This window comes from Vulpes vulpes, chromosome 12, assembly GCF_048418805.1.
Source record: "Vulpes vulpes isolate BD-2025 chromosome 12, VulVul3, whole genome shotgun sequence".
In the NCBI taxonomy this organism is placed as follows: Eukaryota; Metazoa; Chordata; class Mammalia; order Carnivora; family Canidae; genus Vulpes; species Vulpes vulpes.
In genome coordinates, this window is record NC_132791.1 from 156,025,219 (window position 1) to 156,293,264 (window position 268,046).

The 268,046-nt window shown below is 51.4% G+C and overlaps 4 protein-coding genes and 1 long non-coding RNA gene across 16 annotated transcripts; 4 read left to right on the plus strand and 1 right to left on the minus strand.

Annotated features, from left to right (window-relative positions):
* The first annotated feature begins 19,774 nt into the window (after positions 1-19,774).
* Positions 19,775-22,359, plus strand: LOC112926027 (uncharacterized). Its single transcript, XR_003236245.2, has 3 exons — positions 19,775-19,895; positions 20,189-21,090; positions 21,759-22,359. It is a non-coding gene; the product is annotated as an uncharacterized lncRNA (long non-coding RNA).
* Positions 22,360-28,062: 5,703 nt separating this feature from the next.
* On the plus strand, positions 28,063-192,977 carry SSBP3 (single stranded DNA binding protein 3). Of its 8 annotated transcripts, none has more exons than XM_072730839.1 (18): positions 28,063-28,320; positions 29,167-29,239; positions 29,495-29,556; positions 32,219-32,303; positions 145,091-145,180; positions 166,949-167,029; positions 167,935-167,994; positions 172,073-172,139; positions 172,230-172,306; positions 179,283-179,371; positions 180,075-180,123; positions 180,772-180,807; positions 181,354-181,408; positions 182,773-182,843; positions 189,867-189,945; positions 190,192-190,220; positions 190,354-190,455; positions 191,185-192,977. In XM_072730839.1, the coding sequence occupies exons 1-18, from the start codon at positions 28,265-28,267 to the stop codon at positions 191,212-191,214; spliced, it is 1,191 nt and encodes a 396-aa protein (XP_072586940.1). In that variant the 5' UTR covers positions 28,063-28,264; the 3' UTR covers positions 191,215-192,977. The 8 variants fall into 8 exon arrangements, with proteins under 8 accessions (XP_072586940.1, XP_072586941.1, XP_072586942.1 ...); XM_072730840.1 differs by having other exon boundaries at positions 179,307-179,371; XM_072730841.1 differs by lacking the exon at positions 166,949-167,029.
* Positions 192,566-209,871, minus strand: MRPL37 (mitochondrial ribosomal protein L37). Its single transcript, XM_026007015.2, has 7 exons — positions 209,418-209,871; positions 206,025-206,208; positions 205,815-205,930; positions 202,769-202,954; positions 200,724-200,881; positions 197,563-197,766; positions 192,566-195,936 (listed from the first exon to the last, which is right to left on the minus strand). The coding sequence occupies exons 1-7, from the start codon at positions 209,761-209,763 to the stop codon at positions 195,859-195,861; spliced, it is 1,272 nt and encodes a 423-aa protein (XP_025862800.2). The 5' UTR covers positions 209,764-209,871; the 3' UTR covers positions 192,566-195,858.
* Positions 209,872-209,957: 86 nt separating this feature from the next.
* On the plus strand, positions 209,958-229,168 carry CYB5RL (cytochrome b5 reductase like). 5 transcript variants are annotated; one of them, XM_026007018.2, is made up of 7 exons: positions 209,959-210,017; positions 212,770-213,049; positions 213,946-214,094; positions 217,322-217,409; positions 220,728-220,832; positions 223,959-224,162; positions 227,767-229,168. In XM_026007018.2, exons 2-7 carry the CDS (start codon positions 212,855-212,857, stop codon positions 227,968-227,970), a joined length of 945 nt encoding a protein of 314 aa, XP_025862803.1. In that variant the 5' UTR covers positions 209,959-210,017; positions 212,770-212,854; the 3' UTR covers positions 227,971-229,168. The 5 variants fall into 5 exon arrangements, with proteins under 5 accessions (XP_025862805.1, XP_025862803.1, XP_025862804.1 ...); XM_026007017.2 differs by having other exon boundaries at positions 209,964-210,009; XM_026007016.2 differs by lacking the exon at positions 209,959-210,017 and adding an exon at positions 211,042-211,180.
* Positions 229,169-243,543: 14,375 nt separating this feature from the next.
* CDCP2 (CUB domain containing protein 2) lies at positions 243,544-257,683 on the plus strand. The gene is made up of 6 exons (XM_026006910.2): positions 243,544-243,622; positions 246,667-247,014; positions 249,615-249,950; positions 250,869-251,222; positions 254,098-254,276; positions 257,357-257,683. The coding sequence occupies exons 1-6, from the start codon at positions 243,544-243,546 to the stop codon at positions 257,681-257,683; spliced, it is 1,623 nt and encodes a 540-aa protein (XP_025862695.2).
* Positions 257,684-268,046: the final 10,363 nt, after the last annotated feature.

Consider the following 268,046-nt stretch of genomic DNA (forward strand, 5'->3'; position numbering starts at 1 on the left):
TTTATTTATTTATTTATTTATTTATTTATTTATTTTAAGAAATAAAGGCATCTGGGACGCCTGGGTGGCCCAGTGGTTAAGGTGTCTGCCTTCAGCTCAGGGTGTGATCCCGGGGTCCTGGGATCGAGTTCCACATCGGGCTCCCTGCATGGAGCCTGCTACTCCCTCTGCCTATGTCTCTGCCTCTCTTTCTGTGTCTCTCATGAATAAATAAATAGATTCTAAAAGAAAAGAAAGAAAGAAAGAAAGAAAGAAAGAAAGAAAGAAAGAAAGAAAGAAAGAAAGAAGGAAGGAAGGAAGGAAGGAAGGAAGGAAGGAAGGAAGGAAGAAAGAAAGAAAGAAAGAAAGAAAGAAAGAAAGAAAGAAAGAAAGAAAGGCATCCTCTCAGTATTACCTCTTCCAGGAAGCTTTCCCTGGCTCCCAGTGCATCTCAGCCTGTCTGGGTTGAGTTGGGTGCCACTCTAGTGCCCTATAGATCTCATGGCACCAAGAACAACATACTAACATGCTGTGATTGGCCTCCCCTACCATCACTAGATCACAGATTTCCCTGAGAGCTGGAGAATTTTTGTCTCACTGAGATTTCATCACAGGCAATATAAACCTAGTGAATGTTTGTTGAATGAATAAATAGATAAATGAAGAGAATAATAAAGAGGGTGAGTGGGTGAGTTGTCCTCTACCTGGACCATGGCAACAATAGGAGTTCTTCCCTGGAAAACTGAGGCACAAGAGAAGGGATTTAGGGGCATCTGGGTGGCTCAGTCGGTTAAGCATCTGCCTTGGGCTTGGGTCATGATCCCGGGGTCTTGGGATTGAGTCCCAAGTTGCACTCCCTGTTCAATGGAGAGCCTGCTTCTCCCTCTCCTCCTGCCCTCTTGTTCATGCTTTCTCTCCCTATCTCTTTCTCTCTCAAATGAATAAAATCTTAAAAAAAGAGGGGGGGGAATGTAGTTGAATAAGGGAGAGAAGAGACTACTGGTATATCAGACCAATATAACAAACAGGGCTGTTAGCATTGCTTAGATGGTGCAGCCTCTTGGTAGTTCTATTGGCTGCAGGGAGAAATATTTCAAAAGACCTGGAACTAGGGATAGAATTTTGGGTTCCACTGAAACCTGATAGGGTTGCTGTGAGTTTCTGAGCCAGCAAAATGGAGCAGAGCAGATAGACCTGCACTCCAGTCCCTTTTTTGGTTACTGTTTCCCCGAGCGGCTTAGACAAGTATTTTTATGTCCTTGTGCCTCAGTTCCCTCATCTATAAAATGAGGATGCTAATGTCTCATCCCTCCTGGGTGGTATGAAAAGTGCATTTGTAAGTTTGTGGAAGTTTCTGGCATGGAGTTGGCCCTCAGAAAATGGGTCCTTTCTTGCCCTAGCCACGAGTTAATGAGTTAATGTTTCCTGACTCTCCCTCTGTCTTCCCCCACAATCCTTCTTCCCACCCAGACTTGTCCTCCTCCCCTTTTATGACACACAGCAAATTTTAGGTGCTTTTTAAAATGCTTACTTAATTCAGTGAGACCAAAAAAGTAAGTTTTTTTAAAAAAGATTTTTTTTTTTTTTTAATTTGACAGAGCACAAGCAGGGGGAATGGCAGGGAGAGGGAGAAGCAGACTTCCAAACGAGCTGGGAGCCGCATGTGGGACTCCATCCCAGGAACCTGGGATCATGACCTGAGCCAAAGGTAGACACTTAACTGAGGCACCCAGGTGCCCCAAAAAATGTAACCTAAGAAACTAACTCACCAGCTCACCAGTGTGAAGCTATTATCAGTGTTAGCAGCTGGACAGAGGGCTAAGCCACACTCAAGCCTTCCAGGGTTGTTCACACCATCCATATGCAAAGCCATTGGCAGGAATGCAGGCACCCCTATCTTTATATGGATTTCTGAAAAGGAGAGTGTACCTCACTCAGTAAATGCTTATTCTTCTAGAAGCATCAGGGCAGGGTGGTGGCCACCTACATTATTTTGTCTGTTCAGCATTTGTTCCCCTCCTTTGGTGACTAAAAAGCTTGCTTTTCCTTTCAGGAACTCACTCTATCTGGATGAGGCTGAAACCTCAGGCTACCTGGCTAATCAGAGCATTCCACAGCCTTGAGCTCAGTGATTGGGCCTGAGGCAGTCACATGATCCACATCAGCCAATGAGAGGAAGACCTGGGATTCTTGGCAGAGTTACCAGGAGAGAAATGCTGCTTTTTTCATGGGGATTACCAAGCGGTAGAACATAAGCCTGGAACCATCAGTGCCCATCTTCGAGGCTTTCTACGGGAAGATCCTGTCTGTGAATGAAGCCAGAACCAAAGAGAGCAAAGCCAAAAGTTAGAAATGCATATGTATGCAAGGGTGGTATTGGAGTCCCTGGACCCAGCCAGGTCTGAAGCCAGCACTACTCCTGGGTTTTTCAGCTACATGAGCCAAAAAAAAATGTCTGTTTTGAGTAAGCCACTTTGAATTAGGTTTCTGTCATTTCCAAATTAAGTCACCAGGTGTGAGAATCTTTTTCTATCTCAAAAATCACATTAGGAAAAAAGAGCTTAACCAAGTGGTAATAGTGGCAGTCACCCACAGACAGCCCTGGGGGCTTGTGGTACAGGGCTGGGCAACAGATTCATTTTTTATTATGTATACAGATTCTCTAAAATTTTTTTCACCATTAGAGTGGATTTTCAAATTTTTATATTTTCATATAAAATTCAATCATTTATATTCAAGCCATGTAACTTGTTATTTAAAGAACAATAGAAACAATTTGTTCACTTACCTAAACACATTTACTTATTTCTTAATTATAGTGTGTAATTTTAGAAAATTTGAAAAGTACCAAAATATTGTAAAGAAGATGATTCCAAGCGTCTGTAACCCCATCATGGTTGGCATTTTTTTTTCGGTCTTTAATTACTTTTCATATTTTTGTTGTTGTTCAATCTTATTTAATTCCTACAGCAACCATATGAGGTAAGTACCACCAGTGCCCCATTTTACAGAGGATAAAACTGACTTATAAAGAGGAAAAGTGACTCACTGAAATTCAGAGCTCCTTTTTTTTCTTAAAGATCTTATTTATTTAGCAAGGATGGGGCGGGGGGGAGGGCAGGGAGAGACAGAGAGAAAGCATGCACAAGCAGAGGGAGCAGCAGGCAGAGGGAGAGGGAGAAGCAGTTTCCCCACTGAGCTTGGAGCCTGATGTGGAGCTCAATCCAAGGAACCTGTGATCATGACCTGAGCCAAAGGCAGATGCTCAACCAACTGAGCCACCCAGGCACCCCAAATTCAGAGATCCTAACTGATGTAGGGATGCCTGGGTGGCTCAATGGCTGAGTATCTGCCTTTGGCTCAGGTCCTGTAGGAAGCTCCCTGCAGGGAGCCTGCTTCTCCCTCTGCCTGTGTCTCTGCCTCTCTCTGTGTCTCTCATGAATGAATGAATGAATGAATGAATGAATGAATGAATAAAGAGGTCCTAACTGATGTATATATCACACATGGACACACCCATCATAAAATATAAATTGAGCAGGAAATGTCTCTGCTGTGTAAGTACCTTATATTCTCATGTTTTTCACTTAAAATTGTATCATAAACATTTTCCATAACATTGACTATTTCTTTAAAACATGATTTTTAATGGCCATAAAATATTCTGTAATTTGACTGAAGCATTATTAATTTATCTAATTATGACCTATGAGTTTTATAACTATTTCGATGTTTCTCATCAATTTTATTGTGATAGGCTCGCTAGTATGTGAATGTTCGCTTCCCTGGTTATTTGTCCAGGTTAACCCCCAGAAGTGGATTTACTGGGTCACAGAACATGAGTCTTCCTGGCATAAGCTGCCGTCCTGTTCTCCAGAAGGGCTGGATACAGGTAGAGCCTCGGCAGCCCCCATGGGCATGCCCAGGCCACCACATCTTCACTAGTACTGGTCACGGTTTTACTCACCTACCCACCACACTCCTTTCTGTAACATAGTAAGTGTCCACATTTGCACTTACTCTTCTGTGTAGAGTGTAAACATTCTCAGATATAGACAGGACAGCAGGTTTCAAAATTTCTTGTTGCTTTGTCATTATCATTTGCAGTTTGGGCATAGGTCCATTACAAGCCTCACTCATAAGTTGGAAATGGAAGACTCTTGGTAAAGAAAATCCAGTCATGGTTGAATGAATGGAAGAAGTAATTGGGAATGTTGTGGACTATGAACCTGCTAGCAAAGTGTGTGCTCAAGAAATATACATATCTAAACTAAATTCCAGACAGAATGAAGATTTTAATACAAATGATGAAATCATGAAAGTGAAAAAAAAAAAAAAAAGAAATCATGAAAGTGCTGGAGGAGGGTGCCTGGCTGGTTCAATCGGTGGTGCATGCTACTCTTGATCTCACAGTTGTGAGTTTGAGCCCCATGTTGGGAGTGGAGATTATATAAAAAAATAAAAATCTTTTTTTAAAGAACTGCTGGAGGAAAACATTGATGAATTATTTCATAACTTAGAAACACCTTCAGTTATGATATTATCCTAGAAGCTATTAAAGAAATGAAAGAGGGCAGCCTGGGTTTAGCGGTTTAGTGCCACCTTCAGCCCAGGGCCTGATCCTGGAGACCTGGGATGGAGTCCCATGTCAGGCTACCTGCATGGAGCCTGCTTCTCCCTCTGCCTGTGTCTCTGCCTCTCTCTCTCTCTCTCTCTCTGTCTCTCATGAATAAATAAAATCTTAAAAAAATAAAGAAATGAATGATAAATTTGAGAATATAAAAAACTATAAATTTCTATAAGGCAAAAACCTTGTAAACAAACTCAAAAGATAATTAATATATATTATATATACAGATATACTGATATATTTAGACATGTATACATATATGTATGTTATGCATACATTAATATATCTGTACATACATAAACTATTGTGATTTATAAACACATGTCAAATTTTATTAAAGTATAATTATTTTATTTTATTTGTTTATTTTAGAAAGAGAGAAGAAGAGTGGGGAGGCAGAGGCAGAGGAAGAGAGAGAATCCTCAAGCAGATGCCCTGCCAAGCATGGAGCCCAATGGGCAGAGGGGAGCTCGATCCCAGGACCCCCAGATCATGACCTGAGCCAAAATCAAGAGTCAGCCATTCAACCAAGCCACCCAGGTGTCCCAAAATATAAACAATTTTTATAAAATGATGTGACTAACAGACATAAAAGCAGGTAAAGGATTCAAATAAGCTGTTTGCTGAAAAAACAAATACAAATGGTCAATAAGCAGTAAAATGATGAGCAACCTCACTTAGAATTAAATTAATTAATGTAAATTAAAACAAAGAGAAACCAGATTGTCAAAACTGTCAATGAGATATCAGACTGTCAAGATGAAAAAGCCTGCTAGAATGTTGACAGGGAGGAAAGCTAACCGCAACATTCATACGTGCTTAGTGAGTGTGTAAATGGGCGTCATAATTTTGGAAGGTGATTTGTTTACCTATGGTACGCAGTACTATGAAGCTGTTAAAAAGAATGAGATGTACCCTTACATAACATGAAAAGAGGTCAAGGATGTATTATCAAGTTAAAAAAAGCAAGGTACACAGCACAGTACCTATATCATAAATTCATTTGTTAGAAGTAGGAAGGATAGGGCAGCCCCGGGAGGGATGGGGGGGCTCAGCGGTTTAGCGCTGTCTTCAGCCCAGGGTGTGATCTTGGAGACCTGGGATTGAGTCCCACGTCGGGCTCCCTGCATGGGGCCTGCTTCTCCCTCTGCCTCTCTGTGTCTCTCATGAATAAATAAATAAAATCTTAAAAAAAAAAAAAGAAGTGAGAAGAATTTATGCATGAATGTGTTTAGAAGTGTACAGAAAACATTTGGAAGGGTACACAGAAAACTGCTAACTAAGCTGGCTGCCTGTTGAGGCTACCTGAGTAGGTTTAGGCGGGAGGAAAAGACAGTGGGGGCTTTTACTTTCCATGTTTTCTGTACTACTTGAATTTTTTAAATACCACACACGTTTTATTTGAAATATACAAAAGTGAGGGATCCCTGAGTGGCGCAGCGGTTTAGCGCCTGCCTTTGGCCCAGGGCGTGATCCTGGAGACCGGGGATCGAGTCCCACGTCAGGCTCCCTGCATGGAGCCTGTTTCTCCCTCTGCCTGTGTCTCTGCCTCTCTCTCTCTTTCTGTGTGTGTGCGACTATCATAAATAAATAAAAAAATTTTTTAAAAAATGAAATATACAAAAGTGTGCATACAATAGTGTTATTTCCCAAACGAAATTCTCAAAGGCTCCTCTTTTCCTGTAGAATCAAGTACAAAACCCCAACCTTCTTCCCACCATTACCTTTCACCCAGTCCCCTAACGCACCCATGTTGCTTTACACTCCAGAGATTTTACCGTGCTGATTCTTGGTCTGCCATTCCCTATTCCCCATCACCTGCCCGGACACTCCTCCTCATCCTTCAAGACCCACTCAGGGACTTCCTCTTCTAGACAGTCTTTCTGGATTTCCCATGATAAAATACTCCATTGTGTATCCCTCTTACCTTGGCTCTTTCGATTTCTTTTTTTTTTTTTTAATATTTTATTTATTTATTCATGAAAGACCCAGAGAGAGAGGCAGAGACACAGAGGGAGAAGTAGGCTCCCTGCCGGGAAGCCCAATATGGGAGTCGACCCCAGGACCCTGGGATCATGTCCTGAGCCCAAGGCAGATGCTCAACCACTGAGCCACCCAGGTGCCCCTCGATTTCTTATTAAACTTTATATTTGTATCTGTCGGCTTTATAGACCTGGAGCTCCTTTGGGGGTATGAGTACCCAATATCTAAGCCTAGTTAATGCTCCTAGAAGGAAAAAAAAAATGAACACACCAATTGATATGTCTCTATTCCACCAGGTTGTCTTCATTTTTCAAGATGTCTTTTATTTTTTAAAGATTTTATTTATTTATTCATGAGAGACAGAGAGAGAGAGGCAGAGACACAGGCAGAGGGAGAAGCAGGCTCCATGCAGGGAGCCCGACATGGGACTCGATCCCAGGTCTCCAGGATCACACCCAGAACTGCAGACGGCACTAAACCACTGTGTCACCGGGCCGCCCTCAAGATGTCTTCTTTCCCAGCCTTTTCTTCATGGTTTCCTAAAAGTGACACCTGGTCAGTGACTCCAGCACTATCTCTACTGAAGAAGCTGGTATACGCGCGCGCACACACACACACACACACACACACTCATATGCTTCAACTGCAGTATAATACCATCCTGTGCCCATAAACTCATGAAGTCCCTTACTCAGGGTCAAAACCTCCATGTAAGCAGACCCACTGTTGGATGCTATGCCTTGAAGGCCCTCTTTCTGCCTGAGGCACACCTATCTAGGGCTTTTGAGGAGAACCAGGCTCTTTGCTGTTCTCAGACAGGAGCATGGGTGACAGAGGCAAGGGAACCTGGATGCTCTTGCCGTAGGGGTTCAAGTGCTTCCTTAGATTTGGTTGGAGGCTACGCCCTCAGCATACAAGTCTCAGCCCTCTGATTTTACCAAGGAAACTTTGAAGAGATACTACAGGAAAATGTGCTATTTTCTCCACAACAGTTTTTGTTTGCTCTCTATGATCCTAGGTTTGATCTCTATGATCTTGTTTGATCTTGTTTGCTCTTACATCCATCAGTTTTTTGCACATAAGCAACAGAAATTGGCTGTGGCTCACGTGGGCCTAAAAGGAACTCATAGGAAGGTTATGGTATGACTTGTAGAACCAAAGGAAAAGCTGGACCACTAGGCGTTGGAGAGAACATAGGAAGAAGACTTCTGGAAACCCAGTTAACAGGACCCAGCAGCCTCTTGAGGCCTGTATCAGGCGTCTCTTGTGCCCTGCCTCACATCCTCTCAGTCTCGCATGCGGCCTGTGGTCTTCTCTGCACAGGTTTTGACGCAGTTTGCACTGACAGTGTCCATTTCAAAGTGAGATGTGCTGCAGCCTCTCACTTCTGCCCCAACTTCTCCTGATGCTGCCTCCTGAGGTGCCTGTGGGAGCCTACTGGGCATGCATGTATGGGCAACCCAGGGACATGGGGGTGTCTGCCCTTACCCAATGGGGTCAGGGGCCAATAGACACTGGCCTCTCCCTTCTCGTCTCCCCCATCCCCTTGCAGACTGTTCTGAGACTCATACTTCCTTCCTCAGAATGCTCCAGTGGGCTGGAGCATCCAACATCATAACCCTTGGATTAGATTTCTCTTCCCAGTTTCTCTCCCCTGCTCCCTCGAATTACTTCCCGAATACATTTCCTGCACAGACACCCTTGCTCAGGCACTAAGTTCAAGGGAGACCAGATTAAGACAAAACCTCATCCTGGGGATGAATGATTATCTTGTGAGATAAGTCAAGGTTCAGATTCTAAGGAGACCATTCAATTGTTCAGGCTTGAATCATAGTCTACCTTTTAGCCAATTTTTTTTTTAAGATTTTATTTATTTATTCATGAGAGAAACACAGAGAGAGGCAGAGACACAGGCAGAGGGAGAAGCAGGCTCCATGCAGGGAGCCTGACGTTGGACTCGATCCCAGGTCTCCAGGATCACGCCCTGGGCTGCAGGCGGCGCTAAACCTCTGTGCCACCAGGGCTGCCCCTTTTAGCCAAATTGATGGCAGACACCTCCCCCATCCCCAGTCCCCTGAAAGGTTCTATCCAGTGTTTGGGGGATAGCCAAGCCAGCCAAGGTGGCTATCTGAAGAAAGGCAATAGATGCCTCTCAGGAGGCTTCCCTACATCTTGGGGTGCCATGTACAGACCACATCTAAACCAAGCTCTGTTTCCCACACAACACTTCTTGCATTACCTTTCTCAGTGTGTGGCACCACCATTCCCCTAGATGCCCGAGCCTGAACCCTGGGAGGGAGCCTCATCTGCCTCTTCTCCACCACAGTCAAATTGCTCACCCAGGCTGACAACTTTGTCTCTTTTCCATTTCTTTGACTTTTCCTGCTCTCCAGCTCACTGCCCTTGCCTATTAGTATTCCAACCGATCTCCTTACACTCACTTGTGCTCACACCCTTGCTCTTGCTCTCTTTCTGTCTCTGTCTCTCTCTCCTGCAAACTGTTTAGCTACTAGAGTGATTTTCCTACTGTGGATTTGAACAAATCACTTTGTTTAAAACTCTTGGCCAGGGGCTCCTGGTATACAACTCTTGATCTCAGGGTTGTGAGTTCAAGCCCTACGTGTGGAGTACTTTACTCAAAATAAAAAATAAAAAAATAATAAAACTCTTGGCCAGCTTGCCACTGCCCTCAGGACGAAGTCCTGGAAGCTTTGATGGCATAATCTTGTCATGACCTGGCTCTACTGGCCTCTGTCTTGTCAGCCCTTGGCATTCTTCTTCTCCACACAGCTTCTCTTGAAGCCACACTGCACTACTGGCCATTGTCTTTCATCTATTCCTGGTACCTGGAATGCTCTTCTGTGATGGCATGCTTTCAGCTGCAAGTAACAGAACACCCTAATGCAAGCTAGCTTACACAAACAGGAAAGGCCTTATCTTACTTGGCACAGAGGGGATGAACCCCAAGCACTGTACAACCCACAGCTCAAAAAGTGTTGAGGAAGCAGCTCTTTTTGTCTCTTTTCTCTGCCACCATGGGGATCTGATTCAGTTGAATCTGATTGAATCCTTTCTCGGTTAAAAGAACATGGCAGTGCATTCAGTCTTCACTCTTAGACACGAAAGTGGCCTCAAGAAGAAAAAGAAACCATATCTAGCATCTCTTCATTTGATGCTTGAAAGCTTTTCTCAGAAGCCCCCTGGTGGACTTCCCCTCAGCTCACATTGGCTAGGATTAGTCACATGGCCATTACTAATCCAATCACCAGCAATGGAAATGGAATTATGACTGGTGGAAGGAATGCCAGGCGGGGTGGGGGGTGGAGTCAGCCTCCATCTAAAACTGCCAACACCTTTCCTTTTCATTTGTCGGGCTAACTTATCTCAAAACTCAACTCAAGTGTTAGTTAGGTCCTCTGGAAAATTGCCAAACAGAAACATCCCTCCTCTTCTCTGCCACAGGCAGCACGCCTGCCCCCAGAAATGTATAAAATCTTTCAAAGCCAGAAGCTGGTTCTTATTCATTCTATATTCCCAGAGCCTAGCCCAGAGCTGGCACAGTAGAAACTCCATTAGCTTGCTGAAAATTCCTGTTAATTAAAAAAACTATTTAAAAAAAGGATTTTATTTATTAAAAAAAAAAGATTTTATTTATTTATTTATGAGAGACACAGAAAGAGAGGCAGAGACACAGGCAGAGGGAGAAGTAGGCTTCCTGCCAGGAGCCTGATGTGGGCCTTGATCCTAGGAAGCTGGACCACCTGAGCCAAAGGCAGACACTCAACTGCTGAGCCACCCAGGTGCTCCCCCACCAAAAAAACCTATTCTTTAAATCATAATGTATCATCCCATATACATTGTCTACAACCAACATATTCCATTTCACTATATATTATAAAAATCTTTCCATCATATTGTAACATTTCTAAAAATAGCTACATAATATTTCATAGTATTGACACACTATACCACAAATTATTTAACCAATCCCTATGGGTCACTGGTCTTTTAGATGGTTTGCAGTTTTTTAACATTATAAACAATGTTGTGGTAAACTTCCTTTTACATAGATCCTTGACAAGTGTATTTGTCCCCTATGATAAATCCTCACAAGTGATGTGTGGTTTAAAAAAACAAATGGTTGCAAATTCTTTGATACTCCTCTCATCAAGAGGTGTGGTCTACATCCCCTTCCCTGAAATCTGGGTGAACTCTTACAGCTTTGACCACTAGGACACAGTACAAGTGACAGTTCTTACCTTTTAAGGCAAGCTGATAAAGTTACATGTACCTTATATGGGATTTGGGAAATGTTCTTTCTCAGTGTTCTCTCTTTTGAAATCTAGATGCCATGCAGTGAAATGCACAAGTTACAATCCTACTGAACCCAACTTTTGAGTCATCCTAGCCTAGGCATCAGATGTGTGAGAGAAGAAACCTCCAGAAGATTTCAGCCTCTAGCTGTTGGAGTCTTGCTAGCCAAGTGCCCAGATACCCCAAAGCAAAGAACAGCCACCACTATTGTGCCATGTCTGAGGTCCCCAGAATCCCTGAGCATTCTGAGCAAATGAACTGTTGCTTATGCCACTAAGTTTGGGGTAGTTGGTTATGCAACCATAGCACCTGGAAAACAGGGAATTTCTCTTGTAAATAGCGTACAGATTTTAAACCTTTTGATTCTTAATTAAATATTTAATTAAAATTGTGTAACTCAATGCAAGAACACTTTTGCCTCCTTTGAGAATCTGCCTCCATGACACAGGGGGGAAGGTGTTTATCAGGGCTGTTTCCTTGAGCAAGTTTGTCCACGTGTCTACTTAAGATTGGGTTCCTCGGGGGGCACCTGGGGAGGTTCAGTCAGTTAAGTGTCTGACTGAAGATCTCAGCTCAGGTCTTGATCTCAGGGTCATGAGTTCAATCCCTGCACTGGGCTCCATGCTGGACATGGAAACTATTAAAAAAAAAAAAAAAAAAAAGACAGGGTTCCCTGAAAGAAACTCCAACTTTGAGACTTGTGGCCAAAGGTTTATTGTGAAGTGCTCTTGAAAGATGTGCCTGTAAAGAAAGTAGGAAGGCAGGACTGGTTGGAGGCAGAAGCCGACCAGTAATCTTGCTGTCATTGAAGCCTCAGTTGATCCTACAGAGAGCCGTGGAGCTGGGATGGCCCTTCAGAGATGTCCCAAATTGAGGCAATGTAGCAGGCACTGCAGCTCCACATTAGCCACCTTTGGGAGGGGGTGTAACATTGAGTGAGGATCCCTGTAACAATATCTCAAGCAGCTTAGGACGGATGGGTTAGCCTTGAGGAGGAAATCTGGGTGGAGGACCAGAGCATCCACCATAGCCACCCCTTGCTCTGTCCTGATTCATTTGCTGCCATGAAGTCTGACCCATGTGGGAATCACTTCTCCAGAATTCTGTTTGGCTTTGTTTCCTGGGAAGCTTGAAAGAGAAGTGTTAGAGGGATGAACCACAGCACCAGCTGTAGAAGTCTCAATGCCATAACTGATACTGGTGATTGCCCTACCACCACCTTTCTAGAGTGCCCTCGCATTTTACCAGTATCTCTTCTCACCTAGGCAGCTTTTCTGGTGGAGACCCAGACCCTCAGCCAGGAAGGGCTTGAGCCCTGCGTTACTGTGGTCTGCTTGACATGTCCATGTGCCATTAAAACTAGGCAAATGGCATGAAGGACACCCCCGTGGATCACCTGAGCATGACACATCTTCTCCTCTGCTCCTGTTGCTTAACCACATGGCTGTAAGTCCTCCTTTTGACCAGGGTCAATTACTCTGCTAGTATGGGGATTCTTTTCCTTGCTGATGGTGTCTTAGCTCAAGGAGTTCAAAAGTAATCAGGCAGCAGCCATGGTTTAAAGTTCACTGGAACTCTTACTGTGTCCTTTGATGGAAACATGATCTCTTTGGGACCTCCCAACCTTCAGAGCAGGAAAAGAAATCTCTTGAGGGGGGCGTGACTTTTAATGTAGGTCCCTGCAGCCAAAGGCAATTCCCAGGGAGGAACACTACTGCAAACTGTTAGCAGCCCAAATTCCCAGGATCTGTGGGATGAGTGTGTTGGTCCAGGAAAGGGTATCTCAGTGAAGTACCAGCACAGAATCCACTGCAACATCTGAGATTCACGTTTCTTCCCAGAAAATGGGAATAACAATGGCTTATTGGTATGGGTACTGGGAAGGAAGGAAATTAAAGACTATATGTTAAAAATCCCAGATTGTACTCAATGAATGTTAGTTTTTATCCTCTTTACGTCAGGACTTCTAGAAGTGATCATGTTTCCTTTTTTGCCTTGGCCAGTAAGGAGCTTATAACTTCATCTGGAGCTCTGTCACAAGCAGAGGTGCTACTCATTTCCATTCTCTTCTTATTCCCTTGCTCTTGCTTTTTTTCCCTTCTCTCTCTCTTTAAATAATCTGGAACAGAATCTCTTTGTTGCAAGCTCTTTGAACTGGAATCATGTTTGCAAAGTGGCAGAGGATACGTAAATGCCTAGGAGAGAAAGTTGCTGCTCTGAAGACAGTTCATTTTCCAAGAAGTGACAGTACCTCACCTAAAATACCGCCCCAGCACCTTGCTAAACCTAGCCAAGTACTTCGCTACTGGGTCTGATTTGTTTTGGCATCTGCCAGCCAGCCAGTACCTAGGCATGGGAATCCCTTCACTTAGAGGGTGACTCATGGCTCTGACAAGTTGGAAAAATACAAAAACTGGAGGGGAGGGTTTCGTGTTATCAGGCATTCCGATCAGCTAAAGACACTGCTGATAAACTCTATTCCTGCCCTCTTTGCAGAAGGATCCCTCCATTCACCCCCAGATGGCTTAGTTAGTAGTCGCATCCCTTTATTGGAATTGAGCCATTTAGGGGACAGAATGGGGCATATGTGGTCCAGATGCTGTGACTGAGCTAGCTCCTCCCAGTCCAGGTTACCCAATGGGTTAGGATCCTACCTCAAGGCATTTGGGGGACTTAGTCATGGAGTGAGCAGACTCAAGGTGTGGCCAGCTGGGGTTCCTGCTTCAGAGCCCCTCACTGTCTCCAGGATAATTCTGTGAGCGAACGCCTCCCTCTCTTCCCTCCCTCCATGGGAGGCCTCAGAGTGCCAATGTGTTGCCACACCTCCTATTCTTGTTTCCATGCCAGTGTATAAGATGAACCACACTCATGAATAGCACTTCCCTGGAATTCGCAGCAGCAGATACCCTTTTGCTGAAGGATTTCACATGTCCCATTGTTCATGGCTCTTGCTCCCCACCCCCACCAGCTCCTCTCCCATTTGTGGTTCCGTGTTAAATTCAAGAGCTTGGCTGTCCTGAATGAGCCTCCCAAGGCAAGAATTTTGCTCCCACGTATCGCTTCCTCATGCAAAGCACATCGTTGCCTAGTGAAAGTGAGCAAATGAGCGTGTTCAGGGAAGACCTATGAGTTAGGACTTAGCTTCTGGGTTTGGGGGGGAGCTCTGGAAGGGAGAGAGAGGCTAAAATAGTGACAATGTCAAGAAAGAGACTGGAGTCCAGTCCCAACCCTGACTCCTGCTAGCTGGCTGACCTGGTAAACTGCCCCTCCCTCCCAAGCCTTGCTTCCTCCCCTGGAAGATGGATGAAAGAACACGTGCTTTTGGGATCATTGTGATAGCCAATGGGCTAACATTTAGAAAGCTAGTGTTTCCTGACCACACACCATGCCATGTACTTGGCCAAGTACTTTATAGCTATTATCTCATTTAACCTTCCAAAAACCCCTAAAGAGTTGGTGTGACGACCTTCATTTTGCAGAAGAGGAAACCAAGGCTCACAGAAGGTCAATGACAGAGCAGTAAGTGGCCTCTCTGCTCCAAAGTTAGAGCTAGCAATCACGGCACAAGACTGGTCTGCAGCCCCAGCACAGGGCCCTAGTGCAGTACAGATACATAGTACAGCCTTGCTCCATCTTTCCTGGCATATCCACACCCTGAGAGAGAAATTGAAATGATCATTCACTGAGCATAAACTACGTGTGAAGCATGAAGTGCTTTATACACCCTGCTCCAAATCTCACTCCAAAAGAATGAGAGCATGACCCCCATTTTCCAAATGAGGAAGCGGCAGCTCAGAGAGGTCAAATAGTTTGCCCAAGGCCACATAGCAAATGAGGAGTAGAGGTGAGATTGAACCAGATTTTCTGCTGTTCTCCATAGAGTGCTGCCCACTGCCCACATCACACTGTCTATCGATTAGAGGGCTGTCTACAAGGTTAGTATACCTCTTTCTCTGAACCTCCACATACTACCTCCTCATGCTTCTAGGGGCCTAACATTCCTTTTCCTGGAGGCAAAACCTTCCTCTCCCCCTAGCATTCCAGAGAAGAAATTCTTATGTCCTTGAAAAAGTATGATGGTGGGGATCCCTGGGTGGCTCAGTGGTTTAGCGCCTGCCTTCAGCCCAGGGCATGATCCTGGAGACCTGGGATCGAGTTCCGCATCAGGCTCCCTGCATGGAGCCTGCTCCTCCCTCTGCCTATGTTTCTGCCTCTCTCTCTCTCTGTGTCTCTCATGAGTAAATAAATAAAATATTTTTTAAATAAATAAAATCTTAAAAAAAGAAAGAAAGAAAGAAAAAGTATGATTGACTAAGGGCAGTGAGCAGTTGGTCTCAGTACCCTTCCTACAGCAGATTTTTGGAGGGAGTGGTCTTTTGGCCTTGGGGTTTTTGCTGTCAAGAAGGGCACTGGGCAGAGAGAAACAGTGACTCAGGAGCCAGCTGAAGGCCCTGGAAACAAATTACTGACCCCCCGGTTTTGCTGTGGGCTGCCCCAGTACCTGGTCCTGTCTATGATGGTAATAGGGGTGGGGGGGAGGAATGCATGTAGGCGGCTCTCTGAGGGTTGGAGCTGCAGTACTGAAGTTAGGTTTCCTAAACCCACAGCAATCTAGGGAACATTTACAGGCAAGAATGCTGCAGAGGGTGTGTTTGTGCACGCGCGCATGTGTGTGTGTGTGTGTGTGTGTGTGTGTGCGTGCGCGTGTGTGCGTGCGCAAGCTCATGCCCCCATGTGTAAAAGAGAGGCTGGCAGCCACTGACAGAACAGGGAGAGAGAATGAGAGAGACAGAGCAAAAGAGAAAGACAAAGGAAGGAAGGGAGAGAGAGAAGCAGAGGTCCAAAAACACACAACAGTAGGCAGATAAGGACGGAAGTCGGGAAAGCAGACATGCAGGAAGGGACACGTAAACAGATCATTCATTTGGCAAGTGCTTGCTGAGCACCTACTATGTGCCAGGCTCTGTCCCAGGCACTGGGGATTCGATGATGGACAAAATAGATAAAATCTCTGTCCTCACGTGTCTCTCAGGTGGGAGACCAGAGAAATCCAGAGAGACAGGTAAAACCCAGAGGAGCCCACAGAAGGGGACTGAGAGGGGGACGCCTGGGTGGCTCAGTGGTTGAGCATCTGCCTTTGGCTCAGGGCGTGATCCTGAGGTCCCAGGATCGAGTCCCACATCAGTCTCCCTGCATGGAGCCTGCTTCTCCCTGTGCTTGTGTCTTGCCCCTCTCTCTGTGTCTTTCATGAATAAATAAAATCTTAAAAAAAAAAAAAAAAAAGAAGGGGACTGAGAGGGAACTGTACGGAGAGATCCAGAGACAGAGATGGGTCAATACATGGAGGCCAGAAGAGGTAGAGACAGGGAAGCAGAGACAGAGCAACAGACTGCAAGATAGAGCAGAGGAGAGGCGGAGACCAGGAGCACAAGCAGGCAGACAGCATTCCAGAGCAGAGAGAGGCAGAGCCCAGGGGACACTGCATAGAGTCCCTTTCCTGCGAACCTGCCCTGTGCCAGATAAGTGCCGGGGGGTGACCTGTGTCCTCCCATTCCTTCCTCCCAGCATCCTCTGGGGCAGGACCCCAGCCCTCAGTGACCAGGGAGCGGATCTTGGGCTCCAGTGACATCAGCCTTGGAAGAGGAGGATGCTACCCCCACCCCTGTGTCTGGCGTTCTGGGTGCCCCTGCACTGAGCTGGCAGGAATCTGAGGTGCCCAACAGGTGTGCATTTCCAGGACTTTCTTCTCATGAGATGAATGGATGAGCAAACTGAGGCCCTGCTAATGGGTCAGGATGGCTGCAGGGTCTCCCAGGCTGGGGCAGCACCGGATGAAGGATGAAGCATTGAAGTAGGAGCCGGGTCTGGTGTTCTGGCACCGGCTCTGCCCTCACGTCACAGGGCAGGTGGGACCCTCTGGAAGGCCCCTGCAGCCCCCATGATGGTGAGGTCTGTGAATCACGTGAGAGTAAGTTTTGGAAGAGACTCTTGTTTGAAAGCTGGGACTTTGATGGTTGCCGCTGTCTGTTTCCGTGGAAACAGGGCTCCAAATCGGAGAATGAGCCTGTAGCTCTGCTCTGGGTGCCCCAGATAGCTGGGGGAGAGAACTGCTCCCATACCTCCTCCCCGGCGGCCTCAGAGGGTGGCTAGAAAGGTCTGGAACACAGGGCCTCCAGCGATGTAGCCGACATTTATTGAGCACTCACTAGTGCCAGCCCAGGACAGCATCCAGCGCTTGGAAGGGAGAGAGGCCATGACCCCCTGAGGAAGTCTTGCTATCTCCACAACACTCGGGCTCAGGAGAGATTTACTCTGTCTGAAGTGGACCCTTCGTTACTCAGCACACATAGGAGCCACATACCGGGCCACACAGAGGTAAACAGGACACAGTCCTTGCCTTCCCTCAGGATCCATGGGTACCAAAGATGGGCGCCATGAAGTCAATGTGGAAGGGTGTGGTGAACATCCTGGTTCCCCTCTCCTGTCACCATGCCATCCTCCGACCCTCAATACCCAGGCCTTACTTATTCTGTTCCCTTGCCTGGGATCCCCTCACTACTACTGCTCTGCCTAGCAAATTCGTGCTCAAGCTTCAAAGCCCCAGCTCCAAGCTTACTTCTTCTGCAAAGCCCCAGCCCTCTCCCCTAGGCCATGAGCATCTTTGTTTTGTTTTTGTTTTTGTTTTTGTTTTTTTGAGAGAGAGAGAGAGAGAGAGAGAGAATATGATCAGGGGAGGGGCAGAGGGAGAGGGAAAGGGAGAGAATCTTAAGAAGGAGGCTCCACATGTAGCATGGAGCCTGACTGGGGGCTCGATCTCATGATTCTGAAATCATGACTTGAGCCAAAATCAAGAGTCAGATGCTTAACCAAATGAGTTACTCAGGTGTCCTGACCAGGAGTGTCTTGAAGGCACAGACTAAGTCTCCTCATGTCCGTGTTCCCAAAGGGGAGTGAAGGCATCACTCCAACTGTGTTGAGCCCCTTCCCTCCCACCTTCTTAGGGATTTCACTATAACCTGTCCTCTGGCTCCATCCCGTATCTTTGGTCTCTACCTCTCTACTCGCTCCTTCCAGTCAGCATTTATGCAGGATCTAGTCCCTCTTGTCTTCAACCAAAACACAGCAAAGCTCCTTACCCCTGGGGGCACTGGCCTGTCTCTTGGCTTCTCCACAGCCCAAGATCTAGAGAGTCGTCTGCACTTGCTATCTGTCAGCCTCCCTCCCACACGGCCACTGATGTCATAGGGTATCTGCTCAGATTGTGCCCCCAAACAGCCCTCACCAGCCAGCCAGCTTCTGCAGAGCTCTCTGTGGCTTGATCACTATCTGTGAGTCAACATTTTCCTTGAAACATTGTCTTCCCTACATAACTTCTCCCCAGATTTCCTCCTCATTGACCCCTTTGCACAGGCCTCCTCCATCACTTTCATCAGCTCCTCCTCCATCAGGACTGCTAGTACTCCTCAGAGCTCCGTCTCCAGCTTCTCCTCGAGAGCTCATCCATTCCTATTGTTGTCCAAGGAAGGCCACCTTCTCTGGCCACTGGGCCAGCATAACACCCCTGCGCTATGCCCACAGGGGCCTGTATCCTCCATTGTGACACGTGTCATGTAGTATCATAAGTACTGGTAGAGTTAAAAAAAAAAAAAAAAGTACTGGTAGAGTTGTCTGCTTCCCCCATCAGGGTGCAAACTCCCAAGAAGCACATCCATCCCCAGTGCTCAGGACACTGGGGAACAACAAGCTGCAAAGGGAGGCAGGAGCCAGATTATGAAGGACTTTGAACTTTTTTGCTGAGGACTTTGGGCTTCATCTTGTATGAGAATGAGAGCCACTGATGAGTTGTTTTTTTTTTTTAATTAATTTTTATTGGTGTTCAATTTACCAACATACAGAAAAACACCCAGTGCTCATCCCGTCAAGTGTCCACCTCAGTGCCCGTCACCCATTCCCCTCCAACACCCGCCCTCCTCCCCTTCCCACTGATGAGTTTTGAGCAAAAACATGTCACGTCTGTGCCTTAAACACGTCCATCTCGTTGGCAAGAAGAGGGTGGAGGGTTGGGGGAAAGTCTGAAGGCAGAGAGATCAGTTGCAGGTTGTGCAATATCCAGGGCTGGACCACAGTGATGAGAGGGGCTGGTGAATGGACAGAAAATGAGATGCCTATCAGTCACCTGGCTAGCTCAGTCTGTGGAGCACATGACTCTTGATCTTGGGGTTATAAGTTCGAGCCCCATGTTGGGTTTAGAGATTATTTAAAAATAAAATCTTGAAAAGAAAAGAAATAAAAGAAAAAAGAAAAGAAAAATGTAGGATGCTTACTAGATCTGGCTGACCAACCCAGGCTCTGGCAGAGGGGTAGAGGGTAAGGAAGAAAAGGAGTAGAGGCCCAATCTTGGGTTTCTGGCCCAGGTTATTGGCTTGGTGTTGGTGCCTTGCACAGAGATGGGAACCAAGAAGGACCTGGATAGGGAGAAATAATGAGTCCAGTTCTGGACACAGGGATTTTGAATCACCCAGGGGACATCCATGTGGGAATACCTTTTAACTAAACAGATGGTGGGGGGTGGGGGTGAGCAGTGGTGGTAAGGAGAGAAACATCTGGGCCAGGAGGATGTCTTCAGGAGTCATCATGGAGGCTCAGGTGTGGTCAATGCCATGGGCATGGCTGAACTTGCCCAAAGGAAAAGTGAAGGTCAAGGACAGAGCCTGAGAGAAGCTCGTTCACGGTAGCTTGTGTAGCAAATCTCCACCTCCCTTTCTGTGGGAGGCATACCTCTCCCTGCCCCGCTGATGCTGGGTTGGCCATGTGACTTGGGAGCGGCGGATGCTTGCATGGATTGGCTTGGCATCTGGTGCTCCTCTCACCCACTCTGAAAAAGCACACCAGGCAGCCTCTGCCCTTCGGCCTGGGCCCCAGCAAGGGGGACCCAAGAGCAGCCTCAAGCTGCACTCTGAAGCAGCGCCGCCAGACTGACTGCAGACCTGTGAGTGAGAAATAAATGGCCTTTATAATAAGCCACTGAGATTTTTGGGGCTGTTTGTTATATAACATTGTATCAGCAATAGCTTGCCTAATATAATTTTAAGAGGAGGCTGGAAAATAAGAATCCTTTATAGGATAACAGGAAGAGCAGTCAGAGGGGGAGGAAGGAAATTGGGAGAGAGTGGGAAGTGGGCTTCAGGAGCATCTGGACCTCTGATGCTCTGAGGTGGGGGGGCTGTGTGGGGGGGTTCCCATCATTTGCATCCTGCCCGCATGTTTTCTTCTTTCCCACAGGCTATGCTTGGGTCACCTTAGCTGCCTCGCTGGGCCTGAAGCTGAATTCCACATGTTGATGACTCCCCAGGCTCTGTCTTCAGGGTGGACTTTGTTCCAGAGTTCCAGACTTATCGTCTACCTGTCCCTGGATATCTCCATCTGGACATCCAATGGGCTTTTCCAACTCAACATGTCCACGACAGACCTCCTCATGCTTGCCATCCACAGACCTGCTTCCCTTCCTGGGCCTCCTGGCCTGGCAGCCCTCTCACCCCCCCACCCCCACCCCGGCCGGCCTGGGAGTCAGCTTTCACACCTTCATGGGCCATTAGCAACCGAGCCTGGGGAATCCTCTTCCACTGGCTTCCACCCATCTCACCTGCCTCAGCACCGCTCACCACACCTACTACTGAACGCCCCATGCCCTCTGGGCTCCCCTCTTCCTCCCTTCTCCCATGCTCCCAGTGCTCTTCCTAAAGCATAAGGAGGTCATCCCTGGTGGAAGCCCCTGCCTGCAAGGACAAAGGCCAAACTTCCTAGCAGGACACCTAAGGCCCTGAATGGTCCACCCCAGTGGGATAAATTCATGAATGCCACTCATTGTTGTCTGAATCACATACCACACGTGCCCCCCAGGTCCCATTCAAACTTCAGTTTAGACCTGGCCTGGTCCCAATTGCTTTCTGGATGCTTCCCACCACATCCTGCTCTGTCCCACCTCTCCCCCGACTGGACAAGTTCAAATGCTCCCCTTTTTAGGTGCCCCTTTCAAAGTCCCACGACATCCTGTATTGGACCCCTTCTGTACCCTCCCCCATCACTCTTACTGCAGTCTTTTTCCTTTCTGTTTTTTTTTTTTTATTGTGGTAAAATATACATAACATAAAACCTTACCATTTTAACCAGTTTTAATTGTACAGGTGAGTGGTGCTCAGTATATTCAGTGTCGGGTAGCTGTCAGCACCATCTATCTTCAGAGCTTCATTTTCCCAAACCAAAAACTCTGTACCCATTAAACCAACAACTCAAGTTCCCCCTGCCCGACCCAGCCCATTCCAGTTTCTGTCTCTGTGAATTTAACTGCTCTAGGTAGTCGTATGAGTAGGCGCACATGGTATTTGTCCTTCTGTGTCTGCTTATTTCACTTGGCATCACATCTTCAAGGCTCATCGATGTTGTTGCCTGTGTCAGAATTTCCTTCCTTTTTCTTTTTTTTTTTTTCTCCTTCCTTTTCCAGGGAAACATTCCATGCTATGGATACATCACATTCTGTTTGTCCATTCCTCTGTCGATGGACACTCGGGTTGAGCCCACGTTTTGGCTACAGTGAATAATGCCACTATGATCGTTGGTGTATAGATATCTGCTTGGGTCCCTGCTTCCAATTATTTTGGGTGTCTTCCTAGGGGTGGAATTGCTGGATCGCAACTCTATGTTTAATATTCTGAGGAATGTCCCTACTGTTTCCCACAGTGGCCTCGCCAGTATACGCTCCCACCCATAGTGCACGAGGGTTCCCCTTTCTCCACATCCTCCAACGCTTGATATATTCTTTTTTTCTTTCCTTTTCTGCTATACCATCTATTAGGACAAGTGTGAAAGTCATCAGCCCACTTGTGACTCCAGTCACTTGTTGCAGTGACCGGCTTCTTGAAGTGTTACCTGACGGCGCCTCCCGGCCTGCGCCTGCGTGAAGGAGCTCTTGTTTCCTGCTCTGGGGTTTCTCTGACATTGTGGTAAGGGCACCTGCAGAACAGCTGGACATTCTGCTCTGGTCACAAGGACTAGCTCTCACTAACTGCACCTGATGTGATGGGCTCCTCCCTGCCACAGACTTTCCTGCCCCACCTGGAGCATCCTTCCTTTGTGTAGTTAACTCTCCCATATCCTTCAGAACTCAGATGTCACCGACACAGAGAAGCCCTCCTTGATCATCACTCCTCCCCCATGGGATCAGACTCTGGTATTCGCTCTTATAGCATCCTCTACTTGGCACAGTTTGTCATGACATATTTATCTGTGTGCTTATTGAATTAACCCTTATCTTGCTCGCTGGGCTGTGAGCTCCGAACAGAAGGAGACTGTGACTGTCTCGTTCGCCCGGCATTCTCGGCACCTACCAGGAGGCAGAGCCCATACCAGACACTCAGAAAATCTTTGTTAAGTAAATTATTTTATTCAATGTTGAACATTTTTTTTTTATTGAGTACCTGTTCTAGAAGTGGGTATAAAACTCCTGCAGAGCTTAAATTCTAATGAGGGAAGAAGGTAAGAAAAATAGACAAACATATAACACGTTAGTTGGTGATGGTTGCTATGGAGGGAAGCAGAACAGGATGAAAGGGACAGGTGCCATCCCGTAGACGTTCATTAGGGAGGGCTCTGGCCATGTTCAGATGGAGCAAGTGATGCTTGTCTGGGAGAAGGTATTCTAGGCAGAGGGAATGGCGAGCATAAGGATGTAGCCGGCAAGTGCTCAGAGAGAAGTGCTGGCCCAAGGCCAATGGAGGATGCAAGAGGAACCTGCACCCCGGTGCTGGACACTTCAGAAGGCTTCGTGGTGGGTGGCATGGTAAGGAACTCATTGCCCAGGCACCCTGGAGAGGAGGTGGAAGAGGCTCGACAGGAGCCTTGGAAGGACCACAGCATTGGCTTCTCTTCCCCACTTACCCTTGGGAGGACCTTGCCTTGTATCTTTTTGTACTTTTCAGCATCCCTGGCTCCTGAGGGCCGAGCACTTGGTAGGTGCTTTCTAGAAAGAACAAAACCCATTCAAGAAAATGCCTAAAACCATTTTGCTACGACAAGGTGTCTCAGCACAGGTGTGTGTCCATCACAAGACATTTCAAAACACATTTGATTGTGTACTTAAATTCACTTCCTTCTTCCTCAGCACCTCTCCTTTTGCTGGCTCTGCTGAGCTAATAACATCAGGACTAATCATCTTTTTCAATTTACAGAATGTTTCTCCAATTACTATCTCTGTTGAGCCTCCAAACAGTCTTCAAAGCAGCGACTCTCCACTGTCCGGAGGCGTTCAGAAGTGTTGGGTTGGCCAGCACCAACCAACCAACAGCCCAGCCGGCACCTCCCGGGGGGGGTTCCTGCGCTCCATCCTCCTGCCTGTCCTGGACATCTTGGCTGCCTCCTTTCCTAGACAGGCTCACAGAGGGGACGTCCCACTAGAGTGGCCTGAGCTGGGTGAAAGCCAGGTCCCTGGAGGCTCCTGATTCCCTAAAACCAGGGCTGACCTGCCTGGGCTGGGTCCCCCCTCCCTGGCAGAGCAGCCCGAGGCTCTGACCAGAGGTGCCTCCATTCAATTCCAGGAACCATTGTGCTGGGTGCAGGAGGGGGATGGGCTATACCACACTCACTTGGTGACCATTACAATCACCCCCAGAGGGGAGCTCCATTCCCCCAGCAGCTGTGAGGAACTCTGAAAAAGAGCTTCTAAACCAGGGAGAGGTAAGGAGATCCTCTGGCATCCTTGTCAAGCACAACCAACAAGCCTCACATCTTTTTCCTTTAACCACCACCTTCTGGAGGCCTGGCCACTGCCAAGCTGATCCCAGAGCCCAAGATTTCTGCCCAAGATTTCTGTTTCTGGCAGCTGAGTGAAGGAGTGGCCATTCTAGCCTAAGCTTGAAGTTAACCATCCCTTCTCTCCAACCTCATCTGCCTGTTTCCTCCTCATTCTGGTCATCTAGTTATTTGAGTCTCCTTCTACTACAGTTGCTGGGCACTGGGATTCCACGGGTGAGTGGGGGTCATTCCCTAAGGAGGAACTCGTGTTCCCATGAGGGAGATGCACACATCCATGCCTATGCAGTGTGCATCTGCAATCTGTTGGGTTTTGGGGGAGGCCCAGGGGCCACCAGGGGACCCCTGACCCAGTCTGGGAGCTCAGAGAGGGCTTCCTCTGAAGGCTTCCTAGAGGAGGTGCTACCTGCCCGGGCTGGATTTAATTTTAATTTTATTTTATTTTTGTAAATGTTTATTTATTTATTCGTGAGAGACACACACAGAGAGGCAGAGACATAGGCAGAGGGAGAAGCAGGCTCCCTGCAGGGAGCCCGATGTGGAACTCCATCCCAGGGTCCTGGGATCCCAGGATCCCGGGATCACCACCTGAGCCAAAGGTAGATGCTCAACTACTGAGCCACCCAGGTGCCCCTGAATCTTAGAATTAGTAGGAGTCTGTCACGGAAAGAGGCTTTTGGACAGAGGATTTCCCAACCGCGGAAGCTCTATGGAGTAAGAATTTTTGTTTGGCTTATTACCCAGAATCTGGAACAGTGCTTGGTACATAGTAGATGCTCAATAGATGTGTACTAAAAGAAGAGAAGGAAGATAGGGAGGGACAGAGAAAGGGAGGAAGAAAGAATGAATGAGTCTGGGGTGGCTACGTGCAATGACCTGGTACATTCTGGGGACCAAAAGTATAGTAGTTCCAGGTGGCTGTGGTTTAGGTGGGTGGGGTTGGGAGAGGGGCCTTATCTAATCCCATTGTTGGCAGTATCCCTTTCTTATCTCCAGCCTGGGCCCAGAGCTACTTTGAGCATGAGACCATTTTTTCCTCTCCTGGTTCCCTAGCCCCTGGTACGCACACTGAATGTTGATAATGCACACAAGTATCGAACCTGCGCCGGGTGGTGGAGACACACAGATGACTCAGAGTTAGTTCCTCTCCCTGCCTGGTCTGGTAGAGGAGACAGACAGTAAACAACTGGCTACAACAATAGGCAGAATGAACAGAGAGCCACTATGGAGGTTCAAGCAAAATGAGACCAAGCAGGGGGACAGAGGAGTTTTCTCCAGGAGTGAAGAGCAAAGAGGTTTTGGAAGAGATGCACAGCATAGGAGGCGATGTTAGCCTTCTATGGTCAAAGGGGGATGTTGAGGTAGAAGGCATTCCAGGTAGAGATACCAGGCCAAAAGATGTGTGGTGTAGGGAAGGTGGAGCTGGGGGTGGGGGGTTCAGTGGGGGGAAAGGTGGGTTGCGGTTTTGAATGCTGTTCTTGGGTGTTTGGACTGGCTTCTGATAGGACTGCATCTTGGATCATTGTATGCACACCTGGTTGGGGCTGCGGAGTGGTCCTGCTTTCAGGAGCCTGTCAACTCCCTTCTTTCTAGCAGGCTGGGGGGCTCCCTGTTTTTTCTCTCTGGGTCCTCTCACTGACTCTTTTAGCTTCACCACAAGCCTTCTGTGTCAAGGCCTAGCAAAGGGCAGACCACAAGGACAGAGTACCTGGCACAGGTTCCCTGAATGCCACTTCTCTTCTCCTGCTACATATGCTCTGAAAGAAGGTCTTTTATTCCAGGGTGGGGGTTGGGGGTGGGGAAAGAAAACTATAGAAGGGAAAAATCAGCATCCTAGAACATCAAATTCTCAAGAGAGGTTAAAGATCTTCTAACCCTCCTTTCCCATTTGACATGTAAGGAAAATGATGCCCAGACAGATAGATTTGCGCCGCAGTCCCCGTGCTGATAGGGCATGGCCAACTTGGTAGCTGCTGCCATCATAGAGCTAGAGAAGGGCAGTGTTTTCCTTTAGCCAGGACCCGATGGATACTCACGATACTCCGTAATTCGTGGGCCTTGCAGACCCAAGATGAGTCAGGCTTCTTGTGAGTCAGTCTGTTGACAAGCCATCCCTGGCCATTCCTAGCCCATCAAAAATAGAAGTCCAGGGGAAGGGGATGAACAGGCCAATTTAATTAGCGTGGGCTCTAAGGTACCTTAAGTTAGCCCTATTAAATTAAACCGCCTAGGGGAAAAAATAACTGTAATTATTTCCTTCTCTCCCCTATCGTTGTATTTCAACTCCCTCCCAACATCCATGCTTCTCATTCACAAAACAACCTCTCAACTAGGGGCTAGCCTACGGACAACCATAGACTGGGGTTCAGTATTTCCCTTTATCTGTCACCTTCCCCTGCGATCTCTAGGTCCCAGCAGAGAACAGAGTGCGTCCATTGGCATCCGTAGGGCCTGGCTGTATTCTAATTTAGGGAGACTGTTACACGGAGTAGAACATTATTCCAAAAATGCACCGAGTCTCCTTCCTGAACCAATGCAGATCGGTTTGCTGCGGGGCATTTCTTTTAAAAGCCCCTTTTCTCTTTTCAATAGATCAAAATAGGCAAACTTTAATGGTAGGAGATTATTCTTTATTTTGTAGAAATTTAGTTCTGAGTTTTCCTACTTGAAACGTGTTTTCCCCAGGACACTGACCTATCCTTTAATTGTTTGGTGCGAGGCATGTTAGGGGGAGGGGCGTTACTTGTTTATTGGAACAGCGCAGTTAAAAAAAAAAAAAAAATCAACCTAGGCTAACAGTTTCAAGGCTCCCCTAAAGATGTATCCAAACAGGCAGCCAATCAGCGCTTACACAGCTTTTTCTGCTTGACTCTTTTAAAGAGACAGTGCCGACAATGTTTTATCACACTTAAAGAGAACCGCGCTCTAAACGCAGTCTGAAAATGGGGGAGTCTTCCCCTATTTCGCCGGTTCCTGGTCTAATAAGGGACTCATCGTGTGTACTCGGGGTTCTCAGAGTGGGCAGAGAGGAGTCAGCGGCAAATAGCTGGGTCACTCTGCCCCCCCCCCCCCCATTTCCCATTGTACACCTGGGTCACTGACAATGGAAGCTTCCCCTCCCCCCAAGCCTGACTCTCATCCCCCCCCCCCACCTCCCCAATTTAGCTCCATTTATTTGAAGTTTGCAGATTCCTGTGGCGCGCATTCCACGTTGCAGGGCGCCCAGGTGACGCCCCCGTACCCCGCCCGCAGCGGCACGGTCTCCCGTGGAGAGGCCGACGGGCTAAGTTGCCGGGGCTGGCCGACCTGGGAAATTTGGGAGCTATCAGTCTTCCCTTGTCTTAGCGCAAGTCCCCCGTCCCCTCCCCCAGGCTCCCCAAAGCACGCCAAGGACCTTCTTCGCGCGGCTCCACTTTGGGGCTTTCCAAAGTATTTTAATGATGTAGTAAAGGAGCCGCCGCGCGCCTCGGCGCCGGATCGAGCCGCCCAGCTCGCAGCGTGGAGCCCCGGGCCGGGCGCTCGGGCGGCGCACTGGGCAAGAGGGAGGGCCGGGGGGCGGGGCGGCGGGGGAGCGGCCGGGAGTGTGGGGAGGGGGTCGGGGTCGGAACCCGGCGCGGGGGGCGGGGGGAGGGGGAGATAAGGGCCGGGCCGGCGCGGGCCGGGCGGGGGGAGGCGAGGGGCCGATAAGGGAGAGGGACGTGGCGGGAGGCAGCCGGCGGCGCTCCGCTGAGGGGTCCGCGCCCCCTCCCCTCCGCCGCTGCCGCAGCGCCCCCCGCCCCCTCCGGCGGCCCCCGCCGCGGCCGGGCCCGGCCCCCTCCCGCACCTACGGGGAGGAGAGGCGCGCGCCCCCGCGCCCCCGCGGCCCCGCGCCCCCCGCGCCCCCGCGCCCCCCGCGCCCCCGCGGCCCCGCGCCCCCCGCGCCCCCCGCGCCCCCGCGGCCCCGCGCCCCCCGCGCCCCCCGCGCCCCCCGGCGCGGCCGCAGCAGCAGGGGCCGCGGCTCGGCGGAGGCGGCCGCAGCGGGGACTGCCTGGGCCGGGCGCTGCCGGGGCGTCCCTCCCGGGCCGCCGGGCCCGCCCCCGCGCGCCGATTGGCCGGAGCGCCCGTCCGTCGCGGGCCGCCGACGCCCGCCCCGCTTCCTCGCCCGGGCAGCCACGTTCGGTTGCGCTCCAAGTAGACCAGCGGCAGCGGCGGCGGCAGCGGTGCCGGAGGCGCGGAGGGCGGCGCAGGCGGAGCCGGGCGGGCGGGCGCGCGAGCGAGCGAGCCGGCGGGCGGCGGGCGAGCGGCGGCGGCGGCGGCGGCGGCGGCGGCGGCGGCGGCAGCTCGGGCCGAGCCGGCGCGGGAGGAGTTCCAGGGCGATGGGGCCGCGGCCGGGGCTGACGCTTTGACAGCTGGAAAGAGCGCGGAGCCAGCGCCGGGGGGGAGGGAGGGGAGCGCGGCGAGGAGAGCGCGAGCGGGCGAGCGAGCGAGGCCGGGGAGGGGGCCGGGAGCGAGGGGGCAGCTCGGGAGCGGCGGCGGCGGCGGCGGCGGGGCTCGGCGCCCTCTTCCCTGCAGACCATGTTTGCCAAAGGCAAAGGCTCGGCGGTGCCCTCGGACGGGCAGGCTCGGGAAAAGTAAGCCGCGTTCTGCTCCAAGTGGCCGCGCCGTCGCGGGGCTGCGGGCGGCGGGCGGCGGGCGGGCGGGCGGCGGGGGCTGCTGCGCCCCGGGGCCGGCGCCGTCCGCGGGCGGCGTGGGAGCGAGCCCATTGTTGGAGGCGCCGGGGGCCCGGGGGGGCCCGGCCGCCGGGTGGGCGAGGTCCCGAGCGCGCGAGCCCGCACTTGGCCCGGCGGGCGCGGGCAGGGGGCGCGTGGCTCCGCGGCTCCGCGGCTCCCGCAGCCCCGGAGGCTCCTTTTGTCCGTCCGCCCGCGGCGTGAGGGCTGCGAGCCGGGGGCTTTGTTCGGCCGGGAGCGCTCCGCCGTGCCCGCCCTCGGCCTCGGGGCGCCGCGCTGGGCAGGGACGGCGGCGCCGGCCGGGCCCGGGGCGCGGGGGCCCGTCGCCGCGTGGGGGCGGGGGAGCGGGGAGCGGGGAGGTGGGGAGTGGGCAGGGCGGCGCGGTGCTGCCCCCTCCGGCGCGCCCCGCGCCCCGCGCCCCGCAGCCCGGGACCCGGTCTCCGCGGACCCTCGGGGCCGGGGCACACGGGGGCGGCCGGCGGGGTCGGCGGGCTCGCGAGTCGGAGACACCCGGCCGGGCTCGCCCCGGTGCCGGCTGGAAGTTCAAGTTTGGGGCTCGGCTCGGGCAGCGCGTCCCCCGGCACGCACCGGCGCGCACCCCCGCCGCGGGCGCCCTCCGGCCGGCAGCCCCCCCCCCCCCCCGGGCCGCGTGGGGCCGCGCACACGGGCTGGGAGCCGGCGGCGGGGTCGGGGCGAGCGCCCCGGGCGACCTGACGCCGTCCCCCTCCTGTGCCCCCGCCCGCCTTCCAGGTTAGCTTTATACGTCTACGAGTACTTACTGCACGTAGGAGCACAGAAATCTGCACAGACCTTCTTGTCGGAGGTGAGTGCCGCTACCCCCACCCCCACCCCCACCCCCCCTCCAGTTTCTTGACACCCCCTCTTCCCCACTATTCTTGGAGCCTTTGTTTTCAGGAGCAGCCACTGTGGCCACCATTTTGAATTTTTATCACCTTTTGGCATTTATTGTTAGTTGGTCCTCACAGCCTTTTGGCTATTCCCCCCCCCCCCCCCCCCCAGCCCCCAGCCCGCCCGGCCTCTCTGCTCCTCTAAGCGGTGTCTGCTCTCTGCTTTCCAGATTCGATGGGAAAAAAACATCACATTGGGAGAACCGCCTGGGTTTTTGCACTCGTGGTGGTGGTAAGTTTCTGTGGTAGTTTTGCGTGTGTGTGTTTGGTTTTGTTCTGAGACCTGGGTCCCCGGTGAACAAAGACCGGAGGCCTGGAGCAGACCCCCGTGTCTTAGCTCTCAGGCTTGGCACAGAACGGGGCACCTCTGGGCGCTCTGACCCGGGCTGGCGAAGGAGCAAAAGAAGACGGGGGGCTGGTGCCTAAAGTTTTTGCCTTCTCTTTGCCCTCCTGTTGAGAACCTACTAAACCGTGTTTAGTGTTTACGAAGAAACTCCTCTACTTTTCTGTCTCTCTCTGGGGCACCAGGCAGGGGCTTGAGAAAACCTGGAAGGATTTTTTTTTTTTTTTTTTTTTTTTGGTCAATTTTGCATGCTGCTTTAATTAGGGGGAGTGGGGGTGGGGTGGGGGGGATAGGATACCAGGTCTGTTTTACAACTGGCCTGTCCCTTCCTTTTTCTTCTGTGAGCTCAACCCTGGAGAGAGCAAACCCGCTGGGGCCTTTCCCAGGCACCCTGAGGAAAAGCAAGAAGGGGCTGCCACTTCCTTTAAAGATACTGATTCAGACTGACTGGATCTTCCTCTCCTCTGTGGGCCCTCCTCCCCAGCCTCCTCCCCCCCAAGCATCCCTAAAACCACAAAGTTTCATTTTACTGAGAACCTTAACTGCTTGCTGTTGACCTCACGGAGTGCTTGTAGTTGGTAGTTCCTGGCTCTCTCTTATTTGTGGCAGGTAAGGAGGGAGGCTGAGGGTCAGCAGGAGTGAGTCGCTGTGAGCGTAAGACCTGGATGTTTTGCGGGACCGATTGGTGGAGTCTTTGACATCCTTTTGAAAGGGACAAGAAAGCAGAATGGCCTTTGATATTTTGGTGGAGTTCGGAAGGATCAGAGTGCCGTGTCTTGGGATCTTAGAGCGTTTACCTGACCACCGCTTCACATTACTGTTCAAGTCTCTTTGAAATGCGGGGGGATGAAGTATCTGTTCAAACTCGCACAGAGAAAATGAGTTTTTAATTACTTCTGCCAACCTCAGAACTGCGGTGTTGTGGCCTCAGGATTCTACCTGTAGGAGCGGGGGATAGGTTTTCCGTGGGGGTGGTTTGCAGAGGTGGGTGTGCCCGACCTTCATGGTATTTTGCGGAATCTTGGGCTTCGGAGTAAAAGTTCCTGAGAAGGGTCTGGGGAGTTGGTAGTGTTAGAAATCTTTAGTGTGCGGAGGAGTTAATCAAATATGTGCAGCTTCAAGGGACAGAAAGGAATGTTTTTTAGCCTCCCTCTGCAGCTGCTGGAAGCCCCCGATTTGATTTTCTTGTTCTATCCTGTTCTATCCGTAACCCACCCCCTCCCCCCAGGTCTTCTCATGCATTGTCTCAGCTCCCCCTGAACGAGGGGAGTCTGTTGTGCTGGACTTGAGCAGTGGTGGCTCTGAGTGGCTGTGTCTGTTGTCTTGTTGGTTAGAAGTTACTTTGTGCCACCCTGAGCAAATGACAGCTGAGGCTCTCCAGGTGGGAGGAAGGGGTGGCACTGATTCAGAGCCCATCAGGCCATGGAATTCAGACACCTTGAGTGAGATGGCTTGTCTGATGACTTCGCAGAACTAGCTTGTTTGTGATGGGGACAGGAGCACTAGACCAGGCGTCAGACTTCTGCCCTGGTGCCCATTTCCTTCAAGTGGGTTTCCGGCCCTGGGCCTTAGGCTCCTGACCTGGTGAGGGTTTCTACCCTGTATTAATACCAGTGACTACCCCATGTTTGTGTAAGGTGTTACTGGCTCACAGATGGCTTGTATGTCTGTTCTTGTGTAATACAAAGTGTCAGAGCGACTGCACCAAATTTTGGAGGGGGATGAGGCAGAGATATCTAGGCTCTCCTAGAGCTGAGATATCTACCCTCTCCTCCCCCCACTTGCAGGATTGGTGGACAGGTGCCTCTGTGAGGAGGGCTATTTCAACAAGAAAGGACAAGATACTTGGTTGTCTATAACTTCTCCTTTGGCTAATTGATATGCATTCTTTGGGTGGGTGGGTGGGGATGGTTCTTGCATAAGAATTCCTTGGGGGAGGGCCTGGATGGGAGTAGGGGTGAGATGGGAGAGGTAGGGGGGTGTAGGCTCTGGGCTCTGAGATTAAGAACCTGTAGGTTTCCTTTATTGCCAGGCACCCAGATTGCTCCATGTATGAATCATAGTCCTGACTTTGACAGTTTAACCTTTTTATGAAATGTAGCCATTTTGGGTGGTGGGGGGGTGGGGGTTGGTAAAAGGAGCACAGATGAAGCAGGCAGGGATTTTTATCCAGATTCCTGCCTATCCTATCTGGGCACCCATGCATAGGTTGTACCACTCTGCCCAAGCTTCAGCTGCCCCTTGCATAAAGTGGGGGGTAGCCGCCTGCCTTAGAGCACCATGGTCACTGCAAGCAGCCTCACGGGTGTGAGGCAGCCAGCACTCAGTAGGTGCCTGATCCATGAGAACTAACACTCTTACTACAGATGTGGGGCTTGCCAGAAGAGGTTGGTCCATTTTGTTTTCAAGCCTGAGTTTGCCCAAGGAAGACTGGAAATGTGGGATCGAATCTTTGGGAGACCTAGTGCCTTTAGCACCATACACTGTGCTCTTGCCGTTGGTACACAAGTGATAATTAGTAACCCGATCTTATTTTATTTTTCGATTGCAGCGTATTTTGGGACCTTTACTGTGCAGCTCCTGAAAGGCGAGACACTTGTGAACATTCGAGTGAAGCAAAAGCCTTTCATGATTACGTGAGTAACAAATTTTTAATCCTGGCAATAATTACAGGGTTGGATAGCTCTAACTTCTTTAGTACCAGAAGCAAATATACAGCCAATTGGCAATGGTCTTTGTTTTCTCCTGGCCTTTCTTTTTGTTCTGCTCACCTCTCTGCTGCCCTTGCTCCGTTCTAACTTGGTGAATGGTGTTTCATAACGTGGTAATTATGCAAAAGAGTGTAGATACCTATCTGGAGGATTAAATGGTGGCGTTCAGGGCTCAGCCATGTGAGGTTGATGTCGAAGTGGACAGTTAGCTGGGAAGGGATTGAGCCTCCTTGGTGTTGGTTTAATTAAAAAATTCACCACCACCACCACCACCACCACCACAAAAAAAAGCAAACATGAAACTTGTGTTTTGGAGCAGAAGGAGTGGTTGAGGGAGAGTTTGGTGAAATGGACTCCTTCCTTACTTTCCAGGGAGCAGTCTTTCAAATTGTTTTGGGGTGTGTGCGCATGTGCGCGTGTGTGTGTTTGTGTGTGTTGGAGGGCTCGTGCTGTGCCCACTAAGACCACGTATACTTTGAGGTACTTGGCTGGTCCATAATCTTGTGTTCAAAACGTTCTTGTGAAGATAGTTAATTTCATCACACCATAGCACTTGCTACCCTATCATTCATCCTCTACCTGGATGAGTTTCTTAAGATTTATGAAATGCTTATAAGAGTGATGTCTGCTGCATATCCATCTCCCATGGCAGTCCCCCTCAAAAAAAAAAAAAAATAGACTCCAAACATGGGTTGGAGTCAGAATTTATGATCAGATGAAACATGATCTGGGGGAGATGGGAAATGGAAGGGGAAGTGTCTGCAGTTCTTCCCAGCCTCCTTCCAGTCTTTGCTTCCCAATGGCCTTGTAGATGGGGTGTGTGCATGCATGCGAGCGAGCACATGCACATAAGAAAGAGGTGCTTTATTTGGTCTTGTGCTTTTTCATAAGGTGGGTGGGAATGGGTCTTCAAGCTCTAGAGCATGGAAATTGTTTCTTGAACATTGTCAGAGCTCACCTACCTGGCCAGGCCTTGTGTGTCCCCTGCATGCAGAGGTTGAAACTGGCTTAGGACACTAGAACCCATCTGGTTGAGTGTTACAAGTGGTCATATCCCATTACCATGAATGCTTTCATGGTGAAAATTTCTCCTGCACTACGGAGGAGTCAGAAACTCAGCTGGAGGTGCATTGGTTTTGAGAATATTTAATGGGATGAAATTTTGTTATGACTGAATGAAAAGTTAATGCCCTTGAAACAGAATGCTCAGAAAATGGACCAGTCCTTCTGCCCTCTCCAGAGCTGAGAAAGAGAAGCTGGCAAATGGCACTCATGGTCTGGTAAACTTTTAGTAGTAAAAGGTGAGGTGACTGGTTCTCTTGTGATGTGGTTCTTCTGGGAAAATCCGTGGTGATGATCATAGGGTTTCCTGAGCTAGAGGTTGGGGGAGGAGGCTAGGAGGTACGTTAGGCATATAAAAATAGTTGGTGAATTTGACCTTTCTACCTAGTAAAAAAAAAAAAAAAAATCTTGCTTTTTTTTTTTTTTCTTTCTTTTTCTTTTAAACGTACGGAGAGCGAATTCCTATATGGTCAGTCTTTGCTGTGCAAGTAGTTTCATTTTAGAGTGGGGGTTAGTGGATGTGCCTGTTTGAAGGAAATCTCATGGTAGAGGATGTCTATGCTATCTTTTGCAAGTTGTCAGAGAAGTTTAATAATTTTTAAGTTTGGTTCTCTAGTAAATGATGTAAGATTTCTGGCAGTTTGTGGTTTGTTCTGCCATCTTGAAACAGTATGGGTGGCAGGGAAAGCTTGATGGGTTTGCTTTCAATAATTTGTTAAGGAATGGTGGCATAATTATGGGGAGAGTACTGAAATTGGTGTAAATGTGTAGAAGATGCTACTAAGCGTTGAAGTCCTACTGATCGAGGCCCAAGATTCACAGATTTGGGGGGGTCAAAACCCTTTCTTCTTACTTTTTATTATTTATTATTTTATTTTATTTCATTAAAAAAATTATTTATTTATTCATGAGAGACACACAGAGAGAGGCAGAGACCTAGGCAGAGGGAGAAGCAGGCTCCTCGCAGGGAGCCCATTGTGGGACTCGATCCCGGATCCTGGGATCATACTCTGAGCCGAAGGCAGACGCTCAATCGCTGAGCCACCCAGGCATCTCAAAACCCTTTCTTTTTAGATTGGAATTCTCTTGGTGTCACTGGCCTGAGATTGAGGTTGTGTGGGAGCAGGGATGGAGTGATGAATGGAGACAGAGAGGGAACATCTGTATTTTATGGGGTGGCATTGGATTGCAGAGGTGACAGAGGAGCCCCTGGTAAATTAAGAGAAAATTGAGAAAAGGAACGCTCTCTTCTTTTTGTTCTTCTCAAATCTTCCTGTGTTCTTTCCATTCCCATGGCTACCATCTAGTTAGCCCTCATTCCTTCTTGCTAGAATTGCTGTTGTCTCTTTCCGGGCTCCCTTCCTCTTATCTGGAATGCATGCCTCTCTTATCCATTCAAATCCTATTCATCTTTTAACTCCTTGGTGGACTTTGGTGATAGTTTTCTGCACACTCTGATCACTCCATCTCATTGTCGATGGAAACCATCTATATAGAGTCTTTGCTGACGGCTTTCCATGTGCCAGGCCCCTGTGCTGGGTGCTTTGGTTTAGTCTTTCATTTCAAGCTGCCAGTGGTCGGGTGAGAGAAGGAGTTGCTAATTCCATTTTTCAGATGAGGAAGCTGAGGCAGAGAGGTTAATTTGCAGCTGAGTGGTAGAATGAGGATCCAGACCCAGGCCATAGCTAATTCCAGAATTGGTGCTCCTAACACTGTCGAGGCTCAGCCCTGCAGGTCCATAGCAAGTGTCATTTGTTTGTACCTATTCCGACTAATTTCTCTTTTAGGGTTGTCTTTCCAACCACAGCTTATTAATTTTTTCCATGCCAGAGCCCATTCATTGATCTACAGAGCTATTCATCTCTGTAGCTCCCACAATACCTTGCACACAGTAGGCATGCGTGCTAATTGAATGAAGGGGTTAAGGAGCTATGGGTGAGGAAAAAATAGGTAATTTGGGGGTCACTGAGTAGCCCGGCTTGGAGCAGCCATTGGAATATTGGAAGATACTCCTTTGGTGATTTCACCTTTGCCGAGTGATCTTGAGCCAGGCGATTCTGATGCTGGTAAACTAGTTACCTTACCTTACCTCTTGTTAATACGAGTGTGCAGTAACTGTCCTTCCATTTGCTGTTGAGGTGATTCAGAGATTCTCCTGGTTTGTGGGGGAGTCTGTGCAGCCCAGGTACCACTCAGGCCTTGGGGGGGTGTAGTGAATATTAAATGCTTTCAGGACGGGTGGAGGGGGCGTGCCCAGGTGCTGTGGGACTGAAAGGGTCTTTGGAAAGGACCTCAACTGGGAAGATCCTGGTCTCTGTTTTGGAGAAAAAATTTTGTGTTCCTGGCAAATTGCCACCTCTTCTTGATAGCAGTGTCAGGGATCAAGTGATCATGGGTCAAGGCCAGGCTGTGGGGCCTGAAATGAACCAGGTGACTCAGTGGTGAGGGGGCTTAAATTTTCTTTGAATTGGTGAGTTTTTATTTGAGTCACAGTCTACCGCCCCTCACCCCCTCAACACACACCTGACACGTTATTTGTAAGCATGAGTGCCCTGATGTTGACTAGGTGCAACGTGGAGTGTTAGGGCATTTGGTGTAGGAGCGGACTTTTTTTGAAAAATCCGTTTACCTTAAGTCAGAAGAGCTCTGACCCTGGGAGGAGGCTCATAGGGACCCTGCTGTCATTTCCCAGCTCTTCCGTCAGACCAGAGCTGTAGTTCTCAAGGGTATTTGGTAAAAGCCCTTGGGGTTCTTTGGACCCTGTTGTCTAGGTCCTGGCCTTTTGTGGAGTGGACATGCCCAGTGCCACTGGTGTCTCTTAAATCCAGTGGTGTCCTAGCCACCTTCTCTGCTTGGTTGTCCTCTAGGGTCAGTGTGGCTGGTAGAAAGAAGTGTCTCTGGTGCCTTCTTGGCTCCCCAGCAGCCCTGTCTCTCCTTGTGGTAGCTAATTGTGTGTTTTCTTCTTGATGGCAAGAAATGAGTGGAGTAGGGAAGAGCCTAAGGCGGCCTCTGAGCTGAAGGTGCTAGAGGGCAGCTGGGCTCCTTGCGCTGCTCACGTCACTACATTTCTCATAGCCCCTTTCAGCACGTGCTTGTGGTTTGGCGTCACGGTGGCCTTACTGGTCAGGTGTTACTAAGTTTCATCCCCATTTCACAGATGAGGAAACCGAGGCCTGGAGTTTAGATAGTTTGTCTAAGGGCATGTAGCTGAGTCGGGGCGGGGGTGGGGCATGGGGATGGGGTGGCAGAGCTTGGGCTAGCTCTTGTTGTTTAAGGTTCTGCTGCTCAGCTTTTGACAGCCCTCATTTGAGAACAGAATTTCGGCTGAATGGAGGAGGAAAGGGGTTTGCAGTTGACCCCAACTGTCTCCTGTACAGAGTCACTGAAGAAATGCATTTAGCAGAATTAGTCTGAAGTTCCTGAGAGGTGATCTACAGAGTCACTGGTGGAATTGGGACAGGAACTTGGGAAGGGAGTTTGTTATGGTGCAGTGGCCCATGTGGCAGGGAGAATGTGATAAAAGCTCTGGCCTTCCCTTCCAGAAAATACATGTGTCCCCACAAAGGAGACTTTGTACCTAATTTCGGAAGATGTGCAGGCTGCTGCTCCTAAGCCCCAGCCCTCCTGTGATTCTCAGGAAAGAACTGAGAGCATATACTAGACATGAGGTCCCAGAGAGCCCAAGTTTCTATGCTCTGAGGACCTGAGGTCCCTTTCTGTTCTGCTCTTGTGGGGCTGGCTCCCTTGCCCCTGTACCCCTGCAGCAGGACTCTGCTGACCCCTGACCCCGCTGTGAGCCTGTGTCTCCAGGAGCCTGTGTCTCCAGGCGGTGAGAGGGGATTAGGAAAGTGCCCCAGAGGCCTAGGCGGGGAAGGGAGCTGAGGTATTTGTGGCTCTGTGGCAGGGGTCCAGCGTCCTTGGTGGGTTTGAAATAGCAAAGTGATATTTGAGAGGGCTCTCCTTGGATGTGCTGAGCTGGGGTTCCTGCCAGGCAGGGAGTGTCCAAGCCCGCCAGAACCTTTTGGGGGCAGGGGAAGGCGGAATGAGAGGGGAAGGGCCACGACCTGACTCTGAGGAGCTGGGGAGTGCTCTCCCCAGAGATAAGCCAGCCTAGCCATCTGCCCAGAGGTCCTGGCAAGTTCACAGCAGTTGCCTTTGGCTCTGACCCTTGGCACCCTTGTGTGGCAGATTAAAAAGACAAAATACATACACACAGTTATTTCTTTCCCCACCCGCCTTGGAGCTTAGACTTTGTGTCGCATCCTTTCTTCGGGCTTCTACCCTGTTTGCTGCAATTCCTCTGACCCCAGAGGCTGCCAGACTCTTCTATCGGTGGCTAATTAAACACTAAATGAGTAACTGGAATTGCGTTTTGCCAGAACTCAGGCTGTGCGGCCACCTTAATGGGTTTCAAGTGGCGGCAAGACCCCAAATTGCAAATCCTTGCCCTTTATTTCAAGGTGGGAGGTGGGGCTGTGGCAGGGGCAGGGGGTGGTGGTGGTGCTAGAGTGGGGGGACCCAAACAAAGTTTTTGGCAGTGGTCACTTCATTTGAACTCCAAGACCAGCCGTGTGCACGTCTTTGCATAATGCCATCTTTGTTAGCTACGCATTTGCAAACTTGGACCGAGAGTTAGCTCTGTGCCAGCCAGTGCTCTGAAGGAGCCAGAGACACCCAGCTCTCCCCAGAGTGTCCCTTAGGCTGTCTTAATTTTCCAAGGGAAGCGAGTTCTCTAGTGGAGACCTCAGGCCAGAGCTGCCTTGCCCCCTTCCCCTGACTTTCCTGCCTGTGTGTATATATGCCCTTCCCTGCGCATGCGTGTGTGTGTGTGTGTGTGTGTGTGTGTGTGTGTGTGTGTTTTAAGAGGGAGAAGTGGAGGGGAGGTATGTGCGCTTGAGGGCCTGTCAGCCAAGATAACAGAAATGTTACACTAGCTGTAGCCTTTATAATAGCGTCTAGGGTTTAGAGTATTTAGAAAAATTAATCTTTTTTAGCTTGGTAATAATTTTGACCATGGCACAAGTGCATTAGATGATTCACATAAACTTCTTTAATACATGTTGCTAGGAGCTTACAGCAAATAGACAATAACGATGTGTTTGTTTTTGATTCGCCAGGGTAATGGGGTTTTTCTGGAGCCTTGGCGAGATGAGTTTTAGAGATGTTTCTCTCCCTGTGTTATGCTTTTCTCGGGTCTGCAATCCTCTGCATTTGGAAGGGTTTGGGCTCTGAGTGGTGGTGGGGACACACACCTAAGTTCCAGGCCTCACCGTCCTCTCCTGGTGGGGTGGATTTGCGGATCCTCTGTTCCTGCCTCTGCGGAGGGTGGAGTGATGATCCCTTTGCATGGTTGTTGAGAGTGAAGTATCCTATATGTCAATTGGTTGTCTGTCTGTGGCTTGTGCTTGGTGAGTTTGTTTACTTTCTCTTTGCAGCTCTAAAGTTGTCCCCCCAAACTTTTAAAATGATGGGGACAGCAGCGTATTTTTCTGGGAGAGCAAGCCCACCTGTAGGAACTTTTGGAACACTTGAATTTCCCAACAATGCCCTGCAGTGCCTGGGCTCCCCTGATGTGTCATGGGGTCTTTCCCTCCATACCAGCTGTCTTGTCTCATCCCTACAGCCCTGCAAGGGGCAGAGCGGGTAGTCCTGCCACAAGCTGGCCCTGATAAATGCTCCCCTGAGACGTCTGTACCCCTTATCTGTGTGGGGCAGAGGAGTCCTGTCCCAGTCCTGCACAGTGAAGTGGTAAGACCCACGGGGGCTTGCAACTTGACACCAGCAGAAATCTGGATTCAAGTTTTGGCTCCACACATTTTGTTACTGGGGGAGCCTGCACTTTTCAAGATCTTTCTCTCCACTGTGAAAAAAGCACAAGTGTCGTCCTTGCTTATCCTGCCCTGGAGTGGTCTAGAGAAAGGCAAGGAAGGAGGTTAGTTGTGCTCTGATGTGCTGTGATGTACAGGGATGGACAGGGTTGGAGGCTGCTCTGTTGGCGTCTTGTTGTCATCCTTTTTGGTGTGTAGCCTGCCTCACATTTCACTTGACTCTTTAGGCTTGGCGTCCTGAAAAAGGAGCCTTAGGAAGTGAGCTTGGGAAGGGATGTGTCACTGTCGCAGGTCTGTGGGAAGCTGGTGCCGGTGCATTGACTGCTTTCCCTTTGGGCTTCCTGGCCGAGCCTTAGGGAGACATTGGTCATTTGGCTCCCAGACCAGGAGCAGGAGGCACCGATGAGTTTTGCAGGGTTGATCCGGTTCACTGACTGCCTGTTCTGCTCATTGTCTCGTCAAAGAGGCAGATGCAGCCCAGGATGTGATAAGTGCGTAGAAAGCTTCGTGGGAGATGGTCTGGGTCTTCCGAGAGACCGAGATGCAGTCAGGACAGATGGTGGGAGGAGGTAAACAGTCCCACCCTCTCTGGCAGCCGAGAAATGTATTTAACATAAATGTACATAACAAGATTGGAGCTGATGGAACTAGAGGTCACCTCGTCATCTTACAAATAGGTAAACTGAGTTCCGGAGAGGAAAGGTGCCCCACCTGAGGTCACCAGTAGGACTCAAACCTGCAAACCTAATCCGGATCTGGGACTTTTTCCTTTGCCATGTGCTGCCTTGCTTCACTTCAACCTGTGCAAATTCAGGCACGTTAATGAGCCTCTCTGTTTCTCCGTTTCCCTCAGGTGAAAAATGGGGTTGATGAAGTATATCCTCTGTATAAGGTTGTCATGAGGGTTAAATGAACTTATGCACCTGTACGCACCCCTTGACCTGTAATAGGGCTTGGTGCAGCCAGTACACACCATGTACACGTGTGCTATCCTTTTTGTGACCTCACCACGGGGCCTGTATGGATCCTGGCCTTCTCACAACTAAAAGGGAGGCAGCTGGAGAATGGTCTAAGTGTGACAGGTGTATGCCTGTGGGCAGGAAATGTCACTGGCTGCCTCACCTGTTGATTAGTGCTCCAGATCCCTGGATTTGAATCTGCCTTCTTCAAGAACCCTTGAGCAATTGGAGGGTGAGGGTCACACACACACAGCCTCCAGACGAGCCTCCGTGTCTCATCTCATCCAGGGCTCTCTTGGGTGGTACCTGGACTGAGTTGTTCATTCAGTGTCCATTTCCTCTTCTTTTGGCCACATCTCTTGATGCAGGAATCTGGAACTTCCCTGCTGCCCCTTCTGACCCTTTCTCTGGTCCCTGCTTGGTACCACACCACCTGAGGTGGAGTTTTTGCTTCCACCCTGGAACGTGTCTGTCACCACTGGCCCTGCCAGGACCACCCCCATGGGAATACCCTTCCTTTCTTCTTTTCTTTCCACCTCCGGGAACTCTGTGTCTGTATTCACTTGCTACTTGCAGCCCAGAAGGAGAATGATTTGGGTCAAGGCTGTATCTCTCTCTTCCCTTCCCAACTCGTAGATTAAAAGCTCTTGAAGAGCAGGCACTCTTATCTCTACTACCCCGTGTGCCACCCCCCACTCCCGGGGCCTGTTGCAGAGTCTTCAATAAATCCCCACATTGGTGAGTTAGACTTGGGCGTTGAAAAGAGACAAAGGTCTGATCCTTGCCCAGGGATCAAGTATGTTAAATACACGTTTTAACGGAGATGGACAAGTGGTACATGGTAACGCATTGTTTTGCAAACTGAGTTGTGACCCATTAGTGCCTTGGGAAATCAGCTTAGTGGGTCATGACTGGCAATTACAAAAAATGAAACAACTGTATCACATGGAGTAAGCATAAGTATCGTTCTGGGAAACTTCTGTGTTCCGTGATCTCTGTGTGCTGGTAAATAAACGTGTGTCCTGGGTTTGCGAAGTAAAATTTGCCTTCTTGTGGGTCTCAGACAAAACTTTGAAAGCCACAAGCCCAGAGGAGGCTGAAGTGGAATCTTGGGATCCCCCATTGGAGTGACTTTGGCCAAATGGGGTCATGACCCTCCTGTAAGGAGGGAAGGATTCCCACCTCCGAGGGTTCTTGAGAGAATTGTTTCCCCACTATGCTTCTTGCTTCCAGGGTGGTGCTTGGTGGTTTCCTTGGTGGCCACCTTTGGTGTTTGTTGCCATATTCTTCATGCAGAGAACACGTAGAAGGTGCTCAGTGGATGCTTGCCAAATGCTGCATAAGCAGTGGCTCCCGCTTGAGGTCGGCAGCTCGTTCCTGCTGGCTGGCCACTGGGCAGCTTCTCCTGCCGGCCCTCCTGTGTGTCTGCGGGTCCAGGTGGCCCCTGTGGGGGGTGTTGTCTGAACATCTTCAGGGCTCAGGCTCTGGCTATGGCAGGAATGTTGAGAATAGGTCTCAGGGCATCACAGCTGACCCAGGCTGGCCCAGCCTCTCAGATTCTCCGTCCCCTCCCGGTGACCGCTGTTTGCACAGCTTCCAAGGCAGGCTTTGTGTCTCCCGCTCTTTGTGTGTTTGGGTGAAGCGCCTGACATTTCACTTCTGTTTCATAGTCCTCTGACCTTAAGAAGCACAGCTGCTCCCTGGGGCCCCCGTCAGAGGTTTTCCTCTGATCGTTCTCTCTGGTCACAAAAGGCCGCTGGAGAGAGCAGGCTGTGGGGTGGCACACCCCGCCCCTGCGGGGATGCTAGCTGCAGCTTGGTGAGCTCTTGGGGTAGGCAGGTGGGGCCTTGCACGCAGGACCCGACCGGGAGAGCCGCGGATGGTGGGCGGGTAGTCCCGGGTGGTTACTGCGGGCCGCCTCTGTGCGCTTGGTGGTGGGAGCTCAGGCAGTGTCACGGCTGGCCCGCGGGATTTGGACCCGGGTGACCAGAGTTCCGAGTTCTGATTCTTTCAGATGGCCTGGGGTAAGTCATTTGGCCTCTTGGGGCCTTAGTTGGTTCCTCCGTGATAGGAAACGCCATAAAGTAAGGCCTGGACTTTTTTTTTTTCTTGCCTCTCAAACATTTTAGAAGCTGGATGAGAGTGTGTAGAAATGGTTTATAAATTGGGGTTCCCCCATTGGGAAGGCTTTCTGAGATGCGAACAGACCATCAGATCGTAGAACATGTATTAAGAAGCAGCCTCTCAGTTTGCAGATGGGGAAACTGAGGCCTGAGTGGGATGGTAGCTCAGCAGGTCTGTGGCCAGATGGACACCTGATGCCCGTGGCAGTGGTTGAGTTGGAAAAGCCTTTACTGGGGAGGCAGGCGCCTCTGGGCCACCCGCTAGGAACTTTGCAGCTCTCTTTGGGTGATGCTGTGGGCTTCGTGGGGCTTCGGCCATCTGCTGAGGGGCAGACGGCCCAGTGGGCAGGCCTGGTGTGGGGCGTGTGCGTGCTGCTCTTCCTTTCTCGCTATCTTTTAGAAGGCTTCCAGTAGCAAGTGTTATCCTCTCTCTGGAGGCCCTTCCTCTTGGCAGCGCCGGCCGCCCGCTGCCCGCCAGCTCCCGCCCCGGGAGCCCGCTTGTGTTACACGGGCCGCCCCGGCCCAGGGCTCTGGTGGCAGGTGTCGCTGCGGATCTCCGGGCTGGTGAGCTGCTGCAGAAGGGATTTTACAGCATGACAGGGAATTTCAGCCACCACGTTATCTCTGAATTGGCCAATTGATGGTTTCAGCAGAGCATTTCAGCATCGGGGAAGCCAATACAATTTGAGTTAGTTGTGATGGCTGCCACTTTAAATACCGCAGTGAATTTCTGTCAGCGAGCTAATGCGTGGAATAGGGAATTGCAGAAAACTTGATCACCAGAGTGCATCAGTCGATTCTGACCCCAAGCTATAGAAAATGAACTTAAATCTAGTTGACTGTCGCCACATACTTTCTTTGGCATTATTTTGCTAGCAGCATCTTTGTCAAAGGGAACCTGAAGAGAAGAGATGAGGCAAAAATCACGGCGTGGGACTCTGGCTGCCGCTACTTGAGAGGGCCAACGATCTTCCATGGAAGGTTGAGCCATTAGGAGTTGGGGTGGTAGTTTCTTGCTGAGGGATAAGTAACTCAACTTACAGGGTTGTGGCTTAGTAATAACAGATCCCTGGTTTAACGAAGGAAACTCGAGTTTACTGAGCACTTGCTATGTGCCGAGAAAGTGTTCTTATTTAATTCTTGCCCCCTTGGGGCAATGTAGGGGACGTGATCTTCTTCCCCTTTCATGAAGGAAAGAACAGTTGAGAACAGTGAGCAAGTTTAAGTGCTAACTGTATGCCACGCACTGTTCTGAGTCCTTTAGGCTTTATCTCTTGTTCTCCTCCAAATAGTCCAGTGTTAAGTTCTGTTTCCATTTCCTATTTTGCAGAAAAGGAAACGGAGGTAATAGAGAGATCTAGTCATGTTGGAGGTGGACTTAAAAAAAAAAAAAAGTGCAGGGTGGCTGAGTGGCTCAGTCGCTTAAGTGTCTGCTTCGGCTCAGTCAAGTTCCCCGGTGTCCTTGGATCAATTTCCACCTGGGTCTTGCTCTGTGGGGAGCTGCTTCTCTCTCTGCCACTCCCCTTCCAGTTTGCGCACACATGCGTGTTTTCTCTCTCTTTTTTTTTCTCTCTCTCAAATACGTAAAATCTTTAGAAAAAGTGCTTTTCACTATCACACCGTGCTGCCTCCCCAGGAATTAGTACCAGATTTGGCATCTTTGCTGCCTAATTAACTGATGCCCCACTGCCCAGGCCAGGGTAGTTTGATACTGGTACTGGGAGGAGTAGTTGGGAATGTGTCCCGAGGGAGATGGGCAAAAACTGAAGCCCTGCCTGTGGGTCTGATGGTTCCTTACTGGGCTGGTTTTCAGTGACCTCGGCCAGGAGGAAGACTTGTTGCTTTAGGCCTGCATGCCCTAATGGGAGAGTTTCCCCATCTCTTCACTTACAAGGTCACTTTTTATTAATCCTGTCACCTCCTGTGGACTCCATGCCTGAAGATATTTCATTGGCAAATAGATTGCATGCATCGAGTCACTATTTTAATGAAGAAATGGGAGAAAGAAGAACTATGGAGTTGCTGATTAGAGCTGCTTTCAGCTCAGGGGATCTAGTGTGAGCAGGCCAGGTTGGTCGAATTCTGGTCAACAGAACACATTGGGAATTTTGGTTCCATTTCAGTTGAGGTAGACTTGATTTTTATTTATTTATTTACCCATGAGAGACACAGAGAGAGGCAGAGACATAGGCAGAGGGAGAAGCAGGGTCCATGCAGGGAGCCCGATGTGGGACTCAATCCCCTGACCCTGGGGTCACACCCTGAGCCAAAGGCAGATGCTCAACCAGGCATCCCGAGGTAGACTTGATTTTTGTTGAGCCTAAAAAAATATCAACCAGGCTTCAGGCTCCAGGAGGGTTTTCAAGGGACCTGGTTAGAGTCCTTTGGCTGGGAACCTGTGGCTTCCATCTGTGCTTTGTCCACCTAACAATGAGGGAGGCTCTTTCTAGGCTTGTTTTGGAATGGCCAGGATTAGGCTTTGTAGAGAAAAGACCCTCGTGTTTCCCCCTGGAGTCAGGAGGGGCACAAGGCAGAGTTATTTCTGGGTCATCCCTCCAAGTTCAGGCTGCTCAAAGCTTTCCTATAGGGAAAACCCACTTTGGAGGATGGGTGGCCCAAGGCTGGTAAGACTCTGTGTGGAAGGTTCCCATCTCCAGAAGATGCTCCTGAGACCTCCAGCCCCCTCCCCCGCAAATAGTTCCCTACTGCTCTCAGCTGGCTTACAGTGGAAGAGATGGATCCCTGGGGCAGAAGTCCTCTTTCACAAACAAACTTCCCCACTTACTGGCAGTGTAACCTTCAATCCAGCATTGTCTTCTCTTTGGGCTTCTGTTTCCTGATTTGTAGCATGGGGGCAGTGAATTCTGAAACAGTGGTGACCGGCATCTGATGCACATTTACCTTGGGCCGGGTGCTGTGCTTGGGTATGATGTTTAGTCCTGGTGAATATTTTTATCCCTTTCTTTGGACAGGTAAACCGAAGCTTAACTGGTGATGAGGTCATTAAATAGGGAAGTCAGGTTTTGAACCCAGAGCCTCTGTCCTAGCCTTCAAACCATCCTGTTACTCTAAGAAACTTTAAGATGACTTTAGGAGTTGGTGGAGACCTTGGGGTAAAAATGCACTTTGAAAGAATTGGATTGTTTCAGAAGAAACGTATAAGCGTTTCTTTAAAAAAAAAAAAAAAAGATGTCAGTGACAGTTTGCTTCCCAGTGAGATGAATGCAGATAAACCTATTTTGACTGTTAACTTACTTTGTTGCTTAAAAGCCAGTGACATGTAGCGTTGAATTTATTTTTCTTCACAACGTTTAAGTGTTTGCCACTTCTTGAGTGACGTGTGTGAATTTGGGAATTGCCTGTACTTTGGGAATGTAGGCCGCTGCTCGCATTTCAGGCTTTCGCCTTAGGAGGGACTTGGGGGAAGGTGTGTGCGGGGCTGTAGCTGAGAAGTGGCTCGAGAGCTGTGTGTGTACCTGTGTCTCAAGATGTTGCCGGAGCCAGAGCCTGCTCTGAAGTTGGGGTCACGGTGGAGAACTGATTGCAGGAGTCTTTGTGACTGGAAGCCTAAATATTTATTCTGTTCTGTCCCTAATGAAAACAAATTGTCAACAGTTGTTCAGTAACTGACTAAATTAAAATCTGTAATTAGTCAATTAGATTAAAGAGTTGGCACAACCTGATTGTATCATGCTGGTTAGGTTATTAAGAGAAAGGGTGTGATTTTTAATTACTGAATGCTAATTTTGACAGTTTCAAATAGAAACAGACGTGTTTTTTCCCCCCTTTCCCTAATTCTGAATGGTTTGGAAAGTAAAGACACTCAATGTGTAAATTATGTTTTGTTTTGTTTTGTTTTGTTTTTTTTGAAGGAAAATAATCAGTGAACACCCTGCCATAGAGTAGGGGGATTTTAGTTAAGAGGCCACATTGGATTTCATTGGATGGGTTAGCTGGAAATCCTTCCTTTCTTCAAGGATGGATGGCCTGGTGTTTGGCAGCTTTGTTTTTGCTTTAAATGAGAAGTTGGATCTCAGCTTCAAGTAGTCGAGTCATTGAGTTAGAGTTCTTTTTAGGATCCTCCCTCGTTTCTCACTTCATGGGGCTTTTCTGACCAACATCCCAGAAGTGATGGCAGCAGGAGACAGAGTCTAATGAGGAAAGGGCTGTGTATGGGATGTGTGTGGGACTCAGAGACCTCAGCACACGTGAATAACTGCATCTGACTTTTTGTAAAGAATTTTCTCATAGACTAGGCAGCCATGTGAGAGTTACCTAAGTTCTTACTGCTCTGCTTTATGGATGAGGCAAGGTGAGGGTGTAGGAAGGAGGTACCCAGGTGTAGGGTAGTGGGAAGGAGCAGACAGGTGGGTGGCAGTGGGGCTGTGTGCAGGCAGGCATGCCGGAGTTATGGAGTTATGTGGGCCAGATAGGAGAGGGGCTACCTGCTTGGCAGGAAGATGGGGTCAGAAGGTAGGGCCCACTGATTAATTTAGGGGTATAGAAAGCCAGCGGAGAGTATAGGATGAATGGAGTAGGCTGATTTTAAAATGGAGAAAGTCCTCTATTTTTTTCTGGGGGATGCTATCTCATTGCCTCCCCTGCAAACACTGGAATACAGGTTGTAAGCAGTCTTGGAACTGGGGGTGAGATCTGAGCTATTTCTAGACTCCAGCATAGCCTGGATCCTCTCAACTGCTAGAAGAGCCTTCCTATCTCCCTGCCCTCCTCCTCAGCTTCTGGGAGCTCACATGTGGTCAGCCCTGGGGGCTGGGCTGTAAGGCGCTCTGCACATAGGTCATGTTATCTGGAGAGCCTCAAGCTATTGAAGAGGTTCAGGGGCCTTGCCTCTCATTGCCCTGGTCCTGTGGTTAGTGACTGTGGGTTGAGGGTCTAACCCCATTTCCCCAGCCAAGGGGCTGCTGTTTCCTCATGGCCTATTGGGCGTTGTCCCTGTTTTGGAAAGACTACCCCAAACCCTGTACCTCAAGGAACCACCCCGAGTGGTGCTGTTAATGTTGAAGCACAGGCTCTACTTACTACTTTCTGAGTTTTCCATGATCCATTTGGGAAATAACCAGTTGAAATGGCCTTTGGTTTTCAAGGTTTACTATTAAAGCAGCTGGTGATCCATAATGAGTCTTTTTAAATTTTTAAAATATTTTTTGTACATACGTATGTATTTTTTTTTAAAAGATTTTATTTATTCATGAGAGATGAGAGAGAGGCAGAGACAGGCAGAGGGAGAAGCAGGCTCCCTGCAGGGAGCCCGATGTGGGACTCGAACCCAGGATCCCAGGATCACGCCCTGAGCCAAAGGCAGATGCTCAACCGCTGAGCCACTCAGACGTCCCTATATGTATTTTTTAAAGATTTTATTTATTTGAGAGAGAAAATGAGCATGAGCAGTGGGAGAGAAGCAGAGTGAGAAGCAGAGTCCCCACTGAGCAGGGAACCTGACTCAGCTCGATCCTAGTACCCCAGGGTCATGACCTGAGCTCAATCCCAGTACCCCAGGATCATGACCTGAGCCGAAGGCAGACACTTAACCAGCTGAGCCACCCGGGTGCCTTCAGAATGAGTCTCTTTTTAAAGGAAGTAATTTTTCAGTTTGGATTTTGAGAAATATATGGGATGCTGGCGAACCAGAGTATAGAGAACAAGGTGAAGCAGCCTAGGTTCTAATCCTCAGTAGGGCTTTTACTTATAGTATAACCTGTGCCAGTTGCTTAACTGAGCCTCAGTGTCCTCATCTGTAAAATGGGTTGCACTCAACCTGCAGTACTGTTTTGGGGTGAGGATGCCAAGCACCTTAGAAGATGCCCAATAGTATTTCCGGAATAAAAGAACGAGAGGCTAAAAAGGTAGCCAGTGCTCTTGGGAAAGTATCCCTGCTTAGGGAGCTGCACCAGGTATGTTTAGACACACAAGTAAATGAGAGGAGCCGAATAAAATGTAGGACATACTTACAAGTGGTGGATTGGTGTGTGTTCTGAATTTGGAATCATTCTTTCAGACTCAGGTTCCACAGCTAAAGTTAAAGAGGTGGTGTGTGTGTGTGTGTGTGTGTGTGTGTGTATATGTAGTGGCAACTAGAAGAAAGGAAGTGACATTGCTAGGAGAGAGTTTATTTTAAAAGCTTCCCCACTGATAGATTTGTAGTCCTGGGTAAATAGGGAAGCTTGTAAAACTTGATTCATTTTCTTCCTGCAGTCTGTTTTTGCTGGGGAGTGGGGGTGAGGACAGAGCTTCCAAGAGAACCAAGTGCTTTTTGGTTAGAAGTGTTTGTGTGTCCTCAGCACATCGTGTACGAGGCAGAGCAGTGTTCTCACCTCTGCCTCCTACCCCCAAACCATCTTTCCCTTCCCAGGACTGAGTGCCTGTTGCTGAGCTTTGGTCTGGTCTCATCTAGGGATGAGCGAGGACTTCCTGCACTCAGGATGACTTCCTACTTCCTTCCTGGCCTATGCTGCCCATAGCAGATTGGTTTGCTCTTTTCTTTTGGTTAGAAAACATGTTCTCCCTTGTCCCTGTCCAGGCCTGTTCTGCAGACATGAACAGGCAGCCTGGATGACCACTGGCCAGCTAGGAAGCTAGGGTGTGCCTTAAACTGTAGGCATGTGTGAGCTGTTCAGGGATTAGAAGCCGCTGCTTTTGGGAAACCACTGCAAAAATGGAAGGGTGGTCAGCAGTGAGAGGTCAGAAGGTGGTTGACCTTGTATGGTGGGGGGAAAAATTGAGGGAATTTTGGAATGTTGACTGTATTTTTATGGTGAGGGTGGAAGATAAAGGGTTCACTTAGGACAATGTAAGTTTCTTAGACTTGGTTACCAAACATTCCCAGACTGTAGTTAAGGAAGGGAAGGGCCAGGCTCCCTCCTCAGGGCCTTTGCACAGGCTGTTCTTCCTTGCTTAAAGTGCTTACCACTGTTCTCTCTCCCCCTGGGGATCTCTATTCATATTTCATGTCTCAATTCAGAGATCCTTGAATTCTCAGAAATCTCTCATAATCATCTGAGCCATCAGGCATGGCCCATAAACTTAGGGCTTTGGACACCTGATGGATATTCCAGTTCATATTTGTGGACTGAAAGTCATCGGGAAGTACCAGGAGGCTGCCCACCTAGCTGGGCTCCGTCGGTGCATTCAGTGGCTCCCTGCAGCCTTAATGCCCTCAGCACATGTCCAGGTTTCACTGCCCTGGCCCTGCTGTTCACCTGGCTTTTCTGAACTAGGTCTTTGACATATTGATGGAACTTCCAACATGAAATGTCCTCAGAGAAATGCTCAGTGTTCACTCAGCCCAGCCTTTTGCTAACTGCTGAAATCTCTGAGGCTGAAAGTCCTGTGACTCTTCTTCTGCCTGGTTTTTGCATTTTTTTAATAGAGGATGGGGGAAGAGGGTGGGCAGGGACCTGGCCAAGAGCCCTGAACACTTCCCTCAGCTGGTGCCTTAGTGTGGTGTTAACGTGGGATCACGGGAAGCAGCCAGGTTCTTATTCTTGTAACTGTTGCGCTTATCTGGTAGGAATATTTCATGATTGGACCCCCTGTCACTCAGCGTTGGTGGTGATTTTATCAGGCCGTGCAAATCTACTACAGTTGGCCTTTGCATTATCTGAGAAAAAGAAGGTTTGCTTTGCCAGGAGGATAAACAAGATTTGGGGACGGGAGGGGGTGGTGGTGGTGCTCATGCTCAGGCCTTGGGCTGGGAGGGAGTTTGTGCCGCGGTGGCTCCTAATTGCTAATGGCTCTTCACCTGTTCTTCACGATGGGCCGGTGACACCCCAGCGGAGGGGCAGCTTTAGTTCTAAAGCAGCTATTCAGGCTTTTCCCAAGGCTTGAAATCACTTCCTTCAAACACCACTTGATCCAAAATCTACTGGGAAGTTAGAGCAGATCCCTGGTTTTCTTGGATATTCATCCAGTCAGTTTAGCTTTCATTCATCAAATAGTTGATGCCTCTGAGTTGTGGCTGCAGACAGGACAGCAGCAGATCATTTACCCTCACAGAACTCATAGATGTTCTTCCCCTTTCTCTGGGGTTTATGTGTTTTAAGATACTAACTGCGCATATTTGAACAGTAGATGATACCTTGTGCAGGTTCAGATGGACTTGTCCTCCGGGGGTGGGGGCACCAAAGAACCCTCTAGGTCTCCCTTGAAAGAGGTCAAGTGTGCCTTAGCCTGCCCCATCCCTGGGGCCGCCACAGCCTGGGGCTCTGGATTTTGGCCTGACTGCTTGGACTTAACTGTTCACTTACTTCTCTGTAAAGTGCTGGTAAATGATACTTCCCCCATCCCGGTGTTGGTGTGTGTGCGACTCTGCACAGCTGGGCCATTCGGGGCCCTTGTCAGGGTATGGCTGAGAGTTTGGAGAAAGTGACGATTGTACCTTGGAGACAGAAGAGGCGGAACAAAAATGTCCTTGCATGACTGTTATTCCAGTAAAATTTCTTGAAAAACTGGTTATTGGAAACACAAATCTGCAAGAACATAAACTATGAAAGAATGAAAAATATGCTGGTTTTAATGATGTTTTTAGGGGGTCTGTGTTCTCTTAGACCTGAGTTAAGTTTTCCAGGCTTTACCAAAAGCACAAATGTCCCTCCCCACGGTTGGGGATTGGACATTGCAGCCAGGCCCCTGGCCACCACTGAGGCACAGGTGCCTGCCACAGTGCCACCCTTTTCTGGTGAGTCAGTGAGTTTGTTCCGGAATATCTCACCCTGGGGAGGGCCAGGGCCACTTTGGGCCGCTGTGTCTCAAGAAGCCTGTGCCTGTCCTGTCCAGAGCTGCTTTGACATTTGGGGTACCCAAGCTACTTTCCCCTTCCCTTTTTAATGAAAATGATTCCGAGGAGCATGTGTCACCTCGGCATTCTTTTCATGAGGACAGAAGCTCTCACTGAGAGCTGAGAGGCGGGTTTTGATCAGAGCTGATCGTGGCCCAATCGTTGGTCTTATTATTTGGTGGGTCAGTTGCTGGGGCCCCATCCAGGGTATAATTGGGACTCAAGCGTTGGGCCTGAGGGTGAGGAGGATCTGTGAGAATAGAAGTCATAGGGGAGGTGTGACTTAGCCTGTCTAGGCCACAGAAAGGGTCACCCAACCACTGGGACTGCGGCATCTGCTGCTCTGGAGGACAGTCCATCCCTGACTTGATATGGGAGCCGTGGCTGCTACCAGCTTGGCCGCCCAGCCCAGCCCAGCCAGGACCGAGGAGCCTGGAGCAGCCCTCCCAACCTCTCTCTGGTTCATTTGGCCCAGTTCCATTTTTCCTTTCTCTGAGTATAGGCTCTTTACCGCTCCTCAAGCCCTCATTGTCTCCACTACCGGACTGGGAGTGCCCTTTCCCAGGCCCCTATGAAAGAGTGAGCCCCCCGTGACTGGCACATAGTCGGTGCTCATTAAAAGTCTTGAGTTTCAAAACAGTAGGAGTGGAGGGCTTGATGCATGATGATGGAAGCTCTTGCTGAGAGGATGGGGACTTTTCTACCTGTGCTGTGCCTGGTGTGTTGGCGGTGCTCAGCTATCTGGGTATCCCAAGGAGTGGTGTCCCGAGGAATGGGACTCTGGCCTGGCAGGGGCATGGGTGGCAGCAGGGAGGGAAGGAGACAACTGTGTTATGTATAGAAGGGCTGTGGTCTATGGAAGAGGGCACTGGTGGCTCCTGCCTTTCTCCTGCTGCCCCTGCTGGCGGTGACAGTCAGCCTCCTGGCCTCACCCTTAAACTGCCCCTTTGTTGTCTTGGGCCTCTGCGTGGATGCCAGTTTTGCTTTGTTAATGTAAAATATGATGGCCTCAGTCTCTCCTCTACTAAACTCAAAATCAGATCAAAACGAAACAGATCAGGAGCTGCGGTAAAGACAGCTCCGAGGTTTCCCTGACCGTGGGACAGAGGCTCTGCACGTGAGCCAGACATTCCAGGCCTTTCTGGTCTGACCTCGCCCACGTTTCAGATTTTGCCATCTTGATTGCAGACCCCATCCCGGTGCTGGACACATTCTTTTTCAATATAGATTAATTATCACAATCTCCTGGTGAGGTAGGTGGTGGTCTTAAGGGGAAAAAAACCCAAAGGGCCAAGCAGGTAGGGTTTGAGAGCATCTGAGGGTACAGAGGGTGGCCGGCTTGTGTGTTGCTGGTGACAGCCCCCCACAGACTAGAAAACCTGGCGCCTCGCTCCTGCCTCCTCATTCCTGTATAGAAAGTATCATGTCTGTCACCGGCTGACACTTTGAGGGTTTTTCTTTTCTCCAAATAAATAATTCTTTGTCTCTCTTCAGGGTGGCGGCTGGGGCTGGAGAGAGGCAGTTGATCAAAAGCAGCCTCCCTGACTTTGAACAAGTGGGCTGAGGAAGGGGCCTGGACAGGCCGGGGGCAGAGGACGACCATGACCAGGGGAGCCACCAGTGTGCAGCTGAGGCTGGAGGGGTGGAGGGGTGTCCGTGTCACCTGAAGCCGCCTCCCATTCCTAGCCTGGGGGATGTTTGAGTGAAATATCAGGCTAGAGGGAGAGTTCCTTCCTCAGAGGAGAAAGCAGGCTCCCTTTCCTGTCCTTTTGTCTCTTGTCCCCTTTGTCCCAGCCCTCCAGCTCTGCGGCCTCCCCTCCCCCAGCGGTTCCTTCCTTTGTGCCCCCGCTACTCACTCACCAGTGAAACTTCAGTGGAGCCTCCAGTGGCCGCCCAGGCCCCCGCCTTGCCTGTTCCCCATGAAACAAAAGTAGTTGGTGGGTCCCTGCCTGGACCTTCTGACAAGGACTAGAAGGAACCAGACAGGGGGGCCACAGCACCCCCAAGGTGGTGGTTAGTTTGGAAGTTTGGTGCTAGCTGTTGGTAGCCCTTCCAGAAGGAACAGTGTTGTTGTTGTTGGTGGTGGGGGGGTGCTCCTGCCCTAGTTAGAGGGATCTGCGGCTGTAGCTGTGGCAGGGGCATAGCTTTCACCCCCTTCCCTGCTGAAAGACCCTGGGGTCCCCATCAGAGTTCCTTGATCTCCTGCCCTGAGTGGTTTGGGGGCCCTTTTGGTTGCCAGTTCTGTGTATGACACCTAGAAACAAGGCTGGGCAAACTCTAGAAGAGCTAGATCCATGCTTCTGGGCAACAGAGCACCCACCTTTGTTACAAGATAGGGTTCGTTATCTTTTTTTTTTTTTTTTTTAAAGATTTTATTTATTTATTCATGAGAGACAGAGAGAGAGAGGCAGAGACACAGAGGGAGAAGCAGGCTCCATGCAGGGAGCCTGATGTGGGACTCGATCCCGGGTCCCCAGGATCACGCCCTGGGCTGAAGGCAGTGCTAAACCACTGAGCCACCCGGGCTGCCCAGGGTTCGTTATCTTTAAATGAGCTAGTGATGACTAGGGGCTTAAGCAGAAATTGGGGGGAGGAAAAATTGAACGTTGGGGAAAAGTCTAGCTATTACCTTAATTTGTTGAGAGGGCGAGCGTGGAGTCTTTCCTGGTGACGTGGGAACTCCAGTGCTTGGTTTGTTTCTTTTTTTTTTTTTTTAATTTTATTTATTTATTCATGACAGACTGGGGGGGGGTGGGGTGGCACAGAGACACAGGCTCCATCCAGGGAGCCTGATGTGGGACTCAATCTCGGGTCTCCAGGATCATACCCTGGGCTAAAGGCGGTGCTACACCGCTGGGCCACCAGGGCTACCCCAGTGCCTGGTTTCTAACCTGGTGGTAGGTGTGTGCTTCCTGAGGCTGCGTGGAGGGGCATCTTATGTAGGACTTGAGAGGGCTGGGCAGCCTGGGTGGCTCAGCCATGTAGCACCGTCTTCACCCCAGGATGTGATCCTGGAGACCCGGGAACAGAGTCAGGTTCCCTGCATGGAGCCTTCTTCTCCCTATGCCTGTGTCTCTGCCTCTCTCTCTGTCTTCCAAAATGAATAAATAAATCTTTAAAAAAAAAAAAAAGCACTTGAGAGAGCTGAGGCCTGCAGCAGGTGGAAGTGGGTGTGGATGCAGAGCAGAACTGTGGCAGGTTGGTGTGGCTTCATTGTTGCCACAAGTATTTTTTGCTCCTTAAAGTATTAAAGTTATTTTTTTTTAATATTTTATTTATTTATTTATTTTTTAATTTTTATTTATTTATGATAGTCACACAGAGAGAGAGAGAGAGAGAGAGGCAGAGACACAGGCAGAGGGAGAAGCAGGCTCCATGCCCCGGGAGCCCGACGTGGGATTCGATCCCGGGTCTCCAGGATCGCGCCCTGGGCCAAAGGCAAGCGCTAAACCGCTGCGCCACCCAGGGATCCCAGTATTAAAGTTATTAATTTAATTCTATACTTTTAAAATCATCGCTTTATAGGAGAGGGCATGTAAGTTTAGAAGTGTTATATTCTGCTCTCAACTTACATAAAAAAATTGACTCTAGGTCTCCACGTGCATTTTTGGCATGAGTGTCTTAAATGCTGTCACCAAAGCCACTTTTTGTCTTCTAACCCACTTTTCTAGCACGTTTCACCAATACTCCCGTCTGAGTTGTTTTGGTAGATGATATTTTTGAAATTTACATATGATTCTGCCCTTCGGATTTTTATCCAAAGTCACAGGGATCCGTTAGAGCGTGAAAACCGTTGGATTTGTGAAATGTGTCTCATTGGTATTTGTTGCTGGGAATGCGTTAGCAGACTTGAGACCCCCATTTTGATGCTAGAGAGTGGGGGGAGGCACTGTCCTTTCTGAGTGCCCTCTGTGGCCCTGATATTTCTCCGAGCCTCATTTTCTTTCTCTGTAAAGAACAGATGACAAAAGTGCCTAAGGCTCCCTTCTCTAGATTAAGTATTTGAAGGAGGCAGGATAGTGCCCTGTAGACAGTGAGCTCTCAGCAAATGCACTGTGGGAGGCTGGAGAGTTCTGGTTCTGGTTTGCAGAGTGGCTTTGAGGGCTTACAGGGTGGAGCCCAGAGACCGTCCTTACAGGGGAAGCCGGGACCACTGTGGGTTTTGGTTTTGGGTTTTGGAGTGGGGGAACCATTCCCAAGGGAAAGGGGTGTCACTTTCACCTGATGAGAGCACAGTAATGGGAGCAGAGCGAGAGGAGTAAGGCCTGTGGTCAGAGTACCCTTCACTCTTTGCCCTCTTGAAAAATAGTCCCTGTGGCCTGCTCTCTGCCATTCCTTGAGTGGAATGTTTTAAATTCCCTTGGTTTGGAACTTTTTTACCCAGGAAGTAAGAGAAGACTTGACCAGTCTGTAGATAGGACTCAGAAAAACATTTACGCTGTCTTTCAGCTGTCTTTATTTCAAAGCTGGCAAAGCTTAACTCAAGATACAACAGGCACCAGGTTCCCTGTGTGCCCGAAGATCTCTGTCGTCATGGTCATGGTCATTGTTGGCCATCTCGACATTGTGGGTGATGGATGACACAGCCCTGGTCCTTGGTGGGAATGGACAGTGGCCATGGTGTGTATTGTGTGGGTGTGTATTGTGTGTCGTGTGTGTCCAGCTTTATGGGGCAGATTTGCATCACCATTTGTAAATAAGGCCTGCTTTGAATATCCACCTCTGATGCACCTGTGGTGCCTGCTCTGGGATTCCCAATTTAGATGGCTGATGGTAATTTGAAACTGAAACAATCAGAAGTATGTATCTTGCGGAAAAAAGAAGGGGGGTGGTGGTGGCTGAGAACAACCCCGCCCCACTGGAAGTTGTCACCTAGCTTGGACTTTCCATGTGCTTGGTGGGTGCCCAACACAGACCACCAGTCCAGGTGAGGGCCCTGCCTCAAAGCTGATTTTTACCCTCAGATACTCTGTTTCATTGAGAGAATTAGCAAAATAAGATGGAAGTGGGTGGTGTATTCACATTACTTTGTGAAGCTCTAAGCGATGGATTGCATCTTCCAGTTGTGAACTGTTCCCCTGGACTAGCTGTTTCTGGCCCCCAAATGAGAAATGAGTATGGCAGTGGTAAAATTAGGGTAAAACTAATTTCTAAAGACCAAAGACCTTAAGGGATGGGGTGGGGGGCAGGGGCAGCTTTCTTTTCCGAATGGGCAAGGCCTAAGGGCCTTGTGCTTCGTGTGTGTGTGTGTGTGTGTGTGTGTGTGTGTGTGTGAGAGAGAGAGAGAGAGACAGAGACACAGACACAGACAGACAGACACGCAGAGGGAGGGAAGGGAGGGGCAGAGGAGCAAAGGAGACACCAGAGAAGGACCTAGAAATCTAGAGGGAGTGGGAAGGGGCCTAGGAGCAGTTGGCAGCTCTGGCTTGGGGGAGGGGTTCCTATTTGCATAACTGATTGTTGCTCTGGGGGATTGTGTGGGGGAAGGGAGGCCAGCACAAAGGCTCTTTCCTCCCCTCCCCTCCCCTCTCCTCCCCCCTCCCCTCCCCTCTCCTCCTCTCTCCTCCTCTTCCCTCCCCCCACCTCTCCTTTCTCCTTCCCCTGTGTGTCCCCCCCCTTTTCCTCCCCTTTCCTCCCCTTCGGTGCCAGGCCCTTGAGCCTGGTCAGTACCACCTGTGCCCATCGGATGGCTCAGGGTTGGCCTGGTGCCATATTGCCCAGTGGACAAGGTTTTGCCGCCCAGGCTCCTCAAGTTATAGGCAGGGCCACTGCAGCTGCTTGTGTCCAGATAAAGTCCAAAGGAAGGCCTCTGGCTGTGCCTCTCTTTAAAAGCTGGTGCTTCATAAAAGATGATTCCTGTATGAACCCTGAAGTGCTTGCCTTGACCATCTTCTCTGCCTGATGACAAGACTTCTGGTGGGGGTGGGGAGGGGGGAGACTGTGGCCTGTGTCTGTGTCTTGTCTCATGAGATGGTTTACCAGGGCCGATTTCCCGTCCGCACCCTGACACTTGGGGGAGTGACTGCTGTCAATGAAAGGGGGCTGGCTGCTGAGGTGGCCCCTTGCAGCATCAGCCAAGTCTCAGCATGGGAGTCCGGAGGAAGGTGAGCTAGAGATGACTAGATGCTCCGACCTGAACACAAGAATTCAGAGTGTGTCACTCACTGGTACACATCCTGAACAGTACTATCTGTTGGGGCCACCACCCTCCTTTGCTAAACCTGTAACTGAATGGAGGACCTCAAAGAGGAATTAATAAGTATCTAGTGGCTTGTTATCCACCTCTGGGTTTTTCTGTTTACCTTATCAAGTGCCCTTTGGGGTGGCCACCTCCCTGCCCTCGGTTTCCTCATTAGTAAAATGGTGATGACATTCTTTGGTCAGGCTCTCCTAAGACTCCCAGTGATATTCGTTGTGGTGATTTTTGCCGTAATGCTAATAAACTCATTGACCTGAGGGGCCTGCCAACATCTGGGGACAGAAGTAGGCCCTGGACTCATCTGTGGACAAGTGGAGAACCTCACAGGAGAAAACTAGTGGGCAGTGCGGGCAGCTGACCTGAGGGGTGGGCTGTGTTATTGGCCTCCAGCCTGCTGGGTGGTGTCTCCTCTCCTCTCTGCCACCTTGTTGACTTTTCCATAGGACAGAGTTACCTGTTGCGAGACTCCTACCCCAGGAGGTGGGGTGCCTGCCATGCTGCCATTTATGTCTTCCCTGGGGAGCAGCCCTTCGCCCCTCCCCTAGACCAGAGTTCCATCTTTGTGCATAAGCTTAGACTAGTATCCTTTCAACAAAGTGAGGATGGAAAGCATTTCATTTTTTTTTTAATCTTTTATTATTCTTTATTTATTTACTTATGATAGTCACAGAGAGAGAGAGAGAGAGAGAGAGAGAGAGGCAGAGACATAGGCAGAGGGAGAAGCAGGCTCATGCACCGGGAGCCCGACGTGGGATTCGATCCCATGTCTCCAGGATCGCACCCTGGGCCAAAGGCAGGTGCCAAACCGCTGCGCCACCCAGGGATCCCCTGGAAAGCATTTCAAAGCAAAATCATGCCCTAGTGGCCGCCAGTTAGGGCACCCACCCCGGGTTAGGGGTGGGTGTCGTAGACATGAGCTATAGCTCCCCCTCAGTTTTCTGGGGCCAGGGCTGGGTGTTCAGTATTCCTGGCAGGGCGCTGGGCCCAGTGGGTACTAGTTTGCTTCGAGGAGGGAGGCAGAGGCCTGGAGAAAGCTTGTGCCCCATGTACAGCTTCACTGACTGCTTCATTCCTTTGACCTCACAATACAACGTTTCATCTATGAGGTGGGGAGAGTGTAAGCCTCCCCAGTAGGGAGTAAGGATAGTTGAGTGTGATTTGTAGACCAGTTTCTCTCTGGAAAATATTCGGTATTTCGTATTGATGATCCTGGAAAGGCTTGGCCAGGTCATGAACTTGAGCTGGGAGGGGCTGGGCTTTGGTTCCTGAAGGATGAGGTGGCTGCCCTTTTGTGGCTAGTTGAGGGGATTAGTATCAAAGGGCGTAGGGGCTGAGACTGAGACCACCTTCCCTGGGTGTTTGCTCAGAGGAGCCCATGCCTGCCTTGTGGGTAGCCCTGGGAGCCAGGACTCCAGTCTGTTGGTTACGTGGCTGCTCTGGCCACCCCCAGACAGCTATGTCTTTTTCTTGTGAACAACCTGGGTGTCAGCTCTAAACATCGAGAATAGCTTGTTTTACCTGTCCGAGCAGGTTTATAGTCTAGTAAGGATGATGGGATGAAAATACTGGTAGCTCTATCTCCAGTAGTCCCAGATCACACACAGCCATGAATAGGCTCAGCCCATGGCGCTCAACTCTGAGGCCTCAGTGTGCAGCAGCCCCTTACAGGGTGCGTGTGTGTGCATGGGGTGGGGGTGGGAGGGTGGAGGGGCCGGTCTGCTGAGCTAGGGTGCCAGGAGGTATTCCTGTTTTTTAAAAACACTTGCTTGGCCCATCTAAATCCAACCAGGGCCCCATACCCCCTGCCCCCACAAGGCCCAGTTGCCTGGATTCCCATAACTCTTCTCAGCTCTACAACTAGAATCAGGGAGGGTGGTGCCTGCTTTTTATAGAAGAGGAAACTGAGGCCCAGGCAGGGAAGAGGCCGCCTTGATTGATGGAAAGAGGCCCCAGAGGCTCTTGAAAATTTCCCTCCAGCCCTCAGCAGCGGGCTGCTAGGTCTCACCTTGCTCCCAAGGCCGTTGCCATTAGCAACCAACTTCCCCTGTTGGTTCTGGGGGCCCTCGAGGGGAAGAGGGAAGAAGGTGGAAGCCAGGCTGTCAGTCAGTCAGGTGGCATTTGAGTGTCTGTGTCAGTGGGTTAGTGCAGGTGACACTGGGAGGAGGGCCTGGGCACATCAGAGCCATCCAGTGCAGAGGCCCGTTGGTTTGCTATTAATTGTTCCTAGTAACGGGGAAATTACATGTGGGGACACCTCACTTTGTGCAAAAAGATGCCGTATCACTGTTAAACGATACACACCCAAAAATAGAAAATGAGGAAAAGCAAAGACCAAGTAGAGGACGACTAAGCAGGAAGGTCTACCGGAGTCAGGTAGATTTGCTCTTGTCTTGGTCCAGCTGTTCTCTAGCTGTGTGTCTTTAGCTTAATTATCTGGCCCCTCTGAGCCTCAGTTTATCCATCCATAAAGTGGGTCAAGGTATAGGTGTCTGTGAGCAGTGCAGATGTGCGATGGATGCTCAACACCTTCCCTGGCACTCCTGGCTCCTCAGTAAAAGATGGTTGGCATAAGAACCGGAAACTTGGGAAGGGTGGCTTGCCAGTCACTTGGTTTCATTTATTGAATGTTATCTAGGTCCTGCCAAAAGCATGGTGTCCCAGGGGTAAAAAACTGGGTGAGGATCAAGTTGATTGTCCTGAAGGGCAGGCAGATTGATTTGACAATCGACTGAGTAGGTCAGAGTCAGTGCTGGGAGGGGGACCCAGGCCAAATCTGAGGGGAGCCCCGAGAGGGGTGTGTCTGGCTGCTTGAGGGCTTGGGAGGGCTTTCTGGAGGAGGCGTTGCAGCTGGGCTTCAAAGAAGACAGGAAGTAGAGGAGAAGCATGTCTCAGGCAAGTGCAGATCTTTGTCTTAGGGGAGGACCTTGGACAGTGAACAGTGACAGTGGCTGACATGTGGGCTCTTAGTCTGTGCCAGGTGCTGGTCTTGCCTATGTGAAGTGATTTAATTCCCATAACCAACCTTCTGAGGCATGCACTGTCCCATTTTACAGTTGGAAACCTGGCCCTAGAGAAGTTAAGGGACCTTTCCAGGCTCACACAGCATGGAAGAGCCAGCATTCAAACCCCCCAGAGCCGGGATCCAGAGACGCCCTCCTCCGCCCCCCTGGCCTTGAGTCACTGTCTTGCCTGACAGGATCCAGATCTAGTCACTGAGAGATAGATGCTCATTAACTAACTAATGGTATGACCCACTATTTGGGCGAGTTGGGGAGTCTTCCCTGACTCACTTTCTTTATTTGTAAAACGAGAATAACCCATGTCCATGAAGCAAAGTAAGGTTCTTGGATGGAGTTTGCTCTGCGGGGCATGCTCAGAGAGTGCTTTGTAGGCTGGGAGCTGTCATCCCCAGCAACTCAAGGAGGGATGGTTGCAAGGTAGAAAATACCCGAAAGGCAGGCTCCCCTCCCCCACCCTTCTTGTTGGAGAAGCCAGGAGCCTATGAGACTTGGGCAGGATTAGATAAAATGTGGGCACAGTGCCCAGCACAGCACTGGCACGCGCACAGCCCCGGTAAACAGTAGTCATTTTCATTATTGTGTCTTATCTCTCGATATTAGTAATTATTATTGATGGTCCTCTCATCAGTCCTGTGGGGTGATGTTAGCCTCACTTTATAGGAAAGGAAACAGCTTGGAGGGTGGATAATGCATCCAGTCACAGTAATTGACAAGATGCACGGAGATTCTGAGTTGGGTGTGTCTCGCTCGTGTCCCTGCCCTCCCCTGTAACATCACGAAAGGCTCCAGCAGGCCCTCCTGTGTGTCGTAAGGCAAGGCTTAGCATTTCACCAAGGCTTTCTCAGAGAGCCTTCCAGACATGTCGGTTGTGTAAGGTGAAGCCTGTTCATGGACATGTGGACTCTTAGTCTGTGCCAGGCTCTGGGCTTACCTGTGTGCAGTGACTTCACTGCCATAACCAATCCTACGAGGCAGGTATTATCCCATTTTTGTGGTTGAAACTTGGGCCACCGAGAAGCTAAAAGATGTTTCCAGGCTCCCACAGCATGGAAGACCCAGCACTCAAACCCCTGAGAACCAGACTCCAGAGACACCCCCCCCCCCTCACTTGGATGCTTGAGCTCATGATAGTGACTCTACTCCACCAGCAACACAGTTACCCTGGGCGCAGTGTATGAGCCTGCCCTAAACCAGATCTGGACCCCTAACACCCGAGTCTTACAAGGACGTGCAGCTCCTATACAGAAAGTCCAGTTCAGTGACCCAGTACAGTTATAAAAATAATGCAGTGGAAGAAGTGGCCATAGCTTTGGGGTTGCCTGGTGGCTTTCTGCCATGGCCCTTTGCCAGACCGCAAGACCCCCTTTAGGTGGTCTTCTGGCAATGGTATCATTGCTTTTCTCCCATCTCACCACTGCTGGGAAGAGGTGGTAGCCCTGTTGATTTGCAAACTGGGCTCTGTGGTCTCCAGGGCCTGTGTGCCCACAGCTTAGTGCCAAGCAATAATGGGAAGAATCCATGCAGACACAGGGACCCCAGTGTCCCTTTGTCCTGTGTGACGGGAGCAGAGAACCATTTTCAAGTTCAGAATTGAGCCTCGCCTCATCAGGGCTGTCACCCTCACAGCCACTACGCTCGTGCTAATTCTTTGTTGATTTAGAAGCCTCTTCAGGATCGTGTAGTGCCTCAGGGCCACTCTTGTGGAGAGGAACTATAATCCCTCAAATATCATAATCCCCTGCACTGGATACTTTAGAGCACGGTCTCCTGTACATGAGCTTGTCAGCACCCTCCAGCAGTCCTGGGGGAGTAATGGACAAGGCTTCTTATCCTGTTTTGTTGATGAAAAGGCAGGTAGGTGGCTTTTGTGACTTTCCCAAGTCACACGTCCAGTATATGATGAAGCCTAAAGTAAAATCCAATCTGAAGGGCTAGTCATGGTATAGAGGACAGATGGCACATGCTTGGCACACACACCAACACTCCTCCCTTGTTCATGTCAGACATTGCAAGTTGATCACGGTGACTCTTTTCCTTGTGCCCCAGGTTCATGATTATTTTCAATAGCACATTCAGCCAGCTATTGTTAGTTGAATAACATCGGCATGCAAGAGGAGTTCCTTGTCATCGGTGTCACACACCAGCTGGAAATTGGCCAGTGACGTCGTGTGCATTTCCTGGTTGTTTGGATTTCTAGATAAGTGAAAGTCAGATGCGTACTGTAACTGGATTCCAGTTGGAAGTCCTGTACCTTTTTGCCAGAGCCAACTGTCAGCTTCCAGAAGGCCCTGGAGAGGCTCCATAAGATGTGAGGTGGCTGACCGAAGAAGGGCTGCTTGAATTGAAGTGCCAGATGGGGATCCAGAAGGGGATGGAAGGTGGGACACACTAATTGCCAAAATGTGATCGAACCTTCCTGGTTGGAGGAAGCATAGAGGAGGCAGCACAGATGCCTTTCTCTTTCAGACACCTTGAGTTCCATTCCACACAAAGATTCTCATGGGTTGGGGTGGGGGGGTGGGGCGGATCCTGAGCGGTGGAGGGGTGATAACCTCAAGGGGTATGTGTGCCCAGGAGGCCATTTAGGGTGCCATCCTTGGGGATCCTATCTTGGCCAGAATGCCTGGGACATGTTCTTGGACTAGTTGGTGAGTCTGAATATCCAGGCCTGTGCTGGGCATCCTTCTATACCAGGTTTGAGGTGGAGGTTGAGTTTGAAGTTCTCATTCAAGTTGAACCTTGAATTCTGCATTTGACCTTGGATAGCCAGACCACGAGCACTTCTTCACCTCAGCCTTTCCTCCATGCTGAGCCACAGAAACCATCCGCCACGGTCACCTAACTAGTGGCTCTCTTGTTTTGATCGCATAACTCTTCAAACATCGGCCGATTTCTTGCTGCCAGCCTCCACATGGATATTCTTGACCTTGGTTTCCAAGGTGCCTTTTCATCCGTCCACTTAGTTGCACAGACCCTCTCATCTCCCCCAGCACTGTCACCCCGCTCCCCACCTTCCTGCCCAGAGGCAGACTCCCTGGTTCATCCCCAACCCTAAACCCGTGGAGCGTCTTTTGGAGCAAGTTCAGCTCAAACCCTCACCTTCTCCAGGAAGACTGGCCCAGCCTCTCCATTTGAGATGACTCTTTCCCACATGAAATACAAATTTAAAGAAAGTCAACTGTAACAGTTAGAAGGGACCTTATAGGGCTTCAGTGGTTTTTCAACTTTTTTTTTTCTTTGTAGCAGGAGAGCCCTTTCTTTACATGAAGTCTTATGTGGAAGACCAAATAATAAAATCGAAAATGGAACTGTCCACTAGTGTAAGGGAAGCGAGGTGCTGAGGATCCTGCCCACTGAACTCTTCCCACCTTTATGCCTCCCCTCCTGGCCATCGTAGCCCTCTGATTTAATGCAGCTCCGGGTGGAGAGGGTGCACCCGGGAAAGAGAGATGATGTAGCTGAAGATGCTCTAGTAGGTGAGAGGCACAGGGTCCCCATGCTTCCTGGCCACATCCGGGATACTTTCTAGTCCATCAGCATTCCCTAGCATTTCAGTGACATATTCAGACAGCTTTCAGTGAAGGGTCTGCAGCCAGATGCTCATGAGAAATGCAGGCGTAAGCAGTTTCCAAAATGTAGGGTGTCTCGAGTTCTTAGTGCATTGGGATGCATTGCAGATCCCAGAAGTGGGGTAGAGAAAGGGAGTGGGGTGTGGGTAGATAGTATAAAATAGTGATTCTCAAACTTGTTTGACTACAGCACCTTATTTGGTTGAGGAATCCTAAAATGGTTTCAGAAATACTAAAAAGGGTGGGGGGCGCCTGGGTGGCTCTGTTGGTTAAGCATCCAACTCTTGATTTCAGCTCAGGTTATGATCTCAGGGTCGTGAGATAGAGCCCTGCGTCAGGCTTCCTGCTGGGTGTAGGGCCTGCTTAAGATTCTTCTCCCTCCTTCTCTGTTCCTCTTCCCCCTTTTAAAAAAAAGGAAAGAGGGAATGCCTGCGTGGCTCAGTGGTTGAGCATCTGCCTTGGGCTCAGGGCATGATCCTGGGGTCCCAGGATTGAGTCCCACATTGGGCTCCCCATGGGGAGCCTATTTTGCTTCTCCCTCTGCCTATGTCTCTGCCTCTCTCTGTGTGTGTCTCTCATGAATAAATAAATAAAATCTTAAAAAAAAAATACTGCAGGTGGGAAGTGATTGGGTTGTGAGTTGGTGATCAGTTCTCCCCCCCCCGGCCTACTGTTGGTCCAGTTGGCAGTCCAAAAACAAGTCTCTTTTCCCAGGCTGTGGCGTAGCATCTCCATCCTTCATAGCTGTCTGTTCTTCACGAAGCTTCTGATTTGATGTCAGGTGAAGGGCTCTCATAAGCCTCCCCACTTCCATGTCATTAGATACTTTCTGCCTTTTTCAATGATCACCCAAGTATTCTGCTTCCCTGAGTGCAACATAATTTACCAGTCCCTTGCTATGGGATATTTCCAATTTTCTCATACTGTAAACAACACCGAGGTGAACATCCTCATGGCTCAAGGTGTGCGCACATAGGATAGTATTCTTAGATGTGGAACAGTTGGGTCATATGGTATCCACAGCACACCTTATAACCACTAGTGCGTCAGAACTGCCACCACATTGCTTCACAGACGTCTGAGTTTCATTTGCCAGCATTGTTCCTGGCAAAGGTGCTAACCAGCAGTGTCAGGAGATGCCAGCTGCACTGGTAGCCTTGACCTCGGTAACCCACACCCGGGAAGTCAGTGCAGGGCCTCCTTTTGTTGGTTGTGTGGCCTTATCTGGCCATTCTGGTGCTGGAGGGTTGGGACCTGGCCCCTTGTTCTTTCTCCTCTTGCCCTGCTGAAGCTTGGCTCCAGTGGCGGGGACTGCATACGTGTTAATTGATTTAGATTTAGAGGTTTTTCCCCATGTAAGAGCTCTGTAGTAGAGACCCATTTATCTGAATGTTTTTATGTCCCTGAAACCTTGTGCAAGAGGCACAGATTGGACTACGGAGACAATGGGGCATCAGGGGCCTGGTTTGCCAGAAGGTTTCTGTCGCTTTTTTTTTTTTTTAAATTTTTATTTATTTATGATAGTCACACACACACAGAGAGAGAGAGAGAGAGAGAGAGAGAGAGAGAGAGGCAGAGACACAGGCAGAGGGAGAAGCAGGCTCCATGCACCGGGAGCCCGACATGGGATTTGATCCCGGGTCTCCAGGATCGCGCCCTGGGCCAAAGGCAGGCGCTAAACCGCTGCGCCACCCAGGGATCCCTCTGTCGCTGGTTTTATAGCCAGAATCTTGCCTGGCTCCTAAAGGGTGGCCGACCTTCTCAGAAGAGGAGGCTCGGGGCTGGGGGTTTATGGGCAGGAATGGTGGTTGATAGCATTCTTTTTTTTGCCCGACTAGATCATGTTGGAGAAGGACCAACTTGTGGATGTGGACTAGAAGGAACCCTTCAAAGCTAGGGGGGGCAGTGGCCATACTCTGGCCTCCTGTGTGCAGACCGCTACATCAGAACTACTTGCCACTTAAAGCGAGCCTCGTGAAAACTCAGAGTGAGGTCAGGTTCCCTTCCTGCTCAAGAGATTCAAGGCTCTGAGAGTTTTGGTACCTTGAGCAGTATATAAGGAGAGAGATAATATTGAGACTGGCAGCCCGGTTTGTCTGACTCTAAAGCTGGACTGTACCAAGCCTTTTGTCCAGGAATCTCAACGTTTTGTTAGAGTGAAATCTGAGTGGTTATAGGTCCTGCTGGAGATGAGTGTAACACGATTCTTAATTTTTAATTATGTGATTAGTACCTAAGTACTTCTTGGGTTAAATATTGCTAAAACACAGAGGTGTATAAAATAAAACTTGAGGAGAATTTCCTTGCCCCCTAACCCTACCCCCACTGCACTTTTTCTTTGCATTTACATGTGTGAATATCTGCTCTGGTTCAGCCCTGAAAGCCAGTCCAGTTCTGGCCCAAGGCCCTATTGCATGGGTACTCTGTATCTTTAATTTCAGCAAATCAGAATTAAACAGCAGCGTGCTAACTAACTCTGTAACTCTAAGTCACCCATCCAAGGGAGAGTAAGTGTCAGATCCCCCATCTAGTATCCTTGGGGTAATAGTCTAGAGCATCATGGGGTTTTTGAGAGAATTATGAGAGAACAATGTAATGGCCCAGTATTGGTACCAGATGAAGGTACTACAAATGAAGGTACCAGAAAGTTACCTGGGTTGTGCCGCCAGTATTGCAGGATATGGGAGTGGATGTAGTTAGTACCCTGCCCAACTCAGAGTCACGTGGACAACAATGATTATAAATAGCTGCGAATACAAAATAAGCTATAAGTCATCTATAAATGCCACCAGAGGTGTTAGCAGCAGATGGAGCTACAGGCTCCAGTGCGGAGCAGTTAAACCATGGAAGGATTTCAGGAAGGCTTTCTGGAGGAAGTGCCTTCTAAGAAGGAGGAGTTGGGGGCCTTACTAATACTTATTTAGGCTTGACTTTGTGTCAGTATTCATATCATTGCACATAAACAGACTCATTTAGCCCACACGAGGAGGAAGTCTGAGGCCAGAACTGTATTGTAGCAGTGAGGAGTCAGGCGGAGAAAGGTTAAGCAGCCTGCCCTAGGTCACAGAGCTTGGTAAGTGTCTGGGCTTAGATTGGAGCACAGGTATTTGGTGTTCTTCACGGCAGTGGTGCACAGCCTGCTGGATTTCAAGGACAGCCCGGCTGGAGGAGTGTAGCAACTAATATGAGCAAGGCTGGGGTGGGGCGAGGCAGCTGTTGGCAGAGCTGGGAATGGCAATGTAGGGGTGGCAGGAGTGGCAGTTCATGACAGGGCTGGATAGAGTGATTGCAAGCAGATAAGGGAGCACTTACAGCCACTAATATCTATGGTAGATGGGCCTCCTCCTGCCTCTGTTCTGTCACTTGAGTGGGAGAGCATCTGCCTTCCTGGCGTCCACCTGCCTGTCCCGCTCTCGGGCCACTCGGTGGCTCATAGGCAAGCTTCTTGCTGTTCCTCAGTGGTAGCCCTTCCCTTTAGCTTCTCAAAGAATAGAATCTTACTTGTATTTTGGTCACTGCTGTGTTGAAGATTTTTAAGAAAATCTACCTCCAGATTAGTTTTCTACTAGCCATTACACGCGCACACACACACGCATACCTTCCTTGAGGGAACCATGTTGGTAACACAACAGAGAATGTCCTCACCTCTTGTACCTGTGGCTGCCAAGGCCCTTTCGACATTGTGTGTGATGCCCTTGCACTTGGATTGCTTCACCGTGTGGCACAATGGAGCCTCTGTCAACATGCCAGCTAATTAATTTTCACTTTGTAATATTGCTTCATCTCCATGCACTGCTCATGTTGTCCAGTGTTTTCCCTAGTGCTGGTTTGAGGAAAGCTCTGGAAAGGGTAGATGTGGATTCTGACTCTCCCTCTTGTCCCTTCTATGAAGGCCTGGGTCTTTTCCATCTCCATTTCCCTCTCCACCTAATTTCCCACAACTGTTCTGGGGGAGAGTGCTGGGCACTCCTTTTGGGAGAAGTTAATTATTAGAGTGTAAAAATGAGCACAAACCTCACTAATTTGGTCTCCTCAAGGGCAGAGTTGCATGAGAACCAAGAGAAGCTGGAACTGTAGGCAACTGGTAAAGAAAGACCATTTCAGTTCAGGACTGCCAAGTTCACTGCCACTGCGGTGAGAAGGAGTGGCCATCTGCCTGGGTAGGGAGAGGGCAGGATTTGTAATTTGTAACATGTAACAAAAATGTGCTTTGGGTATTTGGAAGGGGTATTTTCTAAAGGCCTTAAAATAGTCTGTCCTTTTGAATGTTAATTTGCTTAGACCATCCTATGTCCTCTTCCCCTCCCCATTTATTACATCGCTGATATTAAGCCTGGGCCAAACATTAATATGTTTGTAGAATTTAATTTTCTTTTTGTATTTTTTTCTGTCACTGTTTTTTTTTTTTTTTTTTTAAGATTTATTTATTTATTAGAATATGTGAGTGGGGAGAGGGAGAGAGAGAATCTAGAGCAGACTCCCCGCTGAACTAGGAGCCTAACATGGGACTGGATCTCATGACTGCAAGATCATGACCTGAGCCAAAATCAAGAGTTGGATACTCAACCTACTGAGCTACCCAGGCTTTCCTATCTGTGGTGTTTTGTTTTGTTTTGTTTTGTTTTGTTTTATTTTATTTTATTTTATTTTGTTTATTTTATTTTATTATTATTATTTTTTTGGTCTGTGGTGTTTTATTGTGAGAAGCCTCACCTGTTGCTTTGTTGCTTTATGTTGAAAGGAGTGCTGGGTTGAAAGGCAGGAGGGACCTCCCGGTCTTTGTAGCAGTCTGACCCTTGCAGGTCACTTCTTCCTCTCTGTGCCTCAGTTTCTCCATCTCCAAAAGTGGAGGTGCTGAACTAGCTGTCCTCATGCTGAAACCCATTTATTATTACACGCTTTGTGTAGTGGATTGGTTGGACTCTGGTTCAGCAGGCTTTTTCTGTGAAGGACCAGGTAGTAAATATTTTAGGCTTTGTGGGTTGTATGGTCTCTGTTTCAACAACTCAGCTCTGCATCATAGCATAAAAGCAGCCATGTATAATTCAGAAGTGAAGAGGTGTGTCTGCGTTCCAATAAAATTTTATTAAGAAATACAGGTGGTGGGCCACATTTGGCTCATGGACCTTAACTTGCCAAACCCAGCTCTAGTGTTCTCTTTGGATTTTGTAAGGTTTTCGTCTGCATGAGACTAGTCTGCAGGGAAGAATTTCTGACTTGAGTTACAGGACCAAATCTGAGCCTGACCTTGCCAGGAGCCTGGTCTGTTTCCGCTCTGGTAACTGGGGAGGTAGCCTGTCCAGACTTCTCTAGAGAGCAGGAGTGCCTAACTATGCAAATTACCCTATTCTGAAGAGTTGTAATATCTGGTAAATCCCAGCCTAAGTCTGATTAAGGAAGCTCTCTTACTACAAAACAGCATACCTTTCCCTCTATCCTTCTCCTGTAGATCTTCCCTATGATATACCTTTACAGTGAGAGAGGAAATAAATCTTGCTTTTGTCGCTGTATGGCTTTCTTAGCATTTTATTTTGACATAAAAAAAAATTGGTGGTGGTGGGGTACCTGGGTGGCTCAGTGGTTGAGCGTCTGCCTTTGGCTCAGGTCGTGGTCCTGGGATCGAGTCCCACATTGGGCTACCTGTAGGGAGCCTGTTTCTTCCTCTGCCTATGTCTCTGCCTCTCTCTGTGTCACTCAAGAATTAAAAAAAAAAGGTGGTACACAGGGTGGTTTCAGGGACAACAGTATTGTGCTCCCCACTCATATACAGCTTGTTTCTTTAAGAGGCTACTTGTTTGAGGGCCTGAGGAGACTGTGGTTAGTGATGGGGGGGGAGGAGTATAAATAAAGGTTACCCCTCTTCTTTGTAACTGTCAGTGTGGTATCAGACGGCTGATTTGGTGGCAAGATTGTCTCACATTTCTTTGAATTGTGTTAAAATAATACTTTTGCTCCAGGTGAAGAAATGCACATTACTTATATCATTGCTGAAAGCTGTGTGTGTCCTCCCTTGGCCCTTCCCTTTTAAATTGAGAAGGGAACACTTGTCCCCATTTCCCAGATTGGCAAAACAAGGCAGTGTGTTTTTAAGAGCTTTGCAGTTCTGGATTGAAAAATCTCACACAGCTACGACGAGCAAATGTCTTTATCATTTTCCTGTGGAAACTGAGATGTGACTCAGCAAATAGTCTCTGGGCGTTCAGGGGCTCTGTGCTAGAGTGGGCTTCCCAAGGCCTGATGCCTCCCTTCCCAGGAATGCCCTCCAGAGAGTGGCGCATCCGATGGCGCAGGCTGGGAGGCCTCTGCCCCACCCCCCTCTCCCAGACTCTCCCTGTATGTAAACAGGTGGCTGAGTGAACCAGCGGTGTGCTGTGCAGACACACTTGGAGACCACCCTTCACTCCGGCCCACTAGCCCCATCCTGGCAAATTCGTACTTCCGGGAGGCACGCAGCTCTTATAAATGGGAGGCTCTGCTATTACCTGAGGGGAGAGAAAGAGGGGAAAAAATTGACCACTAAAAGCAGAACAGACCTCCAGGGCAGCCTAGCATGTGGCTGAGATACTCTGGCAAATGTTTGGACAGCTTAAGAAGATAAACTGGGACTTAAAACCAACTACCTGGTCTATGAAAAAAGTTAGATTTGGGGACCTGCTATTTCCTGAAGCTTTCAAGGCTGGGAGCATATAGGGGAAGAAATGTCCCATTGGGTGTTCCTTCCTGGTGGACTGACTTCCTTATGCGGATCACAGGACCCTGCCTCTGTGTAGGGCCCACCTCAGGGTACCCAGGGTGCCTCGGGGAGCCCAGGGTGCCATGGAGGTCTCAGCCTGATGGTCACAGCCCAAATGCCCATCCCCCACTCATTAGTGAAGTCTGTTTTTCCACACAGCAACCCCTGGTGGGGTTGCCTGGCCTATTTTGGGGGGTCGAGAGGACTATTAGTGGAGAGTCTGCTCTGTGGACTATACCACTCAGTGGGCATGAGGAAGTTTTGTTTGTTTGTTTATAAGTAATCTCTACACCCAACACGGGCTTGAACTCACAACCCTGAGATCAAGAGTTGCACACTCTGCTGGCTGGGCCAGTGAAGCGCCCAGAGGAAGTTTGTTCTTAACTGAGCACCTACTTGTGTTGGGGATTGTCCAGAGGGGTGCAATATTGACATCAACCACCCAGCACGCTCTTGGGGAGCTGGGCCAGAGTGAGGAAATGAATGACCTGTGAGAAGAGGGAGGGTTTTTTTCCGTTGCTAGGATATTCGCGTGGATGTGTTGATTGATGGTCTTCTCTGCTTGTCCTAACCACGGAGGTGAATACCTGAGTGAAGATAAGCAAATAAGATGCCCGACCAGGAATGAAAAGATGTATATGGTATATTTTGCCTTAAGCCACCCAAGAAACCTTTCCCGGGCCTTAAGCCCCTCCTTCCTGAGCTGTTTTAATTATGCCCCCTAGTCTCTCTCCAGGAGAACTTCTGGTTGCACTTTCTTTTAGTGAGAAAGGGAGGGAGGGGTAAAGGGTGGGGTGCGTGGTGGGGGAGTTGACCACGCCTCCCAGTCAGGGAGAGTAAAAGAAAAAAAAAAAAAACGAGGCCTTTTACCTTTTAATGATAACGCACGTTGCCCGGCAGTATCATAGTGGTGTGAAAGGCCTGAATATGTCTGGTATGTCCAGTAAGGTCACTTGTCTTGATTTTGGCTGTCACTTCTGCTGTTCATAGATGCTGTGTTGATATATACCGCTGATTAGGGCCTTGCTTGTTTGCTGGCATCCGGCCTGTGGGGAGGAGGGTGAATGGGCTCTTCACCTCCTCCCTGAGGCCTGGGAGGGCTTGCTCTGTTGGGGGCAGCATTTCTCTGCTTGTTCGATGCCAGCCACCAGCATGGGTTGAATTTTGCAGCTTCAGAAGGGCTCTTGTCTACTTACTAGGGGTGGTCAGTTTTCCAAATATTTCCCCTTCTCTTCATTAAACCACTGTCTGTTCAGTCTTCTGAGAAGGGAGCAAAAAGCTTGAGATGAACTGCACATGGTAAACATTTACATCTTTGTACATAGGACAGGCCAAGTTACAGATCGTGAATCTTCAAATAATGTGATCTTGTGAGCTGGTCTTGATTATACTTTGTCCCAAATTGGCATCTTCTCCTTAAGGGTAGAAGTAATTGTAAAGTCTAGAGCTGGAAATGATGTGGGTCCCTCTGTGAGTGAGGGTTTGTGGGGCCTTGCTCTGTGCTAACCTTAACCCTTTCAAGGGGCTTTTATGTGCATTATCCTATAATCCAGGCTGCAACCTGAACAGGTAGCTAGGCGTGGTCCCCCCAATTTGCAGATGAGGAACTTGAGGCTCTAGGAGGTTCAGTGACATTCCCTTAAGTCCTGTGTCTTGAGCTGAGCTGGGATTTAAACATTTGGGCTCCAAAGCCCGTGTTCTTTCTATGGCACCACACTGCCTCCTAGCTTCCTTCCTTGTGGAAGCTCCTGGGGGGACCCAGGCAGGTTTTTGATCAAAGCCATTTGTAGGCCAGCTCACCTGGATCACAGACTTTGGAACATATTAGAGCTGGCTGGGGACCCCTGAGCCCTGTGGCATTAACATTTTCTAGTTGAGAAAAGATGGCCTGTAGAGAGAAGCGACGTGCCAAGATCGTGCCAAGATCGTACAGTGAATGTGTTTGCTGGTGCTTTTACGATGTTTGTTGAGTACAAACCATGTGCCAGTGTTGTACCACGTTATTGAGGATAAAGCAGTGAATAAAACAGACAAAAATTCCTACCCCTGTGGAGCTCAAATTGAGGGTTCCATGTTCCCATGCCATAGCTTCTTACCCTAAGCTTCTAGACAGCTCCTTTATCCCACCATAGAATTGGAGAATGCAAAAATAATTTTCATGTAATATTTTGAGCCTGAACACAAGGAGAGAGGTGAATCAGCGGGAGAAAAGAAGTTACGTAATTGACTCTAAAACTAAGGGAGAAGATACTTGGTTTGCTTTTTTTTTTTTTTTTTTAAGATTTTATTTATTTCTTTATGAGAGACAGAGCGGCAGAGACATAGGCAGAGGGAGAAGCAGGCTCCCCACGGGGAGCCCCATGTGGGATTCAATCCCAGGACCCCAGGATCACGACCTGAGCCAAAGGCAGACGCTTAACCACTGAGCCACCCAGGTGCCCCACTTGGTTTGCTTATTCGTTTTAAATACCTGTTCTTTCTATAAGTATTTCTTGAGCACATGTTATGTGCTGGGCACTGTTCTAGGTCCTAAGCATTCAGCAAGTAAATGAAATTCTGAGTAGCGATTATAATATACTTGGTTCTCACTGATACCTGGCAGGGCGTGGAGGTCGTGTTTTGACTCCGTGGTAACCTCTGATTCATGATCGGAACAGTTTTCCCTGTAGGTGGTGAGTGTTGACTGCTTTCTGCAGCTCACCGTCCACCCTCAGCATGCCAGGTTGTAGGATGCTGGCGTACGATGCCTATGTGGCAGCTTGCCCCCTTAAAATGATGAATGCCAGTCTGCCTCATTTCTTATACGGGGTCTGCTCCCCAGCTTGCTATCTGATTCTGTGCTCTGCAGAGGCACCCTAAGCGTTTGAGTGTTTACATAATGGAGCTTTCTTACTTAGCCATGGTCTCAGTTGCCACCTGCAGCTTTTGCCAGAAAAACAGTGACCTCTGCAGCCCGCAAGAATTTGACCAAGGTTGTCTCAGGGAAACTTTCTGTTGATAAAAAGCCCTCTGTAGGTTAGGGGCAGGAAGAACATTTTCAAGTCCTCCTTAGGAGTCCTACACTTTTTTTCCCCTTGCTTTTCTTACCCCCCCCCCCCCCCCTTTTAAGGAAAAGCTATTTTAAAATACGAAACGCCCGGATGCTCCCCCTTGCATTTCCCTGCCATCAGCATTTTATCAATTGATAACTTCTAAAGTCCCTTCTGAACTTGAGAGCCTCCCTGGCCCTAGTTTCTCTCCAGCGTCTGCTTCATGTTTAGTTATGGGGAACTCACCACCTGACGGGATGGCACGTTTCAGTTTTAGACAATTAGAATTAATTCTAATTGTTCTTGGTATTACCACCACCAAGTAGAAAGATGCCCTCTTCTTTATGCTTTTTTTTTGGGGGGGGGGTGGTTAATTATACCAACTCATTCATGTTCTCTGTTCTTCCCATAAAACTTCTCCGCCTCCACCAATGGGTTTCCATTTAAAATAGCTCCTGTTCTGTTTTGGAAGGCTTCTCTCCTGGCTTCTGGTTTGCCAATGTTCTTCTGAAAATGTGGCTTCCAAAACTGACCTCCAGCCCCACTCTTTGGCCTGGCACCCTCGAAGTGTCTGGAGTTGGCAAGAGGGAGAAGTGTGGCAGGGGCGAAGATGCTCTTGAGTCAGGAGCTGGCCGTGATCCGCTTTGCTCTGTGGTAGGTATTAAGTACGTTCCCAGGCCTGTTTCCTGCTTCCAAATGCCAACATCCCTGCCTCTTATGTGAGGTTTAGCTTAATCCCCAACCTTACCTAAATGTTACTTCTATTATTATTCAGAGCTGTGGGTAGAATTTCCCTGTGTTGTTGAGAGCGTGGGTGGGGACGTGGTAGCAGGGTGCCCACTCTCCCTGGAATCCTCTTTGCTGGGTCCTTTGTTCCAAAGCTCTGTCTGGCCAGGATGGTAATTCTCTCCTAATGTTGCTTGTTAGGGTGTCTTCAGATGTTAGATGGGACCACTCCCTTGGTTTACATGGGGGGGGGGGATACTGTGGGCCAGAGGGTAGAAATCAACTTGTCCCCCGTTCTCCTGTCACATGGCAGGTTAAGTTAGCTTTTGTGGCTGGAAGCCAGGCTTCTTGTCTCTTTTCCTGGTGCTTTCTAACCTGGAGCAAGGCCAGAACTGCAGCCCCCTACGACAGGGTCTTTAGTTTAACAGTTGTGGAATTGTCAGTGAGGCTTCTGGCTGGTTTGCCTTGGCCATTGGCTACTGGGGTTTGCACAGAAACCCTATGACTCTGCCCTTGCCTTCGTCTATCTCTACCTGAACTGGGCACGCTGGGCAAGCCTCAGGGGTGCACCTGATGAGAGTCTAAGAGTCCAGCATTTCCATCAAATACCGAGGGCCTGCTGAGCACAGGCAGGGGTGGAGAGCTGGTGGTGCACAGAGAATAGCTGCCAGATGAGAGGTGTTCCTTGAGGGCAGACAGGTGTGTTAGTCCTCATGCTTGTACGCACAATGCCTGGCACATAGTAAGTGCTCAGTAAGGATTTATTGAATGAACCTAAGGATTTGGATACATGAGACCAAACAATGGATAAGGTTGGTGGCAGCCTGTCCATCTGGAGGGTTACAATGGAAAAGGTGATTTCCTTTTTATCTCCCAAATGTTCTTGGAGCTCCTGCCCCATCCTGGACACTGCAGAGGGATGTAAACGTGTGGTCACAGCCCAGCCCTTGTGTAGGTTAGGGAAGGAGATTCGACTATAAGGACACCCCTGTGTCTGGATGGTATGGAGAGTATTCTGTGAGCACTGATTGCCTAACTGCCTTGGCTTTGGAGGGTCCTTCTCCAGCTCTTTCTGGAGGTATACCCCAGGTATCACGGTGGCCAGTGCATGCAGCCCAACAATAAAACTCTAGCCGAAGTACTGCCTTTCCTCTTGGCAGGGACAGAGCTTCCCCCACCCCACAGCCTCTGCTCAGCTCCTCTTTAACCTGACTGACTGACTGCTCTGCATGTGGAAGGCCTGGGTGACAGGTGAACATGCTAATAAAAATCATCCCTCCTCTCCAGGCGCTGTGCCGTTTGTGGTACGTTTTGTTAATTACTTGGCAGAGAGAACATTAGGACTTTAATATACTGGACTGGATTTGCTCCCAGATGTCCAGCTGCATGGGTGACAGGTGGAGGTGGCCAGGCTGGATGGACAGTGGTTGAGTATGGGGCAGGAGGTTAAGATGACAGGGATGGGAAGGGTTGAATTTTCTCCTTTTTCTCTGCTAATAGTGTTGGGACACTGGCAAGGCACCCCCTTCCTGCTCTCCAAGAAAACCTACTGAAGCATTCCTGACCCCCATGTTGTACATCCTGCCCCTCACCCAACATACTTTTTAAAAAAATATATTTTAAAATTTTATTTGAGAGAGAGAGAGAGAGAGAGAGAGAGGAGAGAGAGAGGAAGAGGGCAAGCCCATGTAAATAATGGGGGAGGTGCAGGGGGAGAGAGAATTTCAAGTGGGTTCTGCACTGAGTGCTGAGCCTATTGCCATTGCCAGGCTTGATCTCACGACCCTGAGATCATGATCTGAGCTGAAATCAGTCAGATGCTCAACCAACTAAGCCACCCAGGCGCCCCTCCCCCCCCAAGTGAATCTACTACCTTCTGTCAAGCATGGGGTTGTGGTGTGTGTGTGCAGCATTTGTCCAGTGCCTGCTGCAGGGGGCGGGCAGGGGTGTGGCAGGCAGTGCTGTGCTAGGCACTCTGGAGAGACATGGGCAGCACCCTCCATCCCCTGCTGCTGCCCAGCCTGTCCTTTGGGTCCCAGGGTGCCTGCTTCCTTTTCCCCCTCCCTCCTGTGCCTTTATTAGGCTTTGTCTTTGCTCTCATGTGGACTTAGCCCCTTCTTGCTTCCCTCCTTCCAGAGACCTCTTCTCGGCTTCTGGGAAACCACACAGGCCCCCCCCATCAGTTGGACTGTGGGTCAGGAGCCTCTGCTCCTGCTTACTGGCCCTATTCCCTTTCTCCTTCGTGCCCCCCTCAACAGACAGTGTGGTGTGAGGTAAGGGGGCTGGCTTCACCCCCTAGTACTGGAGTCTGGCTGGTGTTTTTCTGCCCCTGCACGGTTTCATTAAGTTTCTCCCATCAACTCTGAGAGGCTGAGGAGAGTCATTTTTAAGATTTATTCCTGAAGGACCCAATGAACTCTGGTCGTGGAGCACAAAGAGGGTTTAGTGGTTGGGGGGTGGGGGTGTGTGTGAAAGACCTTCCCCCTGAAAGGAGAGAGAGAGTAGCCTGGGCGATTGAGGGAGTGGATGCCCCTGCCTGCGCATCCCCCACGCCTTGCAGATGTGGGGGGATCAGAGGAGAGACGGAGCGGCCCCCAGAGCTCTGGTGCTCAACCTGGTGCTCCGGTGCCTTGGAGGCTGTATGCAGTTTCCAGGAGCCGTGTGTGTGTGTGTGTGTGTGTGTGTGTGTGTGTGTGTGTGTGTGTGTACTGGGCGGGGGGGGCTGCAGGGAGGTGGGAGCTTGTTTGGCAGCAGGCGTCTATCAGACAACTGGAAAGTGCCAGTGCTTGCCTGGCCATCTGTCCCCCTCCGCCTGGCTCCTGTCCGCCTTCTGCTTACCACAGAAGGGCCCGGCAAAGTCTGCAGCACAGGGGCACGGAGCCTGGCCGGGAGGGGCAGGCACAGTCCCGTCCTGGCTTTGTTTATTCTCATCTTGTCCTGGCTCCCGCGCTTTGCAGGAGTTGCCAGGTGCATGAAAAGTTTGCTATGCGGTACCCATCGTGGTGGTTCTGTGGCTGATGGCAAGGTGGATGTGTGCTGCGTTTCTCTTCTGCGTTGTCTGTTTGCTTAAGTGGGACCTTCGCCCTTCCCCCTGCCCGCTGCTTTTCTCCGTCCCTGCTTTAATTTGTAAAAGCACAGCCAGAGCCAGCCAACTCTCCATGGTTTGGGCTCGCCTGCACACCACCCTCCTCAAGCTAGTTAAAGGGTTAAAAATTATGGGGAAGTTCAGCCGGCACTTGCAAGATATGGTTGCCGTAGCAACAGGCCTTCTAATCTGGTAGGTGACCTGAGAGACTGGAGAAGATGTAGGGGTTGGTTTGGCATTTCATTATTTCATGAGGCTGCCTCTCCAGCTGGTTTCTCTGCTGAGCTTAAAGCTTGCTGTTCCTGCCACTAGAATTACTGGCACATTCCAAAACAACAGTGTTGATGGCACTAGCAGTGCGTTAATGGGGGTCTGGCCAGGCAGGGTGGGCGGAGGAGAGGGAGCTGGGTTCCAGGAACCCTAATGTGGGACTTGTCCCCTTGCACAAAGAGGAGGGTGTGGATAGAAGACTGCACTCCGGTTCATTTTCCTGCATACAATAGCTGCCTTCTTGAAACACCACCGTGTAAATCGAATCCTGTTTCCTCGTGCCCTCAGAGGGGACTGGCTTTTTAGAAGGATTTTCAGGGAACGTCTTTAGTTGGACAAGAATCCTTAAATTTTGGGGGTCCTATTTAAGGTCGGGGGAGACCCCCCAATTGCAATATTTACACTGGGTTCCCTCCTCCTGTATATACCTCCAGATGGATGTGGTCCAGAAATTCAGTTCAGCACATGAGTTGCATGTCTCCTGTGCTCCGAGCCCGGTGCCCAGAGCAGAGAAAAGTAGGACAGGATAGTTAGTCTCATTTGTTCACTCAGCAGATGTTGGTTAGAGGTTGCATGTGTTGGGCCCTGCAGAGAATGGACAGGTCTCATCATGGTCCTGGCCAGAGAGGCTCCTAGTCTGAGGGACCTTCCCTTAGAGTGACCTTGTATTGAGGACACCTTTCTCAGAGGGGTCGGCTCTGTTTCTCCTCTCTTCCCCTTGGCTGTAATTGCCCAGAAATCCATGGGCCTGATAATTGGCATGTGTAGAGGCTGTGCTTTCCTAAGCACTGTGTCCTGTGCAGAGTTCTATGTTAGCCTGGGCCCAGGTTCAAAGGGATTTCCAATTGGTTGGCTTCTTGGGTTTCTTGCTTTTTTGAATTTCTTCCCTCTAGAGAGATTGAGTGTGCCTGGGGTTTGTCAGGGAATTTTATATGGCTTACTGCCTCTCCCCATTGAGAGAGTCAGCTCTGTGCAGAGAGGTCTGTGGATTAAAGGCCCAGAGGACAGCTATGGAGGCTCACTGTTCGCAATTCATAGACGCAGAAGCTAAGGACCAGAAGCGATGGCATATTCCACTCCTGGGGCTTCTGGATCCCACACAGGGACTTTCCCCTGCTATACCAGGTCCGTGTTGGACCGTCCCATCTACTGTGTGTATGGCAGGTGTGTGAGAAGGTTGGGCTGGAATGTGGCTCTTGATGGGTGGGAGTTTGAGGGATTGGGAGGTGCACCTGCACTGCAGATGATAAAAGGACATGCATCCTCATAAGATCAGGAGAGTCCATAGACAGTAGGATTACAGTTCAGAGGATCGTTTGGGGCAGTGGAATGAGAGAGTCACCCATTGCTGGCCAGCATGACCCCGTGTTGGGATGTGGGAGTATTCTTGGGAGGGCACACGGTGTGCCACCTGCAGCTGAGGGCCCACGGCCAGCCCAGCTTCTTATGCCCGTGTACTTTGGGTGGTCAGTCTCCTCTGCACGACAGTCTTCCACCTGTAAAACACTGAAATTGACCTCATCGTCCTCCATCCCTCTCCCATCACTCAGTCCAAGTCTGGGGATGGAAGCAGCGTCTTGGCAAAGTCTCTTTGTACTTCTGGACCTCAGGCTGGCTTTTTGGTCACTGTAGGTGGCTTTAGGATTTTGGCTAGTTTTTATCTGGCTTGTGTTAATTTGTCCATTTCGGGCATTTTAATGCATTTCAAGCCCTCGCCTTTGGGCGGCACTGTGGGGGAGGCAGGGGTCAGGCCACATCTTGTGGGCAGCCTTGGGACTCTGCCCACTTTTGTCTGTCTCCTGTGGAACCTAGAGAGGTTGATCAGAATTGGGTTCTGATTCTGCAGGTGGTTCACCTGGATACTCTAAGCTTTAATTTTCCTACGGGGAGAGATCTTCTTGGCTTAGGGGTGGGAAGGCCAGATCAGGTCCACAGGGTCTTTACAAGTGAAGCATCTTAGAACAACTAAAGGAAGAGATCTTCAGGATTGAAGCTGCTGGGATTGGGTTTTGTGTGTGTGTGTGTGTGTGTGTGTGTGTGTGTGTGTGTGTGTATTAAGGCTAAGTCACTGGGTGGAGTGGGGACACATGGGTTGATGTGAAGATTTCTGGGACCTCTAGGATATAAAAGTGGAGGTGATTTTGTTCTTTCCTACTTTGACTTAGATTTTTGTCCAAAATTCTTTCTCTCACAATGGGCCTGATTTCCATGGAAAGAATAGATGTGCTGTGTTGTAATTAGAGCGCCGAAGCCTGGTTAGATGCAGAATAAAGAAAACAAACTGTATTGGCTCCAGAGCTGGCCGAGGCCCTCAGAACCCTGCCCTCCCCCATGGCAGAGGTGTGTGGAGAGCCTCAGTGGTTTCCTTATGGATGAGGAAACTGACAGCCACACAGATGATGGACTACTTGAGGACCAGCTCTTCCCTCTGACCCTGTGCCCCCAGTTTTCTCCTAGAGTTCTCAGGTTTGCCATTCAAGGGATGCCCCTCGGAGTCTGCTTATATTCTATGGGGTTGGGTAGGTTTTGTGCTTGTTGTGGAGTGGAGTGGAAGGGTCTTAGTTGAGCCTCTTGGATTTTGTTGAGGTTCTTCTATCATGAACCATCCTCTATTTTAGAGCAAGAAAAATTGGCAAAGAATTTACTCCCATAGGGACGCCTGGATTGCTCAGTGGTTTAGCGCCTGCCTAAAGCCCAGAGTCCTGGGATTGAGTCCCACATTGGGCTCCCTGCATGGAGCTTGCTTCTCCCTTTGCCTGTGTCGCTTCCTCTCTCTCTGTGTCTCTCATGAATAAATAAATAAAATCTTAAAAAAAAATTACCCCCATATTGACGTTTTAAAGCAGTTGATTGAGATTGGGGGGGGGGTTCCAAATTTTGCATTATTCTGTGTATTTCTGCTAACAGTAATAATAGTAGTGAGTACAATGCCAATCATGGTAGATCCTTGGATGGTCAAAAAGATGAGTGAAATGCAGCTGCTTCCTGCCCAGAGCCTGGTGAGGTGAGACTCAGGATAGCCACCCACGTTTTCTGTTTGCCTTATTGTGTTAATGTTGCCATAGTAAGACATGAAATGGATGACTTTCTTCTCTAGAGAGTGGGAGGTGAGGGGAAGAGAGGTGGGGGTTTGGAGATGAGATGAAGCCTCATAGGAAGTGTGGGGTGGATGCAGACCCAGTGCGGACAGTTTCTGACAAAGGTTCTCTCAGGAATTTTTGTGGAAAAGTTTGACTCCTTTTCACAATGTCACTTGAGGAAACCTCCATACCTACCAGCCAAGAAATTTGGACACATTCAGTTTTTCTGGAGAATGTCACTTCCTGGGGTAACAGGTGACTTCTTGCTAGGTGAAGTAGGACTTGAATCAATTTCCTTCAAGCTTCCTAAGATGTCATGTGCTAGTTCTGAAGTTTTGTTTTTGTTTTTAAGATTTTATTTATTTATTTATTCATGAGAGACAAAGAGAGAGAGAGAGAGAGAGAGAGAGGGGCAGAGACACAGGCAGAGGGAGAAACAGGCTCCATGCAGGAAGCCCGATGCAGGACTCGATCCCGGGACTCTGGGATCACGTCCTGAGCTGAAGGCAGATGCTCAACCACTGAGCCACCCAGGCATTCCTGAAGTTTTGGGTTTTGATGAGGAAACTAGTATCTCTAGGCCTTTGGTCCTTTCATGTACCTTGATCTCCATGTAGCCCAAGGCTGTGCAGATTGAGGGTGCTTGCTAAGTTTTTATCTTTCATAATAAGGAAGCCTATTTGCCGAGAGTTCCCAGTTTCTTGGGAGTTCCTTGTGGAGAATAAACCTTGAGATGTTTGGATGGATGATGGGTAGGTGGGAGGGTGGGTTGGGTGGATGGCTGGCTGCTTGAGTGGGTTGAGAGTGCTGATCCAGGCTTGGGTGAGTCAGAAATCTTTCCAAAATGCCACGTTACATTTGAGGACTTCTCGACATCTGGGTGTACAGGCAACAAAGCAGGTCCTGAATCTCATGAGGGCCTGTGAAGTTTCTGACCATTCCCTTATAGCATCTGCTGCATGTTCCTTCTTATTTAGGTGAATCTGTTGAGGAACCTTGTCCTACGTGAATATCTCCTATGCCAGAGGAATATGGAATAATGAAGGAGGATTGTTTTTTAAAGCTTAATTTATATTTAAATTATCACAGCTTTACCCTTGAGATCTGTGAATTTTTAGCATTTGTGGCTTCAACAATTCACAAGTGACGGGAGTAATTTATAACCTCCCTGAGCATAACTCTGATTATTGGCCTGAGAGGCAGTTTGGCCCTCTCGTCACTGAGCTGGTGGGTAAGCCTGGTACACTGTCCAGTGCCCACAGCTCTTGGGTGCTGCTTATTCATACATAATCTAATTTCATCCTTATAGTAACTGGGAATTGGGTGTAATTGCTGTGGCTTTACACCTGAGAAAACTGAAGGAATTAAATGTCCTGTACACGCTCATTCTGAAAAGCAGAAGGAAGAAAGTCACCCCATCATTCCACCACTTAAACGAACGTTGTGCTAACTTCTTTTGGGGGTGTGTGTAGTGGGGGTTGTATCTCCTGTCAGGCTTTTTGCCTAAGATCTCATTCATGTAGCATTTTTGCATAATCATGTTCTAGTCAGAAGACTCTCATTACAAAAAATATCAGTTAAGAAGCTGTGTAGGCTCTGTTTCCAGACGCTGGGTAATTTTCCCAGGTAGGTATGGTTCCTGGAGGGCCCCTGGGGGTTCTCTTCACAGTCTCTGGGCCGAGCTAACCAGAGGCTAGTGGTTCATTCAGCCAGTATCCCTGGCTTAGGCATTCAGACCCGAGTGGGGCCCTTTGTGTCTAAAGTAGTAGTTGATTGGAGTGCTAATGAATCAATTAGAAAATTACTTGCTGCTGAGGTCCTCAGCCAAACGAGGGTGTGCACGGTCTTAGAAAGCCATCAGAAGGCCATATGCAGATAAATCTCTCTTGGCTGTGGCCCTTGTAAATCGCACCACAGCCTTTCTTGGACTTGTTCAGCACTTGAGAAAAACGAAGACCCCTTCTGCTTTGCAAGGGCTGCCTTGCGCTTGGGCCAGTTTTCTAGCATGTTGGTCCATCCTTCCGCGGTGAGAAAGTGAAGACCAGAGTACCTAGTAACGGCATTTGTGTCTCACTTTGGAAGAGGACCCCTTAGGAGCCATTCCCTTGTTCTTTCTTTCAGCCCTCTACAACAACCCAGTGGGGAGGTACTGTTACTATTGTGTACCAGTTTTTCTGGCTGGTGGGACTGGAGCTCAGGGAAGGGAAGCAACCTGCCTTCGGGTCACTCACCTCAAGAAGGCGGTGGTTTGGCCTTCAGGTGTTCCCCTGGTATCCTGCTTTTCCATGCAGATGCCCCCTGAGTCTTAAATCATAGTGGTTCTTAATAGTCCCAGGGGGGAAGTGGCAGGTGAGATACAGCCCTTAGGGGTGGAATGGTAAAGGCATTTCCAGTTCAGTACCCAGGTTAGGGTTTGGTGAGGTTTAATCTGGGGTAGAAGAGTTGGAGTGACAGCCAACAGCCATGGCCGAAGAGACCCCGGGTGGGTGATGGACGAAGGAGTTCAACATGGCCAGCAATTTGTGTTATGTATTTCAGGACACTTGCCAGGGTGTTTGAACGTGAAGTAGAAACGGGTATAAAGTTAAAAAAGGTGGCATTTTTGTGAATCCTGACTAAAGTGGGAGCTCTCTCTTGAAAAAGATATCTGTAAAACAGTGATTTCTATATGTTTTTCTAGCCCTTCTACACTCGTTTCCTCCTTGGCTACCTATCTTGTATGATGACCTCAGTTTATGAAGAATACTAAGATGTCACTAATCCTTTACCTGCTTGCTTCAGGTGGAGCCTGTGTGCTTCTCCAAGGTCGCAACCAGAGGCAGCTCCGTGCTGGTTTCCTCTTTTAATTTGGCTTCATTTAGGGGGATCCTATGGCCCTTTCATTCCTTGGTTGTTGGGAAGCAGAATCCTTGTTTATAATATCAGATTTCTGTCCTTTTGTTCTGCATGTCATGACAGTTTTTTTTTTTTAAAGATTTTATTCATTTATTCATGAGAGACAGAGAGAGAGAGAGAGAGACGCAGAGACACAGGCAGAGGGAGAAGCAGGCTCCAAGCAAGGAGCCCTACGTGGGACCTGATCCTGGGACTCCAAGATCAGGCCCTGGGCCCAAGACGGTGCCTAACTGCTGAGCCCCCTGGGCTGCCCTGTCATGACCATTTTAATACCTCTGCCAAAAAAAAAAAAAAAAAAACAAAAAAAAAAAAAACAAAAAAAAAACCTCTGCCAATAGTGGGTGCCTTAGATTTCTGGCACCCAGTAGGTGTTCATCTATCATTTGAGTGCTTACCATGTGCCAGGCACAGTTGTAGGTTCTGGAGTACAGCAGGGAACAGTACAGACGATAACCCTGCCTGTCCTCATGGAGCTGACATTCTAGGGGTTGGTACTAATGGAGACCTTGGGTGTCAAGCTCTGATTTGGAAAATAGGACCATAATAACTCTGTTCTCTTTCACAAGGGCTCTTTTTAATATGCCCAGCATTGTGCTGGGCATTTTATATGTGTCTCCATGTTCCGTCCTCAGAAGAGCTTCAGGAAGGCAGGTATTGTCACCCGATTTTTGCAAGTGAGGCCACTGAGAGCACATAGTAGGTGTTCAGTAAATCCTTGCTGGCTGGATGCATGGCATACAGCTTGAAGGCAGTTGGAGCTGGGTTTCGAGCCAAGCCCAGGTTCTCAACAAGATGTTAGGCTGCCTGTCCAGCGCTGCACCTGTCACTTGAGGCCAGCTTCATTTTGTGGATTTGCTTTGCATGTGAGTGCCAGAACCTTGGTACAAGGTTCTGGTGTGATCTCTAACCGGCTAGATGTGTATTACCATCATCACTGCCACTGCCCCTGCTGGAGGATTCTTTTGCTTCTGGTGGTTTCATAGAAGTGGAAATGACTTTCCCATCGACTTCTGTCAGTCCCCTGGCCTCGCTGCTTGAGGCACATTGGTGGCTGCCATCTTGAGTTGCGAGGGTTGTAGGGGAGTAAGACCTGCCCTTATGCCTCAGGACCTCAGGTGACTCTGCTCCTTAAGTTGGCAAGCATGAGGCAACATGTGAAACCTTTAACCTCATTTGTCTGCCTGGCTAGCATCTTGGTCATCCTGTGTTAACGTGGCCACACCAAGTTCCAGGTATTGAAAATCCAAAACAAATAAAGCCTAGCCCCTGGATGGAAGCGGGCTAGCTTTCTCTTTGTGGAAGCTCAAAGTGCAACAGCTCTGTGGGTAGTCAGCTCTCCAGTGTTAACCTGCTTGGCAGGCTCTTGACGTTAAGTTGCAGGCAGGCGTCAAGTTGGTGGGAAGGGGAGGGAGTTATAAGCATGTGGCTGGCCATGGCGGGCAGGGGAGATGACATCCACTTTCTTGTCTGTGCCCTTGACCATCAGGATCCTTTTTGAACTTTCTCTCTTCTCTCCTTCTTTCTGCCAAGTCTCTTAATTTCCACCCACCTTCAACCTGCTTCCCCACATCTCTGCATTTCCTAATACCTTGTGCATTGCCTCAGATTCTTCTTGGCTGCAATCAGTTGGCAGGCCAAGGGGCAGAGTCCACCACTCAGTAAAGATGACCTTGTGTCCCTATGATAGGACTCTAACCTGTCCCAGCAGATATTGGTGGAAGGTCAAGGGTGGTTGCATGGATGTGAAAGTGGGTCATGTAACACTGCATTGGGAACAGTGCAGAGAGGGAGGAATAGGGTGGATGAGAGTGTAGTTGGAGGTTGGAGGGTTGGAAAGAATTCAGGATGGATTTGTTTACTGTACTGCAGGATCACCCCAATGGGCAGGCTTGCTTGCTTTATTTATTTATTTATTTATTTATTTATTTATTTATTCATTCATTCATTCATTTATTCATTTATTCATTTATTTATTTATATATTTATTTATGGGGGCTGGCTTTAAGCAACAGAAATTCATTATTTCATAGTACTGGCGGTTTGAAGCTGAAAATCAGGGTGTTGGCAGGGCCATGTTCCCCCGAAGGCCCTAGAGGAGGATCTGTTCCTTCTGTGCCTGTCTCTTATCTTCTGGCATTGCTGGCAGTCTTTGGCGTTCCTTGGCTTGCATGGGTCTAGGCTCTGCCTCTGTCATCACATGGCATTCTCCCTGTGTGTCTGTGTGCCCAAATTTCTCTTATTTTGTAAGGACACCAGTTGTAGGTTAGGGCCCCACCCTAATCCAGTATGACCTCATCTTAACTTGAGTATATCTTCAAAAGATCTGATTCCAAATCAGGTCACATTTACAGATACCAGGGTCAGGACTTGAATGTATCTTTTAGAGGGACCCAGTTCAACCCTCAACACAGGATGCTGGTGCTGGCCCCAAATCCAGAGGGCATATTCAAATTCTTGTTTTAAGGGACCTTAAAGACCCCAACTGATTTTGTAATTTCAGTCAGTCCAGCACATTCATGTTAGGAATCCTGTGTTTGCTGGGTTCTGGGCTTGGCCTGGCATAGGGGGAGGTACTGCATGGCCTTTACCATGAGAAGCTTCTGTGGAGACCAGGCCTTTTACATGCAGCTACTTCAGGGATGACCTTAGAAACGGTTTTGTCTTCCTGTCTTATTAATTTGGAGGCCACCTGGATCAAGCCAGGATTTATTCGCCCTGCCCTCTGGAAGGAGGTGGTTGGGAACCCCTGGATCTGGAGGTTCTTTCAGTGCTTAGTTTCCTCCTTCCAAGTGAGGGTGGTGCTTAGGAGGCCTCTGAAGTGTGCTTCTGGGTGTCTGTCCCAGGCAGCCATGGTAGTTAGGAACTGTTTTATCAGAAGGGCAAACACTGTCGTGTCAGTAGGGATGTTTTTCAATAAGGGCTCCTGTGTTTTGTTGTGTATGAACAGGAAGCCAGGTGTGGGTTAGTGTCTTACGGGTCGGGCCAGCCCCCTTTTTTCCCTCCCAGAAGTTTCCTGTAGGAACAGAGAGAGAACTGAGATTAGTCTTGCCACGAATGAGAATTCTTCCCACGACTTTACAGTCTCCCTGAGAAGGATTTCCACACAGATGACAAGAGTGGAGCAGAAAGCATTTGTAGTTATTGTGTTGGTGAAAACCAATGTAATGTAAATAGGAAGTCAGGATTATATGTATCCTCAAAATGCTGCCACTAAAAACCACACATGCCAAGTGAAATTTACACCAATGTGCTGTAGGCTTCAGAGCACTGTCTGCGGGCGGCAAGGGCTTAGGCGGTGGGGGGACTTTGTTCTCTCTGCCATCCTTCCTCTCCTCTGTCGCCCACCCCCACCCCATCAAAAAAAGAGAAAGAAAATTAATTAGGCATTTCCCTCAATTCTTTCACCTCTTACAAGGCCTTCACTGCTCTGAAGATAACAAAACATGTTGAGTCCAGAAGATTCACTGCTCTGTCTACCAGTCATTACAGGAGGACAATTGTATGTCCCTAAATGACCAAGCCACAGGGGATCCAAGGAAGTATCTTTGGTCTCCTCACTCTGTCTCCAGAGTGATAGCTTTCTTGGGAGTGGCTTGGGTCCCCCATGGCCAGAGGGGGCCCTCAGGAGTCTATTTCTGCAAATATTCACGATGCCGAGACTGATCATGTGCTTCACATAGGTAATGTTGTGAGTAATTAGCTTCATGTCTTATTTCCAAGCGCTATTGTGGGTGTATGTTCATTTGAAGGAAATGAGATAAAATTCTGGCACTTCCCACTATCCAAAGATTAATATTGTTAATACCCTGTTTTGAATTGTGTTGGTGTGACTTATTTTCTGAACATGCCCCTGCCCGTAGAAGGTCAGGTGCACTGTGGTAATACCAGTCCATTTGGCTGCTTGAGCCCAGCCATCAAACCATAGGTGCCTCTTGGCCAGCACCCTCCCCACTGAATGCTTCCTCAGCTGCCAGGTGCTTGGCTCCTGGCCACTGTCTCCTTTCTTCTCAGAGCCTTCGGAAGTGGTGACCACCTGCCTCAGTTTGCCAAGTTGCAAGTCCTCTTGTAAGATTCTAGAGCCTGTGTAGCACAAGGCTTACCTTCCAGGAGGCTTGCCCACATGCTCACTGCCCGTGGCATTCCTTTCTCCAGTCTGGAGCTCTTTGTAACTAATGTTACTAAGAACCAATTTCTGGAGTGCCTGTGTAGTTCAGTCAATTAAGCGTCTGCCTTTGGCTTGGGGGGCTCTGGTCATGATCCCAGAGTCCTGGGATTGAGCCCCAACACGACACACTTGCCCCCACCGGCTGCCCAGCAGGGAGTCTGCTTCTCCCTCTACTTTAGCCCCTTCCCATCACTCTCCTCCCATGTGCGTGCTCTCTCTCTCAAAATCTTAAAAAAACAAAACAAAACAAAAAAACAAAAACAAAAACACCCAGCCAGTTTCTTTTCTTTGGTCAGAAGGGAGTGGGGAATGGGTGTAATCTTTGCTCCAAGTCCTAGAGTCCAGGACTGCTCTCCTGTGTGTGTCCAGTATGGAGCACAGCTTTCACCTTCTTGGGCCCACAGGTCCTCGCAAGACTGATGAGATGGGATGGATGTTCTCTCCAAACAATGCATATTCACATGTACAGATAACTGTCAAGGGGTTTGAAGACCCTTTGAAGCCCTTCCCTGTGGCCATTCAGAAAAGCCATGCCCCTCTGCCACTGGGTGTGCCCTGTGACTAGCATGGCCTTGTGGTGCCTGTTTTGTTCTTGTGTAGGGTGGGGTTGGTGACAGCTACCTGATGGTTAATGATGTTGTGAATAGTGACCGTGGTTGTTAGTAGCAGCTCATTTCCCAGCCCCATTTCGCAGATAAGAAAGCCAAAACTCAGAGGGGGAAATGACGAGCTCAGGGCCAGAGAGTTAGAGTCAGGACTGCAACACAGGCCTTGTGACTTGAGAGCATGTGCCAAACACCCGATTTGTAGCAAGGAATGTAGTAGGTGCTCAGTAAATGATAATAACAAAAGCCACAGGGAGTTAGGGCACCGCCAACCTGTTGGTTGTGGGGCTTCCCCTCCCCTAAAGGTCTCTACCTGTCCTAAGTATCTCCCTGGTACAGGATCTGGGCTCCAGAGCTTGCAGGTGGGTGGAGGCGAGCACAGATCCGCCAATCCTGGGAAATGTGTAAAATCCTGTTCCTGAAAACCGGCCGGGTTCTCAAAGTGTCCCGGCTGGCGTGTTTTGCTAGTCACGAAACATGATCCATACGCTGTATTTTAGGACTTCCCATCTGTCGGCATAGGGAGGGTTTTCACTTGAGGGAGCTCAAAGCATGGCAGCTCACCAGGGGGGGAGGGGGTAGGAGGGGGAGGTGGGCAGGGAGGATCTGTGACAGCAGGGTGGCTCTGCGCCTCCACCCAGAGCACAGTCTGCCTAGTTGGGGGAACCTGGCACCTGAGGGACAGGATCGGGGTCCTTGGGATGTTCTGGTCAGCAGCATCCCACATCCCTCTTCCCATTACTTCGCTCAGTTTTTAGACAGATGCCCACATTTTTAGTTTAGGAAACTGGTACAAGAAGTCTCTTGTCCAGGATTTCAAGGCTGCGCTGACATCAGAACTTAAGTTTTTAGACTGTCCAGTGTCCTTTCCCTTCCTTGAGTCTGTCCTTCTGTTTGCTGGGTTTTAACTCTGTAGGTGGTACAAGGCAGGGTGTGGGAGACCTTGCCTGGGAGTGAGGATGGGGAGGGGTAGGCCTGGCGCCCCACCCTGCTGGCCTCTGGTGGTGGAGGTGGTGGAGGCAGAACAACGCTGAGAGGGCTATTGATCCACCCAGCTCTGCTGAGGGACAGCTGCAGCACATTCGAGGCTTTCTTTTTAAAAATGCATTAACTTGACCGTAAGCAGGCCCCGGTTTAAAAATAAATAAATAAAAATAAGAAGTCAAACAAGTGGGAGTGAGAGGCAGGGATGGATCAAAACCTTAGGAAAACCAAAAGTGTGTTTGAGGAGGGTCCTTCTTTTCTTTTTTCTTTTAAAGATCTTATTTTTTTCATGAGGGACACAGAGAGAGAGAGAGGCAGAGACACAGGCAGAGAGGGAGGCAGGCTCCACGCAGGGAGCCTGATGTGGGACTCGATCCCGGGTCTCTTCAGCCCTGGGCTGAAGGCTGCGCTAAACCACTGAGTCACCCGGGCTGCCCCCAGGAGGGTTCTTCTTGATGTAGGTGCCAGCTCCAGGCCAGGATGCCGTGCCCGTGTTCTGGGCCCGAAGACTGTCCTGCTCTGCTGTGCCTGGGTTAGCTCTATCTCGCTGGCTTGGTCTCTGCAGGGAACTTTACCCAAAGCCAGAGGTTCCAGCAAAACCCCCTTTGGGGGCGGGGTTGGAGGGAATGGAGGAGGCCTCCCATAAAGTATGACGGCAGTCCATCTGTGAGAACCTGCCTTGCCAGCCCCAACTGGGGCAGTTTGCTCTCCTTTTGTGCCCTTAAGCCACCCTGGCCTTTCTCTTGGTTTTTCCCAAGTGTTCCTTCCCTGCCTGGAAGGTGTGTCCCTCCCTCCCCTTACCCCTGGTCTCCAGTTTAGCACCTGCCCATCTTTCAGATCTCAGCCCCAAGGGTACTTCCTGACCCTACATGGGTCAGGCCTCCAATTATACAGACCCCCGAGGCTCTCAGTACTTCTCTTTTGAGTTCTGACCACAAGCATAATAAAAGAATTAACTTACCTTTTACAGCATTTAGCAATTAGGCTTGGGGGGGAAGGCAGGGACTGGTCTGTCCTGTTTGCCCAGCACAGCACAGTAAAGGGGGTGGTAAATCCTTGTGGAATGGAGAGATGGCAGGTCAGGGTCTATTCTCTTTGGCCCACGGATGCAGTCTGAGATCAGAATTCACCATGATTTCCTAACATTCCTGGCGGCAAGGGGCCCCCTTTGAGGTCAGGATATGATTTCAGAGTGGAACCTCTAACACTTGAAACAGGGAGACTTCTGCCTGTAGCCCCAGAGGCCAGGGTAGGCAGCACCCCGGAGCTCGCATGTCTCGAAGCTTGTCCGGGCCAGTCTGTCCCCTTAGTGGGTGAAAAGACACGGAGCCCAGAGAACAGAAAGGACTTGGCCAGGATCACACAGCAGAGCCTTTGAAGACCTTGATTTGGGCCCCAGTTTAATGGCTAAAAGCTTGTGAATGAGGTACCAGGTGCCAGGCACTGTGTTTCCTCTGCTCCATGCCATGGCTCCACCGGGGAGGCACCATTTGTGGAGAAATGGAGACTCAATACTCAGTGGACTTAGTTGCTTGCTTCAGGACGCAGCAGAGGTGGCATGAGAACTCTGGTCTTTCTGATTCAACATTCCTGTGCCTCCCAGCAGGAGGGCCCAGTTACTGGATTGGCTGTGGTGGGGACCCCACCTCCTGCTAGCCAGTGGAGGTGGAGGTGGAGGTGTAGCGACCTCAGGAGGCTCCACAGCTTGGTGGTGGTGGTGGTGGTGGTGGTGGTGGTGGTGGTAGGGGAACGACAGCTGGTGGCTCACACAGAGACTACCTCTCTTTGCCCACCTGGTTTCACCTTTTTCTGTGTCCTCCCTCGCCGCCGCCTCTGAGAGAGCTGCAGAAATTCCTCTTCCCCCTCGACCTGGACCTCCTGGAAAGGGATGGAGGGTGACGAGGCAAAATTTGCACCATTCCGGGAGTAACTTTCCATCATTTGTGGCTAAAAATAAAGCATGCACTGGCTCGTCACTGCCTTATGGGCTTTCTTTTGGGGTTTCACTGGGAGCCGCTTGCCCCTTTATTGCCCCCTTCTTGCTGCCCCTCAGCAGGTGTGGGGACTCCCACAATCTGGGGACGTGGGTGGGCTTGATGCCGCTCGCCCTCCCCAAGAGCAGAGCCCGCAGCGCCTCCAGGGGAAGCGCCCCTGCTTCTCTGCAGCCCCAAGCAGCCCCGGTAGTGGGCTAGGGCTCTGGCATGCATGGGGACGCCAACTCCCTCTACAAATATTACTGCAGCTGAAAAGAGACAAGCCCCTTTAGAGGGCTTTCTTTGTGCAGCCTGCTTCTTTCTGATAGCTGGAATGCACAGAGGCAGGAGAGATAAATTAATTTGTTCAATTAATTTTGTAAATATTGACTGAGCAGAAGTTTTATGCCAGTCACATGTTAGGGACCTAAGGGCTAACCAGAAAGCAACAGGACCCAGTCCCTTCCTTGAAGGTGTTTATGCTCTCTGTAAGGGAAGAAAGATGTGTTTAGGTAGAACTAGAGTGGGCCAGCCATGGGGTCCTGGTTCCCCACCACACCCAATTCCTTTTAGAATTCCGTTGCAATGTCTGCCTGAATGGGGAGCTAAATGCTGAACTGTACATTTTGCCTTTCCCTCTTTTTAAGATGCTTTAATTCCTTTCTCCTCCAGCCAAGAAAAAAGAAAAAACATTTTTTTGAGTGCTTATTATATGCTAGGGCTGGGTGCCCTGCTAGTACTTTACTTGCATTTATTTCTCTGGACTCAAGAGTCACCCTGGGAAGTAATTTTTATTTTCATCCTTATTTTCTAGTTGATGAAATGGAGGCCCAGAAAGGTTAATTAACTTTCCGAAGATCCCACAGCTAAAATGTTGCAAAACCTGGATTCAAATGTAGGCAGATTAATTCCAGAGCTCACTCTCCGGCTAGCCGTATAGGCAAACACATCTACCTGGAACATATGTGTCTGTTAAGCACCTACCATCTGCTCACCGTGAGCTACCCTAAAGGTTCATTCTCTTTAAAAAAAAAAAAAAAAAAATCTTCACTATGCTTTCTATTTGATCTTTAATATTCCTATTAGCCCTGTGGGAGAAGAATTGGACCCCAAACCCCAGTTTTCCTTTCTAAAAAACAACAACAACAACAACAAAAAAAAAACAAAAAAAACCCAGGTCTCTGTAGAGGGCACCATACTTTAGAGGCTGCTATTAAGTCCTCTTGTCTTAATCTGGCGCTTGTGGAGAGAGAGGGCCTCTGAAAGCATTCTGCAAACTGTAAAGTACCCCGTGAAATGAAGGGCATGGGAGAAAAGGTATGCACACAGACTAGCTGGTAACATGGACCTCATGCATCATACTTGGGGATTCCTTGTGCTGTTGTCATGGTCTGGTTTCAGGTACCTGTGAAAAATTATGGTAATTAAAATGTAATTTGGAATCCCCTGTTGGCTCACAGCAGCTGGTCCAGATGTAGGAGGCTGGGGCTGTCCGTGCAAGAACAAGCTAAGGCTCGTTAGGGGTGTCACTTTGCTCTGCCCTTTGTGTTGCTGAGGATAAGGGTGGGGGCAAAAGATAGAGCAGCTATTTTTATATTGTTCACGTCATGTTCAGCATTACTGGATGTTTGTGGTTGGGTCCCTGTTTAGCCTCAGCTGGGAAGAGAGAACTCCCTTTGCTGCCTTGGTCTGTATAGAAACTCAAGCTCATGCCCCTTGAGTATATATATTTTTCTAAAGGCAGAGGGACCCAAAGTGACCATGCAGTCACCCTGGATAGGTCGGAGTTGTCTTATTAGGGCTTAGATTTCCAGGGCTCTTCAGACTCCTTTCTGGGGTGGAGGGCGGCTGCAGAGAGGCAAGAGGCTATGTCCTTATCCACTCCTTTATTACATTCAACAGATGGGTTTTCAGTTGAGATACACGCCAGATCTTTCTCCAGGTACTTGCAAAGTGAAGTTGACCCTTAAACAAACGCAGAGGTTGAGGGACAGCCCCCACCTAGTGGAAAATCCACATGTTATTCTCGACTCCCCCAAAACTTAACAATAGCTTACTGTTGATTGGAAGCCTTACTGAGAGCACAAACAGTGGATGAACACATACTGTGTTATGTGTATTATATAGTGTGGTTTTTTTTTTAGGATTTTATTTATTCATGAGAGAGAGAGATAGAGAGAGAGAGAGAGGCAGAGACACAGGCAGAGGGAGAAGCAGGCTCCATGCAGGGAGCCCAATGTGGAACTCGATCCCAGGGTTCCAGGATCACGTCCTGGGCCGAAGAGAGGCACTCAATCGCTGAGCCAACCAGGCATCCCTATATAGTGTATTCTTAGGGTAAAGTGAACTTGGGAAAAGAAAATGTTAGTAAGAAAATCATAAGGAAGAGGAATCTATTTACAGTACTGCACTGCACTGTAAGTAATCTGTATATAAGTGGGCCAGTATGCTTCAAACCTGTATTGTTCAAGGGTCAACTTGTATTATCCCTTAAGGATTTCAGAGTCTAGTTGGGGAAATGGAGAGTAAATGTTGAATTTGGCTGGGCTTTGTTATAGGTACTGGGGACCCTGGACTGTCTTAGTAGGGGCCACAGGGGCTGTGGGAACATGGGAGAGGCACCTAGGATCACAAAGGGCATTGAGATGGTTTCTTGGAGGAGGCATGGAGTTGCAAGAATTGACTTAATGAATTGGGGGATCAGAGGTTCCAAGTATGTATTTTGGTTTTATTTACTTTTGAGTTTTATTTGTATACATACGTGATATTACCGGTGGGTATAGCCATCATATCTTACTTTATTACTCAGTTGAGGTTCTGGGATTTTATTTTTATACCCAAAGGGCATGCTGTCTTTGGAAAGTTTGAGGAGAAAAAAATGCTGTATGTCAGCCAAGCCCTTGTTGCTTCAGAGGTCGGAGATTGGAGGTCAGCCTGGGCCACACAAAGCCTGCCCTTAAAGTCCGTGTCTCTCCAGGCCTCTTGGCACTTCTGGCACCTTGTCTGCTAAAAGGACAGACTAGAGTGAGTTATTGCATAGAAGGAGTTAAGGTAGCTGGCTCCCCAGACCCTGGGTGCTGGCCTGTCTTGTGCACTGAGCCCGAGTTTGTGTGACAGGGATGAGCATGTGGTCCTACCTGCAGATCCTGCTGATTGAGGCATGTGGTCCCAGGAGTGGCAAGGTTGCTAGTGGATCCCACCGTTAAAGCCAACTGTGGGATCTGTTGCAGAGTGGAAGTATACAGAGCATAGCACTTTGCCTGGGGTAACCTAGTATGGTATGGCTACTTCAGAGCAGGGGCTCATGTCAAGAGTTTGCAAAAAGTACTGGTTACTGGTTCACTGTCCTTTTCTACTTCCACTGTTTGTACACTTTATTTGACATAGGTTCTACTCACAGAGCATCCACGATAGCATTTCTTGTCCACCAACCACACTGTGGGTGGGGTGTTGAGAAGCCAGTGAATTCAATACAGTCCTGCTCTTGGGGTAGCTGACAGTTTTGGGTGGTCCTGGTGCAGGCCTGACCCAACATGTGCCTTCTGGGACCCTCTGCAGATAGCTGGAATGTCTTAGAGTGTCCCCACCATCCTTGTGAGCCACATGCTGACACTGCAGCATGCCAGCCCTGTCCTTGGTGTGGGATTATTTGCAGTTAGTATTCCAAATGTCAAGTTCCCCTTGACTTGAGCTGAGCAGACGAAACAAAATGGCAGACAGATTAGAAGGGGCTTGAGAAGCCTTTTCGGATTTGAAAACCTTCCTTTGTTGACTTTGAGAAGCTGCTGAACCAGGCCAGTCTGCAGAGGTGGGACATCTGCCAGGTGCCCATTGGCTCTCAGGGCTTGGGAGGCTCTGGCCAGTGCTGGCTTTTCTTCTGTAGGTAGATGGCAGCTGGGATGCCCACCGAGCTTGGGCAGGAATCGAATCCAGTTCCTTCACGTTAGTGCCCCCAGAGCAGGAGGGGAAGAGGGTGGAGGTGAGGAGCCAGGGCCTTTGAGGGTTTCAGGAGGGGCTTGGATGGGTTCCTCTGGATGGCTGGTGAAAGGTTTAAACAGTGCTCACCAAAGGCATAAAAATTCCTAGCTAGAACCTGGAGTGTCATTGCTAAGAGAACCTTAGAGATGGTCCTGTTCATTTTCTTCTTTCACAGAAATGGTAGCTGAAACTCAGAAAGGTTAAGTCATCTGTGCAAAGCCACACAGGAAGCAGTGAAGCTGGAATTTGAGTAGTCTGTCCGGCTCTGGGCTCGTACTTGTCCCATGATGTCACATTGGCTCTTGCTCCCAGTCCTCCCTTCTTTGAGACTCATTTATCCTGCCCTTCCCCCAACTGCTTCCTTTTCCTGCCTGCATTCCCCAGGAATCCCTCTGCAGAGAAGTAGTAGGAACTGAAAGTCTGAGTGGGAACCCCAGCTCTGCCGCCTCCCCAGCTGCTTCTCTACCACCTTCCAGGGGACAGAGTGCTTGTCCTCCAGGATTGTATTCTTGTCTCCTGAGGACAGGCCAAGATGAGTCTCACTCCTCGCTGGGCCACTGTGGGTCCCAGAAAGGGTTGGTGGCATTGATCTGTCTGGCCTCAGGGGAGAGAGACTTTAAATGACGTGAAGCTCTGCAGACCATGGTGGGCCCGTTTTAAGTATGGCCGGACATGGGATCTTGAATGCCGTCCTTAAGGTCTGCCTCTGTGTCCTGCAGCCATTGCAGGGCAGATGGCAGAAAGATCCTCTTGCATAAAGGCTTCTGCCAGTGGCCCCTGGTTGCTAGATCCAGAGTCCGGGAGGCAGTTTTCGCTTTTCGCTCTTTTTCCTTGCACACTTAGGCACAAATGCCTTTTGTTCCCAGGAAACAGCTTTCTCAATCCCCATCCTGGAACTATCACCGGAATGTAATAAATCTGATTTGTGTTTATGTTGAAGAAATGAAACACATTTCTGGGGAGGAATGCAAGTGGAGGCCTTGAGAAAGGGGCTGTGTTTATGACAACAGTTTGCACATGTGGCTTTAGTTTTGAAAGTGTGGTACTGTCCCTTCTTCCTGATAGGGCTCTGGTAGTAAGAGCTGCCTCTCGTGTTCTGGTGCTTGGCGGACACGGGGCAGAGTTGGCGCAGGCCCTCACAGCTCTGGCTGTCGCCTTACTAGTTCTGAGAGCCCGGCTTCTCTGGACCCTGTGATTTCTTGGGGGTTGCAGTGTTTCTGGGGACAGCACCTCTGTGCTGGTTGAGTCAGAGCTGATTAGCGAAACCTCCTCGCTCCCATTCCAGGTAGAAAACAACAGGATTGAATTTAATAGGTATAAATGTAAAGTCCTGTATGTGGGTTCAAAAAATACCAACTTAATAGGCACAGGATGGGGAGCTTCATTTTAAACAGCAAGTGAGAAAGTGACCCTCGGCGTTACCTGACAGTTGGTCCCATGTCCCGGCAGTTGGCCTTGGCTGAAAGAAAGTAGCGCAGGCTGGCTGAACAAGGATCATGTCCAAGAGGAGAAGGATGATGTTGTTGTTGTTAATAATTCATAATAATAGCTAGGTGCTTTACATGCATTATCATTCCATCCTTAAAGTCATCCTTTGAGGTAGGTCAGAAGAGCCTCTTTCTTTGGAAGAGGAAACCCAGGCTTGAGAGATGGCATTTCTTGCCCAGTGTCACACTGCAAGCAAGAGGCAGAGCCAACTGGAACCCAGAGCACCAGAGCCCGTGCTCTCTGTGGTGAACGAGAGGGTCAGCAGCTGGTGGGGGTGCTGGATGAGGAAATGCTGGCGTTGAGCTTGAAGGTGGTTTTAATGATGCCTGACTTCTGTATGGTCCTCACTGTGTGCCAAGCGCCATTCCAAAGAGTGGCTGCTGCTGCTGTTTTTTTTTTTTTTTTTTTTTAACCAAAATTGTTAATTTTATACATATCAATTCTGTTACTATTTGGTTTTACAGATCAGGAAACTGAGGCACAGAGAGGTTGAGTCAGTTGCCCAAGATGATGGAGCTTGTGTCAGTGCTGGATTCAAACCCAGATTGTCTGGCTTAGAGTTGTTAATATCTAGGCCCCATGACCTTGGACATGGCTGCCACTGCTGGTGGGGGGGGTGGGGAGGGGGGGGAGGGCAGGAGCTGCCTGTGTCCTTTGTTCTGTGAGGCAGCCTGTCTGCAGGACGCTGTTGTGTTTGGATCCAGGGCAGAACCACAGCCTGCGGGTGGATGTATAAATAGGAGAGGCCTCTGCTCTCCTAAGTCCAGGCACCAGGTGGTCATGGAACAGGCCCCTGGAGGGAGGTAGGGAGCTCCCCACTGCCAGGTGAGGGCCCACGGTCGGGGATGCCCAAAGAGGTGGGAGGACCGAGGAGACCACCTGTGTAGGGTCTGAGAGGCTCCTCGGGCCCCTCCGGGTAGCTGGCTGGCTCCCCGTCCTTTGTTGAGGACAAGGCCGGCTTTCCTGGCACCTCCCCCACCCCCAGGCAGTGGCATGTCCCGGTGGACCACTGGAGGGGAAGTGACCGGGTGTCCGCCGGGTGCAGCCTGCCCTATTAGGAAGCCCCGGCTGTCAGGCCCGGCAGAACTGCTGACGGAGGCACGGGGAACAATGCTGCGTGGGAGGAGGCGTGTGCGTGTGTTTGTTCGCCTCCTGACCTGAGTGCCAGGAGTGACACGCTTTATTTGTCCCTTCTGGTCCCCTGTGGGCACTCAGCCTGTCTCGGATGCATTTGACTCCCACTCGGGCCCCTTGTCCCCTGCAGCTTTGGCTGAAGGGTGGGGGAGCCAGTGTGCCGGCCCTGGACCTCTGGGGGGCACTCCTTAGGCCCACCTGGCCTCTTGGTGCTCTTAACCCAGGGGCTCTGGTTTCAGTCCTGTCACCTCCTTGTCTCAGGCCAGGGAACAGAGGCACAGAGAGGTGAGGTGACTTCATTGGAGGCCACATAACCAGCTGGCACCGCTGAAGCTGTAGTCAGGGCCAGGAGACTGGGAACGCGGTGGGGGGGTGGAGCTTACAAGATGCTCCTGTCCAGCCCTTTCATTTACTGATGAGGGAACAGCCTCCGACTACACCTTGACATGGCCAAGGCACAGCCGGTGGTCCGTGGTGGGTCCAGGACTGGCACCTGGGGCTTCTGGCTTCAGGTCCCTGGTCCTCCACGTGCCACGGCTTCTCCTGCGGGTCTGACTGCTGTGGCGACTGTGGCTGCCACCCAGGCCTCCTGTCCTCTGCTGCCACTGCTGCTCCTTCCTTGGCCGCCACTGTCTGATTATCCCTGTTGTCACTTCCTTCACCTTCTAGGACTGGTAGGGGCAGCTGGTTTACGGGAATTTAGCTGAGTGGAAAGAGCATGGGCTTAGCCAGGCAGCTTTGGGATCCAGTCAACTTCAACTTCTGAGCTGTGTGACCCGGGGCAAGTTGCTTAACTTTTCTGAGCCCTGGTTTCTCATCTGATAAGATGATTTGGACTAGATAACCTCCAGTGACCTTCCAAGCCCTGCAGGCCTGTGACTAATGATTTTCAAGAGTGAGTGGGACCCACGTGGACCTGTGCCTGCAGGCTGTTGGAAAAGGCAGGTGATGTGGGCTGATGGGAAAGGCCTGTGTTGGTAGGTGCAGGGCATGCGTGCGTTCCAAGTTCTGGCTTCACCAGGGGACTGTTGCCTTGGCTTTGGGTTGCCTTGCCTTTGCCTTGGCCAGTGGGCGCTTGGGACAAGGGATCGTGCTGGTCCTTGGCTCCTTTTTTGCCAGTTCTCCTTTCTGTGTACCCATGCTGTGGGCACCAGTGCTGCCCGCCCTTGGTGGCAGCTGCTCAAGGTAGAGAGGTTGCTGATGGAGGGCTGGCCAGCTGATTGGCGTGGCCTTGAGGCAGGCATGACGGCCAAGCACAGGCAGGAGCCAAATCTTGCGACCTCTCCCCTGCATCAGATGCCACTGGATTTTGTTGTGGGAGGCATGCCAGCCCTGTTATTAGGCCTGAGGGACCCCCTGCTTTGTCCAAGTGAGACCACACGTGTCTGGTGGAAGGAGGGGAGTTAGCGTTAAACCCAGAGTCCTCGGCCTTTTGTGACTGGCTTGGTCCTGTAGTCCTGTTGGTATGGTTTTTGTTCTTGGGTTTTTGCCTTGGCTGTGAAGTTGCACTATTTTCTGAACTAGTCCTGTTTCATGTAACCTGAACCCAAGTATCTAGACATGAAGGGAAAGCTTTTTTCTCCTCTTCCCTAACAAAGGCTGTCCTAGACAGTAGCATCTGGAAATGATTCAGCATCTGGTCTAAGTATTGTGTCCATGCACGGACACACTTCCATGGTATAACATGCCCTCACCCAGATGATATGCCTTTGTCTCTCCAGCCAGGCATGTACCTGTCCTTCTTTCTACATAGTTGATTTTACATACAGAGGTTACCTTTTTTGGGCACGTGCTTATGTGCATACACATGTATAAAGCTTTATTTCTGCTTAGGAGGAAATATTCAAGGGCTTGATGTATATAGAGAAGCATTTGCATTGATGGATGTTGACGTATTTTTCTTTGCAAAGTTTAATAAACCATTTAACAATGCCTTCAGTGACTGTAATTAGCTGATTCCTCATTGTTCCCAAGCTTTGCCTTAACAGGCACCTCAGGACCCTGTCCCCACTACTAGTGTGGCAATCCTCTACACAGAGCTGAGTGCTCCAGAGAGGTGGCAGAGTCAGGGTGGCCGGGGGGGGGGGGGGGGGGGGGGCATCTGTTCATGGTGTGTCTTTGCCATCTGGTGGTGGTGTGGGTGGGAGCCTGTCCTAGGGGATTTCTCAGCCGGTTATGTCTTCCGGTTTAGGCTTGGGGGAGGAATGTGAACTGGTACAAGGTTGGAGCTGTTGGTTGTATTGAGATTTGGTCTGTGTCAGCAGACAGTACTTGTGTCCTCACTGTGGGCATGACAGGCAGGGAGCACCGAGCACCTCTGTTCACTCTGGTAGAGAATGGACGGGGGGAGGTGAGATGACCAGTGATGGTGGGGAGGGACCCCAGCAAACAAGGAAGGGGTCGCCTTTGCTCCCCTTTACCTCAAAAGACTGCTGGAAGGCCAATTTCTAGTAACATCTTATACTAGATACCAGGAAGAATTTGAGAGGATTTTGGTCAAATGTAACCACAAGGGTGAGTGAAACAGGAAGAGATGAGTGGTCTTGGAGGAGGCACCTGGAGGTGAGTGGGTCGTGCCACATGAACCCGGGCAAATGGGGGCATTATTAACTCCCTCTGAACTGCAGGTGAAGTGGAGTGTAAGGTAAGGCAACATGGGTAGCACCGCCCTCATGGTCACCACCAATCCCCATTCGAGTGGCACCCGTGGTACCTTGGGGCAGCCTTCCTCCATAGTGGCAGCAGCTGACTGTTGCTTTTTTTCCTTTGACAGTAGACTTTGGCCCAGGCCGCCTTCTGGGTCAGGTGTGATGGAGAACCCATGGGCGACAGCCCTTGAGAGCAGTTTCCTGTAGGTTTTTGTTTCTGCCCTCTTTGCTCTGGGGGTTGCCTGCAGTGAGGGATCGATGCAGGTCCCTTTCCTCCTTTGGCTCAAGCCTCTGATGTTCATTTGTTAGGGACCATATAGTATCTGAACTGGGATACTTGTATAACCAGGCCATGCTGGGCATCAGTATGCTGGGCAGCAGGTGGAAACCTGGATCATTTGGGATGCACAGTTCCTCAGTGTATGTTGAAGGCTCTCCCCCCAGCTCATGTAACATTTGACCTCCTCCCAAAGAGCAAATCCAGGGTTCCTCTCCCTTGCCTGCGCCAGCCCTAATGTGAACTGTGGGGTGAGGAGGACAGCCCCCAGGGCCGACCCCTCCCCTGGTTTTCAGAGAACAGTGCAGCTGGGGCAGCTGTTTTGTGTGGTACATTTGCCACCGTGGCATCCAGATTCCAAAGAAATGAGGGGCTCCCTGCTTGGGATTGTGTCTTGGAACAGTTGACAGGGAGCTGGATCCTTGAATTAGGTATGGAAAATGTCTGTTTCTGGGGAGCCCTTGCAGAGCCCATGGCTTCCTTGAGGTGAGTTCAGTTCCCCTGTAGCATGGGGCCTGAGCTGAGCCTGGAGGCCCAGGTAGGACACAGAGGCTCTGACTGGGCTCTGTGTGGTTGCAGGTTCCTGCCTGGCGGGCTGTCCTGCTGCCTCCAAAACATAACTCAGTATCGATTGTGCAGGAGGCCCAGACTGTCACATGCAGCAATCCTTGCTCCACAGAAGGCATGCTCCTTCAAGGAAGAAAGGAAGCTGTTTTGTCCCTGGTACAACATGCTTTTGAAAATGCACCTTGATTTAAGATTCTGCTTTTTGCAACGTATTTAAAAATGTCAGAAAGATAAATATGCAGCCTTTTTAAATGTGTCTGCTTTGAACAGCCTTTAAAAAAAAAGTCTATCATTCATTCTCAGGGTCACAGGCATATTCAAACTCAGAGCCACCATCCTTCAGTGGTATATCCCTCTCTTCCAGAAGCAGAGTTTTGGTGGGGACTGGGGATTAGACTCCTAAAGTCCCTTTCTTCCAGAAAGTCCAGGAGATACATTTGTTTCCTCAGTTTTGAGTCTGGTAGTTTCCAGAATATTTTTTGGAACTTTACTGTTGGACCCATGAAACAGGCATTGGCTTCTATCTAGCTGCTTCCATATGGGGACCCTTCTCACTTCCCATGAAAACCCACCAGTCAGAGGATCCTAGGATCTAGGGAGGGAAAACATATGCTCCCACCCTGGGCCTCTGAGACCGGCAAACACTGGTTCCCTGTTCCAGTATAACATGGAGGAAGTTAGGCCTGGTGTTCGGGAGTGCCTGTTGTGGCGATACAAAGCACCACATTTCCAAGGTGGGGTATTGGCACCTTCTATGCTCAGTGATGATTCTGGAAGAGGGCTGGGCCACAGGTGAGGGAGATGCCACTAGAGGGTCAAACCAGTCTGTGGGTTTCATATCCTGTTGTTATTGTGCGCGGCTTTTTGTAAAGATACCCTGGCCACCTATCTCCCAAAAGGAGTTGGAGGAACCGCAGGGTCTTTCACGATGTAAGTGAGGATGTCAAGACCTTGTTCCATTGGTTGAGGAACTTAGAAACCCCAGTGGGCAAAGCTGCCCTCTGCCTGAGGGAGAGCTGCCAGGGGAACTTCTGGTTTGAGAGGTAGTCATGCATAGTTAGGCCTTGAATGAACCTATAGGGTTCTCTCTAGGCCAGCTTCTGCCATTACAGAGATGAGGAAACAGAGACCCAGAGGAGTGCTGTGACTTGGCCAAGGCCACACAGAAAATCGGTAGTTGAGCCAGAAGCTTATAGTTACCTTGCCCTCCAGTCTCAAGTGAGCCTGGCTTTGACTCAAAGGCCCTGGTTGTAGTGTGTGAACAGAGCTTTTGCAGACACCTGGCTCTTACGGGGCTCCTGCCCTCTTCTGGATCAGTGGGTTAGATCTCTGACGACTGTCCCTTTGGCATCGACTGTCCCTTTGGCATCGCGGACCGTGCCTTTGCTCATTGCTCCCCTGTTGTGTTGGGAGCGCAGGAGCGAGGAGGGGAGGGCGGTGTGGGGGAGGGTTCTCTCTGGACAGAAGTCCCAGTTGGCCCCGAGCAGCAGGGCCGACCCCCCTCCTCTGGTCCCGCTCCCAGTCCTGTCCCGGGGAAGAGCTTCCCTTCTCCCGCCCAGCCCCTGACTTGCTCTTCCTCTTCCCCTAAAAACCATTTTGAGGATCATAACATTTATCATGAGCTTTATTATGGGAGACTCTTCTTCATGTTTAAAAATAAACGCTGGCTTACGGAACTATATTTGGTACATGGAAGCCGTTTGCATGTAAATGTGCTTAAAGGACACTGCTTTATTTAAGATGCAGAGTGAGCCCCAGCTGGGGTGGGGGGTGCGCTGGGGTGGGCTGCCAGAGGGACCCCGGGGTCTGCCTTGCTCAGGACAGTTGGCTTGTAGCCTGTAGAATCTGTCCTCCTTTCCTGGGGGACAATTGCAAAACAGGATAACTGGTGCTTAAAAATTCATAGAAAATGTTTCTTATCACCACGTCATAATTGTTATGACTCAGAAAAGTAGAATTGCCATTCCACTCTGCCTGTCTGGCCTCACTTTTGTTGCCTACCGAGTCCCCAGTAGCAGCTGCAGAATCATAAAAAAGAGATAGAAAGAAAGAAAGGAAGAAATCCAGGGCAATGCTTTATTTATGTTAACGGCTACATTTGACTTGAAAATTCCGTCCCCTGAGCCTTGGGGTCAGCACATTACAGAGTGATTGATGGCTGTCAGGAGCGGGCAGGGCGGCAGATTGTAAAGGGGGAAGTGGACAGATGATGCCATGGGTTTCGGGGGCTTAGCAGAACCCAGACCTTGAAAGGAACGCAATGGAAAACAAAAGCAGATGGGAGAACTCTGTGTTGGGCCCTGCCCTTTCCTCCTCTCTTTCTTTGCTTTTCCCTCCCTTTCTCCTGAACACCAGGAATGGGGCGGGGACACCCCATGGCACCAGCACACCCCAGAATGTGTTGCTGTTGGGGTGGCACTGGAGTAAGACCCTAGAGAGGCCGGGCCTGAGGTGGTACATCCCCACCTCCCAGTGTCTTCAGTTGTGTTTAGAAACCAGAGGCTCTTCCCCTGGGTCGCCTCTTGGCAAGAGCCCTGTACACATCCTGTGTCCCCCACCTTCTCCTTGGCCTCATTTCCTATGTCCAAAAACCGAGCAGGAGGGGACCCCCTCTTCAGGCAAATCGGTCCCACTTTCCGATCCAGGCTACTTCGGATTATGTTTCCAGAGGGCTTTCTGGCTAATCCTTGTGTATTTTTGCCGGTGGAAACAAATGGTATTGGACCCACAGGCCTGTTTACAGATGGGGAGACACGGGAATGATGGAGGAGCTTTGAATTTTAAACATTAGCTAATGAGATTGCAGACGAGGGCACTGGGTGGAACGGCCTGGGTATTCCCATGGAGCACTTCGCATCAGTTGTGAGGGAGAGAAGCAGGCGTTTCTGGAGCCCCTACTGGGTGCCGGTAGCCACAGAAAGTAAGAGCCCTGAGCGCTGCCTTGGGGTGTCCTGAGTAAATTGAGGGTATGCATGAAACTGTAGGGAGGAGGGTGGAGGAAGGTGAAGCAGATTCTTCCCAGAGTAGGAGGGAAAGGAGCCGGGCTGGCTGACAAAGGGAGGGCATTCCGGGCAAATGCTGGTGGCCTGGGCGTGGAGGAGTCCAAAGTGAGGCTGGAACCACGAGTGTGCTTTAGAATTGGGACGCCTGTCCCCAGGCGCGGGCAGGATGGCCAGCGGCTGCAGTTTGTCATTTCCCCTGCCTCTGCCTCCCCCTCCTTGCTGCTCTTGTGCAGTTGTGTTGGAGACAGAACTGGCTGTTCATTCATCCGCTAATTGTTTTGATAAGAGACTCTAATTATCCACTGCGATCATCAGATTACCGTGAGCTCCAGGAGGGAGATTGGAGAGTTTAAGCCCCACTGCTGCAGCCACCCGCCGCACCCTCTCCTTGAAAGGGACCCAGCGTCAGTACCTAGCCCCTCTCCTTGAAAGGGACCCAGCGTCAGTACCTAGCCCTCTGTGCCCAGTTCCCAGTCCGTGCCTGCTGAGCCATCGAGTGGAGGTGTCCCAGGGTGGGTGCTGGAAATCCACTGGAAAGCACAGCTCTGATGTCAAGCAGGACTTTCCCTTGGATTATCTTTGCACTGTGTTAAGTCCACAGATAAGGGTTTTGGTTCTGGGGATTCAGAATAAGGTGAGGAGTGTGGAGAACAACAGAGGAGAAGCAGTAATGCTTCTAATGAGTTGACATCAGCAGTTGAGACATTCAAAGGCCTTTTTGGACTGTTTAAGTTCTACTTACATGTGATTTTGGTATAAAGAGAGCAATAGGCAGAAAAACAACCAGGAAGGCAGATTATAAATTAATCCAATAATCAAATCCTTCAGCAAAGGTAATGGGGAATGATGGTGTTTTAATTGATCTGATACGGACCTTTACATCAGTGGGAGCTACGAAGTGAGGGAGCATCTCATCTTGGGATGATGATTGTGATCGTGTATGTTGCCTACGGAAAGGCTTGGGGTGGTGTGTGTGATCTCTCCCCACAGGGCTTGTTGGAGAGGAGGGTTATACTCTCGATGACTCTGTCTTCCTTCATTTAGGCCATGTCTGTAGTTCCCAGATGAACTGGTGAGCCTGGTGATACCTGAGCTAGAGAGGCACAGGGCCATCCTGCCCTTTCCCTGTGAGATCAGAGGAGAGGCTTTCTGAGAAAAGGGCAGGCCTGGGCAGAGGGGTATGGCTGGGGTTTGGAGGGGTGGGCAGGGATGTGACTGCCCAGGTAGAGTCAGATCCTGATCCGAGACACCAGGCTGCCCTGTGTGCTAGTGTCTGAGGCTCTGTTTTCTCATTGGAAAGATGGTACTACTACATGGATGATGTCTGAGTTCCCTCTTGGCTCTGTTCTCTTCAGCTCCTTTGTTCTTGAACCCTACCCCCGCCCAAGCAGGAAGCCAGGGAACTTGAGTTCAGCTTTCCTTGGTTCTCCAGCATTGGCTGCTCCCTGCATACTTTCCCGCCTCCTAGAAGAGGGGGGCCAACTTTCTGCCTTGGCTCTCCCGTTGTCTTCACATTTGGGGCTCAGCTAGCTGGGAAGTTTGGCAACACGTCAGGCCATATATCTTATAAACCGCCCTCCAGAAACGACCTCGTTTAGCAGATTTACTGATGTAGTGGGCCTGCCCGTTCTCAGGGGCTGCCGTACTAAATCATGGCAGGTCCACTGGACTTGCACGCCTCAACACAGAACTTTTCAGAAAATTTCAGGCAGGATATATCACTGCCCCATTAACTCCCTGCTATTAATCTACTTCTCCTAAAAACCTGAAGTTTTCCCCAAAGCCCTGGAACTTGGTGAAAAACGGACCCATTTGGTAAATTCTGTAAATCAGGCTGGCTTTCTCCTTTCCTCCCCCACAAGGCCTGCCTCCATCGCCTTGGGGAGGGAATGCCAGGTGGGCAGGCGAAGCTGCAGCCTTGCAGGGTTTCCAGGGAGCGCCCAGGGTGAACACCAGCTTTGAAGGTTGCTGCTCTTTCCTGCTGCCTGACCTGTGGCATCACTGAGTGAACAGCCATCTCTGCGGTGGGGACTGGGGCTGTCCTCAGGGTTGCCAGAGATGGCGGGGGCTCCTGTGGTGGTACAGGGGCTGGCGAGGGAATGGGGCTATGCCAGAGGGCTGTCTGAAAGGGGCAAACCCCTTTCCTGATCCTTCTTTCTCTGATTGCCGAGAGGGATTTTTGTCCACAGCCCAGAGACTGTTGAGAGTTTGTCTCCGCGTCTGGTGCCCATGAGCTGGGACTTTGGGATCCACAGACCTGGGTTTGAATGCCAGCTTTCTTGGTCACTAACTGCAGGAATTCAGGGGTATTTGGAAAAGAGAAGATGTGACTTGGAAGAGTGGGGCCTAGGATGAGCGAAAGAAAGAACAAGAAGGAACAGCTGTGATCTCCAAGAAACAAGTTCTGCGTGTCTTCCCCACTCCACCCCACCCTCCGAGCTCCTCCACTCTGTGGCTATATCCTTGGGAGAGCATGCTTGAGGATTACGTGAGCAGGTTCTTGTAAAAACTCGGTACAATACCTCGTGCCACGGACTTTCAATGACTGATACTCATTAACTCCTGTGGGGGTGGGGTGGGGCACAGAGGCATACCTGCTGTACCCCACCTGCTGAGGTGAGCCATTGCAAGCCTCAAGGGAGGGAACTCTCATGTTTGCTGGTTCCCCACCTTCTTCCCCCCAGTCTTTGCAGCCTTGCTTATGGGTAGAAGCAGAGGTGGATGCTTTTCACCTGTAATCCTTACAGGGTCAGTACTTTTTTTTTTTTTTTAAAGATTTTTTATTTATTCATGATATACATAGAGAGACAGAGAGAGGCAGAGACACAGGCAGAGGGAGAAGCAGGCTCCATGCAGGAAGCCTGGTGCGGGACTCGATTCCAGGTCTCCAGGATCACACCCTGGGCCAAAGGCAGGCGCCAAACCGCTGAGCCACCCAGGGATCCCCCGGGTCAGTACTTTTCATCTCCAGAACTGGATGAATTCACTGCATGCCTCCCCTGTCACTAGAATCCAGACTTCTGGAATCTAAGATGGAACCACCCCGCCCTGGCCTGCGCCTCTGCAGGCCTTCTCTCTGCCCTCTGCTTGCCTGAAGGCAGATAGTATGGCAGGTGAGGCCAGCAGCAGTCCTTTCCTGCCTGTTGGGACAGGGGCTGGCAAAGCAGGCTGGGGCAGGAGGCTGGAGCGCCTGCTACCTTCTCCAGAGAAGATGGGGAGCCTCATTCCACAGGGTGCTTTGGCATCCTGCCCTGCTGGAGGAACTGGTTTCCAGGGCCTGACTCCTAGCCCCACCCATTAGAGGGGTCCTGGGGGCTGGGGACATGGATCTTGTCTGTTTCCAGGAGTAGTTTAGTTTTCTTTTTTGGCAAAAGTACCTGTTATCTGTGCATCTCTTGGCCTTTTACAAAGCTAATTAAGCCCTAGAGGCAGAGGTTTTTTCTTTTCTCTTTTTTCAAAGTTTTTTTTTTTTTTTTTCCCCTTTTGACTAAAGAGTAGTTTTAGGTGCTCTGGGAGCTTTATTGACTTGCTCCAGGGCCCACCACTGGTTCCCAGTGCTGGGATCGGGTGGGGGGAGGGTGAAGGATGCTGGACGTCTCTCCTCTGCCCTCCCCTGGAATGTTCTAATAATTCAGATATCCTGCCTTTTCCTTGTCCAGAAAGCCTGGAGTCGTTTTCTGAGTTCCTTGAAAATCATAGGCTAGGGTTCAGTGAGCAGACCTGTGGAGTGTAAGTCGTTATTTATCAGTATTGTCCCAGAAGGCAGGGAACCTGTCTGTTTTTATTTTCAGCACCCCCTCCCCCCCTTAAGGTTCCAGGTGCAATTTTGGAGGAAACCACTGATTGTATGGGGTGTCTGTCCCATGACAGGTACTGTGTTGGACTTTCAAAGCCATTTGGTAACGCTAGTTGACTTAACGCTTTTGGGCTGTTGGTTTTGTTTGAACCTGGCTTCATTGATTGGAGGGGCAGGGGACACGGCTGACTTACTTCTTGGAGACCACAGCTGTTCCTTCTTGTTCTTCCCTCTGCCCGTCCTAGGAGAAAGGGCCTTGCCTTCTGCATCTCTTGAGTGCACACGCTGTGTCCCTGCTTGACTTAGCCTGGCTGTTATCTTTTGGTATTTGGTAGGTGCCATCTTGAATTTATGTGCCAAGTGCATTATTAGGTGGTAGTGATAAGGAGCTGTTTATTGTGGGTCCTTGAGGGACTTGCCTCCTGACCCAGATCAGAGAAGACTGGCCATTGTCATTGCTGGTGGGCTACTGGCCATGGCTGCTTGTACACATAGGCCTCAACCCACTGATGCCTTTTCCTTGTCCAGTCCTCCCAGCCACAAAACTTCAATGGCAGCACTGCAGCACACCTCCTAAGAGCTCAAGTCCATGCAGTTCTTTAGTCCACATCAACACTGTTCACCAAACCCTTACTGCCTGAAATGGTGTGTTACTCTCTCTCACCTGTTGCACCTGTCTCAGCAGCCAGCCAGCCACGGGAAGGATAGTGGATACTGGATAGTGGATGTTGATCAGATCAGAGCTTTCCTGAACAGTGATCTCATACACTGTGCCTTGGGAAGGCTGGAATCCAGACCTTAGCTGTACCCCAATGACAGCCCTGGATATTGGGGAGACCTACTAATTTTTCAGTCTCAGAATTTTGGAAGGGGCAGGAGAGAGCAGTTTGCATTCCATTTTCCCAGCCGCTTCTCAGCCAGCATTCTGGTTTTATCTCCAAGCAGGGAAACATTGTATAAAACACATGGCTTCACTTTCTTCCTTGTTTACCTAATCCCTCACTCTATAGACCAAGGGCCATCAGCCTGCACCCCCTGCTCCCGCCATCCATTTTTGTCCTAGTGGTCTCCAGCTTCCTCTTCCTGATCAGCACACAGCACACAGGAGACACTCAAGTGTGTTTGAATGAGTGAATGATGCTAGTCAGCCATCCTTCAGAGGGTCAACGTGCCAACGTTGTACACACCCTCACTTGGTTTGCATGGCCGCTCTCTTGGTTTAGCATCTATTCCCCATCTTTCACAGGAGGCAGAAGCTGGGGCTCAGGCCAGTGAAGGCCCTCCCAGGCCCCAGAGCCGGACCACTTGTTTGTGCAGATTCATCCAAAAGAGCTTCTGTGGCATTTTTGGAATATTTAGGTAATGCAGCGAGCGCTCTCAGGACAGTAGTATGGGTGACAAAAGGAGCCCTGGGACGGAAGCCAGGGATGGACACCATCCAGCCACTGGACCTCAAGCAAGTGTTGGACCTCCTCAGGTCCTCTATTTCCTTACCTGGAAATGGACGGGGGACACTGGACTGTGAATTGAAACTGCCCCTGGAACTCTTGCTCTGTGATGGCAGTCTGGCCATGCTGTACCTGTGTCTGGACACCCCTGCTTTCTCTTCTGCTTCAGGATGCAGCCCATGCTCTGCAGCTGAGCCCAAGGCCCGGTGGACTTGGGACCTTTGCCCTGGGCATCCTTTGTCATTCAGGCATGAACAGAGGGGCTTCTTGGAGTTCGTGGATATGCCCCCTTACCTTGTGTCACTGTGCCTTGGCGTATGTGGTCCCCTCCACCCAGGATGCCTGATGCTCTTTTGCTTTTTGAGGGGCAGGTTACCCTTTATGACTAGGCTCCAGGTTCTTTTCTAGGCATTCCCATTTATTCATTCATCCCACAAAAAGCATGGGTTGAATGTCTCCATTTGCCGGGGATGGTGCTAGTAGCTGGACTGAGATTGTGGGTTGAAATTATTCGTGCTGATCTCTTCCACCTTGTTTTCTGAAGTCTCGGCCTGTCTCTCTGTGGCTCTGCTCCGAGGTTCCTAGCACCTGGATGATACTTGAGATCCTGACTGTCTGGTAATGGGGCTGTTAACTTAAAACCTGTTCAGTGTAACCTTTGTTTTTGGCATCTTTGAAGCCAGGCCTCTCCCCTCTTTCTCTTTTTTTCTTTTTCTTTTTTTGGGAATGGGGGCCAGAGCCCAGAGCCAGCCAGCATTTCTCATCTTAGAGATTGGCTTTTCTTCCACGTAACTTTTTTTTTTTAAGATTTTATTTATTAATTTGAGAGAGAAAGCACAAGAGCCTGAGCATGAATGGGAGTGGGGAGAGGCAGAGGGAGAGGGAGAAACAGTCTCTCCACTGAGCAGGGAGTCTGATGCAGGACTCCATTCTAGGATCCCGGGATCATGACCTGAACCAAAGGCAGATGCTAAACCAATGGAGCCACCCAGGTGCCCCATCTTCCACATAACTTACTTGGTGCTTTTCTTCCCTTGGAAGTCACTGGTGATTGTGGTGGCTCTCTTCCCCACTGGACTGGAAGGCCCTGGAGGCCAGGGGCACTTCTGATTCACCTCTGAATCCTTACCTCCTCTGCTCTGCCTGGTGTGGAACAGGTACCATGTGCCCATGATGGTGGGAGCAGCAGGAGGTGGCCTCCGGTCCTTGCATTTCAGAGGACTCTGTGAGCTGAGAGAGCCCCTCCCCCTTCTCCTGTCAAAACCTGGAAAATTGTGGAGTCTGTCTAGATAGTGACTTTGAAGCGAGGCTCCTGAGCACTAATCTTTGTGGTTGGCTCGTTCCTTAGGCCCTTCCCATACCACCTGCCTCCTTGAAAGAGAAGAGGCGAATGCAAGGACAGCAGAAATACTGGAAACACCATGTCTTCACTGCTTTCCCCCCTTCTTTCTTTAGGACCCTTTTTTAAAAAAAATTTTTTTTATGTATTTATGAGAGACTGAGAGAGAGAGAGAAAGAGGCAGAGACACAGAGGGAGAAGCAGGCTCCATGCAGGGAGCCCGACGTGGGATTCGATCCCAGGATTCCAGGATCAGGCCCTGGACTGAAGGCGGCGCTAAACCGCTGAGCCACTGGGCTGCCCCTAGGACCCTTTTTTTTTTTTTTTTATAACCTAATAAATTGATGCAGAACCTGCTTTTGGCCATTTTTTTCCTGGAGGTGTTCACTGTGTCTTTGGAAGGCTGGCACCAGCCTGGAAGGTTGATCATGAATAAATTCAGGGAGGGGCTGGGTAGTAAAGCAGGAAACAGCATGTTTGCACTGGGAGTTGGTGGGAGATTAAGGATCTTCCTAGTGGTTGGGCTAAAGATGGGCGCAGTGGGTTGTAAGGTTCAGAAGAAGCTGCTGAGCCAGGAGGCAGCATTCTTCTCCCAGGAGAACCCTGGTCCTGTGCTGCTGCTGCTGCTGCTGCTGCTGCTGCTGCTGCTTGTGTGTTTGGAAGTCCCCCATTAGAGGTAAATCCTGGGAAGTTCCTTTACCCTGGTTTCTGCCTCCCTTCCCCCTCAACAAAAGCACATGTCTGGAGTACCTACACACAGTTAGGTACAGACCTGGCTGGGAGCTACACAGATGGTTTGCAGGCTGGTTCCTGAAGGAGCTTTGGACAATTGAACAGGGTTGGGGGTGGGCTCAAGTCTAGCTCATCACTTAGGAGCTGGGTGAGAAGGTAGTCTGCTCTTCTCTGAGCCTCAGTTTTCTCATCTGGAGATTGGGGATGAGGATAGAGTTCTCCTTCTCCGGGCTGGTAGAAGGATTCAGAAGAGTGTATGTAGGAGCATTTGGCACACATTGAGTGCCTGGTAATGGTCCCCTGTCCTGTGCTCTGTTGAGCACAGTGCAACAGCCAGTGTGGTGTAGAAAGTCTAGAATATGAAGGACTCAACCACAGAACTGCAGCATTTTTCAAGACTTGGTTTGCTCATTTATAAAATGGGAATACCCTTGGTCAGATCACTGAGGGGAGAAAAAGAGATCGTGGGAAGAAGGTGCCTGGTATATCCTGGGACATTATAACCTCACTCTCTCAGTAAGTTATAAGGATGTGTTAAGTGGCAGGGGTCAGGCTGCAAGTAGTGTGATAGTCTAGAAGGTCTTTGCGATAGCAGAGCAGAGCAGAGGGAGGGAAATATTCCTGACTTGAGCTGGGGATCTGGAGAGGCCTGTGGGAGGCAGTGCCACCTCCTTCTCTGAAGGAGACCCTGGTGGCGGTGGGGGTACAGTGAGGATGGTGGCTGGGTATGTGGCCCTTTCCCAGCTTCCTATTCCTTTAAGCCTGTGCTTCTAGTTTCTCTCCCAGGAGGTGAGACTGCTGAGAGCTGCTTGGAAGCTTGGTCCTCCCCTCCCCCAAACGCTGGGGGTGTGAAGATGAACTGGTGTAACTACAGCTTGGTGTTTTGGTGTCTGTGAGAAAAGCAGAATTGGCTCAAGCTGCTTTCTCAGTTAAGGGGATTTAAGAAGAAAAAAAAAATTTAATCCAACCCTGGTGATCAATCTGACACCTTCCCTTTGAGCCCCAGATGGCTGACTGGGGCAGAAAGTTGGCCACCGCGGCTGTTGGGGATGGAATGGTGTTTCTGTCTCTGTGTATTGAGGACCGTGGCTCTCTGTATGCGCATGCACACCGTATATGAAGCCTGCCTGCCTGGTTTGGCAGTTTAGGGGGGTATTTAAATGTTTCTGGAAGGTTCCTGTTGGTTAAATGTCATTCTCAGAGGTGTCATGTTAACAGAGCTTGAAACCAGGTTCGGCTGCCATGGTTCAGAGTCCTCCCCGACTTCTTGTCCCCTCGCTGAAGTCCCAGGCCTGGTCATGAGGTAGAGGGGTTGGAGGAGGACAGAGACAGAGGCGTGGCTCTTCCCCCACCTAAGGTCGATCTTTAGCATCAGCTTGAGAGGGACAGTTTGGAAACTGAAAGGAAAACATGCTTTCCACCATTATCTTATCACAACTTCTAGACTTGGACAAAATGCTCTCTGGGTCTACACGTGTGTCTGTTGCCTGCTTTTTCTTTTGATGAGCATGCTTCTAATTATTCCTGATTATACTTCAATGGCTGCCTAGGTTTTATTTAGCTATTCATTTCTTACTGGATAGACCTTTGTGTCCTCCCCCTTCCCACCCTACCATGGTACATAACACCGCAGTGAACATCTTAGCATTTTATTTTGGATTATTTCCTTGGAATAAATTCCCAGAAGTGAAATTACTGGGTCAGAAAGTATGGGGCTCTCCTTTCAAGATCCTTAAGTCATTTTGGTAAATTATTTTAAAAAGGATTGTCTTGATTTATACTGATGCTAGAATAGATAAATGGGTATTCTAACTGCATTTTTGCTTGCGCTGGGGATTACGAAACACGTTTTTAAAGGAAGCTCTTTTTTTTTTTTGCTCTAGATGAAAAATGTTATAACCCTGACTTTTCTACTTTTTGTACCAACCACCAAGTCCGACTGCTGTGTGCTTCTTATAATGCCAGGTGGAGTGTGGTGAGTTCTTTCTGTTCCCTGACTGCCAGGGACTCACAGCTGCCCAAGAGAGAGGAGAGGGCGGCTGATGGGAACAAAGGTAGGCCAGGTGTGATCTCGTGCTGTTGTGTGCATTGTGAGCTATGTGTGCTTTCAAGGTTAAGGAGAGGAAGTTGCATGGTTTAGAAAGCCTTAGCCTTGGAGAGTGGGCGTGGCCAATGCTTGCTCTGCACAAGCAGGCTCTGATGGTGCCCTGGCTCATCATTTTGTTCAACAATGTTTATGGGGCCTCCTGGGCACCACACTCAGTGGGGATAGGGAGATGGATAGGAGCCAGCAGTCTTTCCAGGCAGACAGAATCACACGCAGGGAATTTCTATATGATGTGACAGATGGCTGGAGAGGGTGCCATGGATGATCAGGGCCGGAGTGACAAGCTCTGCCGTTCTTTTGTTCTTAGGATTTTCGACTCCCTTCTCCCTTCCCTGTTCATCAAGGGCTCCCCTTACCAGCAAGAAAGGCTGGGCAATTCAACAAGTATTCTCTCCTTGTCCAGTTTTCGTACCCAGGTGACCTTTGACTTCATGGAATTTCCATGCTGGGAAGGGACAGTGCAAGCCAGCATCCCGGTCCCTGTTGGGGTGCTGAAGATACCAAAGCACAGTGACCAGGTGTTTACTGCTTAACTAGGATGCTCATTCCACACATTTCCTCCAGGGAAGGTCCTTTTTAGGAAGGATCTAAGGAAGTATTTAAGACCATAGCATATTTGTCCTGGGAAGCAGTGTTAGAGGTGTCAGGCCCAGCTTTCTTCTATCCATTTAACTAACTATGTAACAAGTCATTGTTGCATTTTGAAACTTCCTGTGTGTGCCAGGCATGCAGTCCCTGTCGCCTTGCCAACATTGGTGAGACTGCACAAGCCAGGTCTGGGTACAACTTAAATAAGGCTACAGCTCTTGGTCACACTGGATCATATAGAAGGGTTCTCATGCCCATCTTCTTGTGGGTGTAAGGGTTCTGTGAAGTAGGGGAGTCCTTTATTCTTTCTGCTTTTCCACAGAATTGGTGTTAATGTTAGGTCTTTTTTTTCCCCCCTAAAGATTTTATTTATTCATGACAGAGAGGGGGGCAGAGGGAGAAGCAGGCTCCACACAAAGAGCCTGATGTGGGACTCGATCCTGGGACTCCGGGATCACGCCCTGGGCCTAAGGCTGACACTCAACCACTGAGCCACCCAGGCGTCGCCATGTTAGGTCTTCAAACCTGCTTTTTGGGATGTGTCCCATATGCTTGGTTGGTGTGGTTTGCCATTGCGTGGTCATCCTCCCCCACATCCGGCAGAAAACCAAGTAATCCTATCTCCCTTTGGGGATTGGGTCTAGCGTTACATGTCTCTGGCGGGAGCTGTTTGGGTCCCTGGGAAGAGCCCCAGGATAGGAAGGGAGTTCTGGTGTTGGGCCTAACTCTGCTGCTTATTAACTGGCCCTACCAGTCCCCCATTTTCATCTCACCCACCTTGATACTTTGTAGGTCTGCAAAGCGAAAATCCCAGGGTTCCCATTAACTAGCTGCTTTGAGGTTCCAAGAAGGCTTGTTTTGGGAAAGCTTGACAATCTTGACCCTAAGTAGCATCAGTTTAAGACCTCTGCACAGAGGTGATGGGCAGCCTTCAGCCGGCCATCTCCTGGAGGGGGGTCTCTGGTCTCCAGCACTTTGGCAAGACCCTCAGTGCAGACCCTAGGGGATTTGGCTGTTGATTTCAGAAAACTCAGACACACAACTGGCTTCGGTGTGGTCATCTCCCTTTCCCCCAAGTTCCTGGTTGGAGAGCAGGGAAGTCCTGAAGCAGAAGAGAACACAGAACCCCCGTATTGTGCCTGCGAGGGGGTGGCTCATAGGACCAGCTCCCAGATGCCTTCCATTGTCTGTCTGGGCAGGAGCCTTAGCCCCCTCCCCCAAGTCCTCCTTTTGAGAATAAACATATCAACAGGATTGATTACCCGATTGGTCCCTGGGCAGCTGGCTCTGGCCTGCATCTGGAGCTGATTTCTCTGCTGTCACACACCCATTGTCTTGGATTATTCACTTCCACAAATCAGGGGTTGGCTTCACCGCCCTAACCCTACCACGACCCCTAGATGCTTGTTTGTCGGTCGAATGAACACTTCCTGCTCAGTGGAAGAAAAAAAAAGCCTGAAGCACACGTGGGCAGCCTTTGAGCCCCACCCCCATGCCCTGATGCAGACAGGATGTTCCCATCCCAGCTCCTCCCCAGCCTCCCAACAGAGCCTGCCTTTCCAAAGTGGATTCAAAGTGGAGGAGACATTTCCAGGAAGCTGGCTCAATACCCCGATCTGGAAGGAGAGCTTAGTGGGGAGGAGACACCCAGGGGTTTCAGTGGGGCTCTGTCCTGTGGCCTCTGCCTCCCAGGTGGGAACAGCAGGTTTTGAGTCTTGGCATCTCTGGGCATGGGGGTTGGTCTGGCTTGAACACTGGGCTCAGGAGCTGGGACAAGATGGGACAGCTTTAAGGACATAGAACAGATCATGACTTTCCTTTGAGCCCAAAGTAGAGGCTGTGGAGGAGTGAACGGGAGCATTTTCTCTGTGAAATCCCGTCTATTCTTCCAGGCTCATCGTGAGCTCCACCCTCCTTGTGAAAGGAAGCCCTTTTTGACCACTTGCCCCAAACAATCTCTTTCCTTTGAAATACTACAAAGCTCAGAGCTGGTGCTGTGGGCTGGAGCCCTTTTCCTGTGGGCTGCTGCTTTGTTGCACAAGAATGAGAAAAGGCAGCGAGGCCAGTGAAGGCTAGGGGAGAGGCAGTTGGGTGTAGGCTGGGACAGATGTGTACGAGCTTCCACTAGCCGTATCGTACGTATGCTGGGCACAGTTGTCCAACTGCTATAGATGCCAGTGGGACCCTAGCAACACGGAATTTGGGTGGAGTAATTCAAGGACTTCATTTGGGCTGCGTTCTTGCTTTTGTATGGTGATGATAATTTGGTTCTCTGGCAGAAGACCTTAGAAATCAGATCCTCTTATGCACAGGGCATGAGGTGGAAGGTGGGAGATGAGAGGGCTGCTTGTTCAATGTATTTGGGCTGCTTTGCTGAACCTCGTGGCTGCAGCTCCTTCCTGGTGTGACAGTGGTGATTGTGGTGGTCACAAGGCCAAGATGTATCACTCCTGTGGGCTGCATCACCCCTGTGGGCTGCATGTCTTGCTTATTTTCTCCTGACAGGGCTGACTTGGAGGCCTTGCTGGCCAGGTCCTTTGAGGGCTCCCCGGCCTGCACCTGCACTGCCCCAATGTGCCCCAAAGTGGCCTCTTGTGTTAGGTGGATCTCACACCTTGTCTTCATCCCCGGAGTCCTGCAGAGCCCCACAGTCAATAGGGGTCAGGACCATTGTTGACTTCAGGTTCTCCACACTGCCTCGTTGCCTTCTGGTTTTTGTTGCCTCGTTGCCTTCTGGCTTTTGTTCCAAAGCAGAAAGTGCATGTGTCTGTCACCCCCTTCCCTGGGGTATTTTCAGTCCTGGGACCCTAGTCCTCACTCCTAGGCTGTCAGTGGGTTTCTTTCCAGAGCCCAGGCTGCCCAAGGCCAGACCGGAACTCTGCTGCCCCCTTCTGGGGTGGCCTGTTCTCTCCCTGTGCCCGTCCCACCAGGCTTTCCTAGCAAAGACAAGTAAGTCTATTGCTGGTTGGCATCAGGGAAGCTTGTGTGGCTCAGAAGATATCAAACCACAGATTTCTCATTGCTCAAGACTCCAGACAGATGAGGTTGGGGACGTGTGCTCCCTGCAGGTGCCCTTAGCTCCTGGTGTGGAGAGCCCTGAGTCGGACCCCACGGAGACCCTTCTCACAGACTTGTTGGCTTGCCGGCTCCACATGTGGTTCGCTTTGTCCCTTGGAGTTCCGCCTGTCACGCGTGGTGCAGGCATTTCAGTTGTTGGACAGCGCAGCCAGTGAGAACACCTGGAGTGGGGACCCTCCTCTTCCCAGGAGCAGAAGAGGCAGACGGGAGCACTTGGCCTTCTCTCTCTTCTCCCGGGCCTGTGCCCACCCCAGCCCTGCTTTTCCACTTAGCTCTTGCTCTCCCCATGGTCTGGAGGAGTACTTTGCAAATTGCATCAGGGAACCACTTACCCCAATTAAAACAGCCAGGGTGGGGGCAGGAGGAAATGGGCCAGGGTGTGTTGGGAATGTTTTCGCTAATGCGGGGAGTGCTTTTTAAAAGGCAGGTAGAAAACTTTTTTCTCTTAGTAGATCAATTAAAGGTCTTTCTTAAAATTAACCCCTGGAAGGTTTGTGTCGGTGGGCTCTGTTTTCCTCTGTATACCCAACTCTGTGCAAACCTCCCCCACCCCGCAAAAGCATACTCTCAATGCCTTTAGAAATTTCTATGAAAGGTGACCAAGTGTTTTTCAAAAGAGCTCCCCCTCTGTGATAAATGCCAGGTAGTGACTGAGCCCACGGCCCCTGGGGAGAGAGAAGAAAGCCTGGCTGAGCATTGAAGAACCATTTCCGAGAGGGTGGGAGGCTGGCTGCACCTCCCTGAGGTCTCCATGGCCTGCTGGCAGCAGCAGGCACGAGAAGACGGGCATCTTGTCAGAGCCGGGCAGATGGCGTTCACCTGCTCGGGACACGCTCCCTGGTGCTGGGGCCCTCGGAGTTGCTAGGATAATAACAGACAGCTGCCAGCTCGGGGACCGAGATCCGCGGGCATTCAAACACTTGGGAAGTGTGCAAGGGAGAAGGAGCAGGCTCCAGGCCTCCCCTCCCTGCCACGGCTCATCTTTTGTTTTGAGATTTGTGCGTGCTCCCCCCGCCCCCCAACATCCGAGCAACAAGAGTGTTTTAATAGAGGACAGTTCTGTTTTGGAAACGACAAGAAAGCGCCTTGTCGAGTGTGACCTGGCCTCTTCTTTGTCCAACCTTCTCCTGCTTTGTGTGCGCCTGCAATGGGTTTTGTTCTAAGGGGCAAAGGAGTTGGACATGGATTTGCCGTGTTCCTGGGGTTTTCTTTCTTTTTCCTTTTTTGGCAGTGGCTGAGGCTTTTGGTTATTTCTGAGTACAGGGCAATTGGGGAGTTAGGGATTTTCAGGACCACTCCAGAGTCTTTGAGTTTTACCGGGTGGTGTCAGGAATGGTAGAGAAGCCAACTTTCTGACCGCCTGCTGTTTTCCCAGCCCATTGAATATGTTGTGGAAGGACAAGTAATTTCTCACAGTGCCATCAGCTTCAAATCCTAATAGGGACATTTCCCCAAATATCAGTTGGATGCAAGGCTGACTGTTTTGAGAACCAGCTTCCTTTCCCTTCTCTTGCTATGCAGTTCTTATATCGTGGCTAAAGCTCAAGACTGTTGACTTGATCTGGCTTGTTGTAGAAACTTTGGCTCTCATTAGGCTACTTGCAGAATTGTGTATTGTTTGGAGGCGGCTCAGTTTGATGGGGTCTGATGGAAATTTTATAACCGCCCTCAAGACAGAGCTCATGCCTCACTCCCTCAGGCCAAGCCTGGAAGACAGATTTGCCAAGCAAATGACTGGTGTCCTAAGATGCAGGAAGATAACAAAACCTGCTTGATAGTCTGCACTGCTCGAAATTAGCGTGTTCTGTTTGCTTACACGCTCTGGGTGTGCTGTTGACAAATGGGCCCTGTTCACTCACTAAAGCTGTATTCTGTATGTGTCTCATATACAGCCAGAAGTACATTGTAACTTTGTCACAGTGGTAAATCATACTAGCTTTCCATCTCCTATCCCTAATTATTCCAAATCAGTGAGATTTTTCTGTAAGCCAGCCGCAGAGAGTACCTTTTTCTTAGGTATTCTCAATTTTCTCAGCTGACCTAGGGATGACTCCCTGCCCTTCCGAATTGGTGTGTTATTCTAATCTTCTTTATTATTTTAATATTGTTCTGGTGAGGGCTTGGGAGTTGTTTGGCAGGGTGTGTGTGTGTGTGCGCGCGCGCGCTTTAGAACATTACTTTATTCTACTACACTAGGGATTCAAAGATAAATTAAGATGGGTTCTTTGCCCTCAAGGAACCCACCATCACGTAAAGCCAGATAGAGTGTAGAACACGGTACAGCATGTAGTTCCATGCAGGGTCCAGGCCAGGGTAAGCCAGGCACAGAAGAGAGAGAAGAGGGCGTTTTTCCTGGCTCAGTGGAAACAAGGAGTGGGTATAAAGATTGGTAGGGAAGGTGATGCTAGAGCTGATTTGGTATCGGAGAGTGTTTGCCAGGCAGCCAGAATGTTAGGGAAGTGGTTTCCTTCATGCAGTGTGCCCTAGGATTCAGAAGAGCAGAAGGGATAGAGTGTGATGGGATTATAGGGTACTCCAGGGCGGCAGGGCCTGGGTGACCCATTGAAATCTGGGTTTCATCCATCCTGGGGGCTATGGGAACAGGGAACAGCTGGAATCTATCTGAGTCTTCATCATTTCCCCCTGGCAATTTCCAGATTGAGTTTCAAGGTGAGTGATGGTGGTGGGTGCCAGTGGGGAAGACTACAGTTGTTACGGAAAGAGTTTGGCATCAGGCAGATGCCAGCTCTGCCAGCTACAACTGTGTGACCCTTGGCAATCCAATCCTCAGTTGCCTGCTCTGTGAAATGGGTCATATAAAGTATTTACATCTTGGGGTTGGCATGAAGGTAGAGAGAAGTGAGCGTAATAAGTGCTTTGCACCAAACGAACACAAAACTGTTTCTGTCACTTTATGGTGATACTACCCATAATAGCTCCTGAGCAACTTCAGATGCCAGGGTGCTGGTCTCACACACCCCTTCCCCAGGGGATAACCCAGGTAAGGGGTGAACACGGTGTCAGGTGAGGCCGTGCTGTGGCCGTGGCTTTTTACCTGTTACGCAGCCTGGTTTCAGATAACCTGATGTTTGCTGATAGTAAACCTGGTGTCCTGGCCTGAAACTCTATGCCTGTTCAGACTTGTAGCTTTTCCCCTGTCCTCCGGTGGATGTGCTGTGTGACACAGGGCTGACACCAGCCTGAGGCTTACCGCACCAAGGTGTACATTATCACATCCCTCCCACTCTTTAGCAGGTGTATGATCTCCACTCTGTCCTTGGGAAGGCCTTGTGGGTTCTGTGTGGGCCAGACTTAGTCCTGCCCGGCCACGGAGGCTTACAGACAAGGAGGAATAAGAAAGGAACCCATGAGCTGCCAGCCTGGATAGAAGGGTGCCAGGAGTCGGGGACCGAGTGGTAGTGGGGGAGGGGCACCATAGTCAGGTTTTGGGGGGGTCTGGGAAGGGCCACAGAGGAACATGGGTGGCATGTCCCTGGGGCCTCCAAGGGTAGAGTGTTTGCACAGTGACGAAGAGTAGGAGTGGATCTTGGTAGAAGACAGGGAAGGGTGGGAAAATGACTAGCAGGTCAGGGTGCCTGGGCTTGGGACAAAACTGAGAGAGGGCAAAAAAGTCTACCAGAGAGAACCACATTGTGGTGACGCTGTGCGAGTCCTGACCTCACCTGCGAGCTTCCTTCTGGCTCTCACGTTTGTCTGTGAGAAGATCCAGACTTGAGTACCTTGCTGCTCTGCCCTGGCTCTGAGCTGCCCAGCCTGGCAAATGCAGGCAGTGGCCTACAGCTCGACACTTCCTTCTCTTTTTAAGAAGTGTTCCATGGCCCTGTGATTGCTCACTGAGGTAACTTTCTGTTCTCCTAACTGGATCTAATTTGCTGTTCCTCAGCCATGACATCTGATAATAGAAATTTTACTATTTATTGAATGCCTATCACGTGTTGCCCACTGTGCTAGGCAGGTGCTGTGCCTTCCCCGACTGTGGAAGGGAGGCATTTGGGGGACCAGTAACACTGGAAAGGGAAGGGCCTGGGTCTGTGCTGGGTAATTCAGTTCTCCCGAATCACTTGATTTCTCCTAAGGACCCTGGGGAGTAAGATTGTGGTTCCTCTTTTACCCAGATAACAGCCCCAAGGTTTTCAGGGTGCAGATGTCAGAGCTGGAATTTGTTACCTGCAGCCATGCTCCCCTTGCCACACTTCCCTCCAGACACCTTGGCACTGGTCTGCCTGGCTCTCTGCCTGTCATGGTAGGTCTTCACTGCGTATGCTAAGTGACCACATCGGTCCCATGAACCTCACCCCTTTGTGGTAGCAGTGGCAGTGCCAGGGAGAGGGGTGTTCTGGGGTTCTCTGGGGTCACCTTCTCAACAGTCAACAGCTGAGAGTTCTTTGGACCAGGCCCGGGGGTTGTTTCCACGAGTGAGGACTGGTCAGTTTTCTGGCCACATTCCCAGACTCAACCTCCAGCCTTGCACCAATGGTATTTAGTCTTTATCAGCAGAAAATCCTGGGGCCTGGCTCCAACGACCCCTCCAGGCTCTGCCTTCTGCCTCTCCCTGTACCGTGTAGGCAGCCTCTGCACACATCACACCTTCTGCCTAAAATAACCTGTTTTTCTAGAGCCCCACCTGCCGTATCCTTTGCCCACCCTCCCTTCCTTAACCCCCATTCAGCCTTGCCCTACCAGCCCTTCCTCCTCCAAACAGCCTCCTCTGCGCCCCCTCGTGAGATTAACCCTGTGACCACAGAACGTTTGTGCCCACTTGGAACAAGTTTCCTGGCCCTGGGGGGGAGACCGACTCCAATGCTCTTTAATTCAGGAAATTGAGAAATTGCTGTTGTGTTCTACAAGGCAGCTGGGTGGGCAACTAATTCTAGTCACACTGGGCCATCGTTCCCAGCTCTCTTCTCTGTGTGGTCCACAGCTCTGCCGCCTGTTCTTAACAGAACCCCCAGGGTGGAGTCCTGCTCTGCTTTCCATGTTTTCTGTCATTTGGCACCAGTATACCTGACTGAGCCCTCCACTAGTTCTAGCCGAACGTCACCCCATTCATCCAGCCCTCAGGGCTCAGGGCTGCCTCCTCGCTACTCCTTGGCTCTGTGCTTCCTACTGTCTGAAATGTTACCTTCATTATCCTCCCATCCTTTTCTCTGCATCCTGCTCTCATTCATTCACAAACATCACAATGTTCACAAGAATGCAACCACACCTATCCTCTTAACATTTTCTCATAGTCACATTAAAAAAAAGTGGAAAGAAATGTATGAGGGACACCTGGGTGGCTCAGTGGTTGAGCAGATGTTTGCCTTTGGCTCAGGTTGTGATCTTAGGGTCCTTGGGATCAAGTTCTACATCAGGCTCCTTGCAGGGAGCCTGCTTCACCCTCTGCCTATGTCTGCCTCTCTCTGTCTGTCATGAAGTAAAATCTTTAAAAAAAGAAAAAAAAAGATGAGATTCATATCAGTAGTATACTTATAAATGAGTATGTCCACAATACTATAAGTCAGATATAAGATATAATCACTGACTGTAAAAATAATTGATGTTATTTTACATACTGGCTTTTTATATCAAGTCCTTGCGATCTGATCTTTGTTTTAACATCTCTGAACTGCCCACATCTTGAAGTACTCGGTAGCCCACTTCCATGCTGGACCATGTGGATGTGTAGATTTAGGAGCATGAGATCTGTACAGCAGTGGACATGGTTTATATTGTCTCTTGACTCTGCCATTTATTGGCACTGTGGCCTTGGGAAGGTGATTTTCCAGCTCTGAGCTTATGATCTGCAGAAGCACACGCCCTCACTTCCTGGGGTTGTTGTAAGGCCTGAATGAGATGATGCATGCAGAGGCTCAGGACAGTGGTTGTGCATGTTGAAATGATGAACCCTGACTGGTTACCAGGGGCTGGCTTGATGCCAGGACCTGCCACCTGCCGCTGGGCTGACCACACACAGGTGGTCGATATCAGACTGCCTGAGAAGGACCGCAAGTGACAGAGGGATCGGCCAGCTCAGGGTGGGAATGAGCAGGAGCACTGAGGAGGGAGTGGTAATCTGGAGAGGCTTCCTGGTGGAGGCTCCACCGCAGACTCACCTCGGGTTCCTTGGTCTCCAGAGCCCTCTGTGACAACTCCGGCAGCCCAGCGGCTCCCATTTGCTCACTCTTTGTCCTGTGTAATTAGTGCAGTGTGCTTCAGTCTTGTCTCTAATTGTGTCGTACAGCGTGTACTTTATTATATCAGGGTATAATACCGTCAGCCTGGCGGTTATCTTGTTCACTAATTGTTTCACGTGTCTGTCTCGCCTGCCCCGCCAGATCACCCGCTTCTTCAGAGCAGTGAGTGCATCTTTGGTGCCTTTTGTCTCCTCTGCCATGGCAGGGTGGGCCTCAGGACCCAGATGCGAGTCCTGCATCTGCCACACTGACTTGTCTGTGGCTGCAAAGAAGGCACTCTCCCTCCTTTTACAAATGAGCAGGGTGAAGCTTCTATTAGGCCCTCACATTCCCTGATCCGGTGGCTATCCCTCCATTTGTGGATCTTCAGTGTTCTCAAGGCGGTGAATGGTCATTTCTTTGCTTGAAGTATTTATTGAGGACCCCCAAAGTGCCAGGCCTTGAGGAGGGAATGAACAAGGCAGGATTTCTATCCTCAGGGGGCTTAAGGCTTAAAGACAGGAATACATATAAGGGAATAAAACTGGCAGTATATCTAATTGGAGTTGTGACTGCATTCATTCAGCATATCTTTGAATCTGGTGCTAAGCACTGGGGGTGTCACCATGAATGACACAGGTTGGCCCTGCCCTCACACACTGGGTGGAGAAGACAGACGCAGATGGCCATGAAGGAAGATGTCATCCTGCACATGTGGAGGTGCTCAGAGGGAGAGTAAGGGACACTGGACTGGGAAGAATGGGGGTGGGAGCCTTTCTAGGGGTGTTTTGCCTCTCCTGCCCAGAATCCAGAGGGGTGTGCACAAAGTTGGCACCTCCCTCCTTCCCATGGAAGCGTGTCCCAAGGCTGGGGTGTTTGCATGCCTGCCCTTGTGCATATGATTTGGGGGAGGCTCGGGGAGGGCTCCAAACACAAACCAGATGAAGGCGGTGCCTGCGGGTGCCTGGGAGTAGGGGCGGCCCCCAGAGCATGTGGCTGGGTCACCCTTTATAATTATAACACTGTGGTGAAGGCCCCGGAACCCAGGGTGGTGGCGGGCGGGGGAATGCCGGCTTCCCATCTGCTCAGCCTCTTTGGGCTCTGAATGGATTAGTTCTGTTTGGGTTGCAGCTTACTGTTGTGTGTGTTTTTCATCCCCTCCCGTTTGTTCTCTCCCTGGCCTGAACGCCTGCTCAGGAGCAACGAGGGTCCTGGTGTGGGAGGGAGAATTGCGAAGTGGCCATTATCCAAACAAGAAAGGGAATCTTTGGAGTTTGCATTCTTCTGGGCCTCTATGGAAACTAGGATGTGGCGGTGGGGGGGTGGGGCAGGGCGGGGTGTCTAAGCCTCCGGAAAGTGAGAAGATAGGGTGCAACTGTAGAAACTGGGGTATGGTATGGTCTGTGTGAGTGACCCCCACCGGGTATGGTCTGCTCCGGAGGTTAGTTGGTGTGCTGGTGGTAGTGTTTTTACAGATGGGATATCTGGATGGGCACTAACTCATTCCTACCAAGCAATCTTGGTGATGCTTTTGTATAGGAAACTGTTGGCAGAGAAGTAATATGGGCTGTGTGATATGGTTAAAGACCCACATGGGCCTGCTGCTGACCTCACAATGTGACCTCTCTACAAGCCTCGGTTTTCCCAGTCTGTCAAGTGGGGGTGTCGATTCTTACCTTGCAGGGCTGTTGAGAGGGGGAAGCAGGTAAGGTGTGGAAGAAGACTTAGTGCCACCCGTTAGACACAGGAAGTGTTCAGTAGAGCCTAAGGGTGTCCATCTCTTAACGCCACACCAGGGGCATGGGGCATTTGGAATGTTGGGAGTGCCCCAGACACTGCTGGATTCCTTGATGGGCTTCAGGGAGCTTCTGCAGGTAAGGCAGACTTGTGGGAAGCCAGAAGCATTGCTTCTACCTCCTCTTTGCAATAGACAGGTGTGGCTCATCACTCCTGTTGGTGTTGCCTTAGTGTCTGTGAGGAGCCCCGTCAAATGGATGCTTTGGAGAGAAGGGTTGGGGAAAGCAGGAGAAGTAGCCACAGCCTTTGCCTCTCGGAGTCCACATTCTAGCTTAGAATCAAAATTTCACACATGTGGAACAATTAGAGAAAAATAACAGATGGTGTCTGATCAGATGTCACCACTCTGTGAAGCTGTCCCAGACTGCCCCACCCTCTGGCAGAAATAATCCTTCCTTTCTTTGGGATCCTGGAGCCCAGTGCAGGCCTGTACGATACCATGCATTGCATTGGTTTATAATTGGTCATTTGTGCCATGAATTGTGCAACAGCATATGTTTGTTGAATGCCTCCCTGTGTCAGGTCCTGTCCTTGGTCCTTCCTCTTGTCATTGTCGAGCACCTGGTTAGGACACTCTAATAGTTTCCACTTGGGGCTTCCAGGCTGGCCTGTCCCATTTCCTTCTCTGGGGCTCCTGGGCTGCCTCCACACCTCTCTCCTGCCCTTCTTTCTTGGATGTTTGGTCCTGGTAGCACTCTCCTGAGTTTGGTTTTGCTGTGGGGACTTTTGGCTGATTTGAAGGAGTCAGCGAGGACTCAGGCCCCGCTGCCAGCCTGGTCTGCTAAGGAGCTGTGTGATATTAACACTCTCTTATTCTCCCTGGGCCTTCATTTTCTTGACTTAAAACAACTAGGATTGGATTGAACAGTGTCTCTGGTATTGGTTCTAAGACTTGAAGGGTTTTTTTTGGGAAATGGAATGGGCCTAAACATGCCTTTGGTGTGCTGGATCCTCAGCTGGGCTTTGGGAGATGCCTAAGAGACTTTTTGTGGGATCTCACAGTTGAGTGGGAAAGAGGTTACATAGCAGATGCTGATGGTGCTCCAAGAGACCCGTTGCTGGATCCCAAGAGAAGGCTCTACCCAGAGGGCTTCCTATATTCGGTGAAGATTTCTATGGGTCCTGCAAAGGAAAAAGGAATAGCAGTTGATGACCTAAAGGGGAGTATTTGGAAGAGAGCCTTGCAGGGTGGTAAAGGAATAGTTTGCAAACACTCAGAAGCTTGAAGAAACTTGCTACATTCAGAAAGGAGGGTTTGTGTGGGCGCAGCTGGAACTGAGAAGGGCCCAGTCCAGCTGGTATGCAGCCCAGAGCAGGCAGTCCCCTGAGCTTCTGAACCTGCATCATTAGTGGCCTGGTTAGGTCAATCTGGGGAGAGGAACAGGGACCGGGGAGGACTGGGGCAGCTACAGCAGTGAGGACACTGGCGAGTGCTCCAGGTTTGAGGACCCAGTCTGGATGGAGAGTGAGGTGGATGGGCACTGAGGCATTGTATGGTGGTTGAGACGTTGGCTTGGCTCACCTAGAGCTAGCATGGTTGGAGGATTGCCCACAAGCACTTGACCCTCAGACATTTCCCTAATAATAGATTGTTCTTGTGCCCTAGAGGGTGGGCTTAGTGGTGATTGTAGGCAGCTTAGATATAGCTGAGGGCATTTTTTTTTTTTTTTTAAAGTTACCTCTTTCCAAATTGTCCAAAGAATGAAAGTGTGATGGAATAAGTGGCACCCTGGCCAGGTTCTTGGCACATCTGTCTCCTATTGTGGGCCTTTGTTTCCTCTTTGGTGAACTGATGGGACTGGGGAGACAGTGGCCAGGTCCCCAAGATGCGCTAGCCCACCCCATGACTGCTGCCTTTGTTTCCACGGGGCAGGGTTCTTGGCAAGTGGAGTGGAAATTGCCAATGTCTTAATGTGAGTCCCACAGGGGGTGGGGATGGGTGTGTATGTGTACTTGGCTGGGCGTGCCCCCAACATCTCCCTTGGATGGAGCATTTGTGTGAGCCTGGCTCGGAACCTGCGTGGAATCCCTTCCCTTTGAAAATATTATCTTGCCTATTAAATATTAATAACAACCAGCCTCTCTCAGCAGGACCAAACCCCTAGCCTACTCTGGGTGGTTGTTGACTGTGTGTGTGTGTCTCCATGCCTGTCCTTGACCCAGTGTGGCACCTTGAACAGAGCAGAGTGTGTGTGTGTGTGTGTGTGTGTGTGTGTGTGTGTGTGTGTGTGTGTGTATGTGTATGTGTGTGTGTGTGTGTGATTGTGTGACAGAGTATGTAAGAGAGCGTTTGAGTGTGAGTGTATAAGTGTGTGAGAGTGTATGTGTGTGAGTGTATATGAGTGTGAGTATAAATGCATGAGAGTATGAGAGCGTTTGTGAGTGTATAAGTGTGAGAGTGTGCGTATAAGAGTGTATGAGTGAGAGTTTGAGAATGTGTGAGAATGTGTATGAGAGTGTGTGATTGTGTAGGACAGTGTGAGAATGTGTATGAGTGTGTGAGTGAGAATGTGTATGAGTGTGTGAATGAGAATGTGTATGAGAGTATGTGTGAGTGTATGACAGTGTGTGAGAATGTGTATGAGACTGTGTGTGTGAGAGTGTGAGAATGTATGAGAGTATGTGAGTGTATGGCAGTGTGAGAATGTGTATGAGTATGAGAATGTATGAGACTGAGAATGTGTATGAGTGTGTGTGTGAGAATGTATATGAGACTGTGTGTGAGAATGTGTATGAGTGTGAGTATGTATGACTGTGTGTGAGAATGTGTATGAGAGTGTGTGTGTGTGAGAATGTGTATGAGAGTGTGTGTGTGAGAATGTATGAGAGTGAGTGTGTGTGTGTATGAGAGTATGTGTGAGTGTATGAGTGTGTGTGTGTGTGTGTGTGTGCGCTACTTTGGAGCTGTGGCAGAATTTCTCACCACTGCCAAGTTATTTTCTTGGGATGTATTTAGATAGAGGGGATGATCGAGAAGTGGATGACATGTATTTGCACAGGGATGTTTGCGCACGTTGACTGATGTCCAGGAGCTGGATACTTCCTCAGCCCTCCTCACACACTTATCAGGAAAGGACGTTGGGGTACCTCCTCTCAGAGGGGTGTGGGGGGGAAAGGGTACTGGCAGGACAGGTCTTCTCTTCCAAAGATGTAGAGCAGCTGTCTGGACTCCACAGACGGTAGCCCTCTTCCCACTGTGAATGGGGGAGACCGTGGGAAGGGGGAGGGAAGCAGTTGTGAGCCTTGCACTCTGCTCAGAGGGGCAGCCGTCTCCTGGGGTGCAGTGGGTGTTATCACACCCTGGAAAGATAGGGAATAAAATTACTTGATGCTTTACATGTATCGAAAGTCCTAGGGACAGCACTGGCTTCCAAGGTGGGTGGCACGCCTGGCCCTGTGTCTCCCCACCCCCACCACCCACTCTAAACACTTCTTGCCTGCCTGCCCCTTCTGCAGCACGCACCCTCTTCTTACAGTCTGAGTTTGTGACATCTGCACACAGCAGAAAGGGCTGAGGGGTCCAGTGCGGGCCGGGGGCAGTGGTCCAGACCCGTCCTCTCGGGTCTCCCCAGACCTAATCAGCTTACCTCAGGCAGGGCAGTGCTCTTCTGTTATTAAATGGAGAGCTGTGGTCTGCATGATGCAGGCAGCTTTAATGAGATTAGAAAGCTTAACCGAGAGGCCAATTACATCTGGGCTCGTACCTGTTTGGACGGCTGTCTAAGCCCCGACCTGCATCCAGAGGCTTCCTGCAGGCCTCCTGGGAGCCTGGAGGGTGAGGGGCAGGAGAGGACTGCCCATCTGGCTAGTCATCGCTGGACCCAGGGTCCGTTTTCCCTGGTTAGGGCAGAGGCAGAACCCAGGAGGAATCTGCTAGAACGTCTGATCCAGGAACTCCCAAAAAGCTGGATCCCTGCAGCCTGGGAAGGGTGGGCAGCTGGGTGGTTGCAGAGCTTACAGGTGGTTTTGATGTACAGCCAGGTTTAAGGACCAGGAGTCCAATCCCCACTCCCTTAGTTTTGTAGGTGAGGGGAAGGACTGTGGGGGGTGGGTGGCACAGCTAGCCAGGGTTTTGTCACCTCAGCTTCCTCCTTTCTTCCTGCCACTTTGGTGGTCTGGGGGCAGGGGGTGTTGTCCTTCGGGTAACACCAGGTTTTGTGTTTGTTTCAATATTTGTGCCTCACATTCCTGCATGGGTAGGCGAGGCAGGTAGTGATGACTTCCCATTTTACAGATGGTCACGTTCAGGTTGAGGAGACTGGGCCCCAAACTGTGTCAGAACCAGAGGGCTTGGTCGCAGGTTTAAGGTTTTTTCCCTTCTATGACGGATGTCTTCTGTCTGGTTCCTGCCAGGGCCATGGGGTGGGTGACATTGGTTTGTGATAGCAGGAAGAATTGTAACCTTGTGAAGCAAAGGAGTAGAGTTCCCACGTCCAAGTCGTTGGGAGGTTTGGTACCCACCTTGAGTGGTGACTTGTTTCCATTGCTGGGAATCATGGCCTGCAAACTTCAGGGGGGTCAGGATGGGAATGCTCTGGGGCTCCACAGGTGAGCACTGCCTGGCTGGTCCCCTCAGGGTGAGGCCTTCCTCAGTAGAGCAAAGGCATAGAGGAGGGTTTTAGCAGGAGTGTCTATTCAACAGGTACTTATTTATTGAGTACCCGAGGGATGGAGGCCAGGAAGAGTTCTAGGGGAGGCTGCAGAACCTTAACTTTTCATAGACTCTATGAAGCAGGGCTTATTAGCCCAGTTTTACAGATGAGACTGCCAAGGTACAGACATCTTTGGATGTCTGGGACATCTGAGTCCCAGACCCGACTCTTGCCCTTGACCCATGTCTGTGAGCCTGGGGCCACATCTACAATAGAGGGACCATGGGAACCCCTCCTCTCTGAGTTCTAGATTCAAAGTTTCTGAAGGCCTGTGGATTACCCAAATCTCATTAAAGACTTATGTCTTTGGTGGAGAAGACCCAGGCCATGGCCTCAAATGGAATTAGACAAAACAGAAGAAAAACAGACTGCTTTAGACGTGTTTGCAGCAGAGGGGGGGCACTTGGTCATCCATCATGGATAGTCCTGCCATGTCTCTGTGACTCACAAGTTTCAAGCTACGGCAGAAGCAAGATTCAAATTCAAGCCTTTCCCAGGGTTTCCATGTTTCTCTTCTGCAATGATTGCTTGAGGAGAAAAACATAGAAACACTGGAAGGTATGGCCCCTTTTTGTCCCTTTTCACATTTGGGTTTATGAAAGTCTGTTCAGTTCTTTAAAGTTACATCTTTCTAAAGGGGTAGAAAATAAGGAAGGAATTTCCCAGAAGAGCCAGGCCTAGCTTTGTCCAAAAAGCTCTTTCATAGTCTCCAGTCATTCGATGGTTATTGATTATTAGGCATAGTAAATATTTGGATTTTGTTCTTTGGAACCAACAATCCTGCAGGGAGCTTTTGTCTTTCTAATAAGGCCACATAGAAAATACTGGAAGAGTCACTGGTAGAGTTTCACATGGGATTGGAAAATGAAAAAATTATCCTGCCCAGGGTGGCCCAAGGGTCAGATGGAGAGTTGAAATGGCATTAGGGAGGGAATGATGGTCTGGGCACAGGTTAGGAACCAGAGAGTGTTCCCCATGACTAAAGCTCAAGGCACAAGAGAAGAGGGAGGTTGGAGGAGGGGGAGGGAAGGGATGACATGAGATCACAGCCCTTTATCATCTCCTTGTTTGCTTTAAGTCTCATGCCAACCCCAGTAGAGGTGTTGTCTTGCATTGAGGGAGCATCTTGAGTCGGGGTGAATTGCCTGCCTCTCCGAATTAGCTGGGGACCTGGAGGCCCTCATTCCACTGTGCTCTGCCCTTTACTACAGCAGCCCTTGGGTAGGAAGGAGTTCATTGGCAGTGAATGTTCTATTGGATGATCTTGAGACACTTGCAGGTGGAAGTTGGTATCTTCTGATACTGAGTTCTAGCTCACGAACCTTCTCAGGGACTTTGCCCTGGGCTGGGAGGCAGGGACATTTGAGCTGGCTGTTGATGAATGACTGAGAGTTCTATAGGTAGATAAATGGAGGGTAATAGGGAGCTTGTCTGGGAGAGAATGCAAAAGTAGCACAGTGTCCTCGGGCAGTGGAGGACCTGAGGCCTGGTTGGTGAGAGGATAGAGCCATTCCCAGGGCGTGGTAAGCAGCGGGAAAGGGCAGAAGAGGGGTGCAACCAGAGGGCCCTGTGGGCTCCCAGAGCCTGGTCTCTGTTCTACCTCTTTTCTCTGCCTTTCTCAGGTTCTCAATTCCATATGAACTGAGGGATTGAATCAAGGAGGAGGAAGAGGACACATTCTTCCTGAGTGAGCTCAGGGCTGGCTCTGTGGCTCATCTCTGATTGCAGGAACCATGTCTCTTAGAAACCTGTGGCTTGCAGGGTCCAGCTGTGAAGGGCAGTCCTCTGATTGGCAGAGGACTCCGATTGGCAGACATTCCTGTCTGCGAGGTGCATTTTGTGGAACAAGGAGAAAGGCATCTCAGAGTGGAACCTCTGCCTTGCCGCCCTCCTCAGCTTCCCACCATGCCCAGGAGGGGCCCCTCCCACCTTTGTGTCCCCAAGCCCCATAGGTGGTAGGCAGGTTCTCTCAGCTTCATTAAGGAGTCTCTGGTAAAAGAGGCTCCTTGGTCAGTGGAGCAGACCTCTATCTTCAGGGAGATAGAAAACCAGGACATCCAGTCTATCTGAGAATATCACTAGGCTTTGGTTTACAGATGGAAGAGAGGCGTGGCCAAGAGGGCTGAGAGAAGCGGCCAGATCTCAGCAGCTCATAATTCAAATCCGCTTACTGCACCAAGTCCACTGGGCTTAGTCTCGACTTCCTTCCAAAGTGGGAGTTTAGCTTCCTGTCATGGCCTCACAACTATCAATGCTTTGCCCAGGTATTAGCTTTAGCTAATTTATAGCTGTCTTGGAAGGAGAGGTATAAAGATGATCCCATTTTACTGACCTGACCAGTGAGTCTAGAAGTGACCTGCCCAAGTCATTTGCCACAAAGGGCCAAGTAGCACCCAGGTTTTTCTGAATCCCCAAAGCTTGACTTTTGCAGACAACGGAAAAAGTGTATTCTAAGACAGGACTGGGTATTTGTGTGGGTGTGGGTGTATGTATGTGTTGTTTAGAGGGAAGGGAGTAGTTGTATGGATGTAGCCACATGGTAAGTTAGTGAGTGACTGAGTTAACTAGTCTTAGAATTTGACTTTGTAGATGTAGTGGATATTCTTGAAAAGCAGGATTTCTGCAAGGACTTTATTCATCCAAAAAAATACTTACTGAGCCTGCACCTCGTCTGTGCTGTGTACATCATTCTTGCCCCTGTCCCTGGGAAGACAGCTGGTGAATTTAATAAGGAATTAACAGTTAGATGTGACAAGTGCTGTGATGAAGAACACATAAAGGATGAAGAGGCATCACCCTGGGAGAGAGTGTGGAGGGGTGGTCCAGGGAGAAGGACCAACCTGTGCAGAGGGCACTTCGGTGTGCTTATCAAGTAAATACGGACAAAGGAAAGGCCTTCGTGAGCTGGAGTCCTAAATATGTGTACATGATAATAGGTGATTCTTTCTCTATGAGACTTTAAGTATCTCACTTGTTGAACCCTGATGAGCTTCTCTGTAAAGACTTTCTTTTGTAGTTTCAATGCCATATATGGAGTAAAAGGCGTGCCACCTCTATGGGAAATTCTGGGTCCATTTTAGAAGCCATGTTTGGGTCAGAATTCTCAGTAGATAAACTCCTCTGTCCCCTAAAAGCCTTTGACTGGCTAGGTCATCTCTGGTGCTTCCAAGCTGGGCTCCTGGCCCCACCTCATTAGCAGGTTTCTCACTAGGATCCCAAAAGGATATGTGTTCTGAGATGCTCTGGACCCGTTCTGGGGCAATGCTAGCAAGAAAGCCCCTGTCTTACACACCCGATAGACACCCAGCAAATATCTGTGGACCTCTCTGTGGGAGCTCTGAAGAGGCCCTCCCCAACTCCTACCCTGCCCTCGAATCCTCCACGGGTCCATAGCAGGCTGCAGACGTAGCTCTGTGGTTTGGGGCTATATCAAGGACCAAAGCAGACCAGCTCTTGGTGTATACCTGACCTGGCTCTTCAGCCCTTCTGCATCACTTTTGAATCAAACTAAATGACCACCCTCTGATGTGATTCACTCTGAAAGCTTGCTAGGGTGGGCTCTATTCCACAGTGCCACTGAGCAGGGTGGGAGTGTGATGTGTTTTTGAGGGGTTGATTCTTGTAATTATAGAACTTGAGTCAACTAGACTGGCTGTGTTTGGTTCCTTGGGCACACAAGGTACCAGAGGATTTACCTTTCCTGCTTTAGAGAGGGAGATATGTGTATAGCACCCCTGCTCCCATCACCCTCACACACAGAATCTGTGACCCTATAATCTTCCTATTGGGAATGTTCACATTTCTGTAAAATGAACATTCTAGTTCCTTCATCTCAACAACACTCTCTTGTGTTTGCTCACAACCCGAGGAATTGGGAGCAGGGCAGGATGAGAGTTACTTCTCTCTAGTCTAATCTAGTGCAGCAGACCTCCACCGTGAACTACTGGGTGCCTGGCTGGATTCTGGGAAGGCTTCCCCGGACCTGTTGCATTTGGGCTGTGGCTTGAAGGGCAGGTAGGGCATCAGGGGAAACCATGGGAGGGCTTGCGCCAGCAAGAGGAACATGCACACCAGAAAGTGGCCCCTGAGGTCTATGGTCTGTGTTGGCAGCAGAGCCAAGCCATCAGCATCTCGCGGGCCAGTGCCTCAGGGGCGTAGGAGGAACTGAGTCCCACAGTCTTTCTCTCTTGCAGAGTCTCAGGCCTCACTCACCTTGACTCAGTCTCTTATAATAGGCACTGGGGCCTCTGAGAGGCACTGGGGCCTCTGAGAAGAAGGGGGGCTGCTCTGGTCTTGTTCCCCCAATTAGTTTTGGCTGGAGTCCTTGTTGAGGCTGAACCATAGTGCCCTGTGGTGTCAGCTAAAGGGTAGAGGGAAGGGGATGTGGACTTTGAAGTCAGGAGGACCTGGGTCTGATACCCAGGATGGCTGTGCCCTGGCCTGCTGTGTAACTGCTTGTTCTCTTCACTGCCACCACCCAGGGCTGTGGCCAGGGTCAGAGAGAAGTCCTAAAGGGCCAGGCGTTAGGAGACACCTGTTATTGTCAGCTGTTGCTGTCCCGGCACTCCTGAGGGCAGTGTAGGGACAGGGAGAGAGAGGCAGGAGCCTGTTACCTCCAGAGGAGCAGAGCCCTGGCTTGGGACCACTCCCTGGCCTCCGCAGTGTCCCGGAGGGTGGACACACGGACCTGGGTGGGGGCCAGTGAAGGCTTCTCTCCCTCTCGTACCCAGTTGCTGGTGATCATGCCTGGCAGGTGCCTGGGAGCCAGCTGCCAGGGGCCTCTGGACAAGGTTCTCTGCCGTCTACGTCTTTGGCAGCACCAGTGCCTGAGCGGGAGGCAGTCTGGCACCCGGATTTCAGGCAGGAGAGCCAGCTCTGCTGTCCCCCCATCTGACAGCTGGGCATGGAGGGCTTCCCAAGTGGACAGTGGCTCACTCTCTAAGTGCCCAGCTTCTCATGGTGTTGTTTGGTCCAATTTCCTTTTGCATTGTGACCTACATCATTCTCTATTTGCTAAACCCTCTGAGCAGGCAGCAGTAATAAATCAATTAATGACTCCGATGAATCGTTTAATGGCTGACAAAATAACACTAAAGCCAACAGCTTGCATCTCTCCAGCAGTACCAAAGGATGCTGGTTGACTGGGGTGGGGGACGAAACAGAGACTGTTAGCTAAATTAGTGCAATTAATGTGTGCTTTCAAGGCGGTGGCGGCATCTGCTCAGCTCTGAGCCTGTGCACCGGTCATGCAAACCACTGTGGTGGGCCACTCACTGGCTTCTCTGGCCTTGATAACAGGGGACCCCAGTGAACTTTTCAGACTGTACATTTGTCCTGTTGCAGTAGAGGATGAGCCGAGGGCAAGTGACTGTCCCCGTTAAATTTGGCGCCAGCCAAGCAAAGTGTGGTCTCCTGTTTTTGAAAAATGTGCTGAGGGTCATGCCTTTAATGATTTCTTCTAAAGTTAAAAGTTTCTAGAAGCAGGCAATTTTTTTGTTCTCTGCACACCTCAGTCCTGGCAGGATTAAGTTGTCATTGGAACTGAGCGTGTGTGTGGGTCCACGCCAGGGAATTTTCTGCCTTGCAGAGGCAACTGCCAGTGTTCTTGTTAAGGAGCTGTCACTGGCCTACTATGACATGTTTGCGGTTGTAAGTAGCTCCTTTAAGACTGTGTGTGTGTGTGTGTTGCTAATGGTGTAAACCCAGGCCATGAAGCTCATCTCTCTTTAAGAAGAGAATCAGTGTTGTACAAATAGTGTGTGGCTGATCCACTCTGTACTGTTCATTTGTGGGGGCACCTCTAGCCCCTGATCTCCCCCGTTTTGCGTGTACATGCCTAGAACCCACGCCCTGTGCTGTGCAGCCCAGCCAGAGAGGTGTTTGCACATGGAGGAGGGTGCCCTGGCCAGCATCCATGATATAACCAGGTATTAATTATGTGGGACTCCACCTCTTACACAAACGGTACCCTTTGATCCAATTCCCAGAAGTTGGGTGCTCCTTGGGATGGATGGGCAAGGCCCGGTGGCATGGTGGCCCTGGCCTTCTCAGCACAGGGAAAGAAGCCAGTTCTTCATTCTGGGAATATCCTGACTGGAGTGCCTTTGTTTTCATTTTTAACAATGAAATCCTATTTCTCTAACATGGGGTAGAGAGAGGCCACTCCTCAGAAGCACGGCCTCTGTTGAGCAGAAGATGTCTGTGGATAGCCCTGACCCCCTTTCCTTCCCTGGCCTGCTTCATGTTCATGGAATCCTAGGAACTAAGCATGTTTGATGTCTGCCTGGTGCTGTGTCGCTGGTTCAGGGGCTTCTGTTTGCTGATCACCTGTCTCTGCCTGGACCTGTTGCCTGAGAGTCCTATTTCAAGTTCCCCATTCCCCAAAGAAGATAGAGGGCTCCCTCCTTTAGAGATGCCTGTGAAGGGCTCCTGGAGAATGGAAGGGCTGGGCCTTAAACCCTGACCTCTGTTCCCTGGTCAGAGAACATCTTGAAGCCATCTTGGAGCATCAGCCTTGAAACTGAGACCAGAGAAGCTGTGATGTGTCTGAGAACTGGGCTCTGATTTTAGCACACCTGGGCTTGACTTCCAGTTCTGCCCATCTGAGCTTTGTGACCCTGGACAGATCCCTTGATGTCCTAATGTGGAGTCCCTTCTGGGTTGTCAGGAATGCTGGGGGGAACTGGATAAGCTGTGGTCAGAGTAGCTGGATGAGTTCAGGCAGCGGTGGGGGGTGGGTGGCTGACTGCCTTCGTGCAGAACAGCCCCCCTTTAAGGAGGGAAGTGAGTAAGCCCCAGGCGGGCCCCTCCCCAAACCCCCGATATTGGGCTGGGCCGGAGCTCTGGCGAGGTGGAGGCTTGGCAGCATCTATGCTCTGAAAGAGAGGCTGTCGGGCCTGGCTCCCGGGGAGGGTTGAGATGACAGCGGTAATCTCTCACCTCTGTATCACCGCCCGCATCTTCGAGTCCTGCCATCCTCTAAGGCCTGGGCTTGAGTGCCACCTCTTCCGTAAAGCCTCCCTGATCCCACTAATCCCCGCCTCACCGCGCCCGCCTGGAGCACCTGCCCACACCCCTCCGCTCTGTCACCGCGGCTCATTTCATCCTCCTCTGGACCTTGAGGGCAGAGCCATGCACTGTCATCTGCCGCCCTGGCAGGCATGGCGCATCCTAGCAGCCCCAGAGCGAGTGTCTGCCGAGCGCGTCCGACGCATGTAAAGCCCTTGTAACCTTTTTAAGCTCCCACCTACCTTGTTTTTCCTTCTCTTCCTAGGGTAATTTGCCAGTTAGATCCAGAAGACTTTTCAATGGGTTCATGCATTCCTACACACACACACACACACACACACACACACTCCCACCACCACCACACCCCTTCCTGAAGGCCAACTCAGCTATTTGCTGGAAGGAGCAGGGTTAGGTCAGTCTACTTAGGAAGAAGAGCAAAACGTGTAGATGATCTCAGATACAGAGACTGCTTTGTGCTTGCCTCATGTTTGTAATGATCTGCTGTTTCTTGTCATAAGTGTCAAAAAGCATACAGAACCCTCCTGGGGAACTACAAGGGTGGCAGGGAGACTGTTTTGGGGTTTCTGGACCCAAGATTGGGGTGGGGGGTGTGGAGGGACAGGGAGACTAAAGTCAGAGCCACTTATGATGATGTGCTTCTCTGTGCCTGTTTCCTTACTGCTAAACAGAAATTACCTCTTTGTGGGGCTGTTGAGTCAGTCAGCCATTCTCTTCTCTGTCCTAATCTCTGGGGTCAGGATGGAAGGCAGTTGCTTCTTTCCACATCCTTTCTCCATGTCCCTGAATTGATCCCCCTCACCCAGGAGACGTGGGAAGAAGCTCTGGTTTCAGGACAGCTCTCACGTGGGCCTGATGGCCTGGCTATGGCAGGTCAGGGTCTTTTTTGCCTACCCGTGGCCTCTTTTTCTGGTCACTCAACTGAGATCTCAGTGTGATGCCCACTGTTTCAGCAAAACCACAGCACCTCAGGCACCTTGTCTGGAGCTGAGCAGAGGCTGGAAGCAAGAAGTCTTGACCAGGAGCTGAACAGAGGCTGGAAGCAAGAAGTCTTGACCAGGTCACACAGTAGATAGTTTGCAGCCCAAGTGGGAGTCCTTGTCCAGGGACCCTCAATCTAGAGCTCTTCTATCATAATAATTCCCAGGGGGAAACACCAGACAGTGGTAGGGTAATGTGGCTCTTCCCTCTAACAGAGGGGAAACTGAGGCTGAGACAGCCAGCATGGGTGTCAGTTGGAGAACAGAGATCAAGCCCTCATGTTCCGATCTGTAGCATGCTCTTGTTGTGTCCCAGCTGTGAGCTACCCCAAGTTAACATAGGCCATCACTTCCTGAGGCAATTCACTCTGATGCTCAGATGTGGAAAAGCTTTTTGTAGCTCTGAGCATCTACCTCTGGACCCAGAGCCATCCCTTGGCACCAAGAGATCTTGCACATCCACTCCTCCTTCCACATGACTGCCCCCTGGCTATTTGGGGCAGGGATCCTGTGTCACTCACTCCTGTGTGTCATCTAAACCTATTTTTAATGCCAGCTGGTTCTGTCTCTTCACATAGCAACAGCTCTGTGTTTTCTCCAAGCTGCAGAATTAGAGCCCCCATTCTCCAGAACAGATTCTCTTCTATGGTCTGCGCATAAAATCAAGAGGCTTCTTCTGTCTCTCTCCCTATTTTGACCTCACTTCTCTCTATCTTGGACTTTTCTGTTTGGATGATGACATTTTCTCCACTCCCTTGTCTACATCTCCGGCTCATCTCTCCTGCTAAGATTAACATTCCCTTTAGGAAACTGGTCCCAGAGGGATCCAGGTCACCCCGATATTTTGCACAGATTGCTGAAGCCTCTGTCTTGGTGATACCGTTGCAAGCATCCCTCCTTCCCCTGGACACAAGCGTCCCACAAAGACGATCATTTCTCACTTGCCCTTCTCATGTAGGCAGCACAGAGGTGCCTTCACTCCTCTGAGTGACCTGTGTTGCCGAGCTGCATGTACCCGGCCACATGCCACACACCCTGTGGTGTCCTGGGTGCTTGGCCACATGGCCTGTGTGGAGTTTCAGTTGAGGAAGGCTGTACTTGGTGGTTTTGCATGTGGGCTCTGTGCTGCTACACGCCTAGGCCTGAGTATTGGGGTGGGGCGAAGAGGGAGGGGATTGCAGAACAAAGTTCCATTTTGCAGCCTTGTAAGTCAGGAGGGGCGGCCAAGCTGGCAAGAGTCCCACGGTTCCCTTGGAGTGTTTGTTTTTATTCAGTTTTCTAGGGGCTTTGTGTACAGAGGATTGTTTTTATTTTTATTTTAAAGATGTATTTGTTTATTTTCGAGAGAAAGAGAGAGTGCATGCACACAAGTGGGAGGGGCAGAGGGAAAAGGAGAGAGAATCCCAAGCAGACTCCACACTGAGCGTGGAGCCCAACACAGAGCTTGATCTCACAACCTTGGGATCATGACTTGAGCTGAAACCAAGAGTCTGACACTTAAGAGACTGCGCCACCAGGCACCCCGAGGATCATTTTATAAGAGGGAAAATGGTCATGATGTGGGGGAGGGAGGGAGCTGTCCTATGTTAATTTGTGAGTGAGAATAACTGGGGTTCTTGGGGTGGGGTTGGAAGATAACACGTTACAGGGTGCATCCCCCAGACCCACACTTTGAGAAGGAAGCCTGAGCACTTGTCACTTTCCACAAGATAACTGTGAGTTACGAGGTGAGAGTCTTCTGGGAGCTTCTCCTGGTTCCTCTGCACTGACCATGCTATTCCTGCAGCCACAGGGGACTTCTTGCTCCAGAGCGAGGAAGGGGCCCAGCAGCATGTTTGGGACTTCCAAGTGTGTTTGTACTTCAGTGGAGTCGGGTGGGCTTGTCAGAGGTACATTGGGATGCTCAGCATGGGCATGGTGGTCTCTCCTGAACATCAATTTGCTAGCACAGGATGCCTGTCGCTGTAGGCATGTGTGCGTGTGTGAAACCAGTCCGTGTGCAGGGTGAGGCGCGGGTGAGGCGCTGCAGTGAAGCCTGGGGGCCTGGTGGTTGTGTAACCACCATGGGATCGTAAAGAAACCCTACTCTTAAGGGAGAGGGTTGTGGGATCAGTCCTCCTTGGAAGGCTCCCAGGCCACGAACAAAAAGACAGTATGCTGCGGGGCAGCTTGAGGAGCTTCAGGCACTTGTCTGGAGGCACCTTGAGCTTTTCAAGAGGACTGTTGCCCCTGAGTCATGGAGGAAGCAGCTGGTTGGAGAGGGCCACGCCACCCAGGGCAAGGCCTGTTTTCTATTTAGAAAAGAATTTTCAGTTAGTTCTTTTAAAAAATGCATGAGTTACCAAACTGCATGCCTGATTTGATTCTACTTTTTTTAGTCCACGTATGTGTGCCTATGTAGATAAATGTGGGTGAGGGGGCCTGGCCTGGGCACGGGGAGCTCAGATGTCATTGGCTGTTACCTGCAGGCTCTGATAACAAAGAGATTTCTGGGTGGTTTTTAATCTTTGATCTCTTAAGTGTCCTGTAGTGAACAGAGAAGCGCTAAAATTCAGAGTCCTCCGGAGAGAGGACTGTTCTCCTGTTCACACAGGACCTGCTCTTTCCAGTCCCTTGCCCCCTAGGTGTGTGGACTGGGTTGAGAAGAGCAGTGTAGAAAGGCCCTGGAGATTGTCATGTCTTGCCCTGCCGTTGGACATGTGGGGAAACTGAGGCTCTTAGGACCTGAGCCCACAGGGAGGTCTCCAGCTTCAAAATACAATGCTCTTTATAAACCCTGCTCCAGCAGGAGGGTTCCATCCCTGGCACCCACCACAGCCCCGGCAGCTATAGTGAGTGTCAGGGGCTTTTGGTTTGGGTTTTGTGTTTTTAGAGAAAACTCACATGAGACGCTTTGCTGAGTGCCTTAATGGAGCTCTAACTCAAAGCTGGGAACCGCAGGGAGAGGCCGATTCTTAGCAGTCCGGAAAGGCCTGGCTCCAGATGGCCAGGTTTGAGCAGGTCTTTGAATAATAAAAGTCGTAATCATTTATTGAACACCTGCTGTATGCCTCACATCTCGGAGATAGGTAAAATAGCCGCTGCTGTCAGGTGTGGGGGTGGGAGGAGGGGGTCCAGTGGATTGGGTTTTGTGAGCAGCAATTAGTACTTAACCCTTTTGTTGCCCTGTAACACTGCTGGCCACTCTTTTGCTTCTTCAGACTTTTCTGCCCTTTTGAAAGTTTTCCCGTTATAAATACATGTTGCCTTCATAATCAAAGAATAGCAGTAACTGTCATAATTTAGGTTAATTATTTGGCTTATTTTTGCTGCTGTGGATGAGGCTTTGAATGATGAAAGTTGTCTCCTCAGTTTCCTGCCACCTTAATCACTGCTAACATGGCTTTCCTTTCCTTGGAGGGTAGCAAAAATCTGTCCTCCACCCAGATGTCAGAGAACTACACCATCTGTTTTCTAGAAACATAGTTACCCCAGCCCTGACATTCAAAGAACCATGGCCCACCCACCAAACCCATAGTTCCTAGAACCATGGACTCATTTCGGATTTTGTAGGGAAATGAGATCAGAGGGAGGGAGCCTTGTAAGTCATGCTCCCATGTTCAAATTTTCATTTAAGAGTTTTTTTTTTTTTTTAATTCTAAGATATCCTTATGTTATGTCCTTAGAATATAAAGAGCTCTTATTTACCACTAAGGAAAAAGTCAAATACACTAATAGCAAGGGACATGAACATCTTACGATAAAAATAGATCTACAAGTGGCCAGCATAGACCACTTCAAGAGGTAGTGATCCAAAAAATAAAAAATACCAAAGCGGTACCATTTTGTAACTACCAAAGGTATCGAACACTGATGTAATGCATGTTAATTAAGTTGGGTAAGTAATGATACTTCTATATAATATTAGACTCATTAAAAACTCATGTTTTCTTTGGCTGTTTAACGAGAAGGGGAAGTGCTCTTGATATTCCTTAAGAAAACACGGTGGCTAATTTTCTTTTTCCTTTGCTGTGTTCTCTAATAAGCATTGTATGCTAAATGATAAATGCTAATTTAAAGAATCAAGTTGGTGAGGCTTTCCAGAGCTTTCTGTAAAAACAAAGTATTGTCCTGGGTTAAAGTCTGGGGATGAGTGGATCCGGACGGAGGAGGAGAAATGAGAGAGGGCTGTCTTGAGTCTGCTTTCCTCACGCAGATGTTTGTGTCTCTGTTTGTCAAGCAGGAGTGCTTGTGTTCACCTCAGAGGCTGCCTCGGTATCCAGGGAGAGAGAGGACAGGAGAGGGGGTGGCAGGAGGGACCCAGCCTATTTCTAGTGTCAGGCTCAGTGGCTCCTGCCATACACATCACCCAGGGCCTCCCCAGTCAGGAACTCAATCTTTCTCATCCTCGTCCCACAAACAAGTCAGTGCCACATTTGTTGAATAAAACATTTAGTCAGTTTTAGCAAGACAGGATTTTGGTTTTCCCCAGGCTGTTGCCTACTACTCCCACCTACCTGTTAATTATTGTCGTTGACCTCCCAACCTGCTCAACTGCAGAACTTGTGGGGAGATGTGAGTGGTTGGAGAAAGACCATGTTCTGGGAGGGCCCCTCTGTTTGAGAAAGATGTCATTTCTACTTCAGGTTTGTGTGTGTGTGTGTGTGTGTGTGTGTGTACTATATATGAACTTTTTTCTTTTGGTAGGAGGGTGACTTTTATAAATGATCTGACATTGGAGGGATAGGTAGGTGAAAATGAGCCAAAAAACTTCCACTGAAGAATTGGAGGAGAAAGTAAAATACACAGTGAAACTCTAGTCGTGACAATGGAATCTTAGAGACATAGGACAGAATTTAAAAGCATAGAAACATATCCAAGCCTTTGTGAGATTTTTGCTTCCGGATTTCAAATGAGTGGAGCAAGGTCATACTGAGGCAGCTGCCTGAAGAGTAGAATCTGTATCCTGTACCAAAATAAGTACCTGCAGGATTAAAGAGTTATATGTAAAACCAGTCTTTGAAAGAACTTGAAGAAAACGTGGGTGCCTGTTTACGTCACTCCTATTTTTCTTTCAAACTTTTCTGCCCCTGCTTCTGAGGAATGACTGTTGGCTGTAAATCCTGAAAAGTTGCATTTCCATAGAACCATCGACCACAGACATACGGTGCAGCAATGCATAGCCTGGCATACTCTCCCAGGTGGCCATTACCCAGATAATACTGGGGTGGGGTGGGGGTGCAAGCAAGGCAGGTGGCCCCTCCCTCCATCCCTCCTGAGTGGGGCTCTTACCCAGCATGGACCTCACTGTCCTCATTCGTGATGTTTGAGGATGCTTGCAACACATGGCAGGATGGTTAGTAGAATCTCTTTAATTATAGAGAGGGTTGCATTTCAGTAGGCAGAAGCATTTTAAAATGTTGGGCTAGATTGGCCAGCCCATCCCCACCCCAGTCTCTTTACCTGGGTCTCCTGAGACACCCAGTGCGTGCCCATACCGAGCCCTCCTTGCTTCCAGATTACCAAGCGTTCCCGGTTTACAAAACACAGCGCATCCTGTCTCATAATCCTCCACAACCCCAATGAGCAGGCAGGATGACAGCGATCTCCCACTTTTTACAGGAAACTGGTGTGGGAAGGCCACCAGGCTTGCTCATGGCCATCCCCATCGGTTGCTAGTACAGGTAATAGCACTGGAACCCAGATGTCCTGATCCCCAGGGGGTATCTGTTCATCTTGCTACATGTAGTGTGTTCATAGGATTCACACATTACCTCATTTCCTTCTATCAAAGTTGGAAGTTAGGAGTTCTGGTTCCTATTTCCTGGCTGAGGAAAGGGAAGAAGTGAATTCTGCTGAATTTGTAGGAGAGAAGGAGGCCTTCCTTTTCCTGACCCCAGGGGGGCTCACTCTTGTCCCGGAGAACAGACCCCTGAGAGGCTGTTGAGTCTCAAATTCAGTCGGAAGAGTAGGGGGAACAAGGGGTGTGGGTAGGTTGGTGACGTTGAGGTGGGAGAGGGGGGTCCTGCAAGAGGAATGCCTGGGTGGGGGAGGGGTGTGTGTGCAGGGGACCAGCCCAGGTGGGGCGGGGCGCCCATGACTCGCCCCATCAGCCTCACCCTGCCTTGTGTATGCGGGCCCAGGCTCAGACATGCTGACCACACGGCAGGTGGGACGCAGATTGTCTGGAAGCGGGCCAGGCTGGGGAGAACGACGTGTGTTCACCCCTGGGAGGCATTTGTTGAGGCAGATGTACCAGGTAAATGCCAGAATAGCAGCATTGAAGAAGAAAAGTGCCTCTAGTCCCTCCACTGGGCAGCCTGCCTCATCTGCTGTGGCACCCGAGACCCTGATGGGGCCCAAAATGAACGCCCTCCTTCGGCCTCTCCAGGGACATTTCCCAACAAGACTGTTCATTCATTAAGTTGTGGATATTTATTGATCTGCTCTCTATACAGCATGCAACCTCTTGGGGAGGCACAAACATTTCTAAAGCACCTCGACTGCCCTGCAAGAGCTTCATAAAGCAGTTGAGTGGGGAAGGCAGGGCACCCGTACATTAACAACAGCTACACTGTGCTGGCCACCTACTCCTGCACTGTGGTGCCAATGAGAAGTGTGGACATTGTTCTCCCATTTTAGAGATGGCAAAACAGAGGCTCAAAGAGTTCATTGCCCAGCAGGAGACCCTTCTGGGAAGGTAGTGTTTGTGGAGGACATGGGCAGACAGAGAGAATGGGGTGGGGGGCAGCCAGGGGTGGGAGTTCCAAGTGTTTTATGGTGTGTGCAGCCACTAACTGTCCACCTCCTTGTCTCTGCAGAGTGCAGCAGCCGCCCCGAGCCCTGTGCTTGGCAACATTCCCCCCAACGATGGGATGCCGGGAGGCCCCATCCCGCCGGGTTTCTTTCAGGTATGTGCTGGGCCCCCTGGGTCCTGTACTCCTTCTGCTCCAGGCCAGGCCCAGGCAGGCAGGAGGGAGGGAGAGACAAGAAGCAGTAGCTCAGTTTGCCATGGTCTAAATACAGTTGCTTTATGCTGGTTCCAACCCTTCCCATCCCTTTCTCCACCCCTTCCAAAAACTGAGGAGAGGAGAAAAGAGATGGCGAGCAGCCCCCCTGCATGTGCTGTGTCACTTCTGCTGGAGCTTGTTTTCTTCACACCAGCTTCGAAGTCACGACATGGCCTGCCCCAATCGGGGAGGCGGTGGGGCTGCTTCCAAGTCCGTGTGGAGCTGTCTTCTAGAACAAAAGGCTTTTTTTTTTTTTTTAAACAAGTAAACTGTTCTTTGTTTCTGTTTTGTTGCCTGCTGTCATCGTCATTGTTTACTTTGCTTGTCCAAACTACAAACCTTAGGCGTAATCTAAAAAAAAACAAAGAACCCACCATCCTGGCAGGTCTCAGAATCCTTTCCCTCTGGTTAACCACTTGATTTTTTCCGAGTGTGATCACAGTCGGCATCCCACGAGCATCTGTGCCCGTATTCCGCCCGCCAAAGACACGGGCAGGTCCCACATGGGGTGGGAGCCCCGTCTTCTCCAAATGACACCTTGTCGGCCTCTGGGGGCTTTGTCATCTGTCAGGGTTGGGTGTGGCTGCTGTCCTCTCTGTGCCTCCTTCTCCTCCTATCTCTGCAGTCCCCTTGGGGGGTGGGGGTTGGCGGGGGGACTCATTTGATTTTTAACCAGGCTGAGACTGGAGAATGCCATCTCAGAGAGGTATCAGCGTGCAGGGCTGGAAGGAGCTTCTTTGATGAAGCTCTTAAGTATAACATCTCATTCTTTCAGATTTGTCTGTGGCAGGTTTGAGAACCTGCCTGTGTTCCCCATTGCTTTGAAAGGCTAGCACTTCCAGATAAGAATATGGAAAGAACTGTTGTATAGTAAAGAAGGCCAACATCTCTCTGTGAAGCCCAAGAATTTAAAACTGGGAGCATTGAGGCAAAGTCCACAGAGAATTTTGCTTGGTGTAAGCCAGAGTTTCATACCTTGTGCATCTAGCAGTCAGATGCAGGCTATGGGAGGCAGGGGCTCCCTGTTATTAAGACATCCGAGCAAAAGGGGGAAACTTCTCTTGGAGATAGTAAGGGGATTTTCTTCTGGGTGGGGGATGACCTAGAGGACACTTCTCCTTTGTAAGATTTCACATTTCAGTTGATCTTGAGTCCCATGAGACAAGGGTTTGGACAATGCTGCTCACCATCCAAGGAGGGAAAGGTGAAATTTGGGTGTTGTCCCAAACCAGAAAGAGCAGATTGCCCACCACCGTGGTGGCAGTAAGGGGATTGAGAAAGGCATAGGGATAGCGGTTGAGAGCTTTGGATAGCCACACTTATGTCTATGTATTCTTAGCTTGCTGCCTGAATTGGAGCCTTACCCTGGAGTTCAAAGGGGTACAGCCTCTGAAATGGTTGTGTGTAGGCTCCAGGTTAGACCAGACCAGGCACTGCCTGGGGCTTGGCTTGTGGTGAGGCATCAGACTTGGGCCAGGGGCCAGACTTGAAAGAGAATGAGACATTCAAATCCTTGGAAACTTCATGGACTCAAGAAAGAAAGCCAGGTAGGCATCTGCCCTTTCCCCAGAGGGGCAGGGCAGCCCAAGAGCCACTGTCTGAGACGATCATCCATGCAAGGGGCAACCTTCTTTCTGGGCACTTCAGACAAGTGTTGTGTACCAGTTGGTGGCCTTTCACACAGGTGTTTATCTGCTTGGCACTTCTTTCCCAGGTTTATGCATCCTCACACACAATGCATGGGCACTTTCGATACAGTGCAATTGTGGCTTTCCTGCCTGGTGGATAGAGCCCGAGGTGCCAGGCTCCACCTGTGTGCATGCCTGTTGAGGCTGCTTGCTGGCATCTGAGTGCCCAGTACAGGCCACTGTGGTGGGAAGAGGTGGACAATAGCGAACTGTATTTTTTTAAAATAGGCCATTGACTTCTATTTTGGCCTGAGTCTGGGGCAAGGCAAGGTCTGCCTGATATGTGGGCAGCTCTTAACTTCCTGCTTTGGTATAATTGTCCATGGTTAAGGCCTAATTCCAGACATACTTCTCGGGCCCTCCCCTGTGACGTTCAGGGGTGTGTGGTCAGAAAGCTCAGACTGATTCCTGTCCTTATTTGGCCACTTCCAGCCACCATCAAACAGAGGTAACACTTGGATCCTCTTGACTGGAGGTCTTTTCTGATCCCCAATCAGGATGAACCACCAGGAGTTGGCAGGGGGGACATTGAACAGGGACCTTTCTGCGTCCTGGGTGACTTTGTGTCCATCGTTCCGCTCCTGCCCCCCTTCAGGTGAGGACATCATTTTCTAATCAGACAGATGAAGATGAAGGCGGATACAGTGCTTCCTGGCTGTGATGCTGAACTACTCAGGCTGGGTCACTGCTGAAGGGAAAGGGTATCTCTCTGGAAGGAGGTAGTGACTGCCCGTTTCCGGAGTAGGCCAGCTCACAGAGGGAATATTAGCTATTGATTGCTGGCCCTGCCCCTCGCTCATCTTGCAGGCGGCCACTCCGATATTAGAAGGGAAATAGAGATGCTATCAGGTTTTATCTGCTGCCAACAATTGCACTTCTTTCCCTGCTTGGCCACAGTCTGGGTGGGCAGCTTTGCTACACCAAGGAGCCAGCCCAGATTGGCTGATCTAGCTTTGACCAGATCCTATCCTAAGGTGGCTGGCCCGGTTTTCGCATCAGGACTCCACCCCTCAGTTGGTGCTAAAATTTGAAGCCAGTAGTGCCTCCAGGGTGGGTGGGAGGGAGCAGCTATCTACCCCCATCCTAGCCCAGAAAGGAACACAGGGGCTACTTCCTTAGATTGCAAGGCTACTCCTGAAGTCAGAAGGTTTGGCTGTCCACACGTTAGGTTCCATCTGTGGGCTTTTTCTTATTTAGGTTTCTGAGATGCACAGTGCCCTAGTCCTGTGGCATGAGATGTTTCTGGTAGCAAGTTGAGGGCCGGCAAAGAGATGGTTTGGGACTCAGCCTGACCATACCTCACAATATTGGGAAATGTTTTGGGTTTTTTGGCATTATGGTAGAACTTAGCAAGGACATTCTACTGTGTGCATTCCTTGTTTAAAAAAAAAAAAGCCTTCATCTTGGCATCCCCAGCAACTGGCATGCACTAGGAACCCAGGAAATGTTTGAACTGAGTTTGTGTTGCTCACGTTACCAGAAGTGGAGCCCAGCCAGTCCCAGAGTTCTAGATCCTCTTTCTGACCAGGCTGGGAGGGTCCAGGGGTGGTGTTCTGTAGTGGGGAAGGATGCAGAAGACAACAGCCTGAGGACAGCTGTTCTAATCCCTAGTCCCGTTTGTCCATGAACTTGCTGAGTGACCATGGGCAAATTGTTCCCCATCCCTGGGCCCTAGTTTCCTCACTAGTAGATGAAGCAGGGTGGACCAGATGGTCTTTGAGGGCCTTTCCAACTTGGATTTTCTGGTTTGGATCCAGATGGGTTTTACATAATCCAGCAGTGGCATTTTTTTCCCCCATGCAGCTTAAGTCAGTTGGGCTGCACATCTGGCACAGTCTGCTTAGTTTTGGCTAGACCTGCTGGTCTGAGTGGGCCCCCAGCTCCTTGGCCCTAAGATAGTTCTAAGGGAGGCAACATCCAATGAGGATTTCTAGGTCTAGAGCTCGGGAGTTGCAGGAGGGCAGGAGTCACGAAGAAGGGAGCATTGAGTACAGGCTGTTTCTGTTCTTGTTTTGTTTTAAATTCCAGTGATTGTTTTCAGTTATGTCGTATTTGTAGACATGCGACTTACTTTCATTTTGATCCCAGTGCTTCTGCAGAGGAGGCAGGCCTGATTGGGAAAGTGAGACTCAGAAAGGTGTATGACCTGCCCCAGAGTTATCAACTGCAGGCTGTAATCGGCCTCTGAACCCAAGCCCGCTGGTTCCGGATCCCAGCATTCTTCCACAGCAGCCCAGATAACACATCTGATTCTCTAGAGAGAGGATAGAGAATAAGAGAAAAGGAGGAAAATGATGGAGGGAGAAAGAGAAACCCTAGCCATCTTCTCTGAAACGCAAGCAGTGTTTCTGTTCAGGCGCCAGCCCTGATTGTTAGTGGTAGCTGCTGGAACACTGTTGAGGAGGATTCTGAAGCCGTGTGCGTGCTCAGCAGATCCTGACTGGCAGTGTCTGCCATGAACACAGGGATGTAAGTGGTAGTATGTGACCTGTGTATTTGGCATTCTTGATCTAGTCCGTACTTCATTTATAGATGTAGAATGGAGGCCCAGAGGCAGACGGGACTGTGGTTAGTGATAGTTATTGGCCACCTCTGCGAGAGCAAGGGGCTTGAATCTGGGCCAGAACTGATCAGTCATAGCCTGCCCCCAGGAGTAGCCAGCCTGCCAGAGACACTGATGGGCAAACCCATGCCCTGTAGCAAGAAATGGAGAAGCCGGGGCCTGCCTGGGGGCTTCCTGGGGGCAACACAGTTTGGGATGGTGTCCCAGCGAGGTGGGTGATACATAGGTGCTCAGTAGGAGATGAGGCTGGAGAGTTTGCTGGCAGTGTTTGCTGGAGCTTTTTCAGGACTGTTGGCTTCATCCAGGGGTGAGCTGGTGCTGCTGGAGCACCCTGGTCTGCATTATGTCTGAGCCAGGTCTTTGTTCCAGAACAGTTAACTCTGCGCCTTCTCTGTCACCTCTGTGGAGGCAGGAACCTGGGGGCGAGCCACACTGATGATGGAGACGGGTATTGCTGAGGTCTAAGGGCTAGAGCTTGAGCCTTCTCTGGAAAAGACTGTCTTAGAGGGCCCAACCCCCTTTGCCAAATGCACAGTATGTTTTGCCCTGAACAATCCCCAGATTCTTTCCATTGTAGTGGGGCACAGTAGGGATTGACTTGTCCCCTCCCCCGCCCCCATTCCAGTGAATTCTCATTCCTGCCAGCCAAGTCACCCACCTCTGAGGCCTACTCCCAGAGAACCCACCCCATCAGTTGTGGGCGGGGGGGGGGGGGGGGGGGGGGGGGAGAGGAGAAGAAGCATATGATGTGTATGGTCCAGAAACCCGAGAAATGATCCAAAACTAAGAGGGAGAGATAAATACACACGACCTTGGACCTTTCCTATTAGAGGGAGCACTCTCCTTATTTCTCCAAGAAGTAGCTGGGGTTTCTCTAGGAGAGGAGCCGCCTCAGGAGGGCTCTGATGACTGACGAGAAGTATCTAATGTTCAGCCAGACAGAAGATTCTCAGACCAGGGGTGCCTGTCTGGCTCAGTCAAAAGAGCATGCGACTCATGATCTCAGGGTTGTGAGTTTGAGCCGCATGTTGGGTGTAGAGATGACTTAAATAATAAATAGATCTTAAGGAAAAAATAAAATACTCAGACCTGCCGCAGTCTGCAAGGCTTTAGTCCTCAGATCTGAGATCCCTCAGACAGAAGAAGAGGGAAGCCAATTTGAGTCTTTGTATGGAAGATGGTTCTACTACCTGCCAACTTAACACAGTAGTGAGCTGCTTGGCACCAGTGATAACCAAGTAGAGATTCAATGCCCAGTAGAGAGAGAGCCTTGGGGACTGAGCGCCTTGGGGTGGGATGATGTGTTTCCAGGGATGATCAAAGCCCAGTAAGTGAGGGCATGCCAGTGGCAGCAGCTCAGGTGCTCCCCAAAAACCGGGCCGAGTGCTGTCCGTTTCCTGCCTTCTTCTCCGGTGGAAAGTGGGCAGCAGCACTGTGAGCTGACATTTCTTTTGGCAGAAAGCTGCTGAGGCAGGAAAGACCTCTCTAGGGTCTAACTAGGGCCAGGGCGGGACTAGAAGAGGTTTAGAAAGAAGCAAACCACCTTGTTTGTGTGGTTTTCAAAGCCTGCTGCCAAAGGAGGACTTGATGGGCAGGGGCATGGGTCTCCATTTGATGGATGGCAGCCTGAGGCCTGGACCTAAGCCACGGGAGGCCTGGCAGACTTGCTGGATATCCCCTAGCCCATGGGCCAGGCAAGTTCTCTGAGGGCATAGTGGCCTCCCAGTCACGCAGCCTTGGTGAGCACTGTGGATGAAAGAGGCAGCCGTGGACCTGTCCTCGAGGGGCTCACAGTCTGGTGGAGGAGGCGGGGAGTGATTCCACTGGGAGTTCAGTGCCTTGGGGGCAGGCGAAGGAGCATCTGGCCTAGCCTGTGTTCCATCTGGGAAACTTCCCTGAGGAACTCTCAGAGAGGAGTGAGGCCTGAGTGCAGACAGATGCCAGTGACTGGGGAGGCAGCACAGTGTGCCAGGACGTGGGTGGGAAAGGGCAAGCGGCCTGGATAGATACTTGAAGGACTTTAATGTAAAGATAGGGGAGCCATGGAAGGTTGCTAAGAAGGGGAGTGACGGGGTTGCAGGAAGACCCCCAGTGACCTGGAAGAGCTGGGCTTGTGGCAGGCTGGCCACCCTGGGAATGTGGGTTCAGGCTGTGGCTCCCTGGGGGGTGGGGGACTTGGCCAGGACCTGGGCTGCACTGGTGACTGGGTGCAGCGTCCTGGACTCCCTGCCCTGAACGGACAGCCCCATGCTGGATGTGGGAGTGGAGAGAAGCAGAGCTGGGAGGATGCCCAGGGTTCTGACTTGCATTAAGCTGAGGTAGTGAGAGGGTATCAGGTGCCTCCTACCCTGTCAGACCTTTTGCTTTCAGAGGGAGGTGGTCTTATGGCTGCCCCCCTGCCCCTGGAGGCTCCCAGCCAGTGCTCTCAGGTCCTAAAGTGGAACTGTCTAACCTCCTCTTGTAGTGTTGGTGGAACACTCTCTAGATTAGAAAAGATACCCCTTTCTGTGATTCCATTTGACCCTGTGAGCTACACCTGAGAGCTAACGGCATTCCTGCTCTGGATGAGGAAACTGAGGTTCACAATGGCCAGGGAATTGCTCAGGGAAGGCGGGCCTGGAGTGGGGGGTAGGCTCTAGAGCTTCTTGATGAACACCCTGTCTGTTGGGGAGCAAATCCCCTCCCTTTCTGGGCTGCACTCTCTGGCCCCCGCCCCTCTCCCCCTCTCTCTCTCTCCATTGCTGCAGACAGGAGAGGTTCTGATAGATGTGTTGGTCTCTCTGGGAGAGGAGGACAGAGATGCTGTGTCAGGGGTGAGTGTGCCAGTTCTTCAGGGGACAGAAGCACCCCCTCCTCCCCCGCCCCCACCCTGCCTTCTGCCTCCAGCCTGACAGAAGGCAGGGTCACCCCCGCTGGGAAGGATTAGAGAGGAGGCGGGGCACCCCAACTGCTGGGCCCTGGGTCGCTCCCACCCCAGCCCCACCTGTTCCAAGCAGCAGCAGCCCCTCCCCTGGCTACTGTGAAGAAGCCAGCAGCTGGCTTTAAGCCTAAGGACCCCTGCCTTGGTTGTGGGATGTCCTGGTTTGAGTCCAGTCCTGCTGTGTGTCCTTGGGGAGCCATCCTCCCCTCTCTGGGCCTTAAGTGCTTGAGAGGGCTGTCGAAACAAACCCCTGGCTGCTGGGAAACTGGGAAACTCTGTCACCTGGGCTGTGTCTCCACCTCCCCACCGTGGACGCATGCACACACAAGCCTCCCCCGACAATTGCCTGGCCTGTGTGAAAAGGCCAGGGCAGGAGAGAAGGGGAAAAAAAGGCCTTTTCTTCTTGCCAACAGCACCTCCACAAAGGTCAGGCTGTGCTCCTGCCCCGCCCGGCAGCCAGCCTGGTGCCTAACGTCTGCCCAGCGGCAGATGACCGCGCGGGGCTCCTAGCAACCGCGGACAAAAGGTTACTCCTGACGTGCCGGGCTGCGTGCCGGGCTGCTGCGGGCCCCTCGCCCTCCCTCCTGAAAGGGAAAACAAAGTTGCGGCAAGGCCTGGCGCGTGTGCCTGTGTGCGCGCGTGCGGGCCTGTGTGCGTCTGCACACTCGAGCCGCCTCTCCGCCCCTCCGAAAAACGTGAACTCCGCGTGTCGCCGTAACTCTCGCTGATGAAATGGAAAGTTGAACATAAATCAGTGTCTGCCGCCCTGTTAGCTCTGCATCAGCAGTCAGTGCCTGGGAGATTTGCTCGGTAACAAAGCACCCGGCTGCTCCGCGGGCCTCGACCGCCCCCTAACGCGGAGCCGGCCCAGCACCAGGGAGCCCGGCCACTGGGCACCTCTGCCTCCCCGCCCGGGACCCCCAGCCCCAGGCCTCTGCTCTCTCTGTGGGGAGAGGAAGGGGAGCGTCTTCCGGAAGGACCCTTGGGTCTAGGAGGCCGGGACTCATTCTTGCTGCTGCTCCTTAAGCCCCTCGAGACCCCAGGGTGTCCCATCCCCTGAGCTGTAAGTCGACTCAGATCTCTGACTTTTATGGATCCCGTCCTTAAGGATTGGCAGCCCCTTCACTTCCGTGTGCTCAAAACTTGGGCTGATTTATCCTTTTCCCCTTCAGTCCTAGGTTTTCTCTTAGATTTTCCCCTGTGTCTGAAAGCTGTCCCAGTACGCTGACGATCCCCCCCCCCCACAAGATCCTTCCCCACCTTTCAGGAGGATGGGGGAGCCCCCTGTGTTTTTGTTTTGTTTCTTCATACTTAGCCAAGGGGGTAGACCCTCCTGTGTTCCTGCTTCCACCTTCTGTGCAAATCATGCTGAGGTTTTTTTTTTCCCCCCCCTTTAAAAAAAAAAGGTCAAATTCCTCAGCCCTTGTAGCAGAAGAGATTGGAGGAGGAGAATTCCAGTGGAATCCTATAATAACATGCCTTGGCATTATGTGGCTCAGGGTAGACCCCCCCTGAATACGATCACACCACGCTGAAAGGAAACTGCCCTTCGGGGAGCCCGGGCTGGGCCAGGGGGCTGGACCGGGGTCAGAGGGCTTTCTCACATTTTGCCGAGTGCTAATTGTGAGGTGCTGTCCTAAGGGCTGGGATATAGCAGCAGATCCACAATGTGGGTTTGGGGTTCATGTCCTGTTTCTGCCTAAATTAACTCCTCAGCCGACCTTCCCTGGACAAGCTCCCTCCCCCAGATGAAGGCCCTCGGATAAATGAAGTCCTTGAGCCAGGCCTACTTGTCATCCAGCAAGTCTCTGTCTCTTGCCAATACCAAAATGGTGGGATTACACTTGGTAAGAGTATGGCCAGGGGGCAGGTGACAGCTTTTATGAAGTGTCAGTTCCATGCTGGGTGCTGAGCTACCCTGGGGGCTGCCTGACCAGGGGACACCACATTAGCTCTGTATGCAGGGCATGATGGGGAGGAGCAGAGCATCAGCCCTGGGAGAGGCTTCCTACAGACACCTCTGAAGAGGGCAACACAAGGCATAGTGGCTGTGACCGGGGCTTTGGAGCAAGACACCCCAGTGCCACTTCCTGGCCATGTGTCCTGGGGGAGGTTACCCGACCCCTCTGGGCACTAGTCTGCTGCTCCTCCACAGAGGAGCTCATTCCACAAATTGCAATGTCTTCTCTTTGGAGCTCTGTAAAGGACTCTACATAGAAACATTTACTCGTGTTCAGTGATGGTTTATCACTGCCATGGGAACATGACCCATTGGATTCAGGATCCATATTGATCAGCAGTCAGAAGCTGAGCACCTGAGCTCATTCGCCATCCCCCTCCTCACCCTCTCTGAAGGCCTTCCATCCTTCCTGGAGGCCCTGAGGTCACGAGGCCTGGGCTGGCATGTCGGCTGCCTTGAAAAAGCCTGTTAACCTATCCGAACTTTATTGCTTCACCTGGTGTTGGGAGTGAAGATAGCCCCAAACTCTTGGGTGCTTGTGAGGATGCCATAAAATGAGGCCCACGAAGCCCTGCCTGATGCCTGGGGTGGCTAAACACTTAGGATTCTGTGTTGTGGATGCATGTATGTCCTGGGGCTGTTCTTTCCCTCAGAGCTAGGGGTCAGGGTGGGGCTAGGTCTTGTAGCTCATTCAAGGGCAAGGGCCACTGTAAGAATTCTTCCAAGAAGTAAGTCTTAGGGACTCAGCACAGCCTTGGGGGCAGTGATGTATGGGAGAAGTTCTGGGTATTTTCGAGATTGATTGGCTTTTTAGTACTTAGCCCTTCTGTTAGACTGACATATATGACACCTACTAAGCCCCAGGCCCTGCTTGGTTCTTTTAATGTGTATCTCACTTAATCCTGCCCTACCTGGCTTAACTCCTTGTTCCTTGGTCCACCCGGTGGGAACTTACAGGGGAAGTAGAGACAGGGAAGCAGGTTGTATGTCCAGGAGCTTCTGATTCTGTTCCTGCCGGGCTCATTAATAGGAACTCCTTATCGTGAGTTAATGTCAGCTCTCCCGCCTAGGGAGCTGGGTCTTTGACGGTCATCCTGAGTTTTGTCACTAGTGGATCTCACCTGGGTATCATGGGAGTTTCAGCTCCCCACCTGTAAAATAGGAACAGCTTCACCAGCTATGGGTTTGGAAATGTAGTCGAATGAAAGGTAGATCAGACATCTGCACAAGCCCTTCTTTCCAGGGGAGGTGCTCAGTCATCTGTTCCTTCAGCGATACTCAAGCAACAGCTTTCTGCCATGCCATGCTGGCTTCCAGGGTCGGGAGGCCAAGCAGAACCTGTCTGCAGGTGTTTACAGTCCACAGGGCCGACCCCGGCCTGGGCTAACTGCAGGCCAGCGGGCAGCTGATTCCCCTCCCTGGAGCACTCTTCCTGTTGATGGCATCCCTGTGGTAGAGAACTAAGGTCCAGCTTCTTGGTAGGACACAGTTCTTTGTGATCTAAGCCCTGCTGCCTTCACACCATTACTGAACGACCTGTTGATCCCCCAGGACAGGAGGCCAGGTTGAGACCCAAACTCCGTTCCTCCAGCCCATCTGTGTGGCCTCTTCTCCAGACTGCATGGTTCTCTCCTCCCCTTCTCGAAGTCTTTCAGTCTCGGGTCAGTTTTATTCAAGAAGACTTTGACAAAGTCTTGCCCTGTCCTTGTCCCAAGGTCAAAAAACATATGTCCCACATGTGGATCTGATGAAGTACCTCTTCCTCAGAGTAGTTATAGTATCTGGTCCCAAGAAACCTACTCTGCAGTTATGGAAAGGCTCTAAGAGTTTAGAGACCTGTAGTCTGTTCTGGGGCAGCAGCTTTACCTTTCTGGGCCATAATCTGCCCACCTGTAACACCCAACATCAGGAGGATGGCATGGGAGGTGCAGTGAGAAAAGAGATCTGGCTCCTGTCCCCTGAGACATCAGAGGCTTTTGGGGCAGAAGAAATAAGTGACCACTTCAGGGATCAGACGATTCCCGCAGAGTTTGCTGAAGAGCACTGAGCATCAGGCAGGGCACTTAAGGGGCATGCTTCTAGTTCTAGTATGAGACTCTGGGCAGTTAAGGAGGCAGCATCCCAGGATCGGGGTCATAGGAAAATTTCGCCAAAGAAAGGGGCTCCTGAAGGATTGCTTGAGGTGGGGAAGATCTGAGCCACAGCTTTGCATTATCATCAGCCTCCCTTTGGTGAGGGCCAGTTCCCAGCACTGGACTAAATACTTGACTCCCAGTATCTCAGTCATCCAGCTCTCTGGGAAAGGGTGGGGCATCCAGCTTTACAGGCCAGGTGAGCAACTGTGGTGGGGATGGAGGGACTGCAGATGATGCTCCTAGACCATGAATCTGGGGTTCTTTGAACAGCGCTCGCCCCCCACCCCCCAAGCTGGCCCTGTACTTCTTTGAGGCACTCCAGGTTACATAACCCACTGTGGAGTAGCTGTGGGCAGGCTTCCTAAACCCATTTCTTTCCAGTCCTGCCTCTTTCCTTTGCCCCATCCTGTTGCTTCTCCTTAGCTGAGGAAAGACAATGAGATCTTGGGCCATTCCCCAAGCTGCTTCCTTCAGGGAGGAGGTAACATGAGACCACCCAGTCATCCAGGGAGCTGCAAACCAAAGGGGAAATCTTGGCTGACTTTCCTGTTCTCAGCTCAACCCTCTTCTGCTCATTGTCAGTAGGGGGTGAATTCTTGCATCCTGGATGCGTAGCTTCCAGAGCCCCCGTCTCCCTTTCCTGGTTGGATATGATGAGATCTTTACTCTCAGAATTGTCTGTCAGGGTGTGAAAGGGTAGGGGGATGAAGGCTGCATGCGTGCGTGTGTCCAGAGAGCCTAAAGCAGAACAGGAATTCTTTGGATGGATGAAGCACTGCCTTTTTAATGTGCGCTTCGCCTTCACCAATGCTGATGTGATTAACAGGGGAGCCTTAGCACTGGTGAGAGGTGGTGGGGAGGCTGGTGGGCAGGAGTAGGATGCATCTTTGCAGCACTCTCCATTTTCAGAGTAAAGGCAAGCTTTTGGTTGTAGTGGATTTGGTTCTCTTAGCAAAGTTAGTTGTTCCCGGGGATTGGCATGGTTCTGGATCCCAGGTCAGTCTTTACTACCTCTCCAGCTTACCTACAGAGTTGGTCCCTACAGCCGTGAGTATACGTCGTGGGAAGAGAGGTTTACTATCTGGATCCTGGCTAGAAACCCACATGGTGGCTAGGCCTGGGTATTGGAAACCTTCCCCTGGGTCCCAGCTCCTCTGCCAACATTAAAGAAGGCTAGCTATTCAGGGCTAGAGTATGGCTTAGTGGGAGGGCAGGTACATATTCCATGTGTAGTGTCCCAGAAAGCTATGAACTCTGTCTTCCACTGGCCACAAGTCTCGATTTCTAACTTGAGAGACACAATAGAAGCATCTTTGGAAAGGAAGGGAATGGATGTGTGATTCCCAAGACCTCAATCTGATTGCCAGTCTTATGCAGGAGCTCGGAAAGGTTAATGACCTGACTTTTCCGTCCAGAGGTCCCAGCCCCAGGGTCTCCACCTGGTGCATAAGGCCCTCCAGCATTATGCCCACGCCGCCTCTCCAGCATAGGCTCCCATCTTTCAGCCCAGAGTCGCCTTTTGTTTCTTCTCTGCCAGAGGACACCTGTTCATCCTTCCAGGCCTTGCCTGAATGTGATGATGCTGTAATTGCTGTCTCTTGCTCTCTGGTATACCTGGCTCCTTGTCTCTGTTTGGTCATAGTTAAACTGCGGTCTCTCCCACCAGCCTGGGATTCTTTCAGGGAGGTCTGCAGTACTGTTTATTCATGTATCACCAGCACTTAGCACTCCCTCCAGGGTGCTAGGACCCAGTGGCTTCATGCACACCTGCTAGACTGGGTCCTGCACACGTTCCGCACATGCTTTTTCCTGTGTCCCTGGAAAGGGTGCCTGGTTATGTGGATGCAGGCACATACAAAGAATCTCTAGCAGGGGGGCCCCAAAGCTTTAGATCCACCTCTCTTGTCCCCCACCCTATCCTGACCGTAGCCATTCAAGGTAGAGCCCTGCCCCGAGATAACCCTAGAGCTAAATTCACTGTATAGGAGAGGGTCAAACAGTGTGAACTTGCTGAAAGAACTCAGGGCTGCAGTTGAGCCCCCAGAATGTTCTGTGCTGGCATTCGAGGGACTAGCTCATTCCCCAGTACTGTGGTGAGAATGAGACTGGGGAGATGATCAGCAAGGAGATACTCTGGGACCAGCCAGGGGATGGGAATGCTATCTATTTTGTTATAATGATGAAAGGTCATTTTGTTCAAGACCAGTGGTTACAAAAACCAGTGCTACAAGAGTGGCCACATGGCATCTTGGTAGGAGAAATAGAGCTCAGGTTTGCTGACCCCTGGTCCAGAGCTCATTTCTGTTCAGTGGGAAAAATCTTGGCTCTGATAAATAATACTGTAATGTCATTGGACTGCAGTTTTCTCATTGTCAGTAGGGTTAATCTTTGTTTCATTTGTCTTATTGGAGGGATTTAAGGTAAAAAATCAGAAAGTAGATATAACACTGTTTTATTTTACCTCGACAATTTTAAAAGACCCCAGTTTTTCCCCCCTCTTCAACCTTGAAAGCCATTACCTCTCCCAAGGGTCAGCAGGCATTTTCTGCGAAGGACCAGATAGTAAATATTTTAGGCTCTGTGGGCCATCTGGTCTCTGTCACATCTCTGCCACTGAAGCATAACAACAGCTCTGGACAGTACACAAATGAGCATGGCTGTATGCCGATAAAACTTTATTTACACAAACAGGCAGCAGGCCATCTTTGGCCCTGAGCCATAGTTTGCCTCTCCTACCCTTGCTCAGCGTGGTGGCTGTGCTTTTGGGGTCCTCGCACTGCAGCTGACCCCAGCCTCCATCCTGGGTATGTAGTGTGGTGCAGGGCACTGAACCTGGCCCCGGGACCAGAGAGATGGGGCTCAGTCTTCCTGTCTACACATAGGGTTGGGGAAAGAGGCCGGGGGCGGTATGTGCCAGAACTCTGCATTAGGTCTTGGACACTGCCACTACTTTCATTTGCCACACTTCCTCCCTTTGTTTTGAAAAACCATTGCCTGCTGATTCTGCATCTCCGTCTCTATGGGGCAAGCGTGCCTCATGTCTCTTGAGAACATTTGCTGAGCACCTTCTGTGAGTGTCTTGGCGCCAGATTCACATGTATGCGGACCTCTCGCCCTTGTCGTCTGCCCAGCACTGTCCTGGCTCCTCAGAGAGGTGCAGGGAGAAGGGGAGGTCATCTGGGGCCTTTGCTCAGACAGAAATCAATGAGTCTTCTGCTGATCTTTGCACAGAGTGGACCATGGTGGCTGTGTAGATTGCTGATAGTCTGCAGAGGTGACCCTAAGAGGGAGACGTTGTGTACTGTCCTGCTCCCTCTAACTGATGGCTTCCCCACCATCCCAGGAAGATGGGCCACCACCACTTCACTTCTCCTTGTCTGGTGCCCCCAGGGGGTCATGATTCTTATGGACTCATTTCCCAGGTAGCCAACAGCCCCTGACTTGGAGCTCTCTGGGGCTCATGCCATTGGGTGGGCACACAGATGGCCCAGGCTCCCTCTGCCCTTGAGTTGGTAACTTCAGTTCCACTTCTGGCCCGTACCTCACACACACACACACGCAGAAGCATGTGTGTCCCCTTCCACGGAGGGGACAGTTAGAGACAGGATAGGAAAGCAACTATGCAAGCCATTGCCAACTTTGTTCCCATAGGGTCAAAATAAAGGAATAACTTCCTCTGATGAGGTACAGGTTAAAGGGGAGGGTGGTTACAGCTCCCCCCTCCCTCACCCAGCCAGGTGATCAGGTTCGTGCTCTAGGGACAAAGCAGACTGTGTTCACAGACTTGGGGTGTCTGTAGCACTAGGGCACACCTTGGCCCTCTCCCCAGAATGGGCTTACAGCATTTTCCATCAGCATTTGTGTCCAAGGAGCAAATTGGATTGTCTGCCACATGCCTTTTACCATGTGTATAATTAATGTAATTTTATATTCACTCAATTAAAGTGACACGCCCAACAGGCAGATTACACAGGCCCCTAATAATGCAAGTCATCTGTCTCCACTGCCGGTCGATAACCTCCCCACCCCAGCCTTGCCAGGCCAGGGGCCAGTGGCCCCATGAGTGAGGAGAGATAGGGATGGGTGGAGTGTTTGGTCTCTGAGCCACCTAAAACTTCAAAGGCCTTCCCCTAAGGCCTTCTGTGAAGATACAAGACAAATTTGGCCAGAGGTGAGCACCTAGCAGCTCACAGAGTACTCTCATGGTTTCCCTGTGAGGAACATGTCACCTGAATTCTCCCTCTTTATAGATGAGCAGCCCAAGGATTAGGGATATAAGGCAGGACTCCAGCCCGAGGCCCCTGGGCTCTGGGGCCCAACGCTTGGCACTGGCCACAGCTCGTCCTCATTTGCTCACCTCCGCACCCAGAAAGCCTGGAGTTAAGTCTCAGCTCTATTTTCCTGAGGGTCTGGGAAAAGGCAGCTTTGGGGAGCGTGCAATGGTGCTGAGGGAAGGATCGGGGAGTTTTGGAAATACTAAACTTGGCACATAGCTTTTATTACTTTTCAGCTTAAAAAAAAATCACCGTGGGTTTTTTTGTTTTGTTTTGTTTTTTACTTTTAATTTTAAAGGACTCTCTTATCTGTAAGAATCTTTAGTTCAGAGGACCAGCTTGGTCACCCTGTTGGTACTAATTTTTCTTCCTGGTTCCTTAAACTCAAAGGTGTTAGATATGTCCACCTCGGGGCTGGCTGACCATGGCCATGGGGTCTGCCTGTCGGCCAAGCCTTGCTGCCCTGTTCGGGCCCTGACCGGGATGTCTACATGGGGTAGAAAGCAGTGCCCATGCTCTTGAGCAGCCTGTGTGGCTTCTACAGATGAGACACAATGTGTGGGGAAGATGCCACATGTTTCGGAGTGCACTTGGGGCAGAGCAGGCTTCAGGAAGGAGAGGGGGTGTGGGCTCTCAGCAGGCTGAGAAGAGTGTTCCGGGCAGAGCAGGCCCAGCTCCAGCTTTCCCTGTACACAGGCAGCGAGTGGCCACCAGAGCATGAGGTGCGTGACCGCGGAAGCCTGGGAACCTCCCTGGCTCCTAGCGCCGGCTGCAGCACCACCCCACTGCTATGTCCCTTTCTCCTGATGAGGAAACTGGATTCACGTTGTATCCTGAAGGAGCTGGGATCAGATGCCAGGGCTGTGGAGCTGGAAGCTTTCCTTATCATGCTTCATAAGCCCATCTACCTCTCAAGGATGGCTTCAGGTGAAGTACAGGGACTCAGCCCACCTGTGACCTAGAGGCCTAAGTGGCCCCTGCTGATGCTCTGAAGTACCTTTCTGCAGAGACCTTGGGTCTCTCATGCCGTGGAAGTGTTCTGTTCCCCACCATGCCTGTGATGGCAAAGGCTCTTTCACTGAACTTTCCATATCTAGGGTTTTAATGAAACAGCCCAGTGTTTGCTTCGATCACACCCATAGCAGAATCTCCCTGGGCCCTGCATAAGTGGCTCTCAGAGGCGGCTAGATGTAACACTACCCAATGCTGGAATTGGAGGAGAAAGAATAAAAAGGAAGTGCGGGAGTTCTCTATCTCCGGTCAGAGACCTTGGGACTGCCTGAGACAGAGTGGCAAGTCCATTAGCAGGGTCTGGGGCAAAATGAAGGCCCAGGCAGGAAGTGGGCACATTTGCTGCTGCTTTTTCCCAGACTCGGTTGCAGGGTTCCCTGATTGGGGTCTCCCCTGGGTGCACATCCCCCTGCTGTCACCCCAGAGGGGGGGCAGTGCACTGCAGGGAAAGACTTGTGACCAGTCCAGGGACCTCAGTTCTCATCCAAGCTCCCTGGTGGCCAACATTCTGTGGATAACTCTGGGCCTCAGTTTACATGTTTACCGTCTGTTGGACCCCATGGCATTTTAAACCGACACTTGAGCTTGTTTGTCACTGTGTCCTCATCCTTCTCCCCCCCAGCCTGCGAGTTTCCAGGGCCAGATGGGTCTGATGCACCTCTGTGACCCATCCCCAGGATATGGGGCTAGCCAGGCACCCAAGGCCAGCATCTAGAATATGTATGTGTGTGGCTGAGTGACGAGTTGCACCCACACGTCCTTCAGCCTCTTGGACTTATTCCTCTCTGTTCCTTATGTGCCATGTGTGGCACGGAGGCTCCGCTGGTGGGCTTGTGAGAGTAGTGGGTCAGCTCAGGCCACCTGGAACTCTAGAATCAGACTTTGAGGCTGGTTCCACCACTTGATAGTTTCTCAGTGGCTTTACTCCTCTGAGGTGTGACATGGAGCGACAGCCTTTCCAGAGAGGAGTTCAGGGTTACACGAGCTAACGCAGGTGAAGGCCACTCCCACTGTGTGGGACATGTGGCTTCATTATTATTCCCATTTAACCGACTGTAGAAGAGAAGGCCTGGTGGTGGCAGAGTCCGGATTTGAACCCCGTTTTTTCCAAACCTTGTTTCCTTACCTACAATGGACAGGAACATGATTATCCTCAAGAGATCCCTGGGCTGGGGTTAGATGTGGCTCAGCCACCAGCGAGTTCTCTGTGGTCTTGGGCAGGTTACGCCTCTGCCCTCAGCATCTCTTTTCTCTCCTGTGAATGAAGGACATTGGAAGAAGTGATGATCTGTCAGGGTCACCCGACAGTCTGCAGGCAGGTGGAGTTCTTCCCAAGCTTCCGGTGGGACCCCCAACTCACCTAGCACAGTACTCTGCATCGCAGATGCCTGCTGATGACTACCTGCTCTGTGGCGTGCTGGGAGGGGGTTAGGCAGTTCCCGAGACAGAACACCTCCACAGTCTAGGTGGAGCTGGACTTCGAGGTTCTTTTTGGCCAAACAGGCTTTCAGACACCTAATTTGGGTTCTTCAAAAGTTTTCAGCAAGTAGAAGCTGGGAAGGCCCCATGGAGGAGCCGTCCTGTGTGGGAAAACTTCTCATATCATCAGTGTTGACTCCTTCCTTCTCCCACCTTCTACCCTGAACTTCTCCCCCTGCCTGCCAGGTCTGATCAGTTTGGGGAAGAGAAGAGACCAACATAACCACAAAGGTCAAAATCCTCAAACAAGATCCTTTCTGGTCTGCCTCCTATGTAGCCTTTTGACCAAGTGGGTAATGAGTTGAAAAGACCACAAAGTCTGTTTTCTCTACACCTACCTGTTGATCTCTGAGGATGCTTCTTGGTATGAGAGAGATGTTTTATTGGCCCCACTAAACCACAGGGCAGCAAATTCTGTACCTCCTTGTGGAAATGGGAAAATGTCTGTCTTCTTAACAGAAGCAAATATTTCCAGTGTGGTGCCCTATTCTCTCTCCTGAGAATGTACCAAGTGTTTAGGGTCCCTCCATGTGCTGTCGCATACCATCTCGGGGACAGAGTCCAGACACAGAGTGGCAGACAGCTCCAGGCTGAGTGGAGGTAACAGAGATGTGGAAGATGGAGGATGGAACTTTGGCTAGATGTGGGTAGCCATTGGGAACTGATAGGCTTCTGACTTCATGGAAGAAAAGCTTCCAGCTCATAGAGCTCCCAGTAGTCCTTGGGGCCATGCTGGGAAATACACAAGCAGTCTGGTCAGCACCGACCCTGGGGTGGGAGACGAGTGCTGAGCTTCACCTGTCTTGAGATCTTGGTGGGGTTTTCTCTCTGGATAACTGCTAGCCTAGGCTAGGGTTCTCTTGTTTCAAACCCTGGCTCCAAGTTACTGGGGGAGACTTCTGAGAATGCCACTTCCTCCCTAGACTTAATAGCCTCCTGGCCAGAGAAGTTGCTGAGCTGGCCGGAGCCTCACTGACCAGCCGCATGCTCCCAGCCCTTAATATTCATTGGCCGTTTGCCTTGAGGAGCTACTTGGAGGTGAGCTTGTGCGGCATCCACTCACTGAGAGTCCAGCCAGGGAGCTTCTGAGGGAGGTAGAGAGGTGAGGCGCACATACCAGCCTGCCCTCTGGATGTGGGGGGGGGGGGGCACAAGCAGCCAGAATCCAGGGCTGAGAGACAACTTGGGATGGCCCTCCAGACCCAGTTTCAAGCATTGGCCCTTAGTAGGGACTGCCAATGACTGAGGCCCCCTGTGGGGGCCAGACACTCTTGGGTGCTTTCTCTGTTTTTTACAATCAGTTATTGACTCGGCCACTACTTGCTCCCCTGGCTAATGGGGCCACAGATGTGGGGGACCTGCCCAGAGACACACTGCTCTCCCTAAGGAAGCACTGGGTCTTACCAGGGAGGGCCACGAGGGTTGGAGGGAGGAGGTGCTCCTTTCTTGCCAAGAGCTGGGAACCGACAGAAGGCCTTTTGCCCCCTCTTGGCAACTGGACCTCACCCTCAAACCCTCTTCTTCCGTTCTTTTTATTTTTCTTTTTTTGGGGGTTGGCTTTGAATTATCTTATTTTGTTTACATTGCACCCAAGTTTCATGGTACAAAAGACTTGCAGGTGCAAATATGTCCCGCCTTCATTAGCTTCCCCTCCCTTTTTAATTTATGTGATTTCAATTTTCCTTCCCTGTACTGTTAATTAGGGGACCCTCTAATCAGTGCCATTATCACAGTGGTATTCATGTTTAGGAAAGCCGCTAAACAAATGCTTGCAAAATTGCTAAATGGCTAATTAATGTCTGTTAATTAAGAAAATTGCTCATGGTAACAAACCATGCCGTTGCTGGCAGCCGCTAGAAAGACACACACTTGTTGAAATTAGTAGCGTGGCAGGTAGGGGAACATCTGCTCTGCAGAGCTCTCCGGAAGTGAGCAGCCCCTCACTTGGCCAAGAAACTCCAGGCCTGTCCTCAGTGGCTCCCCTGGCTTCCCATACGGCACCTGCACACCTCTTCTCTGGGTCTCCAGGCCCACTGGCTGGGACCCGCCCCTCTGCCCTGCCCCTCTGCCCTGTCCCAGCTCCCCGCAGTTTGCTGAGCAGGCAGGAGGCTGGGCAGCCTGGCTTTGAGGGAGAAGGCTGACAAAATCCTTCCTGCATCTCAAAGATTCTCTCTCCATCTCTCCTCTTTAATGCAACACCCCCCCAACACCCCCCCCCCCCCCGTGCAGGTTTTGAATTTTTCTCAAACGTGACTTCCACAAGTAATGACATGCTCGAGGGCAGAGAAGAGTGAATTAGGGCACTTTCTTCAGCAACAGCACCAAGGTCCAGCTCTGAGCATCCCAAGTAGGCAGGAAGGAGCTTCCAAGATGGGCTTTTTGTCCTTTATGATTGACCCACAGTAGGAAATATGTTTGATTTTGTGAACCAGTATACATACACACACGTATGTATAAATGTGAAAAAAGTTAGTGAGAAATACCTGCCTTAAAGCACATGGAGCTGTTAGTTTCTTTTCTTTTATTCTGTCCCAGGTTTATAGAAAACGATGGTTGCAGCCCACTAAATTGATTCCTCCACCCACTAATGGGTTGCATCCCAGTTTGACCAACCACATGGTTTAAGTGAATTTTCCTGCCCATCTTTTTAGGGTGGGGGTAGTCAAGGTCAGCATAGCCCACGGTTTCTGGAGTCAGCTTGGAACCACAGGTGGCTCACTGCCAACTGGAGTGGAAGGCCCAGCCCTTCCACATTTCCACCCACCCAGCAGTCCGGGTCCACCAGCCCCATCCCCCTAGCTCCTCTGCACCTGCCTGCTTGAGCTCTGGGCTGCAGGAGCCTGTGTGAACCTTGCATCCATCAGGTGTCTCATCCTGGCTCTGCCATCTACCAGTTGTGTGGCTATGGCCAGATGCCTTCATACCTGGAGACCCAGTTTCCTAACTGGTAAAAAAGAATGAGAAACCCCACTTCATGGGGCCATTTTCAAGTGAAGGTGAATTAGCAAAGTTTTCCGAGTGGGTGCTCGGTAATGGTCCGTCCTTTTGTTTCCTTGTTTGTTTGATCTCTGGCACAGCCTGACTCTTCCTGTCTATTCTTCTGCACCCATTAGGCCCCCTGCCCTCAGTAGACTGGCCTGGGAGCCCGCATCCTATCTCTATCCCCCGCCCCAGCCCGCCCTAGACTGGGAGCTCCCAGAGGGCAGGGCCTCGATGGGTTCTTCTGCGCTCAGAAGTGGCCCTTGCACGCTTTGCAGAGCAGGTGCACTTGCTGTGCCTCACTGTGCTCTCTGAGCCCGTCACAACCAGCGTATTTAACATGGCAAACTCTGCTCCAACGGTAGATGGTGCCCGGGCCCCTGCTCCTGTGTGCTTTGACAAAGGAGCTGGGTTTCATTCTCCATCCCTGTAAAGCGCCCCGTGAGTGTGTTCATCGGCTTCTCTCCCTCCTGCTCGCCGCCTACACTGTTGAGCCTGCGACCCAAGCAGCCGCGCACACCTCCCCACCAATCAGAGCCCGCCGCCCGCCCGCACGCCCGCCGCCTGCCCTTCGTTTTGGTTTAATTTTTGTTCTTTTAAGCTTCTGCGCTTCTCCATGTGCTGTGATCTATAACCTGCCTCTACTGTCTGGCCTCACAGGGTCCTCCGGGGTCACAGCCCTCGCCGCACGCACAGCCTCCACCTCACAATCCCAGCAGCATGATGGGACCCCACAGTCAGGTAAAAGCACTGTGGCTCGCCTGCCCGCCGGGGGGCGCGGGGCACGAGGAGGACAGAGCCAGCAGAGGAAAAACAAAAATCAAAATGTGCTCTAGCCATGGTTTTCGAGTCTTTATTGACAAACGAAATATAATAATAATAATAATAAATAAATACTCCCCCCCCCCCCTGAAAATAGTCTTCATTCCTGGGACATCACACCCCGCTTAGATATGAAACCAAAAGAAAAGCAAATCTATTTCTGTGACCTTGTCAGCGGCCTTTGCGTTTTTGTTTTTTCCTCTCTCACTTTTGGTTTGGTTTTTTGAGTTTGGTTAACCATTTGTCCGTAACCGAAGCTGCATCCCTAGCCTTTTCTGTGTGCACTCTCGCTGCTGAGAAAGCTTTCTTGCCCATTGCCCTGCATAAGTTAGGGAGCCCGCTGGCCCCTTTCTGTTCTCATTATGTTTGCCCCCCTGAAATCCTTGCTCCCCTCCCCACCCACCTTTGTCAGTGGTTTCTGTGTGTGCGTGTGCGCGCGTGTCCAGCTTTATCCGCACACCCTGAACATTTTGTGTACAACTCCCTTTGTGAGTCTTTATTTGCCCCTCCCGGGAGCAGAGGTTTCTTCCTTTGCCCTGCACTGCTCTAACTGCTCTTCCGCGTCCCGTGCCAAGTCCCAGCCGTGCTCTCCTGCCACCCAGAATAGATCTCCATGGGCAAGTGCCGAGTCAGGCTGTGCCCTGTGCATCTATTGTTCCCTCTGCCCAAAGGAAGTTTTGCCCAGAGGGAAGAGGCCACCGAGAGAAAGAGAGTTTAAAAGATCACCAGTTTTAACAAAACTGGACTTTGTGGAGTGGAGTGCTTTCGTGTTTTCGCTGTGCAGAAGTGCAGGCTGTCATTGAACTAATTCCCTATAATTGCAGCCTTTTATGTCACCGCGATACGCAGGCGGCCCCAGGCCCCCGATCAGAATGGGAAACCAGGTACTGTACCTTTTCATGTTCTCTCTCCCCTTACCCAGCCACCCTTGGCCCCAGTTGGACTTTGACTCAAAGCAGAATTTGGGGAAAGAACTGGGAGGTGGAGGGGCAGGTTGGAATGCAGGAAGTAGCTTACAGGTGGGTCCCCGGGGCGGGCCCTGTGTCCACTCTGTGTCCCAGTACAGCCCCTCTCACAGCATTTCACCTGCCTCTCATTGGTGGGCTTTGGGCTGCTGGTTCTGGAGTTCAGAGGGCAGCAGCAGAAGCAGCCAGGATGGGAATGCAGGGTTTCGGCTATTCTAGAGAAGGTGGTAATGCCCCTGCCCCTCCCTTCCAGCCCCTTCTTGGAAAAGGGTCTTCCTCCTTAATGAAGTTAATTGACAACGTGCATTTTTTCCTGGAAGCTTTTGAGAATTGCCAAGGCTGGTAAATATAATCCTGCTATTAAGGGGAGAAATGGCCCGTAGGAATGCTTAGATCAGGAGGCTGGATGCAGCAGAGCAGGACATTTGTGAGTTTTTAAGCAATGTCTGCCTGTTTCCCAGACCCAACTCCAAACAAGAAAGGATTTGTTTGTATAATTAGAAAAGTGGTCTGCTTACGGGGAGGGCTTCTCAGCCTGGGGTTGTGTGCCTTGTGCTGGCCCATTAGGGTTGGCAATTCTAGGTGGTCTGGAGAAATCGGCCCCCATGCCACCCTCCATAGTTCAGCTTATGTGGTCCGGGGAGCAGTGGGAGGAAGCTGGAGAGGTAACGATAAAGTATCTTTGGTGATGAAAGATTGAAAAGAAACTTAAATGTTGGGGAGATTGCTTTTCGTGCCAAAGTGTTTTTTATACATAATTCTTAGAGTGACCCTGCAAAAGCCCTTCCAAAAATTTGACGGCATCACCAGCGCGTCCAGCCCCTTTGCCCTTGGAACTTGGGAGTTCAGTGACCAACTCGAGTGGCTTTATTGTTTCTGTTCTCCAGGCTCTGTAAGAAAGGCCCCCAAGTGCCGAGCTCCAGGGCCCAAGGAGAGACCATCGTAGAAAGGGACTTCCAGTTTTAGAGTTGAATTGTTGATCAGGGTTCCGATGACTTTTTTTTGCTCTCCAAAAAGTCTTTTGTTTCCCCTTTCTGTGACATGAAGGAGAGGTTCAGACAAGGGTTAGAGACCCAACTTTTTAACAAGGAGGGGGACCCTTGAGTATGTCACAGATGAGGAAACAGGATTCTGGGAAGTCCTGCAGTAAGCCAGATCAAGCTGGTCTGCAGCTCTCAGCCCAGGGCTGATTTCCTCTGCACCTCACCCACTTCGGTTAGCTTTCGGTGTAGTCCACATGCTGCCTCCGTCACCAGCGGGGGGCCTCCCCTGCCATCACGTGCACAGGCGCCAGCAGCACCTTCTCCCGCAGCATGTCCAGGGGCTCTCCATGGCCTGAACTGGCCTCTGCCCCGTGGAGAGAGCAGATGCTTCCGTATCATCATTGTGGCCTTTCCTCCAGCAATTAAAGGACACAAGAGGAAACATGTATGTTCCTATTTATCAGTTAAGCATGAACAAGTGCCCAAGAGAGCAAATGGAGAATAAATCCATCATTTGCACCTCGAGTTACAAACCAGTTGTCCCAACCTCCCCCCGCCCCCTTCGCCCTTGCCCTATTGGAAATCTATACCGATTTTCCGGTTTTCTCCAGACTCAAGAAATGTTTGCCCTCCAGGAGGGGTGTGCCCTTCCTAGGTTTTGCACCTGGGGGGTTCGTGGCGAGTGCCTCAGTTGGGGCTGCAGGTTGAAGAGGAGGCATTGTGCCACTCCAGTGAGCTCAGTCCTCCCCTGTGGCAGGTGGAGGAAGCAGAGGCAGCAGGACTTGCTCAGGTTCATGGGGCCCCCCTGTATTAGGGTAATGAGAAAGGCACTTTGGGGGACAAGAAACTAAGGATCATTAACCTGTTCCCTAAGCCTTACAAGGCCATCTTCCCACCTGCCTCCCTAGTGATAGTTTTGGGATTGTATATAGAAAAAGCATTGCTGTTTTTCAAGCGATTATAGGTGAGGGGGTGATGAACACTGGGGGTCAGCCAGGCTGTACATGTCCCAGAGGAGCCCCCGCCGGCCCCGTGGCTGACTGGGGGACTGGGGCAGGCAGCTGAGTGACCGTGCAGATGTGGTTGGGATTTGTCCCTTCCCTGGGCAGACGCTTCCTGCTGCCGCCCCCCAGTGCTATAGCAGAGGCACTGGCCTATTTCCAGGAGCCTGTGGGGCAGCCCCGGAGCGTCACCTTCCCGAGCAGGCTCCAAGAGAGCACACAATATGTGCTTGCAGTCCCCTATATAAGCCATTATTTTGCTTTCTTCCATTTGAAGGCTTCGACTTTCTCTGTATGAGAGCCTTTATCTCTGTTCTGGCACATCTGTCTTCGCTTGTAGAGGGGGCCGAGATTGTCCTGTCCCCTCCCTGATCGGGGTCCCTCCAGTGAGGGAGGGAAGGAAGCAATGCCCAGGCTCCCTCTGAAGCTGCAGGCAGCCCTGCTCTGCTCCTGACCCAGCAGGGTTAGGTGGGGCCCAAGGAGGAGCTTCCTTCGAGAACTGTCCTCACTGGAGTACCTGAAGAGGGAGTGATTGCCCAACCTCCACGGCTGCTCCATCAGGGTTGGGTTGGGGGTATTCTGTGACCTGGAGGGTTCCCGGTCTACTTTCCCCCATGCTGGGATCTCCCCTAAACCAGATGGCCTCAGAGGCAGGCCTGCCTTTGTCCTCTCAGGATTCTGTAACCAGGGTCTAGAAATAACCCAGATCCCCAAGTGGCCAGAAACAAACCACTCCGGTGACTCAGACCTTGGGAACTTGGGGAGAGGAAGCAGGGCTGGGAGAAAGCAAGAGGTCAGAAGAGCTAAGACCCAGGGGTAGAGGGACAGACTGAGTACCCCCAGTCTGGAAACTTTCAGCAGGTCCTCCCACAAGCACACACGAACATATACCCCATTCTGAAGCTTGGGACAACACTGAGAACTAGTTTCTTTGCTTCCCATCACCTCATTCCACAGCTGGTTTAGAGTTACCTGCTGGGCGTCCCCCCAGCAGCAGTCAGGGCTGGGGATGGGGTGGAGGGCTGTCCCTGTCCCAGGTGCCCAGCTTCTGAGAAGCACTGGCAAATGCAGATGGGAAAAGGTGGTCAGTTTTCACAAAGGCAAGGGCCTCAGTTTCATCCTGAGGCATAGGGTTCTAGAAGCATACTTTCCTTCCAGCCCTGCTGCTGTGTTTTTCTTTTCTTCCCGGTTGCCACTGAAATAACTTCAGTCACAAGTAAATCACTTTTAATAGGTTTTCACAGTGAGTGTGCCAAGCGTCACTCAGGAGACCCGTGGCACCCTGTCCTCACCTTCTTAATAGCAATCACACCAGCATCTGCCACTTGCTCTAGGCTTTAGGGAATAGGTTCTCATTGGGCATCCTGTTCCCCACTCTCTGGGAGGCCTCCTTTTCACCTCTTGGGTCAGAAGGAGGCATTTTATATGGAGGACGAAGACTGGGTGGGAATCCTGAGTGCTTCTCCTGGCTCTGCCAGTAGGTGACTGGGGGCTGTTGGGGCTCGGGACCTCAGTTTCCCCATCCAAATCTCAAAGGCCACCTCCTCCCTAGCTCCCCTGTAAGAAGACCCTGTGTAGTGATAGGATTTTTAGCTAGCGGGTCTCCTGGACCCCACATTTTGGGGAAGGGATAGAGTGAGTTACATCTCCATGGGGTGAAGGTAAAATAGGGTTCGGCTTGAATTGCAGTGGCTGGGGTTTGGGAGGTGAGCATGGGGAACAGGCTGCCGCTGAGGGGTGTATGGCAGGCAGCGCGGCCAAGGTGAGGCTGAGCTCTGGCAGGAGCACAGACGCATGGAGGCAGCAGGATGTGTGACGGTTCCTGTCCCAACGCATGCTGCACCCTCTGCTGATAACAGCTGCAGTGCCGGCCACTCCTGGGGACCTCACCCCCAGCCCCAGCCGGGAGGTCAAGTTCTCGAGTGCCCCCAGATGGGTAGTGAAAGGGCCAGGGCAGGTGGGCATGTCTCCTTTGTCCCCAGCCACTCAGCACAGATCTCACGTCTCTTTCAGCCTCCGGGAGGAGTTCCTGGGACCCAGCCATTGCTGCCCAATTCTATGGATCCCACCCGACAACAAGGTAAAGGGCCAGGCGGGGCCTCCCACAGCTCACAGGGAGTCTGTCCCGTCCGCACCCGCCACCTCACAGTTCACCTACTTTCTTGTGCAGGGCACCCCAACATGGGAGGATCGATGCAGAGAATGAACCCTCCTCGAGGCATGGGGCCCATGGGGCCTGGCCCACAGGTAACCACCTGTCTGTCTGTTCATCTCCCTGGCCATCTGTGTGCACCCGCCTACTCTCCTCCTTCCATGGTCTGTCGGCCTTTCCATGTCACTCACCTCGCAGGGGTCCCCAGCTGCCCTCTCTGCACACGGCCAGGAGCCAGCCCCCTGTGGCAAGCAGCAGGCCAAGTTGAGGGGCCCTCTGGGAGGTAGGGGGAGACAGCCAGGTTGGTAGATCCTCCCATGGGCAGGATTTGAGGAATTTGGAAGGTGGAGGGTCTGGTACCTGAGCAGTGGTATGGATCCTCCAGGAATCCCAAAGCCCTCCTGTCCTGGGTCCTGAACTGGCTCGGGGTCCTAGTGACCCAAAGGCAAGATAAAGGAGGGGCCCTAGTTCAGCCCGCAACGGACTCACCATTTGTCTGTCCTTGGGTGAATCATTTGACCTCGAGGGGCAGGTGGGCCCTAATAGGCCTTGGTTCCCCACCTGTTTGATGTGAGAGGAAGAGGAAGTGTCTCTATATCTGTGGTTCTCAGCAATGCCACCCCACCTGAGAGGAGGCCAGGCCAGCCAGGGCCCCCAATACCCACTTGAACCCAGGGCTTCTGCTGGTTTCATGCACCACGCTCCAAGCTAAGATTTCTTCTGACCAGAGAGGTTCCATTGTCAAAAGGGACACCTCAGAAATCTCTGGAAGAAATGATGTCAAGTGCCCTGTCTACTCCTTGTGACCTAGCCCCACGCCCCACAGGTACAGGTTCCCACAGGACCATCCAACAGGGGGTCTGACAGGCCATTCCTGTTCCTGAACCTTCTCATGGTTGGATCCCACTCTTCTGAGTGTTTGAGAGTGGCTCTGTTTCCTGTAGTAGCTGTGGCATAGAGTTTGCTGATCTGACTATCTAAAAGAACCTGGAGTCTAAATAGGGAGTTTCGTTTAGTGAGATCAGGAGGGTTTTGCTGTAGGGTGTTCCTTCCTTTTTCTGCCCTGCCTGGAAGCCTGCTTGTCTTTGGGGTCCATCCCCCTGACTCAGTGTACAGATGTTTGCATTCTCTGGGCCCTTCCTCAGGTTTCTGGTTCCCTGGGGGAGGGGGAGTGCTCCCATGCACAGGCCTGCAGACACGTGCCCTGCTTTTGTAAGGAGAGGTGTCTGCCCACACCCAGAGTCCTCCGCTCCATCTGGAGTTGTATTTACAGCACACCCAGCCCACTGCTTTCTTCTCGGTGGTGGCTGCAACATCTGTGGTGCTGAAAGATTTTAGGGAGGTCCTTGTCTCCTCTTGGCCCCATAATCCTAAAAGGAAGCAAGCCCATACCAATTGATGCTCTGGTTTTCTTGTTTGTTTGTTTTCTTTCCTCAAATTCCCCAAAGCTTGTGTTTTCACGAGTTCCTTTTAAGCCACCAGAGCGGCCCCTTCCTGCCATGTGGGTGTTTTGAGCTGACCTCTGCAGGGTGGCTGTGCTGAGGAACTCCTGGGAGGGGCAGCAGTGTCTGAAAGCAGTGTTCCCTCTCCTGAGTCAGGAGTCTGTAGGTCCCTCAGCTGCCCATTAGAGATGCTCTTGGGGTGGACAAGCAAGTGATCTTGGACTTCCACATCCTGGGGGATCTGGGGACACAAGAGGATGGACTGGGAAGACCCCCACCCGCCCCTCTGGGCTCTTGGAGGCTTAACAGCTACATCTGTAAAATGAGAAGGAGACCGGCATCTGCAGAATAGGAAACGCTCAAAGGGGGAGGCTCAAGTTCTCGGCATGACGGTTGGCATGGGGTACTCTTAGTAAGTAGTCTGCGTCTTCCAACTTGGGGACTTAAAATCGGTGTTTAGGACTCTGATTGCCTGGGTTTGATGATTGCTTTGAGTCATGTGTGTTTTTGTTTTTTAATTTTTTATTCTGGCTAAGGCCATTAACAGAGTTAAGCCTGTATTAATAATACTGGGGTTCTGAAAGCTGGGAATGGATGTCAGCTGATTGAGAGCAGAGTATTCTGTAAGTTTAGGACTTCCTCCTAGCCAAGCAGGTGTCTCGTCATGTCCCTGACCAGCAGTCTGGCACTCTCGTGGCAGGCTTTAAAGAGGTGAGGGTCCCAAAGGCTGAGGTCTTGCCAAAAGAAGGCCTCTTGGGCCCATGTGGCTCTCCTGGCTTCACCAGGCAGGGTGCGAGGTCAGAACTCTCCTGGAGGTCCCAAGAGGGTTGACCAAGAGGGAAGGGAGAAGCTAGCCCCGGGATGAGGCCAGTGGATGCACCTCCTCCCCCCTGAGCCTCAGAAGCTCTAGAAATGTCTTATTTTTTATTTGACTTTATCGAATCAGTAAAGAGACCTAAAATGCTTTGTCCATGTCTCCCATACTGCTCTGGGTAAAGTGCAGTCTTAAATCTCTGAGCCAAACCTCTCTTAGAACAACCCAGAATGTCTGCCCCCTGCCCCCCACTGGGGGCAGACAGGCCTGGCCTGGTTTGGGACAGGTTTGGGGGTCATCCAGGGAGCGGGCACTGCAGAGCCTGAGAGGACAGGAACACCCTACCTCCTGCTCCAGCCCTTTCTTGTCTATCCCCTGGGGGTGCTTTCTTGGTCACTCCCAACAGACAGGAGAGGGACGAACTCAGAACTCAGTGCTGGAAAACATGGTTCCAGCCGCAGCTCAGCCGGCTTGGGCCTCTAGTCCCTCATCTGCAAAGTGGGCAGCTGAGTGATCACCTCACAGAGCCCACGGTAGGTTTGGCAGAAACAGCATGAGGTGCCTGCAGGGTGTTCACGCACCCCACTGCCTCCCTAGACCTGGGCTCGGGAGACACAGAGTCCTGTCTCTGCCACAGCCTGGGCTGTTAGAAGAAGAGACTAGACTAGCCCCTTGAAGCAGCCTTTGCTAAGCACCACTGCAGGCACAGTGCCAGGCTGAGAACAGAGACACCCAGGTGGGAAACCGTCAGCCTGTAGTTCCAAGTGGGGAATAAGATTGCTGATAGCCGGTCACCACTCCAGAACCTTCCCAACAACGAATATTTACGGTGTAGTCTTGGGGCTACTTTATAGATTTCAGAGGCGGATGGAGTGACATTTGCACTTCCTGAGCCTGTGTTGCATTTTAGCCTGAATGTCACAAACGAACCAGCAGACCAGCCATCGCCCTGCCCTTTTCTCTGAGTGCCTCAGACAGGCTTTACCCTGCTTTGGTGAAACGGCCAGTGCCAAAGGGAGGTAATAGATCCACTTAATTATAGTCCTTCTTTAAAGAATTATGTTGGTATCAGATGGGAACGTTCTGGCGAAGTTTTTCAGAAAGTGGCTCCTGTTGGAATGAGTCTAGAACCGCAAGGCCTTCTGGCCGGGCTCCCATCGACAGATTACAAGGCCTCCTCCCAGGTGCTGGGGCTCCTAGAGCCCATGGGTGCTGCTTGCTAGCATCTCTGGTGCTCAAGCTGGGGATGGAGGGCGGTGTCAGGTGGCCAGCAGCCCCGAGGGTCTGTGTTTGACACAGTTCACATCGTGGGGTAACCATGGTCCCTAGGGACAGTCCTGTGCTGCCCAGAAGAATCTGCATCTCCCTGCTGATCCAGGACAGCCCCACTCTTTCTTGGCGCTGCCTGTAGCTTCTGGGCAATGGCCCCAGCAAGCCATGGAAGGATCAGAAACCTAGCCAGAGCAGCTGGAGGCTGGGTGAAGAGAAGGTGGGGCCACACGAAGCACTTTCCCCAAAGTGGGGGGAGGGCACCCATAGGGGCCCCCAGGGGGCCCTGCATGATGAGAGGGGGGATGGAGGACAGGACCCTGCTGCCCAGGAAACTGTCCTGACAGCCTGTCCTAAAGACTGGAATGTGTGAAGGTGACAACAGTGCTGGGCCGGCTCTGGACAGCACCAGGAAGAGCCCCTGCGCCTGGGAGTTGCAGAGAGGGGGAGCAGGACCCAGCCCTGCCAGCCGCCCAAGGCTTTGCTGTGTCCAGCAGGCTGGGCCTGGTGCCTGACCTGAGGTCCCCAGCAAGGGGGCCCTTCATCGTTCCTGCCGGTAGACCAGACCCTTCTGCTTAGGGTCCAGAGTGGCCAAGAGGGGCTGAGGGTGAGGGTGTGGGAAGACGGTGACTGCCTCCATAGCTACGGCCAGCCCCAAACTGCGTGGAGGGTCCGGGCGTCCAGCTGCCCCATCCCTGCAGAGCTGTGCAGACAGCAGCGGAAGGGGGAGCATCTGGCTGCTGGGCACACCTTGCAGTCCAGGGACGTGGACAGGCGGGCACTGAAGGAAGGGGACCATTTCTGTGGAGTCTCTGAAACCATGCTTTCAAGCCAAGCCCTCTGGGGAAAGGGCTGCTGTTTCTGCTCTGAGAACTTTCCCCCACAGTTGACAGTTCAGCCCTACTTTTACCCCCTGACTCTGTTCACCCTTGAGCAAATCTCAGGCTTCTCTGGACCTCTGGCCTGTCATCTTTGAAACAGGGAGGCGGAAGTGGCCCTCCAGAGTCTGTGCCTCTAGCAGGGAGGACCTGGTGGGCAGCCTCCCTCTTGGGAAGTGGCTGTGCTGCTGTTGGGAAGGCTCTGGAAGGTGAGCTAGAGGTAGGAACAGCAGCTGGCTCCCTAGAGCCTTCCCAGGGGTCTGTGTACTGCATGGGCGGGCACATCACAGGAGTGAGCACCTGGCTGGTCCTCCCATCACCCAGTCTGTGCCGCAGCGGCCCGAGCCCCACCAGCCCCCACTAGCCCCCACTAGCCCCCAGGCCAGCCTTTCCCTTGCCTGCAGTGGGCCAGAGAGGCAGTAGGAGCGGCGGGAGCCCGCAGGAGAGTTCTCTGTCTGGGAAACCTTTGGAACTGGCCAGGCTGTGCCCCGGGGGAGAGCGGGCTGCCAGGGGTGGTGGCAGGCTTCCTGTCCTGCAGCGGCGGAAGTGAGGCTGAGATTTGTGGAGGGATTGAGGAGCTGCACGTGGGGCTTAGGGAGGACCCTTTAAGACCTGAGGTTCTGTGATGCTTAAGGCAGCATTAAGGGCTTTGGTGTTCTGCTAGCATCCCAAACCAGAGCGCATGTCCGAGAGCCGAAGGAGCACTTCAAAGCTGTCATTTCATTTGATCCTCCCGGCCCGCTCTCCGTCTCCGCCGCGTAGGCAGGGCAGCGGGGCAGAGGTGGCAGCTGCAGAGCCAGAGCTGGGCTGTGCGCCTCCGGCCATAGCTCTGCTGTGCACACAGCCGCGGGGGGCTGTCGCTCTGCTCCTGACCCTCAGCGGTTTTGTCTTCCCAGTGAGGGGCCGTCTTCCCAGTGGGGGGCTGCGATGGGGCAGTTGTAATGATTGAGCACCCGGCACGGCCTAAGCCAGAGTAAGCACTGGGGTGCCCCGTGCCCACGCCCGGGCTCTCCTGTGCTCTGACCTCAAGCCTGCGGCTCTGCCTGCCAGCCCGTGGCCCTGTCTGTAAGCCAGGCCTGGCACCGGCTCGTCCCGGAACTCACTGGGATCCCTCAGTGGCCCCCTTCCCCTGCCTCCTCCATGCCAGGCCTTGCTGTTTGCCAGTTACTGTCTACACACTGTCCGTGTGTCCTGTTAGACACCAAGCCGCTGTCAGGGACACCAGGGAGAGCAGGTGGGCCCACAGCTTTCATGTTCAGGAACCCGGCCTCAGTTCAAGAACTCTGCTCCAGCATGATGTTAGCTCGGAGCTGCTCAGCTTGGGCTCTTCAGCCTCCTGGCCTTTTGCTCTTCCTGACGGCCTTTCAGCAGATATGTGGGGAGAGTGCAGACCTAGAGGCTTACAGATCCAGGTTTAGACCCTGGTGGAGTCACTGGCATACTGACTTCGGGCAGTCAGGTCCTCAGTCTCCCCTTCTCTAAAATGGGACTCATACTAGCTTTGTGGCATTGTTAGAAGGACAACCCAGGGCCTGTATGTCACATGGGTTATGGGCTCAGCTATTTCTTTGCTGTCAAATTTCCACCAACTTCACATTTTTCGGATTCTATATAGGCAGAGCTTACGCTACAACCAGACTAATTTTACTTTCTGTTCATTTACTTACTCCTTCATTGATTCAGCACCCAGTCTGTGATGGCTGGTGTGTGGAGTGACACACGTACGGAGAAAATCAAGACACAGTTCCTCCCCCTTCCCCAACACACACATACAAGGTACTCAGAGCCCAGTGGGAGAGACACATGGCCATGATCATAGCCCTGTGTGGCATGGGCTGTGGCAGGGGTCAGGGGATTGCAAGGCATTATGGGAGTGAGCATCCTAAGAGATGTACAGGGAAGGCTTCACAGAGGAGGTGCTCTTCGTGCTGGGTTTGGAAGATACGTAGGAGCCCAAGTGGAGAAGGGAAGCAAGGCATTTCTTCTGCAGAGAAAATAGCATTGGAAGTGGAGAGCCAGGGGTAGTAGTGACTAGAGGTTCCTCATCTGGCACTCACGTGACCCCTTATGCTGTGCCTTGGTGGGGTGTACTGAGCTGAGGTAGGACTCTTCCCCAAGACAGAATTGGTGACCCTGCCCCCGAGAGTTTTCTTCCTGCTTCTCTAGCGCTGTGTGTGTCGCAGGCCCCACAGGCTGATGCTGGAATCAGGCATCCTGATCCCGGGGCTAGGGGATAGCCCAGACATGGGGCAAGGAAGGGGGTATCTGTATGTGCTGGACTTTGGGGACAGCCACTGGCCAGGCCTTTCAGGACTCCTCCTCCTTACACATTCAGACCCACCCTGCCCCTGGCCTCAGAGTTTCTGATGTGGGCAGTGTTCCCCAGTCGGTTCTGTTCCGAGCCCACTTCCTTTACCCACCCAAGACCCGAGACAGATGTGAGGGCTTGCTGGACATCCCCATGCTTTCGAGAGAACCATCCCGAAGCCTCCCTCTGTGCTGGCTTGTCATTGTGGTCCTGTCACGTGGTTCCCACCCCCTCACCTTATTTAATGAATATGTTATTTTTTTCCTCATCAGATCCTTTCCACAGACTAATCCTCTTGCTTATATTCTGTTTGTCTTTCTTCCCTCCTCCTCTCTCTGGTTCCCCTCCTCCTTCTCATAGACTGACCCTTGGTTATCGTTGCAGAATTATGGCAGCGGCATGAGACCACCACCCAACTCCCTCGGCCCCGCCATGCCCGGGATTAACATGTAAGGCACATCTGACCCCGTTGGTGGCACAGAGCCTGCGGCTCGCCCCGCCCTCTGTCACTCCCCGAATGGCCGGTGAATGATGATAATTCTGGGCACCTCTCTGGACGTCAGTCCCCTCTGCAGTGGAGTGATGTCAGAGACACTGCGATAAGAGCTCCCATGCCCTGCATTGGGCTTATCCTCTCTGGCTGTGGCTCGGAGCCTGCCGCAGGCACTAGCCGCCCCCCCCCCCCCCCCCCCACTCTTCCTAATAATCCTATGAGGTGGTTATTACCCCCCACTTACACATGAGGGAACTGAGGCCCAGAGAGGTGAAGTAACTTGCCCGTACTCACACAGCTCTGAGTGACAGGATTGAGACTGAACCCCTATACAGTGCTGCTCTAGTGCTTTAGTGTTTCTTAACCCCTCCTTGCAGGGACAGATTCCTGGGAGAATCTGTGGGTTCCCTTCCTGGGAAAATGCACACAGGAGATTTTATATACGTTACACATTCCCCGTGTGATCTATAGGAGCTTGTAGATCTCCACTCACGGAGCTGCCCTTTGCTCCCCGAGAACCAGATGGTGTGTAAGGCCCTAGGACTGTGGAGGACTTCCTGTTAGTGATGTCAGCCCTCTCGTTCTGGCCCTTCCAGCACCACCCCCTTGGGGTTGATAAGACCTTTTTCATTGTCGTCCTCTCTCTCTCTCCCTCTCAGGGGCCCGGGAGCTGGCAGGCCCTGGCCAAATCCTAACAGTGCTAACTCAGTGAGTACCCCAGTTGGATGGGATGGTGATGGTGTTTGCAAGGGAGGGGCTCCTAGGGTACAGGGTGGTCTTGTCCCCAGGTTGGAGGTGTCGTGAGAGGCAGGGTTGCGGCAGGACTCTCCACCCCCACCCCCTGATGCCTGCAGAGAGGAATGCTGCTGTAAGTGAGGCTTGGAGTAAGGTGCTGCGGCCTTCAGGAGTTCGGCCCCAGCCCAGCCCATTGCTCTGCAGAAACCCTGATGTGTGAGCCGAGGGCTTGCTCAGAGACCACTCTGCACGTAGAAACACCTGGGGATCCTCTCTTCCCTGGCAGGGCTGGCTTCTCACACCCAGAGGAACAAGCTGGGAATGGGCTCCGCACAGAAGGCCACGGGGCTGGGGAGAAGCTCTTGCTTTCCTGTCCTCTTGACCTGGAGAATCTCCCATGTCCATACCCCATCAGAGCTCCCTGCCAAGGCTCTCGGGATCAGTTCAGTGTGGGCACTGGGCTTTGTTCACACCCCTGGCCATCCCAGGGACACTAACCAGGAGTTCCCACAGCCTTCCCCAGCAGAAAGGGGGTGTGTCCCCAGGTGGATTTAAAAGCCCAATGGCATTCTGTGAGAGGAAGTGACTCTGACACGTGGCTCCCCCACTTCTTGTTTTTAGATTCCATACTCCTCCTCATCACCTGGTACCTACGTGGTAAGTATGTGTGGGTTTGGAGCATTGCGTGTCACAGCCCACATGTGGCTGAATGTGCGAGAGAACTTCTCCAGGGTCTCTGTCTCTTTCCCTTGCACAACACATTCTGGGTACAAGTTTCAAATTATGCTAGAACCTGCTTTATCTGTACAGATACCTGCTATATTCAGGTATCTGTACCTTCTAGTGGCCCAGAAATCCCCCAACAAGACCTAGAGTTGGGTCCCCATCTTGGGGGCTGCCCAGTGGCCCAGCTGGCTTCTACCACAAGCCTCTGGTTCCCTGCATTGGTGTGTATGTGAGCACGTGTGCACACCCACAGCTGCCTCTGGGTCTGGAGAACGATGAGGATGGTTTGGGGGGCTATAGACCAAGTCCAGCTCTCCCAAGGCTTAAACACGTGCGCCCTGCTTGAGCTTTAACCAGAGCTAACACCGGGCTGGGCCCTGGGCAAGCACTTGTCTTTGATGTCACTGGAGCTCAGTGGCTTCTCCCCACCTGTGTCATTGTCATGGATATTTGATGTCAGTTTTATCTCCCTTCCAGGGACCTCCTGGTGGTGGTGGCCCCCCAGGAACACCCATCATGCCTAGTCCCGCAGGTGAGAAGGCTTGGGGAGAGGGTACCACTGAGATCATAAGGGGTCTTGGAGGGGCCCAAATGCCAGGCCTAAGCTCACCAACTATTCTTCTTGAGCAATGTTTCCCCCACCAGGTACCTTGGCATTAGGGATTTAGGAGGCAGGCGTCCCCTGGTGCCACTAACCTGCCCTGTGGCCTCAGCCAGGCCACTCCTCATCTCTGGTTAAAGGATGGGGCTGCACAGTGGGGAGGGAGATCCTGGAGCGAGGGTTCTCACTGTCCTCGGCTTGGACCAGTTGGTTAAGCACCAGTCCTGGCTGTGCATTTCTCTAGATGCCTGAAAGGGGGCTTTGGAATTTCTGGCCTCCTGGGACCAGCACTGTGTAACATGATGGTCCCTCAAGAGTTCCCAGAGCTCTTGGCTTCCGGTCATCTATGCAGGGGATGGCTTCTCCCTCTTTCTTTGATCAGAAGAGGGCATGCGTGCACGCATGTGGGCATGTGCACACACACATACACACACAGCATCATGTTTATACTTCTTTCGCAGCTAAGAACACCCTTCCGTCTAGAAGGAATTCCACAAACACCTTTACCCACCCAAAAATAAAAAGTGAGGGGTAGTTGGATTTCTGTCTGAGGAACAGGGTGCCTGCTCCTGATACAAACATGTTAGCTGAATTTCTAAGGAGACTTTTCTGGGAGACAGATGGGTCCCTCTGTTCCCAGACTCCTCAGCTCCCAGTAGCAGGGAAGCTGCTAAGCTGCAGTGGTCAGGCTGGCAGCTGTGATGTTCAGCTCCCGCTCCTGCTCCCTCTTTCTGCTGCTGCATTTTTATGAGCTGCATGACCTACATTCAGACTGGGTCACATTAAACCACTCCATATGTTAATTCGTCTCCAGCCCCCTCCTGGCCTCTCCCTCCTGTCCCATCAGCTGGGCAAGGTGGCCCCTGGGTAATTTGTGGTGTTTCCCTTTCCCCGATTTGATTAAAACTGCTGGGTGGGATTGGGGGAGAGCGCAGGTGGTGGTCTGGCTGTCCCTCATCGTCCTCAGCAGTGTCTGGGGAGCACGTTTGGTTTGGGGTGGGGAGATGAGAATTCAGATCCCCCCCACACACACACCCACACGCCTTGCCACATTCACACTGTTGTCCAGACATCCTGGAATTCTTCGTTTCAGGGTTGAGTGGTTTTCACAGTTGAATTTTCTGTGATTAAAAACTTTGTGAATCTTCATTAAATACAAATTAGCCAGAAAATGGTGGTACTTAGAGGAGATTTTAGGTGATAAAATACAAAAGAATGAGTTCAAGTGCCACGAGTTTGTTTTAATTAAGAAATGAATTAATCACCCCGACTTGTGGGTTTCCACTGTTCTACAGATTCAACAAATTCCAGTGACAACATCTACACAATGATTAATCCGGTGCCGCCTGGAGGCAGCCGGTCCAACGTAAGTCCGCTTTCTAATAATTTACATATCAGATACCATAACAAATCATAATTAACTTCATCAGCTGAGGGGAAAGCAAGTTTAATTGATTTCAGCCATTTGTTACCAAAGATGAATAAAATAAACTATCAGAAAAGTGATTTAACTCTTGGGCAACTCGGTTCCCATTTCATAGCTGGGAGAGAAGGGGGTAGAGTGATGTCCTCCCCTCTGGTCAGAGGGGGGTGCCCGGCCTCACTGTGGGGGTTGCCACTGCTCTGGAGTGGGGTGTCGGTTTGGGAAAGCACTAGGCTGCGGGTGACCTGGGTCACACCATCCCTGCTGATGGGCTGTGCCGCCCCCCGGCCGCCCTTCAGCCTCTCAGGTCTGGAGCTGTGGGTTCCTGGAGCCCATCTGGGGTCCCGCCTGCCCTGTGCCTCTGGCCCCTTTGGGAGCCCCGGGACTCCTACACTCTGCAACATCTTGGCCTCTCCTTGTGTCACTGCCTGGCCTAGAGGCCACTCCCTCCCCCCTAGGCTTCTCCAAGCCCCAACCCTCAGTGATGTCGCAGCTCAGACTCCACTTTATCTGATTCTTGCTCACCTACTCCCCTCGTGTCCGCTGCCTTGTGCCAGGTGGCCCTTGGCTCTGCAGCTGTGGCCTGTTTCCATCTCCCAGGTGGGAGCTCCCTGAGGGCAGGACTGCTCTGACCCACGTCTACAGACGTCTACAGACGGCCCCTCCTCCCAGGTGGGGGTGGTGAGTCCTACTGGCCTTGCACTCAGGGAACTTACTACCTGGAAAGGAGGCCGCTGTGTGACCAAATGCACAGTCTGGACTGCAGAGCCAGAGGGTGGACTTGGGGTCCCAACACTATTCGGGCCTTTTGGGGTGCTTTCTTTGGTTTTGTTGGTTTGGGTCCTGATAGGACCGGGTGGATCACTCACCATGCTCAACACTGCCTGGAGGCTGTCCCATGCTGGACATTGCACATGTCTAATCCTCTGGCAGCCTCTGAAGTGAGGCTTCCTGGGTACCTGCTGTATGCAGAGAGGGACCTGAACCAGGGGTCATGTGATGGAGAGGGAGGGGAACTGCACTCCTTAACCCTTGCTCTGCCATCCCTGTCCCTCTCCTGGGCAGCCAACATGCTAGTCATCCCTGCCTCTCATTAGTGTGACCGACTATCAGGTTTAGCACTAAAAGCTCAGTGTTCAGGACACAACTTCCTAGGACACAAAGTCCGGGGTTTTGACAGTAACTTCAGAAGGCTGGGTGCCAGAGTGTAAGGCCCTTAACTGCAGCCCCAGAGCAGGGGACTATGCTCAGGGTGTTCAGCGGCAGCTGGAAACAGCTCCCCTGACCACGGATGCCAGCGCTCATGGCCTGCAACTCCTGGTAGGCTGGCCACATCATGGCACCAAGAGGGGTGGGGCTCGAGTGCACTGGGGTCAGGGCCCTGACAGGGTCGGCCTCGACTCTGCCTGCAGATCAGCTGCTTGGCCCGGTGTCAGGATTGCACAGGCCTGATTTTTCATGCTGCGAGCAGGGGCACCTTGTCTTCTGGGCCAAGGGGCTGGAAGAGAGCAGGATGGCAGCACTAGGGCTGCCCAGGCCTCACTGGATTGGCAGGTGCCAGCTGGGGGGGGACATGCACAGTGGACTGGGGAGAGGAACCATTGGAATGGAGGTGCTTGGTGGGGGGCATGACCAGGGGGACAGTGGCCCCGGATTTGTGCCAGCACAGCCTTCCAATGACACTGCCACCAGGCTGTCCCTGCTGCAGTTCCCTGAGCTCAGGAGGCCACGGTTCCGGATTCGAAGGCTGCACCCAAGTCCCGTGTTGTGACAGAGGAGGGCATCTTGATGTCGGGCTAGTCCTGTCGGGTGCTTTCTGCAGCCAGGTGGTGCCTCACATCACGGTCATGAAAACCTGTCCCTTACTCTTTGGTACTGACTCAAAAGCTGGAGCTTCACCTCGTTGTGTTGATTTCTACCATGATCTTAGTGAAACTGCAGAAAACAAAGCAAAGACGGTTGTTGTTCTGTCCAAACACAAGCTAGACTTGGCCCATCTGTCTGCATATTGGGTAGATAGCACACGGTTAATTTGGCAAATTTCATTTGGCATCTAAACTCCTTACCTGCTGACTGTCCCACCCACCATGCCCCCGGCACTGCTGCAGAAGTACGGCTTACTTCCTTGTGATGCCAGGCTTTCCTAATGAAAGATTTTTGGTCACCCGTCAATCTCCTCAAAATGCGCAGATACACGTTAACAAGGCTTGGGGCTTTGTGGAGGCGGAGCCAGACCCAGACACCTACCCGCACAGCAGCCAGAGCTAGTGCTGGCCACAGGAAAGGTGCTGTGAAAGCTCGGCCCACTGTGACATCCTCCTTTCCTGGGAACCACATTGAGGTGAGGGCGTAGAGAGGAATTACAGTAAGGTAGACGTGTCTATGCTGTGGCTTTAGAACTGTTGGGTGATCCTTTCAGGGGGCCACCGGGAGCCTAGAAGAGGATGGACAGACCACACCTGAGCCATTAGGGGCCACTGGGGGGGTTGGGTCAAACCCCATTGGCCAAAGCAGTGACTTGGTTTTGAAAATGAGATTGCCTGAGAACTCAAAACCTGTCACCAGCAAAGGGCAGCGCTTTCTTGGCTTCTTGATTGAAACTGTAACTTACTTGGAATCCATCTTGGATCTCACAAGTTAACATCACCTCTGTGCTTTAAACTGTTTTTCCTGAAAGAGAGAGAGAGACAATTAAGTGAGGACGAGATCCATGGTGCTTCAGAATCCTTAGAAATGATGGACATTTGAGACAGGACAGCCTGTCTCCCTAAACCAGCCCATAGATACAAAGTGTGATGCACCTCTTAGGAGAGCTCGAAGTGAATTCCTGCAGGCCCCAAAACCTGTGCAAGTCCGTAAAATCCCAAGTACTCTGTGCACAGATGTTTTTGTGGAGAGGGTGTTTCCATGTTCCCGTGTTGGACTGACACCAGGGCCTCATAAGAGCAGAGTGGCAAGTTGCAGTGATTTTTTTTGCATTTGCCATTATATAAGAAAATTAACAGGCATGGGCTAGAGGCTGCTGGCAATCCAGAGAAGTACTGGTGGAAAAGCAGACAAGAGCAAGGTGGGTCCCCAGCAGCTCCACCGCAGCCTCTGGAAAGAACTGAGCTCGGATTCATGTTCTTGCTATGTCTCTTCAACCTAGCCTGTCCCATCTGGAAATGTGGCCTCAGGTGCCACCTCTGTTCCCACGTAGGCTTCATCAAGCTGGACAAATGTCTTCCTTGAATGGATTATCCAAGACATTTACTTCACAAGGAAACTATGTTAGCTACCTCTTTGTGTAAAACTTTTTTCTAATCTTAATAAAGGGGGGGTGGACAGAGCAAAAATGCCCTATTATAGGATAGAAAGAAATGAAACTTTTTATTTTATTTTTTATTTATTTTATTTTTTTTTTTTTTTGTAATTTTTTAAAAAAGATTATTTACTGGGGCACCTCAGTGGTTTAGTCGGTTAAGCATCTGCCTTCAGCTTGGGTCATGGTCCCAGTACCCATGGTCCCTAGGATGGAGCCCTACATCGGGCTCCCTGCTCAGCGGGGATCCTGCTTCTCCCTCTCCCTTCCCATCCTCCACTTATGCTCTTGCTCTCAAGAGCAAGTAAATAAAAAATCTTTAAAAAAGATTTATTTGAGAGAGCCAGTGAGCTTGTGTGGGAACAGGGGGAGGGACACACTCTCGACTCCACTGAGCATGGAGCCGGACTCAGGGCTGGATCCCATGACCCTGAGATCATGGCCTGAGCCGAAATCAAGAGTAGGACGCCTAACCAACTGAGCCACCGAGGTGCCCCAAGAAACATGATTTTTAAAGATCCAACATAAGCAATATCTGTTTCATCAGTCCATTGCGTTTAGCCTCTTAAAAAAAAAAATCTTACATTTGTGTATTTTAAGACTACATAGTAATATAGCCTACAAAATTTAAATATCCAATAAAGAGCTCAAATAAATTACTGTATTAGAGAATAGAAACATTATAAAACTGTTATGTTTTTCTCACACAAACCATTCATTTAACTAATCCTCTATCCCCTGCTCCCGTTAACTAGCCTTGTTATGGCTTTATTGAAATAATAGCATTTATGTGGCAAAGTAATACAGAATAAGCAAGTGGTGCAGGGAGAGCTGGCTATCCCCAGGCAGGTGCATGAGGCCGGACCGCAGCTTCACGCCAAAACCCAGAATCAGTGCAGAGTCGACCCTCCATCTGCCTGGCGACGCTGAAGCCATAAAAGGCTTAGAGGAAGAGAGGCGTCAGTCTTCGTGGCCTGTGTGAAAGCAAAGCTTTTTTACCTGTGACACGGAAAGCACCAGTGACAAAAGAAAAAAGCAAATAAATTGGATTTCATCACGATATAAAACTTCTGCGCTTCAAAGGGACACCATCCGGAAGGCAAAAACAGCCCACAGAGTGGAGAAAACATTTGCAAATCACATATCTGATGTAGGACTTAAATCCAAAAAAGGCAGAGAACTCTGAATACTCAGTAGTGAAAAAACCCCATTTTAAAAACGGGCCAATGATCTGAACAGACATTTCCCTAAAGATGTATCAGTAGCCAGTAAACACACAGAAAGGCACCCAGTGTCGTGGTCATCCTGGAGATGCCACCAGCCCCATGTGCTCTCGGGGGTCAGCCCCTGCACGTGCTCCCAGGGATCGCTGGGGACCAAGGCTGGGAACCAACCAGTCCCAGTAGGGGCGAGGCCGGCGAGACCTGGGGCCGGGGTGGGGGGGAGGTGCGGGCTCCTCTCCTGCTGGTGGGAATGGAAAATGATATAGCTGCTGTGGGAAATGGTGTGACGGTCCCTCAGGCTACATGGGGCCACCGCGTGACTTGGCACCTCCACTCTCGGTGGGTCTCTGCCCGTGGGAAATGACCACGTATGTCCACAGAGTAATCCTGTTCAATATTCAGAGTGGCGGTACTCACAACAGCTAACGCATGGGAACAACCTGAATGTCTGCTGATGGGGTAGACAGATAAAGTGCAATCTCTCCATACGGTGCGATGAGATTTGGCCAGAAGGAGGAGTGAAGGCCTAATTCGTGCCCCAACACGAGTGAGCCTTGAAGCCGTGCTGAGCGAAGGAAGCCAGCCACAGAGCTCACGGAGGATTCCACTTACGCAAAAATGTCCAGAATAGGCAAATCCATAGAGACAGAAAACAAATTAATGGTTGTCTGGGGCTGGGAGGCTTGCAGGGGGGTGGGGAGTGACTGCTAATGGGTACAGGGCTTCTTTATGGGATGATGAAAAGGTTCTAACGTGGATTGTGGTGATGGTTGCCCGACTCTAAACATACGAGAAACCACTGAATTGTATGCTCGAAGTGGGCTGATGGTATGGTCTGTGAGTTACAGCTCCGTAAAGCTGTTAAAAATAGTATCCAAGAGGGGCGCCTGGGGGGCTCAGTGAAGCATCCGACTCTTGATCTCAGCTCAGGTCTTGATCTCAGGGTCATGAGGCACAAGCCCGTGTTAGGCTCTACACTGGACATGAGGCCTATTTAAAAAAAATTAATAATAAGAAAACACAATGATCTATAACCTCGAATTTTTTAGTACACACACAAACATGTAGTTGTTTATAACATTATCGTGCTTGGGGATTGTGTGGTCTTTGGGTTGTCCTGAGTTGACTCCCTATAAAAAGTCACCCTCGTCCTCATCTCATTTGGATTAGTAAGTGTGAAATTTGTTGCCAGATATCAAAAATGTGGTCCTGGGAAGCCTCTGGGGAGGGGGAGGCCAGGAGGCTGCCTCTGTGGTGGAGGCAGCAGGCGGGAGCCCCTGCGGTCTGGGCCCCCCTGCCCCTTGTGCTCCTACAGGCCCCCTACCCAGAACGGCTTCCGGGACCTGCCCAAGTCCTACCCTGATGACTTTGGCCCTTGCCCTGCAGCAGGTCTGACTTCTCTGCGCCTCTTCCTGAAGCTGTGGCCGCGCCTGGGCCTCGGCTCCCTTGGGAACTCACCCGTCTGTCCCTGGGCGTCCGTAGCTGTGGGTTCCTCTTCCAGGCCCAGCTGAGCAGTGACTCGCTCTGCATCCCCGGCCCCCAGCATAGGCCAGATGCCAGACAGTCCTCTGTTCTGCGGTGTCTACCCCTCCCCTCCCCAGTGTCCCTTCATGACCCAGTGATGGGACCTCTGGCCTTTGGTTGCTGCTTTTCTGAAGTGGTTTTATAGTTCTCCTCGCTGGGCTAGAGCCCATCCCGCCCCTCAGGCCTTCTGCTCTGGGATCAGTGGCCCCTCTGCAGTGTCCCCAGGAGAGAAACCCTCCCTTGCCCTGCCTGACTGCTCCCCTCCCCACCCCCCAATCTCTCAGTAGAGCTGACATCCCCTCCCCCATGGAAATCCTTCATTTCTCAGGAAGCAGCTTCCATAGGCTGTGGAAAAGGCCCAAGCCCCTGCCCCAGCCCCCTGCCTCAGGCCCCTGCCCCAGTTCTTCCCAGGCCCTCCCAGCTCCTCTGGACGGGGCTCCAGCAAAGCATTTCCCTGCTCGCTCTGCTTCAGTTTCCTTATCTGTAAAATGGGGAGGAGAAGCATTAATACTTTAGGTCCCTGGCTTGGTATCCTCACGTGTGTGTGTGTGTGTGAGGGAGGGTGGTTTCTGACCGGTAGGCCACATGCTCCACTCCAGGGATAGAGCACAAGTCCATACCTGTCCCCGTATGACAGTGTGTGACCTTGGTCCAGTGTCTTTCCTTCTCTGAGTTTGTTTCCTCATTGGGTGCATAGGGCAGAGCACCTCTGCCCTGTACAGCTCCAAGGGCCGAGGAGAGGGCCAGCTGTGGCCTCCTGGTGGTGTCAGGTACCTTGGGGGGCCTGGCAGAGGGGCCCCGCCACAATGGAAGCTCCCTGAGGGCACAGCTCTTTGGCAGCTGCGTGCGGGAGCCCAAGAGAGCCCTGCAAAGGGCCTGGGGCCCACTCAACCACCATGCCCTGTGCTTCTCCCCCAGTTCCCGATGGGTCCAGGCTCCGACGGCCCGATGGGAGGCATGGGCGGCATGGAGCCACACCACATGAACGGATCGTTAGGTAAGTGGGTGCCCACCCCGTGGCCACGCCGCCCCTGCCCGACCCTGCCCACGCCACTGTCTTTGGCTCCGCCAGGCCTGGTTCCCCAGGACCTTGGCTGGGCCCATGGTAAGATCCTCAGAGATCCAGGCAGGACAGAAGATTGTCGGCACAGAAGCAGTGTGGGATTTGGGGGGTATGGTGGGGTTCGGAGGCCTCTCCACTTAAGAGAAAACAAGAAACTGAATCCGTCTTCCTTCCTTGCAGGGTCAGGTGACATAGATGGACTTCCAAAAGTGAGTGTGTCCTCTGTTTCCTCCCTCATGGCATCCACCCTCCCCCAGCCCTGAGGCCCCAGAAAGCTTTTCTCCCCATCTGGTGGGCAGGTTGCTGGAGCACCAGGCCTCACCTCCTCTCTCCTCTCTCCAGAATTCTCCTAACAACATAAGTGGCATTAGCAATCCTCCAGGCACCCCTCGAGATGATGGTGAGCTAGGAGGGAACTTCCTCCACTCCTTCCAGAATGACAATGTAAGTGCTGCGGTCACCCCACCCCCACCCATGTTGCCCTCGGACCATCCTCTTACCCCTGGGACCTGGGACTGCTTATTTAACAAGTTGTGCAGCCTCCTGGCCAAGACCAGCCCGGCAGCCGTGCCACCGGCTTTCACCTTGGTCATTTTTCTACACCAAGTGCAGAGCCCTCACCTCCCTGCTGCGTGGCCCTGACCCCACCCTGACCCCTGGCAGGGCCTTCTGGAGGCTTCTGCAGGGAAGCACGATGCCTCCAATACTGAGAAAGCTGAAGTGTCTGGAAGGACCCTGGGTTGGGTCTCAGGAGGCCCAGGCTCTGGCCGCTGGGCCTCTGGGCAGCGTGGTCTCTGGGGGCCCACGTGTGTGTGTCCTGGGGAAGAGGGTTCCATCTCCCCAGGAGTTCCTGGGGTCTCCTTGCACAGGGGCTGCCTTCTACTTAGAAAATCTCATTTGAAGAGACAGCATTATGCTCCGGCAGCTTTGGAGAACCCCAGACAGGCTCCCCTCAGGGCACCCTGGCTGACCTGGCTGGCCCTGTGGGGGGGTGGGGGGCCTGTGGGGGGCATTGGGTCTGCTGCTTCCTCAGCTGGAAAGGAGGGGGGATTTGAGAGGGGAAGGGGTGGGGGGGGCTGCCCGCCCAGCCACGTCCCCACACTGGCCACCTGCAGTCCCCAGGGCCCCCACACCCTGGCCCTCACAACCCTGTCTCTGCTTCCACCTCCCCAGTATTCTCCAAGCATGACGATGAGCGTGTGATCCCCTCCTCTTCTCCGAGACGCTGAGAGAGCCGGCATTGCAGGCGGGAAGATGCCAGAAATTATGCAAGAAGAAGTGAGGTGTCATTACCCAGGAGCTGGGGGAGGGGCATCTCCTGCTCCCCCTCAGCCCCAACCCCCTCCTCCAGCCCACCCACCCATCCCAATTTTAGTTTCATGCAATAAAAAGGCCGAACTTTTTATTCCATAAAACATGAAGGACAAAACTCAAAATAAAAATATATTTCAAGTCCATGACCAGGAAACTCCCACCCCTTGCCATTCCCAAAAGGACCTTTTATGTACGTGACACTTTTTTGTTGTTTGTTTTGTTTGGGGTTTTACCGTTACTGGGATTTTTAAATTTGTTTTCAGGGGGGTTTTTTTTGGGGGAAAAATTTTTAAAAATGGAAGCTTCTAGCAAGCCCCCCCCCCCCCGCCCCACCCCAGTCAACCTCTTTGCTTTCTTCTTTAAAAAAAAAAAAAAAAGAAAAAAGGCCAAAAAAAAAAAAAAAAAAAAAACCAAGCCCTGCTGTCTGTACCCAAGCCCTTCCACCAGGAAAGCTAGTCTAGGTGTGAGGTCTCACGCTGTCTTTGTAGCCATCTAAAAATAATGATAATAATAATAAACTGGGCAGTTTACAATCCGTGGTTTCTTTCAAAAGGCCTTTTTTGGAAAGAGAAAAGCAAGTCCCCTTTCTCCACTTGGGGTTTTGGGTTTGTGCGATGGGCAGGGGAGGGTCAGGAACCTGTTTTAGTTTTGCTCGGTTTCTCTGGGCCAAGGTGGCGGCGCCAGCGGCTGCACAACTGGAACCCCAGGACCCCCTCCCCTCCCACCCCCCCACCAGGTGGCCCGAGGGGCCACACCACCTGCCCGACTGCTTCCAGGACTCCCTTCCAGGACTCCGGCCGGCGGACGCTCGCTGTGACCCGGTGGCATGCACTGTGCTCCCAGGACTGCTTCCTCCTCCTAACCCGGACCTTTTCCCGCCGGCCCCCCCTCCACCCCACCCCGCTTTTCCCAGCGAGACTCCTGCCGGCTGGCCGGTGGCCTGGCCGGCGCGCCTGGGGGGAGGCCGCCCCCGACAGGATGGCTATGACCTGGGACGTGGCAGCTGTGACCCGTGCGATCCCGTCCCGCGGCCCTGGCCCGCATCATCCTCGTCGTGTGTTTGGGCCCGGTAGGGCTGGAGTTTGGGTTTTCTTTTACTTTTTTTTTTTTTCCTCTTGATTCTTGCTTCTTTTTCAAAGATGGGAAATTGACCGGAATTGCTCTGTGTACGCTTGGAACTGGATGGAAAGACTTTGGAATAGCTGTGGGGGGCGGGGACACCAACCAAACAGACGCGCTGTTTCCGGTCCTGTTTTTATTTTCAAAAACCGACAAATGCGGCAGTGGAGCCCGTCCCCTCCCAGGAGGGGTGACTCACGGCCTCCGTCACCTCACACCCCCATCGAGACCTCCGTGTCTTGCCCGAAGACACCTGAATTCTTTGTACATTTACAGCCCCTCCTCCCCGCGCCCCTGTAGCTGCTGTTTCCTCCCTCCCCCCTGATCCATGTATATCATACTATGTGAGATACCATCTGCCTGAAAAAAGACCTTGTGCGGATTATTGGGAACATTGTAGCTGTTTCTGTGTTTTTCTTACCTTGTAGTCTGGTTCTGAATTAAGAGAGGAAAGAAAAGTAATTATGATACATTGTAGTTTGTGTACGATATATGTTGATAACGTTTTATTAAAGGGACATCTTTTTTCCGCAGCCCTTCCTGACGTGTTTGGGGCGCGGCTCGGGGTTTATGTACTGACCGCAGGAGGCAGGGTGACCGGGTAGGGAACCTCCGGTTCGGGCCCCAGGTGCCCGCCGGCTCCTCCCGGGCGCTTGTGCGGGGTCGGGGCGCTCGGGGAAGGAAGACTCCGCGGCCTCACGGCCCTATTTGGGGACCATCTAAAGTCCACTTCGTCTCCTGCCTGGCAAACACGTGTTGGTTTGCCAGAATGTTCAGGAAGTAGAAAAGGTTCCCGGTACGGGTTTCCGGGCGCCCAGGGCTGCAGCCCCCCCATGGCGGTCCTCCCGTCTGCGGTGGTCTAGTGTGCGCCTCAGGCCGGGGGGCCTGGGAGGATCCTCAGAGCAGCGGACGCCTCGCCCTGGAAGGCGGCCGGGTGGGGAGACCCAGTCCCGGGGGGCCCGGCACCCCGGCGTGAGGAGGACTGGGGCGGCCTCAGCAGCGGGCCCTGCGGATTGGACTATCTGCAAAGTGGAGCCTGCTGCGGCCTCGGCCCGGAGACCCTACTCCAGGCCCACAGGACGGAGGGAAGCGCCGTGGGAGCCACACGTGGGCTCTGCAGCTCCGCGAGGCCGGGGCCCTCCAGGCGCAAATTGCCTGGTTTGGCCACTGCTTCCCTGCGTGGCTTGTCCATAAACGGGGCTGATGGTTTCTCTTCCTCCCGGGGCCGCGGTGAGGGGCTCGGGTGGTGCCCTGGGCGCAGGGGTTACTGCCGCGGGAGAGGGGGCATCAGGGGGTGCGGCTTGCATCCTGCCCTTCCTCCTCCCGAACCACCTTGCTTCCTCAGCGTGGTCGCCTCCGAACAAGGGGGGCAGACCTCGCTGTGCACAGAGGGTCCTCAGTGGCAGGTTTTGGTCCCAGCAGCGCGGAGCCTCGGCCACGGGCTGACCCAGTGCGGGCAGGGGGACAGCAGTGACGAGCAGCCTGCCACTTGGGCCCCAGGATGCCCCCCATGCTGCCATCTGTGCAGGTGGAAGCCATGGTGGAGGGGTGCTGAGCTGCAGGGGGCCCCGGGGGTGTCAGGGAAGGTCCCAGCCTACGGTGGGGTCTGCCTCGCATCTCCCCCCACACCTGACGTCCGCTAAACAGGTGAGAACCCTGAGCGCCCCCAGGTGGGGGTGCTCCTCAAAGCTGGGGGCCACATCTGTGCTCCTTGTTCCACAATCACCCAGGAGGCGCTGTTACTCCTGGAGCAACTGGATGTTTGTTGAGCACTCACCCCTGCATCCCCCACCCCAGCGCGTGCGGTCACCTGTGTGTGGGTGCTCAAGCAGCGGAAGGTGGAGCCAGTGGAGCCAGTCGCTGTGCCAGCAACCCCAGAGGGGGCCGGGCTGGCCACAGAGCAGGTGTTTTTAAACTGTTAAGAGCTGGACTGCCCCCAGAGGAGGTCTTCAGTGGGTCTGCAGAGTGAGGTCTGCCCAGTCCTGACCTGGTCGCAGGTTCCATCATGCTCCGGCAGGGACGGAGAGACCCGTGTTATGTGTGTCACTGCGGGGCGGTGGGGGCTGGAAGGGGCTACACTGCTGCCGACAGGCTGGACTCCTCACCCTGGGCAGTGAGCCAAGCCTGGATGCAGGTGGTGAGGTTGAGGGGGGCAGGCACTTGGGACTTGGTGGAGTGGGCACCTCTGTCATCACCTCTGTCATGGAGAAAACCAGCTCCTCCCACTACACCACCTGGTCTCTGAGCCCCAGCTCTGCCCCCTATAGGGGGAGGTAAAAACCACCAGTCCTGTCAGTGTCACCTTGCAGAGGAGCTGTGCGGGGCCTGAGTGTGGGGGGTCGCCCGTGGGCTCAGCTCCGAGGCCCACCCCACAGCGCTGGCCCCTCCCACGGCCCCGGTTGGCTGGCTAGGCGGTCATGCCGTCCCCCTCCCGCTTCCACTGGTATCCAGGGGTTCAGCCAGCACAGCCTGGCTTCAGGCAGCCACCACCATGCCACCAAGCCTAAAAGCTAAGTTGCAAAGTGGATGTTGTGCAAGCCCGGGTACCAGACACAGGTAGGGCTCCACTTGGCCACAGCTCTGGTGGCCGTGACGCTGCTCTCAGATCTCTCCTCAGAGGCCCTCCTGCAGGCAGCGGGCATGACCAGACTGCTTCTCTGGCTAACTGCTCTTAGCCACATCCCCTCTGTTGAGGACCCAGAACAAGGCCCAGCACACAGTAAGGCAATCAACAGTTTTCTTGAATGTGGACACACTATTTACCTTGCAAGAGCTATGCAAGGATCAAAGAGGATGCTGCGTCTAAAGGTGCCGGGCCCAGAGCAGGACTTGGAAGTTACGTGAAAGAGGGGCCGCAGCCGAACCAGGGATGGACTTGCTCTGTTAACCCGAATACCAGGGAGAAATCTACAATGCATGTTCTATGCAGGTTCCCTGCAGTCATTATGGAATGTGCCCGCAATTCCGAGTCCCAGGAGAACCCAGCAGGCATCAGAGAGAGCGTTATCACGTGGCAGATGCTACACATACATCATCTACGGCCTTCGAAACAAGGGAGCTCATGTTAACCTCAAGTTTCAGGTGAAGAAGATGAAATCCAGAGACAAAGATTCTTATCTATAGTCAAGATGGGCCATGGGCAGGGAGGGCTTAGGGTGGGCCAGGTCAGGCCCCAGGGCCGCACGCACACGCAGGCAGGCTCACAGTGTAGCCGCTGTGCAGCTACGGGCGCCCTTCCTGACAGCTCCCCACACCAGGCACGGGCTCCAGGGCCCCAGAAGCACTCTTTATTGGCAGCCAGACCAGTAGGCTGGAGGAGCACTGAGGTTCCGGCAGGCCGAGCACTGCTCTAGAGGCAGGATCTTCTGCGTGAAGGGGGACGAGGGGGCTTCAGACCTCAGGTCCGTCCTTGGCTTACACAGCACCATGCAAATACAGAGCTAAAAACTTCCTGAACGTCTCTGGCTGGAAACCAGTTGGCCCAACAGGTTCCTGGAAAGAACACAGCCCGTTAGGATCCTGCTAGTAGGTTTAATGACAGCAATATAAAGAAAGGTTGGTTTTATGTAAATCCTAAATGCCTGGATAGTCACTGCCACCTCCTCACGCACAAGGCGGGGGGCAGCGGGGAGCTGGCACTGATGGCTACACGGCTGGGCTGGGGGACACAAAGCACTCCTGTTGCTTCCAGCCAGAACGTGTGCTGGCACTGTACTCATCCCCTATCCCTCTCACTGCAACCAGCGGTCTGTTGCCCCCTTTGCATCCCCAAATCATCTCTCACTACTTCACACACATTGCTCAGGCCCCTTCTCTCTGTGCTGCACCTGTGCCCAACAGTGGCTTGAATCTGGCTCTGCCCTCAAGGAGCTCACAGCTAGATGTTCCAACAGTGATGAGAAAAGCTGATAGGCCTCACAAAAGAGGTAGGGAAAGATGCTCAGAAAGCAGGGAAGAAGGTCTTCCATACAAATGACTGAGTCTTAAAGGGCAAGTAGAATGGCCAGAGAGAAACAGCAAAAGCAGGCTGCCTCCCAAAGAGGAGTACGTGCACCGGTGCAGAGCGGAACGTAGAAGGGCCAGGCTGAGGCCAGGGCCTACACGGGGGGCAGGAGCCGAGGAGAGGTGTGGAGGAGCCATCTGACTAACCAGGATGTGTCTGCCGCTAAGTCAGTGTTCTAGAAGGGAGAGCCCAGAGAGACACGTAGGAGAGGAGAGCAGGGTAAGAGCAGAGGGCAGAGGTGGCTGGTGTGGCTGTGGCTGGCACACAAAGGTATCCGGGGCCCAAGAAAGAAGAGGGCCCAGAGCAGAGAGGCGTTTCCTGCACAGAAACAGCACCGACAGATGCGGGAGAGGTAACAAGGCAGCTGACAAGCCCATTTTGTTCAAAGGCCCAACACCAGTTCCACGCAGCACACCTGCTCAGGCCGTGCAGGACCCAGGACACAGCCGGCACCCCTATTCCATTCTCTCACAGCCCCTGACGCTGTCCTGACCCTTCAGTGCGCTTATCACTGCCTGACGTCACATACTGAATTTAGACATGGGGGCTGCACAGAACGCAGGCCTGGACTCTGGCAGCAGAGCCCTGGGGTCTGACAGTCACAAGGCCATGGGACGAATTCCACGTCCGTGGGGAGAAATGATGAATGCCTTGTCCACAGGCCCTGCCTCCGAGGAGCTTGGAGCCCAGTTTGATGGAGGAGAAAAACCTACAGAATAGCAGCGGGATTGTGCTATGATGGGGGAACACGGGCTATAGGGACCCCACCCCGAGGCACTGCAGTGAGGCCAGCAGTGGGTGGTGGGTCCTTCCACTAACCCTGGAAGGACAAGGAGAGAGAAATGGAAGGCAGGGGGAGAGGGGAGCAGCAGCACCCAGTAAGGCCCAGAGGGGCGCTGTGAAGAGCTGGGCATGCTGAGTGCACAGGGAAGCAGGAGGGCAGCGGAGGACTGGGCAGGGCCCAGGGTGGAAAGGCACCGTTCTAGCGGACAAGTCCTCCAGGTAGAGATCCTGGGCAGGAGTCCCTAAAGCCAGAGTCCCCACCCCTGGCTCATTCTGGGGAAACTGTGTAATGGCCCTGTTCTAATCACCAGGCTGGAGATGGCTGGACTTACCACAACCACCTTCTTTTTGATCACTGGGCGACACCAAAAATGCTGATAGAGGAGCTGGTCCGAGTCCACCCAGACCAGATTCTTGACGCCGTCATTAGACGCCAGGTCTGTGGTGTTCAGCTGTAAAACCAGGAACTGGAAGACGCGTCCATCGGTGCCCACACTCTGCACAACAACCGGCTGCTCCAAAACCTTAGTGTGGTTCTGAGAGGAGAGGGGGACGAGTCCATCAAACCAGCAACAGCCGGGGTGAAGAGCAGCAGGGAACAGGCAGCTTCTAGTTCCGGCCTCTACAAATGCCTGCCCTGCTTAAGGTTCCCATGACCGGGCAATGGTAACAGGAGGAGGAGCTCAGGGCACCATCCAGGGCAAGGCCGTCCCTCCCTCCCCCAGCCTGGCTCTGCCTGACCCGGGCCTCCTGGTTAATAAGCACGTGACAGTAATTCCTGCCACGGCAGGGCGGGGGGGAGGTGAGGACGGGCCAGTGGCAGAGCATAGGAGGTGATGGGAAATTAAGGACGGGGAAATCCTTCAAACCCACCGTGGTACCTAATGGCGGCAATAGTGACCTCAGTTCCACCAAATGTTAACCTGGAAGGTCAGGTAATATATGACCTTACTCTGCTCAGCTCTCAACTGCCTGACAGATGAGGAAATTGAGACTTGTCTGGTGGCATCACACGGACGTGTGGCCCCAGGAGGCAGACTAGCCAGTGCCTCGCTCCAAAGGGCTTGGCACTGCACAATGCCCGGGACCTACAGGCAGTCGCCTGACCTGAGCTTTGTGCCCCCGGCAGCTCTGAGAACATGTTAGATCCCTGGCATGCCCACACCACCGTGCCAGCACCGGGCTTTCACCTGGCAGCACATTTGCTGATGATCCCTTCAAATCAGCACTACTTGATAATTGTAATGGTAGCAACCAGCTACTGCAAGCTTCTCATGTGCCAGGCATCACACTGGTTCTATAGCCACTGGTAATCTCATGAATCCAGCAGTCTGCTCCCATTTCACAGATGGGGAAACTGAGGTTCAGTACAAGGTTGCCCATGACAGGTGAGCCAGGATCAGATGCCACGCTAGGAAATCACTGAAAACCCTAACATTGTAGCTGACACTTAACATCCCATGATATCGGGTGGTAGTACCTCTTTTCATGCCCAGGAGTGTCCCGTGTGGATGAAAAATTATACGTTGACCCCACTGAGCCTTTCCAACAGTCCAGTTTGGTGATGGCTACCTGCGGGACAGACCCAGTAGGCAGGCCCCATGAAGCAGAGCATCCTTGATTCAAAAATGCTGCCTACGTTCACCCCTCCAGAGCTGGATGACATTAGGAATAGCTAATGTCAGACCTCGGCGTGGGCCACACTGGGACTGTTGGCCTTAGAAATACCTGTTCTTAGCTGCATGAGAAATAAATAAAAAGAAAAGTACCTCTAAGTGTTAGCTGAGAATTCTGTATTGACTCTTATCTCCCTCTACAGATCAATAAAACTGCAGGTAGTACATAAATTTCTCAGCAATTTTACCTTTTACACGGAGGCACTTCCCATAATTGCTCAACTTCACATCCCCAGGAATAATTTGTACCTGGAGGGGGTGGGGGAGGTCTCCTCTCCTACCCAACTGGGTGGCAATTAGTGGTAGCATTGCTACCCATGCTCTGCTGGCAACAGCTGGCACAGAAGCTACAATGAGCCTGCAGACCGGGTACCCGGCATGCGACTCTGTCTGTTTCCTTCCCCTGCCCCAGAGTTGAGAGGCAACACATCTTTTGAAGCTGGAGGGACCAGGGCTCCAATGTTTGCTTCCCTACTCAATAGCTATAGGATCTTGGGCAAGTCACCTAATCTTCCAGAGCCTTCATGAGTACGTAGTCAAGGAATGGAAGACAACCTTCAAGGACTGGAAAGACAAAAAAGGTGACATAAAGATGTAACAGCTGCTAATCTCTTGGCTGTGACACTGGGAAAGGTACTTAGCTTCCTGAACCTCAGTTTCATCTGTAAAATGAAGCTAATGGCACCTGCCAGAGGGCTGCTGTACAGATCAAACAATGCAGTTCTCAAATTTTAGGGCTGTGTTTTTCAACATTGGGCTTATTCCAGCATCACCTGGAGGGCTTCTTATAACACTGGTTACCTGGGCCCCACTCTCAGAGTTTCTGATGCAGTAGAATTTGTACTTCAACAAATTCCCAGATGATGCTCATGAGCTAACCCAGGACCATACTTTGAGAAACACTGATCTAAAGAATCCTCATTAAATGTCTGGCATGTAGCAAGGTCCAATCCACTCCCTATCTCATCTGGCCAACCACACCTCTGCAACCCCACTTAGATCTCAGATCAAGTAGGATGGGAAACAGGTGAAACAGAACATCATGAGTCTCCTCCTGGACGGCCTCAGACTCAGGAGCTGGCAGCTCTCAGCCCTCCCCCAACAAACACACACACTCCCCACCCCCCTACCGCCCCCCACCCCAGGATCCAGTGTCCAGGCCTGCTGAAGAAATCCCATACTGTTATTTTTCACGGGAGGCCTTTGCTCCCAGGGCAGGCTCTCCCCCATTTTGGGTAGCTCTGTGGGACCACCACTCAGCCTGCATTCTCCACCATCCAGGTCCTCAAGCCCTCCTCTGAGAATTAAGGGGCTATCACCAAGTGGTATCTTGGTCCCTGAACCTGTCCTCTCTTGGCAGACAGGTCTACATCATCTCCTCCTGCCCAATGGAGCCTTGTGCTCTGGTTCTGCTATCACAGAATCAAAGGGGTGTACAAGAGCACAAGTAACTCAAGCCTTAGGAGCCAGGCACACCTAGTTCTGACCCTTTCCCCACCAACTCACTGCTATGTAAGGCTGAACAAGCTGCTTAGCCTCCTTGCAGCTCAGGGGCATAACTGGAAAATGGGGATGATAAAGAAACCTTGTGGGCTATTCTGATGAACAAGTGAAGTGGCTTATGGAAACGACAGGCAGGCACACAGCAGGCCCCAGGCAGATGTCAGGGTATCTCCGTAGGGTGGATAGAAGCACCTGTCCCTAGAACTCCTCAGTCAAGCAAGGAATCCATTGTGCCTCCCTCCTTTCTTCGAGCAGTGTAAGGCCGGAAGTCAACATCATATAAGGTAGCTCGGTGGTCTCCTCCACATACATACCCCATAAAGGCGCCGGGCCTGAACCAGGGCATTGCCAAAGGCAAACAGGATCATCTTGGCTCGCAGCTGGTCTGGTCGAAAGCGATGTGGTCGTAAATTGGCTGTCTCCAGGAAATACAAGGTGTGGGAGTAGGGATAAGGATAACCCTCCTGGAATCCTGCAAGATGCATAATCAGGTAGAGGAGCAAAAAGGATCATCAGCTTGTCCCAAAGCCTTTAGAAAGTCACCTCACCTTGGCTCAGTGCCAGGCACTACAGAGACTCCATAAAGGCAGATGTTATCACTACAGCTCGGGGGATGGCAAACTTCAGCCTGCCTGCCAGCCAAATCTGGCCCCCCGCCTGTTTTTGAAAATAAAGTTTCTACTGGAGCATAGCCATGCCCACTCATTTATACAATGTCTCCAGAGTAGCTGTCACAGAGACCATATGTGGCCTGTAAAACCTGAAATATTTACTATTTGGCTCTTTATTGAGAACTTTGCCAACCTGTGTCAGGTCATTCCTGTGGGCTGACTCTAACTCCGCCCTCTTTCTCACTATTCAAGCACATAGAAGACAGGGATGTTAATAGGAGAAAACCTGAAAACTAGAGTAATTATTTTTTTAAAGCAAATCATTTCCAAAATTCCCTACTTAATTATTAGCGATAAGTGACTCGCTTCATATCACAAGTGATCTGCAAATCCTGGCACTGAGGATTAGAGCTTAGCCCTTGTTCTCCCCAGCCACACCCCTGCCAGGCCATCATTCTTGTCCCCTGCACAGCTAAGAGTAAACTCTTGGTAGGCTGGCAGCTTCTGGAATGAGTAACCTGGGTTAGTGAGAGTGGGTGAGGAGGAGGAAGAAGCTGAGAAATCATGGGCTCTGAAAAACCCAGACGCAAGCACTACTTGAGAGCAACACCCTCCCTTGGGCCACCGTCTTGGCTTCAGCTGCTAGCACCCCGTGCAGCCAGCCTGAGACAGGCTCCAGGTACAGCCAGGTGCCAGGGACAGAGGCCAAGGGTCACTGCCTTCGAGGGGTTCAGTCTGGGGGGCCCCACACGAAGGGACAGGTGAAGATGGGGGCAGAGTGTGTTGGGGGCTGAGAAAGGACAGAGGGAGGGGCCCTGATGACCAGGAGGACCCCAGAGCATTTCTGGGAAGGAGTGACTCCAAAGATGAACTACTGAGGTGGGGACAGAAAGAGGCAGCCGGCCACAGACCCCAGTCAGGGAAGAGAGGGCACGCCAGAGCCTAAGGTGAGGAAGGGCACAGTGTGCTGTGTGTAGCTGGACAGGGCAGGGGTCGTGCAGGGACAGAGAACAGCCCCCAAAACCCTCAGATGGTAAGCTGAGGAGTTCCACCTGTACCCAAGAGGCATGGGGAGGTAGGCACGCAGGGAGGAAGGCAAGGGGCAGAATCTGTCTTTCAGAAGGGTGGCTCTGGAACTGGGAACCAGATGGACTGAGAGGAAAGAGCCCAGGTCAGGTTGGCTGGCTAGCTGGGAGGTTGTGGCAGCAGGCTGGGCCTGCTGGAAGCTGTCACCGTGGAGATGAGGTTAGAAGGCAGGCACTAGGACTCCTAGGGGCGGACTAGAGGGCACGAGCCTGATGCTCCAGTTTCTGTTGTGGTGGCCAGAGGGGTGGTGGTGTCTTATTCCATGGAGTTTAGATGAATAGTTCCATACAAGGCCTGTAGGGCTTCCTCTGTCCTTGTAGGAGGTCGGCCAGAGTTTACAGGGTGCATAGAAAGAGGGGCGTCTTTCAAGGGACTTGTGAATAAAGGACTTGGCGCCTGGCCCAGAGCCCCTCAGCCACCCATTACAACTCTGATGTAACAGTTACCTCAGGGATCAAAAGCAAAGTCAGCCTTTGAGCAAACCCCTTAGATTCCCTGAGTCTCATCTTCTTGCCCACAAAGTGGGGATAGGCTGCTACATGGCTCTTAGGAAAAATGCGTGTGAGGTGCCAAGCACACAGTATTCAGTATGCTCCTTTCCTTTGGAAAAAGCGCATCCCTCATCTCCTCACTGCCTGGAGATACGAGGCTATGACACTTACCCGTGTTGTCTTCCACGTCATAAACATTGCATTCCTGAAGGTCAATAGTGGGAGATATGGGATAGAAGGCCTCAAGAATATGATTTTTTGTAGCTTCCACCTCCTCTCTGGAGGCAATGGCAGGCAGCGGATCCTTGCTGTTCAGTCGGGCTCCACTAGGACCACAGACCTGAAGGAGAAAAGACTCTAAAAAGAGGAGAGAGACAATCAGTCTACCCTGGTCTAGAGCCTTCATCCTGCCATGTAGCTCAAATCTTAGTGCCTTCCTAGCTGCTCAGCCTGATCGCAGAAAACAAAACTCTGATCAAGATGCTGACAAGGGGACCAACCAATGCCCTCTTTTTCCTGTGTTCCTTCACCAAAGAGCCCTGAAGCCTGGCAGTCTCTGTGGGTTCCGGGCTGCCCCACCCAGTTCTTCCCAAGCACCTGCTCTACGCTGGGGACCAGAAATGATTGAGTTACCCTCTGCTCTCAAGAAGCTTCCTAGGTAGTAAGCGCATACAGAAGTATGAACCATACTCCGAGACAGAAGAGATGGGGAAAACTGACCTCCAGAGGCCTGGGATGCTTCCCAAAAGCGGATGCTTTTAAACTAGTTTCCGAAGGATGGATAAGAGCAGAGTTGCTCAACTTCAGCAGTATTCTCATTTTGGACTGGATAATTCTTTGGTGAGGGGAACTGTTCTGTGCACTGCAGAGTTCTGGCAGCAGCCCTGGCTCCTATCCACCAGTTGCCAGTACAACTCCCCCCCTGTTCAATGAAAAATGTCTCCAGACTTTGCCAAATCTCCCTTAGGGGGCAAAACTGCCCTTGATTGGTTAACAGTGTGCCCAGGCAAGAAAAAGGAAAGAAAAACATTTTAGTTAAGGAAGAAGAACATGTGCACAGAAGCACATGAGCACAGAGCACAGAAGTCTGCTCCCCCACAGCAGTTTACTGAGACAACCCAGGTGATTAGGGCATGATGTGGGAGGGGGGGACGGAGAATTGAGGGAGGGAGGTGACTAGAGACTAAGGCTATTAAACTCAGGAAAGGAGCCAAGCTGTCTTCAACAACTGACAGTGAGGAAAAATCAGGCCAGTCAGAAGCCTCACCTGTGACGGATCAGCCTATTTGCTACACAGCTGTTAAGTTTATGAGGAAACACAGGCACATCGGACAAATCAGCAAAGCTGCCACTGCAAGTGTGTGCGCATGTCCCTCACAGAGATCCCCACAGGAGGCTGTGTGCCACCAGGCAAAATGTGCCTGAAAGGCTCCCTGAGAATGGCCTCCTGAAATTTCTCCATGGGGTCAAATCTTCCTCTGAAGGCGCTTTGGGTGTTTAGAAATAAGTGATCACAACGCAATGGTAAGAGATCAAGGGCAATGATCTTCTATGTCCAAACGCTGGTTTGGTCAACAGCACTGTCATCTAATTAGCATGCGGTCTCCCTCACTGGGTGTGTAAAGCAGGGATACTACATCTGTGCATGGATAAACTCTGATCCACTTATTAAAACGTACCCACACCTCAAGAATAGTTTTCTAAAGTATTTCCTGTTTCCTCACATATAATCTGCAAGAAGATAAATGTGCCTGGACCTCTCCTAACCTTGGGTTTTAGATTCTCCCCGCAGACCACTCTAGTGTGGTTTCCAATTCAATTCCCTCCACATCCCTCCTCCAGTGACAGCTCCAAATGGGGCAGTTTAATTAGAGGTAATAGTTGATGATGGGCCAACAAGTACTCCTCTATGAATGAGGTTCATAATTTCCTTAGTGATGCCATTACCTCTGCATAGCTGACTCCTTGCCAGGAAGCACATACTCAAAAGGGGCAAGTTGGGAGAAACCTGATCAAGCAGAGGTCCTGAAAATCCCAAATCATTCCATAGCTGGTTTCCCTGCTCCAGATTTCCACCAATGAGAATACTGGTGTGCTTCCAATATCCTGTCTAAGACACTTCAGAGTGGTAATCACCCATCCATCCCTTTAGTCAGCACTGCTCATGTGCCATGAACTGTTAGATGCCATGTACAAAAATGAGTAAGATGTGGTCCCTGCTGTCAGGAGTTCAGTTTAGTGGGGCAGATGGAGAAGACATTAGAGAATTCCAATACAGTACAACAAGTGCTCTGATAAAAATAGGTATGATGGGCAGAAGGAGCGCAGAAGCAGACTAGCTAATGTCTGCATTCACATAGGAAGGGGGCTGAGCCTTGCAGACAAGAATTTAGCCAAATGTGGAAAGTAGAAAAAAGCACTTCAGACAGAATGTACAGCACAGTGCAAAAGGTGTAAAAGCTTGATGCCAAAAAGCTGCAAGTGGCTGACGTGTAAATTTGGCCCAGAGGTGCAGTGGGGGTGGGGGTAGTAGAGATGGACAGAAGATCAGAAAGACTAGCTGGTAGCCAAATCAGTGGGTCGCATCCAATGATAAATGGTTTGAGATCCTGGGAGGCAGTGAGGGATCTGAACAGGGGAGGGAAGTGCAATTTAGAAAGATTACTCTAGCAGCTATGTGGAAAATGGATTTGGAAAAAGAGAAAAGCATGAATGGAGCAAGAAGGCTCTTACAATCAAGTATGAGCTTTGTGAAGGCAGAGACTGCCTGTGCTTTATTACTTCTTTTCTTCAACATTTAGGCACTCGCGGGCACTCAACAGATACGGGTGAATTAAGTCATGGGAAGAAGTGATTAAAAACAAAAACGTCTGAGGAGCACCTGGGGCTCAGTTGGTTAAGCGTCCTACTCTTGATTTCAGCTCAGGTCATGATGGCAGGGTTGTGAGATTAAGCCCCACTTTGGCCTCTATGCTAGGCATTGAGCCTACTTAAAGATTCTTCTTCTTTCTGTCCCTCCTACCCCCCAAAACAGGTTGGTCTGGTCTGTGGCTAATGATAGGAGGATGTGTCTGAGCCTACAAAATTGGTCTGTGAAGGATGGAAATGAGCACAGGTATGGACGTGGTGATGGTAAGCTGTTAGTGGGGCTAAGAGCAGAATGATCAAAAAAAACAAAAAAAACAACAACAAAAAAACACACACCAAGATGACCAACCTCGATTCCAGGTAGTGGAAAACGTGTAGTTTTTGGCATAGATCCGCCTCGTCAGAGAGGGATGCTTGAGAATCTGGGATTTACACAGCTGTATCAGACTGTCCACGATGACTGGACTTAGAAGAAAGAAGAGACATTTGGAGATGTAAAGCAACAGGTTGACTCTAAGATCCACTGACCAGAAATCTTATTGCCTTGGGGGAAACTTACCAGTAGGCCTCCCTCTTGGGGGTGTCTTCAGTGGAGTGCCAGAGACGGGCATGAGAGATCACATTCAGAACGCGTTCATCTTGGTTCTCTATATAGTTCTTTGGATCACTGACCAAGCTAAGCACTTTCTCGGGAAGGCCTTCTATTAACTTGGCCTTGGTAAGCCAGAGGGCCTGCTTCACACCTTTGGGGTAATCAGTCACAAAAAAAAAAAAAAAAAAAAAAAGAAAACGATTCTGTAGGAGTTGCTTAAGTCTGACAGTACCATCTTGGGGAAATGTCTGCCTTGGGAGAATCAGGATTTGTGCTAGGACATCTGAGAAGTCAGAACTAAAATAAGAGTGGAAGCCAGGACAGCCAGATTTCAACTCAACTTCAGGACTAACTAATGATGGTTAACAGCTGGCTGAGGTGGTGCGTGCCTGCCCTGGAGGGATTCAAAAAGCGACAAAGGTGGCTGGGCTCCTAAGGCTGAATCTTGCGGGAAAGAGTCTGTCTGTTGCCTGCAAGATTCAGACTCCAGACTATATGCCACCATTTCAAATCCTAGATCCCTTTATTAACCCACATCCAAGGCCCTGATTGGAAAAGCCCATGGCTACCAAATATACTCCATTTGTTAGGTGTGGGCCAAGGATTAAGCCCATGTTGCTTTATCAAGGGAAAATAATTTTTGTTAAATAATGGAAATAACTTAAGAGACCATGAATAACTTGAGGGACCCTGAGTTGGGGAACACTGAAACATAATCTTTCACATCTCACCTAACCCTGAGCTTCTATAATGAGCTATCTTTAAGCAGATTTTTGTATGCAGAAGCCGTATGAAATGCATTGCTGTTTTTTGTCGGAAGGATCACATGTTCTATTTATTACACAGGATCCTCCCTGGCCTTACTACCAGAAGGTTGGGGTGGGGTTTCCTGGGATAGCATGGTTTTGTCTTATGGACATAGTGAGCCTGCATAACTGAAAATGTTCTTCTCTATAACAGGAGTCAACAACTTTTCCTTAAAGGGCCAGATAACAAATATTTTCAGCTTCTGAGCTGTACATTGTCACAATTCCTCAACTCTGTAGCAATGAAAACAGCCACTTACAAGTAAACAAGTGGGTGTGGCTATGTTCTAATAAAACTACAGAAACAGGCAACTGGCCTAGTCAGTTGACCCTGTCTCTGTACCATTAACAGGCTGAGAGCCAAGTTAAGGGCTCCCCTTTAGCAAGCAGAACCTCACAGGATGGATTTTTTTGTATTCACTTCACTGTTTTATTTTTCCTTTGTGTGGATTTCCTCACCTCCATGTTTTTAATTTAATTTGGCTGTGTTGTAAAATTTTTGTAAGATGCCTGAAATACTTTTCGGGAAAAGATGTAATATAAATAAAGAAAAATAGATTGGATTCAGATTGCTTCATTTTTAAACATTAAGGACAGTTACTGTCAGTGGGATGGGCTGCAATGCCAAGAAAAACTCCCTTACTTCACCTTCCCCAGATCGGGCTTCCCTGAGGGAAGAAAGTGCCCAGCACTAGGAACCTAAATTATGCATCAAATCTACATACCAGTCTCCTACCGTCAAAACAATGCTAATACTGTATTCTTCTCCATGAGTGTAGTTACAAGTTAATGGCAGGCTGGTGACTGCTTTGGTTAGTAGGCTACTTGTGCCAATTGGGAAAACACCAGTTTCAGAGACATATTTTCATTTGTAAAGCTATGCCTAGGATTAAATGGAGCCTAGGATACTTTGAAGGAGAGTTTCTCAGGCAACTTACTTTGTGCTAATAAATGAAATGCTATGAGGACAGTAAGACTTCACTTTGAGACTTATAGGACCTGGGAAATACAAGCGTTTAGAACAGTACCTTCTGGATTTTGTGGTGTAGCAGAAAAACCACGGGACTGGAGTCAGAGTTTGAGTTCTACAATGCCACTTTTCCTTAAACTTGACAATGGATTAAAAAATTGAGATTTTTATGGTTCACTAGTATATGAATAATATGTAATTGTTAGAGCTGCCATTTACTGAGCATCACCATCTATCCTGTGCCAGGAACTTTATCTCTAAATCTGATGGGATTTTAATGGAACTGGAGGATGAAATTCAGAGACTTTGCTTCAAGTCACATACCCTGCAAGTGATGGTGTGGAGGAAAATCTGAGTCTGTCTGCCCTACAGCCTGGTCATGTTACCAGGGTCACTTAAGGGTGGGATGCCTGGCTTGCTCAGTTGGTAAAGCATGGGACTCTTAGTCCCAGGATTGTGAGTTTAAGCCCCATGCTGGGTGTGGAGCCTACTTAAAATAAATTTTTAAAAAAGGGGAGGGGGATGCCAAGTCTTGTGAGGTCCATTTCAGCATTCTGATAGGGCAATGGGAATGTTTAAATACAAGAAATTCAGCTTTCGGGAATGGGTTTGAGTGGCTTCAGAGGCTGGCCAGTTGACTTACTCCCCCCCCCCCCCAAATCTAGGATTTATTCTTTGGTTTAGTTTCCAAATCCTGCCAGGCGTCTTCCTTTCCTAACTACTCTTTGGAAAATAACTGCTCCCACTGACCCTGAGACCGTTTTGTGTTTTCAGAACCTGCTCTACTTCCACGTGATTAAGGGACTAGGGAAGAACAGCAAGAACAGGGACAGAGACTCTCAACAAACGAGCCCCTCCCTCCCGCCTCCCACGGACTCTGGAAAATAACTTCTGGTTTTACTCTAGACACAGACTGGTTTTATTCGGCTCAGGCATTTTGACCTGTTCTTAGTGAAAGGGGTGCAGAAGCAGGCCAGATGGCTTTTAGGTCCAGATCCCTTCCTGGAAACATCTCAGTTTTGACCTCTGACAAAGGAGGGCGACCTAGGAGACCGGAGACAGAGCCCTGGCTTCACCATTAACCCAGAGCACCTGTGCCCACAAACCACGTCCCTCTCTGTCACCTTCCCCAATCCTGCGAAAACAGGCCAGAGGCCAGGAGATTAAGCATGCTTTAGCCTCCCTCCATCTAATTCTTCGGTGTACAGGTACGTGTCAGGGCGTTAAGAGCTGGAAGGGTCAGTGTGGACCACCTAGTCAGAACCCCGAGCTCACAGAAGAGGCCGGCTCCCGAAGATTCAGCCACTTGCGCCGAATCACAGAGCTGGACGGCAGAAGCCGGTCTCTTCCCTTGGCCACTCCACCTCTCTAATCCTGCCTCACACGGGAGCAGCGCTTCTCATCCCACTTGGGCTCGAAACCCTCAGAGGACGTAATCACTACCCATTTCGCAGACGGAGAAACCGAGACCCACGAAGTTTCAAGGCCACAGGGGGCTGGGGTCAGTGCTGGGCGGAGGGACGGGGGACGAGGGACGGGGGACGAGGGACGAGGTCCCCTCCTGCCCGTCCTACAGGGCCTCACCCTCCAGGAGGCGGCAGCGCTGGTGGAAGACGTAGCAGACCCGATCCTTGTACAGCGGCTGCTCGTGAACCGGAGTCGGACGGCGGAACTTTGGATGCGTCCAACCAGGGTCCCAGGGCGGGAAGACCGGCCGCGCCAGGCCGGGCATGAAGTGCATCTTCCCCGCGTAGGTGATGGGCTCCAGTCCGGGGATGTCGTACACCCTGTTCAGGGGCCGAGGCTCGGGCTTCCGCGTGGAGCGCACGCCCCACTCGTACGCCCCGCGTGCCGGGGCCCCGCAGTCCCCAAGGCCGAGCCGCGCAGGGCGAACCAGCGCCCGCCTCGCGGGCCCGGACGCCAACGCCATGCCAACTCGGTCCCCCTCACGCCCTCTACCTGGACGCCGCCATGTTCCCACGCGCAAGGCGTGCTGGGAGCGAAAGGGGCGGGGCGCCAAGCCTCGTTTCGTGAGTGACAGCCACTTCAACCAATCATAATCGAGACTTCCTAGCCTTGCCCCACCCCACAGGCTATTTTCATTTTAGACCCTCCCTTCCCCCCGCCACCTCCCTCGGGAGGGCGGCACCTGGAGGAAACTCGAGGGGAGGCGCAGGTGTGTAGGTGAGTGGTCTTGGGATAGGCTGGGATAGGACTAGGGGTAGAACGCCAGTACTTCCGATCCCAACGTAGGGCAACCTGGGCAATTGAAGTTTGGGTAGGGTACTTCCCTCCGAGCCCCTAAGTTAGAGCACCTGCGCAGCGCCCGGGCCGTGGGGGGTGCGCTCCCGTATCCTTGCCTCACCACCCGCTGCTCGCCGCTGCCCCTCCCCGAGCCTGAGATGGCTGCATTCGACTGCACGCCCCTTCCCCAGCGTCAGGAGCGAGTTAGTTTCCCCCCTTTCCTCGGGGTTTCCCTGTCCGCGTCCCAGAAGCAAGGCCAGAGCTGGGAAAAGTGTTCCTTTGCTCCTTGCACCAACACCTGTTTTATCAAATGCTTGCAATGTGTTCAGCCCTGTGATGGGCATTTGGTTTGCGTTGGTGAATAAAACAGCTATGGAATGTAGAGTGCATGGGTAGAAAGCAAGTAAAGTCCACGAATAAGCCGTTGCAACTGGCAAATGTGTTTTCCATTCTTTTCCCCCAGTTATTTTTTCGTTTTTAGCATTTAACACTAAAGGCCAGGTTTTCCTTTTTGATCTTGTCTCATGATGTCTCTCGCGCTAGAATGTAAACCCCATGAGCTCAAGGGGTTTTGCTTCTTCACTTCTCTGTCTCCACCTAGCACAATGCCTAGCACTAACAAATATATGTTAAATGAATCAATACGTAATAGAAACAAATAGGGTGCATGACAGAGAAGAAGGAGGAGGGTCAGGGTGGACCTCTCAGAGGAGGTGACCTTTAAGGAAAAGCCCTGAAGGATGGAGAGAGTCATCCTACCAGAGGCAACAACATGTCAAGTCCTAGCTTAAACATAGCGCTTCTAATACTGAAGAGGTAGAGGCTAGAAGGAGGCAGGAACCAAAAAAATTTTTTTAAAGATTTTATTTATTTATTCACAAGAGACACAGGCAGAGGGAGAGGTAGGCTCCATGCAGGGAGCCCAACGCGGGACTCAATCCCGGGACTCCAGGATCACGCCCTGGGCCAAAGGCAGGCTCTAAACCGCTGAGCCACCCAGGAATCCCAGGAACCAAATATTTAAAAGTTTATGACGGACTTGGCCAACTTCTCTGCCAATTTCCAAAATATCAAAGAAGTAGGATAATTAAGACCCAGAGAAGGTAGGTTCAAGGCAAGTACTGATAGGAATAACCCTCACACTGTCTTGTAGATTACAGTTCACAGAGCTCTCTGTTCTCTCACTTATCTTGCAAAAACTGCAAGAGTTAAAAAAAAAAAAAAAAGCATGAAGAGGGTTCTAGACTTCATTCACTCACAATGCATCCCTGGTCCATAGCACAAAACAAAAATGGTTTGGATTGAGATAACATCACGTTAGGCTGCAAGTTCTATAAAGGTAGAGAGCCCATGTCCTATTTACATCTTATGTCCCAGCACCTAGCACTGTGCCTGGCTCCGAGACCTTATCTACAAACTAAATGAGCACTCACCATTCACTGGAGCCTTCCATGTGCCAGGCTTGTGCTTGGTGGTGGAATACAGAAAGAATAAGACACCATCCTTGCCCTCAAGCCTGCTAAACCTTCTTGAAATCATAGAGTTCATGAGCAGTAGAACCAAGTTTTCTGAAACCAAGCCCTTTCTAGTATAAGAAAAAGATGTATTGCACACAGAGGGACTGCCCTTCCAAAACTAAATGGTAAGAGGTTTTGGACAAGTTCTGATCAGAAGGAGCCTGGGGCACCAGACAAGAAGATTAGATGGGAGCCAGCAGGCTATTGGGGAGCTGTTAAACATTGCTGAGCGGGAGACTGTCATGATTAGAGCTGGTGGCAGATGTGCCAACGGATGGTGTAGGGAGGGACTGGAAGTACATCCTCTGGGATCATTGGAAGCTCCAGTGTAAATGGACATGGGAAGCAGGAAAAGTAGAAAAGGCCTTAAAGGTTAGGAATTGTGGGAAGTGATTGGTAACCAAGAAACAGGACCTCCCTGTCTTAGGAACTATGTGATCTTGTATACATTATTAACCGCTCCCCGCCCCGCCCCAGACCCCAGTTTTCCCATTTATAAAATGACATCTCTAGTACCAGCCTCATTATAAAGATTAAATGAAATGCAGCAATTTGGTGGGTGACTTACCTTGCTGAAAGAAACTAGACACAAAAGAATACATTGGTAGGATTCTGTTGACATAAAGGCAAAAGCCCGGCAAAGCTGAACTATAGTGATTAAATTTGTACACAAAGGTGGCAAAACCAAGGAAAAGCAAGGGAATGGTTATACCAAAGGTCAGGATTATGGTTACTTTATGGGGGATGGGAGGTGATCAGGAAGGGACACATAGGAGTGGCTTCTGGGTTGCTAGCAAGGTTCTTTGTACTTGACTACATGGTAGCTACAGAAGCGTTGTTTGCTAATCTTATTTCTAAATAATTTTATAATTATTAAATTACACTTAAATATTATATTTTATCATTTGAAATATTTTTTAAATTCATTACGGTTTTCTATGTTAAGTGCTTAATTCAGCACTCAAAGTCTGGGAAGAAATCAGGAAACTTTATTTGCCAGCTCTGATTGTTGTGTCCCGTCTGCCTGCTTCCCCTGCCAGGCAGCAGATCTCAGGGTTGATTCATCCCTGTCCCACTGCTCATACAGAGTGTGGCACCTGCAGGCCTCAGAATGGGAGCAATAGAGGTGACCAGAGTGTAACCCACATGTTTTCCTTCTCTCAATCCAACAACAGAGGGTCTGGGCCTGTGGCCTCACAGAGTCAGATCTGTTCTGGGAGGAGCACCAATTTTCCCTCCCAGGCTGCTCAAGCCCCACTGATGACGGATGAGAATGAGGAGAATGATGATGAGGAAGCCTGGCTGCAGCTTCGGCCGGTGGAGCCCTTGCCCTCTCAATGCTGTGGCAGTGGCTGCTCACCTTGTGTGTTTGACCTCTATCACCGAGAGCTGGCAAGGTGGGAGGCAGCCCGAGCCAGCAAGGACAGGAGCCTTCTGAATGGGGAGGAGCCACAGGTGAGAGAGCACTGCTCCTCAGACAAGAAGGGCCATGGTGGCAGTGTCAGCCTGGCCTCTGCCCTGCACAGTGCACCTGGGTGGGGAAGCTTTTCCTGACTCTGCACAGCAGAGAAAAAAGAGTGTGCTTAATAGAAGCAGACAGATCCAAGTTCAAAGCGTGACCCTGAATTGGGCATGGGGTCGTTCCAGGAGTGAATGAGGTTTGGGCATTTTACAGGAGAGAAATCTGTGAGTCATGACATTCAGAGAGGACTTCCTGAAGGAGGTGCAGGTGGGTGGAATGTTAAAGGCAGTGGGCTGAGACTTAGAAAACATGAATTTGAATTCCTGCTCAGGAATGACCTTGGACAAGTAAGCCACTACCACTCAGGCCTCAGTTTCCCCACATGGAAAATAAGAATATTGGATTAGATCATCTTAAGGTCCAATCAATTTCTAAATTTTTCAAATCTGGATTTTTGGCAGGTTTGAAGGATGAATAGATATTTCATACATTGGAGATGCATATTCTGCATAAGGGGCACAGCTTGAACAAATAAAAACTCCCAGATAGCAAGCAGGGAAAACAGGGACAAGTTTGGCATCTGATACACAGGAGAGAAAATGAAGCTTGCGGTTTGTCCACAGGCCCGTGGAGTATCCCTCTAAAGAGACTGCACATTATCCTGTGGCTAAAGGAGCCACAGAAGGCTTCTGAGCAGGGACAGCTCAGTATGAAAAGCTCAGGTCTTCTTAGATCAGAGCATGAAGGGGAGGGGAGGTGAGACTACTCTCTATTATACAGAAAACTTTCAGGCAGAGATAAATAGCCTGTTCTGGGGGACAGCAAGAAAGGAGCTTGTGGGTGCTTGTGTGTCTGTTGTGCCTAGCTGTTGGATATTTTCCTGTTGCAGAGCTGCCCGTCTAGGCTGAGCCCAGAGACCTTCCTGGCTTTCCGCATCAGTGCCATGGACAAACTCACCGAGGACACTTATCGTGTTCGGTTTGCGCTCCCCAGGAACAGCCAGCTCGGCCTGCGGCCTGGCCAGCACCTCATCCTACGGTACACTCAGTGGGAGGGCCAGAGCTTTGCAGCCCCGCTTTGTCATTTGCTGGCTGTGTGGTCACAGGCAACTTGCTTCACTTTCCTTAAGCCTGCATTCATCACCTTTATTTATTTATTTTTAAAGATTTTATTCATTGATTCATGAGAGACACAGAGAGAGAGAGAGAGAGGCAGAGACATAGAGGGAGAAGCAGGCTCCATGCAGGGAGCCCGATGTGGGACTCGATTCCAGGACCTTGGGATCACACCCTGAGCTAAAGGCAGGCGCTCAACCACTGAGCCACCCAGGCATCCCCATTCATCACCTTTAAAGTAAACGTAGTGCTGCCTGACTCAGAGGGTTCTGGGATTATGTTTTCATAATAACCAACAGTAGCAGCAAACAGTTTCATTGCATTTATTCTCCAAGGCACAGTTCTGTATGCTCACACCTAGCAACTCATTGAATACTCACACAACTGTGTATGGAGGAAACCAAAGTTGGAGAGGTTCAGTAACTTGCCCAAGGTCACCCAGTTAGGAAGTGATGGAGCCTGGATGTGAAGGCAAGCCGTCTGCCTCAAGAGCCTGCAGTATGAATCTAATAGTAGTGCCAGTTGATAGGAAGGACACTTGTCCTCCAGCATAAGGGACTTGCCCAGGATCACGCAGCTAGTAAGTCCTGCAGCCAGGATTCAAACCGAGACAACCTGGCTCCCCAGCTACCCTCTACCAGTGTCTTCTGCAGTTTCTTCCTCTTCCAAGCCTCTTTCTGACATCTCCCCCAACCTTGATCCCCTCCCAGCCCACGTGCCCAGGGTCAAGGCCCTTTGGGACCTCCAGGTGGAGGCATTGCTAGATGGTTGACTCTGGATCTGAGGCTCAGCAGAGAGAGATGAGCTATAGATGTGGGTGTGGGAATTATCAGCCTGTACCTGGATGGCATTTGGGAGCATATGAGGCATGGAAAGAGGAACAAAGGGCCAAACGGACAACTCCAGCATTTGTGGTATTGGCAGGAAAGGGAGGAGCCAGCAAAGCAGACAGAAGGTATAATAGCCAAGGACACCTTGAGGCCTCAGTCCTTTAAGGTCTGCCTTTGACCCTGGGGTTCTGGAATCGAGTTCAGAGTCCTGCTCAGCAGGGTGCCTACCTCTCCCTCTCCCTCTGCCACTCCCTCTGTGCACTCACACATGCTTGCTGTTTCTCTCTCTCTCTCTCCCCCCAAATGAATACATAAAATCTTAAAAAAAAAAAAAAAAGGTACAGCCAGAGGATGAGGAGAGTATCTTACTACTGGTCACATATGAGCCACTTGCCTCATGCTGACCCCTGGTGTCTGTGCCCAGTGTATCTGGCCTGTGGCCTGGCTGGCTGTCCTTAAAGCTCAACATCCCAGCAGCTCCAGGGCAGCCCACAGCCCCATGCAACCATCCATTCATGAATCAGGGATGCCCAGCACTCTCTGCCCTGAGCTTGGCCCCTCTCCTCTACCCTCTCTGCTGCTCCAGTGACAGCCCTAAAACAGGTATCTGACCATGTCACTCCTTTCTGGTGTTCCAGGGAAACTCCCCAAGGCCCCAGCTTCCTTCCCCACCAAGTTCTCCCCACTCCTCCCTCACACTCGTGCCTTGCTCCAGCCTCATGACCCACTCACCAGTTCCTGGCTTGCTCTGCATTTCCTACCTCTAAGGTCTTTCCCAGGCTGTGCCTTCTGCCTGGATTACTTCCTATCCTGTCCCCACTTTTATCTCTCAGTGGCCTGCCTCTTTCATACCCAGGATGGTAGCAAAAGCTCCAGGAGGCCTCTTGAAGCTCCCCGGCTACAAGTGCTCCTTCTGTGTGGAGCGTGTCCGTGTTTACCTCTGTGGTAGCAGATGCCACAGTGCTCTTTGCATCCCTGCCACACCACATGTCGTGTTTATTATTTCCTTGGTTGTTCTCTAAGCATTTCTTGAATATTTTGGTCTGGTTTCTTGCTTTTGATGCATTAGGATGGGGCTTTGTAATTTTTTATTCTTTTTTTTTTTTTCTTAAATTTTTATTTATTTATTATAGTCACAGAGAGAGAGAGAGAGGCAGAGACATAGGCAGAGGGAGAGAAGCAGGCTCCATGCACCGGGAGCCTGACGTGGGATTCGATCCCGGGTCTCCAGGATCGCGCCCTGGGCCAAAGGCAGGCGCCAAACCGCTGCGCCACCCAGGGATCCCTTATTCTTTTTTTAAAGATTTATTTATTTGTTGAAGAGAGAGTACATGTGTGCGAGAAGGGGGAGGGACAGAGGGTGAGAATCCCAAGCAGACTCCCCACTGAGCGTAGAGTCTGAAGCAGGGCTTGATCCCATGACCCTGCCGAGATCTTGAGATCATGACTGAGCTGAAATCAAGAGTCAGACACTTAACCAACTGAGCCACGCAGGCGCCCCAGGATGGAGCCTTTTTAATGTTTGCATACCTCTGAGAAGAAAGTTTTATACACAGTAGGACTCAAAAGAGGGGTGCTTGGATGCTCCTGAGAACCTCTGAGGTATCATGTGAGGAACCTGGCTCTGGAGTCAGACAGAGCTAAGGGTGAATTTCAGCTGTGTGACCTCAGGCGAGTAACATCCTAAGCCTTGGTTTCCTCATGTGGGTTATTGTTGGTTAAATGAGATAATGTACACAATATGCTTGGTCCATAGTAGGTATTTAATACAACATGGCTCTTACTATTATTGCTCATGATAATCATCCTGGCCCCCTTGTTGATAACATCATGAAAAGGATTCATGCATGAGGTCAGGCTTTCGACTAGGGCACCTTTGAGGATCCTTCTAATTCTGATACTTCTGGTACCGGTAGTAAGTATTTAATAAATGTTAGCAGTCTTTATCTTTCTCATTCTGTGGTCAGGAAGAGGTCAGGACCAACCACAGTGATGTCCTAAAAACAGCTCACATCATCAGTGGACTCTCTGAAAACTTTCCCATCTGTGATCCCATTAAAACCATACAACAGGGACACACATGGTTGTCCCCACTTTACAGAGGGGCAGCTAAGGGATCAGTGACCTGCCTAGGTCTCACAGCCAGCATGTGGCAGTGGGGGAGCCCAGCACTCCTTTTTTCTGTTCCACCTTCAGTGAGGACCACTGGGGCGGCCAGGCCACAGCTAGCTTTCCCTAGCCTGGCACAGAGTAGGTACCTATAAGTGTTTGTCCAATGCCTGGCTGACTACCTGACCATATATATGCTTTTCTTTCTCAGAGGGAAGGTGGATGACTTAGAAATTCAGAGAGCCTATACACCCATCAGCCCTGCCAATGCAGAAGGGTACTTTGAAGTTTTAATCAAGGTGAGCTGACCCACGCAGATGCTCTTAGTATGGTACAGACCAGACCTCTGTTTGCCACCTGGGTCAGGATGGGGCGGTGCCCCCCATGTGGGAAAAGCCAGTGTTCACGTGGGAGGAGGCTGGCTGGAAAGTGCAGTCAGAGTGAAGGAAACCTTCTCCCGTCTCCTCCTTTCCCAGGGGAGGGGGGCTGTCACCTCAGACCGCAGCAGAGACAGATTCTATGAAAAGGAGGCTCAGACTGAGAAAAGTAATGCTGTTCCCTCTCGTCTTCTCAGCTATTCACGGGGAGGGAGTGAGCACTGAGCCCCAGGGAAGGAGCAACCAAGTCTCCTGTCCCTGCTGTGTACTGGTGGCTAGGGTTCAAAGATGAGTCAGATACACTCCCGACCTGGGATAGGGGACCAGACCAGGGCAGTACAATGAGAGAAACGCCGTGACATGAGGCCTCAACCTGATTCAGGGCAGCTGGGGGTGCAGGGAAGGCAGCGGGGCTTCCTCACAGAAGCTGAGTTTGAACCGTGCATTGAAATTAAGGAGTGGAGGAAGGTCACAGGGCCGGAAACAGCACGTACAATGGCAGAGGAGGCACGGTTTGAGGAGCTGTTCGTCACTTGTCTCAGAATAGAAGGGGGCGAGCAGCAAAAAGGTGGGGCCTCAGACCATTCTCAGGGAGTAGACAGGGGCTAGGGCATTGGAGTCGGGCCTTGAGGAAGGAATACAAATTGGCAGTGACAGGGAGTGGCATTCCAGGCCGAGGGGACAGATGACCAAAGGCAAGGAGGGGTGAAACAAGGTCTTGTGGCAACTGTACCCAGTCTGATTAGGTTGAAGAGAGGTGCTCATGGGGGCAGCCGGGGTGGGAGGGGCACTTGGCAGAGAGGAGATGAACAAAATGGGCTGGGTACAAATACTGCCCCCACCCCCTAGGACCCAAGGACTCTGCACCAGATGTATAAGAGGTCTTGAAGATACGATTATGTGGAAAAAATAATGAAACTTTGGATATGCTAACATTTTTGACTTACAGAAACGGTAGCTTCACAGAGGTCAACCTGATATACAGTCTACATCATCATTTCCCAAACAGAATCCTAGGGAACACTGATATTTAAGAATAGCTTTCACATCCTTTATCTCCCTTGTAGGATGGGAATTATTATTCCCCTTTCACTGACAAGCAAACTGAGACCCCAGGAGGACCCAAGGCTCTACAAGTATTAAGAAGTGTAGCCAGTGAGCAAGTCCTGGCCTCCTGACTCCAGGACCCCAGGGCTGTCTTGGCTCCTGCCTTCCCTAACTGCAGTCAAAGCCCAAGTGTTTATTCCCTCACACAGAAGCTTGGATGGGATCCCTTCTCCACGCAACTGTTTGTCTGGGAGATTCCACAAATCCTCTCCAAATGGCCTGCTTCCCCAAGCTGCTTGTCTGGGTGTGTTTCTGTTGAAAGGATAAGCCTGGAGATAGTTCTTCAGGGCAGCTGGATCTCTCCCAGCTGCAAGGCTGATTTTCTCCTTCGTTTACCGGAAAGCCTCTCTTTAGAGAGATGCTTAATTATCCCTAAGCCGCTGGCTGGGAAGAGCTGGAAATGTCTTTGCAAATTGTGGAGGCAGGCGAGTTTTTTAGGTTTACCTCCCCTGTGGATGGGAGGGAGGCATTCCCATCTCTCGGGCACTGTCTGGGCACCAGGCACTCTTTCCAGCTCTTCATGTTCATCATCTCCTTTCAATCTCGTAACCATCCTGCAGAGTAAATCTCATTATCCCACTTTACAGATAAAAAAACTGAAGCTCAGAGTGATGATGTCACTGTCCCAAGGCCCCTTGGGTAACATGATCCCACATAGAAGAACAGAAGTTCAGTGTCAGTTCTGTTTAATGAGTACAGACTGAGCAGGCTCCACGCGCGTGCTGGAGACACAGAAGAATCCTTCCTTTCTCCTTGAGTGCTGTCTATGCTATAGGGCCATGGAAGCCATACCTGGGGCTATGGCTCCCCCAAGACGGGGTCCAGAAAACAGGCATCTTCTGAGACAAGCCTCCAGCGAGTTGGGAGGAGAACTTAGCCTCCCTCCCAGACTTCCTATAGGAGGGCTGTGGACTTACCTTGCTTGATGCATATGGAACCCAACAAAGAGATGCTCCCAGAGGTAGCTGTGGGTATTCAAAAGCATGTCTGGTGACCAAAGCCGAGTCTCCTTCGAACTTGGTTATATTCTCACTCCAGACACCCTTCAGGTCCTGTCAGAGCTTCCCCCTTTCCCTCACACTCCTATGTCTTGGGCTGTCCTACCCTTGACCATATCACATCTGATACCCAGAACCCTGTCTGCCTTCCTGCTCCCATCCCTAGTGAATGCAATCTTGCCTCGTCTGCAAGGTGCAGCTCAAATGCTTCCTCCTCCAGGAAACCACCCTTGATCCTACTCCATTGGAAGTGACTGTACCTCCTCAGGGCGCTCTCAGCATTCTGTCCTTTTCGTTGGGTATTAGACTGTCTCTACCTTGTATATATGTGAGACTTTGGCCCTCCTAGTTTGTGAGCTCCTTAAGGGAAGGGCCTGAATCTGGATTGATTCACTGATTCATTGAGATATCTACGAAGTCTTTTCCAAGGTTCTGGCACTGACTGCCTTCATGGAGCTTCTAGCTGTCTTCCATGCAGCCCCAGCATGGTGCCTGCCCACTCCCATGAAGGAATCCTCTCCACAACCCTTGCTTTTCCATCCAGCCAGGAGACAGTGACAGGTAATGCAGAGGTTGCAAATGAGTGGCCTGCAAATGGATTACAGCACTTAAGTGTATTTGGTTTGGGCCTACAGCATTTTAAATTTAGAATTAATTTCTGATATTTCAAAAATAAAAAATTTGAATCTCTTACCCCTCTTAGAAAATCAGAAGGTACGGCATCATCAGCCTCATAATCCACCTCCCAGAATCTGCAAAGCGACTTCCTCCTTTAGAAGGAGCATTCATGCACTCACCAATTTACCACAGTCCCCACCACCCCCTATTGTCTCCCCAGTAGAGTGTCAGTTGCCATTAATCATCTCATACCCAGTTCTTTACTCAGTGATGTTACATCACTGAGAAAGGACCCCCATAGTCATGTGGTTTTGAGACCTCTGAAAGTAAGCCTGTCGGTCCTGTGGTTCTTATCCCAGCCTCACCATTTCCCTTCTGGATAAGCTTCTGGGCCCTCATGTGAGAACTGGGACCCATGTACCAACTCTGGGGCAACTAGGAGGATTCAGTGAGATAACCCATGTCAGGCACTTGGCCTGCATCCATCCCAGTGAGGTTTCCTTGTATTTGCTCCCAGTGCTACGAGACTGGGCTCATGTCCCGGTATGTCAAGTCCTGGAGTACAGGAGACACAACCTTCTGGCGAGGACCTTTCGGCGACTTCTTCTATAAACCAAACCAGGTCAGTGCCAGCACACCAAGTCCCCAGGAGACCCCTCCTGGCTTAGCTTCCAGGACCACGGTTTTTAGGTTTCAGGCTGGAGAATTGCACTGTAGTCTTCCTGAGCCCGAGCCCAAGCCCAAAAGCATCCTTGGGGTTGGACATGGGAGGAGATGGGATGGGCACAAAGAAACAAAATGGCCTGCATATGCTCTACAACTATCCAGGGCTGCCCATTGCCTAGAAAATTCATACTCATGTATCTGGTACTCAGGACTCCTGTACCATCAGACCCTCAGACATCTTTCCACTTTCACATTACAGCTATAACACCGTGGAGACTACTCCCTTAAATATACTCCATAGCTCTCCACTCAAAGGCTGTTTCTCTCATTTTCCTGGCATATTCATATTCTTCCCTGATGTGCCCAAGAATTAATAATTTCTCATCAGTTGGTGCCTATCTGGAAGGCAGCTTGGCAGTGCATACCAAGAGTCTTAAGAATCTTCAAATCCTTTGACCCAGTAATTCCACTCCTGGAAGTCTGTCCTGTGGAAAGAATCCAAATGCTGCCTCTTGTGCACATGTTCACTGAAGCTTTATTTATAATAGCAGGAAATTGGAGGAAACTGAATATTCAGCCGCAGGGGAACAGTTAAATACAATGGGTTACAGGTACTTGATAGAATATCATTCTGGATTTTTAAATTATGTTTATAAATGATGTTATATGCTTATGCTATAAGATCAGGTGACAAACACTATGTACAAAACTGCATATACAACAGGTTGGAAAACTAAGTTTAAATGCACAGGAATAAATATGAAAAGAAAATGCAATGCAGTGTTAGTAGCTCTGAGTGGTGGAATTATGGGTGATTTTCGTTTTCTTCATTATACCTTCCAAATTATCCACAGTGAATACCTATTACTTTTATAATTAGGCAACAAAGCAAATCAAAAGCAAATGAAAAAGAATGAATCATTCCTTTCTCTGTTATTTTTGTTTAATATAAAAATCGCTTTTATTGTTTTTTTCCTTATTACAAATACAGTACTTGTACATTACCAAAATAATAATAATAAGTCAGATATGGAGAGGCAAAAGGAAGAAAAGAAAGAACACCTGTAGGCTGCCTACCCAGACATACCAGGCTCGCTACCATGGCAGAAACCTTCCAGCTCCCCTTCTACACATGGATGGAACAGCCATGCACGCACACGTGTGTGTGACAATACTATGACGCACGTCGATAGTGCTGCCTATGTGCCAGGTTCTGATGTTCACACTTGCTGTATAAAACTTTATTTTACCCTCACGGTAGCTCTTAGGTACTGCTACCTCCATTTTGCAGACATGTGTGGTATGTATGTTGCAATACTCTTCTGCATACTCCTAGTATAAACCATGCTCAGCCTTGCGTTTTAGCTGTCCCCCAGCCCCTGAAAGCAGGGACCAGGATTGTCCTTGTTTCCTTCTAACCTAGAGGGGACACCTGATGAACATTGTTCTGAGCATTTCCAGGTGAAGCCTTCTCCATGTCCACAGAATGCGCCTACCAAGTCCCTGCACTTCCTATCCAGGGAGGTTGTAGGGCTAGTCAGTAAGAGAGAAGAGATGACATCTCACACAGAAACATGTGGCTGCTGAAACCAGCTAAGGCTTGGTTCTATGCCCAGGGGACATGGGCTGCTCTGGCCCTCTCCCTGGCCCTGCCTTGCCTCTCTGCAGTCATCTTCATTGTAGATGGATATTGTGGCAGCCCTGAGACTGGCATATGAGCATCTGTCCATGTGTTCCTTCCAGACACTCTCAGGCCCCACCCAGGGCCACAGACAGGTGGGACAAGGCCCTGTTCTCCAGAAGCTCACAGTGTGATGGGGGACAGACACCTACACAAATGGTGGCAGTACGGCATGACTGGTGTTGTGAGGAGGGTGCACAGAGGTAGGGATGCAAAAGAAGGACCTCTCACATGCTACTGGCTCGGGGAAGACTTTCCAGAAGAGACCCTGAGCAGTGGTGGGAGAAGGAGGAGGAGCACACATGCTGGGGACCAGGAGGCTGAGGATGTGCGCACGGGATGGGTGGGAGCAGGAGTCTGGGGGCACGCAGGATAGGGTGGTGTGTCCAGTAGCGGGGCTCCATGACAGAAGGGGTCAAATCATGTGGAGCAGCAGGATCCACACCAGACACTTGATGGCATCTCATTTAATCCTACGACAATTCTGAGGCTTGTGCTACTGTGGAGAGGAGCTGTTATTATTATTTTTAACATGATGAAACCAAGGCTCAGAGAAGTGAAGCAGTTGGCCAGATCATACAGCAGAGGATTTATACCCATGTCTGCATGACTGATACTCAAGGGAGTGTTTCATGCAGGGGCATGATATGCATTAGTGGTGAAAACTTGGCCTGCATTCTTAGAGGCCTAAGCTCTAGAATGCAGGAGGTAACTACTTGGCCACATAGGTCAGGCACTAACCTTTAAAGCACTGACCTTAAAGAAGATCATGCCTCCTAAACAGACCGAGCCAGGAGATGGATTCGTGGATTCAGTGATGGGTTGGCGGCATTGGGGCCTCTTTGGAAAGATTCACTTTTATTGCGTGGCTCTTCTGTGCCAGCACTGTGCTAGGTGCTTAAACATAGTATCTCAGACTAGAGAAGAGCAGGCTCAGGGATCCATGCCAGGGCCCTCAGATCTCTGCAGAGCTGCCCAGGGGTAGAGAAGGCAGCCTACAGGGCAGGGCTGGGATAGGGGTGGTGGACAAGGCTTTGGCAGGTGCACATTTCAGCTCAGTGTGAGGTAGAGAGATCTCCCTGGCAAGGGGAGTCAGCCTATAACAGAGCAAACGGCTTTGGGAGGTAGTGGGCTCCCTGTCAAGAGAGGTAGTAATCAAAGTCCTGTGGAGATTCGCAGGAAAGCAACTAAGCCACTTGGAGGATGGGCTAGACCATTTCATGTATCATCAGCCCCCAGAGTCCATGATTGCTGTTACACAGACCTCACAAGCCAGGATGGCTTCCTGGAGGATGTAGACAGGGGAACTCAGATGTGCTGTGCAGTTCAGGCAAGCCCCAGAAAAGGCCATGTGGCGGGTGAGCGGGCTGAGACCTGCCACATCCCCGTTCCGATCCCCAGCACGGTGAGCTCCTCATGCTGGCATCGGGCACTGGCCTGGCCCCCATGGTGCCAGTCCTGCAGAGCATAACAGACAACGCAGAGGACGAGACCTTCGTCACCCTGGTCGGCTGCTTCAAGACCTTCGAGGGCATCTACCTGAAAACCTTCCTCCAGGAGCAGGCCCGTTTCTGGAACGTGCGAACCTTCTTTGTACTCAGCCAGGTGAGTCCTGCATGGGTACTTCCTTCCCAGATTGAGGCTGTGCAGTCCCCCTGTGCCCAACCTGAGGACCTGCTGTGGCCTCCCTGCCCCACTATACCAATAATCTCTGCTGTCGATGGGAACCCCCACCCACCCCTGTGTGCCTTGCAAGGAAGGCAGGTACAGTTCTGTTTGGGTGGATGCAGGAACCAAGCTCAGAGAGGTGAAGGTGCAAATCTGTCCACACTGCTGGCTGGGGCGAAGCCAGGCCTGGAGCCCTGGGAGAGCTCCAGCCCTCCTCACCATGCTACCTGCCATCTGCCTCTGGCGTCACCAGGTATAGGGCTGGGGGCCTGTTTGTGGAGTCAGTGGGCCAGGCCGCAGATGTCCCCCAGTGGGGGGATAAGCTCCTTCAGGGCGGATATCATGTGTCTGGATCATCGCACTGTCTTCGGTGCTTAGCAGAGCGCCAGGCACAGAGTAGGCATGCATTCCATCAATAATTGGTGGAGCAAGCTTGCTCTGGGTTCACCAAATTTATCAGGGTCCCTACCACACCACATTGCTCCTACATGGGAAGAAAGCTGCTTCCAGACTCCCTGCTGCAGATACTGAACTGCCTCCTGACCCCTGCCCCTGAGATCCCTCTTCCCTGCATGCCCCGAGCCACCCTGCCCACTCCCTCCCCTCTGGCCCAGGGTTTCTCATCAGAAGCCAGGCCCTAAGCTGCCTTCTCCTTGGTCTGTACCTTTATTTCTCTTCCACACACCCCCAGGGTGAGGGCCTTCCCCCCATTCTGTGTTGCTCGGGGTTGGCCTCACTGCCCAGTGCTGTGAAGCACTCTTCTCATCAGTTTCCTATTTGAGGCAGCATCAGAGGGTCCCTAAAGACTGCCATGATCTTCACTATTGTGACCGGGTCGGGGCGGGTGTCAGGGAACCGGGTTTCCCCACCCCAGCCCCAGAGGTCCTGGAATCCTCGGTGCCCAGGTTCTGTGGGCCTGTCCATGGGACAGAAGGCTTAGTGGCATGAACATCGGCAGGGCCATGCTTGGTGAACATTAGCAGGAACAGGAGGTGCTGAAGGCTGGAGAACAAAGCAGAGGCTAGTGTGCAGCCTGACTCAAGGGCCAGGTCAAAGGAAGGTAGGAGGAGTGGCAGGAAGGCCGGCACCAGGCACTGTCAGCTCTTGGCCAGGCTTCCTCCCCCCACCCCCAGCCGCATGTCAGGTGCCAGGGAAGGTCAGAAATGAGGACGACCTGCCCCCAGCCCTCCAGGCACTCACCTTTCTATGGGGAGACAGCCACAGGGGTGGCCTCACTGACCACTTTCTTTGTGTCTGGCAGTGTTCTAGGCACTCTGTGTGTGTTAAATCATCTAATCCCACCACAATCTTAGGAGGCTTGTACTGCCACCATGCCTGTTCTATACATATGGCAAAAGAACCTTGACCAAGTGGGTGGAGGGTTAGGTGTGAACCCAGGTGGTCCTGCTCCAGAGGTCCTGCTTTTACTGCTTGTTGGTATAAGACAGCATAGGGAGAGGTCCCACATGGAGAGTGCGGAGGGTACTGGCAGCAAGCAGGGAGAGCTTCACAGAGGAGCTGGCATTGACCCTGGGCTTGAGGGCAGAGTTAAAGTTGACCAGGAATAAAGGGCCTTCAGCCCTGGGCCAGGCATTGATGATGCCAGTGGCCTGGGACTGGGCAGGCGAGTGAGCTGGCTGTCAACGACAGGAGCAGGTGAGGGGTGATGGAGTGGGAGGTGCCTCCTGCCCTTCTGTGCCTCCCTGACCTAGGATGCTCCCTGGCCCACCTGGGCTGCAGCCACAGCAGCCTCATGGGTCTCCCCCTGCAGCCACTCCCTGCCAGTTTGCCCTTCATCTTGCAGCCAGAAGGGCAGCACTGACCACATCACCACCCTGCTTCCAGCCCTTCACGGCTCCCCGCTGTTCTCAGGATGATGGCCAAGCCTGCATGGCTGCCCCGACCTCTGTGGCCTCCTCTCCTGGCACACCCTCCCTGCGTGTTGGGGCATCACTGGTCTGCTCTTGGTTGCAAGTGCCCTGTGCTTTTCTGGCTGCCAGGCCTGCCTGTGCTGGTGCCATTTCCCCCTCCCGGAGCACTTATCCCCACTTCCTCACCTAACGTCGACTCACCGCTCACATCTCTCTGCTGAGCTGTGACTATCCCAGAAATTTCTCCAGAGTCCCCAGACTGGTGTCAGCATTTCTGCCGTCAGGGCCGGGATCTCCTTAACAGCATTCACCCTGTTGTGTCATCGTTGGTAAGGGTACCCCACACCACCTGGGTAGCAACCAGACCCACCGCATCCCTGGGTATATGGGGGAGGGGTGCTATGCCATACCTCACTAGCCTGGGGGGATTGGGCAGTGGGAGGGACAGGTAAGGTCAGTGGGCCCTGCTGGTCCCGGCCCTCGAGGGTCAGGTCAGAACTAGGAGGTCAGATATGGGAAGGACCAGATCATCGGAGAGGATCCCCTGTGAGCACCACAATGTTGTCTTCTGGGGCCTCTGGGATCAGATGAGCTCTGTGACGCAAGCCCTGAGGCTTCCACTCATCACAGTGGCCCACAGAGGCCATGGTTGCTCTGCTGGGACACGGTGGCAGAGGTTAGACCTCAGCCCCCTCCTCCTTCCTGTCTCTCTGCTTAGCCCCAGAAGCTAGAAGCTCGCCTTGATAGGGTCTGCAGAGGTGACAGTCCTGTTCTGTTGTTTGTTTAGATGCTGGTTACATGGTGTCTTCTCTCCATTAGAGATTTTCTAACTACGTGTATTTCCTGATTGGTGTGCTTTCCTGTATGTGTGTTGTACCTCCATAAAATGTCCACTTAAAAAGTTCCTCTAAGTCAGCTTGAGGTGGAGTTTTTCTTTTGTGACCCTAGGATGAAAGCCACAAGTGAAGGGTGGAGGAGCAGAAAGAGAAAAGCCTGGGTCGCTTGGGCACCATGCACTGTGGAATACTCCCTCCAGCCTTTTTTTTTTTTTTCCTCCAGCCTTTCTATGTGAGAAATACCCCCCTCTTGGTTAAGGCACTGCTGCCTCGGATCCCTGAGACACACAGCCAGAGCGAGACCAGGAACCTTCTCTGTTTAGAGACATTGCCACATCCCAGGGCCTTGCACAGGGCCAGATGCAGAGTGACCACTCAGTAAATATCTGTGATCAACAAGGTCTTTAAAACTTTATGAAACAAGTGAGCACATGTTATGCTCCCAGAATGATGGTGGCGGACAACCTTAAAAATGTACTGGGACACCCCCTATCTTGGGGAGGAAACATCCCCCTGGAGTGACAGGTGGAGTGGCCCCTGGGAAACAGTGAGAAATAGTGGGGCCTGCCTCACTGTGTGCCCTGGGATGTGCCCTGGGATGTCCGCCTCCTCTCCGCGGTGCCTCACCTGCCATGGGAGGATAAGCATCCACCCTCTGGCTCATTAGGGTAGGCAGAGCCCCAGGGCCAGGAAATCCCTGGCTTGGGGTAGGGCTGGCTGAAGGTTGCCTTCCCACCTCTCTGCCTCAATTTTCTCATTTGACAGAGAACTGTGTGAGCTTGGAAGACTTCTTGGTAGTCACCTGCACTGTTTCTCATTGTCTCATTGTCTCAGGAGAACTCCCTGGAGAAGCTTCCCTGGAGCTACCGGGAGAAGACCCGCTTTGGCCGCCTGGCCCAGGACCTGATTGAAGAGCTGGTCAGCTCCTGCCGGAGAAAGCCATTTGCATTGGTCTGTGGCTCAGCCGAGTTTACCAAGGACATGGCCAGGTGCCTGCTGTGTGCAGGCCTAGCCGAGGACTCATACTTCCTCTTTTAGCCCTTGCCTCCCTTCCAAAGCCCCAGCCAGCGTCCTGCCACTGAGACACTGGAAGAAGCACAGACTAGAGTCAGAAAACATAGAGTGCAGGCCTGGCCCCACTGCTCACTGGCCAGGTGACCTTAGGTAAATGCTTTCCCTCTGTGCACCTCTGTCTCTCATCTACCCCACAAGCCTCCCAGCTCCCTCAGGCAGGTGTATCCCTGTGCAGGGGAGTATGGGGCTGCGGGGGGCCCTGGGGAGGAGAAAGACCAGCATGGGAGTCAAGGAGGCCTCTGTGGGGGAAAGCTGTGCCCGGCCCCGGAATGAGTCGGGGTAGGCAGGAGAAGGTGCAGGAGTTTCCCAGGTTCCTTAGATTAGAGGGCTTGGGGACTCCCGTCCTGTCCTACCCCTACCCTACCCGTAGGGGTAAATGCCTGTTCTAAAACCTGCCTTCCCTGAAGACTGTATGTCCCTGCTGTGGCCTCAGGGCTGGCTCAGCTGTGTTGCCTGCTAAGTGTTTAGGGAATGACCACAGGGGTAGCTAAGAGCTCCTCAGAGGAGGAACTTGACTTTGCACCTCCTATGCCTCAAGCCTGACACAACGGTCTTGGGGTCTGTGACCTGATCACATTCTCTGAGCAAGGTGGGCCCTGGATTACCGTTATTTTGTACTGGGCCCAGGCCTTTCCTGCTGCAGACAGCTCGGCTCTCAGTCTCCCTTCCCTGGCTCGAGAGCCCAGCCCAGAGTCCTTCCCCAGCAAAAGAGGTACAGAAACAAATACCCCTCCCTCCCGCAGGCAGCCAGCTCAGCCCGCCTCCAGCCGGGAGCCCTGGTGACGGTTGCTATGGCGATCTAAAGATAGAGCAAGAGTCAGGAGACCTGGGTCCTTCTCCCTGCTTTGCCCACTGAGCAGCTGCTGATTCTGCTCCACCCCCACAGCCCTCCCCACCCCACCCCTCCATCCCATGTGGGGCCAGCCCTCCCCAGGGACCTGGCGCTCCTGGGCAGCGCACTGCAGGTAATGAACTCTGCTTCCCACCGTCTGGTCTCCACTGTGCTGCATCAGCTTGGGCTGGCTGCGGGCACTCTGGAATTGGAACATGAAGCCATGAAATCTCCAAGTCAGAGGACCACAGAAGCAGAGTGAAAACGTTACAGTCATGGGATCACAGTCGTCCTCACACCAGAGATTAAAGCTCAGGACTCCAGAAAGCATCCCGTCTAATAGACTCATTGTGTGAATGGGGAAACTAAGGCCCAGCAAGGCTGAGCAATTTGCCCGAGGTAAAACAGTTCACGGTGGGGTTGGCATGAGAAGCCAGGTTTCCTGATGTCACCTGTATGGAGAGTTGGGTAACTGGTGATGTTCAAACTGGGCTCTTTGGGACCCTAGGGTTCCTGGCATGGCAGCAGTGAGGGGACAGCCAGATGGGGTTTCCAGGCCCCCTACAACCAGAGCAGTTCTGTTTTCACCTCATTTGTACTGAGGTTTGCAGTTACCGCTATTTGTGAGATAGGATTTTCCTATCTCAAATGTTGCCGCACATGTCCGTGCTGTGCCGTGTCCAGTAAACAGCCCTGGCGGGCATCTGGGGGATGGTCAGAGGCTTCAGGCTGCGCTTTAGAGGCAGAGTTTTGTGGTCCCTGCCAGGGGCCTCCACCAAAAATCCTGTGCACACAAGCATATCAGAAAAGTCTGATTGATGGTCAAGAAATTTCTTTCATTTTGTTTAACTCGGAGTTTTCCAAGCTTATTTAATTATAGGATGGTTTTGTCCACTAGAATCTTTGGAGACCAGCATTCCGTGGACTGTGCTTTGGGACACAGTGGTCCGTGGCGCAGCCCCTTTTCACGGGGTGTAGTGAGCAGCAAGGACTGCACTAAGCCTCAGGAGCAGGAGCCCGGATCCCTTCCTGCCTCTCCTGTGACTTGGGTGAGACCCTCCTGCTCCAGGCTCTTGAAGCGTGGGCGTCTTCCTCCCTCCTTTCCCTTCCTTCTCACAGATATTCCTGGGGGGCCTGTCATGAGCCACACTCTGTTCTTGGCACCAGGGAAACTCCAGTTAACAAGGCAGATGCAGTTCTGGTCACTCCACCGCAGAGCTTATAACCCCACAAGGACTGTGGAAATTAAACTCATAAATCTAAAAAGGATGAGTGTTCTAGAAAGAGAAGTATTAGGAGAGTGGATGGCAAGGCTTTTAGCCTAGTTCTGGGGGGCCAGAGACATGCCACTGCCCCAAGGGTCAAAGCTTCAAAGGCAATACTGTCACTCAGAGTTGGGGGAAATGAGGGTCTGGGGCAGTTCTTTCGTGTCTCTGTCCCATTTTATACACAGGGTATTTAGACGTTAGACACAGCCACTCAGCGATAACCATCAGCCCCTCCTGTCCTAGAACATGTCACCCTCCCTGCCCCTCACCCCCCACGGCATCCATACAGTCTGGTTAGACTGGGGTCTCCTGGGAATCCCTGGGTGGCGCAGCGGTTTGGCGCCTGCCTTTGGCCCAGGGCACGATCCTGGAGACCCAGGATCGAATCCCACGTCAGGCTCCTGGTGCGTGGAGCTTGCTTCTCCCTCTGCCTCTCTCTCTCTCTCTCTGTATGACTATCATAAATAAATAATAAAAAAAATTAAAAAAAAAAAAAAAGACTGGGGTCTCCTACCGTGGGGTGATGGTGGAGACCCAGCCAGGCCCTTGGTACCAGGATGCCCAAAGGGCTCATATAGTCCAGAGACTTGAAAGCTCCTGCCTTGCAAGATGATAAGGGAGCCTAAGAAGGGGAATGGTTGGGGCATATGAGGATGGACTTTGAATTGGAGATGAGGCTCTGTCAGCTGCCCATCCTGCCCACACCTCCTGCTGAGGCTGCACCCGTGCCTGTCGTTGAGGGACAAGTGACTGGGTGACACAGCAAAAGGACACCTGCCTGAGTTTGGGGCCCTGGGCGTCTTGCCTGCAGATCTCCCACAAGTCTCACTCCCTCCATGCTGGAACCAGAACTGATTTCCAACTCTGGTAAGAACACTTGAGAGCTACCTTCCCAACAGGTTTCTGTGCACAGTACATTGTAGTTGACTGAAGGTACGGTGTTGAACAGCGCATCTCCAGAGCTCACTCGGTCTGCTTTTCCAAGCATGCACATCAGAGCCTGTCACCTCCTTGCATAAAATCCTTCAGTGGCTCCCTGTTGCCTTAGGACACCACATCTCAGCTCTGCCTGCCCCTCCAGACTTATTTTCTGCCTTGTCACCCCCCGCCCCACCCCTTAGGTTCCACATGAGCACCAGCTCTGTGGCTCTCGAGTCAGTAGAGCTCCTCCCACTTGCTGCTCTCTGTGCCTGGGCCATCCCTCCACCCTTCTCTCTTCCACTGACCTTTGCCTCCCCATCCTCTGAGGACTCACTCAGCTCAGTTCCCTTCCTCCCTGAAGCCAGGCCTGCCTCTACCAGTGCACCAGGTGAGCGAGCAGGTTCTTATGCATCCTTTTGCTGCTGCGCCTTTCCAGCTGCCTCATTTGCAGGTGAGCACATCGTGGGCCTGTCCTGGGGCCCCAGGGCTTTGTTTCCCCAGCGTGAGAGTGTGCTCAGCACATCCCAAATGTGGAATACCCCCATAACAAGCAAAGAATATGGAGTACTTTACAGATTGCAAAATATACATCTCCTCGATGTTGAACCACCTGATTGTCACCAAAACACACACCAATACCCCAGGCTGCTGATGAGGAAAACCAAGCTTCCAAGAGAGCTTTCAAGACATTAAACAATTCTGTGAGGTCACAGAGGGGTGCATAAGTTCCAACACGCTGCAGTTGTGATAAAAGTTATATGTGACACCTGAGTGTACCAGGAGACGTGTATGAAGATTTTCATTGCTGCATCATTTGAAATAGCAAAGAATGAAAACTGCCCATACATCCATCAATAAGAGGATAGAGAAATAAATTGTTCTATATTCAACCAATAAAAATAACCTACAGTAGTTAAAATGAATGAACTAGATTTACATGTATCAACATAAACTCAGTAAAAACAAAAATAAAACATAATGCTTAAGCAAAAACCAAATTGTAGAAGGCAAGGTACAGTGAGATACCAATATTTTCAAAATTTAAAAACAGAAAATCATGCCAAATGCTCAGGAAGGGGATACACTAACTGTAAGGATGGTGGTGACCTCAGGGGATGGTGTGGGGTGAGGGCTCTTCTTTTATCTGCATCACTTCAATATAAAAGCATTTGAAATGTATCTGACCAAATATGAACATTGGGTGACTCTGGCTGATGGGGTCACTGGTGTCTGCTTTTTTCCATATTTGAAATAGGTCCATAATGAAAGATTTTTAAAAGAAGACTAAATGTACTCAGTCACTGTGCTTCAGAAACTAGAGGCTTAAGCACAGTCATCTGCACCCACCTTGGGATAGGCTATGCCCTCTAAGCTTCCAGGCTTGTCCAGTTTCCATTTGAAACTGTCATGAGCACCTACTATGTGCCCTGGTCCAGGGACAACAGTATGTAGGAGAAGCAACCTTGGCACTCAGCTTACATGCTGTTCCCTCTGCTTGTGCCTCTACTTTTCCTCATAAACTCATAAACAGCAGACTGGAGTGACTTTCTAGACACTGCAGTTTCAGACTCTTTGGTTTTTTTTTTTTAATATTATTTTGTTTTGTTTTCCTTTTTAAGTGGGAAAGACCTAGATTCAAATCTAGGGAAGCCTGGGTGGCTCAGCAGTTGAGCATCTGCCTTCAGCTCAGGGCGTGATCCTATGTGCTGGGATTGAGTCCCACATCAGGTTCCCCCACAGGGAGCCTGCTTCTCCCTCTGCCTATATCTCTGCCTCTCTCTGTGTGTCTCTCATGAATAAATAAATAAAATCTTAAAAAAAAATCTCCTGATAATTGTGTAAGTATCCAAAGCAAATAACTTGGCCTCTCGGAGCCTCAGTTTACTTATCTACAATGGGGATGGTTGTACTGTCTCCCAGGGTTATGTGAGGTTGTAGGAAATGTGTGTGGTGTTCAAGCACGGCACCTAGCGCAAAGCCGGCATGAGAACCCAGTCCTCTCCTTTCTCTCGTCTCCCAGCAGTGCCTGGCTTGTGGCTGGCCTCTGAGAACAGCACTTGTTCTCAAACTTCCCAGCATCAAGGGCTCCCCTTTTTACTATTTTCCCCATGCTTTGGAAGATTTTGATCCCAAATTGCATGTATTAAGTCATTATTAATTCATCTCCCATTTTTTATTAATCAAAGACCTAGATATCTGCCCCTCAGAGCTTCTGATCTGTACAGCCAGCAGGGAGCTGTACGTGGTTGACATAATTCCAGCCAGCGGCGAAGGAACACAGCTGCAAGTGTGGTGTGGGTGGCCTGAGGAGGGGTACTGTAGATGCGTCATGTTCGTTTTCTTGTTCACATTGACCGTGAGTTGTGGGAGCTGCTGGCCTCACCTGGGTGGGTGCTGTTTGCACAGGGCACTGATTGGTGAGCTAGGTGGCTGAGCTTTCAGTGCCAGGAATGAGCACAGGGCCCCACGTGGGTCCAGGAACCCTCATGCCACAGGGCTCACTATCAGTAGATGGTGTGGACCAGTGCCTTGCAGAAGAACATGGGGTTCACATAGCAGGAGGTGGTGAAGCTGTGGATCCCACAGGCTCCAGCTGGAGACCACTTGCTTTCTGCCCCTTCATTCTGCCCCTTGCTCCCGGTGCTGGTGGAGCATGCTAGCTTGTAATGGGGCCAGGGGACAGTCTTACCCAGGTGCTAGATCGAAGCTCTCAGCTTGGCGGCCAGGTGGTAGGCCACACTGGCCAACTTCAGGGGCAAGTGCCCCCGCATCAGCTCCTCCACCCAGACATGGGGGGAGCTTTGCCCCTGGCCTGGCTGGGTGGTAATGAGGGTGCTTGTAACAAGGAGCATCAAATTTGGGCTTGAAGCCAATGGTGTTGAACATAGAACCCCAGGTTGGAACGTACAATTTAGGACAATGGAGTGGAAAATATTTCCTAGAACCAAGAACACAAAGATAACCTTATAACTACAGGTGCAGAGATTTACCTGGCTTCTAAGTGGCTCAGCCTATAGTAAGTGCCCCAGAGCCCATGGCCCCTTCCCACCCCCTCCCTGCAGCCCCAGGCCGCTGGCCCACACTGCTCTGGAATGACACTGATGAGTCTGTCGTGGTTCAGCTGGAGCCACAACTCTGTTCTCAAAGATGTCTGATTCTGTAAAAGTGAAAATGACCATGGAGGTAAACAACATTTACTGAACATCTATCTACTGAATGCCAGGGTTTGGTCATCTGCTCCAGCCTGGCTTTGCCCCAAAGCAGACCCTGAGTGAGGATTTCAGTGCAAGAAATTTATTGGGGAGGTGATTCAAGGAAGCACAGTGAGGCAGTTCAGGAGGAGAGCGGATAAAGGGTGTGTTGATAGGCAGATTACCCCGGAGGGCAGCTGGAGCTCATCCACTGGGGTCGGGCCACAAGCCTGCAGAACACACTTCAGATATGCTCCAGTGGGGGTGAGGAAGTAGGGGTGACACCTGTTGTCCCTGGGGGGCTGCGGCTTGCTCAGAGACACCAACTCTCCAAACTTGTGGCCTCCTGGGAGTGGGCTCAGAGTCTGGCAGCCAGAGGAGCCCTCAGGCAAAAAAGACACAGGAGCCGGTGCTTGTAGGGACTTCCTGCAAGTCCCTTCTGGTGCGCAAGTGGGAGAGGTGACACAAGAACAGTGTTGGCTAAAGTATCTCAATTCTCTCAATCTTCCCTGTTTCATAGGGAAAGACACAGATGCTCAAGAGGTAAAGCACCTGGTGCAGAAAGTAGTGCTCTTGCATGGGGAAGGGTCCATAGCTTGCCCGGTCCCTCCCCATCGCCCTGTCTAGCACTATGTCTGGCCAGCAAATGTTGAAGTGGCATCTGTTGAATGAATGAATGAATGAATGAGCTGGTGGGAGTCACATGACTGTGGGTTGGGGTGGAGATCGAGTAAGGAAAGTGTGCAGCTCTGTGCCTGGCCCACAAGGGGGTCTTTGTGGGCAGTGGTCCCCTTCCTCTGCCCCCTCAAAGGGCCACAGGGCTTGCTGCCATGAGACAGACCTCCATGCCCAGCAACATGACCACATTCAGGGAAGTGCCCCCAAAGCTCCAGAGAGAGGCTCCAGGGGATCTCCAGTGTGCCTCGACTGCCTCCATCCGGCGAGCCAGGAAGCCTATCCAAGTTTCCCCCATGATGACAAAGCTATCCCAGAGAAGGGTGCGCCTTCCATCTCTCAACCTCTCTGCCTTCCACATTTCCAGCTTCTCTTGAAGAGCTATCTACAACTGGCAGGGCCTCCTTTCTCAGATCCTTTTACTCCTCAACCCCCTGCCGCCTGGTGCCCACCCCACATGTGCTCCTGATGTTCAGAAGTGATGTTCCAGCAGCATGCAATGCTGTGGTCACATCCCTCTTTTTCGAGCCTGTTTCCTCAATGGCGTAATAAGTTCCACCTCACTGGACTGTTCTGAGGACAAAGTCACTCCTTCCTTCTTGTGTTCAGCAAACATTTCTGAACACCTGCATGTGTGTGGACATTCTGCTGGGTTTTTGAAGACACTGACTTTGGAGGTGTCTGCAGTCCCCCAGGGTCACAGAAGCTATGAGAATAAACATGAATGAGCCTAGAGAGCCTTCTTGATGACCAAAAAGGCTAGTGGCCTGAGGGGAAAACCAGGTGGACAGACTGGAGTCACCAGGGCTCTCAGTGACAAATCAGGCTGCAGGGGTCTCAGTCCCCAGCCCTGCCACTCCGAGCATCTCCAAGGCTCTGCCCCAAGTCTGCACACTGGCTCAGACCCCATCTTCCTTCTCAGACATGGGTTTGCCTGTGGGTAGAATTGGAGTCAGAGGAAGAACACAGGCTTGCAAGATGGCTCAGATCCCAACTCCCCCCCTGAGTGGTTCTGTGTGATCTCAGGCAAATCACTTCATTACTCAGAACCTCACTTTCCTCACCTGTAAGCCAGGGATGCTTTTATTCTTTCTCTCAATGGATATTTATCGAGCACTCTCTCTGAGCCCTGAACTGTGTAATAGAATACAGGTCTCTGCTCTCCCAGTGACCAGGTGCCAGAGGAGACAGACAATCAGCAGCCAGGGGTCCTCCTCAGGATAGTCCCACCTCCCAGGAGGGGTTTAGAAACCTTGGGAGGATAGGAACCCCTCCTCACAGAGCCATGAGGGTTAAGTGGGATAAAGTGCACAAAATATTGAGCCTTGGCCTGGCACACAGGAGGTGCTCCATGATGCTTGTTGAATATGTGACTCCATAAAAGCAACTCTCTCTGAGCTCTAATTACCAAACTGTACAATGGAGCCTGGCAACCCTTACCTTGTAAGGTTTGCTGTAAGGATTTTTAACTTCATTTCAATTAATGAATTTAAATTAGTAAATAGAATGCACTACTCACCAGGTACTCTTCTTCTAACCCTTTGCAACTATTAAGTCATTATTCTCATTTTACAGATAGGGCAACTGAGACACAGAGGGGAAGGGGAAGGAACCTGCCAAGGTCACACAGCTTGGATAAGGTCTGGATATGAACGTACCTGGCAAACAACAGGAGCTCGACAGTTGCCATGGGGCAGAGAGGTCTTAGGCTTGGTATCTAGAGCAAAGCAGAAGGGTTGGGAAGGCTCCCACGAGCCTGAACTCTGGGTGTGGATGGGCCGCGAGGGGGCTGTGAGCGTTGGGATGTGGTGGGTGGGTGAGAGGGATGCAAGGGCCTGGAGAGGGGAGAGGAGGCAATAGAGCACTGCAGACACATCTCTGGAGGTTGAAATGCTGGCACGGCCATCCCAGCAGCCTCTACGGTGAGTAGGGAAGGTGTCACCAGGGCAGCTTCTCTAGCTTCTCTTTACATAGCCTTGAACCTTGTTAAAGATCCTGGGCTGCCCAAGAAGCATGACTAATTGGCCATCGAAGGGAGGGGAAGGGTGGGGAAAGTGAGGAAGCCTCCTTCTGGAACCTCTCCCACCCCTCTGCTCCTGGCCCTGCAAATGGTCTTCCAGGACACCCTGTGTCAGACTTCCCTGGACTCCCTAACCCCTATCTGGTGCTCAGCACCAGCCCTGCAGCTCTACAGTTCTGGGGTGGAATGCCAGTCCTGCCACTTAGAGGCCTGTGATCCTGGGTCATCAATGTGCCCCCGTCTACGCGCTGGGTGATGGTAGGGCCTGCTCAGAGGGCACGTGTGGATTACAGGAGATGACCTGACCGACACAAAGGGCTTCGCCCACAGCCCAGCTGACTATCATGGTCACCCCAGTTGTTAGGGCAGTGCTGCCCCTACCCCAGACAGTGACAGTGCACAGTTCTTCACAGTTTGCAAAGCCCTTTGGCCTCTCAGACCTTGCATTTAGTCCACACAGCAGCCCAGGGAGATGGGGAGCAGGATTAGGAAGCCCCCTGCACATATGAGGAAACTGGACTCCAGTGAGTGACTTGCCCGAAGTGTCATTGCCTGTCAGATGTGAAACATGGGTCCAAAACCAGGACGATCTGAACCCAGACCCGTCACCCTTTCCACTAAACCCAGGCTGTTGGCAGTGCCCTAGCATTGCTGAGGGCACACAGGTCCCACGAAGGGCCCCCGGTTCCCTCCCTGGCCTGGGACCGAGGGCACCCACCCTGCCCAGGCCCAGCTCCTCGGCTGTGCTGTGGGGGCAGTAGCCCCTCCCTGCGTGATTGGGAGATTCAGTGAGAGACGGTGTGGAAGGTCCGGGGGCCAGGCAGGCCCTACCAATGGGGGCGATCCCAGTCCCCTCCTCACTTCTCAGGCCCAGGGGCCCGAGGCTGTGAAGGTCATGCCCTTGTCTGGGGCCTCTCAGGAACCCTGGTCCTCGGGGCTATGGGTTCCCAGCATGTGGCCCTCGCAGTGTAGCCTTGGGAAAGGACAGGGCAGAGCGACTGGGAGGAAAAGAGACAGGGAGAGAGGAGAGATGGGGCAGGGAGGTGGTGTCCTCTTCACGGAGACCTAACCCTGGGGCTGCTCTGGGGCTCTCTCAGCCCCCCTCTGCTGCCCTGGGGACTCCACCCCCACCCACCACCAGCCTTGTGTCATCAGGACCTGCCTCCCCAGCTTCCACCTTGCTTCTTGCCCCTTCCCTTCACTGGTTCTCCTGATTGTTGGCTGTGTCTATTCCCTCCTTCTCTTTCCCCTTCTGCTCCTCCCTCACACGCTCGCCCACTCACCCTGTGCTTTCCGTGGCTTTCTATCAGGACCCCGCAGAGAAAGTCAGGGATGTGATGGGCCCATCTCCCACCCTGCAGGGCCAGTCCCTGCTGACCTCGGGAGGAGAGGGTGTGGGTGCTTCCCGGGTGTCCCTACCTCCTGGCCTCTGCCACCAGGCTTATCCTCACGGGAAGCTCCCCTAAGTCCCCAGGGCCCCTGTTAGTGGAGAAATGTGGCTCCCTGCAGCCCAGCCAGAAGCCCACTGCCCTCTGGTGCACCCCCTTTTGTCAGTGTAGACCTCAGCAGCAGAGGAGGCTGGAGGCAGCACCCTCACTGTCCCATGGAAACCTTCCCTGTACCCAGGGGGAGAGACAGAAGGTAGACAGGAAAACAAAACAGGGTCAGAGAGGAGCCTCAGATATAGACGTGCCTCAGATATAGACGTGCCTCAGATATAGCTGTGCTAGCATATCCACCTGGTTATGAACACTCAGGCACAGATGCGCACACCCAGCCGTGATACCTGAGGCACAGACCTATAGTAGACATGAGCGTGTGAAGATAAGCATGTACGTGTGGAGAGGGACACACTCCCTGACGCGGTCATGCATGCCCACAGCTATGACATTTGCACTCGGACACAGGTGAGCACCCAGGAAGGGATGATACCTCGGAAATGTTTGTATATATCCAGGGCACCTGCAGGTGTGCATGCACATCCCTAGACACAGAGACATGTGGGTACACAGAGGCAGGAGCAGGCGTGATCGTGAGTATGCACAGAGATGAGCAGGTGTGCAAAGAAATAGTTATGAGTGCACAGTGTTGGATGCAGTTGCAAAGGGCATATTCACATGCAGGAATGGACAGTCACCCACAGAGATTATTAATGTGCCTGATGCCTGATGCAGAGACGCTAAGATGGGCTCATGTCCACCAGGAAACAGCACGACAGCCGACTCAGGTGCACCCAGAGACGGGCGAGTCTGCAGAGGCACACGTGGCAGCAGCCCCCACCCCAGACACACCGCTCCTCAGGGACAGCCCTCGTGTCAGCTAGGCGTCTGGGCATCTGCAGAGCCAGTCATGGAGAGGGGAATCATCTTGATGCCAACACACCCCCTGGCAGTTTGAGAGCGTGTCCTCAGGGCTTGGCTGTGGGAGGCTGCCCAGCCAGGCGCTGGAAGGCCCCAGCCCCCGGGGTGGACCGTCCTGTGGGCAGCTTGGATACTCCCTAACGGCCCTTTCTTCCTTCACCACCGCCTTCCCTGGGGACTGGGAGAGAAGCCGAGGCCAGGCTGCTGACCAGGGGAGGCCGGCCAGGAGAGGCCCCAACCAGACGTGACTTCCAGGAGTATCAAAAAGAACAGAGCAAGCAGCCCTGAGGTCTGTGTAGCCCTGGGGGTCCACACAAATGGAAGACATGGGAAGAGAGAGCTGAGTGCTGGCAGTCTTCTTCACACTCCACATGTCTTCACCCATCTGGTCTTCATGACACCTGACAGGTGGCCACCATTCTCATCTCACAGCTGAGTAAACAGAGGCCCAGAAAGGCAAAGTGACTTGTCTCGGGTCACACAGCTAGTAACTACCAGAGTTGCAACCTGAACCCACGTGATCTTGGTTCTAGGAGCTCTGGGCAAAATCACAACACCAGACCCCCTGCCACTCCCGTGGGTCGGGGGGGACGGGTGGGGGGAGCACATGCATTGGACACAGGTGAGCATGGACTCAAATCGACAGGGATGCTTCTTAGCTGTGTGTTCCTGAGGCTTTCAATCTACTGGGGGCTGCTGAGCATGCAGTATGTGCTAGGAGGAGGGTGTGCAGTGGGAATGGGGACAACGAGATGATGTGCTCCGGCCTAAGCCCCGTGCCGGACACTGGAGCGAAAGCCCGAGAAGAAAGAGGATGTTTGCAGAAAAGCCAGGGGGTCCCCTCCATGTTAGGGGTGTGCCCAGGGAAGGGGGCACTCTCCCAGCTTGGAGTGGGGGCAGGAAAACTCTCTGGAGGAAGTGGCAATGTTTTGAAGGATGAGTAAGAGTCTGTCAGAGGATAATGGGACAGAAGGAGGGGCACAGTGCGTGAGAGAGATGATAGCAGCTGGGACGTGGGGAAGAAAGATAGGAAGGACATCTGAGATGTCCTGAAGAAGCATGAATGCCACTCAGGGGACTTGGGATTTTATGCTGAGCAGAGGGGTGGCACAGTCAGGTCCGTGTTTTGGAGAAATCGAGGCAGAGAGCAGTTTGGAGGGGAAGGAAGCAAGCCAGGGAAGTAGGCAGGCGGGAGCCAGGTGGGGGTGTGGGTGGCCATGGCTTCAGAGCTTCAGGTCCTTGTCAAGCTCAAGTGCAGAACCATGTACATGGCGATGAGGGGAGGGAGGCTGAGGCGGCTGCTACGTTTCCAGCTCAGTGGGTTGGTAGTGCCACCACCTAGAATAGGAAACCCAGGGGAGAGGCAATTTTGGGGGTGGGGTCGCTGAGGATTTTTGAGTGGCCCAAGGGGCACTCTGGTGATTACCACCAGTTGCCAGCCCAAAAGCCATCATCTGAGATTTGCTCTTTGCTGACCAAATCCTGAGGGTATTTTTTTGGTGGTAGCAATATACCCACATCCCTGCAGACCCTAGAAGAGGGAGAGCAGGGGAGAAAGTGAAGCTAAGAAGTATGGAAGTTCAAGAAGATGGGTAGGGGTGAGAGCCAACAGATGGGTAGGGGTGGGAGCTGGAGGGAAACACAGGCTCGGGAAGCGTTTGCATCCTAGCCACCCCCATGATGGGGAAGCCTGCGTGCCTAAAATGGGAATGGGAGATGGGCAGCCAGGTGGGAGAGGCTGGGGACCTGGGGAGAGGGGAGCTCATGCAGGGTTAGGTCCCTGCACCAGCCAGGGGGGCGGGCTCCAGGCATGGGAGGGGAATTGGCCTCAGACAGGATGTGGAACCACCGTCCCCTGAGGCTGGAGGGCAGGAACACATGAGCACCTGGAGACAAGATAAGGGCTGAGAGATGAAGGGGTTTCTGCTTTACATCTTTTTGGCTCAGCAGGAGGGCTGAAGTCATCTGCAGGAGGAGACAGGTGGCCATCTGGGATGATGTTCATGGAGGGTCAGAGAGAGGGCCAGCCAGGGGAACACGGAGAGGCCGGGGATGCTGAACAGGTGTCAGTGCTGGCTGTGTGGTGCCGGGATCCTGTGCTCAGAGGCCCAGACCTGCAGGGGACGATGTGGCCCGTGGGGCTTGTCCAGCAGGTGTCATGAAAGAGCAGGATGCCTGACCCTGGAATCTAAGCTCAAGAGAAAAGATGGGGCCAAGGGCCTGCCAGGCGTGTGGAGAAGGGTGGGGGAAAGAGAGCAGAGGTTGCATGGAGTGTGGGAGAGACGGGTGTTTCAGGAGTGAGATGAAGGAGGAACATTCAGAGGTGAGGGGTTCGAGGGGTAGCAGGCCCGGGGTGGAACCACACTAATGGTGACAGTCTTCCGGATGGTTCAGTCGATGCCACCGTGGCCCCGGCTCCATGGCTTTCACCATTCTTAGACAGGCAGACAGCTTCTGTCTTCAACTCCTGCGCTCTCGGGCCATTCCTCACCCCTCACTGGAGCAGCGTGGGCATAGTCTACACGGCCACCGGAGGTGCTCATGGGCCTGGAGCCTCCGTTTCCCACAATGGTAGCTCCTCATCAACATGCCCTCAACTGGCTTCTTCTCATCCCCGGCTCTCTTCCCCACGCCCCTGCCTATGCTTCCGGGACCACCTCCCAGATAAACTGCTCATCACAGGGTCTTCCTGTGGTGCAACTCGACCCAAGACAGCAGGCTCACACCCTTTGGGTGTTAGCTTCCTCGTCTATGAGACAGGGAATCTAATGTGTGCTGTGACGTTGGAAGGGCACACGCACACGACGTTGGGCTCCTGGCTGAGGCCCAGCACCTTCTCTCATATACACAGCGGGTGTAATAAAAGCTCCTGTCCCCTCACAGGGCCTGGGACGGCAGAACGTTTCTGTTGCTGCCAGTCAAGCCCCATAGGTAAGCCAATCCCTCAGGCCTAACCATCCCCGAAGCTCTTTGCTGAACACCTTCCAGGTGGCCTCCCATGCTGGCAGCAAAGGGCTCCCCGGGGACCTCCTGATGCAAAGATGGGCCGGAGGCAACACGTGGTCTGGCAGATGGCCCTCTGAGTTCCTCTGAGGTAAATAAAAATCGTGCTTGCTCCCAAGGATGGAGCCAGGCGATGGCTAAGGCTTCCCACGAACCATCTCATCCTTGCGGCAAAGGACAAGTGACTAGCTTTCTCCTCTTCGTGCTCAGGAGGCTGGGCCTCAGAGAGGTTGGGCCACTTTCCCAGGCTGCTGTGGCCTGACAGAAGTGGCAGAGGGTGACAGAGCCAGGATTCAGACCCCGTTGGCCAAACCACAGCCCAGGCTCCTCACTGGGAGGCAGGAATGTGCCATGTGTCCCTCAGACACCCTATCCTAGAGCGGGCTCTTCCCAGGGAAGGAGCTGAGGCACAAGAGCTGGGCTGAGGGGAGCCCAGTAGGGCTCCCAGAGGAAATGGGTCCTGTTTCCTGTTGGACACAGAGCCCTTGAGGGCCTTTTTGCCACCTCTCTCCTAGCACACAGCCTGGCACAGACCGATGCTCAGCTACGGTTTGTGGACCCATTGAAGAGGAATATCTAATATTTTTGGCCAGAATTGACACCGTGGCCCAGATCCGTGGTCGCATTAGGAGCAGTATAAGACAATTCTCCCGTTCTGTTGTCCCGGCTGCCTTCTTCCTTCATCTTCCAACAGTGTCCTTCGCTCCCCGTCTGAGCTAATCTAGGCATGTCTGAAGGATGTGCCTTTCCCCCTGGTTAGAGGGTCCCTTCTGCTCCCCGGTTGGGGGGGTTGGGCCTCCCATCAGGCTGCAGCACATGTCGCCGCATGCCATTTCCTACAGGCAGGGCTGAATGGCCCCACTAGACAGATGAGGAGGACTGAGACCCACAGTCCAGGGGACCTGTTCAAGGCCACCCGGCCAGCTCAGGCTGACCTAGGGTGGCTGTGAGACCTGCCTGACCCCTAAACCCATGCCCTTTCTCCACCACCGGGTTCCCTTCCCACCCTAAGTTACTTCCCTTCCTGCTACAGTGCGGCCAGTGCAGATCTCAGAATGTGTAAACCCGCTGACACTAGATCCATCACCTTCGGGCGGGACGGAGTAAGCACCCGGGGATCAGCTTACTAATTCGAGGGCCCGATGAATTATTCAGGCCATCATTAACTTGGAGGTCCTCTCAGACTCCCCTCTATTTCCCCGGCTCCGGACCCTCAGATCCCAACCTACCCCGATTTCTGCAGACCCGTGGGGGCCCCGGTGAGGCGATGCTGGCAGACCTGGCGTCCTGTCTGCTGCTGGCAGGGGCGCTGCTGGCCCCAGGCCCCAGGGCCCGAGCCATGAAAGGTAGGCACTGCCAAGGACAGGCAGGATCTGGGAGGGGTGGAGGGTGGCCAGACCAGGCCATGGGGGGCTGCCAGGGTCTCAGGAGGGTTCCGTGCAGGAGGCCAGAAAGCAGGAGGCCTTTGAGGTGGGAGCCGGCTGAGTCGAGGGTGCATTTGTTTCTGAGATGGCGGAAGACAGTGTTTGCAGCGCCCCTGCTCTGTGCTGGATGCTTTACAAATAGGATTGCATTTAATCTTCACGACAAACTCCAGGGTGGGGATGAGTCCTCCATTTTATAGATGAAGAAACTGAGGCAGAAGGAGGTTAAGTAACCTGTGCAAGAAGGCATAGTTACCAAGGGCTAAACGACTGGCTCAAAAAACAACGCAAGGTTTATTGCTGGAGGGAGGATTTTTTTCCCCTCCCAAGAGCCTGCTGTACGTCCCCACTGCCAGCCAGGTAAAATCCCAAGTTCCTTAAAATGGCCTTCAGTGTCTCCCAGGGTTGGCCCCAATCTCTGATTAATATCCAGCCTCGGTTCCCCGTGTCCCTTTGGCATCCAGTGCTCTAGCAGAGCCTCATACCCCCTCCTGGAGATGCCTCGGCCTCAGAGCTCTTGCCCCAGGGTACCCTCTCTCTGAAAGGTCCGTTTCCTCTTTTGCTTTTTGAGAATATCTGGCCCATCTATCAAACCCCAGTCAAACACCACCTCCTCCAGGAAGCCTTCCACATCCTTTCATCAGCCTCAGATGCTCCCTCCTTGGAGCTCCCAGAACCCTGAGCCAGCATCCTGGTCCCAGGTTGCTTTGTGCTGCCCCAGCCCTGTTGGGGCCTGTCTCTAAAGCAGTATCACTTCACTGGTTGCCAAGGGGCAAGCACGTCGTGGGGCTCCACAAACAGCCCTCAGTGCCTGGGTTTCCTGCAGGCTCAAGTGGGGCTCGAAGAAGGAGAGGTGACATGCCAGTCACCTGGTCGGTGGAAGAGGTGGGCTGCGTACCCAGGTGTCTTGCTCCTTCCTCTAGTTCCCCTAGAGAACAGAGGCTAGCTGCTCTCATTTTCCAGCCTCCAAGGTTTTAGAGGCCCCAGGGTGACCCTAGGCTTCAAGTCGTCGGGCTGAGTCCCGGAGGACAAGGCCTCTGCCTGTGCCAGCACCCAGGGCCTCCTTGGCCACAGGAGTCCTGCTCCAACATTCCAAGGCTTTTCCTGTCCTGTGGGCAGGGCTGGGGGAAAGACAAGGACAGGCAGGGGACGGAACGGCCCCTTGCCATCAAGGCATAAGTCAGAGGGGATTCCCGCCCTGGCACACCTGAACCGGGTGTGTATCCGCAGCCCTTGGAGAAGCTTTGTCTCCTCCGCGCTCACAGCCACCCCATTTCACGGATGTGTGACCGAGGCTCAGGGAGGCAAAGTGCCTGTGAGTTTGGGCCATTTGCTCCCCTCAAATTGTTGCCAACTAACAATCTTCATCCCTCCTGGTCATACTCAAACATCACCTTCCCTGTGGATTTTGTCCCTCCCCTAGCAGTGTGGCTCAGCAAGATTAGCCTCCGTCCTTTGGGCCCCCAGGGCCCCGTGTGGCTGCAGCGCTATGGCACAGCGGACCGCCACCCCCGTTCCACAGCGCGCTCCCCACGGAGGGGCCCTGCTGAGTCAGCACGGGCCTGGTACATGCTTTTTGGCCTTTTCAGTGAAGAGAGCGCGGAAATTCATTCTTTTTTAGAGATAAGAATAAACCTTAAATTCATACTGTTTTCAATTCAAATCAAGGATCACAAGTGTTCTCTTTAATTTTTTAATTTTACGGTTGTATCGCTCTCCTCTTACACGGAACATCTTAGCTTCTGTGGACATGAACATACGTGCTTTATTCCGGTTCATAAAATACTGTAAAATAGCTCTGTTGACTGTGATTACAAACAGTAAGCCTCCTGAGTCAAGTTTCAGATTTCTTTGTGCTTCATTTTGTCCTGGGCATATATCCCACTGGGAAGGGACGGTCAAAAAAGTGTATTTCCAAGTCATTTGAAATCATTTTTCACCATGTGAATACACCTCCAACTCAATACATAGTTATGTTTATTTGTTTCAGTTTGGGATATTTAAGGGTTACTTAAATTTTTTTTTTTTTGCTAATTTAAAAATTATATTAAAAGGATGATTATAAAGTCTAAATTATAAAACAGGTAACATTGAAAGAGGTCTAGTTTCATGCCTGTCTTCCTCCCTCTGTTTACTCCTTTCCCTGACAATCATTTTTATTAGTTTCCTTCACATTGTTTTATTTTTAAAAATATAAGCAAGTATGTGCACATAAGAATGTCCTTGTACCATTGCAGTAGGCTGTGTACATTTTCACTGAGGGTGGAGGTATTATCATTTGTAATTTTTTTCATTTGTAATTTTTTAAAAAGATTTTTAAATTTTTATTTATTCATGAGAGACACAGAGAGAGAGAGGCAGAGACACAGGCAGAGGGAGAAGCAGGCTCCCTGCGGGGAGCCCAGTGCAGGACTTGATCCCAGGACCCTGGGCTCACGACATGAGCCGAAGGCACACTCAGCCGCTGGGCCACCCAGGTGGTTCATTTGTTATTTTTAAATTCCCTACCGCACATGCCCAGGGGCTGGCATATAGTACCGTTTTATCCAAAAATTATAGGTTCGCCCCAACGTTTCTGTCTCCTTTCCCTGCTTTACTTTTCTCCGTAGCACTAATCACTATTCAGTATGCTCTGTATTTTACTTCTTGTGTTTATCATGTGTTCCCCGTCAGAACCACACAGGAAATTCCACGAAGGCAAGAATTGTTGTCTGTTCTGCTCCAGCTGAAACCCCGGCACCTAGAACATTGCCTAGCACTCAGACAATATTTGTTGAGTGAATAAAAGAGTGCTTGGTAAAAGTATTTGAGGATTAAGCAGATGAAGGAGCAAACATGCGTAAAGGAATTTGTGTGTAGGGTCATGGCCTCATGTTCCCCCACCCATTCCGAAGACCCAGCCTCGCGGCTGGGCCCACCGCCCAGGACCCCAGCACTGACTGAGCCATTCTTCCCTCTTGCCCCAGGTGTCAAATGTGGGGGTGTGCTCTCGGCACCTTCCGGAAACTTCTCCAGCCCCAACTTCCCCAGGCTCTACCCCTACAACACGGAGTGCAACTGGCTCATCGTGGTGGCCGAGGGCTCCTCGGTGCTGCTCACCTTCCACGCCTTTGACCTGGAGTACCACGACTCCTGTGGCTTCGACTACCTGGAGGTCTACAACGGGGCATCCGGGGACAAGGGCAGCCTGCTGGGGAGGTTCTGTGGCCAGGTGCCCCCGCCACCCTTCACCTCCTCCTGGCACGTCATGTCTGTCGTCTTCCACTCAGACAAGCACGTGGCCAGCCGTGGCTTTTCTGCCGGCTACCAGAAAGGCAAGGAGGCCCGGGCAGGGAAGAGGGGAGCCCTGTGGAGGTCGGGGGTGGGGAGGAGAGCAGTGGGTGGGGTGAGACGGGGTGACCCTGCTGTTGCAGCTCAGGGGCAAAGGCAGCTTCCAGCTGTGGTCATGGTGGCTGTGGGTCCCCACCTTCACGGCAGTGGTCCTGGGAGCCCTGGGAGGGTCTCTCTGTATGCAGGAGCAAGGCCTCTTGTGCTCACTATCATCCTTCTTCTTTTTTTAAAAAAGATTTTATTTATTTATTTGAGAGAGAGAAGAGAGAGAGCACAAGCGGGGGGAGGGGCATAAGGAGAAGCAGACTCCTCCCTGAGCTCGATCCCAGGACTTCAGGATCATGAACCCTGAGCCGAGGCAGGTGATTAACCACCTGAGCCACACAGGCACCCTTCTATTGTCCTTATCCCATGCCATAGCACCAGGACAAAGGAGAGGACATCATGCTGCCACTGCTGCCTGCCCCTCTGCAGCACCCCATCACTTCGCAGGTTCAGGGACCCCAAGTCCTCTGGATTAGGAGATGCACGAGGGCCATCTGTGTGGAGCGGGTGACGTCCTCCCTCCTCAAGCCTTTCCTAACCCCTCTTACACTTGGTGTGATATAACCTAACCCTCCCTCTCTCAGCCTGGAAGCAGGCCCCTTAGTCTAGCGAGAGGAGCAGAGCCCTTTCTAGGCTTGCCTTTCTTCTTGACTCATTCCTTCTGCCTCCAGGCCTCTCATATACTCAGACCTCCTCCCTTCTCCCCAGACCTAAGCCCAAGGCCATACTCACGTCAGCTCCAGCAACAGACAGCCACAGAGGCTCCTGGCACCCAGGGTCCCCAGACAACAATGGGGGGGGGGGCGCCTCAGGTAGGACACCACTCCCCGAGCTGGCCTGGGAGGCACAGAACTGTAGCATGCCGAAACACAAGAATCACAGGCTAATTGCATTGTAGTTTTGGAATTTTAGACTTAGTTTTTTAAAATGTTAGCATATCCAACTCATAATACCATAAGCGATCTTTTCCAACATTTTTAAAAACAGGAGTACCATTAAAACACATGGAACCTCACGATAATCCCTTCTATATAAAAGAGATAAAGACAGTATTTTTATTGGTAGGCATTTACTGTATTTTCTAAGTTCGTATTTTTAGCGTTTACTTATTATAAGCCAATCACGGAAAACAGAAGTTAATACGGATGGCCTCCAATGAGTGACATTTATACACATGACCTGTGACTGTGGACGCTGTCTTTCAGGGCACTGTAGAGAGCTTGGATACAGCACAGGAATGAAAGTTGCCCTACATGCGGGCAGATAGATGCCCCGGGGGCTGCTGCGAAGCTCCAGAGCACAGTCTGAAAGCCTCTGCTAAGGGTGTTCACATGGAAAAGGATCTCACAGGCTGTCAAAACCTGCCCTCTTATTTCACAAACAAGAAAGTTGCGAGTAGAGAAGGAGTGTGCCTTCTCAAAATGACACGGCCGAGTGTGAAAAACACGGCCAGAGCAGCACTCTGCTCACAAAGGCCAATCCCTGGGGCAAGATTCTGGAGTTTGGGGAATAGCAGTGTGCCCCTCTCTGCTGGGGCCTCCAGCTGGTCAGGGTGTTCATCATCACCCACCTCTTCTCGCCAGCCTCTGAGACTCCTCGTGAGCCTGCCCCTGGTAGATCTGGCTGGGCAGGTTCTGACCTCTAATATTCCCTCAAGGCTCAGGGAGCCTGGGTCACTTGCCCAGGGTCACACCCCTAATAGGAGACAGCTGAGAGGACACATGTCTTCAGACTTCACACCCATCTCCACTTCACCAGATCCTCTCTCCAAGCCTCAGTTTCTTCTGTTAGGAAAGTTTGAGAACATTCCCAAACTCGGCACCCCAGCCTCTGTGCCCCACGGGCCTGGTAGGAGGGGACAGTGAGAACCCCACGGTTGAGTGCCCAGGCCCTGCATCCGTTATCATCCGGGTGGCATGCCGTCAGGGCCCTGCCCGTGTTCCCGGGGCCTCAACCCTTCAGCGGCTCCTGCCAGCCTCTACATCCCTAGTGGAAGCCCTCTTCTAAAGTCTCAGTGGGTCCCCTCTATCCCCAGCAGCCCTCGGCCTGGACTTGCTGGAGTTGCTGTACAAATGCCTCAGCTCCCTTTGTCTCGGGGGACATAACTCTGAAGTGTGTGCCTGATGCCATTCCCCAGGGTTCCCCAGCAGGGCTCGGCAGCAGGCCTGACAGTGCCCTTTGCTGGCCCTTATATCTCTCAAATGAACTCCTTGTGCTCACACCCTGTCTCAGGATCTTTCTGGATGACCCCCCCCCCCGCCCCCGCCCAGGTAAGTTACTCACCTTCCCTGTGCCTCCATTTTCACAACCATAAAATGGGGGAGAACCACTATGCGTTCCCCTAGGGTGACGGTAATGGTGTCAAAAGATGGCCTCGATGCCAAGTGCCAGGCCTGTGCCTGCCACCTAGCAAGCACTCAGTGGATGGTGATGAGATACCCATCCAAATGGCATGTTAGGGGGCATCCGGTTCCCAAGGGAGGAGGCTTGGAGGGCCATGGGTAAGGAGAAAGGTCAGTTCAGGAGGGCTTCTTTGCAGATGTGTGTGGTGGCGTCCTGACGGGCCTTTCGGGGGTCCTCACCAGCCCTGAGTACCCTGACAACTACCCTAACAACATGGAGTGCCACTGGGTGATCCGGGCCTCTGGCGCTGCCACTGTCAAGCTGGTGTTCGTGGACTTCCAGCTGGAGGGCAATGAGGAGTGCACCTATGACTACGTGGCCGTGCTTGAGGGGTCAGTCCCTGCCCACGGGCACCACTACTGTGGCAGCACCAGGCCCCCCACTCTTGTGTCACTGGGCCACGAGCTGCAGGTGATCTTCAAGTCCGACTTTAACATCGGAGGCCGGGGCTTCAAGGCCTACTACTTCTCAGGTAGAAGGGGCTGGGGACATCCCTGGAGTCCCCTGTGCATGCTGTGCATGACCCTGCCTGGCCAGTGCCAAGGCAGAAGCATGTCACCTCCTCTGGGAAGTTTTCCTGATTGACTCAGAATTAGTCCTTTCTTTCAATTCCTTTTGGAGGTTTTTTTGCAGCAATGATCTAACATTTATCCTTTATGCCTGTGATTCGCACGTTGATCCCCCTCCCCCCAGCTGTGACTTCCTGTGGATTTGTCTCTGTATCTGTCACATAGAAGAGATTCGATTAATGTTTGCCCAAATGAATGAACCCTTGACAGTGAAATGAACTAGACGGTGGAGGAGATAGAGGAGGAAATAGACAAGGACAAGCCACTGTGATCGGTGTTAACAGTAAGGATCATGGATGACTTCCTGGAGGAGGAGAGAATTGAGTAGTGCTTTGAAGGAGTTAGCCAGAGGCAGAGGGAGGGAAGGGTATTCGATACCGAGAGCTCAGTATGCATGAAGGCGGGGAGGCAGGCAGAGAGGGTTCAGTGCTCCAATGCTAGGTGTTGGTGAGACTGAAAGATAGAGCTGGATGAGGGGCAGTGAGAAAATAAGCAAGGTCATGTCATGAGCCACATTGTCCATCAAGTCTAATGTTGAACTCAACTCTGGGGACAAGTATTAGGTCTTGTTGCTGAATTCCTAACAGACTAGCACTCATGAAGTGGACTGCCGATGGGAATGAGAGTCCTAGTCTTCAGTTAGTTTTGATTTAAAGCAGGCTTTGGCATCAGTTGTCTGATTTGCCGACCATGGTGCCCACCACCTGCCAGGGTGGTTTCAGGACCTTTACGGTGCCCACTGCCCAAGCCGTGCAGCAGAGGGTGACAGTCTCTACACTCGTCATCATTGTTCTTCGACCCCTTCCCCCTCCCCAATCCAGGAGAATGCCAGGAGGTGTACACGGCTGTGCGGGGTAACTTCTCCAGCCCACAGTATCCCGACTCCTACCCTAACAACATCCACTGCCACTGGACCATCCGCCTGCCTCCTGGCTATCGGGTCAAGGTGTTCTTCCTGGACCTGGATCTGGAGGGTCCCAATAGCCTGACCAGGACCTGTGACTTCGACCATCTGTCAGCCTTTGATGGGGCCAGCGAGGAGGCACCCCTACTGGGCAGTTGGTGTGGACACCACCTGCCAGCACCAGTCACCTCGAACCAAAACCATCTTCTGCTTCTGCTGCACACGGACCGCAGCACTGCCCGAAGGGGCTTCTCTGTGGCCTACATTGGAGGTCAGCTGGGGGTGAGGGTGTGGGTGGTGCTGATAGGGTGGAGGGACAAGGCTGGGTTCCTCTGCACCTTCCTCCCTCTATCCCACCACTTGGCTCCTCCAATCTCTTCCGGGGTGGCTGCTGCTCTGGGACCTTGGAGACCCTGCCAATGTGGACCGTGCTTATTTCCATGACTGCAGAGCCCTGCCTTTCTAGCCTCCAGCTCCACATTCCCTAATTCCCCTTCATCTGTCTCCTTCCCCCTTGAGACCCTGGCCTCTCTCATGCTGTGGTTCATCCCATGTTTCCAGGGGCAGTACACACAATATGTCCATATCACTTATGATAAACAATTGGTATAACCATGGAGACGCTGACCGGCTTTGCTTGTATCGGTCATAAATCCTGACCGACAGCGGCTTGAACAAATGGCTTTTGTTTTCCTTGCATCACGAGAGGTCTAGAGCTGAGGAGCTGCTTTGTTGGTTCAGAGACTTAACACTGTCTCAGCTGGTAACTCTGGGATTCTGATGGCCTCTTGATTGCAACACGGCTGCTACAACTCCAGACATCATCATGTCCATGTTCAAGGCTGGGAGAGGGTAGGGGAGATGCCAGCTACAAATGTCCTATTATGAGGAAAGCAAAAGCATTTTCAGAAAAAGACTTCTTGGTCTCATGAGTTTGAACTTGGTCAGGTGGCCACGCTTAGCTACAGCGACAGGTGAAGAAGCTTTCCCAGGTTCCTTAGTACCTGTTAGATTGGCTGGCCAGCAGCCTCCACCTTCTCTCCCCTCTGTTCGTCACCCTTCCCTCACCCACAGGCCCAGGAAAGCCTATGCTCTGGACCCATTTTGCCCTCTGCCTGAGCAGGTGAAAGCTTCTTGCTGTGCAGGTGTGGAAAGGGAGGTAGAGAGAGGAAACACCTCACCAAGGTCATGTGGGCAGCAGGGGCCTGGCCAAGATGAGAACCCATGTCTACCATCTTGGTGGCCCAACAGAGCCCAGTGGGGAGGAAGCCAGGGCTGAGCACAGACAGACCAGGCCACATCCAAATGCTGCCATTTACTGGTCACCCAGTGGCCTCATCTGTACAAGGGGCTGATGAATGCCCTTGTAGGCAGTCATGCAGATGGAATGAGGGCATGTGTCCCAGTGCCCGACTCCGGGGACATCCTTGCCTCGGCTGCAGGTGGATTTCTCTCCCTCACGTGTCTCAGGCCTGGTCTGCATTCAAAACATCTTCCCTCCGTCCCTACCCTATATGTAAGTGGTGAAGGGGCAGGACCCAACAGAGCCACCACAAGCTAGTGGCAGTGAGGCCACCTGGTCAGACCTGCCCTCCAGGGCCTCAGTTGGCTCCATCCGTAACCTGGGGCTAAGGGGAGCTGTCCCTTGCTAGAGCAACCTCACTAGGGCTTCACTCCAGGGACCCGGGTGCCACAGGCTCTGCCTCAGTTAGCTGGCAGGTTGTTTCTTCTCTGAGGGTCTCAGTAAAATGAGGACACTGACTGAGGTATCTTTGAGGTCCCCTTTGGTTCTGATCATCTTGTTTCCGGGCCTGGGTCCTCTCCCAGCCCTGTGGGATCTTGGACAAGCCCCTTCTCCTTCTGGTGCCTACAGAGACTAAAGGTGGGCAGCTCTAAACCCGACTGTGTTCCTGGGCAGGAGCCCCCACCTCACCCCCTCCCCAGATCCCCGTGGGAGCCCAGGGTCAGACAGGGGCACTCGTGCTGGGCGAGGCTCCAGCTATGGCACAGGCAGCAGGCGGCCTCCTGGCCGGAGGACAACCTCAGCATCCATCAGGGGTGACACACAGTTCAGCGCCACTGAAGATCATCGTGGGAGATGGCAGGCCCGTAAATCCCCGGCTGCCCAGACACCAGAGGCTGAAACATGTCTGAGGCATTTCCCAGAGATGGGCTGAGAGTTCAGGCCTCCTCCTGCCAGCTCTTCCCTTTCCTGCCACCAGCCACCCCTTCTCCCCTCCACGACCCCCACCCCGGCAGGCACTGCCCCCTTATGCACACAAACACACACACACACATGCACATGCACACACGCACATGCATGCTGGGATACACCCAGGCACAGAAAGTCACGCATCTTGGCCTGGAGGGCAGCAGGGCCCACCACATGGGGTGGAGGGATCACCCGTAGACTCAATCCTATAGACTCAATAATGGTTAAAATCCCAACTCAACTACTGCCAACAACTTCACCTCTCAGAGCTTCAGTTTCCAAAACTAAAATGGGTTTTAGTTGTGTCCACCTCATAGTGTCATCATGCGTAGAGAGTGAGGCTTCCTTCTCCGCCCTCTGGAACACTGCATTTCTGCCTCCATCCCCACACACGAGCTCTGCTTTCCTTGTCTTCTTTGCTTGATTTTCCTGCAGCCCACTGTGACCGGTCTTTCATTTTACATAGTGATTGCCCCCCTACCCAACTAGAATGTAAGCTCCAAGGAGGCAGAAAGTTTGGGTTGTTCGATTTTCTTTTTTTTCCATTTATATTTCTGCAGTGCTTGAAATAGTGCCTGCACATAGTAGGCCATTAAGAAATATTTGTTAAATGGTTGAATGAATTGCCAGGCACACGGCAAAGAGATGAGCAAATAGTAGCTCTTCTTGTGATTAAGAATATTTATTCATTCATTCAACATTCACAGCACCTGCTATGAGTGCTGGGCTTCGAGGACATGAGAAGGCCTGGTGCCTGCCCTGGGGAGCTCATGTCTGATGCAGTTAAATGCGATAACACACGCGAAACACCCCCATCGGGCTGCATAGGCATCTCCCCACTCTAGGCCTCCCTTTCAGTGGGGTCTCGGGGTGGTGAGGACAGACCTCCTGCCCCTAAGGCCTCCAGCCCCTCCCTCCTTCCCTCCGTTCCTAGTCGTACCCGTGAACGTGAGCTGCTCCCGCACAGACTTCCAGATCCTGATCTCTGCACAGGCGCTGGCGCCGCTGGAGCGGACCAAGGTGTACCTGGGCAGCCGCAGCTGTGCCGCCCAGGAAGCGGGCAGTTCCTTCAGGATCCAGGCCCGCTTTGACACCTGCGGCACCGAGTCTCAGGTAGGGGCTGGGCTGGGGGAGGGCAGGCCCAGGGTAGGGGGTCTGACTCCTTCTCTTTTTGGCTCGGTAACCCCACAAGCCTGGACACAGAACGCAACAAACTTGAGCAGAGTGAACGTGAGGAAGAACTCAAATGGGAGACAGAGAAGGGGGCCCTGCTGTATAACCCAATGACAACTAAAAAGCCCCTATGTTTTTAAAGATTAACTTACTTATGAGGGATGTCTGGGTGGCTCAGTGGTTGAGTGTCTGACTTTGGTTCAGGGCATGATCCTGGAGTCCTGGAATCAAGTCCCACATTGGGCCCCCTGCATGGAGCCTGCTCCTCCCTCTGCCTGTGTCTCTGCCTCTGTGTGTATGAGTCTCATCAATCAATAAATAAAATCTTTTAAAAAATATTGATTTAGTTATGAGAGAGAGAGAGAACACAAGCAGGAGGGGCAGAGGGACAGGGAGAGAGAATCACAAGCGGATCCTACGCTAAGTGTAGGGCCCGACATAGGGCTCGATCCCACAGCCCTGAAATCATGACCTGAGCTTAAATCAAGAGTCAGACGCTTAGCCACCTGAGCCCCCAAGGCTTCCACCCCAAAAGCCTCTATTGAAGACTCCTCCTGCAAAGCCCTGACCCTGACCATCCTTGGAGGCCTTCCCTTCTCCTGGGAACTCCCCACTACCTGGACCTCACCCCTTTAACATGCAGAGCTGTTGGAGCCCTGCTGCCTCCTGCTGCCCCCTCCCCAACCTGTGATCCAAATGGTCCCTGGGCTCCACAGAACAAAAGGGCCTTTCAAGTGACAGGATCCACTTCCCTCCAAAGGCAGCGAGGCTTACAAATGAATTCTTTCCACTATCTGTATATTTTTGAGGCCTTGACTCCAGGTTTGGGGCCCTCAGAGTGGCCCAAGCACCTCAGATGTTGCATTCTTAGGGACAAGTTAAAGGGGAAAGAAGAGGACCCGCCCCCCAACCTCCAGGGAGACCCTCTACCCCAGCCTTGGTATTTGGGGATGTGCCAGACTGGCTTGGCAGAAATCATATACTTTCCAGCAAACTGTACCACCCTGCCCTCCCACATTAGCCAAATGTCCCCCTAGGGCCCACTGGCCTATGCCTCCACTTGCCCAGGTTCTGGCAACCTCTGTCCTTTTGACCTGAGGAGAGAAGTAGGGGCAGTTTCAACTGCCAAGATGATCTGCCCTCACCCCGATTCCATGCCCTAAATCCCCCAGGGATTTTCTTTGGACATTCCACAGAGTCATGAAAACATGGTGACAGAGAATCCCAGAGGCAGGGAACCATGAAATGGAGAACAAGATATCATAATAACTCAGAGGCTGAGCCATGGAACCACTACCATAACTTGGAGCCACAGAATCATAGAATCTGGGGGCCAATATCATGGAAACAAAAAGCTGAGAACCATGGACTCCTGGATTCCCAGTGTCACCCTTATAAGTCCTAGACCTATGAAGACCAGGCTCTGTCCTGAGTTGCTCTCAAAGATGCGCAGCTCAAACAGCCAAAGGCAATGACAACCTTTCTGGCACATCTCTTAAAAAACACTGGAGACTTGATTTCATAACCGCCAACAACCACATCTCGAGTGGCTGGTTTCTCCCCTTCAAGTTTCTCACTCATCGAAAACCCCTAAAACTTCCCTACACCCCTATCTTATGTAATTTTTTTTCCTCCCTTCTTTATCACGTGGATTCACTTTACTGCATCCCCTTCCACTCACAGGTCTTGTGTTTCTTTGCCCGGCATTCCAATTCTGTACCATGAAAACCCAGGACACCAGGGTGTGGTGGCAGATAGGTTGAGGGCACAAATGCAAAAGCCTCCTCTGAGGATATGGAATCAGAGCCTTTTGGAAGGAGGCCCCTTTGTAACTCCCTTTCCCCAGAGGGGTCACCCCATGTCCAGTGATGGCAGCTTTCTACTGGTCCTGCCTGCTTGCTCTGTATTAGACAGCTTCCACATCCAGAAGCTTCATCTCAGAGGTGCCACCACTGGACATGGGCAGTTGGGCAGCCCAAGGGGTTTAACAGCTGCTGCAGACTTAGGGCAGGTGGGGGGAGTAGCCCTGCTCCACTGCCCTGCCCCACTGCAGTCCCCTGTCCCAGGCCACACCAGACTGCCCATCAAAATGCTGCCCCTCAGGTCCTGGCCCAAACACCCCCACCATCTTCAGGGCAGCTTGACTCCTGCCTCCCTTGTCTATAGGGGTAGGGAGGACAGCAGTAGCCAGGCCCCCCACATTTCATTCCTCAGTGGCTCTTCCTAACCCTGGGTGGTGCCACTAGCACGGCCAGGGACTCAACAACAGGGACACATAATGACCGCAAGCATAATTGGGAGAAAAGATTCCAGAAAGAAGGTCACATAGGCAGGGATATGAGCTTCTAACTGGGAGGCAGGCAACTTTTGGCTTCTGGACCTAGCTCTGGGCAAGTTACTGCCTTTGCTGGGCTTTAGTAGTCACATCTGTAAATTGCCAAGGAAGGGAGACTGAATTAGATGCTTTAGAGTCTGCTTTGGTTCTACTTAAGTCTACTTAACGTCTACTCTGGTTTGAGAGAGGCTTGGTGGCTAAGAGCACAGTCAAGAACTGGGTGGATCTGGGTGAGCGCATGTTACCTGTCACTTGTGTGTCGTGTGACCTCAGACAAAGAATTTAACTTCCGGGCCGCAGTTTCCTCATCTGTGAAATGGGGATATTAATGGATATTAATAAGAAGAGGGTCATAGTGAGAATTAAATGAGATAATGCACTTGAAACAGGGCCTGGAATGTGGCAAATGGGTCGGTTACTATCTTTCGGAGATGCCTCCTCTTTGAAGCCAGATCAAGCACTGATCCATTAAATCTGATCTTGTACTTCTAGACATCCCCATAGTGTCTCTTTTACAGGTGGGGACACTGAGGTTCTGAGCAGGAAGGGAGTCAGTGTCCAAGCAGGGACTAGAACCCAGGCTCCTGTGGTTCTGCCCTTTTGGCACAGAGTCCCCACAAATCTAGGGGAACAGGCTCAGCCCTGGCCCCTTCAGGTGTAAGTGAGAGCCCTGTGACCCCCACAGAGGAGGAACAACACCTCCGTGATCGTCAGTGTGCTGTACATCGACTTCTCGGCCGGTGGGCAGGAGGACATCCATGAGTACGAGGTCCGCTGTGAGCCACGGCGCAAGGAGGCTTCTGTCCACCTGCTGTCCGGCTCCGACTGGCTTGGGCCCTATGCTGCCACAGCAGAGCATCTTCAGGAAGCGCCTCCCAGGGATGAGGTGGATGCACTAGAGGGCCCCGTGGCTATGGTGGCCCAGGACACCAGTGACATTGTCTTCCTGGGGCTCTGCATCCTGGCTGGAGTCCTCATGGTCATTGCCATCGTGGTCCTGATGCTGTTGTGAGCAGGCGGGGACCTGGGTTTGGGCTTCCCTGGCAGGCAGTGTGGGGTCCCCACAACAGGGGCAGGGCCAGGACATGTTGACTCGTTGATGACCATGGGCAAGCCACTGTCCCTCTCTGAGTCTCACTTTCCTAGGAAGGATCCATGTGCCCTCCCTCCCTCACAGGGTTGGTGTGAGGCTCAGAGACCAGCACGAATGGGTAAGAGCTTTGTCATCTATGGCATGTCCTGCGTGGGTGTACAATCGTTACTAATTTCAAAGACAGTCTGCAATAGAAAAGAAGTCTCGTGTGTGTTACTTGTTAATGTGGACAGTTGTGGTCGCTGGTGTAGGGTGCCCCTACAGAGATGTGTTCTGTAGCGCGCACACGTGCTTCACCAACCCAGGGTGGTAAAAACAAGGGCATCTCTTACGTTTCCAGCTCATCGCTTATCACAAGCCTTCATGGGCAGGATGTTCAGTCACCATCCAGGGGCCTCCACTCTCCTGGGCTGACTCAGGAACCCTGAGGACTTTGTCCACAGCAGGCCAGCCTGGCCTCCAAAGTCCAGGAATACAGAGAAAGGGAGCGGACGTCCCACCTGGGGCTGTCCTCCCAGCCTCTGCCAGGTGGCATCGCTGTGGGCTGCTGCTTGTGCACATCCCCGCGGACCCTGTATATGGAGCTGGCAATGCTTCTGGGTCCAGTGCCCCCCATAAAATGCAGGCAGGCCCACCCTGGGTTCAGCAGTGAGGCTGCAAGCTGAGGACAGGTGTCTCCTTCATGGTGGCATTTTTCCTCATGTAAATGGTGATCCTTGACTGAGAAGCTGATTAAAGTTCTGAGCTGTCCTCCCCCTGATATTGAGCATAGGTCATCAGTCCCTTATTTCCCGTCAGCTGAGTTCTCTTTGGAGACTGTTCATCTGTGGGCCCTCTTCTACCATTGGACTTCACTCAGAGCGAGTCCAGCACCCATGTGTCTCTAAGCTTACACTATGGGGAAGCAGGAGTTGGGTTCCCAGGACTTTCCTATGAGGAGGGCTCCGGCATCCTCCTGAACATTGGTCCAGGCCTCCCCAGAGCTCTATGTATCAAGAAGTGGAGCAATCTTGTTAATGAAAAATAAACAAAAAATGCAGTTATAATACACCACTTTCCCCTGCCCCCCTGCATAGCTGCACAATGAATCACTCACCATCAATAGAAATCTCCACGTTGACCATGCTGACCATGGGTTTCAGTTAAACAAATTATAGCCGGATCATGATTCCTTCAACAACCCACTCAAGCCCTTGATTCCAGCTTTGTGACAGGCTCCAAATACACAGCAGTGAAGAAGTCAGATGAGATTCCTACCATCAGGAGGCTTACATCCAGATGTAGCGGCATCAAGGAGAGGGAGGCAGACAGTTGGTAACTTGTAGAGAAAACAAAAGAGAAAGGAGCCACCAAAGTAAAAAAATGAATTAAGGAAGGGAAAAGAGTTGCCTAGACATTAGGAGAACCAGGTTCAAGGCCAAGTTCTTATTAATTTTGTGAATTTGGGCAAATCACTTTGATTGTGTGAGCCTCGATATCTCTATCTGCAAAATGGGACCACTGTTCGTAGCTTGCTGTGTGAATGTAGCAAGATGATGAACTAGGGAAGTCTAGCAGGGTAAGGGGCCAGCAGGAGAGGCTTGACTGACATCGTGGTGTGTCTGGAACAGAGGCCTCTTCCTCTTTTCCTCCCACCCACCATCTACCTCTCAGACTCCTCCAGCAGCTGAGCTATCTTGGCCAGCCTACAAACCACCTGGGTCTGTTTTTCTGGACAAGACTTGTCACACACCAGATCTTCTTTGAGGGCATCCCGCGGGGTCCACCTTACAGCCTGCTAATTGAGGGTGATGGTAATAACACCTGCTTCGTCGGTTCTGTGTGGGAACTGAATGAGGTCATGCATGACTGTGCCCGGCTCCTGAGAAAGATTTAACACACCTCGGTGACTACTATTTACCACTGAGTTCATGCAAAAGTTCTGGCCTGGAAACCCAAGTTCTCAGCCCAGCTTTGCTGCTGACTTCTGCGTGATCTTAGGGAGACCACTTCCTTCTCTGGCCTCAGTTTCTGTTTTTATTTTTTTTTAAATATTTTATTTACTTATTCATGCGAGAGAGAGAGAGAGAGAGAGAGAGACAGAGACACAGGCAGAGGGAGAAAGAAGCAGGCTCCCTACAGGAAGCCCGACATGGGACTCGATCCGAGGTCTCCTGGATCACACCCTGGGCTGAAGGAGGCGCCAAACCGCTGGGCCACCCGGGTTGCCTCTCAGTTTCTGTTTTTAAAATGTGACAAGCATCATCACCTCTGGCACCTGTATCTGTGTAGCCAGCGGGGGCCTCTAGGGACCCCAAGCCCAGCTATATCTGGTTGGAAAAGGACTGGAATGGCCAACAGGGAGAGGATAGTCATCTTTACAGCTCTGTCCAGATCCTGCCACTCCCAGCCCTGTGGGCAGCCAGCATGTTGATTATCCTGCCTGAGCCATGGGAAATGACAGTCTTTATGACACTACAGTGTCTATTAGAAATGAAAGGACTGAAATGATACCCATTAGCCAATATGCCCTGGCCCCGGAGGAAGGTCTGAGCATAGCACAGCTTTGCTGTTCACCAACCAGTTTCTCCTTTGCAAGGAGTGGGGGGCCTGAATCCCAGTACCCTCCCCACTGGCTCTATGGCCTTCGGAACGCCTATCCCCCGGCCGGGAGCTTTGGGTCCTCTCAGCAGCCTGCCCTTGTAGGGCCAGTGTTAGGGAAGAAGAGATCCTTGGCAGAGGGATGTGCTGGTTCTGGAAAAATGCCTTCTGGCCTATGGGGCAGGCAGGCCTGGGTCCGTTTCTGTCCTTCCTCTGATGCTGTGAACTCAGCAAGTTGCTTCACCTCCCTCAGACTCGGTTTCCTCATGTATGGAGTAGAGATACTAAGACCCTCCCCATGAGGTCATCATGAAGACTGGAGAGCACAGGGAGAGAGCGCCTGCATGGGGCCCCCGCCTGCACCATTCAGGAAGCTGGCAGGCCCAGGGCCAGGCGAGGGCCCTGCCCCGAGGAGTCCTCGGCTCTCCCTGACTCCCAGCTTCCCTGCTGTTCTTCAAGAGACCAAGTCTTTTTTTTGTTTGTTTGTTTGTTTAATTTATGATAGTCACAGAGAGAGAGAGAGAGAGAGAGAGGCAGAGACACAGGCAGAGGGAGAAGCAGGCTCCATGCAGGGAGCCCGACGTGGGATTCAATCCCGGGTCTCCAGGATCGTGCCCTGGGCCAAAGGCAGGAGCCAAACCGCTGCGCCACCCAGGGATCCCGAGACCAAGTCTTCCCACCCCCCAGCCTTCCTGTACCCCGGTCCCTCTGTGTGGAATGTCCTTGCACCAGAACATCGCTGGCCTGGCTCCTTCACACCCCGTCTGCCCAGTGGCCCCCTGACCACACATCTAGAACTGCACCCCCCTTTGTACCCCTTCTCCATCCTTCCTAGGAGACATCACCTTCTGAAACAGTGTGAGGTGTGTGCATGTGCTTTGCTGGGCTATGCCCGGCCTGCGCTGCCAGCGCCACCCCACCCAAGGCAGTGTTCATCCTGCCACCCTGCCTGGCCTGGCGCCTGCACACCTCCGTAAGTACCTGGTACTGGATGGGGAGCTGGTGGGTGGATGCTGAGCTCGACATGACTCTGTTCACTGAATCCCATGTGTGTGGCAGTCCGAGTCCTTTGATGCGGTCTGGGTCAAGGACGTTTCCCAAGGGTCTTCTCTGTGCTGTCATGTGCATAGACCCGCAGACTGGCTCAGACGTGACACCACCCCGCCCCCATCAGGGACTCACATCGCAGGGAGGTGAGGGGGAAGAACTAGGCATCTCAGGGCAAGGAGAGGTAGAGGGACACAGCCAGCCAGGGGAACACCCCCCACTCCCTCCCGGGCCCCCAGCCTCCCCGGGGCTCTTCAAGCTGAGCACAGAAGAACGCAGTCCGAGTGCTCAGCCTCCCCAGGGCATGGAGCAGGGTGGACCTTGATGGGCAAAGGGAGACCAACACAGAAACAAAGTGTCTTCCTCTTAAAGACTTTTGGGAACAAGACCGTTTACATTGCTGACTCAACTTGCGTAAGTGCGAGATGAGCCCAGAGGGACACATCAGGCAGAGGAGAGGCAATGGCATTCCAGAAGCGGGGGAACAGCATGTGCTAATGCAAAGAGGCATGAAGACTACCTCATGATAAGGACGGGAGGGGGGCTGGGAGGTATGTTGGGGTGGAGCCGGGAAGGCAGGATGGGAAGTTACTATTCAGGACATCTGGATGGCACTGGCAGTTTCTCAGAACCACAGAGGAAGCAGCCCTCTGTGTCTTTGGCCTCAGAATGAAGACACCCACTGAAACAACAAGGTCAAGTCAATGCTTTTTTCTGTCATCGATGGCTTCTCCGGAGACACAGCCCCCATGCAGGAAGGCCCTTGGTCTGTTGGCATCACCTGTCCTACCTGAGAGTAAACCACGTCGGCGGTGAACCAAGCCCTGGGTTCATGTCTGTCTCTGTCACCTCCTGGCCTGGTGATGTTGGTCTGTGAAACCCCCCATTCCTTGGGCCTCCTTCACGAGGTACTTCCCCGGCCCCCACCAGGATCCAAGACCCGGTGCCGGCCCTGCCACTAGCTTTCCCTCACTGCACCAAGGCTCAGTTTTCTCATCTGTCAACTGGGATAACAACAGCTGAAACATCTGTTGAGATGTACTCTCTGCTAGGCATCATTTATCAAAATACAGGGTTTTGTATTTCTGTTCTCATTTAGTTCTCTATACAGTAACTATTAGCATTCCCTCTAAGAAACAGCCGAGATGGGATTCAAACCCAGGCAGCTGATCTGGCTGCAGAGCCCAGACCTTAGAAGAGAGCAGGTGAGGGGAGTCCCTAGAAACAGGTCATAGCCGTCACTCACGATTGTAGCTGTAACAAGATACGTGTTAGACCAATAATACGGAGCGCTTTGCACCTGGTGTTATGCTCAGAATCGAAGCACTTTCCATAAGTTAGTTCATCCGATCCGTGTAACAATGCTGTGAGGGGAGTACTGTTATGAGTCCTGTTTCACAGATGAGGACACTGAGAAATTAAATGGTTTTCCTTTTTTTTTTTTAAGATTTATTTACTTATTCAGAGAGAGAGAGAGAGAGAGAGAGAGAGGCAGAGACACAAGCAGAGGGAGAAGCAGACTCCATGCAGGGAGCCCGACGTGGGACTCGATCCCGGGTCTCCAAGATCACACCCGGGCTGCAGGCAGTGCTAAATCACTGCGCCACCGAGGTTGCCCAATTAAATGGTTTTCTTGAGGTCACCGCTAATAGCTCCCATTAGGTGAAGGCTAATGTTCAGAGTCAGGAACGACTCTAGACACTTCACGTGTTAGCTTGTTTAAGCCTCACAGCGGAGGCACAGAGGCTGTGTATCTCACCCAGGGTCATATGGCTGGGTACCATCAGGCCTCAAAACAGGTGGTCTGACTTCAGTCCCTGCTCCTAACCAGCGGCCTCAATACTTCTTGGCACAAGGCCTCCTGCAGTGCAGGAACATGATAGGTGTTGGCTAGTCTCAGTGTGAAGTTGCAAAATGGGTTCTGGGCTCCTGAGGTCCCAGAGAGGCCCCCCCAATGGACAGCTGTCCATCACCGGTGTGGACAGAGCTCAAAGCTGCTCCCAGGGGCACCTCCCGGGACCTGTGGCGCCCCCAGCCTGCCTGGCCCTCACGCAGTCGCCAGAACACACAGTGCCCGAGCCAGGCCTGGCTGCTCTGCACACTGCCCCTTGGGGCCTCCCGGGGCCAGTCCATGTTCCCCTCCAAAGTCAACCAGGTCCTGGCTGGCTTCCCTCCTAGAAAATCAGTGGGGTTCACTGCCCTCTGCTGGCTTCCTCCAAGCCCACCCAGGCTCCAGGAGCGACGGACGCCTTGGGGAGGCTGCTCCAGCTATCTGTGCACCTTGGCCCAACGTGTGCTTGCAGTATCCCCGGCTGTCGCTGTGGAGGCTGTGTCACTCAGAACCCTGATGCCTCTTCCCTTGGAAGTCCTGGTGGAAGTGGAGATAGAGCAGCCATGGCTCCCAGTCACTGAGCCCTCTGGGCACATGGGCATTTATCCGCTCTCACGCTCAGACCACCCCCACTTAACAAATGAGAAAGCCAGGGCTCAGTGAAGCCAACCGGCTGGCCAGAGACCACCCAACTGGTAACTGGTGGGGCAGGAACTTCAGCCCAGCTCCTTCGGGGGGCTCTTTCTGCAAAATCAAAACCACATGGACTCTTCCAGATGGTCCCCCTACTCTGTGTGCCAAGGACCTTTGGGAGTATTTACTCATGACTGTGTCTGGCCCTGAACTGGTAGGTGTTGGGGGAACAGTGGTAATGTGAGTGGTGTGGGTATATCTGCCCATAAACCACAGAGCACGTGAGTAGAAGAGGAGCCCCTCAGTGCCTGGAAGCTGCCAGGGTCCCTGGAGTTGGTGATGTCTGCACAGGGTCCTAGGGGATGAAAAGATGTTAAACAGGAGATCGGGGAGAGAGGCAGGGAGGAAGGGATTAGAGATTCAGCAGACTTGAGGGAACCCCAAGTTCGCCAGGTGGCTACAGCATAGAGTGGATAGGAGGGTGGAGGTGACAAGCCTGGGAAAGCAGGTGGGGCAGAGCCTGACTTCAAGAGACTTCCCACACAGTGGCCCTGTCAGCTCTTGGTCCCCATTTGGTACCCTCAGGACCCCCTGAAGTATAAGGGGTTCCCGAATTATAAATCCTGTGCACTGGCTTTATGGCTGAAGGCAATTAGCCTAAGGTCACCCAGAGAGCCAGAATCACACCCAGATCACCTGATGCCAGGGGACACTCTGTCCCTGCAGCACCATCTGGATGTCCTTCCTCCTTCTTGGGGGTCGCGTTGCCATCTGATCACTGTGGGGTGCAATCAGGGCCTGTCAGCCTCGGGATTCCCCTGGCAGCTCTGTTGGCCAGGCGCCACCCACATCACCTGGGCGAAGGAGTGTCCCTGTCTTTGAATCAAACACAAACCCCAAACAGAAGCTGCCCCACACCTGAGCTCCAGGGAAGTATGGCCTGAACCTATGGGGTGTACACACCTTTTGGCTCACACCCAGGAGAGGACAGGAAGCTATTTGAATAAAAAACTCTCCTGGACAGGTGCCCAGCAATTTACAGTTTGCAAAGTGCTTTCCCCAAACATTCTCTCTTTTGATCCTCACACCTGTCCTGAGAAAAAGGTGCTGCCCATTTTACAGAGGCGGACACTGAGGCCTGAGAGGTGAAGAGTTGTGCTCAAGGTCACGGAGCAAAGGCACTCTAGCATCAGAAACAAGTAGCCCCAGGAGGCGGCACGTGCTGGCCATACATCAGTCAAATGGTGCATCTCTGATGAGTGTGGTGGGTAAAGCCAAGAGTGGAACCCAGGAGGTACCACTAAGGCTGACCAGGTTGAATGTGGGAGGGGGCCTTTCTGGGCAAAGGAAAGTGTGAGCAAAGGCCCGGAGGTAGGCAGGCAGGTAGACAGTTGGCAAAGAGGGAATTCTCAGATGGGGGTGGCGCAGAGAGTGTGGGGATACCTGGGGGTGGGGTCCCTCCTTTCCCACAGGCCTCTTCACCCCTCCCATCTCCCAGCTCCTCTCTCAGCATCTGCTCTCCTGTTGCTGTTGGTGTTCAGACCTGTCTCCCCCTGTTCTGGAAGCTCCTGGAGGTTGAGGACCCTGTCCAGTCCAAGGCTGGCCTAGCACAGAGATGGAGCCAGTTAGTGAATCAAAATGAATGAATGAATGAATGAATGAATGAGTGCACAGTGCCAGCTGTGTTACATAAAACAACAGCTAAGAGGCTTCTGAACACTAGCCATGTGCCACCAGGTGCTCAGCTAGCTACTTTTTACATGCCCATGAGGCCTGTGTCTATTAGTTAGTTTTGATTATGATCATAATCTCCATTTTCTAAATGAGGAAACTGAGGCACAGGAAGGTAAAGTAACTTGGGTAAGGTCTCAGAGTCCACAGGTGCCTTTGGGATTCCAACAGAAGCCACAGGCTCACCTGAGCAATTTTTCACATGCTCTGAGCGATGTGAAGGCACACACACATGTTTAGATGCACACATGAGTACCCAGGCCATTGCCCTGTGCTCCGGGACACCCGCTCCTTCCAGGCTTGCCCACCCCCAGTAGAGGAGGAGCTCACAGGCCTGGTGCAGGCTGAGGCCAGGGGAGGGATGACAAGGAGCCAGGTAGACTCTGAGACCAGCTCACTCCCTTTCTCCTCTGGGATGCAGCTTCCTGTTATTAGGCACCTCCACACTCGGTCAGGGGTGTGGAAATCCACTCTTTCATACAGTCTCTCCTTCTCTACAATCCCCGCCACAACGCGATGATTCCCTGTCATAAAGGAAGAAAGATTTCCCATATGCCTCTGGCATACCATGTCCTGTGTCGGGCTCCTTATGAACCCCTGGAAAGGTTTCTCAGGGTACCGGAGGGACCCAGACTCAGAGGTGGAATGGGACTTCTGATTTAGGTGGGGCATACCTTGCAGGGCGGCACGTCTTGCACCCCCAAGTCTCTCCCCAGACCCCCAGAACCCCTTAAGTTCTGATCAGGACAATACAGCCTTCGGTTGCTGGGGAGGGACCAGAGAGTAGAAGGCCTTGCCTGAGATCAACAGCTGGTGGAGCGGGAGCTGGAACCCGGACTGGGGGCTGGGGGGCTGCAGGAGCACATTTGCAGCCAGAGCCAAACTTGAGGCTGACTGGGGGACAGTCTGGATGTTTGGGGAACCCCTGCCTGGGCACTGGGCCTCTTCACCAGCTCCGTTTCATAGCAAAAGGAAAGGAGGGGCCCACCAGGCATCAGGTGTCTGGACCAGGTGTGCAGGTCCAAGCAGCAGGGTGAGTTTGGGTGCCATGTGTCCTTGTGCTGAAGTTCACATGCACCACTGCCCACGAGCTCACCCGTGTGTAGCCGGGACACAGGTGCTGGGGGCTGCCTGTTGTGTGTGCAGGTGTGTTTGGGTCTATTTGTGAACATAGTGTGTGTATGTTCCCCTCTTGTCCACCTTGCACTTTCACGAAACCCCATCTTTTCCGGCGTCTTATTTGATCCCCACTGGAGGGCCGTGAGGGAGGCATGGCAGGGGCTGTGGAGAAGGGGTGTCTGGGGAAAGCTAGGGCCTCTGCTCAGTGTGAGGGGAAGGGTGCCAGGCGAGGCAGGCGGCTCCGTGCACTGTGGTCCTGCCCGATGCTCCCGTGTGTGCCTTGGTCGAGGCCGTCCCTACAGGGGGCTGGGAGCGACGACCCCTCAGGCTGTCCTGGCTCTGCCAAGCATGTTCCTGCAGGGCCGTCAGGGTCAAGGGTATTTGGGGTCCATGTGGGTAGGAGAATGTGCTGGCTAAGTGTAAGTATGCCTGGTGAGCGCAAAAGCCTGAGTGCACTGTGGGGGCATCAGGGCGTCACCTTCCCCCAGACCAGCCCTGATCACCCAGGGCCTCCGGGAGAGGTGGGGAAGCCAGCTCAGGAGGCTGGCCGGAGGCTCTCCAGGCCCCATCCCTGCGGGCAGAGCCTAGGGCAGGCGTTGGCACAGCGCCACCTTGTGGGGCTGTGAGGAGGGATCCCTGGTATCTCCCGGAGGCCGATGGCCTCTGAGGCAGGAGAGAGAGATGGGGAAGGGGGAGAGGGGCCTGGGGGGCCTGGGGGGCCTGGGGGGTCTGGGGGGCCTGGGGGCCCAAACCACTCCCAGATCCTGAGCCACCACATCTGGGTTGCACCAATTCCCCAGGTCGAAAAAGATCCAAGATGCGTCCCTGAGGTTCTCCCCCTACTTTCCAAACCAGTTCCCAGGTCCTCTCAGCATCCTCCTCTTTCCCCTGACTCTTAAGTGGTATTCCCACTGACTAGCAAAGATGGACATCAACCAAGTCCTTAACACTGACATAAGTCACAGGTGGCTGGCTGCCCTGGTTTGCCTCGGTTTGCCTGGGACTGAGGGAACCCCAGGACTCAGGACTTTCAGTTTTAGGATCAGGGAAGTCCTGGTAAATGGGACTAGTTAGTCACCCTAGATGAGCAAGTGTGGCAACAGGAAATAGAGGGTGCTGTGGAGACAACATCCCGGGGACCTTGGTTGGTCTGAGGGGTTAGAGAAGCTCCTGTGCCCTCACCCCACCACAGATCCCACTGGCTACAGATGCTTTGGGCATTCTCTTCTATCCTTGAGGTCTTGTTACCATCTCTGTGGAATTTGGTGACTCTACACTGGGCCTCCTCCCAGACCTCTCACCTTTGTTTGCTGCCCTCTTCTGCTCTGAACAACGGGGACA

Excerpts from the sequence above, each read along its gene's own strand:
- CYB5RL (XM_026007018.2), top strand. The coding sequence starts at position 212,855 with ATGACGGATGAGAATGAGGAGAATGATGATGAGGAAGCCTGGCTGCAG. Across the intron at positions 213,050-213,945 it reads TGAATGGGGAGGAGCCACAG|AGCTGCCCGTCTAGGCTGAG; the intron begins GTGAGAGAGCAC and ends TTCCTGTTGCAG. Across the intron at positions 224,163-227,766 it reads CCTTCTTTGTACTCAGCCAG|GAGAACTCCCTGGAGAAGCT; the intron begins GTGAGTCCTGCA and ends TCATTGTCTCAG.
- SSBP3 (XM_072730839.1), top strand. The coding sequence starts at position 28,265 with ATGTTTGCCAAAGGCAAAGGCTCGGCGGTGCCCTCGGACGGGCAGGCT. Across the intron at positions 172,307-179,282 it reads CCATGGGGCCTGGCCCACAG|ACTGACCCTTGGTTATCGTT; the intron begins GTAACCACCTGT and ends TCCTTCTCATAG. Across the intron at positions 190,456-191,184 it reads ACTCCTTCCAGAATGACAAT|TATTCTCCAAGCATGACGAT; the intron begins GTAAGTGCTGCG and ends CCACCTCCCCAG.
- MRPL37 (XM_026007015.2), bottom strand. The coding sequence starts at position 209,763 with ATGGCGTTGGCGTCCGGGCCCGCGAGGCGGGCGCTGGTTCGCCCTGCG. Across the intron at positions 197,767-200,723 it reads AGGCCCGGCGCCTTTATGGG|AACCACACTAAGGTTTTGGA; the intron begins GTATGTATGTGG and ends CTCTCCTCTCAG. Across the intron at positions 195,937-197,562 it reads TCAAAAAGAAGGTGGTTGTG|GAACCTGTTGGGCCAACTGG; the intron begins GTAAGTCCAGCC and ends TGTTCTTTCCAG.
- CDCP2 (XM_026006910.2), top strand. The coding sequence starts at position 243,544 with ATGCTGGCAGACCTGGCGTCCTGTCTGCTGCTGGCAGGGGCGCTGCTG. Across the intron at positions 247,015-249,614 it reads TTCTGCCGGCTACCAGAAAG|ATGTGTGTGGTGGCGTCCTG; the intron begins GCAAGGAGGCCC and ends GCTTCTTTGCAG. Across the intron at positions 251,223-254,097 it reads CTCTGTGGCCTACATTGGAG|TCGTACCCGTGAACGTGAGC; the intron begins GTCAGCTGGGGG and ends CTCCGTTCCTAG.